The sequence below is a fragment of the Pipistrellus kuhlii genome, unplaced genomic scaffold (genome assembly GCF_014108245.1).
Source record: "Pipistrellus kuhlii isolate mPipKuh1 unplaced genomic scaffold, mPipKuh1.p scaffold_m20_p_41, whole genome shotgun sequence".
In the NCBI taxonomy this organism is placed as follows: domain Eukaryota; kingdom Metazoa; phylum Chordata; class Mammalia; order Chiroptera; family Vespertilionidae; genus Pipistrellus; species Pipistrellus kuhlii.
Genome location: NW_023425542.1, coordinates 3,822,483 through 4,104,000, shown reverse-complemented (window position 1 = coordinate 4,104,000; position 281,518 = coordinate 3,822,483). Strand labels below are relative to the sequence as shown.

The window sequence follows — 281,518 nt, the reverse complement described above, 5'->3', positions numbered from 1 at the left end:
CCAGAGGCCACGCAGACAGGGCGGGAGGGGGTCTGAGCGCCGCCGCCGCCTCACCCAGGGGGTCCCGTGGAGGAGCAGGGGCCTGGCCGGCAGCCAGAGGCCAGGGCGACGGCTGCGGGGGCGGCCGTGGGCAGGATGCGGTCGAAGGCAGCCCGCCCTGCACGCCGCGAGCCATGGGGGCGGCCCTGCGATCACACACCCACCCCTGCGAGCCGGGTCCGGACGGGTGGGCCTCCCAGGGACGGCAGGTGTCCCCTCCTGTGGGTGTGAGACTGCGAATCTCAGCGGCACAGGGTTCGGCCCCAGGGGCCGGGTTCGAAGGGGACGGGGAGAGGTGACCTGGCCCAGGCGGGGCCAGAGAGCGACAAAAGCCAGGCCACCTTGTCGGCGTTGCTGGTGCAGGGACACGGCAGAGTGGCGTGCGCGGTCTGGCCGCTATGCCGTCCCCAGCAAGGCCAGTGCCGTGCACCGGGGAGGACAGGTTACACCGGAGTCAGAGACAAGTAGGGAGTCGTCTCTCCCCCCGCCCCCCATCTCCAATCTTAAACACTGATGCCCACCTGCAATCTGTCAAACACTGCCAAGCCCCTCTTCCCCAGGGCCTTCCCTTGCTGCATGACTCTGCACCTCTCTGAGCCTCAGTTTCCTCATCTATAAAATGGGCTCATCATCGGCCTGCGGACTTAAAGGTCCCAGGTTCGATTCCGGTCAAGGGCATGTACCCTTGGTTGCGGGCACATCCCCACTAGGGGGTGTGCAGGAGGCAGCTGATTGATGATTCTATCTCATCTATGTTTCTGGCTCTCTATCCCTCTCTCTTCCTCTCTGTAAAAAATCGATAAAATATGTATTTTTTTTTTAATGGGCTCATAACACCTACAGGACCATCTTAGACTGAGGACTCAGGTGATCGTGTCCAGAACACTTCGGAGATGGGGTGTCTGTGAGCATCGGTCTCCCGGGTGGCCCCCGGGCTCCTCAGGGCACAGATGCCCAGCTCAGGGGGCACATCTTTTTTTTGGTTGCAATTTTTAACGAAGACATGAGAACAACCTACGGGTGGGTCGCCTCTTATGGAAACCCAAATCACACGGGGTTGCTGCACCGGATGCAGCAATGTGGACGAAGTCTCTGCCCGTGACCAGAGTGGAACGCAGGTGGAAACCACAGAGCATTGTAGAGCTCGCAAGGAACCAGCCACGTCGTTCCTTTTGTCAGCAGGGAAGAGAGAAATCACAGACTTTCTATGTGGGCTGCGCAGAGGGCACTGTAAGCCGTGCTCCTGCCACCAGGGGGCGCCACGCCAGCTGTTAAGCCTCTTGGCCCCTGGCCCAGGCTGCCCGCGGAGGTCTTAGCCTGGTGCTCCCCGGACCTGCCGCCCTGTGGGCGAGCCTGCACGGAGGTGGGCGGAGGGTCCCCCAAAGAAGCTCAGGAGGACGCCCCCCACCCCCTCAGCTGGTTGGGTGGACTGGGAGGCCGATGAGCAGGCCATGGCCAGTCCCAGGGGGTCAGCAGGCCTCTCAGGGGCTCAGGGAAGCCCAGGGAAGCTTGGGGGCGTGCCCTGCAGAGCTGTCACACACCCCCAAACCAGGAGCACCCCTCCCCCAGTGCTGAGGGACCGGAAGGCCAGAGTGGCGACCCAGTGGCGTCAGAGCCCAGACCCGCTGGCCGACCACACGGGCTGCGGCCAGGCCAGCCCAGCCCAGCCATGCAGAAGGAGGTGAGAAAACGCCCCGAGCGCAGCCCAGCTGGGTTCGCACCTCCTCCGCCCCCTGTGGCTCCTCCGTCCACTTCCTCCCGGGCTGTGCCCAGCCACCCGGCCCTGTGGCCACTCTGTGAGTGCTCCGAGGGCAGAACCTAGGACAGAGGGCACACTGACCCTAACGACACATCAGCTGGCACCCAGCCGGCCCCTTCCATACTGAGCCAGTCAGGGTCCAACAGGGGGTGCTCCCATTCTCCGCCAGCCCCGCTGCCCTCCTGAGGGGGGCGCTTCCTGCATCCCTGCCCCTGCCCCCGGGATGCTGGGCCCCCTCCTCCTCGGGGCTCCGGTCCTGCTCTCCCGCTGCTCCGCAGGAGGCAGACAGAGGCCCGGCACCCAGGTGCCTGCCGCCCGCGGGCTGTCCTTGCCCACTCCGGCGTGCTCAGCGGGTAGCAGGGCACAAGCTGCCACCAAGCCCTGGGCACACGGCGGACTGCCTGGGGGCATTGGCATGCTCAGTGCCTGTGCCCAGAAACCCCTGGTGCCACCTTGGCTGGTCCTGCCATGCACCCGCGCATTCACCACTGGTTAATGAAGTGCTGGGTGCACACACACACACACACACACTCAGGCACACACACACATGCACACTCAGACATGCACACTGACATGCACTCATTGTCATGCACACATGCATGCACACTCATGCACACAGACATGCACTCACATTCTCACACACATGCATGCACATGCATGCAGCACACTTAAACATGCATGGCTGCATGCTTATGGACACACACATATGCATTACACACTGACAGTGAGGGGCATACCAAGAGCCTTGGCAAGAAGACTGGAGGTTTTCCAGGACCCTGCCTCATGGTGTGTCTGGAAGCCCAGTTCTCTCTCCCTCTCTCCCCCACCACCACTCCCGCTCACCCAGCCCTTCCTCGCTCAGTCCCAGGCCCCCTCCTCAGTGCCCACCCAGCACAAGCCAGGCACAATTACCTCTTTCCCTGCTCCCTCCCTTCACCTGCGTGGCTCCTGGGAAGTCTCCTCAGGAATCAGGGTGCCCGGACACAGACCCCGCGGGGGCTGGTTGCCTGGTCCAAGCCCTGCCTCACCCACCTGCTGCTTCCTGTGTGACCCTGGGCACACCTCACCTCACACCTCTGAGCCTCCACTTCTCTGTGCTTCCACGTCTCAAACACACACAGAGACAGGAACACCCTGTCACACCTCTCCTGCTCTGGCCTCTCTAACACCTCCCCTGCCCTGGCCTGGCTCCAACTCACTGCAACCGCCACCTCCTCCCGGAAGCCCTCCTTGGTCTCTGCAGCAGAGTCAGTCTTTCCCCTGCCACACCTTCCCATCACCTCCCCTTCCTATCTCCCCCTGCGCCCTCAGGCTCCCTGAGGACTGGGCTGGTGTGAGCCTGGTGCCCCCGCGGGAGGCCGCACGGAGCCGGACGGGCTGCAGAGACCCCCGTCACGGCCCCCGCCGGCGCCCGGGAACAGAGAGGGAACGGGACGGGCGGCAGGCTGTGCGGGGCGGCTGCCTCTCCCGCAGTGTGGGAGACGCTGGCTCTCCATATGCCGCTCTCCCCTCCGGAGGTTCCCGCCTGGGGAGCGAACCTCGGGTTTGGCAGCGACCCCAGGACTCGGAGCCTCCCTGTTCCTTCCGAGGCCCCAGGAGGCATCCTCGTGCGAGGAAGTGTGGATCCGGGGACGCTGCGCGAGGGCCCCCCACCCCGAGCTGCTCTCCCGCCCAGGCACCCCGCGTGCTGCCTCTGTCCCCCAGGGGAGGGGAAGGCACCGGAGAGATGGTCCGAAAGAGGCTGTGCCTGTGGAGACGGGCCCCTGCGAGGAATGGCCGGCCCTGCGTGTGTCCGCTGGCATCCCTTACCCTAACCCTAACCGTAACCCTAACCCTAACCCTAACCCTTAAACCTAACCCTAACCCTAACTAACCCTAACCCTTAAACCTAACCCTAACCCTAACTAACCCTAACCCTAACCCTAACCCTAACCCTAACCCTAACCCTAACCCTAAACCTAACCCTAACCCTAACCCTAGCCTTAACCCTAACCCTAGCACTAAACCTAACCCTAACCCTAATCCTAACCCTAACCCTAACCCTAACCCTTGCCCTAACCTCAAACCTAACCCTAACCCTAACCCTAACCCTAACCCTAAACCTAAACCTAACCCTAACCCTAACCCTAACCCTAACCCTAACCCTAACCCTAACCCTAACCCTAACCCTAACTAACCCTAACCCTAACTAACCCTAACCCTAACTAACCCTAATCCTTAAACTTAACCCTAACCCTAACCCTAACCCTAACCCTAACCCTAAACTTAACCCTAACCCTAACCCTAACCCTAACCCTAACCTTAACCCTAACCCTAACCCTAACCCTAGCCCTAACCCAGGTGTCCGCTGGTCTCCTGGCTCTGGCGCCTGGCCCTCTGTCCCGGCCTCTTCCGGAGGCTCATCCCGCCTGTGCCCGCTGGACTCTCCCGCCGGCGTTTCTCTGACCCTGGCCTCCCGCCGTGGACAGTGCCCGCCGTGGCCCCGGTGAGCCCCGTGTCAGCCGCACCAGCCCCTGCACACCTCCAGCCCCCTGCCTGGTGCCCCTGCCCAGCCGCCTTGGCCTCGAAGGCCGTCCTGTTGCCGTGAAGACAGCAGACCACGAACTGGGACGTCGCGGTTCGCGCTTGACCTCTTGTGTCACCGTAGAAACTGGGCCTCAGTGCTTTCAGCTGCAGAATGGGGATGTAGCCCAGACCCACGTGAGCACATGCACCCCTCCCACCGCGCAGCTTCTGTTCCCGTCACACCTGCCAGCCTGCCCAGCCCGCACCCTGACTCCGGCCAGGCCCAGCCTGGGACACTCCTTCTCCTCCCTCCCCACTCCAGTGCCGCCGCCTCCAGGGAGCCTTCCAGCATTGCCCAGTCTCTGGGATCACTCTCCCCTCGGACCCTTGACCTAGCATCAAGCTTGAGGGACATCAGACTTTCTGGTTCTCTTCATACTCCTCCTTTCTATGAATTTCTTATCTTCCCAACTCTGGAAGGGCAAGGACAGGCTTCACCACGTGCTGAGAAACGCATGCGTTGCTTGGGCATCCCAGCTCAGGAGCGAGGAAAGGCCCAGCTCCTCCCCTCTCAGCGGCCAATCCCTGGCTCTGCTCAGCCTGTGTCCCCATCTGTAGGGCGGGAGGTAGTGAAGCAGGTGGGAGGGATGCCCCTGAGTACCCAGCCCAGCACCCAGCACCCAGCACCCAGCCCGTGGCAGGTGCCCAATAACCGGTGCCTCTCCCTCCGTCTTCCCTGGAGACACATATCCTCGTGGGCACCTCCTGGAGCCCCGTCCTGGGCCGTTGGTGGTGATGGGGAGATTTCGGCTGCCCGCAGGCCTATCTCCCTGGTGGGCCTCCCCTCCCCATCCCCATCCCCATGCCCATCCCAGCCCCCCAGGGAGTCCAGGTGCTGGCTCAGCCTGTGTGAGCGGAGCCAGCGCATGGCCCCGTCTGGCTGCAGTGAGTCCGGAGTCTGAGTCAGACGCCGGGCGACACAGGAGCCCGATGGCCGATTCTGGGAGGACTCAGGGCTGACCCAGGCTCAGCCAGGCCCGGCCCAGAGCTGGCACACACACACCGGGGCCTGGCACACACCGGGGCCTGGCACACACAGGGGCCTGGCACACTCCGGGGCTGGCCTCTGGAGGGGGGGCACCCCGCAGTTCCTGGGAAATTCGTGAACAGAGACGCCTTCTTAGGACGTTTTTAAAAAGTAAAACCGAACAGAAGATCCGGGAGCGGTCCATGGGGCGGGACCGAGCAGACTCCTGGGGAGACGTTACCCGCCGTGGGCAGGCGTCCGCGGGCTCTCAGATGCTCACACGTGGCACATGTATGCGCGGCCGCAACCTGGTCCGTGTCCCCGGGCCTCGCAGATCGACAAGGAGTGGGACGGCGCCTGCAGGGAGCTGGCTCCTCCGTGCCGCCCCCTCCTGCCTTCCTGGAATGTGACATTTCTCTTGCTTTTAGAAAGCAGATTGGTGCCGTCCCAGCAGCGCGGAGAGGAAACAAAGAGCACGTCTCCCTCCCGAAAACCTGCTTCCTCCTGGCAGCGGCGCCAACAGCGGGCAGGTGGCAGGCGTCTCCGGGCAGCCTGCACGGTCCCCCCGGCGCCCGGGCTGTCCTCACAGGGCCCGGCACCGGGGTGGCCCGGAGCAGCGCCAGGGGCTGGCGGAGACCGGAGCCCCAGGCTCAGCCCGCTGGGCAGGGCCCCCCGGACGGCAGACCAGGAGGGCACCGGTGGGGTTTCGCCTAGGAACTGGTTCACACAGTTACAGGGGCCGACAAGCCCCAGACCTGCCGCTGACAAGGAACACGGGTGGTGTGGGTCCCACGCGAGGGTGGGCAGGCTCAGGCCCAGGAAGGACAGGGGTCAAAGTCCGGGGAAAGCCCGTGTCCCAGACGGAAAGCTGTCAGGCAGAAGGCATTCCGCTCCCCCAGGGCAGGCCAACTCGTTATTCAGGCCGTCACCTGCTGGGGTGAGGCCCCCCCACGTGGGGAGGGCAGTCTGCTCCGTCTACAGATTTAAAAGTTCAGCTGAAACCGGTTAGGCTCAGTGGATAGAGCGTCGGCCTGCCGACGGAAAGGTCCCAGGTTCAATTCCGGTCAAGGACATGTACCTTGGTTACGGGCACATCCCCAGTAGGGGGTGTGCAAGAGGCAGCTGATCGATGATTCTCTCTCGTTGTTGTTTCTAACTCTCTATTCCTCTCCCTTCCTCTCTGTGAAAAATCAATAAAATATATTTAAAAAAAAAAAAAGTTCACCTTCCCCCAAACCTCCCCCCAAAACCACCCCACCCCACACCCCCACACACACACACACACACAACACCCAGAACCACACTGGGCCCAACGGCCGGGCGCCCACTCAGGCTGGCGCTTAACGTGAACCAGCAGGCCTGCCGAGAGCCCGCGTGGGGGCTGAGCCTCAGAGCACCCGCCGCCTGGGCCTGCAGACCCGGCCGGGCTGCAGGGCGCTTAGCCCCGATGCCTGCCCCTCCCCCACCCACAGCAGAGGCCGGATGAGAAGCTGCGGGGAAGGTCCCTGCAGGGGGCGCCGGCAGCCCCGTCCCCGTGTCCCCATACTTAGCCGATAAAAAGGCAGGGACCCCGCCCCAGCGCACCTGGGAGGGCGATGCTCGCTCGCTTCCCATGAGGCCGGCCTCGGCCGTGTCTGCCGGTTCTGTCATCGCACTCAGGGCGTTATTAGGTTTTCCCACCATCGCTCCTCCTTTGTTCTAGGTTCTTCACTTCTTTTGGGGTTGGGGGATGGACAGAGAGACAAGGAGTGGGGAAGCCCCACCTCACGCACTGCACCAGTCCCCGCTGGGTGGCCCCCACCACGGCTCCCCACCCCACCCCCACTCTCGCCCCTCCTTGGACCCGGTGCTTCTCTCCCTCGGCTCTCGGCTCCTGAGTCAGACAGCTCGGGGCTCATGGGTCCTAGTTCCTGACAAACAGCCCGAGTTTTCCCTGTGCGGCCCCCGAGGCCCCCGAAGGCCAGGAGCCCTGAGCCCAGAGCAGGAGGAGCCTGTGGTGGAGATGTCCGTGTCCTGGGCACCCAGTGGGCGAGATGCTTCGATCAGGGACCTAAACCCTCGGCCCCATCGGAGGTGCTGGTCCTGGCCCGGGTGGGACCCTCCGTCCTAGGTGAGTATCTTAGACTGAAGCAGGAGAACTGGCCCCAGCCCCGTCTGCCACGCACGGCCACTGTGCCACCTGTGCCACCCGGAGCGAACCACATCACCCTCCAGGCGGTGCCCTCCTGGCCAGAGTCCGGCCTGTCAATCTCAGCTTGCCCCCCTGCCCCCCAAGGCCTGTAAGTCTGTGGCCGATCATTCGGCCATCCGATCACCCGGCCAGGGAGAGGACCCGCAGGAGACAGGCTCCTCCCACAGCCAAAGCCCCAGAAGAAACGCCCGCCCGTTTGCTCAACAAGCAGCAGAGGTTGGTTCGCTGGCGGCGTTTGAAGGGGGTCCTCCAGGCGCTCCGGATGCTCACAAAGGCTGGTTCCAGGGCTGCCAGCTCAGGGGGGAGGACACCGGGAAGCCAGGCTGGTCTCCCAAGCGAGGCAGTGGCCAGCCTCCCTGCCCAGCGCCCAGAGGAGCTGGTGGATCTCGCATTGGCGGGAGCCCACAGTTCGCCATTTCATCTGTGCTGTGTTCGGGGCAACAGCCAGGAGCGTGAGGGATGGAGGCAGGCGGGGATGGCGACGGGGAATGGCCGGTCCCCTGCCCCTCCCACGAGGCACAGGAGGCGGATCCTGGGTCAGCAATCACCTCCCAGCCGTCCCCCCCACCCCCCCGTGAGAACAGCTGTGAGGTCGGCAGACCCTCCACCGTCACCATCACGTCACTCCGGCCCCATGGAACCACTCCCCTTCAGGCTGCGCCCAGCATCTTAGCCCATGCTGCACAGAGGGGAAACCGAGGCTCGGAGAGAGAAAGCGACTTGCTAGGATTGCATGGCGGGCAAGGTGGCTGACAGAGGAACCCCGGCTCTGGTCACCAAATCAACCGAAGAGGCCTTAAAAGAAAGCACCCCGTGCCCCCGTCACGGAAGCCCTGCCCCAGGAGCCCACGCCGGCTCCCACAGAGGCGGGGCCCAGGGCCTCGGCAGCCAGCAGAGCCGGGCCTGTCCGTCCACCCGCTTTGGGCCACGCGGGGGCTTTGACGTTTGCGGGGTGACTGCTGAATCACAGGGCCCCAAGAGCCAGGCTTGGATCCCACAAGGACTGTCCCTGCGGCTTTCCACGGGCACCGTCGGACGATGGGAAGATTCTGTGCGGAGACCTCACAGGCATCCCGCTGCCTGCCCATGAGCCCTCCGTCAAGCCCTGACTCGCCGCCAGCCCCTCCCAGGTCCCTGCGCCGATGCAGGGGCAGCCCCGTAGGCCAGGAGATGAATGCCAGGAATTCAATCTTTCAGCATGCGGGGAGCTGGAGCCTGGGGCGAGAATTCCTTCCTGCCTCTCCGAGGGGCGTCCGTGCTTCTGGGCCCCCCACCCCTGCGCCTGCTCCTAAGCTCATTCCCTCATCCGTCCACACGGAGGCCGCCAGCTTCAGCCGTGGGCCAGACGGCCCAGAACCAGGCCCGGCCCCGTCGGGGCCCGCGTCTCCCCACCGGGCACCTGCTTCCCGCTCGCCTCACGCCCCTCCCCGCACCGGGAGCTCGCGTTACAGGCCAACACGGAACAGGGTCGGGTTAAGATGAGGTCGTGAGGGAGGCCCTGGTCCAGGAGGACAGTGTTCTCCCAACAGGACATCTGGACACAGACACACAGGATGGCACCGCGAGGGCGACGAGGACGGCAGAGCTCAGAGCGACGAGGCAGCCCCAAACCGAGGGACTGCAGAGGTGGACAGCCACCCCCAGAAGCTCAGGAAGAGGCCGGGCTGCCCCATCCCCGCCCACAAAGGAGCCAGCCCAGCGAACACCCTGACCTTGACCTCCGGCCTCAGGACTGGGAGGAGATAACTCCTGCTGTCTGAGCCCCCTCCGTGCAGGCTCCCCGGCCTGGGCCGCCGGCTTCCATCGCCACTTCCGTCCACACTCTGCTCCGCACCACGCGGAGGTCAGACGAGGTTCCCCCATGGGGGCCTCTCCTGCTCAAAGCCCATCCGCGGCTCCCACTGCCCCTGGGAGCGCCCGCCTCCTTCCCCGCCCCCACCTTCCTGAGTCACCGCCACTCCTGCTGCACACACACACTCAGGGAGGGGCCGGACACACAGGGGGTCCAGTCTCTGCTCCCAGGCGGCCTTGGGCTTGGCACCCTCCCTCCCTGACCCGCGTCCCCAGCTGCTGGTGAGAAGGTGCAGCGGCATGCGCTCTGAGGTCCCTGCCGCTTGGGGCTTCTGCTGCCAGAGGAGAGCACGCGGGCAGGAGGGGCCACACCCGGGGGCAGGGACTCACGCCGGATGGCCCTGCTCGGCCACACGCTCAGGAAGGGAGGCTTATTAGCATATTTTGTTCGGGAGGCATTTGTGCTCACGGCCCCACGGTCTGGTCTGCAGAAACCACTGACCTCTGCCTCTCGGAGAGGATTAAAATAGGAACGGTTTTCAGTTCACACGGACAGCTCAGAGAGCCCGCGGCCGAGCCAGCGCGTGCAGGCTGACGGCCGGTACTGAGAGACGGACAGAAAGGGGAGTGGGGGACCGGCCGGTGTCGGCTTCCCCGGGCCTCCGTCTGCCCAAGGACATCGCCTCTTGCTGCTGGATAGGTCCAAGGAGGGTTCTGCATGTGTGCGTGCACATACACACACACACACACACACACACACACACGTAAATACACACAAACATCCACAAACAGCCAATGCACACGTGGACCTTCACCTATTTACACACGCCACACCCTCCCCCAGGGGACGCCCACCTGACCCCATGTCCATTCCCCCTGCTCCCCTCTGGATTCAGATCCGCCACCGACCAAATCTAAGGGATGACACTCACAGACACAAACCCACACACCCCTCGAGCCTTCTCTAAGACGCACACACGTGCGCACACATACACCCTCGCATGCACATGCAAACATAGGCACACACGCACGTGCACGTACATGCACACATGCAGGCACACATGTGTGCGTAAGCAGCCGCAGATGCCAGCACTCAGACACACACACCTAAGCATCGCCTCCGGGCAGACTGTCTGTGACTTGGGCTGTGCTCCAGCCCCAGGCCTCCTGGCTCTCCGGCGGCTAAGGTCTGGCAGGAGCAGCAGGTGGGCCGGGGTGGGCGGCCCCCAGAGTCCAGGCTGGCTGTTTGGGGTCCCCTGTGGAGGAGGAGGAACTCGGGCTGCTGTGAGTCAGGCAGAGCTGGTCCTGGGGGCCCGGAGAGTGGCCCACCCACCATTCTGCAGTTGAGGTCCGGGGCTGGGGGTAGGGGGGGCCTGCCCAGGGCGGCCTCTGTCCACAGCCAGGGGCCTTGCCCCTGGTGCCCAGACAAGGGCGGCCCGTCCTCCTCAGGTCCACTCTGCATGCTGAGCGCCGGGCGGGGAGTGCCATTCACTCCCCGATGACGTGGATGGCGCCCGCTCTGGGCCAGGCCTCACGGGGCCCCAGGAGGTGCAGTGCGAGAGGCAGTCTCTGCCCTTGAGGTGCTGGAGGCTGGGGGGGGGGGGCGGTGAGGAGGGTGGGGACAGAATATGACCGGAGCAGAGCGAGGACAGGGCAGGAGCCACTCGGGAAGGGAGCCGAAGGCGCCGCCTGCCGGAGCCACAAGCCGCCTGGCAGACAGCTCCGGGGCAGCAGGGTGCGGGCGCTGGCCCACGGCTCTCCTGGGGCAGGGGGGCTCCGGAAGCCGAACCGCTTCCTCGGGAGCCGCCGCCCCAAGCACCCCGAGGAGGAGCTTCCCGGCTCCCGCTCAGTTTGCGTTCGGGCAGCCTTTTCTGTCGCGAGCACCACGCGGAGGGCGGAGACGTCGGGGCCGCTGACATTTCCCTCCCTGCGCGGCCTGGCACCGCCCTGTTCCTCTCTCAGCAGCAGCGCGGAGGGCAGGGCCTGGCGGCCGGAGCAGGTCTGGCCTCTCCTTGGGGAGGCTCCGGGCGGGACCCGGGACGCCTAGGGGAGGGGCTGCTGGGCCCACGGGGGAAGCTCCAGCGGGAGGAGAGTTCCAGAAGCCAGGGGGGCTTGCTAAGCTCCCAACCTCAGGAAAGCACCTTCCGGCAGGGCTCCTTCCCCCCAACCCCCACCCGCCATGAAGGCAGGCAGGGCTGTAACCCTATAGGAAGTGACCTCCTGCAGAAACCGGTGTGGCTCAGTGGATAGAGCATCGGCCTGCGGACTGAAAGGTCCCGGGTTCGATTCTGGGCAAGGGCATGTACCTTGGTTGCGGGCACATCCCCAGTAGGGGGTGTGCAGGAGGCAGCTGGTCGATGTTTCTCTCTCATCGATGTTTCTAACTCTCTATCCCTCTCTCTTCCTCTCTGTAAAAAAATCAATAAAATATATTTTTAGAAGGAAGGAAGGAAGGAAGGAAGGGAGGGAGGAAGAGAGGGAGGGAGGGAGGGAGGGAGGGAGGGAGGGAGAGAGAGAGGGAGGGAGGGAGGAGGAAGAGAGAGAGAGAGAGAGAGAGAGAAAGAAAGGAAGGAAGGAAGGAGGAAGGAAGGAAGGAAGGAAGGAAGGAAGGAAGGAAGGAAGGAAGGAAGGAAGGAAGAAAGGAAGGGAGAGAGGGAGGGAGGGAGGGAGGAAGGAAGGAAGAGGAAGGAAGGAGGAAGGAAGGAAGGAAGGAGGGAGGGAGGGAGGGGAGGGAGGGATGAGGAGGAGAGGAGAGAGAGAGAGAATAGAGAAAGAGAAAGAAGAGAGAGAAAGAAAGAAAGAAAAAGAATAAGAAAGAAAGAGAAAAGAAGAAGAAAGAAAAGAAAAGAAAGAAAGAAAGAAAACGAAAGAAAGAAAAGAAAGAAAAAGAAAGAAAGAAAGAAAGAAAGAAAGAAAGAAAGAAAGAAAGAAAGAAAGAAAGAAGGAAGGAAGGAAGGAATACTCCGGGCCGAAGCCCTGTGGCTCCGGGGAGAGCGGGGATCTGCCTCACGGCCCTGCCTCCGCCTGTCGCTGTGGGAGGCAGGTCTGCTTGCTGAGCGCCTCTGCGCGCCGGCTCCTTCTCTACAAACGGGGGTGACGCCATGGCGAGCGGCGGTCCGCGGCCTTGTAAGTGCCCGCTCCATCGGACGGGAAGGCCATGCAGGGAGAGGACCCCGGGCAGGACGGGCAGGAGGAGGAGCCTGAGTCCCCGAGTCACTCCGGGAGCAGAGGAGCCGCTCACCAGGGCGCGCAGGACAGCGGGGCCCCTCTGGCCAGGCAGCCGTGGGCTGGGGGCGCCTTGTTCGCCCGGGAGCATCCCCCGACCGCACACACCTCCCCCCGCTGTTCACTGTGGAGGACGGTCCTTCGCCCCAGAGCCGAGGTAGGCAAACTGCGGCTCGCAAGCCACGTGCGGCTTTTGGGCCCCTTGCGTGTGGCTCTTCCACAAAACACCCCAGCCTGGGCGAGTCAATGTTGAAGAAGAGGCATTAGAAGAAGATTAAGTCTAAAAAACGTGGCTCTCCAAAGAAATCTCAGTCGTTGTGCTGTTGGTGTTTGGCTCTGTGGACGGATAAGTTTGCCGACCACTGGCCTCGAGCATCATGTGCCCTGTAACGTGGTTGAAACGTTACCCGTGGGCCGGGAAGCTTGCAACTCCTCTGGGAAGGCTGTGTGAGGGGGAATCCAAGGAGCAGAAACCAGCCTGGAGGGCTTCCCCCTCCCCCCTCCCCCCGAGCCACACCCCCTCAACAACCCCCACCCACCCAGCCTGGCAAAGTGTGAGAAAACAGGGTGAACACAGACAATTCGGCCCAGAAGTCTGCAGGGGTCAAGAGGGGTCAAGAGAGATTTTTTTAAAAAAACAAACAAACAAAGATCTTGAGCTTGTTTCAGTGTTGATAGGAAGGAGCCAGATGTGGGGGCAGGGAGAAGGTGGACGTCTAGGACAGGGGTAGCTGATTGATTGAGGAAGGTCCCTGGAAGGGGAGGAGGGGATGAGTGCACAGTGGAGGGACTGCTGTGGGTGAGAGAGGGGACCGCTCTCCAGGTGTTGCTCTGGATGCTTACCATAAGCCATGCCACATCGAGGTGGCCAGCACAACGTACAAACTATTCTGTCAAATATTCAAGGATGAAATAAATGTTTAGTTTTTTTAGGCATGTCCTATAGAATAAAAGGCTAATATGCAAATCAACTAAAGTGTGGAATGACCAGTCACTAGGACGCATACTGACCACCAGGGGGCGCACGCTCAATGCAGGAGCTGCCCTCTGGCTGGGCTCAAGCCTGGCAAGCTCAATGGAGGGGGCAGGAGTCTCGAAGGATGTCCAACTGCCGGCTCAGGCCCTCTCCCCAAGGGAATCAGGCCTAAGCTGTCAGTTGGACATCCCCTGAGGACTCCCGGACTGCAAGAGGGCACAGGCTGGGCTGTGGGGACCCTCCACCCCGAGTGCATGAATTTTGTGCACCGGGTCTCTAGTATTGAGATAATCATATAAGGCATTTCTTGTATAACCTATTGATACAACTTCTTCTACTTAAACCATTAACATTAAACCATTCTTACATTCCTGGGACAAAGTCTACTGGCCTCGGATGAATCATTAACACGCTGCTGAATTAGGCTGGTGAGTATTTTATGTATTTAGAATTTCCATGTCTGTGTTCAGAAGTGAGACAAGTCGATCGTTTCATGGTGAGGTTCGCTTGGATGGGTTTTTGGTGACGAGATTCCGTTTAGCTTGGTGAGGTTATATGGGTCTCTCGGTCCTTTTTCTCTGTTTTGGAAGCGTTATACATCTGTTCCTTAAATATTCTAAATAACTTACACATAAAACTGCTGGGCCTGCAGCCTTCTTTTAAAGGGATTTTTTAAATATATTTTATAGATTTTTTTTTTTACAGAGAAAGGGAGAGGGAGAGAGAGTTAGAAACATCATGAGAGAGAAACATCAATCAGCTGCCTCCTGCACGCCCATTACTGGGGATGTGCCCACAACCAAGATACATGCCCTTGGCCAGAATCGAACCCCAAGACCCTTCAGTTCGCAGGCTAACACTCCACGTATTGAACCACACCGCTTAGGGCTTGAAAGTATTTTTATAGAAATGCCAATGTATTCTGTAAATACTGAAGTTTTTTTATATAACCTTTTTTTAAATACATTTTATTGATTTTTTACAGAGAGGGAGAGAGAGAGATAGAGAGCTAGAAACGTTGATGAGAGAGAAACATCGACCAGCTGCCTCCTGCACACCCCCTACTGGGGATGTGCCCGCAACCCAGGTACATGCCCTTGACCGGAATTGAACCTGGGACCTTTCAGTCTGCAGACCGACACTCTACCACTGAGCAGAACCGATTTTGGCTAAATACTGAAGTTTTTGATCATTTATAGTTTTCCAGAAAATTCCAGATCATTGAGATTTTAAGAGCATTGTCATATTTAATTAGATACATATTATTCTTTTTGTAATGATATCCTTTGTCGTGTTGCTTGTATTTTGTATGTTTTTATTTAGTTAGAGTCACCGGATTACTGAAGTGTATTTTTCAAATCAAGTCACATTATTTGTCAGCTCTATTTTTCATAGAGCTGAATTAGGTTTGGCTTTATCTATTTTATTTTATCAGGGTTGCTTTTTCCTCCTTTCCTAATTTATTGAATTGAATACTTAAATTACATGTGAGTTAGCTCTCTTTCTCTATAAGCAATGCATTTAATACTATGAATCTGTCTTGGAGAATGGCTTTATTCTTATCAAATATCGTGTTTTTATTTTCATTACTTTCCAAATATTTTGCAACTGTATTTTATTCCTCCATGTTCCAATCGCTAAGGAGGATGTTTTTTTAAATTGCAGTTGCTCTTGGTTTAATTTTTTAAATCAGAAAACGTGACCTGTGAAATTCATGGTTTTAGGGACATACTAGGGTGCTTGTAATTACTAACCTGATGTCCATGAATGCTTGAAAATAAGGTGAATTCTTCACTTGTGTGTACAATGCTACACATCTTATTGATATTATTACTCTGAGAGTCTTTGTCTTTTATTAGATTACTATGGCCCAGTGCACGGATTTGTGCACCAGTGGGGTCCCTCGGCCTGGCCTGCGCCCTCTCACAATCGGGACCCCTCAGGGGATGTCGGACTGCCAGTTTCGGCCCGATCCCTGCAGGCCCGGCTTGATTATTATCCTTTGCTCCCATTTCCTGCTGTCTATTTGGAGCACTGCTCCCTTTGGCCAGTTCTGGTGGAGAGAGGATGACACCTTTGGGGGTGATGGCTGCACAGGTGTGCACCTGTCTAATGGATGAAATTGTATGCTGAAATATGTGCAGTTTATTGTATGTCTATTATACCTCAGAAATCTGTTTGTTTGTTTGTTTGTTTTGTGTGGGAATGGTAAGATATGTACACATATAATACCTTAATTAAAAAAAAGAAAAATAATGCCTTTTTTTTTTTTTAACGTTTTTTAAAATGCCTTCCACACTGTTTGAAAGAATTCAGGTAGGCCCTCAGCCACCCTCCCTAGCAGTAGCCCAGCTTTGTGGGAACATTGCAGGTGTGCTGGTATGCATCTCCCTCTTTCTTACTTGGCTTCTTCATCGAATTTATCTTGGCAAGTATTTTTATTTCTATCAGTGATCTCTGTGCCAACCCAGCAAGGCCATGGGTGAACCTAAGAGGTGAAGGATTTAGAAAAGATAGACAAGAGAATAAAGCTGGGGCTAGGTGGGATGCTGCTTCTCTGATAAAGAGACAGCACCACAGCCTGCAAGCCGAGTCTTTATTTTTATAGCCAGATTCCATGAAGCAAAGTAAGGGCCTGGTCAAGATGTTTACAACATTCTCATGGGATTCAAATCTACTCAATTACAGGCACCTGATCAAGGTTTGTGTCCTTGCATCTCCCTCAGCCCATACCCCTCAGCCACGTGGGACCACAGGTTCCGACCATAAAGTCAAGCTTACAGCTATCATATTAGCCTTTGGCTATAATTGTGCTGGGACTTGCACATGACTTTGCCACAAGAGGATCGAGCCCTCTCCTTAGTCCCAGGCTTGAACCTGTCCAAATGCTGTAGCCGCTCTTCACAATCTCCTTTAACATCAGCTGCACACTGGGGCCTACATTTCCATACTTGACAAAATCAATAGCCATATCATAAGGCCTGACCAATTGCCACATGTTTTCAGCAACATATCATGCTTTCCTGTCCTCAACCCAGGTCTTTGTTGTTTCAATTCAGGATTATAAATCCACTCTTTCCATTTTTTTTATTTATTTTATAAATCTTTTTCTTGTGAAGTTTGACTCCACTACGGGCGCCTGGGAACCCGAAATAATGGTGACTCGGACACAAGAGAGATCGATGTCTCCTCCGCATTGAAGGAATCCAGGCCTGGGACATGCGGGGCTGGGGTAGGGGACACAGGGACATCGGAAACCAGGGCCCATTCTAGCTCATTGCTGCACCCTGGGACCCTCCCAACCGATGCGGGCTGCTGGAGTTCCTGCCGTCACACCTGTGTTCCAGACCACAGGGCAGAGGGAGGAGGAAAGGAGGTGTACAGCCCCCTAGATTGGTGTCTCTCTCACATCAATGTCTCTCTTCTCTTCTCTTCTCTTCTCTTCTCTTCTCTTCTCTTCTCTTCTCTTCTCTTCTCTCTCCCTCTCTCTCTCTCCCTTCTCTCTCTCTCTCTCTCTCTCTCTCTCTCTCTCTCTCTCTCTCTCTCTCTCTCTCCCCCCCCCATCCTTCTCTCTTTCTCTCCCCCCATCCTTTTCTCTCTCTTTTCCCCCTCCCTTCTTCCCTTCTAGTCTCCTCAAATATTAATGGAAAACCAATCATCAGGTGAGGATTAATAAAAGAAGGGTGTGCTGAAACCTGTTTGGCTCAGAGGATAGAGTGTCAGCCTGTGGACTGAAAGGTCCCAGGTTCGATTCCGGACAAGGGCATGTACCTTGGTTACGGGCACATCCCCAGTGGGGGGTGTGCAGGAGGCAGCTGATCGGCTGGAGCCAATGGATGTCTCTCTCTCACATCGATGTTTCCCTCCATCTCTCCCCCTCGCTTCCACTCTCTCTAAAAATCAGTGGAAATATATCTTTGAGGGAGGATTAACAACAACAAAAAAAATTTATTTTTTTCCAATTGCCTCAAATTGCTCATTGAAAGGACCTCATTGAAGTCATCAACCCAGACCTAACCAGTTTGGCTCAGTGGACAGAGCGCCAGCCTGCGGGCTGAAAGGTCCCAGGTTCGATTCCGGTCAAGGGCATGTACCTTGGTTGCGGGCACATGCCCATTGAGGGGTGTGCAGGAGGCAGCTGATGGATGTTTCTCTCTCATCGATGTTTCTAGCTCTCCATCCCTCTCCCTTCCTCGCTGTAAAAAAAATCAATAAAATATATTTTTAATAAAAATAAAATAAAGTCCTCAGCCCATCACAGACTGCACGCGCCTCTCCCCGGCCCAGCGGGAGCTGCCCGGGAAGGGCGCGAGACGTCGGCCGCAGTGTGGTCTGGGTTCGGGTGCCCAGAAGCAACAATAACGAGAGCCGGCAGCTGGGGGCGGGGGGGGCCGATGAGGGACCGTCCACGGGCAGAAATGGCCCCGGACGAAAGGCCGTGCTCCTCTGTGCCCGCCGCTGGGCCTGGCCGGTGGGGGTGGAGGAACATGGAGGGGAAGGGCCCCCAAGAGTAAGGCCTTCGGCAGGAGGAGCTGGATTCCGGCAGGGAGACCCAGACCTCCGGGCAGCAGGGTCCCGGGGTAGCGGCCTCCGTGGTTCGCAGACCCCCCCCGCCCCACGATCCAGGCGGGACCTCAGGCGAGGTCAGGCGCCTCTCCTGGGTCCCCACAGCCCCTGGGCACCCCTCCCCCACACCCCATCGCCAGGGTGCCACGTCTGGCCCGTCTCCTGGGGCCCCTCCCTCCCGGGGCTCTGTGGGCACCGGGGCCCGGGGTCCCCGTGGGCGTGCTGGGGATCATGGCTGAGTGAAGGAGAGAGGAAGGGAAGGGTTTTTTTTCAGATCTCTGGAGGCTGTGGACAAGGACCAGGCCTGGAAGGAGGACGAGGAGGAGGAGGAGAAGGAGGAGGTGGAGGAGGAGGAGGAGGAGGAGGAGGGGGGGGGGGAGGAGGAGGGGGGGGGAGGGGGAGGGGGGAGGGGAGGAGGGGAGGAGGAGGGGGAGGGGGAGGAGGAGGAGGAGGGGGAGGGGGAGGGGGAGGAGGAGGAGGAGGGGGAGGAGGAGGAGGGGGAGGAGGGGGAGGAGGAGGAGGGGGAGGAGGAGGAGGAAGAGGAGGAGGAGGAGGAGGAGGAGGAAGAGGAGAAGAAGGAGGAGGAGGAGGAGGAGGAGGAGACAGAAGGAGGAGGCCTCCTCCTCTGCCCCCCGCAGGCTCCGCAGCCCCGAGCAGGCCCAGCGAGGAGCCGGCAGACAGCCGTCCGGACGCCGGAGCCGTGACTCAGCGGCCATCTGCTATCTGATGAGAGAGTGACAAGCCAATTGGCGTGCTCCCCTTCTCCCGAATGTGGCCGATCGAGAGATGTGGCCAGTTGAGAAGTGTGACTTTCCTGATCCCCGTTTTAACCGCTCTGACTCGCTCACTCCTCATTCTCTTAATCCAGAGGCAGCGACCGCTGTGGTTTGTCCAGGAATCCCTCTTCTTTGGATTTTGCTTTGGGGGGCGGGGTCTTTTTTGGGGGGTAGGAGGGCTTTGGTAGGGGCCAGACCAATCCCAGGATCCTCTGCCTGAATCACAAAGAAATGGAGCCCTACACAGCCCCCACCCTGCCCACTGCAGAGAGGACAGGCACCGGGGAGGGTGACGGGGGGCCTCGTGGACCCAGTGGCGAGTCCCTCGCCCGCACAGGCCTGAGTTTCAGGCCTCAGCAGGAAGGAGCCTGCCCTGCGGGTCCCTGAGGGCCCCCCTGTGGGTCTGACCTGAGACTGCACCAGGCAGTCTTGGCTTCTTCTGGGTTTTCCAGTGATTCGGACAAGCACCACATCCCAAGCTTTGAGATCTGAGCCCGCCTCCGGCACTCTCACACACACATACACACACACACACACACACCCCGCCTGACCTCAGGCAGGTCCCCCGGAGTGGAACACCCGCCTTCCTCACTCAGCCCAGGGCATGGGCTGGCCCCAGGGAGCAGGGTGGGGGTGGGGGGAGCCGGGGAAGGCCGCGCCCAGGAGAGGGCACCCGTGCCCTGTCCTGCAGGAGGGCGCAGGGCTGTGCCCAGAGAGCGTCCCCGCCCTGGGTCCTGAGGAAGGTTTTTTTGTCTGTTTGTTTTGTTTTTAGTTTAAATGCTTTGTTGTTTAGAGTATCACATATGCCGAAACCGGTGTGGCTCAGTGGATAGAGCGTCGGCCTGCAGACTGAAGGGTCTCAGGTTCGATTCCAGTCGAGGGCATGTACCTTGGTTGCAGGCACATCCCCAGTAGGAGGTGTGCAGCAGGAGGCGGCTGATCGATGTTTCTCTCTCTCGTCGATGTTTCTAACTCTCTATCCCTCTCCCTTCCTCTCTGTAACAAATCAATAAAATATATTAAAAATTAAAATAAAAAATAAAATATCACATATTTCTTCCTCTTTTCCCCCCGCCCCGCCCCTCCCGCTGAGAAGACGGGGTTCCAGGCAAAACAAACCAGGGTTTGAGTCTGTGTGCCGGCCTCGTGGCTCCGGGCGAGAGACCCCTCCGAGCCTCAGTTTCCCCGCCTGCTCAGGGCTGAGAGGCCCGCTCACAGGGCACGTGGGGTGGATGGGACCACGGGGCTAAGCAAAGACGAGGAGCTGGGGCGACTGTGTCTCGGCTGCGTGTTCCTACTGGCACCACGTCCAGCCCCAGCGCCCAGGTGCCCGCCCCACGGCTCCCCGAGGAGCCACCGGCCCCCGCCTGGACGGAGGGCCCGTGGGGGGGGCAGGGGCCGGGGTCTGGCCACGTGCTCGGCCTCCCGTCCAAAGCCCCGCTCACGTGACCACCAGCATCGGTGGCGGATGGAAGAAACGAGGCACAGATGGCTACTTTGTTGTTGTTCTTTGAACTGACAGCTGCTGGTATAAAAATAAATTAAATTAAATTTCACATAAGTCAGACTTCTCTGTGTTTTTTTTTTTTTTTAATGAACTAAGTTTTTTTTTTTTTTTCTGTGTTGTTGTCGTTAAATTGTTTTCTTTCTTTTTAACATACGGAGACAGAGAAAACTCCAGGGCAGCAGAAACAAGAATTCAAAAAAAATAAAAAATAAAAAAAAGAACTCGGAGGCGACCCTGTGTGTGGAGATGGCCCCAGCCCCCTTCCCCGCCCCGCGCCCGCGAAGCTTTGAGAGGCGCAGAGCGGTGGGCACAGAGGATCCTGGCTCCCTTGTCTGAGGGGCCAGGGAGTCCAATGGTGCTGGGCTGGGGCAGCTTCGGCCACCAGCGGCCCCGGGTCCTCGGGCAAGTCACTGTCCCAGGAGCGGCCGGAGAAGCGGCGCGGCCGGGAGGAGCGGCGCGGCCGGGAGGAGCAGTGCGGCTGGGAGGAGCAGCGCGGCCGGGAGGAGCAGTGTAGACGGAGGAGCAGCGCGGCCGGAGGAGCAGTGTAGACGAGGGAGCAGCGCGGCCGGAGGAGCAGTGAAGACGGAGGAGCGGCGCGGCCGGGAGGAGCAGTGCGGCCGGGAGGAGCAGCGCGGCCGGAGGAGCAGTGAAGACGGAGGAGCGGCGCGGCCGGGAGGAGCGGCGTGGCCAGAGGAGCAGTGCAGCCAGCCTCAGGGCGCCCCGGTGGGCAGGGGCCCTCGGCGTGGGAGCTGCCTGAGGCTAAGCCCGCGTGGGGCATCTTCACCCGGTGGACGGATTACCGTAAAGGGCATGTACCTTGGTTGCGGGCACATCCCCGGTGGGGGGTGTGCAGGAGGCAGCTGGTCAATGTTTCTTCTCTCTCATCGATGTTTCTGGCTCTCTGTCCCTCTCCCTTCCTCTCTGTGGAAAAAAAAAAAAAAAAAAAAAAGGTTAAATGAAGAGGAGATGGAAGCATGCCTCCAGCCCCACCTGGCTCCCAGCAGGCGCTCAGAGCCCAGCCTGTGGCCTCACCCACCCCCTCCGTCCCTTCTGCCGGCTTCCCACGCCGCTCCGGTGCGTTCCGGGCTCAGCGCGTGCACACGTAGAAGGCGGGGGCGCTGCGGGGTCTGGAGCAGGCTGCCCACCCCCTGCTCCCCGGGCGCCTCGGCTGGCAGCCGCCCCCTGGAGGAGCCGTCCCGCACCCCGCTTCGGTCCCACCGGCAGAGGAGGGGGGGGACTGGCGCCCCTTTCAGGGTTCCCGGGCTCCAGGCTCCGATGACTCCGGGGAAAGAGGAGGGGAGTCCAAGGGGCAGGCCTTAGACGCCCTGTGGACGGAGGCCTGCAAGCCGTCTCATCAGGAACACGGGACTGCACTGCGGTTCTCGGAGAAGTTCCTACTAGTCTCACGTGAAGCAGGAAACAGGAAGTGCTCCTGTTGGAGGGATGCTCACGCTGCCTGCCCGCCACCAGCAAGGTGGCCCTCCAGCTCCCAAGGGCATGATGGGAAACCCCGTGCCCGGAGAAGTCCTGAGTGCACCCCCTGCACCCCTTCACCGCTCCAAATCCCACTCTCTCTGCCCCAGGAGCCTGCACTGGTCAGAGAAACATCCCACAGAACTCCCTGCCACATGTCAAAAAAATACTCTATACTTCACTGTCCAGTCCGGCCGTCTCTAGCCACACGTCTTAATTACTCACCTGGAAATGCGGCCGATCCCGCTGAGGAGCGAGCACTTCACATGGCACTGGATTTTAATGTGTGCAGCCACGGTGGCCACCATGCTGGCAGACCCAGCTTCTGATTCACAGCCTTTGCTTTCCAACCTGTGAAATGGGCCTGTGGGGCTTTCCCTCCCAGGGAGGCGGGAGGGCGAATGAGTGAGACCAGTGGGTACAAGGACATGTCATGAGCTCAAAACTGGTGGAGAAACACAAAGGATTCCATTCCGCAGCCTTTGGTTCGTTTCTTTCTCCCCAACGAGCAGGTCCCTGTGAGGCCCTGGGCACTCTCGGGGCGCAGGGGGGAGACTCTGGGTGCAATCACCCCAACGAGGGAAGGGCAGTCCAGTCCACGAGCGCAAAGAAAGAGCAGCTGCTTGTGGGCGGCCCAGGTGGAACTCGGTAGCATCTGGAGCGGGGCCTTGTCTCACCCCCTGACGTGGCCTTACCCCAGAGGCGGGCACCGGGGCCAACCCCGGAGGCCACGGCTGCTGCCCAGCCTTTTTGTAACGTGATGGGGGCACAGGGTTCCCGGACGCTCACGACAACATGTGATCAGCAAGAACTGCCTCTGACAGGTCCCTTCCCGCGGGAGCCCGTCCTGTCCCAGCTGTCCTCACCCGCAGGTGCTTTCTCTGCTGGTCCCAGTCAGAGCACACGTTTCTCCTCTCCTGAAACAGAACCGGAGTCAGGTGAGCTGCCTGCCTGGTCGGCAGCAGCTGTGACTTCCTCCAGTTCTAAAAACAACAGCAGATTCACAGCGAGAGCGATGATGATGACGATGAGTGCTGGGGGGAGGTGTTTGCATGTTGCTAATCGCTTTACCGTTATGTTTTAATTCCCATCCATGAGGCAGGGCGACCCCTCTCTTTTAGAGGTGAGGTAGCCAGGCTGGGAGAGGGGAGCCAGCAGACTCTAAACCACATGTGTCAAACACAAGGCCCGCGGGCCAAATCCGTCCCGCCAGGCCTTGCAATGTGGCCCGCACCGCGCTGTCATCACTGCACTCCACTGCGTTTCCATCACAATGACAGTTTATGACTGTTCAGTAAACCATTCGGCCCGCAATTTAGGCTGGATTTTAGATTTTGGCCCCTTCTCTGACTGAGTTCGACACCCCTACTCTAAACCTACCCACAGCCCTAACTGGTTTGGCTCAGTGGATAAGTGTCGGCCTGCGGACTGAAGGGTCCCAGGTTCGATTCCGGTCAAGGGCATGTGTATTGGTTGTGGGCACAAGCCCAGTGGGGAGTGTGCAGGAGGCAGCTGATGGATGTTTCTCTCTCATCGATGTTTCTAACTCTCTCTCCCTCTCCCTTCCTCTCTGTAAAAAAAAAAAAAAATCAATAAAATGTGTTGTTTTTTTTTAAATAAACCTACCCACCGTGTCATGTCACCAGCCCCGTCCTCCTGCCTCACGGGGACTGGAGGGCCTGAGAGAGAGTCCTGCATGGAATCCCATGTCAGACCTGCAAGCAGCATCTGATCCTAGACCCCCAATCGAAGGTGGGGAGTAGTGAGTGTTACCTCAGATGACTCAGGGGAGAGCAGAGAGAGGTTTCTGTCACTTTAACTGCTGATCTGAGCAGGCCTGTGGTGTGGAGGGACCCCCTGGAGCTGACAGAGGGACAGACAGACAGACCGACAGACCCACCGACCTATGGGAAACTCCTGCTGTGCTGTTGCTACCTAAGCAGCCTTAGCTGTGGCTCCCCAGTTCTCTCTGTGTTTTTATCAGAAAAGGGGTGCCCACAGCTCCCTCCCGCTGAGGGGACCGTGGCTGGCTCGGGGACCCAGCAGTCCCGGCCCGGCTCTGGGTGCACACCGGGTGCCCCGTCCAAGGACCGGTGAGCACCATCCCCTGGGCTCACGTGCACACGTGAGGCTCAGCGTCCCGGCCGGAGAGGGCGCCTGCTCTCAGGCAGGCCCTGGGGCAGGCATGGGGCCCGGGGCCCACTCAGCCCCTCCCCCGAGCCGTCCCCAGGGCTCGGTCCCCGGCACAGGCCCGGGGAGCCGGCCGCGCCCGCCCAGTAGCACCCGGAGAAGAGGATTGCGAGCGAATTCCAAACAAGCATGTGTGTTTCCCCTCTGCCATCTGCGGCGGGTCCCGCGGCGCCAGCTCTTGGAGGCGGAAGGAACAAGGCGGAAGTGGATGGCTCTCGGAGAAGCTGGGAAAATTAGCAGTGAGGAGGGGAGATCGCAACGAGAAAATGAGCCTTAATAAGGCAAACACAATCCTGCCTCGGCTTCTTTCCTCGCGCGCTCGCCCAAAACAAGCGGTGACTTCATGTCTGGGCCTCTCCGCGCTCCTGCGGCAGAGCCAGCGGAGAAAGAGCCGGAGAGGAACGGCCCCGCTGTCCCTGGACAGGGCCCCTGGCAGCCGGAGAGGAGAGGCCGGCTCCGAGCCGGACCCGCTGCCGACGCCCACTCTGCCCCGCACGGCACACACACCTGCCCGTCAGCACGGCCAGGCCACGCTGCAGTGACAGCCCGGCTCTCAGCCTGCACACAGCACAGCTCGGCAAACTCCATAAACCTGGGCTTCCTGCTGTCCCAGCGATCATTTCACACTCAGCCTGCACTGCTGGAGCTCTGGCTCTGTGCTGGGCCCTGGGGACACGGGCCTAGTCCCCGCCCTATGGGGGTCACGTTCTAGACAACAAGCCAGGGCACCGACAAGAGAAGGACTGACAGGCACCCCGGAAGGGAAGCAGCAGACCCGGGGGGGTGGGGTGAGCTGGCTGAGTGAGCGGATGAATGGATGAGGGGACACACACACACACACACACACACACACGCATGAGTGAACAAATGTTTTCCATCCTTACCCCTCAAGGCCCGCCTCAAGGGCACTCAACTCCAGTGTGGGCCCTGTGAATTCATATCTTTTATTATTATTATTATTGAGTTTTTACAGAGAGGAAGGGAGAGGGATAGAGAGCTAGAAACATCGATGAGAGAGAAACATCGACCAGCTGCCTCCTGCACACCCCCCTCCCCCTGGGGACGTTCCCGCAACCAAGTGCATGCCCTTGAACTGAATCAAATCTGGGACTTTTCAGTCCGAAGACCGATGCTCTACCCACTGAGCCAAACCGGTCTCAGCTGAAGTCCTATCTTTAAGGGCCAGCAGACAGGCACCCTCAGTACGGAAGCAATGCCTCTTTGATAAATATCAATGCTCATCGATATTGCTGGGCTTTGCCATATATAACTTCGTCTGCAGATGCCGTAATTCACTAGCGGTGACGCCGCTGAAATCCTGTGCGTGGAAAACTGCCACAGCATGGGCTTCTGGTTACCTCCCCCCCCCACCCCACCCCCATCCCTATCCCCCGCCCCAGGCCTGGTCCAGGAACCTCCCGGGCTTCAGCACCGCCTGAGGGGCAGCCCGGGCTCTGGCAGACCCCCGGAGCTTCCAGGGAAGGAGGAGAGCAGCGTCCCCCACGGCCTCCCTGCAGGAGACAACTGGGGGCAGCTGGGGCAGCCCTGGGCATTTATAGCCCTCCTGCCCTCCCCGCTCCCCTGAGAGGCTCTGATTGGCTCTTGTGGCCGCACTCCAGGAGAGGGTGTTCCTATTGGACCAGACCTCAGCCTGTGGTTGTCATTGGCTCCGCCCCCAAGCCCTGGTCCAATCAGCTACACAGACAGGTAACTGTGTCGCTGTCCTCCTGAGGGGCAGGGGGACCCACTCTGAGGCCATTTGGCGAGACCAACTCCTGCACCTCAAGCTGTGCTGCCCCGAACCCCCCAGATGATCTTGGATGAGTCACTTCCCCTTGGTGGAGTGGACCCCACAATCCCTACCCGCCCTGTTCAGACGGCTTTACACGCCTTACACACACCTCCGACTGCACCTGCCCACTCCTGCGCCATCCGGGAGAGGCCAGCCCATGGCGCATGCACAGGGAGGGGTGGGGAGGGTGACGCCTGGAAGGGGGCCCGGAGCCCAGCTCCTTCTGTGCACAGCGGGCTCGGGCAGCACCCGCACCCGTGGTCCGGCCTCGCCATAGCCATGACCGTTTGTCTCCTCTAGCTTCTCGGGCATCAGACCAGCCAGCCGGGCACCAGCACCGGCACCGGCCCCGCTGGGCATGGAAGTCTCCTCTCTGCCAGGGAGTCAGGAGCGCAGCCCCAGCGCGATGCATGGAGGCCTGGAGTGGCCGAGCGTCCCCGGCCCCCACCACCAGCGCTCCCTTCAGCCAGGAGGGCCCGGCGGAGGCACAGCTGGCTGCCTGCGCGTGTGGCTTAATGGGAGCTGTAATTCCTCCCCCGCTCCAGCTAGAACTGGGGCGATGTGCATAATTCATGGGGGTCTGGGTGGCGCAGCCAGGCTGGGTGCCCGCGCTGGAAGTGGGGCGGGTGTGAGCGGATGGAAAAGCACCCCGAGGGGAGAAGGCTGCCGCCCTGGCCTGGCTCCTCAGCCCTTTTCTCCCGGAACCCGAGCATCCCCGGCAGGAGGAGAGGCCTCGGCCTAACATCTCTCGGCTCCAGTTTCCTGGGGGAAGGGGTCAGCTGATCTGCTATGGTGCTGGCTCCTGGGGCTCCGAGTCACAGTCCAGCTGAGGAGGGAGCAGCACAGGGTCCTCTCACATGGATGCCAAGCTGGGTACCTGTTTGTCACCCCCTCACACACACACCCCCACTGGGTGTCAGCTCTGTGAGGGCAAGGGTCCTTGTCTCTTTTGCTAACTGCTGTCTGGAACAGGGACTAGGACTCACGTAGTCAATGAACAGTTGTTAAATGGCTGAGTGAGCTCAGGTGCAGAGTGGAGAGAGAGAGATCAGTCTGATCCTAAATCTGTGGCATTGGCGTGTGACCTTGAACAATTTAAACCTCTTTTCAGACTCTCTGTACCTCTGTTTCTCTCCCTGTGAAATGGACACAGCAGGGTTGGGAATTGAGGCTAGTGGAGCGGCAGCAGGGTTGGTGGCTCAGCCCTGAGGGCCGGGCTCAGGAGGGGCTGGTGAGCTCTGCACAGCGTGACCAGCTCAGATTTGCAGACCGGAGAGTGCCAGGCTCCAGAAGCACCCCAGGTTCTGGAACTACCCCCAGGCTCCGGAACTGCCCCAGGGCTTCAGAACCATTCCCAGGTTCCAGAACCGCCCCAGGCTCCAGAGCTGCCCGCCAGGACGCTGGAGCCAATGGCTGGGATCCAGGCCTGCACACCGCAGGGTTCTGGGGCCTAGAACCAGGCCTGAGGGCTCGGAGGGCACAGCTTTGGGCAGAGTGAGGCCCCTGGTTCTGGAAGCGTGGCTCTCTCCAGTGTTTCGCTTCCTGCTTAGCGACCCTGTCCCCACGGACCTCCGGGAGCCGAACCAGGGTCCTCACTGACATTCCGCAGAGGTGCAGCAGCGGCGTGGCTGAGAACGGTGTCCCGAGTCCCAGGTCTCTGCGGAAGGCTGGCTCCCTGCCCGAACCGAGGCAAGCACGGTCTCCACCCCCAAAGGGCCACACGGGCCTGGCACCCCGAGCCAGCTCTGCCTGGGGCTCCACCAGCGGGGTCCCAGGAGTCTGGTTGGAAGGGCCCGTGTGCTCAGTAATACATCCCCCAAAGGAGGACACCCAGCAGGGGCAGAGGCAGCCCGCCCCTCCTGGGTCAGGCCAGGACGACACCTGTGTCCCTGCAGCGGGCGCAGGCAGCTCCCGGCCCACAGGGGCCTTTGTGAGAGCAGCTCAGCCCGCTGGCAGGCTGCTCCTCTGCCCGCAGCCTGAATATTCCATGGGCCTGAATAATGCAGGCCGCCCACGGCCCAGCACCGCGGCGCTGCGGAAGGCTGCGGAGACAGACGGCGGTGGCGTCTCCATCTTCCCATTCTCTCCCCCGACACCCCATGACTGTTTTGAACTAGCGGAGGCTCCCGCCAGGCTGGGGACAAGGCCTGATTCACAGGGCGGGTTGGGGCAGGTGGGGTGAGGGCACCTTACCCCTCCCACCCTCTGTGGTGGAAGCACCGTGAGTTGCAGGGGACGTGGGGTTGGAGCTCAGCTAATGCAGGCTCAGGTCTCACTCCACCCGAGTCCCTGCCCTCACTGAGCTCCGTGTCCGAGTCTGTAAATGGAAGGCCCTGCCGGGCAGCCTTCCCTGAGGCTGGATGGGGCGGGAGATGGTGCAAACGGGAGAAGCCAGCATCACCAGCCTCCTCCACCGCCAGCCCACGGTCCATCCTCAACCGCCCGTCGGTGGCCTTCACGCTCCAGACCACGGAGCCAGGGCCCCACGCCTGCTGTCACCACCCCCAAGGACGTGGTGATGTCTCGTGGAAGCTTCCTGGCTGCTTCAGAGAACACATTAGGCCAACAAATTGGGGGGCTGGAAAGGAGACCTTAACCAAAGACAGTAAAAACCTCTAACCATGGAAGGTTAAAAAAAAAAAGAAAAGAAAAGAAAAGAAAAGAAAAGAAAAGAAAAGAAAAGAAAAGAAAAGGGCCCCAAACCCTGCAGCCAGTTTTCTTTTTAAAAAAACCTTTTGTTTTTTTATGTGCAAAGAAGGCCCATGCTCATGGAAACAATGCAAATGAGAAAAGCATATTTAAAAACCTAGTTGAAACGTTTGGCTCAGGGGATAGAACGTCAGCCTGCAGACTGAAGGGTCCCGGGTTGATTCCGGCCAAGGGCATGTACCTTGGTTGCGGGCACATCCCCAGTGGGGAGTGTGCAGGAGGCAGCTGGTCGATGTTTCTTTCTCATCAATATTTCTAATTCTCTATCCCTCTCCCTTCCTCTCTGTAAAAAATCAATAAAATATAAAATAAATAAAAGCCTGACAGCCTCTCTCACTCCAGCCCAGATCCAGAAGATGACCAATGTAAAACAGAGTGAGTGAATACACGTTGAGTTTTGTGGCTTTGCTTTAGTGTCGTTGAGTTTCTTGATCCAGTTTGAGTGAATTTTTGTAAATGGTATGAGATCAGCATCCACCTTTTTTCCTCTGCCTGTGACTGTGCAGTTGTCCCAGGACCATTTGTAGAAAAGACTATTCTTTGCCCCAATGAATAGTTTGGACACCTGTGTTAAAGATAAGCTTCTTACAGACTCATAGACACTTAATTGTATTCCATTGATCAAAACAGCTAGCCAGAACCATACAGTCTCCATTACTTTTGATTTTTAGTAAGTTTTAAAATCAGGAATGTGAGTCCTCCAACTGTACTTCCTGTCTTCAAATTGTTTGGGTCATTCTGGGTCCTGTGAAATTTCATATTGTAAGGTTTAAGGCGCAGGAAACGAGTCAAAGACCACCAAGACATATTAAAGGAAGGTTTATTCCCCAGTAATGAGCGGGACTCGGTACGGAGGTAGAGAAATTGGGATTAAAGGAGGGAGGAGAGGGGAAAGGACCCAGCAGGGCTGACTCCACAGACGGAGAGAACAGCAGCACATGGAGGGATGGGAGAGCCTTTTGAGGGGAGAAACAGGAAAGGGTTGGACCCAGGGCAGAACAGGAAGGGGTGGGCTCCAGGGCACCTTAGCACGTGCTGATTGGTGGTACAATGTCTTGGGGATGTCTTGGTGGCAGGTGCCAGTAATGTCATAACTCTGCCCACCAGTTGCTGGGAGGGAGGATCTCACACATATGAATTTTAGAATCACCTTGGCAATTTCTACAAAGAAGTTAGCTGGAATTCTGGTAGGGATTGCATTGAGTCTATAGATAATTTGGGGGAATATGCCATTTTAACAATACCAAATTTTAATCTATGAATATAGGATTTTTTCTATTTATTTAGATTTTTTATTTATTTCAACAATGTTGTATAGTCTTCAGAGTACAAGTTTTGTGCTTTGTTACTAAATTTACTCCTAAATATTTTATTCTTTTTGATGATACTATAAATTGAACACTTCGAATATTTTTAAAAAATAGTTTTGTTCCCAATACGAATGTGATAGTTTTTATATTTCCATTTCTGCTTATTGCTGATATCAAAACAGCTATTTTGTTGTTGCTTATTTATCTAGCACCCAACCACCTTAGCTTTTGTTGTTGTTGTTGAATTGCTTGAATTTTCTAGATATATAATTATGTGACCTGCAAAAGCCATTTTATCATTTCTCATCATGTATTTAAATGGTCTTGGTTAGTTTTCAGCTAGACCAGTGTTGAGTAGATAGTGAGAACAGACACCTCCCTCGGTCCTGGCTCCAGTGACACCAGCCTTAGAAGTTCTGTCTGCTGTTCAGTTTGGGTAAAAGCCTTGTACATGCTTAAGTCGTTTTCTTATATTCCATCTTTATTAGGGAGGCATGGTAGTCACAAAGTGTGTGTTCTGGCTTGGCTTATGTGGCTCAGTTGGCCTTTTCCTATGCACCAGGAGGTCACCAGTTTGATTCCCACCTGGGTTTCAGGCTTGGTGCCCAGTAGGGAGTATGCAGGAGGCAGCAGATCAATGTTTCTCTCTCTCCCTCTCCCTTCCTCTCTCTGAAATCAGGACAGCAAGAGAAAAATAAACACACAAATTCAGGAGCACAAATACTCTTTTGTCAGCTCTCTAGTAAAATAAGCAAACATTTGATAAATAATGCAGTTCACGAGGCAGCAGCTTTTCTGTAGAGGTGGCTAGCGAGGGGGCAGTAGCAGAGGGGCAGGTGGGCACAGGGGGGCTGGCACTCCAGGGTGGCTGCCTGCCTTCCACAGAGAACCCTTCATGGCCACACACTTTCTCGGGGCCATATCATAATGCTAAGAATTAATATTTCTGCTCCATTTTAATCCCCTCTCAATAAATCTATGAATTCAACACAATCCCAATCAAAACCTGATGGAGATCTTAATGGGATTTGACATGCTGATTCCAATATTCAGAAGGACGAGCGAATGTTCCGGAGTAGCCAAGACAGCTTGAAAAAGGAAGAAACACGAGCGAAATTTTGCCCGACAAGATGTCAAAACATATTATAAAGTAATTTTAACAAATATAATGTGATATTAGCACATGAATAGATAAATAGATCCTTGGAACAAAAATAGAAGATTAAAAAAAAACCAAACAGGCCCATGTATATATTGGTATTTCCAATCAGTGGAGGGGTGGGTGGATTATTAAAAAAATATTAGAACAATTTACTACCTAGAAACTTTTTAAATTAAATTCCCTCTTCATACAATTAACAAAAATTAATGGGGGGGGCCCACATTATTTTTTTAAAAAAGGGCCTCTTAGAATAATAGGAGAAAACATTAGAAAATATATTTATGACCTTGAAAAATCTTAAGATTTACTGAAAAATTTTACTACAAAATTTAAAAGTTTGTATGCAGAAAGATAATATAAAGTTAGAAATGGCAGATGAAAAAATATCTACAAAATATATAACAAATAAATGTACCCAATATATGTAAAGGGTTCCTTTGATATGGAAATAAAAAAAAGACACTCATAGATAAGATGCAGAAGACAAATGATAACGGGTTAATACACATATTAAAAGATGTTCAACTTTTCTGAAAAGACAGGAAATACATATTAATTTGACATATTTGTTCCCATCAGACTGGCAAAATCTTAAATGTGCCAACATCAAGTGTCGGAGAGTGGGCAGGGATGTAGGCACACTTAATCTACACTGCCAGTGAGATTATAAATGGGGAAAGTCACTCTGGAGGCCAATTTGGCAATCTCTGCTAAAATTTAATATGCAGCCTGCCTTCTTTCCTTCTTGACTATTCAGTCTAAAACCGTTATATAAGACTGAGCAGAGTAGGTGCACACACCAGAGGGAGGGAGGGTGGCAGCCTAGCATGGGTGTGCGAAGCCAAACGAGTTCAAGCCAGGCGAGGTGTGTGTGTGTGTGTGTGTGTGTTATAGGTTTTCATTGATTTTTAGAAAGAGAGGAAGGGAGAGGGATAGAGAGAGAGATAGAAACATTGATGACAGAGAGACATCAATTGGCTGCCTCCTGCACACCCCCTACTGAGGATGGAGCTTGCAACCCAGGCATGTGTCCTGACCAGAAATCTTACCGGGGATCTCTGTTTCACAGCTGGGCCTCGCCTGGGCACTTCCAAGCCCAATACAAACAACAGCCATCTGCAGACCTCTCTGTAGCTCCTGCTGGGTGGCCCCAGGCAGTGGCTGACTTTGCACCTCCCTGGAGGCCCTAGAGCCAGTGTACCCAGTGGACAGCTTCAGACCATACCAGATTACAACTCTACATATACACACAAGCAACACACTCAAGGGGCAGACTCAGTGAGCACCAAAGCCCCACTGGAGCAAGTCCTGCTCCATAGGGTGTTTCCTGCACAGCAGCTCTCCCAATGTAGTCACAGCTGGTCCTCACAGCCAATTGGCCTGGAGGTCAATTCCTCCCAAGGCTCAACTATAAGACTGTATAGACAGCCCACAATGGGGCACACCTAGAGGGGCCAGGTCAGGCGACTGGAGAGGCTGAACCACTGGGCCCTACAGGACACCTACTACACAAGGCCATTCTACCAATTCCAGGAGACATTAACAGCTTTACATAATACACAGAAAGAAGCACAGGGAAGCAGCTAAAACAGGGAGGCAAAGAAACATGTCACAAATGAAAAATAAATGAAAACAAGCAAACTACTGGATACAGAGATCAAAGCAATGGTTATAAGGTTACTCAAGAATCTTCATGAGAGCTTCAAAGGATTTAGACTTTCAAGGATCTTAGTGACAATTTCAAAGACATGTAAAAGGAGCAGTCAGAAATAAAGCATACAGTAACTGAAACAAAGAATAATTTATAGAAATTCAATAGTGGAGTAGAGGATTTTGAAAATCAAATCAACGATTTGAAACATGAGGAAGCAAAAAACACCCAATCAGAAGACCAAAAAGAATCCAAAAATATGAAGATAGTGTAAGGAGCCTCTGAAACAACTTTAAGCATTCGCATTATGGGGGTGCCAGAAGAAGAGAGAGAGCAAGATATTGAAAACCTATTTGAAGAAATAATGACAAAAACGTCTGGTACCTGCTACTTACAAGTCCAGGAAGCACAAAGAGTCCCAAACAAAGGAACCCAAAAAGGCCCATCATAATTAAAATGCCAAAGACTAAAGACAAAGAACAAATCTTAAAAGCAACAAGAGAAAAGCAGTTAGTTACCTACAAAAGAGTGCCCATTCAACTGTCAGCTGATTTCTCAACAGAAACTTTGCAGGCCAGAAGGGAGTGGCAAGAAATATTCAGTGAACAGCTAGAACCTACAACCAAGATTACTCTATCCAGCAAAGCTATCATTTAGAATTGAAGGTCAGATAAAGAACTTCGCAGACAAGAAAAAGTGAAAGGAGTTCATCACCACCAAACCAGTATTACATGAAATCCTGAAGGGTACGCTTTAAGAGAAAAAAAGAAAAAAGAAAAAAAAGATTAAAAATATGAACAATAATACATGCATATAAGTACAACCAATGGACATAAAACTCTGGGGAGGGAGGGGGGCAAAAAAATCAATAAAATATGTAAAAAAAAATATGAACAATAAAATCGCAATAAGTACATATCTATCAAACAACCAAGCCTAAAAATCAAAATAAACGAATAAGATCGCCAATGAACAAAATACACTGGTGAATAAAATAGAATTTGAGGCATGGAAACATGGAATAGACTGACGATTCTCAGAGGGAAGGGGGAGAGCGAGATTAAAAAAAAAGATCTTACATGCGTATATGCACTTCTTATGGACGCAGGGTGTGAAGACCTGGGGCGGGGTGGGAACTGGGGTAATGGGAGGGGAATGGGAAGGGGGTACATCTGTCCTACTCTCAACAATAAAGATTTTAAAAAGTAAAGTAAAATAAAATCATGTCCTAAACAAGAAAAAATTAAAACAAATAATGTCCTTTTTGTAAGAAATACACACTGATTTTTGTCGCTGGAATCTGGTAGCAGCACCTGTGACTGAAGAGGTCAGGAGTAGGGGGTCCTCTGAGCGTTTGTGGGTGCGGCTGAGGGAAGGGCAGCCGCCGTGCTGTGGTCTCTCCATCTCAATGAGGCGCGGGCACAGAGCGGGCGCTTTATGGGTGGCTGTTAAAAGGAGGATTTTGGAATCAGAAGATCAGCCTGCTTGTCCCAGGAGGGTTGCTCCTGGGACCGCGTTCACTGTCCAGGCCTCCAGGAAGGGGTGGCTCTGTGACGCGGGGCCAACGGGCCTGGAGCTGGGCTTCAGAGTCCTTCTCGGGAAGACGGAAGCAGCACCACAGGGGCTGGGTGGGCCGATCTGCCGCAGCTCCATGGAGAGAAGCCAAGTCCCAGTCTCCGCCGTGGGGTCTGGCACCCCCTCCTGGCACCCTGGACCACACACCTCCCTGCTGCTCAGAGGCTCCTGGATTGCAGGCGTGGCTCTGGAGTCAGAAGCCTGTGGACAAGGAGAAGCCAGACAAGTCCCGCCTCCAGTCTGGTGGGGGCAGTAGACACGCAGCAACATGGCCCAGCGGGGCCAGGCATGCATGACCAGCACTCTCGTGCACAGGAACGTAACCCACAGAACCGCCCTGAGGAGCCGGTGCTGTCCCGGCCCGGTTCTCCAGAGGAAACCGGGAGGCAGGGAACGGGGAGCGCACTGGCCGGGGCGGCCGGGATCGGACACAAGCCGGCCAGTTCCTCGGTGGCCGTCCCAGCACGCGTGGGCCTGCATGTCCAGGCTGTCTGCTCCTTCCCGTCCTCAGAGCGAGGCTGGCCCCGCTGGGCCGCGGGCGGGGGTGGGCATCTGTCCGCCCCGAAGGCTCCCTGCCCCGGGGGAGCCGCTGATGGGCGCCTCGGCCAGCCCACGAGGATTTGCATTTTTTATCACGCTTGTCACAGGAAGTCCACGAGAGCCCGTGAGGCCGCTGCCAAGTGTGTACAAGGTGGATGTTAATTAAAGCGGAAGATGACAGCCTGCGAGGGGAGGGATCACTTTCCGCGCGGAGAAGCGACCTTTCGGCAGAGCTGGCTCCGGCTCTGGCTGTCGGCGGTGCTGAGTGTCTTCAGTGAGGCTGGGGTTCCCCGCTCGCTCGGCTGCGGTGCCCGGCCTCCCAGTGCGAGGAGGTCCTGGCTCCGGGGACCCCAGGTCATCGACTTCCGCTGCCAAGCCACAGAGGACGTCCTTGCTGAGCAGAGAACTGCCTGGAACCCAGCTCTGCCCCTGCAGGGGCCCCTGCAGCCGCCTCGGGGACCAGTTCTCACCCTCGCCCTTTGCTGGCCGTGACCTCCTCGCTTCCTGTGGTTTCTCTGTCCACCTCCTCTCAGGCCCACGCCCAGGCGGCCCCTGACCTCCGTCACCCCTGCAAACAGCAGCTCCAGCCTGGCCCTGTCTGAGCCTCCAGCACCCGTGCAGCAGTTCCGGGGCTCAGAGGACCCGCTCCTGGGACCCCCACCTCTATGTCAGCCCCTCCCCCACACCCCGAAAGTGCTGCCCTGCATCCGGCCCAGGGACAGCCCCAGGCCCCACAGGACATCCCTGGTGACCCTCAGGACCCTCTTCCTCCAAACCGGTCCCAGACCACAGCTGGGGGTCTGCCAGGTGGATTAGGCTGCACTCTGCATGCCTGCGCCCGGGGCCGGCAGACACTGTGCATCCCGCTGGCCGTTTCACTTCCAATCCGAGCTCTCATGCTGGTCCACCTGGGGTGCCCCGACCAGGAATCGAACCCGGGCCTCTGGTTCGTAGGCCGACCCTCAACACTGAGTCACGCCCGCCAGGCCGGTTGCATTTCTGTGTCCCAGCGACCAATCCCAGCGACGGTGATCACCCTGCAAGCACTGCCCCACCCAGGCCCTTGGCCACACTGCTCGCAGGCAGGATCGCCGGCTGGGTGAGTAGATCCTCAATGTGAGTGTAGTTCTGTATATTACTTCCTTAATGATGAGCACATGTGCACAAGAAGCCGTTATTTATACAACACAACAGCAACAACAAACCCAAACACAGCCATGCAAGCAAACACCCACCTCTCGCCCTCCCCAGCTGGGCTCAGTGGATAGAGCGCCTGCCTGCGGACAGAAGGGCCCTGGGATCAATTCTGGCCAAGGGCACATACCTTGGTCGCAGGCTCCTTCCTGGGCCCTGGTCAGGGCAGGTGCAGGAGGAAACCAAGGGATGTATTTCTCTCACATCCATGTTTCTCTCTGTCTTTCCCTCTCTATCAATGGGGAAATATCCTCAGGTGAAGATTAGTAAAAAAATAAAAGCAGACTACACAACGAAAGAAACCACCCCTTGCCAAAACCAGTTTGGCTCAGTGGATAGAGCGTCGGCCTGTGGAATGAAGGGTCTCAGGTTCGATTCTGGTCAAGGGCATGTACCTTGGTTGCAGGCACATCCCCAGTAGGGGGTGTGCAGGAGGCAGCTGGTCGGTGTTTCTCTCTCATCATTTTTCTAACTATCTCTCTCTCTTCTTCTCTGTAAAAAAAAATCAATAAAATTTAAAAAAGAAAAAATACAAAAGAAAGAAACCACCCCTCGTCAGGTCTTGGCTGGTCGGGGAGGTACCTGTGCTCCGGGTGAGTGGGTGCTTGGCACTGCCCTCGGGGGGGGGGGGGGGGCAAACGGGGGCGGGGCCCGGGGATCCCAAATGCAAACTGCCACCAAGGCTTGTGGGGAGTTGGGACCCAGGACTAGAGGGGGCTCGTGGGGGCGGGTGGGCAGGAGGTTTGGCTGTGGTGTTTGGGTGGCAGAGGCTTTGTGGGTTTTTCTGCCAGCCACTAACAGCTGGCCAAACCCTGGTCCCGCCTGGGGATGAACCGGTGGTGGTGTGCGTGGCCCCACCTTGTTGCTCAGTATGTGGTCTCTCTGATTCATCCAGGGAGGCAGCCTGGTGGGGACAGTGGGGCGCTGGGCTCACGCTGCACTTAGTTGCAAGTTTGCAGAAAGAATCTCTTTGGAAACGTGCCGACGGGCTAGTGGGAGCCCGAAGGCTGAGTCACGGAATTAACAGAATCCTGAGGTGGCTTCCTGGCGCGGATCCTCACATTGTCCCGCTCCCTGCGCACGTGAGCTGGGCTTGGCTTTTCTGCTTCCTCGGCCGGTAACCCACTTTCCTGCCCGCGGATACACGGCGGGCGGAGGTCCTCCGCGGAGGCAGCGGGCGGCGTGCTAATCACCGCCGCCAGCCAGGCTCGCTCCTGCACGCTTAATAACTATTTATCTCCCTCCATCACCCTCTTTCAGCCAGGAGTAAGTTAAGTGCTCCGGCAATTGGGAAAAATTGAAATCTGACCTTTATTAACTGGGTTAATTGTCAAAATCGATGCTTGTAAAAAAAAATATTAATGACCAAAAAGCGCCACTTTTAGAATTTCAGAGATTAGGTTAATGCTCAAGGAAGTATACACTTTGGCCTTTTGGACACATGTCATAAGGAACATCCGTCCCAATAAATGGCTGCCCGGGAGCAATTATACGGTTGTCCCGGTACCAGGCCTGCGGTTTAATTGCCGCTGGAAACGCTGGCTTCCGTAGCGACGGCCGGGAGCACCGCCTGATGCCCACAGTGGGCACTTCCGCTCGGGGAGGGGCACCTGTGCCCTTGGATTTCCTGGCACCGTCACGTTCACGGAGGAGAGCCCAGCCGCCCGGGGCAGCAGACGGATGGCACAGCGTGGCACCTCGCTCGGCACAGGAAGGAGGGCAACGGAGACACCTCGATGCCCAGACGCAGCTGCCGCGGAGCCCAGACCCTCTCCTTGCATCTTACTTGCCCTTTAAGATTGGCTGTGGTGGCCGAAACCGGTCTGGCTCAGTGGATAGAGCGTCAGCCTGCAGACTGAAAGGTCCCAGGTTCGATTCCAGTCAAGGGCATGTACCTTGGTTGCGGGCACATCCCCAATAGGGGCTGTGCAAGAGGCAGCTGATCAATGATTCTCTCTCGTCGATGTTTCTAACTCTCTATCCCTCTCTCTTCCTCTCTGTAAAAAAATCAATAAATTAAAAAAAAAAAAAATGATTGGCTGTGGTGGGTACGGCTGTGCTGTTCCCGTCACTGGTGGCCAGGGCGCCCTAAATGGGACTGACAGGTGGCTTTTCAGCCATCGCCGGGGTGGGAGTCTGTGGCCAGCTCTTTTCTGAGAACAGAAGAAAAAGAATGTACGTGAAGACCTGGTTTGGGGGTAACACCCCAGGCAGGGGCAGTCCTCGCCCTCCGTAGGTTCTGGCTGACCAGCACCCGTGTCACACACTGTGGGCGTGGGTACCCCCGAGCCCAGGACAGCGCCCAGCACATGTCAGAAATGCAAGCAGCTGTGGATGTGCCAGCGGCGGGCACTGAGCAGAGGCATGTTCGGGGATGTGGGCGGGGTCCCTGGGGCCATGTCTGTGTGTTGTCATCGGGGAGTCAGGGCTCTTGCCGTCCACCTTGGCCACCCGGGTGAGGGAGGAGATGGGGCAGCGAGCTGGTTAGGCCCCTGTGGGGAGCCGTGGACGGAGCACCTCAGTGTCCGTGGTGCTTAGAAGACAGGACTGGGGTGACTGCTGTGTCCCGCCTTCACTGGCAGCAGGTGGCCTGTCCCCACCCCAGCCCTGTCATGCCCGGCCCACTGAAGTCAAGGTGGGCTTGTTCCTGGAGGAGGAGACAGCCTTTCCTCATGGAGAAGTAAGAGCGGAAGGCCAGTGCACCCATCCTAACCTCGTCAACTTACATCAAACAGCCAGGCCCCCAGGCAGACACTGTGTCCAGCTGGCAGTTTGCTAACATCCTCGGCACCTGAGTCACCGGCTCCCCCAGCGTCTAACACACGTGTGTCAAACACAAGGCCCGCGGGCCAAATCCGTCCCGCCAGGCCTTGCAATGTGGCCCGCACTGCGCTGTCATCACTGCACTCCGCTGCGTTTCCATCCAAACAATGACAGTTTATGACTGTTTAGTAAACCATTCGGCCGTGATTTAGGCTGGATTTTAGATTTTGGCCCCTTCTCTGATTGAGTTCGACACCCCTAGTCTAACACGTGGCACAGATGTGAAACAACCCGGCTGCTGCCCCTTCAGAACCCGCTCAGCGCCGAGTCTCACAAAAAGAATACTGCAGCCTGGCCGGTGTGGCCCAGTGGTTGAGCACTGACTTACGAACCAGCAGGTCATGGCTGGATTCCCAGTCAGGGCACATGCCCAGGTTGTGGGCTCAGTCCCCTGTGTGGGACATGCAGGAGGCAGCCGATCCATGGTTCTCTCATCGTTGATGTTTCTATGTCTCTCCCCCTTCCTCTCTGAAATCAGTGAAAATGTATTTAAAACAAGACACTGTAGAGGCCTTTGTGTAAACACCCCCTTCGCTAGGGCAGCCGGTAGAGTCCGGGTGCGTCCCTGTTCCTATGACAGCACCTGCTTCCTCGGGGGTCAGGCCGGAGAAGGCAGGCCAGTAACACGCCCTGGACTTCATCTCGCCAGGAACCCGGCTCAGAAGAGCCCATTTTGGGATAAAATTCCCCTTTCCTTTTTTCCGGATAATTTTCAAGAACACCAGTTCTGGTCCTTTCCAAGTCCAAGGAGCTCCGGTGGGATTTCCTGCTTGTAAGATTGCCGATGACCAAAAGAAGACACGGCGTTTCTCGCCCTTTCTGTACGGAAAAGCACCGTTTCTCCGGCCGCGTTCCTGGGTCCGCCTGACACCTCGGCGCCAGGGGGGTGGCGTCTCCCAAACCCGCTGTGAAGCGGCAACGATGAGGGCAGATCTCGCTGCTCTAGGGGCTGCCAGGTGGACAGTCAGGTAGAGGAGGGTGTGTTTGGAGGTGCTGTAAGATTTACTTGAAATTTTAAGCCAAGAAGTTCAAAAGTGCCTGGTGGATGGTTCTTCATACTTTAAAACCAGGTGGGTATGCGCTTCAGCTTCATCTAAATAACAAATACATATTTTCAGGGTGGAGCTGTCTGCCCAGTCCCAATGAGGCAGATGCGCCGGGTGCCTTGGCAGGCACTTTGTCTGAGCGCACGCCTGCAAGGAGCCGGGGAGGCCACAGCACCTCCACTGCGGGGGTGTCCACAGCACCTGCCCTGTGGAGTTTGGCCTAAACCCCGCCCAGTAACCTCCCTGGTAACTCACACGGAAGAACCTGAGTTTTGAGAGCATTACACATATACATACACACACATCCATGTATACATCTGTACCTCTATGTATACATGTATAAAACAGATGTATGATACACCACAAGGATGCCAGGACCCAGGCCAAGGAAAGCGACTCCGTGGGGAAGAGGACATTGGAGGCTGTTAGTCTGAGCTGATGCGTGACATGGAGTCAGCACCCTCCAGCCTACAGGTCCTGCCCCGAGCGCTGAGCACAGCCTGCTCTGCCTTCTCTGTTCCTAAGGGAAGCAGCAATGGGGACAGCTGTGCTTGAAGGGGCTGCGGCCCAGGCTTTTCCAGCTAAAGCAGCTCCTTCGTGCTTTCCTCCTGCATCTGGACCTGCGTTCAGAGCCAGTCCTGCAGCACCTCTCCCAACGGCCTGCCCTTCCTACCCTCCTGTACACGCAGGGCCGTCCCGTCCCCACCCCACTGCTCACAAATGGCGCCCGAAGGCCCAGCTGCCGCCTCCTCCGGTGCCCCCTCTCCCAAGTGCCACAGGGCCCAGTGCCCATCACGAAGCACGGCGCACTCCACTCCAGTTATGGTTACGTGTCCGAACGGCTGCCTCATCAGCAAGGGCTTCTCAGGAATCTGAAAAGCCCACAGGCCCTGGCAGCGCACCAAGAACACAATGTTGGAGTCCGGGCCTCAAGTGCCTTCGTGGATGGGCAGGTGCGAGCCGCCTGCCTGCAGTTTTGGGGGCGGGGGATTTTCCTCCCCACCCCCAGCCTCACTAAGATTTTCCGCCTCCCGGGAGCCGCTCAGCCGGAGAGACCATTGTAGCCAGCGTTTACTGGATGCTCAGCAGGCAGGCACGGAGCCGGAAGCTCTAGCATGCATTACCTCATCTGGTCCTCCTGGCCCCACAGGACCAGAGGGAGGAAGTGTGGACCCTCAAGGCCTGTCCCAGGTCCCGCGGCCAGGAGAGCACAGGGCAGTCTGAACGTGCACTCAGCCAGGGGACTGCCTCCCCCTCTGTAAAATGATGAATAAAACAAAGCATGCGCCGATTTAGAATACCCAGCTGGCCCCAGGCCGGCGGCCTGTCCAGGTCCAGGCGGCCAGTTCGGCCCTCCACCATCCGCTCACACTCCCTGGGTGAGACCTGCCCTCTCACATCCTGAGGCGGCTCCATTCCTCCTTCAAATACAGGGTGACAGGCCTGGGGTCCTGGGCTTCCTCACTCTGGCCCAGGTACACCGGGACCTGCGCTGCAGCTTCATCTAAATAACAAATCCACGAGTGCATTTAAATACAACTTGAGCACCTCAAATTCAATTTACACACAGTTTTAGGAATATATTAGATGAGGTGCCGCTGATTAAAATAGGGTGACCTTTAATGAGGTTATCGGATTCTATTCCAGACTCACCTGAAACTGACTTTTAACTAAAAGGGAGCCAGATCCTTGGGTTAGGTTATCGGCTATACCCTATTAAACACACTCATTCTCCAGATCAATAATATGAACATGGTATAATATATGCCATAAAAAGCATCTCACCGGAGCGTCTCAGCACTTTTTCTGAAACTCACCCCCAAACCACCACCACCATGTAAATCCCTGACGTTCTTTACAGTCAACACAGTGCTGTTCTGGTGCTTTCTTTGGCTTGGTTTTTCTTTTTTTAAATCTGTCACTTTAATATGTACATATGAACCTCCAAAAAAGCATGGTTTAGAGAAAAGGAATCCCTCATTTTTTAAGTGACGGTTTAACTTAGCAGAACTACCGGTACAGGAACCTGAGGATATACTGTGTCTCAGACCACCTCTCAAAAATAATGACAGACCAATCTTCCAGTGAGCTCTTCCTCGAAGCTAAGGGCCTGGCAACCCTCATCTGCCAGCTGGTGTTCCCAGGAGCGCCCTTCTTATGTCACCAACTCGGGGACTGTTGTCCGCTGGGACTGTAACGCAGAATCCCTCTTTGGCCCATAACCTCAGTAAGCAGACCCCGTGGACAGGGAGTGCAAGGGCAGAACTGTCTCCACGTCTGACCCGCACAGATACGGAAGCAGGTGCGCAGCACAGCGAAGCAGTGTATCTGCAGCGTCTTCTCACAGGAGAAGGGCGGAGACCACCCTGAGAAGACCTACATGCTGCCATGTTCACCAGGACGGCATCCTCAAATTAGAATGTGCTTAAAGGGACAGCAGAGTCCATGTGAAGTTCACAGTGAAGACTGGCTTCTAATCGGAAAACTGGTGGCTTTCTAGGGATGTATGTCCCCACCCGGACGCCATCCCAAGCCTTTACTTCCCTTAGAACTTAGTGTCCTCCCCGTGTTCCTGCCTCTCAGGCTCTGTCTGGAGCACTTGGCAGCTGGTGAGGCTGGGCACAGGCCTCCATCGCCTCTGAAACCCCGGCAGGGCAGGCAGCACAGTATGGCACTGCTCAGCCTAAATCCCTGCCTGGTGGTTTGCATAAAAGCTCGATTCAAAGAGCCTGTCCCACTCCAAAGAAAAGGAACAGACAAATGTATTAATCACATTTTCCTTTTAATAAAGGCTTTTTACTCAAAAGTGTAGCTTTGAAAATCTCTAGCTTGTTGTGAAAACCAGAAGCGCCAGGAAGCCACTTCACTCTGAACCTGGGCGCGGAAAACATGGCCGCTGGGTCTGCAAACTCCGCTCCCAGCACTGGAAATCAAATGCATCACTTTAAGCGCAGGGCCAACATTTGAAACTAGGAATGATGCATGTCCTACGTTGATTCAAGGAGAAAGGACACATTCTTAATACAGTAAACAAAACACAAAAAGTAAACAAATCTTTAGAAATCACTAGGTGTGTGTGTGTAATTATATAATTAGGGTTATCCTCAACATTTAAAACTAATAAAAAATAAGGTTGCCACCTTACTTCCTCTTTTGGTAATGGAGTGTTACATTTTTAGGGGAAAAAAGATTCTGCACAGACAAGTTTCCAAACCTCAAGCCCGTTCTTGGCTGTACAACTGCACCCCCTTCCCGCACGGAGCCCCCAGCCCCCAACCTGTCCCGTTTGGCAGGAGGCAGAGCGCCTTCATTCTGGCTGTCACGATGACAGGCCCACAAAAGCACAGCTGAGAGAGGAGCTAATTCTTCCCCAGGAAGAAAACACTTTGCCCACAATGGCTCTGCACCATCTTCCACGCTCCTCTCTGCCCCCTTTGCTGTCATGGTTTGATAACTTGTTTTTGCCTAAAAGCAAGATGGCAATCTTAATCAAAAGGGGAAGCTAGATTTTTTAAATAACTTAAAAAATTATTTTTATATAAAGCAGCAAAAACACTTTCCTCTCTGCAGAAAAGAAAAGAAAAGAAAAAAAACCACAACAAAAACGTGAAACCAGGGAGCACAGCGATGCCAGGGACTGTCCGTAACCCGAACGAGCTCAGGCAGAGCGCCCTCAGAGCTGCTCACCGACTCCCTCGGGGCTCTCCAAGGGCTCTTTGGCGTCTTCGGTCGCTCTTTTCCTTTCCTCTGGATCTAAACTTTCCTTTTCTAACCTGGTCCCGTTGGGAATAGAGTTCTGGCCACTCATGGGCCCGTTTTCCGCAGCCTTTGCTCGGCTGACCACCTCGGAGAGGGTGAGGGCCTCCTGCACGCCAGCCTCCTCCTCCAGGCTGCGCAGGACCAGCGGCAGCCTCGAGTCCGCCCCACCGCCCTCCAGCAGCCCTGGGTTACTCTCCTCATACTTGGGCAGCGGCGCCCCCTCCTCCATTTGCTTGCGGTAATACTCCCGGTTGGCAGCTGCACTCTTCACTGCCTTTTCCAAAATCTCTTTTTCACCCAAGCGCAACTTGATGGCCATTCTTGCACGAACAGAAAGGTCATGGTTTTTCAAGAAGGACTTGTCTTCCTAGGAAATGGAAAAGAGCACAATTAATCGCAAGAAGTTTAAATCCAGCAAAACTACAGAGATAGAATGCAGATCAGCTGTTGCTGGGGGTGTGGGGCATGAGGGACATTTTGGGGGTGACATGGGTTTTAGAACTTGACTGGAGGTGGCTGCACAATGGTATACTCACATTATAATGTACACTTCAGCAGTGTGACTGTGCTGTGTGTAAACTATCTGTATATATATATAAAAGGCTAATATGCTCAGTGTACGATCCTGACTGATTGCTATGACGCGTACTGACCACCAGGGGGCAGACGCTCAATGCAGGAGCTGCTGAGCTGCAGTGACTTCACAGTGGTGGTTCTCGGTGATGCACCCCAAAATCAGAGAGGAGGGAGCCCAATTCTTTGTGGGGTCTGATGATTCCATCTTTGGCCATGGGCTATGTTGTTGCTGGAGCACTGTCGGCAGGAATCTGGTTTACTGCACACTTGCCTTTGTGTTCCACACTGTACAGCAACTTTGCAGAGTACCCTCGCGCACTCTGGGACCCCTCGGGGGATGTTGGAGAGACAATTTCAGCCCAATCCCCACAGGCCAGGCTGAGGGACCCCACCTTCCGGATGGACCCCATTCATTCTGCAGATGCCCTTCGAGCCACATCGACACCCCAGGTGCAGGTGGCCAGGGAGGGACCATGGGAGGTTGGCTCCAGGGCATGTCTGGCCCATCTCACCCAGTCCCGCCCCACCAGCCACCTTCTAATTAATTTCCTTTCAATGTGCACAAATCCATGCACCGGGTCACTAGTGCCTCAATGAAGCAGTCATAAAACAAAAATGAGGCCTAACTCAAATGGTGCTTTAACACATGGGACAGAGAACCTTTTAAAAGGAAGTGAGGTTTAAAAGGTTCTCTGGCCCTGACTGGTTTGGCTCAGTGGATAGTGTGTCAGCCTGCAGACTCACAGGTCCCAGATTCCATTCTGGTTGGGGGCATGTGCCTTGGTTGCGGCACATCCCCAGTGGGAGGTGTGCAGGAGGCGGCTGATTGATGTTTCTCTCTCATCAATGTTTCTGGCTCTCTCTCCCTCTCCCTTCCTCTCTGTAAAAAATTAATAAAATATATTAAAAATAAATAGATAAGATAGATAGTTAAAAATAAAAGGTTCTCTGGTCTTGTGCAGGAATGGGCCCAGGGCTCAGCCCTTGGCTGAATGAATAGGTGGATGAATGAATGAGAAACACTTTGAGTTAGTGCCTCAATAGCCAACTCGGAAAGCACAGGTGAGAGCTTCTAGCTGTTGTATCGTGTGAAGTAGAAATTACAGAGAAGAATCAAATCATGCAAACATATTTTCTAATCAACAATGCCTCAATATGATTTTAGTGAGTGCAAACATGTTAAATAGGAGAAAAGAATTATAGCAATTTACATGTAGGAAGGAATCTCTTATTAAGCATATTTTAAAACATGACAAAGCTCAAATCCTCATTCAATCAAGTTACCTCACTGGTTGTCTTATATGTTTTTAAAAGAAGTGAGGCTCGATCTTCAAGAAATGTCCAGAGTTTGACCTCGTTGTCCCAGCTCACAGGGTACTCCGAATTACCCAAGGTGAAAATTTTGTCGATAGCATTATCTCCTAGCAAATGTTCCTTCAGTTCTTCTACGAGAAGCACAAACAGCCATCTGTTAGCAGGAACAGCACTCCTCAAACAAGCAATCCACCTTACAAAAAAGCTTCTCCAAAGACAAAGCTTTCCTGCAACTCGTCAGCCAGGCCATGTCTAGGCTCACCGGAGTGAGTGGGAGCTGAGTGTTGGGCAGGAAATCAAGGGGAGGGCTTCCAGCTGGGTCCGCAGGAAGCCTCCGTCTTCCTGGTGTTTCTGAGGGGCACTAAGAGCTCTAGGCAGGCTTCGGAGATAGTTTTAAAGACAATCTATAGCGGCATATGGACAACACCCTCCCTATAGCCGTTAGCTCCATCATACCAACCGGACAAAAAGACATTTAGGTGAACAACGTAAAGAGTGGAAACAAACAGCATCAGAACACTTGGCGAGCCTTTGAAATTATATCTGATCAGGGCTATGCCAATAGTTGATCTGGCCAAGCTATTTAGCCCTACTTACAACAAGCCACAAACCTAAGAAAAACAAGAAAACAGACTAGAAACTTTAGTTAATGAAAAACGTGCAGATGTCCACTTGTCAGGAATTTAAGTAGCAATTACAAATAAACGCAAGTGAACATCTCAATTTCCTTCAACTATATTTAAGAGGAAAGGACTCAACAACTGCTCAGAGCAGCTTCTCTCTTGGCACATTATCTTCAAAAGACCAAAACATGCTGTCCTATTCATGCTCAAGAAACCCACCGGCTCCTTATGCAATTATAAGACAGGATCTCTTTCAGAGCAAAATGCCCCGCAGCTGTCACTGTTTACAATTCAAATGCAAGGACTTCTGTTGCCAGCAAACCAAACTTTTATCAGTATTAAGAGTAATTCCAAGGATACATCAATTGTCTTGACATGACAAACTGTCTGACTAAAGAGAAATGGAAAAAAAATCACATCCAATCTAAAATGATTCAAGTAGTTCCTCTTTTTAAACAAGACAGAAGCTAATATAATATTCAAAAAAGAAATTCATTAAGTCACCTTTATTAGAAGATTGAGAACATTTGGGTTTTTAGATTTTCGATCCTTCAGTTTATATTCTTTTATAAAGTAACCAGAGGCCCAGGGCATGAAATTCATGCACAGGGGGAAGGAGGTCCCCTCAGCCCAGTCTGCACCCTCTCCAATCTGGGACCACCTCAAGGGATGTCCGACTGCCCATTTGGGATCAGGTCTATATGGGCAGTTGGACATCTCTCTCACAATTCAGGACTGTTGGCTCCCAACCGCTCGCTTGCCTGCCTGCCTGCCAGCCTGATCAGCCCTTAACCACTCCCCAGCCGGCCTGATCAATGCCTAACTGCCCTCCCCTGCAGGCCTGGTCACCCCCAACTGCCTTCCCCTGCAGGTCTGATCACCCACAACTGTCCTCCCCTGCTGGCCATCTTGTGGCAGCCATCTTTTGTCCACATGGGGGCTGCCATTTTGTGTGTTGGAGTGATGGTCAATTTACACATTACCTCTTTATTATATAGGATGGAAAGTATTAAAAATGTTCCTTTAGTGGTTCTTTTTGGAAGCCCCCAATACTGAGGTTACTGTTTTCATGTTTTTCCTTGACCGACCCATGCTACACCTCCGTGCGGGTGAGCTGAGGAGCTCGGCCTTCTCTCTCCGCCCCTTCCGAACAGGGAGATTGCACTCATTCCCCATTACTGGCGGGGCCAATGCCGCACAAGGGGAAAAGAGGCAGTCACCAGGAGAGGGACCAGGAACACTCAAGAAAGGAACCCAAGGCTCGTGCAGTGGGCTGCCTTCCCGGGCTTTCCCGTTAACAGATGCTGGAGCCAGCCCTGTCCTCAGGGCGTTCCTCAGCTTCAGCTGTCACTACAGGAGAGAGCATCTGATCACCCGAGGTGGCTGGCACCTCGCTCCTCAGCCTGGCTCCACCAGCCCTGGGGGACCAGGATCTCTTCTGTGGATCATGTCATTTGCACACCAATAGCACCATGTGGGATGCCTAGTGCGGGCTCTGGAATTAGCCGAGTCAGGCTCATCACCTGCTGGCAGAGTGGCCAAGGCCCCCGTCCTCTGGGAACTGGTGTCTACATCAGGCCTGTGGGAACCCCTCTCTCACCAGGTGACAGCGATTAGCATAAAGTATGAGGCACACTTAAGTGTCGCGTGGGGCACGCAGTGGGTCATCATGACCATCACCTCTTCATTATAAATGCCTTCAGCATATAAACTGTGAACTGAACTCTGTGCCCTTATATTACATGCAAGAAAAGCCCACAGTTAACCCCTCACTTGGCTCATTAAACAGAACTGATGAACCCCTGCCTAAGCACCGTTACCTCAAGCTCTCTCCTGAGTGACGGTGAGGCTGTGCGAGAGAGACAAGTGCCACCCAGCGGCTTGGCAGGTCCTTAGTTGGTGTCTAAATGGCCCCTCTGTGTAGGACTAAGTGTCCCCTACCTCCATCCTGGGGAGGGCCTGGTCCAGGCAGCACTTCTCCGGGACCCAGACATGAAGTCAAGGAGCTGGGGATGGGTCCCCAATGCCCTTCCCAGGCAGCTGTGGGCAGGACACTCACTTGTCTGTTCAATTAGACGGCCATTTGCTCGCTCGCTCCCTCACTCCCTCGCTCACCCCCTCCTACAGCTGTTTTGCACACATGGGGTTTAAGGGAGTTGACAAGAACAGCAAACACACACAATTAAAAATGAAGCCTCAGTACCCGAGGATGTGCAGCAGTTTTAAAGAAAAAAAAAAAAAAAAAAAAACAGAAAAAAAAAAAACGAAAAAAAAAAACAATCACACCACGTCTCAGTAAGAACCCCCAAAGACGGTCTTCAGCAAACATTAACTAGATTCTCAATACATATATATATTTAACTCTTGCCGTGACGGAGGATGGAGGTGGAGGTGAGCACATTCTGTGGCTGAAGCAGACGGTTTGCAGCGGTATTTATTCTAACCCGACGCCCAGAATTGAAAGGCCGCTGGTGACGCCAGGTCAGAGCCCAGAGCTGGCTAACAAAGGCAGCCCTGTGGCCCGCGGAGGCCGCTGCTGCCCAGTGACTTCACTGTGGACTCAGCGCTAACTGCTCTGGCAGCCGAGAGCAGCACACGGCAGGGAAACAGCACTGCCATCCTGGGCAAAAGGCACCCCAACGACTCCCATTCCACATGTAACTTCCGACACAGCCAGACAAGCCAAGACGTTTTAAGTTTTCTTCCAACAAGGTAGGAAGAAATGAATATTGACAACACATCAAGGATTTAATAAAATATTGCCTGTGTAAAGAAGAACTTCTTTTTCCATTGCTGCTATCCTACCTCCTGCCAAAAGGTCCTTTAGTTTTCAGCAATTTTATCTTTAACCTGATCCCAATGCTTTACATTTTCACGAGTTTGGACAAGTGACCATTTTCTTCCTGAAATGACTTACCTTCGCTCATGCAGAACACCCGGAGAAAAGCCAGCAGCTGGGCAGAGATGGGCGGCTCCGTGAAGTGCAGGGCGAACACGCTGGACCTGCGGGGCAGGAAGGTCAGTCACCTGCTGGCTCCAGAGAAGCCCTCCGCTGCATCCCTGGCCGCCCTCAGGAGCGGGCAGCTCCTCGCGACCACTACGAAAGCCCCTGGCATGGGGGAGGCCGCTGACCCACAAGACAGCGTGACTGTCTCTGCTGGCCGTTCTTACATTCTAACAGGCTAACCGCAGGTTGCATACAACACCCTAAGAGAATTAAGCATACCTGTGGTTCCTAAAAAATGTTAACAATAATTTATGTTGAGTTCACATTTTAATCATGAATCAAATATTGACAAGTTCAATGAAAAAAGGCCTGGATAATCCATTTTCATTAAGAATGGTTCCTCCGTTCCCCAGAGAACTAATGAATCATAATGCTTGTCCTCTTTATCATTTTGCACCTCCAACGCACTAAAATCTTAAAGAATTTAAGTAGGAATTCTTGAAATCGCTGAGGATCACGACTTCATTACAGAAACTAATGGTGGCAAAGAATTAAATGAAACAAAATGATCCAGGTCATTAACCTTTTCAAGGTGAAAGACATTAATGATAGCAAAGTAGTTATTTAACTCGATGAGGATTTCAGGCCACATGCCCTGGAACTGCCTGGGAGGCTCCCAGTGACACCATTGTGTTTACGGAGGCGCTGGGATCCCACCAGGCAGCTCTATGGGTAGACTGCTGTGCAGCGGGGATAAAGGGATTAAGGCCAACTGCAGAGAAGCTCCGTTAGCACACATTAAGCAGCGGTAAGCGTTTCAAGCAGCACAGCAAAGAGCGGGCCAGTTTTTTACGTACGTGGGGATGCCGGCGCGGGCCAACACCTCGGCCTTCATCGCGTAGAGCCTGTCACTTTTACTCACTCCAAGCTTTATTTTCACTCTGTCGTGTGAATTATTGTCAAAGAAAAAACCACTGTGGATCACAAACTCTGCATTTGACCGAGTGCCATAAAAAATGTAAATCTGAGATGCAGCAAAGAAAAAATAAGGGACATAAAAGAAACTTAACATCAATTCTTAACACAGAGCATGGCAAAAAGGATCAGTTCTCGTACACCTAACAGACTGTACTCTAAGGCAACGGGGCAGACCTGCACTGACTTGGGTCCTATTCTGTAACCACCTGTGCTAGCGGGAGTTTCGGCAAGGGGTGCAGTTTCCTCAACTCCCCAACCTTCCGGGAGGCCAGAGCCTCACTTCCGCCACCCCAGGCCTCCCTGCACAGGAGCCAGGCCTTCCTCACAGTCCTGCCCCCTGGGGAAATAGGACCATTACTTCACCAACGCCCTCCACATTCACCACGCTCCTCCCCTGCTTTCAGTACAAGACCACTCTAATGGAGTGAGTTTAAACAATGTCTGCCAGAAAGTCCTATGGCAATTCTAACCTAGCAGGTTTCTGCAAAGAGCAGATCAGTACTTTGTTGGACAAATAGTCTTCATTTTGTCTCAATTGAATGTCAATGATCTACATCAGTCCTGTTTTTTTTTTGTTTTGTTTTGTTTTTTGTATTATCTACTTGGTCATAAGACCAGTAGATAGTATGAAGTTATTTGCAGGTGCCTATTTTCAAATCTTACTGGAAGGTTTAATCCTGCCCATATTATTAAATAAAAATTCACAGATTAAAGTACAAGAAGATAGATTTTGTAGTTCCTTTATGTTTTTATCAAATAGTCTTAACGGTTCTAGTCAACAGAAAAAAAAAACAATGAAGTTTATAAACTGAAGAATCTGTTCACTGTCATAACACAAAGTTTGTTTTCAGTTGACAACTTTGCAAATATTAGGTCAATTGTGCAAATAACTTCATTTAAGTCTTTTTGTTGTTGTAGATGCAAAGGTCTGATGTAAATCAGCTTTATGCGTTCCCAAACAATCCTCAGTAGAAGTCACCCGTTTTTCTGCCCGACCCAGCATGAGCTCAGTGCCCACTGGTCCGCCCCCACTCTGGCAGCCGGGCCTACCTGTTCTCCAGCCCGGAAGTCCTGCAGAGCCACACACTCACAGCGGTCGTCCTCCAGGTTGTACCCAGTGGTGATCTGGGGGGACAAGAGGGTTTTTCAATCAGAAGGGTCTTTTTTGGGCCAGTAGAGAATAAAAGCTACCCACAGCTACTTAAAAGGGTGCACTGTGCATGCTTTATAAAACTGAGCAAAGAACTAACTCCATGGTTATTTTAAATTAATACTATTTACACCAGAAATTCTTATGAAAGATTCTATACTTGAAAGACGTACTCTTAGGAAAATATATTCACCTAGAGGCCCAGCACACAAAATTTGTATGCGGTACAGTCCCTAGGCGTGGCCTGCAATCAGGGCCATCTTCCTCAGCTGCCTGCAGCCGGCCCCGCCCCCTACCACCACCCATCCCCTGGTTTTCCAGTGATCAGTGCCTGATGGCCAGGGATCGGGGAAGCAAGGGGAGGGGGCTGAGAGGTTGGCTGTTCCCGCCCTGGCCCTGGTGTGGGTAGCCATCAGGCAATCGGAGCCTGCTGGCTGGGGAAAGAGACCAAGAGGTGGTCAGTGCATCTCATAGTGACTGGTCTAGTGGTTGTTCTGCCATTAGGGTCAATTTGCATATTACCCTTTTATTATATAGGATAGATTATCACTTGGTCTAAAAAAACAAACAGACCCATTTATTACAAAGTTCCTGTCTTGGGCCTGGCCCCCAGGGCCAATGCTATGGCTTTAGAAGCTTGGATAACTCCATTGACTTGCAAATACTGTCTCTACCTAATGTCTGGCTTTTATGAAACTTAAGTGGGTTTTCCATAGAGAAAGAATAAGGGAAAAAGTAAAGCTCCATTTCTAACTTATGGGCATAATTTACTCTGAAATTAGAGAAATTAAAATGTTCAAGTAAGCACAGGAGAAACAACTTAGTTGTACCCTATTCACTTTCTGCTAAGAGCTGCCTTATGAGAGTTCCTAAGCCCATTACAGATAAATACCAAACCCGCATCTCCCCTTAATCCCTGGGAGGGGGGTCAGGCAACGCCAAGGCCTAGGCCTCATGCCAACAAGGCCGTGTGTTTGACATGCTTGGTCTCGGCACTCAAGTCATAAAGAACTCTGCCCACCTCAGGGGGCGGCATTGTGTTTTCTAATTTTTCTAGAGTGTTTCCTCCTGGGTCAGGCCCCTCCCTGCATGACTGAGGGCCCAGTTTTGTTTGCAAAACCTTCCAAGAGGCCCCCAATTCCAGGCCTGTCCTCCTGCAGCCCGAGCAACGGCACAGTGATGCCTTCCGTCCAAAACTTTCAGTATTCCAGTCGCCTATGGAGCCTCCTATATGCCACTGACCTGCCACACCAGCCACCCTCATGCTGGGAACTACCCTCTGCTCCTGTTCCTCCAGAGACCCACCCCAGCCTCCTCTGCACCCCGACCCCCACCACCCACAGCAGGCACTTACCTGCATGTCGGCCCAGCCAGTGTCTGGGGGCTCAGCACGCTGCACCTAATACCTGACCCTGCCTTTGAGAATCCTTCCTTGATGCACAAACCCCAGGCAGAAGAACAGGGCCTTTTTGAGAGGCTGTCCCTCCCCCACCCTAGACTGTCTGTAAAGACTCATTAATTACTTTTGAACTCTTCATTTTGCCCTAGAGAATCAAAATTCAAGGCAAACAAGTGTTACTTGCTAAAAAAGGTACCAACAGTTTGGGTCCAAAATATAAACACCTTGAGTCTAGGGATCAAAGACCATGTGACACTAACTGTTAAACTCAACACCCCCGAAGCAATGGGTATCTACCCAGTATCTAGAAGTCCTCCACACTGCTGCAAGACCAACAGGAACAGGAAAGCCATGAGAAATAAACGAAGCCAGGTATTCTGGCAGAAGAGCTCCATGAAGTTCCTACTCAACATTGAAATAACATTTTGACCCCAAACACGACTTTGACAATAAGGTATGGGTAAGAACTGCTGACCAATTCCATCCCTGAAGGTCTGGAACTCCAGTGTGGCCACACAAGGATGCCACAGGGCGAAGAGACAGGAAGGCAGTCAGGGAAAGCAGGAGGGACAGAGGAAGGGAACAAGGAAGTGGGAAAGGCCAACAACGCATAAAAACGAGCAGGTCGAAATGCAGAGAAATAGGACAGGAAGGGAGGCTTATGGAAGGGGCGCAAGATGATCTTGGGCAGGGTGCTGGGGACAGCCTCGCTTGAGGAGGGCTGGGAGGAGGCCTGGAGTCAGCCCAGGACAGTGGTACAGGCAGAGGAAACAGCAGGTGCTGAGGAACCACAGGGGACTGGGCCTGTGGGAGGGCATGTAATGGGGACAGGTCTCTGCTACTGGGAAAACGTGGGCTTTTACTGGAAGACTCATGTGAATCTAAATGTTGTAGATTTTTCAAGTCAAACAGAAAGACCCTGAGAAAGAGCTTCTCTCAATTCTGCGTGAGTTTCAAGGCTCCTACACCTTCACTGCAGTCACACATTCAAACGGTCAGGCCGATTACCCCAACACAGTACCCCCCGGAGCTCACACAGTGGCCTGCGCCCCACACAGCAGTGTGCTTCTCTGTAAATTCAACAATCTCCAGACAGGAAACCTGCTGCTTCATGAATTCCGAACAAGACACGCTGCAGTTAAAGACATATTATCTCTCACAGCTTAAAACCACGTCTCATACACTCGGTGAATGTTTCTGCGAGTGGCCAGAATCAGTTCATGCTCACAGAGCCTGTGGCTGGGAGATCTGACCAGCCTTCATCTCCTCCTGCTCCCTGTGCTCCTCACTGCACCACTGCTTCCTGAGCAGGTTTGGAGACGTTGTTGGAAGCACACAGCGTTGCTGGGTTACAAATTTCTGTCTACTCCCTCAATGACAGTCAGAACAGACAGACACCAACTGTCAGGATCGACACACACAGAAGAAAATCTACTGTCTGAAAAGCCAGCCTTAACTTCAAGTACCTTTTAAAAAGAGATTAGCTGCTAATACATAGCATACACAGTTTTGCAGTGTTAAAATAGATTCTTAAATTCTACCAGATGAAATTTCCCACCAGGGTGCACAATTACAATGAAAACAGCTCCACAAAGGGATAGGTTAACCGTAAGAAAGGTTAACGTGGTGGTGGGTAAACCTGAAGGTGAGCAATGTTTTTGCCAGGACTGTGGAGAGTTGAAGATGGTATTTAGAAAAAAAAACAAAACAGCATGAATAGTTGTCATCAATGAGTTATTTTTGTTTCGAGACAATCTAATTTTTTCTTTACTTTTCGAGAGAAAAGTGAATAGTTTAACCCGTTTACACGAAAGCAACATAAAAACCAGTGTGTGCGGGAGTGTGTGAGTGTGCACATGCGCAGTGAAGGTTGGGAGAGATGCACAGGAAGCCCTCACCGGTAACCTGGGAGGCCCTGGGCAGGGGCCCTGGTGCTTCTGGACTGTTTTAACTGGTTTTGTATGTTTACAATAAAGAGTACTTTTAAAATTTTAGATATAAAAAAAACCCGTAATGATCAATCAAGTTTGGGAAATAATTATCTAATCCAAAATAAAGAAAAAGGAAAAAGAAAAATACTATAGTCAAATATTAAAAGTTATTAGAAAATATTAAAACTTCAGTATTATGATCAGTTTAAAACAGCTCTGAAGGGAAAGTAAATTCAGAACCAAGAATGTAAAGTATTATTCATTAATGAAAATAAATGGTAAAGCATGCTACTATTCCTCAAAATGGCTAATAGATATTAAGTATATATAAATTAAGGCAAAAATGTAAGTGTAAAGGTGGGACTACTTTGCTATAATTTCAGAGCGTATTTGTAGCTAGACCTTCTCAGGTCAGCAGGAGGGTATACGATTTTACACATGCACTGGCTGTTTTGTGAAATTAAATATGAAATACTCATTTACAGCATTTTCCCATTCTATTTATAATACTCCTAATGATAACAAAAAAGATGACATGAAAAAAAATTAACCAAACCAGTATACCAGTATAAGGCTTAAAAATGCAGACTATTCTGAAGTTGATCCTATTTCGATGCTATAACATCAGGAACTCTTTCTCAGACACCCATCTCTCAGCAGAGCAGTCAACCTCACTGTTACTTGAAATCCAGAGAATGCTGAGAAGCACAGAGCAGCTTCCTCCTTCTGTGCATCGTAATTAACAATCGTCATAAAATTTCCGTTTTCTTCGGTCTGATAACACCAAATGAGTCCTTCAGCCAAGGCACCCCCGCCCCAGCACCAGGAATCCAGCCCCAGCTCCCAAACAAAAGCAGCTTAATAATTGGGGCCAAGGATGTGTCAGGGTGTCAGGTGAAGGGAGGGCAGGAAGGAGCCACAGAACCATACATAAACTGGAGTCCCGTCAGCAAAGGAAGCAAACAAGGAGCATAAAAGGGAAACAAGAAAGGTTTTTCAAAAAATCGGCATTTTAAAAAGAATAAGAAGACAAAAACTCGGTTTAGCCTGTGGTTCAATAACGTAGGAAAATTAAGGGTTAGGCTGGAATGATGGCTTCACAAATAAATGCAGTTCACTGCGGCTTTCAAAAGTGATGTCAGATTCAAGTTCCCGGTCGGTGCTCGGATTAAGAAGCACAAGGAGAGAAAAACACCAGCTTCTGTTTGTGGGCAGCGGGAGGGGTGTCTGCTCCCTTTGGAGGAGGCAATGGGGGAGGGGGGGAATGGTTTGTAGGTGGAATGCCCACTTTCAAATTTAACCACAATGGCTTCCCTGATTAAGCACAACACCGTGGAGGTCATTACCAGGCCATTGGTGTGATTGCACATGTCCCACAGAGGAATGAGAGCCAGGGTCACCCGGGAACCGTCCTCCGTGGGAATCTGGTTTTGTCGTGTCATCACAGAAGAGACTGCCCACCTGTACGAAGCAGAGAAAAGGTGATTAGGGTCAGGACACCTGAAAGCCCATCAAGTAAAAACCTGAGCAGAAGCTGAGGCTTGCCTGACTGCTCCCCTCTCTGTAAAAGCCTTCCTAAGTGACAGGGGGGCTTCCTCCTCGGCATTTAACATTAACCCTGGGGCTGAGAGCAGGAAGGGGCGGTGGAAGGAAAGGGAGCAGCGGGGAGTCTAGGAGTGAGCTACTAAGGCAGAATGTCCCCACCAAGTCCGAGGCCTGGAAGGAGACCCTGGAGGAGGGCCCAGAAAAGTTCTCCCGCCCTGGGCCTTCTCTGCCCCATCAAGACGAGCCCCGCCCTCTTTTACCCAATGCTGAGTCTCTACCTATGTGAAGCCTCAGTGAAAAGCAAATAATATAACTTTTTTTTTATCATCAGAAATTCTTTAAGAATGCTACAAAATGTGGAGTGCTGGTTTTTATTATATTGTGCAGTGAATTAAATCATTTGTTCTAAACAAAGCCCAAACTATACACCAAAACAGTCTTTTTAAAAAGAAAAAAATTCTCACGACCACCCAAGTATATCACTTGGCTGCCTCAACTAATCCCCCACCATTACAGGTGAATGGCAATTTCTCCTTGGCTATTAAAACGCTGACACCGGTCCCAGCTGTCATCATAACTTCTGAAAAGACGGTCTCTGCGTTGAGGTTTTAAATGGCCACACAGGTCACTTCTTGCTGAAGCATTTCTCACTTCTCAGAGCCCAAACACACACTTAGAAACCACCCCCAACACACACACACCATACCAACCTGTAGTCCTCGTAAGTGAAAGAATCCTTCAAGGGCAGTTTGTTGGCATGAGGATGGGTCTGGGAATTAGAAGTTTTAGAAAGAAGAGGTGAGAAGAGAAAGGGAAAACAGAAATCAGTCAGCAGAATTTCATTATTTAGCTGCCTAACAGATCCTAACAAGAGCCAAATGAAGCAGGAGGCGTCCAGCCGCTGCTGAGGGATCATCATGCTATTATGCTCTCATACATCACTGTCAACTTAATTTGTTGTGCCCAGCAGCCGCCATAAATCTGCTTTTTCCTCCTTCCATACCAGAACCCATGGACATGGCAGAAAAATAAAATTTAAGGTGGACTGACTTCACAAAAGGTAGGCACGCCCACTCGACAGAAACCTGGAGCCCACCAAGTCCAGCGTCCAGCGTGCGGACTCCCTTTGTGCCTTGTGCCATAATGTGCTGCACGGCCCTTATGTCTAGATTTCAAATCTTCCCTTACATCAATAAAAGGGACAATTAAAGGCACTCTAATAAATGGAAAGTTCTTTCATTTATCTCTGACTTAAATCATTTGGATGGGAATCAACGTGCTATGTGCAAATGAATCTTCTACATGGTAAATGTGGCTCCAGGACAGAAAACCAGGAAAACACAGTTTTGTGAAATTACAAAATAAATTTTACAAACACATTTCTTTCTTTCTTTTTTAAAAAAAATAGAGATCGCATATTTAAATTTTACTACTTATTTTTCTGGGCAAAAGAACATTTGGTAAAAATATCCAAAACTTCACACTTACGAGAAAATTTTATATATTTCATATTTTCTCTTCACAACACTCCCCTCCTCTGCACCTTAGACCTAGCAAGCACTTAAAAACTTTGTTTCAATTAAGAAATTAAAAGCTGTATCAGTATCATTTTAATCTTCAGTTTCAATTACAGTCTGATAGACAGATTGCAGTAAGTGATCAAATGAACAAATGGTGATTTCTGAGATACAAATGAAATTCTGCTGTTCTGTGTCTGCACCACTGTTAATGCATGAAGCTCCATGTAGCACACAGTTTTTACTCTTGACGCATTAGCATCACAAGTGCACAGTAATTTATCATCGCTCACTGTAATGTACTCGCTGGCACCGTTTGCAGGACAGTAGGGGATGAGGTAAAAGTGGCTCAAACCGTAAATCAATTAGAAAACAAAAGCTTGTGCTCAGTGCGCAATTTTAGGCAAATTATATATTACAAAAGGCTGCCAATTGGGTGTTAGCTCCCAGGTGCCCGCAGCTCCCCTCTAATCCCTAACCCAGTTTTAACCCTTTGGAAGGAAAGTCACATATAAAAATAGTCATGCAGTTTTTAAGTGTTGTAATAAAAATGAAATTAAGAAGTTTTAAGCCAATACATAAAATAACGTGCTGCCCTGGGCATTTTCTAATTCCCCCAGGAATATCAGGAAAGCCTATCTTTGGGATTAAAAAGATAAATGTGTGCTCTGGTTTCTCTTCAGATCGCATAATCTTTTGCCTTTTACTGAAAAGATTGATGCCATGGTCAACCAACTAAGGTGGGAGAACCCAAGAGACGGATCGGAGCGTCTTACTTCCTCTTCTTGCAACAACGACATGCATGGCTCTGCCCTGAGTCTGGAAGACGTTTTCCACTGAATTACAAAGCCTAATCACAGCAGGGCTCGGGCTTTTTCTCACACAAGTACAAGCTCGGCAAGAAGAACTATCCCTCTTTCCAAAACTAATTTGATGATTAAAAGCACCAAAGAAAACCTCAGAAATTCTGTGGCTGAAATTTCCTTTTGCTTACAATGAAATAAAGCCTCCTATCCCCGGCACATCCCACCTCTTTTCAAACTCCAGGAGGTGAAAAGCATTGTTGCCTTTCTTACTTTAAAATATTTTAATTCATTTAAACTGTGGAATGCACTATGGTATTTTGAAAGTTGGTAAATTCCAATGCTAAACCCCATAAGTATTCAAAAATTTGATTCCACCCCCCTTCCCCAAAAGTTCGGCTTATTAAATAGGAGGGAAAAAACGAAAATTCTCAAAACTGGAATGCTTTGCTGTCAAAACGACTTGAAAAAGAATCTCCCGATACTCGACACTAGAACATCTTAAATAGCTTCGGACGATACAGAAACCATTCAAATGACAGCAACCTCCTTAAAGATGAAAAAGACAAAGCATTCACTCTACAAAATGTTCCCCTTCCTTTGTATCCATTTCTTACCAAAAATATAAGTTCATGCTCACAGTCCTGATGAAGTTGTAAAGAAAACTCAAGAAAAATGCACAAATGCTTTCTTCAGATTAAGAATATTTTGGCTGGGGGGTTATGTAATATCTCCAGAATCTGTCAGAAATAGCTGTTCTTATCTGCTTAAAAAAATACAGTGTGCCTACTGCACATAATTCTGGTCGAAAAAGCTACCACCACAGACGCATGAACCTAACAGTTACACTGAAGCAAAATGTGACAGGACCGAGAAGGCGAATCACTCCCACTTCACCAGGGCTCTCACTACTGTGGCGCGATCGCCACCTACTGGTGTCAGGGTGCACAGGTGGCAGTCACACCAGGGCAAGGCTTTATCTAGCATGGCGAGGCTTTAGCTTTACTCCAGCAAATGTTTCCAAAACACCTCCTCTACCTCTTAAAATTATTACATAATAGTTTGTTACAAGGATCTTTAAACAAGGAAATATTAACAATTATTTGCATATGGAAAACATTTAGCTCCGAAAAGAAATATTTTCACATATCCTGAAAAAAATGAACAATAAGAAAAATGTCTATTCCAAACCACTCTTTGTTGAAGCTCTGGAGAGTGATATATTTTAAAACACTGGACAGAATGATACTGTTGTTGTTGTTGCTTAGAAACCAAGCCTGTGGTAGACCAAGTTAAGGTTTAAAAATATGTCTTGTGAAAACTGTAATCTTAACCTGAAGTTACTTGATAGTTCCTAAAATGTTCCTAGATGCCAGTATTTAAGCTCACACTTTAAGGAAGAACAACTGATTATTCCTTATTTTCTAGAGCAAAATCCTGTAAGGATTTTGTTTATCATGATATACCTTCTCCAGTAGAAGGTATTATTAACCTGTACTTCAAAAATAAACATATAAATTAAAACAGAAAGCTTACTCTCCATGGCCAGTTAGCTGGACAGCTGTGATACAGAGGGGTGCAGAGGGGGTGTCTGGCCAGCTGGGGCGCCAGTGAAGGAGAGATCTTGGGGTCTGCCCCAGCAAATCCCCTCCACTCCTCACACACAGGATGAGAAACCAGCCATGGATTGTCTACGGCTTTTTAAGCGATTGGTAGTTTCACTTTCTTGAGCATTATAAGTATTTGCACTTGGAGAAATTGACAATTGCCATAGCTCATAATCAGCTTAAAGAGTTTGCTTTTAAGAGGGCCTCATTTTCTGTGCCCAGGCAGGCGCCCCAGTGAAGCCCTCCCCACGCCCTTCTCTAGGAGGGATGCAGATGAGGCACAGTAATATTGTACCTGGTACAAAATAATCACTATGTTTGGGAAAGATTAATATCTAAAATCATTTGTTTGGCTTCAATAAAAAGAAGTAATATTGCTAAATATGTAAGTATGACATTTTGAAGAATTTACCATATTGCATGGGTCTGGTAGCTATGCTTAAGGAAATTAAAAAGCACTACAGTCAGCATATTTGATCCTTATTAAAGTTCTGTCTTGAACTATCACTCACATAAAACAAAAATAAACCGAGAAGAAATTTACATAAAACCTATGGATTACAAGAGTTTGAAGATGAAAAAACGAACAATATTCTGGCTTTAAAAAATTGATTTAGCATGCAGCTTCTCTTCATAGTCCCTTGATAAAAATGAAATCTCCCTAACAAACACTTAATAAAACCTGTCAATATCTCTGGAAAGAAAAATGACACAAATGCATTAAGTATTAAATACCCTTGGAAAAAGTCACATATTCCATGAATTTTTGATGTACTATCTTGACATTAATGTAAAACCTTGATATTTATAATTGACAGATATTTAATAAAGTATAAAAGAAGATGGCTGCTCTGCAGCATGCAAATTTTCCAGATTGATCAGAAATGAGAGATACAGACATGTACTTAAACTAAATAAACAGTTAATATGTGTTACGCGGATCAGCTGCAGTCTTATTTTAAGCTCAGACAACAAACCTTTGTGGGAACCCAAAATAAGCAGAATTCATTATTATGTGAATTCTGATTTAGAAACATCTAGATGTGGAAGAGCTTTGAAACATTAACTGTTCCAGGAACAAAACACATTCGATTTATAAAGTTGTGGTTTTTTTTTAGCATCTTTTGAATAATAAAAATACACACAAATATATAAAGGTATTTCCCAAAATAATTCTCAAAAGAAACACATATTAACCTAAACAAAGCTTCAAAATTCTTCAAGGGGGAAGGGGTAAAGAGGATTAGAACACACAAACGGCCTCTAAGCACACACACTTCCCATCGAATACTCACTCATTTCCACCTAGACTGTCTGTCTTACAGAGAAACCAAGCTGAATACATTTAATAATCACCCTCAATGAGGCATTTAAATATACTAAAAAGAAAGTGGCTCAGTTCATAAAAATGACTCCTAAATACTGTATTTAAAAGAATTTATAGCCTGCTGGAATATATAATCAATTGCTAATTTCAACACTACATACAGTAGTTCAGTGACTCAGTAATGGCTCTACAGCACATGTGTCAAACACAAGGCCCGCGGGCCTGCACTCTGCTGCGTTTCCATCACAATGACAGTTTGACTGTTCAGTAAACCATTCGGCCCGCGATTTAGGCTGGATTTTAGATTTTGGCCCCTTCTCTGATTGAGTTCGACACCCCTACTCTACAGTATCAGGAATGACAAAACTGTACCTAGTTTGTTCTAACAAAAAAACATTACAGTAAGTATGCAATTAAAATGTTCTAATTAAAACATGTCTTAGACTGTATTTGGCCTCTCTCCTTAAGCATACGTTAAAAGGAACAGTTGGGTTAACTAACTACCGTGTTTTCCCAAAAATAAGACATCCTCAGAAAATAACACCTACTTACAGGTTTCCTTCTGAGTGAAATATAAGGCATCACCCGAAAATAAGCCCCCCCCCACAGGCTCTGTCTCAGAATGAAAATTAATTTACCGTAAACTGGTTGCTAGGGTCGCCCCGTCTGGCGTGGCACTAAAATCCCACCTTTAATCATTTCTAAGGGCAAGAAAGAAAAGATTGAACGTGTTTTGGGCGTTTTGATTCTTGAAACTGAAAAAGCCTGGGCCACACAAGCAGTTATAAGGAAGTGGGTCGATTTAATGCTGCTGCTTGTTATGCGAGAGAGCCAAAGAGGTCTGCTAGTCTGGGATGCAGCCAGCACTCACAGTGCTAAAGACATGAAGACATTTCTTCACAAAAGAAAAATAGATCAGATAATGATTCCCGCAGGAATGACAGCCTATCTCCAGACTCTTGATATTGCAATAAACAAGCCATTCAAAGACAATTTGCACATGGAAATTAATGACTACACTGAAAATAGAATGGAGAGAAACCAGTGTGGAAACTTTGTGAAACCTAAACTGCAAGAAGTTATGACTTGTGTGAAGAATTCATGGGAGAAAATCACTGACAGCTGCATTGCAAATGCATGGCAAGCAGGCTACCTTGACGAGAAGTACACATTTAAAGACAGTGCTATTGCTAAACACGAGAGATTTGGTCCACTGATTCTGAAAGAAATGGAGTCACAAGAAATTCACAAGGAAATTCAGGAATTGGATTGTTATGATGATGTTCCAGAAGATGATGACATGATTGTCATTGAATAAATGAGTAAATTCTTGATACTGTAGGATTCACAGTTTGTCTGGTTTGTGTTGAAAACTACCGTACTACCGTACCGTATACAGGTAATAAACTTCCTTTATTTTCATTTAACAACAAATGTGTACCATATTCTTCTTCATGGAAAAATAAGACATTCCCTGAAAATAAGACCTAGCGCATCTTTGGGAGCAAAAATTAGTATTAAGACACTGTCTTATTTTCGGGGAAACAGGGTAGCTGTGACAGATACACCTAACTCTAGAGATGGCTCCATTTCTTTTTTCTAAGGACACAATCAGTTACAGACCTCAGACTTGACCTTTTTGTGAGGGCGCAGTTATAAGTTTGGAAATGTGACTCCATCTCACATAACCAGGACATCGCTGGTGCTTTCAATGCTATGAAAAAGCCCTCTGTAGGTCAGCCCAGTGGCACCCTCCCCAGTGCACAGTGTGGATCTGGTCTCAGCAAACATTAGGTTCTTTGCAAAGTGGGGAGAGGATGAGAGGCCCCAGGCAGCTCCTTGGAGTCACCATGAAGGCCTGGATCACAGCACCCACAGAGGAAGGGCTCAGGGAAGAGCAGAAGGTATTTCCCTACAAAAACCTGACTGAGGCACATGGGAGATGGGAAATGAAAGGAAGAAAGCTGACAGCTGACAGGAGACCCAAAGATGGCAGGCAGGAAAAACAGAGTAGGCAGAAATAACGGGGGGCAGAGGAAAATGTGCCCTGAAACACAGGCCCCCCAGGAAGCTGCCAGAAGCAGTGTGTAAGGCAGGCGGCATGTTTCTAGGTAAGCCAGCCCTTCTGCTCATATTTCACTCTTCGAGTGGATGCAACACAGTTTAACATCATGACAAATTGAAAATATCTATTGAATCTAGAATTTAGTTTTGATGACCATAAATCAGAATCAAAGCATGGTTCATGAATTTGGCTCTTGAGGGGAAAAATCAATTTTTAAGACTTTTATATTTAAACACAGATTACATCTAACTCTTCAGGGAATTTTCTATCATAAAGTTCTTTGAATTCACTCAATATAATCAAATAAATACAGGATACACATCACATTTAAATTGTTTGCTTTTCACTTATATTTTTCTATAACAAGTATTACTTAATAAGTTTTTAACTAAGAAAATGAGATTAATGGAGAAATATCAACATGGTTCAATAAATGTATAAAATTACTTTAAGATGGAATTATTGTTTTCATGGGAAGACACTGAAATCTATAGCCTGCATCCAGTCTAAATTAAATAGAAATTTATATAGTTTTAAAACTCGATTGGTTACAGTTTGTACACCCTGAAGATGGACCATCAGCCAAACTGAGGCATAATCAATCAACATTTTGACTGTCAATTCTTTACTTATTCTACAATATTTACTGTCTCAGAAAAAAGGTGAAGATAGGTTAGGACAAGAAATTCGCTCACCCAACAACTATTTTATTTCCTGACTGTCTCTGAAGTGGAAAGCACTCTGCTAGGTGCTGTGTGACAGGTGGACAGATGGGTGAACATCCTTGGGGCTTTGACATAGGGGCAGCTAGGTAAGTGACTTAAAGAACAGATGATGCAAGAGGCTCCTCAGATCCCCTCCTCAGGGCACCTTCTCCAGCCACCCAGGTTATTCTGCTCCATATCCTCCCAGCCCTGGGCCCTTCTTTCCCAGGCTGACTTCAGCTTGCTAGTGTGTGTGTGTCCGCACATTCCATTCAGTGAGGCAAGGACCGCATCTTTTTTGACCACCAGGAAATTCTTAATGCATCCAAGTAAGAAGTACGCTTCCCCTGACCTGCTCCCTGCATGGTGAAGAGCTGCCACCTGGTGGACAGATTTCCTCTCTCTGGATATGGCCAGAATGACAAGAAAGAATAAAGAAGTGGCAACTTTCCACACCACCATGACTCCAAAAGCGATGAGAGAGAGAGAGAGAGAGAGAGAGAGAGAGAGAGAGAGAGAGAGAGAAGAAGAAGAAGAAGAAGAAGAAGAAGAAGAAGAAGAAGAAGAAGAAGAAGAAGAAGAAAAGAGAGCAAGTAATCCAATCAAAACCCAGGTAATCTGGTTCCCACATCCCAGTCAAGAGTTCTGTCCACGTGGGCACTCCTGGCAGAAACTCCCCACAGGCTTCCCGAGAATTAGCTTTTGATCCCTTTTCCTTCTTGCTTCCATCTCTCATGAACAGAATATTTTCCCACCATGTAGGGGTCAAAGAATCTTTTCTTTTTCTCTCTCTTCCTCTTTACCCCAATCTATCTTTCAGAACATTTATTTAAGTAAGCTCAACTCACCCTAGCCAGTTTGGCTCAGTGAATAGATCATCAGCCCGAGGACTGAACGGTTCCAGGTTCGATTCTGGTAAAGGACCTGTACCTCGGTTGCAGGCTCGATCCCCATGCAGGAGGCAATCAATTGATGTCTCTCTCTCATTGCTGTTTCTCTGTGTCTCTCTCCTCCTCTACTCTCTCTCTCTCTCTCTCTCTCTCTCTCTCTCTCTCTCTAAAAAAAAAAAGGAAAAATATCCTCAAGTGAGGAGTAACAAAAAAACAAAATAAAAAAAAGAAATCACTACTCTTATTTTTAGAATCCAATGAGGAGCAAAATGACCAAGTCCATCAGTCTTTGGTACCAGACAGTCACCATTTCCTCAACACACTCCAGCTCACCCAGCACAATGCGCACCTGTGAAAAGACTAGCCCGTCAGATCACCCAACCCTGTGCCTCAGTTTCCACACCGAGGAAAAGGGGGCCAGACAAGCACCTTCTATCTTCTAAGTCTTAAATCCTTTGTGTGTGTTTTTGCCTTTTGACATGCTTCCCCTCAAAATATCTCATCTGCTGAGAAACTTAAGGATTCTAAATCACGATCACACCTCTCCTTTGCTCCACGAAGACGGTGGACAGTTCGCACCACATGACCAATGCTTATTCACAAGGTACACATTCTTGCAACCCCTCCAATTTAACTAGAAATAAACAGAATGGTTAAGGTAGTTACTGTTTTAGAAAAACAAATCTTTATCAGAAAAGCAAGCAAGAACTTACTATTGGCTTCACAGTATTTCTTTTTCACTCAATTTTAGCTGTCAGTGACTCAGGATGAAGACTTTGGACTCTAGTTAAATTATCCACTAGTGTGGTCAAGTCACTGTTCACTGAGAGGAGAGCATGCACACAAACTCCTGTCCCAGGAGAGGAACTGTCAGGGTCGGTGCATGGGGAAGCTCTCTGGATCGTCAGGAGAGAGTAAGAGAGAGAGAAAGAGACTCAGAGAGAAAGGAGGGGCAGTGCCATCTGTTAAGCACTCTGAAAGGAACTCATAATTAATATATATATATTTCATTGACTCTTTACAGAGAGGAAGAGAGAGCTAGAAACATCTATGAGAGATAAACATCAGCCGAAACCGGTTTGGCTCAGAAGTAGAGCTTCGGTCTGTGGACTGAAAGGTCCCAGGTTCGAATCCAGTCAAGGGCATGTATGTTGGTTGCGGGCACATCCCCGGTAGGGGGTGTGCAAGAGGCAGCTGGTCAATGTTTCTCTCTCATCGACATTTCTAGCTCTCTCTCTCTCTCTCCCTTCCTCTCTGTAAAAAGTCAATAAAATATATTTTAAAAAACAAACAAAACAAAAACATCAATCAGCTGCCTCCTGCACATCCCCCACATGCCCTTGACCAGAATCGAACCTGGGACCTTTCAGTCCACAGACCAACGCTCTATCCACTGAGCCAAACCGGTCTCGGCAGGAACTCAATTTTAAGAACTGTGTGTGGACTGTATAATTAAATCACCCTGATTCCTATAAAATGGGTAATGTTACTAGGCCCCTTGTATTGATGAGAAAACTGAAGGACAAAGAAGTTAATGGCATGTCCAAGGTTACCCAACTAATAAATGATGGGGCTGGGCTAAGGACCTAGGCAACGCATTTTTGAAGTTCAAAGCAAAGGATTATTAGTTGCCTTACTTTATAAATAAAGCATAATGGTAAATACATTTTCTGATATGGTAAATACATTTTTTGGGGGGTGAAATTCTAAAAAAAAGGTTGGTAAATATTGCTCTCACTTAAAATTCTGTGTAAATGTGTTTGAAAGGACATTATAAAGCTTAGAGGCAGACAATATTAGCAAAACTAAGACTAAATCTATTACTTCCCAAACCACAGAAGAGACACCATATTCAGTTGAAGTTCCTGCCTACCGTCACGAGATCGCAGCCCTGGATGTAACCGGAGCCCAGCTAGCCCAGCTCCCTGCGTTCTGCATGTCCCAGAAAACCGTCCACTCCAAATGCATGCAGAGTGGTGTTCCTTTCCTTCACCCAGTTTAAAGATGGGACTCACACCTGGAATTTACTTTCTGGTCTTCTCTTCATTAGAATTGCGTCACGTTGGTATCCAATATTCTATCATGTGGAATTCCTATCACTTTCCTGATATTTCTGAACAGCCACTGAGATACTCTACAGCTTTATCAATCATAAAAGTAGCATTATCTCCAAGTTCTGACAGCTTTCTGCTACTTTCAACTCTCCCTGTTGTCATGTTATTCGGGAAATGAGCTTTGGACCCTTAAATGCTTTGCCTTTAAGTCTGAAGGAAGCTGAGTAAGTGTGTGAGTGGCTAGGATGCGACACAGAACCTGAGAACTGATATGTGTCAGAAATGAGTTCGGATAAGGAAGGCCAAGTGCTGATTGAGTGAGTCAACTAATTCAGGACTCCCACAGCTGCATAAAGCCCCCAGTGCCCAGTCTTAGGCACTTCGCAGGAAGATCCATACATCACAATGTGCTGCTCTGAGTAAATCCCAATGATCACACAACTGGGTAATTCCGGCTGTGGGTCACAGGGAGGCGGGTAGCACCCATGTCTGAGAACACAGCTTTGAGTTCAGTGTGTTTCCAGGCCTATGCAGGCATATCTGTTGGCAGAATCTGGGGACACAGCTCTGGGGTCAGTGCGTCTGTGGGCAGAGTCTGGGGACAGCCAGTCCTGAGTGCTGGTCCCTTCTTCATCTCAGGACTAGTCTCGGTCTTTCCTCTTCTCTACTGCCTGTGCTTACACTGTGCTCAAAAGGTACCAAAGAGAAAATCCCCAAAACTACTTCTCTGGTCACCAAGGGTGGAGCGGAATGATGTTCCATCTGAAGGGGAAGTGAGGTACAGAGGCCACAGAGCATGAGGTAACTCCACTTCTCGGGTTAAAGTATCAAATTGCCAATAAAGAGCTACTGCTCAGAAAAGTCTAGATCAGCGTTTTTCAACCGCTGTTCCGCGGCACACTAGTGTGCCGAGAGATGTTGCCTGGTGTGCCGTAGGTGCAGACAAGACAAGAATTTTATAATTTTTCACTATTTTGTTTACTTAATATTTCATAATAAAGTAATTATAAAATACTTTCTTTGTGTTTATTTGATTCCTATTCAAGAGAATTACTTTATATATAGTCAATATAGGCACAGAGTTAAATTTTTTAACATTTTCTAATGGTGGTGTGCCTCGTGATTTTTTTCATGAAACAAGTGTGCCTTTGCCCAAAAAAGGTTGAAAAACGCTGGTCTAGATAACCTCTTTGTATCTCCTGAAGGGAACTTTCAAACATATTATCCTGAGATTTAATAAATAAAACAAATATTTTAGCCTTACTGGTAAAACTAATCCCATTAAAACCACAATGAACTGAATTATAACATTACATTAGAGTCAAACAGAATGTTGTTATAAGCAAGTCAAAACAACCACTTGACTAAGCAAATGTAATTTAAAATGTCCGTGCCTTTGGGTAGAGTAACTGAGAGCTTTCTTTTTCATTATATATATATATAAAGATTTTATATTCATCTTCAGTTGATAAAAAATTCTCTTTCATTCCACTAAAAATCTAAAATGGGTATCGAACTCTTTCAAGCACTACTATACCCCTAGAACATAAAAGTAAGTAAATAAATAAATTAAAAAGCAGGCACAAAGATGTCATCAATAATTATTGTCTAGTTTCCCAATAGTATTAAAATTACTTAGGAAAACATACAAAATAAAGTCTTCTATAAAGCATTCTTAGTCAGTCTACCTAGGAAGTCAATAGGGTGTGACACTGAGGAGGACAGGGAAGGCCAGAGTGTGAGCGCCACCAGCTTCCAGCTCGTGAGAACAGCGAGTGATGTACGTCCAGAAAGTACAGCCAAGAAGCACGTCAGAAAATATGAATCTCACTACTCCTTTTCCATAACAATTACATTTTGCCTTATAGCTTCTTAATGAAATGCCTTACTGATCAATACTTAGGAAGTGGATTTCACTCTCATTTTCATCAGAGGAAACACTATCTCATATTCTAAGGATACCATTTTGTTGGAGTAGTCGATATGTGGAAACAAACTGTCAATGAAAGAACATTTTAATCAGTACTTACCTTTTCAGCACCACCTATAAAAGAGATCCTTATTGAACTGTTCACTAGGAACAGAAAGCAAGAAATCCAACTTAAGTCATTTTTGATATAAGATGTCTTTTGCCTATAGTCACAGGTGAGAAAAGACTTCAGAACTGGATTTTGAAAACCAGGTCTCACCCCTAGCCTGAAGTCCTGGAACTTGGGGAACACTTAGAATGAGCTGGAAGGGTAAGGCTGAAAGTTAGGAAGGGCCCTGAAATCGGTGAATGCTGCCCCCAGACCTATCAGAAGGCTTGCCACTGGCAGGGTAGAGGGGAGGGGCCAGGCTGAGTGTGAAATATTCTTGATAAAAGCCATGGTTAAAGACAGAGGTGGACAGGACATTGTTTTAAAGGCACAGAGATATTCTGTAAACAAGAGGATAAAACGGAACAGAAGGAAAGTCTGAGAATGAAGGGAAATTAAGAGACAGCACACAGCAGTGTCACAGGCACCTGCCAGGGCTCACCTGAGCTCCTAGGGAGGACTCTTTCCCAGGGAGACAAGAAACGGGAGTTCCACAGAGGAGCCCGGGAGGGCCGGAGCTAGAGACTGAAACAATACCCGGGAATGAGACAGGCCGGGGAGACACAGCGACGCTCCTCTCTGGCCAGGCTGACCTTTGGCACACCTTGGAGTTCATGGTCACCCGGACACTCTGAGGAAGGGGACTGTGAGAAGGACATGAGCCTGTTAATTAATGACAACTGTTGACTCTTTCATAGGAGACATGAGTTTAGATTTAGTCTCCAACTCCTCAGGCTGAGGAAGGTGGCAGAGAAGAGAACTCTTCCTAAGTTACGCAAAAAGAAAGAAATGTTTCCCCATCTGCACTTCCAGGCACATAAAATAAAGTGACATTTCTAACACAGGTTTGTTGAGATCATTAGCTCTGTCAATTAAGACTTTATGCTCAGCAAAATGACCATTGTGTTTTTTTCTATTCATCTATTAATTCCTTAAAAAAGTAGCAAAATCTATAAGTAATCTTATTTATCCCTAAAAAATCCTGATGTGGAAAATAGTTCCCCCCCATATCCACAACAAACATTTGGTATTCCTTTCCAAATCAGATAATTTATGCCTCGAACTGAGTCACTTCACTAAACCCTAAGCCAGTTTAAGACCCCTCTTCCTCCAAACTTTCACATGCCCTCCAGTAACCTGTGAATTTCTAACACAGTCTGCAAAATACCTCCATGCACTTCATTTTAAACCATGCTCAACTCGGTTTGGCTCAGTGATAGAGCGTCGGTCTGTGGACTGAAAGGTCCCGGGTTCGATTCCGGTCAAGGGCATGTACCTTGGTTGTGGGCACATCCTCAGTAGGGGGCGTGCAGGAGGCAACTGGTCTGGTGGATGTTTCTCTCTTATCGATGTTTCTGGCTCTCTACCTCTCTCCCTTCCTCTCTGTAAAAAATCAATAAAATATATTAAAAAAAATAAAAATAAAAAATAAATAACCATGCTCAACTGCTCCTGAGGTGCTCTGTGGCATTCAGTCACTCACTCACTCACTCACTCATTCAATAATCACTGATGGAGTGCCCGTTCCTGAATGAAATGCTGGGCCAGGAAACGGAAAACAGGTCAGCAGTGGGTCTGCCCTCTCAGGGCTTCCTGTCTGATGGAGACCGATGGGCTGAGAGGCAGAAAGTGCCCCGCATGGAGAGCTCCAGTAATGGCAGTACAGGAGAAGGCAGGCCGGTTCCGGGAAGCTGAGTGTGAAGGGGGGAGACATTAGGGGGAGAGGCTCGAAGTGGGAGGGCCCGGCCCGGGGTGCAGCAGATGGTGCCTTGCACAGGACAGGGCTCCATCTCTTCAGCTGTAAAATGAAGACAGGCTTGCTGTCATTAGGGCCACTGATAAGTTAGCGTCCTACCAGGGAAAAGGCTTTCGATGTAGTAGACTGGTCAATGAACAGAGATGATGAAGAGGGTCTTCTTTAGGGAAAGTACTCAAGCACAGGATGAATCCAAATTAGACAAGGGAGTGGAGGATGGGCAGGGCGGCAGAGGTTTGCCAGTGGGCTGGCTGTGACTCGGCTCCATGGTATCGTCACTACAGGACCCAGGTACCCAGCATACTTTCTGCCTTTCTGCCTCTCAGAAAAGAGGAAAGGACATATTGGCAGGAAAAAATATGCACAAGAGAGGGAGCAGGTGAAAGAACCAAGGTATGTGGTCCCAGGGAAAAGGGCTGGTCTGGACAAGGACAGAAAAGTGAAGGAAAAGGGACAGGTGAAGGCAAGGGGAAACGCCAGGAAGGATGGAGGGAAGCCAAAGAAACGTCAGTAGACAAAAAACCTCGATTCTCTCAAATTAGGGGCAGAAGACTTTGCTTAGAATGAGGGGCACTGTTTTATGATTGTCATTATTTGAGGCGAGATCATTTCTTGGCCCTTTGGCCCCTGATTATATTCAGAGTTCACTCAGTCACTGGATAACTAATATCTACTTCAGTCCCAAACTGACAGCTTTCTGAGATCCGAGCTCTCACAATAAAGACACAACATCAAATCCAACACAGGCACCCATCTGAGTCACTTCAATTTTCAGTTACTTATAAAACGCAGGCAATCTGAAGGCCTCCACACGGCCTCCCTTACTGCTTCTGAATTTATTTTGCTCTCTTCAGGGCAATACACCTGTTTCTGTTCTTTGAAATAGATGAAAACTGTGAGGCATAAGGAAACCGTAAGCTCTTCCGGACAGACTGTGATAGCATGCACGTTGCTCTCCCAATACCCTACAGTCCAAGAGGCTACCTGTTTCCTGGTGCTGCATCCAGGCCTTCAGTCTAGACATCCTGGCCCGAGAGTGAAACACAGAAAACACCATTTTAAAAAAATCTTTATTTTATTGATTTTTTTTTGCAGAGGAAGGGAGAAGGATAGAGTTAGAAACATCGATCAGCTGCCTCCTGCAGACCCTCCCTCCCCCCACTGGGGATGTGTCCACAACCAAGGTACATGCCCTTGACCGGAATCGAACCTGGGACTGTTTAGTCCAGAGGCCAATACTCTATCCACTGAGCCAAACCGGTTTCGGGAGAAACACCATTTTTAACATGTTTCCCAGGTGACTTATGCTCTAGTTGGGTCCAGGAACTGGGTTTACTGCTAGCTTCCACCAAGCAGAACAGTGAAGATCTTTGCTGATTAAACCCCTCCCTGCACATACACATAAGGATAGCAAAATGCAATCTGGGAGAAACTAAATTTACACTAGGGTTTCTGGCCTCACCTTTGTCCAGAGCTTCTCACTGAGGTTCTAAGATACCAAACCTCAGCCAAATCAATTAAATAAAACATTTTTCTTCTTAAATTACTGTGTATTTTCTAATATTTTGCATTGTATGAATTATAACTTAAAAAATAATTTCACTCAACAAAAATGTCAAAAGAGTCTCTCTTAGTAAGGCCAAGACTCCAGCCACAGTCCTGTTTCTCAGGATCTCTCTCATCCAGTTTTGGCCCTGCCCTGCCCTGCCAATAAGGACAATTTACTCAGCAAACATTATTCCATGCCAAAGACATCAAGTAAGAAGCTATGGAAACAAAAGTGAAGAAAGTCTGCTCTCAGCCCTGCAGCTCAAATGGCCATTAAAGAAATGAGTGAAATGAAGCAGGTGACTCATTAATGAACAGTTACTTCCAGATCTGCTGAGCAGGGAAAAGGCAGGTAAATGATGTGCATCTTTCTTTCCCACAGCAGATCCTCTGTGACCCATCAGCCCCATTCAAGTCATAATGCTGATGACCCAAACACCTACTTCAGGAACTAATCACACCTGTTTTCAGAGCACTGGTCAGTTTGTGCAGAAGAGGATCTGACTCAGTGAGCAGTATCTGAATTTCACTATTATTCAGATCAACACTAACAGTAGCAATCCTATCTAATAAAGATAGAATATGCAAACTGACCACAACTCCATGACAAAGATGGCAGCGTCCACAGCCAAAAAGGAGGGAATATGCAAACTGGCGCGACAAGGTGAGAGGTGGAAGGCTGCTGCAGGCTGGAAGGGAGGCAGAAAGGTGGCTCTGGCTAGAGTGCAGACGGTGCCAGCAGCCAAGGGAAGAAAGGCCTATTTGTGCACAAATCTTCGTGCATCAAGCCTCTAGTAAAAATAATTACTAGTGCCTAGTACGAGGCACATAAAATGCCCTAGGTAGATATTAGTGAATTCCAACCACACAGTAACCCTACTGGATGGGTGCTACCATCACTCCTATTTTCCAGATAAAGCCCAAGGGCACAGAACAAACTGCTCCAGGCCCAGCTAGCAGTGGAGGCATTTCAGAAACCATTCACCTAACCACCCCAAGTGCTGTCTCTGTATAAAACCTATCACAGTAAAATGTTTTTTAGCTGCATCTGCCCACAAAGCCAGCAACTTACATATATGTGAAGATTCGTGCTTCATAAAGTGCTCTTACCCTTCTCATTTAATTTTTCCAGTACCAACATACAGCAGTGACTGACACCTCCATCACTGGATGGGAAAAGTGAGGCTAAGTGACCCGCCATATTTTAGTTATTTAAAGGCAGAGCTGTGGCCAGGCCCAGAGCAGTCGGGCCGGGTGCGGCCAGGTCCGGAGCAGCCGGGCCTAGAGCAGCCAGGTCTGGTGCGGCCAGGCCTGGAGCAGCGGCTGCCAGGCTGGGAGCGGCCAGGCCCGGAGCAGCCAGGTCGGGTGAGGCCAGGCCTGGAGCAGCAGCAGCCAAGTCCAGAGCAACTAGGTCAGGAGCAGCAGTGACCAGACCCGGAGCAGCTGGTTGTGGAACGAACCAGAACAACAGAGGCCAGGCCCAGAACAGCTCGCTCCTCGCCTGCCCCTGCCCCATGGCTGCCTCTCAGACATGACTGGAAACTTTTTCGGGAACTTGAGTGTCTGCTGAATCAAGTGATGAAGGCTTAGATCTGGATGTGTTGAGTTAGTATAGCGCTGGGGTGTTGATCTGTGAGTGCCTTGGGTGGGGCCTGGATGAGGCTGGTTGACCTATTTGGAAATGTCTTTTGTGTGAAGTGTATCATTGGGCATGTGGAGGTATTATTGATATGAGAAAATGCTAAGTAACTGATTTACTATCTGAAAAGGGATTTACTATCGGGGAAAGGGAGGGAGGAAGAGACTGAACATAAACTGTGCACCTATGGATGAGGACAATGGGGGATGGGGAGGGGGTGGAGGGTGGAGTGGGAACCTGGTGGAGGGGGGAAGAAATGAGGAACCTGTGTAATAATATGAACAATAAAGATAGATTTAAAAATAAATAAATAAACAAACAAACAAACAAATAAAATAAATAAAGGCAGAGCTGTAACTCAAAACCAGGTGTCCTGATTCAAAAATTGCATCCTTTCCAGTGCATAACACGAATGCAGAAAAAGGGGGACTTGTGGTGCCTCAAAACAGCGACATGTATTTTTTAATTAATTAATCAATCAATCTACCGTATTTTTCGGACCATAAGACGCACCAGTTTTTAGAGGAGGGAAATGAAGAAAAAAAGATTCTGAAACAAAGTGTCCTAAAATATTTTATGTGCATTAAAACCCAACATCACAGTCATAAACACATGTAATCAACCCTGTAAAGTAAACAGCAGCATTTAGAACCATTTTAGAGCCGGGCAAGCACACAGAGACCACACAGAGCCGGGCAAGTAAAAAAACTTTTTTTAAAAGTATATGTGTAGGCTATATTTGGACCATAAGACGCAGGGACTTTTTCCCCCCACTTCTGGGGGGAAAAAAGTGTGTCTTATGGTCCGAAAAATACGGTATTTATTTATTTATTTATTTATTTCAGAGAGAAAGGGAGATAGATAGAAACATCAATGATAAAAAAGAATCATTGACTGACTGCCTCCTGCACACCCCCTACTGGAGATCAAGCCCACAACCCAGGCATGTACCCTTCATTGGAATTGAACCTGGGACCCTTCAGTACATAGGCTGATGCTCTATCCACTAAGCCAACCATCCAGGGCGCAACATTATTAAGAATTTTAAAACAAGAGCTAAGCATCTAGTCCTCTATCAATTGATCCTCTTGCCAGAGTCAGTTTCAACAGGAGAGTGATTACTGTTCCAAGACATATACCAGACGAGGTGATATTTCTCCCCATCCGACCACACTTAAGCCACAAATTCTTCTACAAAATTAATTTTAATGTAAAAATACTAGTAATGTACTTGACATGACCCATAAACAGGGGGGAAAGGTCTTAGAACTTTCCATCCTTGTCATTTCCTGAAGAATAGCTCCCACGAGGTTCAATGACTTCTAAAAGTACTTCCTCCTCCTCCAAACTATCCTAAAACATCTCAGGGTTTGATTATTTAAGTGGTCAGTTTTATGGAAGACCTGACAGGTGGAAATACAACTGAATTACAATGGAAAAAATTCCCTTCTGGCTGGCAAATGTCTAGTCACCACATTTACATGCAAAGAAGCAGGTAACAGTCTGATTAAAAAAAAACAAAAAAAAAAAAAAAAAAAAAAAAAAAACATACTTCAGAGTCAATTTACTTTATGAATTGAATCTTTTGTGAATTTTCATTATGGTTGTAACCTGAAAGTTAAAAGGCAACAACAAGAACTCTAAATTAAGGTCTTAATCATCATATTAAAGGGAGAAACAAGTCTCCAGTTTCTACAAATACCTGGCCACTTCATACATCAAATACTGCTTTTAAACCACCAAATACCAAAACTTTAGTTCTATATATTAATACTAGAGGGCCGACAAAAATCGTACACCTATGGATAAGGACAGTGGGGGGAAGGGCAGAGGGTGGGGTGAGAACTGGGTGGAGGGGAACAATAGGGGGGAAAGAGGAACAACTGTAATAATCTGAATAAAGGTTTATTAAAAATTAAAAACAAACCAACAACAACAAAAACAGAACAGCACAAGTTTAGAAGCACAGATGTGGAAGAATCAAGATTTCTCTTCGTTTTCTCAACATGTATACGAGAGTTAGAGAGGGACTACAGACTTAAATGTCAAAGGTAAAGCAAGGCTTCCAGAAGCAAACATACAAGAACACCTTAATAATCCGGTACCAAAAGGTTTCCCAGCCTCAGCAGTTCTGAGTTGGCTGGACCCTGCTTAGTTGTGAGGCCGTCCTGAGTCTGCAGGGTCAGCAGCATCCCTGGCCCAGTTCTGACGGCCAAAGGGCAAACTGGTCTTGGTTGAGAACTTTGGGCTAGACCAGTGGTCGGCAAACTGCGGCTCTGTTGACTAATGAGTTTGCGGACCACTGGGCCAGACAGAGAGTTCTGGGAGGAGACAGGCATTAAACTGTCTTATAAAGGACACACATCCGGAAGAAAATGCCAAATTATAAATGGGCAATGGAAGGAGGAGGGAGGTGGGGAGTCACTAATATTTACCGTTTCTGTCTGAGGTGATGAAAATGATCTGGAGATAGACAGTGGTGATGGTTGCACAACATTATGATGTAACTACTGCCACTGAATTGTACACTTAAATAGGGTCAAATGTTTTTAATTTTGCATTAAAAACTTAATATAATATACTCTCCCCCAAAAGACACACTGAATTCTGAAGATTTATTATTTAAAAAGTAAAATATATCATTAATGAATTTATACTGATTATATGGTTAAAAGATAATCTTTGGTTATATTGAGTTAAATTTGATATCTTAAAATGTTGTTTTAAATGAGTAAAAGATTTGCACGTTTCCCTAAGTAGGATATCCAATTAGCTAATAAGCAAATGAAGACACGCCCAACACTATCAACCATCAGAGAATGGAAGTCAGAACTACAGCCAGACCCTACTGTGCACTACAGGAATGCCTAACAAGCCCAGTGCTGGCAGGGGGTAGGACAGCTGGAAAGTCCAGGTATGGTGGGGTGTCAATTGTTCAGCCACTTTGGAAAGCACTTTACCAATGTCAGCTGAAGCTTCCTGTAAGATTGCCCAATACCCCAGCAACTGTTCTCCCCAGAGCTCCCAAAAGAAAGGAACACCTAAGTCCACAAGACATATACAAGAGGACTAAGAGCTGCTTCATTTATAATAGACAAATGCTGGAGAGAAACAAAATGCCCATGAGCAGGATGATGGATAAGCAGAGTGTGGAATATGCACAATGGGAAACTACACAGCAGTACCGTATTTTTCGGACCATAAGACACACTTTTTTCCCCCCAGAAGTGGGGGGAAAAAGTCCCTGCGTCTTATGGTCCAAATATAGCCTACACATATACTTAAAAAAAAAAAGTTTTTTTTACTTGCCCGGCTCTGTGTGGTCTCTGTGTGCTTGCCCGGCTCTAAAATGGTTCTAAATGCTGCTGTTTACTTTACAGGGTTGATTACATGTGTTTATGACTGTGATGTTGGGTTTTAATGCACATAAAATATTTTAGGACACTGTTTCAGAATCTTTTTTTCTTCATTTCCCTTCTCTAAAAACTAGTGCGTCTTATGGTCCGGAGCGTCTTATGGTCCGAAAAATACGGTAAGTTACCTACTCCTACACCCAACAGCACGGATGGATCCCACAGTCACTGCATTAAGCAGAAGGCAGAGTCGGGCAAGACTCCACACAGGGGGGATTCTACTTACAGAAAGCTTGTCAACGAAAAAAAGTAACCCACAGTGACAGAGATGGAATAGTGGGCACCTCTTGAATAGAGGGCTGGTACTGCCTGGGGAAGGAGATGGGAGTTTCCTACTGTGCTACAAAAGTTCCACAGCTTAATCTCCGTGTGGTTCTTTAGGATAGAAGCTAACCTGTATTTAACACATGTACATTTTACACGGCTAAGCTAAATCTTAATTCAATAAAACTGAAAGTGGCTCAGTTGGTTGGGGCACATGTGGGAGGCAACCAATAGATGTTTCTCTCCCACCTCTCCCACTTCTCTCTCTCTCTCTCTCTCTCTCTCTCTCTCTCTCTCTCTCTCTCTCTCTCTCTCTCTCTCTCTCAGCATGTCCTTGGGTGAGAACTTAAAAAGAAAAAAATAACCATATCTAAAAGTCCACAAGAGTCAACAACCCAAGCTGTTCACCTTTTTACTACACGGGTTACTAAATGTCTCCTACCACTGTTCCTACTATATATTTGTCCTATTTATATTGGCCATTTTAAAGAATAACTGACAGTCAAAATGTCATTATTACTATTATGTAATTCATCAGTAGATACATAGTATTTTTACTTTTTTTTCTGTTACTTGCCATAAACGATGTCTGGAAACACTATAAATAAATCTCATTAAAAAGTTTATAATGATTAATGTTTGGAAATTATTATTGTTTCTCCTAGCAGTTTTTGTCTAGAATTTTGATCCTATAACAACTACTGAAATCTTTCTATTGCCATAAACTATTATTCAAATGTTTTGTCCTTTAGCTTTTCCCCATTTCTAAGTCCTAAATATGCCCACAACTCACTAACACAAGGGGACTCCATTTCACATCTGCATTAGGTTCACGGACACATGCCCTTCTCACAGAAGCTGTATCTAGGTCGTCACTCAGGTTAGCCTTCTTGCCTGTTAACAGGAAGCCAATGCCCTTCTGGTTCTAGAACCACAGCCACTAATCCACATTAGACAAATAAAAAGACCACCCAAGAGCGACGGCTTCAAAACCGATGGTAGCGTTTCTGATATAAACGCTGCCAAGTAAAAACTGGCTTATTAATTTTAAATGACTTCACAGCATTTAAGGGAAAACATGAGACTGACACCAAGATTTTAAAACTCATTAGAGTCAGTTCTGAAATCACTGACACATTTAAATTGAAAGCTGCTCGTCTGACAGCTTTTCGTTCAGACACGCTATTGTGTGCCACCACGGTTAAGGTTGGGTGAGCACTTCCATTAAAACCTTCACTTTCACAAGCTTATAATTCCATAATAAAAATTTGCTCCAGGCTTGACTTTTGCATACAAAAGATTTCTGCTTGAAAAATATATTCCAAAGCACAAAATAAACCTGTCTGGACTGAACACTCAGATATAAGATTACTTTTGCTGTGCCCTGGGTTAAAATCAGCTAAAATTTAGGATTGGAAACTTCTTTTCTCAACTATAAAGATCAGAAATAGAGAAAGCTTGATAAAGCCAGTTTAGGAGCAACGGGGAAAAAGAAAACCAATTTAGTCCAGAAACCTCAAGATCCTGCTTAACTGTCTCAGAAACTCTTCACATCCAGTTTGTCACAGATAATGTGGATTCTACCTTAAATATTTCTCAAATTCCTCAGGCCATCATGTCTTCCGGCTTCCCTAGAGACAGGCCATCTTTAAATAAGCAGGCTTCCCCAGGGCTCCCGGACATACAGGCCAGAAATGCCAGGGCTTGCTGAAGGCCCTCAGGCCTGACTCCTGCCACATTTTTGGTCCGCTCCCTCCCTTCCTTCCCACACCCTCAGTCTGTTCCTAAGTAAAGGACTTTTGGTTTCGCCCTCACCTTATACATCCAGTACAGGAGCTCTCCTATCGACATTGCTGAATTGCTCGAAGTACAGAGACCCAGCTCTGGTTAATTATGTTAAGAGCATGCTTTACATTTTAAAAACACATTTATATCCATTGATATCTCTGCTGCATTCCAAGTCTGAGAGTGAGACAGGGTATATTGTAATTTTGGAAACTGAGTTTGAGCCATTTAGGCAGGTAAACAGCTGCTAATACCCAGCTTCATATCACACTGGCCTGAGCCACACAAGCCACAGGCACCCCAGGGAGATAGATGCCTGTGCCAGACTTGGGGAGCTGGTCCCTGCAAATCTGCAAGGACACCCCTCAGTTCTAGGGTGCTGCCTCTGTTGAGCTCAGGCTGTCTTCCGTCTCCTCACTGCCCCACTTGCCCCAGCTTCACACCTTCACTGACACTTCCCTCAGCCAGACAAGCCTGCCTTTCAAGCCCCTGCTCAGGTACCACCTGATGCCCCAGGCCTCACACAGCAGACACTGCAGCCTCCTAAAGTTTACCAGTTTTCTTTTCCAACATTTCCTGCCAATTATTTCCCTCCCATCTCTACTATAAACTTCCAAAAGGCAAGGACCTCATATTGTCTAGCTCCTTACAGGATCCACCACTGGAAGAGAAGCAAGCACTCAAACTTCATTATTAGAAGAAAATAAAAACAGGCATACTGATTCTATATTTTTTCTGATGAGACTAAATGAAAATAAAAATAAACACAGTACCCATATTGTGTTTTCGACTACTAATTTTTAGAACCCTCTTTTTCTTTAGAGTTGAAAGAATTGATTGTGAAAGGACATTACCTGAATCACGACATGTGACAAAGCTCAAGAACTCAAGAACACTGGTGGGCCCAAAAGGAATGACGTCCAGAAATAGAATTCAGGTCTAAAGTGTCGTCATCATAGGGCATGTGCCACAGTCGAGTGTGAGATGGAGACCCAGTCATTTCCAGGACAGGCAGGGAGAGGGTCAGGAGGAACATACACTCAGATGTCTAAACGTGCGCAGGCAGTGGGGGGCAGACGCTGGGTGACACAAAGAGCTCGGTCAGGAAGCCCGGCTGGCAGGGACTCAGCAGCAGAAGGACGCGCTTTGTCTATAGACGGATCAGGGAAGAAGGTAAAGAACTCAAGGAAGTGAGCATCGGGTGAGGAAGAGGTGAAGACAGAAGCTGACAGTGTTCTGGAAGTACACTGCACAGCACCCAATCTTCTGCAGAGTATATAGAAGATTTTGACAGAGAAAATACAACAGCCCATAAAACTATAAGCCAGTTATCTGGAGAGCTGCTAGCTAAAATCCTTAAGGCAGAGGATCTGAAATTCTTCCTCACTGCAAATCTCATCTCATGGGAGAGAGAGGAAGAAAGGACAGGACAGGACAGAACATTGAGGGCCACAGAATCCTACGCAGAGTGATGGCTTGTTCTGTTACACTCAGGACGGCCATCATTCATATCATACACGCTGGCTCCTGAGGCCCCATCAGGTTTAGTATTGGTCCCAGTAGGGACAAAGTGTCTTTGTACAAACTTGAAAACGCTGCCTGGGAGGATGCAACTTTGCAGGGTCACAGCTTGGGGAGTGGAGAACAGGCTGGACTCTGGCCACTCACCTCCCACAGAGGCCTTTGCCATATGCGCCTTACAGGCGGAGACCTGGAAGACGACGGGTTTCCCCCAATGGCCGAGCTCTGTTGAGCCTCCTGTGTGACAGGCACTGGGCTGGCAGTGGTGTCACACTGGCACCCAGAAGAGAAAGGTCCCTGCCAGTGAATATTACACTCCAGAGGAGGAGACAGGTAACAAATAAAATAATTAGACAGTGACAGATGCTGTCAAAGATTAGCTGTGACGGTTAATTTTATGTGTCAATCTAGCCGGGCCACACAGTGCCCAGATTCATTCATACATTATTCTGGATGAGAGTAACATTTACATTGGTGGACTCCTGAGTAAAGCAGTTTGCCCTCCCCGATGTGAGTGGGCCTCATCCCTCTGTTGAAGCCTGAGTAGAACGAAGGCTGACCTTCCCTAAGCAAGAGGGAACTCTGTAGCAGATGGCCTTCAAACTTGAACTGCAGCATCAGCTCCTCCCTGGGTCTACTCTGCTGGTTTGTCCTGAAAATTTTGGACTTGCCAGCCTCTATAATCACCTGAGACAACTTCCTAAAACAAGTCTCCTTCTATTTATATGTACATACATCCTGTTAGTACTGTTTCTCTGACTAATACACTAACACAGAGTTGATAAGGAAGAGCTACTTTATGGCGAGGGAAAGCCTCACTCAGGACGTGACATTTGAGCTGAAACCAGAGTAGATGGCAAAGCCCTGAAGCCAGATGAAGCTGGGCAAGCCCTGGCTGGGGACTGATCAAAGCCAGAACAGGCCATGGTCTGGTGAAGACCAAAGGATGGTCCAGGAGGCTGGGCTAACACTGCTAGCCTGGGGCAGAGTTGGGTACCTGTGCCAACAGGCCTTACCACTTCTTTATTTCCCAACCTGGCTGGCAAGCACCCACCTCTTTTCTACAGAGAAGGGAACTCAGACACCAACTTACCCTGACAAGATCTACCTAGCAGATGAGAGGCTCAGACTAAGGAATGACCTTCCTTCTCCAGGACACTGCATCCTTTAATGCGGTATTGACAAGGATATGGATGGAAAAGCCAAAGCTGAGTGCAGAATGGACAGCAGGGCAGGTTGGAAGAACTGCTCTTAACAAGAAACTGTAACATTACATGGGCACTTTTTTGGATAATCTGCCCAGCAGATACTTAGTGCTAAAAAGAATTTCAACAACGGTATAAAACATGGTCCATGTATTGAAAATGGTGAAAATTAGGCACATGTTTAGGATGAGTAATTTACAAAATCAGAAACCCTAAGTAAGTACACAATAAGACCAATATCTTATACTATATTTAACACAAATGCATAATGGCCAAGGTCAGCTATCAGGAACAAACAAGGACACAGGGCAGGGCATTTCAGCTAGACAGCCAGAGGCTCCAACGAAGATAAAGGAACTGGAAACTCTCCAGAGAATATGCAAGCCTAGACTGATTTTCCTAAGGTTCTTTGTTTCCACATTCTTTATATCATTAAAAGTCAAATTGAGCCCTAGGCAGTTTGGCTCCATGGTTAGATTAGCCCAAAGACTAAAGGATCCTGGGTTCAATACCAGTCAGGGGCATGTACCTTGGTTGCAGGTTTGACCTATGCCGCCAGGCAGGGCTCCTGTTGGGAGACAACTAATCAATTCTCTCTCTCTCTCTTCCACCCCCCCCATAGATGTTTCTCTCTCTCTCCTATAGGTTTCTCTCTCTCTCCTATAGGTTTCTCTCTCTCTCCTATAGATGTCTCTCTCTCTCTCTCTCTCTCTCTCTCTCTCTCTCTCTCTCTCTCTCTCTCTTCTCTGCCTTTCCACTCTCTAAAAATCAATGGAGCAAATATCCTTGGGTAAGGATTAACACACACACACACACACACACACAAAAATGTCAAATTGATAAGGATAATAAAAGAGAGAGGACCACTGGCCTTATCACACCTTGAGGGGAGCCATGGGCCTGGGCTTCCTCTAGGAGTGAACTGCCTCCTACCTCTGCACAGCTGAGGCCAAGGGTGGACAGGAGGGGCTCTCCTTCAGGAGCTGGAAGAACCTGCCAGCAGGCAAACCCGGTGCAGGCTCACAGGTGGCCCTACAGGTACAGGCCTTGCAGTCAGCCTGCTTTCTGTAGAGTATCAGCCAGAACCATTTAAGCAAGACTGCTCTGCACTTAAAACAGTTCCACTTCTGTGCCCCCAAATCACGACCAAAACAGCCTGAGACAGACTGAGGCTCAGCCAGCCGGTGACTAGGATGGGCTGGGAGCTAGCTGATATGCTGTGAAGCCAGCCCAGGCCAAGGCGCCCTGAGCCTGGGGCAGCCTGCTCCACAGCTGGGATTCCTACCTGCAAAGAAAGGACTAACACCTCTCTCACCAGGTGACTGTTAAGGATTAAAGCAGCACTAGGGAAGGTCACTCTGACCAGGTGGGTGAGTGGCACGGACATCGGCTGTGGCTCTGGGTTCCCTAGCGTGTGTTCTGGAACCGCTCCAACCCATCTTGACCCACCTGGGTCGGCCCCACAAAGACTCAGTGCAGAACACTTATGTCCCACAGAAAAAGGCCCTCAGTCAACTCAGATAAATAACCAGAAAACAGAAATCATTCTTTCCCTCCTCTGCCCTGGAATCTCTACCCAGTTCCTGTTATCACAACCCAAGAAATAAATCTCGATTCATTGCTCGTGACTCTAACACCTCCAGGCAATTCCATGGGTGTTCTCTCCCCCTCCACCTGCCCCCTGCCTCTGCTCCTTCCCCTCACCCTGCGGTCAGGAGAAGATGTGACCCTGCCATGGAGCTCCAGAGAACAGAATGTCACAGATGGAACACATTCACCTCGAGGGGAAAACTGAAGTGGGAAGGAGACCAGGAGAATGATGTCTAGGAATCAGTATCCAAAGCCAGGCTTTCAACTTGGTACTAAGTTTGCAACGTTTTTGGAAGTCTAAAAAGGTATTTCAAAGTAAAAAGTTTTTCAAAAAATCTTGCTTCTCCAGCAATACTAGTTCCTGTGCCCAGAACTTGCACTTGAGACAATAAACATGAGTTGAATAAACAATCAAGATACAATAGGTTAAAAACAGAAAGATAGTAAATCCAAGGTCAGAAGGAGGTGGTGGGCGGGTTCATCTGGGAAGGAGACTGGTTTCTAGGTGGAATCTCAGCAGACTACAGAGATACACCCCCCCTCCCCCCCCCCCACTCTGCTACCTGGGAAGACAATGTGGAAAACAACCTTACAAAAACTGCCACCAGAGGAAAAGCAGTCACAGAAATGCACTGCATATTGTTCCTCCCAGTGCTGCTCAAGTCCACAATCTACACACACATCTACAACAGCTTCGGATGCTGACTCAGTGCCCGGGTCTCAGGGAGCTGGGATCTGTAAAGTATGCTAATGCCCAAAGGTCTTTCTTCCACCTGGATGCTCATTCCTAAGGCCTTGTCTATGTGAGCATCAGGAAAAAGCTATCCCTGGCAATTTACCACCTGTGCTGCTCTGTCATGAGGAGAATACAAAAAATGGGAGGAGTGACTGCCTGTATTCAGCCACAACCGCTACACATCTTCCTCTGCCTCTTGGTGGCCCCGTTTTCAGCAAGTTGTGAGTACGCCTACTCCAATCTTCTGCCATCACAGCCTGGTAGGAGAAGCTGCCTGTTCAAGGAGAACAGCCAACTTGACTGCCTACTTGACTGCCTAATCAACTGCCTGAAGCATGAGGCAGGACACGGAGACACTGCTGCAATGGATGTAGCCTTGAAGTGACATTCACATAGTCAATGGATAAATGAGTCTCTCTATCTACAAGCCTTCCCCTGCACCTCTCAAACTGTTTGATCAATACCAAAGAGGAAACACAAGTGGGACAAATCACTTCAATTATGAGGTCAATGAAAAACATTGACTTTATAACTTTATAGATATGCCTCTATTCCGTTAAACCCTGGTCACTCGCATTCACTTAGAGAGCACCATGCTCAAGCTCAGTAGCACAGGGAAATGTGCATGTCCCTGAGAGCCTTTCACATCCGGACAGGCTGGCATCCCACAGGGCAGGGCCTGGTCCATTAGATGGGATTATCAATGAAATGAGCAGTTCATTCCCAGGATCTCATTTCTTTTTCACTGATGTGAATGAAAAATATCTGGACTAGCATTCATCTATGGTTAAGGCAAGTCAAATCTGATAAAACAGGTTTCATTTTCACACAAATACATTACTTCAGAGCTGGGTTTCAGCCAAATCCTACTTTTCCACTAATTTCTACCACAAAACTGACCATTACATTTCCAGGCAAAACACCCAACTTGGAGCTGCATTCTGGAATGACCTAATGTAGTAGGAGTATTTTTATGGGTTTAAAACTCTGAAGCAGTTGTAAATGCCATTAAACTGTCTTCTGCCGTTAACCCTGTCTTCTCCCCTGGTTTCCTTTTCACAAATTGACAGAAATGTTACCACTTAGGGCTGTCAATGCACACTCGCCTTTCCCAGAATCTGGCTAAACCACGTTTCTAAATTTAGCTTTGGGTGTCAACATTCCTCAACCGTTAAGCTACAGTATGAAGTTTCATCAGCAGGTGCTTCATGTTAACACAAGGTACAGTAATCAGTCCTCAAAGCTGTGGGTGGGTTCTGTGACTTCAAGCAAAATGACATGTAAGGAAACCCATCTTACCATAGGCCAAGTGATATGAACAAGAGTTAAATTCCTGTGGCATCTCAACAAGACTATCCGCACTGAACAAAACAGTTATTCAGGACCTGCTTGAGGGTTCTGGATATACACATGCTATCATTTGTTTAACGCCTCACTGTATACTGAACATCTCAAGAAGGATACAATGTAAATACAATATAAAAACCATAAAAAAATAAAAATAAAAAAACACACATAAAACCCAGGCCCGTTACCACCAGGAGGACCAGCAGAGGCCCAGAAAGACTGCTATTTGTTTTGGGGTATTTTCCCCCTGCGGGGAAATAATTATACAAATTCATTAAAAGAAAGCAAAGAATACCCCAAAATGGGATAATTCAGTGTAGTTAACAAAAATTTCAGTTAGGTTTCTGTGATACATGACAAAGTAATCCTAACATTCAGATGGAACAACAAATGGCAAATAATTGTTACAATGATTTTGAAGAACAAGACTGGGAGATTTGCCAGGAAGGTTGTTTACCAGAATGTGGTAAAGCAAGTTAAAGACAGAAAGTAATCTGAACTAACAAGTGGCCACTAAAAGGCCTTTGACCAAATAAATATACTGGGAGGAAAGAACACAGGAAATTCTTTTTCTAGTTTATAAGAGAGAGAGAGAAAAAAAGAGAGGGAGGGAGAGAGGAAGGAAGAAAGGGGGAGAGGGAGAGGGAGAGGGAGAGGGAGAGGGAGAGGGAAGGAGGGAGGGGGAGAGAGAGAGAGAGAGAGAGAGAGAGACAGAGACACTAAGTAAAAAATGCCATGCAGAGAAATCTCCCTGAAGGAACTGCTAATCGGTGGACATTAGGGCCAGTGCTTCTTCTCATTTGGAATAAAAATCCTAAAGCCTGAAGCAAGATATAAGGCTGGACTATGAGCTTTCACCACACAGACACATGGAACTGAGCCATGCTAGCTGTCACACGGCTGGTGCATCATGAGACAGTGGCCAACAGCTGTGCTGGCAGACCCTCCAGCCAGTATCAGTTCAGAAGAAAATCAATGGGTTTCGGGTCAGATGTACTGCTTAGTGCAGGCCCCAGGAAGATGACTTTAAATGGGAAGTCAAATTTAAAAAAGGAAAATCTAGTTCTACAATAGAATTTGAACCCCAAAATAGTATGCAAGTGTTTGTGAGATGACACATGCATTTCTCTGAGAACCCTGAAAAAGGTGAGTCACAATTCCGCCCCCCGACAAAAAAAAAAGAAAAAAAAAAAGAAAGAAAAAAAAATCCCACTGAAGGTAGGTGACTGTAATGAAACAGTAACTGTGTACTGATCTGAAACTACTCACTTTCTCCCTGAGTGATAATGTGCATGAAGTAAGTGATCCACTGCCCCCACTATGATCCTGGAAATGTATACGAGATATGGCTTGGTGCTGGTGTGAGAAATCTGGTTCTAATAAAACAACAGCAGTACAATGCCAACATTTGTGTTTACTTGGGATTGCTACTAATGACTTGCAGAAACAATGAGAACATTCTGAAAAAACAGCTAGACCCAAAATATGATGTTTTAAAAACTTTTGTTTAAGTCTGTTTTTCTTTGTAACAAATCATTATGCAAAATTCTATTTCATAGCCTATACCAGTGGTCGGCAAACTGTGGCTCAAGAGCCGCATGTAGCCCTTTAGCCCCTTTAATGTGGCTCTTCCACAAAATACAACGTGCAGGTGCGCACATACAGTACGATCGAAACTTCGTGGCCCATCGCAAAAGTCAGTCTTTGGCTCTCAAAAGAAATTTCAATCGTACTGTTGAAATTTGGCTCTGTTGACTAATGAGTTTGCCAACCACTGGCCTATTCCTTCATGATGTCACACAGCACATCTCATTCTGAAATTAAATCACTGGGTAAGAAATTTTCTACAAAGCTGTTTCCATTTTGTAGTAAGGCTGCCTATTTGTACGAATGTTAAGTGACAATGATATTTGCTCCTTTTGAGGAAGAACCACACCTGGACTGACACACGGTCGGAGTGATGGTGTTTGCCACATGGGAAACAGTGCTTCTCCCACTGGAATGTGGGTTCCGGGGGGTCATGTGGGGTCACAGGAGAGATGGGGCAGTTTTCCCACAATGCCAATCTGGCATTACAGTAAGTCACTAAACATGATTTTAGCATACCAACATTTGCATTAATTTTTAAGATTTAAAAACATGAAACCAAAACCCAGCAACAAAACATGAGAGATTTTAGCCATTCTGAACTTGTGATGGGGCATTATGTATGGGAGTTTCTTAGTAGTAAAGATTAAGAAATACCACTAACATAAGGTACTGTGGGGACACAGTGAGAAGCTATTTAAAACAATTTTAAAAATAAGCAAATAAAAAAGACAATGTGGCCTGAAGGAGCAAAACACAAAATGGTAACTCTGAGCACTTCTATAACAAGTCCGATTATACTGAGGGCCTCACATAGATCAATGCATTCTGTCTGCTCAGCAACTCTGGAGTCAGGTGCTGCATTATCCCATTTTACGGATTAGAGGATGGAAGCACAGAGACTTGCCCAGATGACAGCTCCAGGCAGTGCTGCAGGGACCTGCACCTGGCTAGCTGGCCCCAGGGCCCTCTCTTCTCAATCACCACCACACTGGCTGGCGGAGGGTGGCTTCAACCACAATATCTTTCGAGTGTCTTACAAGAATCTGTCCTATCAGCAGCTATGGGCCCCGAGGCCATGTTCCCAACCTTACAGAGATTTTTATATGACTCTTTTACTTAAAGCTAATTAAAACTAATATAACATACAGTATACTTAAAAAGAAAAAGAAATCAGCATAATTTAGTAAATTCATTATCAACATTTTACTACAAAAATTCACAAATGTACTTTCATTTTCTAGAAAAATTTATACGCAGAGCACTGTGTTATGTTACATTTTAGAGGTTTAAATTTTTACTGTAATCTGTTGTTTTCAGAACTCAGTGACTCTTAGTCAAACACATAATAACTGCTATTTATATTAACACTGGATACTGATGAAGTCATACAGTCCAACTATCTTTCATTGACAGTTCTGTGAAAACGAAAACAATGGACGAGAATACCTTACAATGTGAAAAAGCAAACTGTAGGTGCACTCTTACCGAGGAACACAGCGGAACATCTGTGGGACTAGTTTCCCTTTCTCCCCGACCCTGTCGCAGACAGGTGAAGAGTGGCCAGCAGCTCACCTGGATGACCTTGTAGAAGTAGGCGTACTGCCGAGCGGTGTTCTTGAACTGGCTGAAGACATCGTGGACAGCCTGTGTGGACTGCAGAGACCGGACTTCGTCTTCCTCGAAGTAGAGAGGGGTGTCGTACTCACTGGGCAGGGTCTGAATGTAGGGCTGCCAGAAGGAGTTGGGGTCGGCGCGCTCACACAGCAGGTGAAAGGCCAGTGCGATATTTCCCATGGCTTGAAGAATTCGGTCTTGAGAATATAAGGGTCCTGGAGTAACCCAGAAGTTAATAGTGTAAGTTCCACAATTCCTTTTAAAAGTTTTCATTTATATGATGAAAGTTATGGAAACAACTAAACAATCCTATAATGCAATCCTATATTGTTTAAAGTAACTTGCATCTCTCTTTTGACATTCGTCTATTATGTCAGATTATAAGCATGGGAAACACCTAATGTGAATTTTGGGGCACAGTTCACTAATTGAGAAAACAACCAAATATCCTTAGCTCCACAAAATGAAATTTTATATATTTCTATCATTTTCACTTTGCTTTGAACATTCAGAAATTATTCTCACCCAAAATAGAGTTTTTAGCAGATTCAACGGTCATTAGTAATTTCCGTGGAACCCATAAAAATAATTCTTCTGCCTAGAAGGAAAAAAATAAGAAAACAGAATCATGAAAACACAACACACTCTAGTCTTTGTTCCAATTGTGTCTATGGGCAAAAACCCATCACACATGGACAACTTCAGGGTGCATATCAGCACCACATTTTAGTTCCCAAAACTATATCAACTGTAAGCATTTATGGTGTTATTAAATAAATGGAAGCTGCTTTAAAATCCTGTCTCCGGTAGAAAAACTATGTATACTGAGAAGGCAAATAACCACAAGAGACTTTCGACTCTAATTTGAAGCAAATGTAACAACTTGGGGTAAAGCACAAAGGTGATTGTTTATTCTATTCTTTGCTGTATTTATATTTTTAAGTGCTAAAAACAAAATTTCTACACCCAGCAAAAACCCGACTCTACCCATGTGAAGCAGGATACCTTATAATGTTTCAAGCTGGAGTAACAGTCCCTCTTCTATGTGCCTGTCTTTAAAAACTGACAGTTACTAGCAAAAACACAAGCCCACAAGACACATGTTTTGGCAATGAAATGCCTTTTTCAGCATGTTCTATATGTATATTTATACAGTACCTTGACCATGGTGATATCATGCAGATGTTTCAACTCAGCAAAACGTACATATTAAACATGTGCAATCTTTTTACATTATCAGTTTCAATAAAGCTTTTAAAAAAAAAACATGCACTAGTGACAACCAACCACAGCTAAAGTATTCAGGGCAGTATCCACACTAACGATGCTCTTCGTCTGATGCATGAGAAGCATGTGTGACATCTCGTTTACTCTTGCTGTTTACCAACGTCTCTTTATCTACTATTTGAATTATGTGTGCCTTGTCCCTTACTACAGACTATAAGCAGCGTGAAGAAAGGAACCCGTGTGTTTTGGAAGCCTGGAATAATAAGGAAGGTACGTTGGCATACTAGATTATTTAATAAACATTCAATAAACCAGTTTATCAATGTATCATTGAAAAGTTAACTACAAGCTGGCCAAAAATGTTGCTGGAAATTTGAGGTGACCTAATAACAACCATTTCCTCTCCCCAAGTTCTGAACCAAATGAGAGAGACACAAGACTCCAATAGATGGTCACCCAAAATACCACGTACTGAATCCCAGAATTAGACAGCTATTACAGGCAGAACTGGAACCCCAGAGGCCTCCCCATGTGTGGCCGGCCCCTGGAAAACTTAGGGTGGAGAGAGCACAGCAGTGAATGCACGTGGACAGCAGCTCTCACTGAGATAAAGGCCAACCCTAGTTCCTTCTCCCAAAATCATCAAAGTTTTCCTGTTGAGAGGCAAGGAGAGTCTACTCCCTCCAACTAGAAGGACCAAGAGTAAAGAAAAGCATTTGTCCTTCAGCAGGTGTATATTTCTCTTTTCCTATCAGCTGTGGCTTGCCAGTCCAGTGAGTGGTGCCTCCAACCACTGTTACCCATTCCAGAAAACTGGTAAGCATCCCCTACACTGCCCAGACCCCAACCCCGCCTCCACCTACATCCAATCAACCACAGAGCCCAGTGTGCTCGGTTAGCAGACCACCTGAATCCACATCCTTCTCTATATTTATATCTCAGAATCCCCTGAGGCATGTTCTATGGTCTCCTAACAGACGCCCAGATGTGAGCTGACTTGCCCCCGGTCACTGGATATTAGCACAGCTCCCAAGGAGGATGGGTGGCAAGGGGCTTCCTGGAACAGGGGGTCAGTTAGAGGACTGCTGTGGCAGGAGGGGCAGTGCTGGCTGCACCCTTTCACCCTCCCCCACCCACACGACTCAGAACAAGCCTAAGGTATGTCTCCACGTCCAGTGTCCTCTACACGACACAATCCAGACACACTTCGACTCCCCCCCAGACCAACAGTTTATAAACTCACCTTGATATCTCTTGTTGCTCTCAAACCAAAGCCCTCTTCTTTGAAATTAACCATTTCAAAACCCTCAACCGAAGCTCCATTTTCAGAGGCCCATTTCATTAGATTAGGAAAGTAATCTTCTCTTTTTCCATCAAAAGTAACAGACAGACCTGTATCAATCCATGTTTTACAAAACAAGAGCTACTTTTAGGACATATATCATTCATGCTACTCTCATAAAAAACAGACCGTAACTAACACAGGAAATAGTAAAGCACTTCAATCTTAAAAAAAATAAAAATAAAAAAAATAAAAAATCAAGAGCTAATCACCAGGTAGTCACAGTACATAGTGACAGGGAAGGTGAATTAAAATCCTCACCTCCCCGGGGATAACAGAGGAGTATGTACAGATCCCAGGCCATATGAATACTGACGGCTAGGTGACGGGAAAGCCCTCACCACTACTGCAGATGCATACAGCAGCTTCCCCTGTAAGTCAGTGTGCCATCCCTACTATGCATATTTGCTTTAACAAAATACCCATGAAAACAAAGCTCAGTAGTTCTCACATGCACACAAGACAATGTGTGTGCCCTGGTCCAGTGGCTCAGTTGATTGGAGCGTTGTCCTGCACATCAAAAGGTTGAAGGCTGGATTTACAATCATACCCAGTTTGTGGGGTCAGGGCATGTACAGGAAGCAATGGATCGATGTTTCCTCTCTCTCATTCTCATCTCTCTCTAAAAATCTGTAAACATATCCTCAGTTGAAAATTAAAAAGAAATAATAATAAAAAACAAATTTAAAAAAAAAAAAGAAGACATGTGTTAAGGATGAGCCCCAAACCTAAGAGCACAAAACTGGAGATCTCTGCAACAGAATTCTGTGGAGTGATTTAAAGAGGAAAAGCCATGCAAAGGAAAAACCATTATTAATTTTTTTAATGAATAAAGGGAGAGGAACAGGAACTTTATTAAACACAAGGAGCAAGGCGTGGAAATCAGCCCTGTGGTGCCATGGCCGTGTCACCGCCATGTAACTGAAGGTCAACTAGATGTGTGGTGCAGTATCACCTAGTGGTGTATTGCCAGGCTATATACACATATCCTTACTAACGGAAGAAAACTGCTTTTGTTAGGGAAAATCTAACACTTAGAGAACAAATGAGTGCCTGACTTCGGTGTCAGTTTTAGTACACAGTCTCTACACAGAAGGCACACAGGATATACAAAACTTTCCAGCCCGTGTCTGATGAGCCAGGATTAGCACAGTACACTTGGTGAAGATAAACACCTTATAAAGGGGCCTGTCACCATGTGAGGTTTGAGACCATCTAACCCAAAGGCTGCATGTTGTGGGTGTGAGGGGAACAATAAAGCTCCTGCTTCAGAGAGCAAATAAACTCTCTTCTGACTCACTTTCATGACATAAAGAAACAGGGAGTCCAGGAAGATTTTTCTCATCCTTTTAAAGGCAGGCTACTTATTATGCCTTCTCCTTCCACCTCCCCTGTGGCCCTGAATACCAATCTTAACTTTTTGTGCTTTACAGAACAAAAACAGAAGGAATATTGAATAGGCTTTTTCATCTGATACTTGGCCCCACTGGCAGCCTGGCTGAGAGTCATTCTGATGTCTCCTAAATATACCCTGTAAAACACAGCTTGGGAAACAGAGCTGCATCTCTTTTTTAATCAAAACATGATTGAGTTCATCATAAACCTTGATAAACATTAACCCATCAATATATATGTGTGTTGGCCACGCACAGCATTATAGACTGACCCCAACCCCTGCAGGAAGCAATATGGGAAAGCAGATTTAAATACGTATCTCAGAGTAAAGGTAAATGAAAGTTGTGTCATTTTAGCCCCTAGAAACAAACATTCCCACCCCTGCTCCCCTAAAACTGAATTGTTTTCCCATCCCAAAGCAGGTGATGGCATGAGAGGCTCCAGAGAGTCCCATGTTTCCGTCTAGCAGCCCCTCCCTCCACAAAGACCTAGCAGGGAGGATGAGTAAGCCAGACCGTAACTACTCTCAACACCTTTCTGACCTATGCCACGTCTCTACACAATTTTCTTAAAGTGATATCATTCCAGAAACCATACCTTTTTGCTTTTTCCGTATTTTCTCCACTAGAGACCGGATCTGCACATATTCTTCCCACTCCTTCCCTGGGCCTGGAGCAGGGCTGCTGCATTCTGCAACACAAAAGCCAGTCTCAGACATCCCCTTCCACGCAACCTGTAGTCTTCAGAAGGAGGAGGATTTGGGTTGTTGCTGTCCTTTATTTATTTTTAAAGGACAAAGATACTACAGCGTGATGATAAACCTGAGAAGCATAAATCAGGTATACTTTTCAAAGCCTGTAAACCCTCTGACACAATTTAAATGCCGCCTATTCAGCCGTGACTCTAGTACCTAAATGTCTGCACCTGGCTGGCATCTACCTCATTCTTGCTGCTGATACTTTTCCTCAGAGCACACTTGTGAACAGGAAAATCTAAAAAGCTATGCTAAGATGCAAAACATTGCTCTAAAAACTCTTCCAGATGTTAAAAGAAGGTAATACTGAAAGTTAACATTTCTTCCTAGTTAAAACTCCATAACAATGGCTCCCTAAGGGAAATTGGACATAAGGACAATTAGTCAACAAACATTTCATATCCATGTGTAAGGCGCTATATTAAGCACTCTGGGGGAGTCACAAAAAGAGACGGCATAGTCATTGCTAAAAAAGAAGCTGAGATTCTACCGCAGGACCAGAACTGAAGGACCGACACCCGAGACCCGAGCAGGCATAGCGGAGGGTGGGTGCCCTGTGCACAGACTGGGCACAGGGCACCCACCCAACCTACCAGCAGCCCCTTCGCTTTTAAACTGTATCAGTTTAAAGGGAAAGCCCTTCCCACCTCCTGCTAACCCTCTTGGCCCCCTTTGTTCTCCAAGGAAAGGAGTACACGTGGTAAATACTTAACAATAGCTATATGCTCACTCATAACTATTAGGTTTGGCCAGCCTTATACATTCTTCTATCCCCAAATACTGGCTGAAGCCCTGGATTACAAGATGAGCCTGTCCTCAAGCTGCCTCCAGGCTAGTGGGGGAGACAGGTGGTAAGCATTTAGTATAACACTGCTCTGTGGAAGGCCCACCTTGACCTTGAGTGGGAGGGGGATTTAGGTGTTCATAGGAGCGAGCAACCGACTTGGTTGCTGCCTGTTTGTCAATGAGAGAAAATTAAATTTTTATTTGGAGTTTAGCCTGTCACATAATCTATAATAAAAAGCGTAATATGCTAATTAGACCGGACAGCCGAACGACCTTCTGGACATCTGTGAGGACTAAGCCCCATCGGGTCTCTACTCTAAACACAAGGGGCAAAGAAAATAATACAAATGTAATTAGTTAATAAAGTGACCACAGCTAAATTTAAAATATACATACCACCAATTTAAATTTACAATTAAAAAACAAGTTACTAGTTTACACTTAGTAAAGCAAGATATTTAACTTCCCTGAACCAAGAATGCTTGTCGTCAGCAAGTGAAAACAATCATTGAAAAAGGGGAGCCATCCTAAGGAAGCCAGGCCAAAGGCTTGCTCTCTGAGAGACATGCTGCTCGCCCTGGGCTTGACAGCCCAAAACCCACCCTCACGTGCCCTAGCTCACATGGTCCTCATTACACTCCCAGGTGGTCTGTATTTACTGAGAGCACACTGGGAGTCAGAGGGTTAAACTGGTCTGAGGCCACACTACTGAAAACCAGTTGAGACGTTCCGGGAGCCTGTGCCATAGAGGCTTCACATTCAGTATGTCATCTAGGCTTCGTTATAGTTACACGGTCCCCACAAGTAGCAGCAGCTCCATTTTACAGGTGGGGAGGCTGCGAGGTAAGAGGTACTGTAACCTGCCCAGGTCCCATGGCTAACTTCATGCTTCAGGGACAGCTGATATTCCCACGCAGCACTGGGATGCATCAGTACAAACCACACGCCCCACAGAAAGGCGGGAAGGCCAAGAGCACAACTTACTCTGCAGCAGTTCACTCGTCAGGTTCAAGGTTTCCTTTGGTGACACACTTGCTGTAGCACCAGTGCCTGATTTTTGTGTTTTTACTCGACTCTTCTTACCCATTTTCTGACTGCAAAGAAAAGAGAAAGTATTACATATCCAAAGAACAAAATCAAGAAATAAAACACTTTAACGACGCTAAAACAAATGCATACTCAATTATTACGTAAATCCCAATTAAATATGAAAGTGGCATCTGTAATCATCAACCACTTCTGACCAATGTGATTCTTTTACATACTATCTGTGTAGCGGAAGCGGGTCAGGAAAAATAAGGTGAAGTGCATGTAGAATAAGACCTTGCCTGACGACTGCGGTGGTGAGGAGGAAGAGTACTGGATGCTTAATCCATTTTTACAAAGTATAGTTCACACATATTGCACAGAGATGGAATTCAGCTGCATGAGGTTTCTTTTTTTCAAAAATTCTAAATGGAAAGGATGTATATTTGTATTTTTCTTCAGTTGCTTTCAACTAAATGAAACTAAACATTTTTGATTACACTTATTTGGCAATTTATCTGGGAAATCTTAGCACAAACCCAGCATCTGCCTTTTTTCAATGCATCCAACTTTACAGCTGGATTGACTGAAGGAGAGAATGGCCCCCTACCTCAGGCACCCAGCTGTAAAACGTGCTCGAAGGAAGTGTGAGAGCCTGCCTAATCTTTGTGTAGGAAGAAAAGAATCTCACTAAAATACTTTGCAGGCCATTAGGATCAGATTCCTACATTGAGAATTAAAAGCACAAATTATAGGATGATGGCTTAGGAAAATGAAAGCACTCCCAGACTGAAAAGTATTTAACCGTGTGATGTTTTCTTCTCTCCTACAGGAACTGATAAAGTATATGCAGCCTTTATGTTGCATGGTACATGTTAACTAAAACTAGTGTGTGCCAGAAATGTGTCCTCACTTTGCACAGTGGCAGGGACTAGCAGTACAGTCAAGCCACACTAATTTTTACCAGTTTAAGTAGCTAACTAACACACATCATTCCAATCTCTGTCAAAGAGCGTCCGGAAGGGCCACAACTCAAAAGTACCAAGAAGTCAAGGCAAGCAGGCAGGCAAGAAGGTGGAATTAATTTCAACTCAGGAGATACTTAAATACCAAGATGAAGATAAATTACATGTGAGTGCCCTGAAGTCTTCATTCAGAACAATTCAGCTGTCATACTGATAGAAATAGATAAACATATATCCAAACGAGGTTTAAAAAAAAAAAAAAAAAGATGTTTCTTGCTTTTTTCCACTAATTTACATAATTTTAGAGATACTTAAATTTCTGATTGACTTTTTGATACATTAATAGTTTTAGTTTTAAATGGCTGTTGTATTAAGTTGTAAATACACTAAAATTAAAACGAGGTTCCTATTTAAAGGAAGTTGCAATAAAAAAAACCTTTCATAAAGCAAAGAATCATTTGATATCATGACTACTAGTAATCATCCTATCTAATAAATACTATCTAATATAAGAGTAATATGCAAATTAACCATTGCTCCACTACACAAGCCACATGCACCAGCCAATCAGGAGCAAGTATGCAAATTAACCCCAACCAAGATGGCTGCAGCCACAGAATGAGTAGGAGGGAGGCTTGGGTTTCCCTGGCGATGGAGGAAGCCAAGCTTTCCACACACCCTCGTGGGCCCAAGCCTCCACTCAAGGCTATGAAGTTTCAATTATAGAAGATAAATAAATCCCAACAAAAATGGCAGCCCCCACAGATCAAGCAGGAGACTGGGCTCCGCTCCAGGCTATAAAGTTTCAATTGTAGAAAATAAATAAATCCCAGATACCAGGACCTCCACTTGGGTCGCTGGGGGGTGTGGCAGCCTGCAAACCACCACAGGCCCCTCTCCCAGGCCACCACGCCCCAAGGGAACCCCCATCCTGATCCAGAACACCCTTCAGGGCAAACCAGCTGGCCCCCTCCCATGCACCAAGCCTCTATCCTATCTAATCCTATCTAATAAAAGAGTAATATGCAGATTGACCATCACTCCAACACACAAGATGGCAGCTGGCCCCCACCCATGCACCAAGCCTCTATCCTAGGGGTGTCGAACTCAATCAGAGAGGGGCCAAAATCTAAAATCCAGCCTAAATCGCAGGCCGAATGGTTTACTGAACAGTCATAAACTGTCATTGTGATGGAAACGCAGCGGAGTGCAGTGATGACAGCGCGGTGCGGGCCACATTGCAAGGCCTGGCGGGACGGATTTGGCCCGAGGGCCTTGTGTTTGACACATGTGCTCTATCCTATCTAATCCTATCTAATAAAAGAGTAATATGCAGATTGACCATCACTCCAACACACAAGATGGCTGCCCCCAAGTGGACACAAGATAGCCACCACAAGATGGCCAGCAGGGGAGGACAGTTGGGAGAGACCAAGACTTCAAGGGAGGGCAGATGGGAGGGACCAGGCCTGCAGGTCCCCTGCACAAATTTCGTGGACAGGACCTATAGTTTCCTGTAATATCTTTCTGACAAGAAAAAAGAAAACTTGGAAGTATAAAGGAATAGCTGTAATCTGTCAAGAAATTACCTTGAAACCACCCACATTTCTCCCATACGGATTCTACAATTAGGGAATTTCACGTTTGGAAGAGACTTTTGGACTTACCCATGCTAACCCTCAATCCTGAAAACGTTTAAAGCAACATCTAATGTGATGTAGCAGCTAGCGCTGTCAAAGTGCTTTGCTAACTCCTGTCCAATTCCAGTCTGAAAGCCCTGAGAGGCACAGCCTGTCACCCCTAACAAGTACACCATCTCAGGTTCAAGTGGCAGAGGCAGGCAGGGATCCAGTGTTCTGAGGGATACCTACTGCTCCTCACTTCCAGGTAGTCTCCAACTGGGAGTCCTGTCCTACACTGTTGGAAAATTCACTGTCCCCTTTGCCTGTCTCAATTCTGCCTTAAAAGAGAAGCCACCCTTTAAATTTGTGAAGACAGCTTTCTGTGACCTCCAGAGCTTTCTTGTCTCCAGACTTAGCATGCCCTCAAGACATACTTCTCAAAGTGGACAAACCACTTAAAAAACACTGTTCACTGAAGTATATATCTAAGTCAACAAAACCGTTCAGATGTGCTCTGAGAGGGACACAGTGCAGTGGGACTACTGCCTTCCTGAAGCCAATTCAAGGAAATGTTACTACAGATCTGCAGCTGTAGGTATATTACTGTAGGTATATTACTGCACTAAGCTTTCCCACAAGCCAAGATAACAAGTGAAGTCATTCCTTCATTCAGCGCACATTTCTTGAGTACTACCTAATTTGAAATGCAAAGGTGAGTGAGAGGTGGTCTTTGGGATAAAAATGTCAGTCAACTAAAATCTTGTGTTACATATACTGATCTTCGGCAAGATAGATGTGCTATATTAACTGAGTTTTTGAACCTAAAGCAAAACTTTCATGCTACCTGTTTTTAGGCTATTGGAGCTATGTCATCCCTGCCACAGAGTCCTACTGCAGGTCCCCAGCATGACTGCCTTGATCAAAACTGTGTCATTTGGGCGTTTACTATATTAGGAGCTGAGGTAAGCATTTTATACAATAGATAAGTATAAGTTCTCCCATAAGAATAGATACTATGCTCACTTTACAGATGAGTAAGGTGAAATTTAGAGAAGTTAATTAACAGCCTCATAGCACACCTTGAAGGCAAGCTTTACTGAGATTTCATGGATTCAGCTCAAAACCAATCCACTTATAAGGGTCTAAAAGTTTGTTGTCATTTCTGAAATTAAAAATAACAGTATCCCCTTAGAGTGAAAGTTTTTCTCTCTTCAACCTTCAAAAGCATGGAGCCACAGTGGTAGAGTGTCAGTCTGCGGACTGAAAGGACCCGGGTTCCGATTCCGGTCAAGGACATGTATATGTATGTTGGCTGCGTCGATGTTTCTCTCTCATCAACATTTCTGGCTCTCTATCTCTCTCTCTTCCTCTCTAAAAAAAATCAAAAAATAAAAGCATGGAGCCATTTTGCTGGCTTGCTCAAATACACAGGCGTGGCCTCAACTCAAATGTGGAGTGGGAGCAAAATTTCTAGTGAGCTTCCACCAAGTTCCACAGAGCGCATGCCTCACTCTTGTCGCGGTCAGAAACAATGCAGAAACCCCCTCAGGAACCATGACGTGTAATGATTCTAAAGCATTATACTCAACAAGTGAGAGCTTTATTAGTCATTAGTAAACATGTTATGGTAAAAGTGACATTAATGAGTCTTTTTCAACACTAATCCTTACCTTTCTCTTAACAGAAAACTATTGGTGCTGAAGTCATGCCTTTTTACTGAGATTGAGACCTTAAAATCACGTGGACATAGAATTGTTTAGACTTTGTCATGCTCTAACAAATTGTATCCTGAAAGTGGAGAGTGAAACGCAGGATGGGGGATAGATAGGTAATAAGCCTAAAATACTGCCCAAGAGCTCCATGCAGATACCGGATTATCTACATTATCTAATTCTTCAAAAACAAAGCTTTTTTTCCAGCTCAGCCCCTCTGCACCCCCATCACTGAGCCTGGGCATGTGAAATGGTTTTTTTGCTTGGCAAACAGTATCCCTCAGCTCTCTTCCAAATTTTTTATTTCAGTGTCGTACTTGTCTCCCACTGTCAGCCAGTTCTTTCTAGAAAAAGAATTCCAGTCTTAACTTTGATACTGAATTTTTTATTATTTTGAATCATTTTTCTCCCATTCAAACTTATTTCAGTTGAAATTATTAATACCTTACCTTGCCTCTTGTTTTACGATACGTTTATTTCCAAAACCTGGAGGAAACTCCCACCTGGAAATCTGTCTACCCAGCTAATCTCGGTTTGAGTTATGGGTGAATTTAACAACAAAGAGCAGGACTTCTAATCTTGCCAAATGTGCTCATTAAGCTTTTTTCTTTAAGCCTACGGAGTAATTTTTTATTTTTAAAAAAAATTTTTTTTAAAGCTTCAACTCTGGGGAGGAGGCGGGAGGATGCTACACGCTAAGCTGATAAGCTGACAAGCTCAGGGAAGGCCTGCATGGCAGTTTTGCAAACTTAAAAAAAACATAAAGAACCCACAAAAGCAGTTATGGTGGGTAGTCATGTCCTAGGCTGGTATTTTCCTGACAAGGTCTATTTTAACCTGAACTGAGCCTATTGTCTTTTTGCATCTAAGATAACATACCAATGAAATGTAACTTCCCTTTTTCCTGGTTCCCTGGGGTAAGACCTAAGGCCCTGGGCGCCAGGACCAGAGTCCATAAATTCCTTCATTGTTAATGTTATCACGTTAATTGGAGACTGTTAACCATCCCGCACCCACCTAAGTAAGTGTCTATCATTTCACTTTGTATCTTATCCCAGAGGTTTCCCGGATTTTCCTTCTCCGGCCTCACTAATCTATCGCCGGTGGATTTCGTGTAACCCATCTACATCTCCTCCTTTAATTGCAATGTATAATAATAGATTAAAACAGGCGTCTTCAAACTACGGCCCGAGGGCCACATGCGGCCCACAGAGGAGTCTGATCCGGCCCGCCAGGTTTTTTGGGCAGTGAGCGCAGCCGAGGTGTTACAGTAGGAATTAGTAGTTCATATAGTCCGGCCCTCCAGCTCTCTGAGGGACCATGATCTGGCCCCCACTTTAAAAAGTTTGAGGACGCCTGGATTAAAAAAAACACCATTCTCTGAAGCATCATCCCAATCCAGTGAGATATTCCCAGCAACTGTTGACATTTTGGCTCAAATAAACTCACAAAAATTCTTTGCAGGTTTGAATGTTTTTACATTAACAACTCCTTTGTAATAGAAAAATGTGTTAATATTTTGTTAGTATTTTTACTTTGAGAATAAACATGTGAGTTAACTATATTGGCAGATCAAAATATTTAACATCTCCAATTTTATAATTAGGAAAATGAGATAAAGGGAAATTTAACGTACAGAGGTCAGTTTTGCCAAATAAGATACACCTGTAAATGCAACAAAAAGTGAAAACTAGGAAAATTCAAAAGCAAGGAATCCTTAGTCTTTCTGGTGCTCTTAACTGCTAAATACGACTCTGGATGAATGGATACCCAAGATAGACACTTCTAGGAGAGTAGCAAGAGAGAAAAAGATGCACAGCTAATCGAAATATTGGCCCTAACAGAATGGTAGCTAATTGGGAAAGCAAATAACTGGCTACAGCAACTTCTCCAATAACCTAAGAATACAGACATATTCACTAGGGTGTTAATAATGTTTACTGCCACTGTAATAAATGGTGGCTATTCCTCTGTGGGGGAACTAAGCCTAGGCCCTGTTCCCAGGATGTAGGAACAAGGAGAGAAACTCGCTGAAACTCTTCCTCCCCACTCCCAACAGAAGCACCAGGCACAGCAGCCAAGGACAGACAAACCAGTTTCTAAAGATAAAAGTCCTCCCAGTGAAAGATAGTTATCAAACTACACGCAAAAAAGGGACACTATTATTAGCTACATTTCTAAATGCTACTTCAGATTAGTGATAAGAAAAAGACTGTAATTCAAACATTTTAAAGGAGTTGAAATAATTCAAACTAAATTGATATCTAGTAAAAAAGAAAAAGTAACCCTAAACTAGGAGATAAAATTTTTTACTCATACTTTCAGGAAATTCCACACACAGCACCAGCACAGGGCTGGGCTTTCACTGACTTCCATAATTGCGAGCAACCCTCTGTTGTGCAAATGTTGATACCTTCCCAGCTGTCATCTCCTTTGTCATTCTCTTCTAGACATTAAGGAGGCCATTCTCAAAACAAAAACCTTAAAGCTGATCTTTAGAATGAAAAAGTATCTGCATACAACCTTGGGTTTTCTCATTTCCCAGTGGCCTCTACAGTGAAGTTTTAATTATTATTTAAAATGTGGCCTGATTGTTCACCACAGGAAGAACAGCTCCACAAGTGTTCCTTTCTTGGTGACAATCTAATAGTACTGCTGAGCGGAATGGGCAGAGCAGAACAGAAACTTTCACTTCTACAGCACATGCAGTCATCAATGTTCCCATCCTTTATCCAACATCATTCCTATGCCAGGAGAAAAGCTGAGAGGAGTTAGTACAGAAGGGATGAGAAGCAGTAACCGTTTCACTCCTTCAGGCTCAAGTTCCATTTCAGAGAGTAGCTTGGCGGTCATGAATACAGAGAAAGCGAGGCCCCCAGGGAGGGGGAGCAGGAGGCTAAAACCGGAGGATGTTTGGGGTCTCAATAAAGAGACTGTTCCGTCGCTGTTGGAGAACTCAGCTTTGCAAACAACTTTCTTGGGAAAGAGAGAAAACTCCTCCTTCACTTGCTGGAACTTGACCACGATCTCAATCACGGCAGCCCCTGAGACTAACCTGGTGAGGCGAGGCTGCACGCGTGGTAGCCCACAAGGACAGACAAGATACATCACGGCTCGGGCAACTCTCACAAAAGACTAACCGCGGAGAGGACAGCTGCTTTTATTCCCAAGTTCAATGTATTCACATAAAATTGCAAGAAAAACCTCTCCAAGATGATTACTGGTTAGCTGGGTTCTGAAATAACAGTGGGCTCACTTTTGAGAAGAAAAATAATGGGGGGGAGGGGGGGAGATGTTGACATAGGATAACGCTCACACGTTTCAGTGCCCGCTTCTGAGTTACCGCCAATGCGTAGAACCCCCACCACCACCACCACCGGGCAGGCCCGCCGCTAAAAGGCGTTCTTAAAAGCAAAATCACCCTGTCAGCATACTTTTAAGAGTGGCTTTGCCTTAGAAACATCACCGCCTTCACTTGGAAAAGCAAAACCATACCCTTCCAAGGGATCCTAAACCTGTCAACGCATGGCGGGGTGCGGCCCCCGCAGCAAGGGGCGCCCGACACGGCGCGACTGGGTCTCCTTTTGCCCCGAGTGGAGACGGGAGAGGCGGGGAGCTGCATCGCCAGGCTGGAGCCACGAGGAGGTAGAGTTCATGCCGGAATGACAAACTCCAAAGCCCCGAATTCTTCTCCCTAGTAGGGCACGAAGCGTGTGGAAGACGGCCAGGGCGCGTGGGAAGGAGGATGACCTATTTTCCACAACTGTGTTTATAACTGGAAAGTGAGGGAGGGAAGCGGGGCTGGGTCCCCGGGCAGCGGCGGGCCGCCGAGGTCCGGAGAGAGAGGAACCTCCGCGCCGCACCGCCTTCCCCCGAGCCCCCGGGTGACGACGGGGAGGAAGGAAGCGAGAGCGAGCGCCGGCCGCACGCACAGCCCGGCCGCCCCGGGCGCGCGAGGGCGAGGGGCCCGGGCCCCGCCCGGGGGGCGAGGGGCGGCCGGGCGCTCCTCCTGCACCTGCCGCCACCTCGGGGGCCGGCAGAGCGGGGCCGGAGCGTTAGGCGCCGGGAAAGGGCGCAGAGCGGCCGCGAGCGCGCCCAGGCCCCGTCAGGGCCGGAGGGCAAAGGCCAAAGGGCGCCCTCCGACCCCGCCGGCACCCCGCGTCCGTCCACCCCTCCGGGACCGAGGGCGCACACCGACCCTCCCTTCACCCCGGGGCCCAGAGCCGCGAGCGGGGCGCGGGCCGGACCTCGGCCGAGGGACGCCGGCCCGGGTGGGAGGCAGCCTCGCAGCACTCGGGAGCGACCGCGGGGAGTCTGCCCCGCGGCGGGCCGTGCACGCGGAGGGGGACGCCGCCGCCGGCACTCACCTGCCCGCTTGCCCCTTCACGCAGCGGCGCCGGGGCCACACTCCGGCCCAAACCCACGGTCCACCTCAACCGGGTCCCAGGCAGCGGCGGCGACACAGGCGGCGGCAGCGGCAGCCGGACGGGAGGGCGGGACGGCAGCTTGAGACAGCCCCGCCGCCGCGGCCCACCCCGGTTCCGCCCGCCCTCAGGCCCCGCCCCCCGGCCGCCGCCGCCGCCGCCTATTGGCCCAAAGCTGAACGCATGGGCGCAGTTCCGCCCCTTCGCTCCCCTACCGTTTAGCTCGGGCTCCTCCCCAGCCATTGGGCCTGCCGGCTCTCGGAGCCTGAACCGTCGGCACCGCCCCCTCAGCTCCGAGGCCACAATTGGCGGAACTGTGCCACGCCCGGGCGCTGATTGGAACACTGGCTCTTCAGGCCCCGCCTCTCGCGTCCAAATTCCGTTAGCATGTTCGGTTGCTTCGGAACTTCCTTAGTCCCCGGAGCAGTACCAACGGGAGTGGCCCTCTGACAGGCTCCTCCTCCTGCGGGGCGGGGCCCGAACATGACTGGCTGGCCTTTCCTCCGTTGAGAGCTCTGCTTTCTTCTGATTGGTTGACAGGTGCCTCCGTGCTTTCCGGCGCCGACGCAGCGCAATGACGTATCCCCCGAGATCCCACGTCCAAGATGGCCGCGGTCGGCAAGGAGAGACGTCGCTGAGGGGCTTACCTGAGGCGAGGGGTGAGTGACCGACAGACCGCGGGCAGCCCCACCCACCTCCTGCGTACCTAAAGGTCTGAGTAGGGTAGGACCAGCTGCTTCCATCCCCTAGTGGAGTCTATCTCCCCGGATACCGCCTCCCTCCGCTGCCCCTGTCAGCTCGAAGTTAGCGGGCGATGGCGGGGCTGCGGGACGGGATTCGGGGGAGGGTTTGGAGGCGCAGGAGCGGAGGAGAAAGGCCCTCTCGCACCCTAGCACTGGTGGCGGGCCTCGCCCCGAGGGGCGACGAAGGTTTGGGGACTTTGTAGCTGGTGGGGAGGAGGGGCGGGGTCTGAGCGCGCGCCCGCGCGCTCTCAGCCGCGCAGCCTCCTCCGGGGTCTCCGTCCCAACTTCGGTTCGGCGGCGTCACACCTGGGTGCTCCGACTCCGGGGTCTGAAGAGGAAGGAGCTCGAGGCACTTCCGCGACTGGATTCGTTCTCGCCGAGACGTGCTTCCTGCGGACCCTCTCCCGGGTCGGGGTGGTCGGTTCCTGGAGGAATTGAACTTCTGGAAGTTGGCGGCGTTCCCGCAGAGGTTCTCTAACTATTACCACCGGCGCAGGACGCGGTCGGCTGCGCTTCCTTAAATTAAACGGAACTTTATTCGCTCACACCATCCGAGGTTAGGCACGGCTTCCGAAAGCAGTTGCCTGCGGGTGGCAGTTTTTTTTTTTTAATGATTTTGAACGGTGACCTATATGTGTGTGTGTGTGTGTGTGTGTGTGTGTGTGTGTGTGTGTGTGTATAATTGATTTTTTTACAGAGAGGAAGGGAGAGGGATAGAGAGTCAGAAACATCGATGAGAGAGAAACATCGATCAGCTGCCTCCTGCACACCCGCTACTGGGGATGTGCCCGCAACCAAGGTACATGCCCCCGACCGGAATCCAACCTGGGACCCTTCAGTCCGCAGGCTGACGCTCCATCCACTGAGCCACACCGGTTTCGGCTGCGGGTGGCCTTTTTATTTTGTGAAGGTGAGCCTGCTCATGTCCGCGGAGCTCGCTCCAAAGCGCTCTGGAGAGAGGGGTCTGGCACGGGGCCTGGCAGTGGCCTGTGCTCATTCAAGGTTTGTGCGAATGGGAGGGAATGAAAGATCCACCCCCAGGGGGTTGGGATCCTGTCCTAGAACACTGCGTGACGGATATAGAGTTAGCTCTCTGTTGCAGAATGAGGAATGGATGGGTGATAGACATGTTGGCTAAGATTGGATTATTAGGATGCTTGCCTATTAAATAATTTTGACTGTAAATTAATTATCCAGGACTTGGTGTGTGTGTGTGTGTGTGTGTGTGTGTGTGTGTGTGTTTTCCAGAATGACAACCTCAGGTATCTAATTTTAGGGTTTTATTTTCTTTTGTCTCATTTTGACTATATATATTTTTCAAACATATTATCTGATTTGTGCATGAGCATGTTTAATATTTGTTTCATTTTGGAAATGTAGATTGCATCAACAAGGAGTAACGAAATATTCTAATTGTTGAGATGCTTGCATTTTATATTTTAAATATTTTTTTTATTTATTTCAGAGAGGAAGGGAGAGGGAGAGAGAGAGATAGAAACATCAATGATGAGAGAGAACTATCCAATGTCTGCCTCCTGGACTCATGGTCCTCCCTCCCCCCTTCCAGGATTGAGCTTGCAACCCAGGCATATGTCCCTGACTAGAATCGAACCCAAGATCTTTCAATCCACAGGCCAATGCTCCATCCACCCAGCCAAACCAGCTAGGGCGAGACGCTTACATTTTTTAATGCCACTTTTAAAAATTGAATATCATAAAGAAAAAAATGGTCATAGTTTTGGCCTACGAAATGAGGTACAGTCATGCGCCGTATAGTGACATTTTGTTTAAAGATGGAACACATATACAAAGGTGGTCCCATAAGATGGTAAAATTCCCATTGCTAGTGACCTGTAGCTGTCATAATGTCATAGTGCAAATTACGTGTTTGTGGGGATGCTGGTGTAAACAAATCTGAACTGAAAGTCATATAAAAGTGTTGCACGTACAATTATGTACAGTACATAACACTTGATAATAAACGACTGTTGCTGGTTTATGTATTTACTGTTGTGAAAGCTAAAAGAATGAATGCTTTTCCTTCCACCTTCTAAGTTCTTATAGCTGGGCCAGAAATTAAATGAACAGAGACAAATTAACAGGAGAAAGTAAAAAGTTTAATACATGCATGTAGAGAATTCACTCACATAGGCATGAAAATTTCAAAGATGGGGAGGCACCATTGGAGAAAATGTGGGGACAGGGTATTGTATTTCAGAAGTGAGAATGGCAGTTTACAGGTAATTGAGGATTACAGGTAGTTGAGGAAGAGCAGAAGATGCATGGCAGGCAGGAAAATTCTTGCTGAGTGACTCAGAAACAGTGGGACACAGGGTACCTAGCTAACAGACCCCTACCCGAAGTGCTCTTACTAGAACACAGTGTACATGTTCTGTACCCAAAGCTACACTAGAACACAGTGTACATGTTCTATACCCAAAGCTACACTGTGTTCTAGTAAGAAGCCTGCTCAGATTGGCCAGAGTCAGAGAGGCGGTCTATTAAAAAAAGAACTGATGTTGCCTCGGAAGTGGGGGGTAGTCTTATACAGCGAATATAGGCCTAAACCTATGTTTTGACTATAAAATTAGGGGGTCGTCTTATACACCCGGTCGTCTTATACGCGGGAAATGCGGTAATAATCTTGTCATGGTACAAAAAGAGTTTGTGAATACTTGGAAGCTCAGACCAGTAGAGCTCAGGGCACTGAACATAATCTCCTATCCTAGTCAACACAGATAAATGTGCTAGTACACTGGATGAGGTCTAATTAGATGGATTTTTATCCATTCAAGTTATCAAACCTAGAATATTGGTTAATGAGGATATGTAAGCCTAAATGAAGAAAGGTCCATAGAGATAGACTACAGATTTCTGGGCTTGCTCTTTTTCTGATTAGCACTTTTTTATTACCAAATTTAAATATATGAGGCATGCTTCTCCAATTAATAAATGCACTCAAAACCTGTAGTTAGCATGTTAAATGACGCAACAAGTTTTTAAAGGCTAGATTATAGGGGTGTTGAACTCAATCAGAGAAGGGCCAAAATCTAAAATCCAGCCTAAATCGCGGGCCAAATGGTTTACTGAACAGTCATAAACTGTCATTGTGATGGAAACGCAGCGGAGTGCAGTGATGACAGTGCGGTGTGGGCCACATTGCAAGGCCTGGCGGGACGGATTTGGCCCGAGGGCCTTGTGTTTGACACATGTGGGCTAGAAGAATAGGCCTGAACTAACAAGATATAGATTTACCAGGAATGATTAAATGTACAGAACCCCAGTTGTCCATGTTGGAGATGAAGAAGGCTAGCTACCTTGACAAAAATGGTTCTAGGCCATAATGTTATGTTTATGGAGGAACTTAGTGTCCATTTGAGGAAAGGCAGTATCTTAACCTATTGACAAACTGTGGCTCTGCCATTTACAAGTGGTGTGTGTGGATTGGGCAAGTAGCTTCACGTCTCATTAGCTCAATTTTCTCAGTGATAAATTGTGAGGATATGATGCAACTCAGTGTGCACTCATTGGACATGTTAAATATCAGTAACCTCTCATCCCATCTGTACTACTCCAGTCAGAAAGGAGTTTGTTTTCATTTTGGATGCTAGTATTTAGGGGGAAATCTTGAAACACTAAAAATTACGTGGAGGTAATGAGATGTGTGCCCTGAAGAAGAGAGGGAATGTAAAAGCGATCTTCATATATTTAAAAGGCAGTCGGTAAATAGAGGAAGTTATTTTCAAGGATCTAAGTGGGAGCTGTAGAGAGTTGTTGAAAGGTAGATTTAATTCACTGCTTATTCTGTGGCATCTATGTACCAGATATAGGGGGTGAACAGAACAGATCTCAAAATTAATATAAAATTAATACAAGAATGAATGTTTGCCTGGCTGGTGTGGTTCAGTGGTTGAGCTTTGACATACTATTGTAGTATGAACCAGGAAGTCAGAGCACATGCCCAAATTGTGGGCCCGATCCCCAGTAGGGGGTGTGCAAAAGGCAGCCAGTCAAGTATTTTCTCTCATCATTGATGTTTCTATCTCTCCCTCCCCCTTCCTCTCTGAAATCAATAAAATATATATTTTTTTAAAGAATTAATGTGAATACCAGTTATTGATACTCCGCAAATGCTATAGGCTGCCTGGTAAACTGTTACTGTTCCATTAATGAAAGTGGCCAAATGAAGGTTAGTGAGTGACCAAATACTACTATTTAGAGGGAATTTCTGTACTGTGAAAAAATCAAGTATTGACCTTGACTATTGTTTCCAACTTGTAAGTATCCATAATTCTGAATGTTTAAAAATGAATTTAACCTGTCATCATGTAAGATGAAATATCAAAGGCACATTCTTGAAAGATGCTGCTAAAATGCCGTGGCATGCTGCTTGCTTATGGAGAGATTTTTACTTTGTGGAGCTCATAAATCTCATCTTTCACGGTAATCATGGACTGCTAATGAGAAAATTTATGACTGTAGGGATTTGTGAAAAAATAACGGAAGAGTAAAAGGCTGGGGTTACAGAACTGAAGTAAGAACTTTTTAGGGGGTGGATTATATAGAGGACTGTGTCTATTCTGTTCATGTACATTTATTTTCACTGCATTTCCGTATCCGAGTAGGATTGGTTCCAGGACTTTCTATGGATACCAAAATGCGTGGAAGCTCAAGTCCGTTATTATACGGCACAGAACAATGTGTACAAATGTTTTAAATTGGCTTTGGGGGTAAGCTTGGGCTTTTAACTGCCAATCAGTAATGTTGTTTGAGTGGGAAATTTGAATCCAAAATCAGGTACCATCTGTAATTCAGAATTGCTTCACATGGGTATCCCTTTCCAACTTTGCTTCTTCTCTTCCTCATAGGATTCTAACATTTTCAGAGAATCTTTTGAAAAGAACAAGTCTACTCCAATAAATGAAGGAGAATAAAGAAAATTCAAGCCCTTCAGTAACCTCAGCAAACCTGGACCACACAAAACCATGTTGGTACTGGGATAAGAAAGACTTGGCTCATACACCCTCTCAGCTAGAAGGACTTGACCCGGCTACTGAGGCCCGGTACCGCCGAGAGGGGGCTCGGTTCATCTTTGATGTGGGCACACGTTTGGGACTGTATCCTTATCTCTTTGGATTCTGTTTTAGGCTTCCCACCACCAACACTGGGAATTAAGTTAAATACTGTTGATAAAATATATAATAATATCTCCCAGCCCCTGTGGCTTAGTTCGTTGAGCATTGTCCCATGCACCAAGAGATCACTGATTTGATTCCTGGATTTTGGACACCATCGCCATTAGGGGGCAGGAGGCAGCTGATAATGTTTCTCTCATTGATGTTTCTATCTCTCCCTCTCCCTTCCTCTCTTTCTACAATCAGTTTTTAAAAAGGAAATCTTACCTTTAAATAGACATATAGTAATATCTCTGTACTAAAATGGCCCTTGAGTATCTTTGTTAACTGATGTGATATCTGATTAGCTTGGCTCTTGGGGGGGTTCGCTTTTCTATTTTTCATTTAAATGTATAGACGTAGCCACTGAGCAAGTGGCCACCAGGAGGAAAATAGCCACAGTGATCACAGTTGAAGGGTGGTGAAGCCTGGCCTTGCTAACAGTGTAAGCTCACCCTGCTGGGTGAATTCTGACCCGGAGATTCCCACCTCCCTGCTTTGCTGCTGACTGTTTACCTTACCGCTGACTTCCTTGGAATTGCTTGAGTTTTTCAACATTTAACTAAAAACAATAACAATTTCTTGACTAAAGTCCTTAACCAGAACTACAGACACTATGATACCCTGGCAACTGGAATAATTTATTTTCATCGCTTCTATATGTTTCATTCCTTTAAACAATTTCCAAGATATGTAAGTATTTGATTTTTATTGTAATTCTCTATCACGTATAATTATTTCCACACAGTTTAGTGAAATTATAATCTCTATATATTTCCAGAAAGTAGTTATTTTTACATAGTACATACTATGTATAAACAAAATCAAGTTTGAACTTTGTGTGTGATTGTTTGGTTTTCATTTTTTAATTAACCATATTAAAATCATCTTATTTAGCATGATATGGACCACAGTCATATTGCACTTTGTGTGAAAGTTTACTTCCCTATTGCCTTTGCCAAGATAAATTTGAGCTTATAATTGAGACCCAACAAAGGCCAGGAAGGAATAAAAATGTTTCAGGCCATTGCTCATTCTGCAGTTGCTCCTTATGCACTGTCTTCTGCTCTGTGGGAGACTTGGGGAACCTGCCTCAGTGCTTTTAGTCCTGAGGTGTGATGTACAAAATAGATGGTAGTGGGGAGAGCATAGGAGAGGTGCAGAAGGAAGGCTGCAGCTTCAGGGGAGAGATTAATGCATTGTGGAGGGATCAGAGAATGTGCCAGGGAGCAGGTGCCTGCAGTAATTAAGCCCTGACTGTAAATGTCAGATGGGACAGAGCAGCGATCCCGCAGAAACTAGCGTGACGAAGACAGGGAGGAACATGTGGTAAGTATCAGCCCACAGGAGGTTCATTTGGCAGAAATGGAATGGGGGCCCTGAGTGGAAAGGTAGACTAGGTCAGACCATTGTGGACACTGAGCTCCAGGCTGGGGCATTAGACTTCAGCAGGTAAACTGGAGTGGTTGAAGAGTTTCATAAAGATGACAGAATTGGACTGAACATGGGGTCAATCTGTTGGGGTTTTTCCTTTTGCTAAGATTTTACTTAGTTTTGTACACAAGTTTTAGAGGAAGGACACTGTGTCAGCATTATATTAAGTCTAGTAATAATTAATGTCGTTTTCTAATACTTTTTTAAATCGAATTTATTTAAACAGTACAACAAAATTTAATCAACAATATAGTTGCCGTTGTTTTCTACTACTTGTGCCCAACGCTCAGGAAGCATTTTAATCCCTCTGTTGTAAAATTCTTGTGATTTTGATGCAAAAAATTCGGTCAATGCATTTTTGAGGCATTCTTCATTATTAAATTTTTTTCCAAGAAGAAAGTTTTGCAAAGAACGAAACAAATGGTAATCGGAAGGGGCAATATCAGGAGAATATGCAGGTTGAGGGAGAACTTCCCATTCCAACTGGCGCAGTTTTTCAGCAGTGATTCTTGCAGTATGCGGTCGTGCATTATCGTGAAGAATTACGCCCTTCTGATTAATCAGCGCGGGTTCTTTTTCTCTTAAAGCTTGGGCTAACCTTTCCAATTGGGCACTATACACTGCACTTGTAATGGTTTGGGTAGATGGTAAAAGTTCATCATGAAGAATTCCTTTAAAATTTCACCAAACACACAACATCACTTTTTTCGCATGCAAGTCAGGTTTTGGCGTGGGCTGCGGAGCCTCATTTTTGTCCAACCATTGAGGCCGCCTTTTCAAATTAACATGCAGCACCTATTGTTCATCTCCAGTAACAATTTGCTCTAAAAACGGCAAACGGTTTTGACGAGAGAGGAGCGAACTGCAAATTGTGACTCTTTGATTACGGTTGTTGTTGGTCAACTCATGAGGAACCCATTTTCCAAACTTTTGGACTTTGCCAAGTGCACTCAATTGATTGGAAATTGTTTTTTTGTGAACAATTTAAAGTTGTCGAAAGCTCTTGTTGGGTAATTTGAGGATTTTGCACCAAAAGAGCTTGAAGAGCTTCTTGATCAAAATTGGACACACGGCCTTGACCACTCTTGTCATCTAACGAAAAATTTCCCTCGCGAAATTTCTCAAACCAACGCTGGCATTTTCTGGCGCTAACTGCATCTTGACCAAGAGCACTACAGATGTTTTTTGCAGCCTCACTTGCTTTTCTTCCTAATTGGAACTCGTAAAGCATGCAGTGCCAAATATGCTCTTCATCCGCCATCTTCTTAGCCCTAGTTTTGCAACAAAAACCAAACCAAACACAAACTTTTTCAAGCAAAACTTGTTAATTGCACTTCACACGTTCTGTATATACCACGTGTTTGAAGGTTATGTCAATACAAGTCAAAGCCAAGCAAGATTTTAAACGAATGTTTAAAAACGACATTAATTATTACTAGACCCGTACCCAGGCTCAGAGTCTGACATCTAACATCAGGATTCTGTGGAGGGTCAGACATGAGAGTAGGCAGAAAGAAGCTGGAGAGAGAGCAGTGAGACCACCTCTGTGATGTGGGAACTGGACCAGGGTCCAGGCAGCATAAGGGGAGGGAAGGACAGCTGGGCACTGGCACAGAAATGGACTCCACCAGACATGCCTTTAGCTGTGTTCTTTTTCTGGAACAAAGATCACAGTGTGAAAAGAAAAATTGTGTCTGTGGGTTTTTTCCCTTCTGGCATGTACTCTGTTTACATAGCATGTTCTTCAGAAAATTAAATTTAAAATCATTTATGGGGCCAAATTGGGTGTGTGTGTGAAATTTCCTTTGAGCTCCTTGTAAATAAGAAATGGGAAGCTAGGAGAGTGAAGGTCAAAAATCTTTGTGTTTCTTTTTGAGCTTTGAGAACAGTATCTCAGGAACTATTGTCTTCCTTCTAGGTAACAGGAGCTTGTTGTCTCTTTCTGGCCGGGAAGGTAGAAGAAACACCCAAGAAATGTAAAGATATCATCAAAACAGCTCGGAGTTTATTAAATGATGTACAATTTGGCCAGTTTGGAGATGACCCAAAGGTAAGAATCATAACTGCCTGTCTTTAAATCTTGGTTCCTTGTGTGGTAGCGTTAGGTAGAGATCCTGCCAGGCTGTTGTGGCTCACGGTTCGATTCCAGGTGAGGGCACATGCCCAGGTTGTGGGCATGTAGAAGGCAGCTGATTAGTGATACTCAGCATTGATATTTCTATCTTTTTCTCTGAAATCTGTGTGTGTGTGTGTGTGTGTGTGTGTGTGTGTGTGTGTGTGTGAGATTTATTTATTTTAAGAATAGAGGTCCTTGCCCTAGTCAGTTTCTCAGTGGTTAGAGCATCGGCCCATGAACTGAAGGGTCAAGTGTTCAGTTCTGGTCAAGGGCATATAGATTCGATCCCCAGCTCTTGTGTGGAGGCAAACAACCAATGTATCTTTCCCTCTTTCTCTGTCTCAGATGATGTAGCCACACTTAGGTAGCTCTTGCTAACGTGCCAAGGCATGTTCTGAGCACTTTAGGGGCGATGGCACATGTAGTGGATAGGAACAAAATCTCTTGTGGGTAGATGGATAGAGCCAGTGCTCTGTATACATGTATCTGCATTGCATGTGCTGTGTGTCTTTTGCTTCCCAAGTATGGTGAAAGGTATTGATATTTTCAGACACCCAGAGATTACTGTTGATTATACCACCCATCCTGTCTTTTCCCCACAACCTCTGCCCATGTCAGGAAATGGTGTTAAAATAATTACATACGTGACTTAGTTATGTTCTAAAAACATAACTTTCAGCCTGGCTGGCATGGCTCATTGGTTGAGAATCGGCCAGTGAACCAGGATGTCACGGTTTGATTCCTGGTCAGGGCACATGCCCAGGATGCAGGCTCAATCCTCAGTGTGGGACGTGCAGGAGGCAGCCAATCAATGATTATCTGTCATCATGGATGTTTCTACCTTCCCCCTCTCCCTTCCTCTCTGAAATCAGTAAATATTTTTAAAAATAATAAATAAACAAATAAATAAGTTCACTTTGTAAATGCTGATTTAGACCTGTGACTAAAACTACAAACCCAACACTTACTATTTTATTTTTAGGAAGAAGTAATGGTTCTGGAGAGAATCTTACTACAGACTATAAAGTTTGATTTACAGGTAGAACATCCATACCAATTCCTACTCAAATATGCAAAACAACTCAAAGGTAAGAAAAAGTTATTAAATGAACTTTTTTATTCTGAAACCAAGTCTTCTTCATCATTTGATGACATTGCGATTATGCTTAAAAGAGGAAAACAGAAAATTCGGTGTGTGAAGTAACCTGGGCCATAGCTTGCCCAGACAATTCAATATTGTGGCTGTTAGTACTGTTTCCTTTTGTGTATAAACAGATTCTGTCATCTAGTTGCCAAGTGGTATGAGACAGGAAAATGAGTCAGAGTCTTTTAAATAGCCTAATAAATTGGGCGATGGAGCCAAGCTTCCTATAATGGTGGCTCTCAGCATAGGGAATGTGGAGAGAACTGAGGTGGGGCTTGGACCTACTGGTTTGCCCTGGGCTCCCATGCAGAAGCTCTTTGCTGTGTATTGGAAGGACACTGAGGGCACCTGGGCTTTATATAAATACTTATTGCTTCTTGTGCTGCTGCTTTATTTTTTTTTTCTACTAATTTACCAATTTACCTTCTCTTCCCCCTTCCCCTTCCCCCCATTTCTAGGTGATAAAAACAAAATTCAAAAGTTGGTTCAAATGGCATGGACATTTGTAAATGACAGGTACATATACTCAAATGTTGGTTTAATTACAGTATTTTTAACAAACTATAGAAATTATTCCTGAAAGTATAGTCTTTAATAGTGTCTTTAAATACCCAGGGACTTCATATGTCACCTTACCCAAACCCCTACTTTATATCAAGGAAACTGGCTTGACCCAGTTTGAGGAGCCAGTGATGGGCAGAGTTGGGACCAAAGTCCAGTCTCCTGTTCCCAACAGAGGCATTGCCCTGCCATGTCATGGTGATGCAGGATGCTGAAATCTTATCTCCGTTTTAAAACATAAATCTAAAACAATACCTCAGAGAGCTTGGACAACTGAATACTGAGAACCCATTTGATTCTGCAAAACACCAGATGGTGTCAGGGTTTAGAGCCTTGATGTCCTAGAGCCCAGGGATCTAATGAGGAACAAAGTGCCTGTGAGTGGAGTTGTCGCTGTTGGAAGAAACATTTATTTCTCTGGCCAGGATTTCAACAGTTTGCAGAACATAAATCATTCTCACTCGTATTTCATGGCATGGTAATTTTTTAATGAGCTGGGATTCTTCTGATTCTTTAAAACAAATTTTTTAAGAAACTGTGGTTAGAATAACTTATTTTTATACTTTTATACTACATGTGTAATACTTTATATTTGATGGTGTTTAGAGAAGAATAAGCAAATTGCAGTTTAGATGCATCATCTGACTTTCATGCATTGAGTTAATCACAAATGTTTGTTCATCCAAGTCAAGTCACCTCTTTTTCCTGTTGAACTAGCCTCTGCACGACCTTGTCACTGCAGTGGGAACCAGAGATCATAGCAGTGGCAGTGATGTATCTCGCGGGACGTTTGTGCAAATTTGAAATACAAGAATGGACCTCCAAACCCATGTATCGGAGATGGTGGGAGCAGTTTGTGCAAGATGTCCCTGTGGATGTTCTGGAAGGTACCGAGCATGCCGATTATTCTGTGAGAGTGTTCCATGTTTGGGTGGTGCTGCCCTGAGAACATGATTCCTGAATAGATTTCCAGTAGGCCTGCATAAACCCTTCTTTAGAAGCATCCGTGGTTAACGTTTCAAATGGAATATCCACTCTGTCCAAGCATATCGTTTTGGTGCACAGCAGAGGCAGGGTGAATATGATTTTGACATGTTGGTCCTTGTATGAGAATCGTGGCTCTAAGGGAAATGGGCTGGCTTTTTTTCTAGGTAGAGTTTTACTTAAAATATCCACCTGTGGTAAATGTAATTGTCACCTATCCTTTAGATATCTGCCATCAAATCCTGGATCTATACTCACAAGGAAAACAACAGATGCCTCATCACACGCCTCATCAGCTGCATCAGCCCCCATCGCTCAACCCCACACCACAAGTGCCACCAGTGCCACCGTCACAGTCGGCTCAAGGCCCTGAACCACCGCAGCCCCCACAGAAGGACCCCCAGCCATCAACGCAGCCGCCGCCACCACCACAGCCAGTCCAGCAGCCCAAGAAACCGTCCCCACAGCCTAGTCCTCCCCGCCAGGTGAAGCGAGCCACGGTGAGTGGCCAGATTGGCACTGGGCATGGCCAGCTTTCCCGGTGGCAATGCCTCACTGAGCACATTCCTATTTCTAAGGGATTTCACGGAACACCAAAATCCCTATCAGGCGGCATGTCTATGGGGAGCCTGAAAACTCCCGTGGTCAGAGAGGCTCTGTCCTCCGGTAGCTGCTGCTGTCTGTGTCACCTCCGACAGGGCCCTGCAGCCTGCCAGGGTGGCATTTCCACCCGTGCCCTGCAGGAATGGGTGTCTCCACTTCCCTCTGACTCCGTAGTGTTTGGATCTTTAAGTGACAGTAGTTGTTTCTCGAATGGTTCTCGAATGGTGGCAGCCAGCCACTGAGGAAGGCATTTATTTGCTGTTACTCAGTTCTTAGAAGAAGCCATGCAGGATATACAGGTATCAGCCAACTCTGCTCATCAAACTTAGGGCAGTGCGCGAGAAGGCCTGAGACTCTGTTCGGAACTGAGACGAGTATTTCCGGACAAGGGAAGAGGAAGGAAGCAGAAACGGTGCTCTGCGGGTGGCAGGTTTGCCTGCAGTTAAGCCAGCGTGGTTTTGTGTGAGGCCACATTCTGTCGCTGGGATTTCGTGCCTGGCTCATCTGTTTTTCTCACTCTTCCCAGGGTCTGAGTTAACGGTTGTGTTTTCTTTTGAAACAGGTTGTTTCTCCCAAAGAAGAGAACAAAGCAGCAGGTAATATCCAGTTCTGGTTTTTAGTTATATGTCTGCTTACCAAAACTTTAAATTCTTAGTCAACGTTGATTCTTTTCTGATTAGATTGGCCTTAAAATTTAATCTTAAAGAGCCCATCACAAACTTGACCCATTCTGCCAGAATACACATTGTCTTCTATTTGTCCCGACTCTATTTTTAGATATTTTGATAAAAGTTATCAATAACAATGTACGAATCGAATATATAAAATGTCATCATGAATGTAGGAGACCGGTTGCCACAATATATGTTGTTAGAGATGAGTGAAGTGTGACACAGGAAAAGCCTGGAGAGAGGGAAGAGCCCTGGTGTCCCTGTCCTGAGCACCGAGCAGAGGATGGTGTGAGAGAGGACTGCGTGGTGGGCAGGGTATTGCCCAGAGAACACCACCCGGCCAGCCTGTCATACGCCTTTTATATGTCCATATGGAGTAGGGCCCAGAGTTGGTTCACTTGTTTCTGAGTTGGCAGCAAGCAGAGAGAGAAATCTGGAAGATTACAGAAGAGGAAGTGAGAAGCCTTTTCTGTGTTGTTGGCCCTGTTGTGCTGAGCTCTTTGAAGCAGTGTCCACTGTCTCTGTGTCTCCGCTGCTGAGTTCCATGTTATTGCTGAGGACCTCGGAATTGTTTGTGGTACTGTTGTTGAGATCTTCAGGTTTCAGTAAAGCTACCTGTTTCGCAGGATCTTTGGGAGAATGATGAGTTCAGTACAGGTAAATTTTTTTAGTTCTGAACGAGCAAAAGTGTGAGACACCAAAAAGCAGATACATACAGTCATCCTGAGCCGATTGCAGCCTTTGCTGGAGAGGTGGAGGCAGCCAGTGGTGGCCTTGGAGAAGCACTAGAGCTGAGAGCTGAAAGCCTATGAGTGGAAGGAGGCAGGTGAGCAAATGAAGAGAGGAGTTGACTGGAACAGGAAGAGCTGAAAGGCTTCACTTCTGAGAGGACTGAGTGTGGTTGGTGGATGACAGTGCCTACTACTTGGAGGCACTGATTTTGCATAGGCAGCGAGAGCCATGGGAGGTTGGTTAGCAGAAGCATGGCAAAGTCCGAGTTCATTTTAGAAAGTTTCCTGGCAGCAGTAATAGCACAGATGGTTGGGAATGGGAGGGACTTTGCCAGCATCTGGATGAGACCTGGTGAGAGAAGAGTCAGAGTGATGGCCAGAGGCCCAGGAAGGGGAGGGTCAGACAGCCTGGAGGTGAGATCTGGCTGAGCGGTGCAGCACGCGAAAGTAGCTACAGAGGACTGGCGGTGTGGCCCACTCAAATGGCCTAGTGCTCTGAGATTTCTGAGAGTGAGTAAGAAAAAGGAATGTAACTCTGGCCAGTGGCTCAATTGGTTGGAACATCATTCCGTACTCCAAAAGGCTACAGGTTCAATTCGTAAGGACATATAAGGAGGCAACCAATCAATGTTTCTCTCACATCCATGTTTCTCTTTCTCCCCCTCCCTCCATCCCTCTCCCCTCCCCCCCCCCCCACCGAAAAAAAAAGCAAAAAGTCTTATTGGTCAATTTTATGTTGATTATACATTGAAATGGTCAAAAAACTTCTATATATCAAGTTAAATATTAAAATCAATTTCAACTGTTCTGAACATACTGCTAGAAAACTGAAAATTACATGTGTGGCTCTTTTGATATTTCTGTTGGACTTTAGCTGGCTGGCTGTGGGAGGAGGTTGGAGGGAGTGCCTAAGGTGAGAGGGATCCCAGTTAGGAGATGGAGGGAAAGGCTGCCTTGCAAGGTGCTGGCTGCTGGGTCTAGGGCTGGGACTTGAAAGTCAGGTCCCCGGTTTTGGAGGAGAGATAGAAGCTAGAGACATCGATTCATCCCCCCTAGGGGTGTCGAACTCAATCAGAGAAGGGGCCAAAATCTAAAATCCAGCCTAAATCGCGGGCCGAATGGTTTACTGAACAGTCATAAACTGTCATTGTGATGGAAACGCAGCGGAGTGCAGTGATGACAGCGCGGTGTGGGCCACATTGCAAGGCCTGGCGGGACGGATTTGGCCCGCGGGCCTTGTGTTTGACACATGTGCCCTAGACTCTAGGGCCTAGAGAGAGGGTGCTTGGCCTCCCAAGGAAGATGATAAAGAGAAATGCGACTTCAGACCTTGAATCCAGCCTAAGTCTAAGACCGAGGAGACCAATGAAGTGATCAGCAATGCCGGGGCAGAATCAGATCAGTGATGTGCAAGCCCGGATAAAGTGAGTTTCAGGAAAAGGGCCAAAACATACAAACAAAAAGATTGTGTTCTTTTTCAATCATGTGTGCATACTCGCTACCTTTCCAAACAAGCATTGGACTTGATGTAGCCTTATCTGTGCGATTTAGTGTCGTCACGGTGAATGCTGGTCACATGCAGATGTTCCACCCTGAAGGGTGGGCCATGTCCTCTGCCCCAAGTGGCCCCAGCTTCTTAAGCAAGTGCGTTTAAGGCTGCTCGCCTCCAGTTCTCTAAAGGTGACTTCTAACGGGCTGCCAAGTGGAGCAAATATTTGTGAGAGAAAATAAACTGGAAACTCACCTAAACAAGAGTTGAAAGATGGTGGTTTCCTGTGAGCATTCGGGGCCTTTCTTTGTGTTCTGTGCATTAGTAAGTCACCCAGGTCACTGAAGTGGTTTTGTGCTTCTCTCAAGTTGTTGGAAGGGCTTGCTTTGTGAAAAGGGGACATAGTGGGTTAGTTTTCTTTTTAGAGGGGAGGTAGGAGATCAGAGCTGTATTTGTTTTGTTTTGTTTTTAATAATTTTTAGTTTGTTTTTATTTTTTATATATTTTATTGGTTTTTTTATAGAGAGGAAGGGAGAGGGAGAGTTAGAAACATCCATGAGAGAAAAACATTAATCAGCTGCCTCCTGCACACCCCCCCACTGGGGATGTGCCTGCAATCAAGGTACATGCCCTTGACCGGAATCAAACCCTGGACCCTTCAGTCTGCAGGCCAATGTTCTATCCACTGAGCCAAACCAATTAGGGCTGTTTTGTTCTTTTAAAAGGATTAGTACAGATTCATTTTTTTATTTGTTTTAGATTTTTTTTTTATTGATTTTTAGAGAGGAAGGGAGAGAGAAACATTGATCAGCTCCCTCCTATCCTCACCCTACTAGGAATTAAGGCTGCAGCCTGGGCACGCCCCTGTCTGGGAATTAAGCCAGGACCTCTCAGTTCATGGGATTGCGCTCAACCGATGAGCCAGGGCGTGATGACATAGCAGAGGCCTTCCTTAAGGACGTTATCTGCTCTTTTTCCCCAACGACATTGAAAGTCCATTTTATTTCTACTGTAATATGTTTATTACATGAAGAGGTCTGAGTGCTTTTTTTTAATCTTTTTCTTCATAGAACCACCACCACCTAAAATTCCCAAAATAGAGGCCACTCACCCTCCATTGCCTCCGGCCCACCCACCGCCTCCAGGTCAGTGTCCGCTGAGAGCCACGGGATGGCAGCTTCTCTCTGCCTTTTTGGGGGCAGGCTTGGGAGGTCCTGGGGAGTTTATGGAAGGGAAGTTTTGCAGCCAAAATGTTAAAACAGTAGCGACCCAAGGATCTTTTACACAGAAAACTTTTACACAGATGTTTTGAGGATGTTGTAAGTATATTTGAATGGTCACATCCAGAAATGCAGAACTACCCAGGAAAAGTGAGTTTAGAATCAGTTTTAGGAAAACAGCCCGCCAGTGTATGAACATTTGCCCACATCTGGGCAGGGTTGCTGTAGATCTTAGATCTAGTGCTGTGATGGGGTGGGGGTGGGTCGGTGGAGCTGCTGGGCGCTGACTCATCTCTCCACTGCAGACCGGAAGCCTCCCCTCTCGGCTGCCTTAGGTGAGGCCGAGCCACCGGGCCCTGTGGATGCCACTGAGCTCCCCAAAGTCCAGATTCCTCCTCCGGCCCACCCAGCCCCTGTGCACCAGCCACCACCGCTGCCGCACCGGCCACCGCCACCGCCACCCTCCAGCTACATCACCGGGATGTCCACGACCAGCTCCTACATGTCTGGAGAGGGCTACCAGAGCCTGCAGTCCATGATGAAGACCGAGGGCCCCTCCTACAGCGCCCTGCCCCCTGCCTATGGGCCTCCAGCCCACCTGCCCTACCACCCCCATGTCTACCCCCCCAACCCACCCCCACCACCGGTGCCCCCTCCCCCAGCCTCTTTCCCCCCACCTGCCATCCCACCCCCGACTCCCGGGTACCCTCCACCTCCACCCACCTACAACCCCAACTTCCCGCCCCCACCTCCACGCTTACCCCCCACCCATGCCGTCCCTCCTCACCCTCCTCCAGGCCTGGGGCTGCCTCCAGCTAGCTACCCACCTCCATCTGTCCCTCCTGGAGGACAGCCACCTGTACCCCCACCCATCCCCCCACCTGGCATGCCTCCAGTCGGAGGCCTGGGGCGCGCGGCCTGGATGAGATAACCTGACGCCTTTTTCCCCTTTGTTTTTTAGCCAGTTTTTCTAATTGACTTGAAGGGTAGTGGAAGTGAGGAAGCAGCAGGGTACGTTGTATAATGCTAGACCCTTGCAGTATGGAAACATGGACCAGCCCGGGAGGTGAATCGGACGGTCCTCCACGCCTGGGAAGGGGACAGCTGGGCAGTGCCCGGGCCGCCCAGCTGTGCTGGTGTCAGCTGAGGGCCGAGTCCTGCACTGGGTGACTACACTAGTGAACTTGTTAACCAGCCATATTGGCTCAATAAATAGCTTCCGTAAAGAGTGAATTTCCTTCTATTATAGAAATCAGTGCCTATTTTTCCTGGATACGCAGTTTTCACCAGTCCCGTTCCACCTGAAGTCAGGCTGTGGTCATCACTTCCATTCCATGCTACCATGACACCCAGTCGGTCAGAACCTTTTTTGTTTTAGATATATTTACATCTTTGTATTAAAGTTATTTTGAAGGGGTTGCCTGGTTGGACGGCTTTTTTCTCTCTCCTCTGGGAAGAAGGGGAGGAGTGACTTGGGAAGTAATGTATGTTTACATCGATCTGCAAATTCCTGAACATAGATATTTTTTAAGTGTGAATGTAACAACATACTGTGAATTCCATCTTGGTTACACAGGAGACTCCTTCAGCCAGTTATCCAAATAAAAGCCGTTCTGGAAACTGTTACTGACGGTGGAGCTCGGGCCCGCAGTGCCCCTGGGTGTGATCGCCCTCTAGACCCCGCAGGCCTCGCTGCCCACCAGGCCTCACCCACGTCTCCTGGGCAGCGCCCTCATCGGCCAGCCTCTTAGGTTCCAGGTTAGAGGAGGGTTTGAATTGGAAGTCCTTTCCCTTTCTGGCCTGAGGCCTGGGCAGCAGCCCCCGGAATAGCAGTTAGTGGGCCAAATGGGGACGCTGTGTGCCAGCGGCAGCCCTCTGCCCAACCGCCCGTCACCGAGACAAACACTGCACACCGCCACGGAGGCTTGCAAAGAGCCTTTATTTATCTAGCGCAAAGTATACACTGTCACAATCTTCTCTGTTACCTTTTACTAAAATAGTTCAATGTTTTACCACACTATCAAAAAGTTCTAGTTCTTCTCTCCCCAAATCAAAGTGGTTCAATAGAAGGTAGAAATGGACCAGCCGGCAGGGCTGGCCATTCTCAGGAGGTCACATCCTACAGAAGACAGAGCATGGCTGCGGCCCGGGGGCGGGAACCAGACGTTCCGCCAGGTCGGGAGAGCAGCCCAGCCTCCCACGTCATGAAAATATACACCTCTACCGCTCCGCAGCCATGCACTGTTCCTTAAAAAAAAAAAAAAAATCAGTAGTATTTTGTTTTTTCTCAAGTTTTCAAGAAGAAAAAAAAAGGTCACTTTTTCTCTTCAAACACTGATGTGTAGCTAATCACTTCTGGATAAAAACACACCACCCTGGAGTGTGCCCAGCAGACTGCCACCCCAGGATGGGCCTGGCCACCAGGGGAGGAGAGGGTGGTCTCCGTCACAGTGGGTCCCCATGGCTGCGGGATCTAGAAGCAGAGGATTGGGAAAGCAAAGGGGCCTTTGTGAAAGGACACCGAGGCCAGTGCACCCCACCCACCGTGAGCTCAGCTGAGGCTCCAGGGGCGGAGGGTCACCCAGTGTCACCTACACACCCGTTAGTGGCAGAGCTGGGACCCCCCCACCCCAGCTTGTGAGCCCCCTGCAACTGCACATGGCGCAGTGGGGTCAGGCAGCGCTGCTCTGCCGCTGGCATTTCTCAGCGGATTACGTTGGGAGATGCCGTCAGGCACAGCGCCATCCCTCGCAGGGCTGGGTCAGGGATGGGCAGGAAGGTCTCCGGCAGGACCACTCCGCATGCTCCCTGCACACCGCAGCCTCGGGACAGGTCACCTCCCTCCAGGGGGCGGGCCCCGGTGAGCTGTCCCCGGGCCAGTGTGCAGCGTCGGCAGGTACCAGGCGGCCTTCCTTATTGCTTATTTTCAGTCGAGGCAAAGCCGACCTGACCGAACATGGCAAACGGGCTCCCGGACGTGGCTCCCACCCAGATGGCCCCTTCCCTCTTGGCTGCTCGTGGTTCTTTGGACTCCACAACCAGAGGGGGGGGCCTCTGACCCCAGCTGGCTGACCCCTTGTGCAGGAGTCACCCACCACCATGTGACAGGGAGCTCCCACCCAAACTGATGGAAGGTCCTTCGAAAGCCCACGGCTCCGGTAATGCCCAGGGCAGCACCCACTTCCACCCCTGGGCACGAGGAGGACCGAGAGCCTCTCCCGAGTGCACAACCCAAGGGCGCCAATGGCCAGTGACAGCAGGAACTGCCCGGTCCTGGTTCCCGTCCCTCACGTGGGCCTGGACAAGGCTGCCTGATGCAAAGATGGCCTGGGGCAAGGCCGCGGGCAGCCCTCAGGACCTGGGAGTCCGAGGACGGACGAGCTGGTGGGGCGAGTGGACAGGGCCTTCCACCCGCACTGACAGTGGCCTGCCTACTTCTTAGGCCTCACCGGTCAGGCCACTGATCGCCTACCCCCTCTGAGCCTCATTTTCCTCACACATGAATGTGAAATGTACTCACTGCACTTTACGGCCGACACATGGTCATTTACACTGATGGTCTCACTGGATCCCCGGGCCCCTACGAGGAGGCCCTCCTGCTCCCACGCTCCCTCGGAGGGCACTGGGCTCAGGGAGGAGAGGGACTGTCCCCCGGAGGAGGAGGCAGCAGGACTCAGCCCTGCCCCCGCGGCCTCTCCAGCAGACCGCCATCGGCTCAATGCTGTGAGCACAGCTGACCATAGTGATGGCCTCTACCACCAGCCCGGCTACGAGGACCCCAGACCTCACTTCACACCACGGGCCTAAGAGGCTGAGTGACGTGCTGAAGGTCACACAGGAAATGAAAGCTGGGGCCAGGACAGGCTCCTCCCAGGGGGACAGAACTCCTGTCACTGCAGCTGCGCGGCTCTGTCCAGTGGCGGAGGATGGGGCCGGGTTCCGGGGGGAACTCCACAGTGGCCCGGAGGCCCAGCTGTGACCGGCGCTTCCCATCCGGGGAGAGGGACGCGCGGGCTCCGCCGGGGACTGCACTCGGCCTTCCTGCGTCCTGGCCCCAAGTGAACCGTGGAGGCAGAGCTGCATGGGCAGAAGGGTCCCCAAAATACAGGGCCCACCTGGCACGGGGCAGGGTGACGCTGGGGAGAGAGGGGGGGGTGGATTCTAAAAACAAGCGGCAGCTGGCAGGAGGCGGCAGGCACAGGCCAGAGGGAGGGCCTGAGGTGCGCCCCTGCCCGTGGCTCTCGGGACTCGGTGCTCGGGGAGCCGGCGTTCAAGTCACAGCGGTGGACGGGAGGTGGCGCCCCGGCACCGGGTCCGGCGGCCAGTGGCCTTTGTCCGGTGCGGTGGCAGCCGGCAGATGGAGGGCTTCGTGAGGTGCTGGGCGCAGCCTGGCATGGGCCCTGGGCTGGGCGGCTCGGAGCAGCCTTCCGTCCTCGCACAGCGAGCCTGAGGCCTGGCCCGGAGCGGGGACAGCCGGCGGCTGGCTCGCCTCCCCGGGTGCTGGTGTGAGATGAGGGAGGTGGAGGCCCGGCCGGCAGGGGCCGCACCTGCGGCTGCCGGGCCACACAGGCAGCGTCCTATGTACAATGCGTCACAGAAGAAGAATTCAGGGGCTCGGCCGGAAGGCCTGCCGCTCCCCTGGGGCTCCCGGGCAGGGACAGTCCACGTCCGAGGAGGAGAGGCCTACAAAGGCCCCTTGAACTGGTTCCCAGACAGGTGCTGCCGGATGGAGGGCTTGGAGCTGGCAGCGTCTCCCAGCTTCCTCCAGACCACCTGTGCGGAGAGGAGAGGCGAGACATGAGGGCACGGCCCCGCCAGCCCGCCCGCCGGCCTGTGCGCCCATCCCAGAGCCGTGGGCCAGGAGGGGAAACTGAGGCCGCAGAAAGCTCAGAAGCACACTCAGGCCAGGTCTTTGCATGTCCATCCTCACAGCCACGCCTGCCTTCCTGAGCAGGTCACCATGGGGTGTGGGCTCGGCCTTGCAGCTGTCCAGAGGGGCCCATGGACCCAGAAGGCAGCATAGAAGGGGGGGTTCAGAACACCCCACCCCACGGGAGACCCCAGTTCGGCCCCTGCGAACCACCCTCCCCTCTGGCCCCTTCAAGGGTCCGGAGAGGACCCATGTTGGTGAGGTGGGTCTGGGGCAGCCCCAGCCCTGCAGGCCCACAGACTGGGGTGCTGCCTGCACCCCAGGCCAAGCACCCCCTGCATGACCAGCAGTCCCCAGGGCCACCACCCCGCTGGGAGGCCAGGAGCCAGACACCTGGGCCCAGGGCGGAGGGGCAGGACATGAGGGGTAAACAGGACCAGTCCTAGGGGCCGGGGGCACATTCCCGGGATGGACGGAGCCTGAGATCAGGGACCCCATTCATTCTCGGGGTTGGGGTGGGATGAGGTCAGGCCAGCGCTCCTGTGCCTCCAGCCAGCCCTCCAGGTCACCATCCCTTCCCCCGGGGAGGGTGCAACTCCCAGTGTCCGGCCAGGCCCGCCAGCCAGCCCTCCCCCGGACCCTGGCCCGGGCAGCGCCTCACGTTGCACATCTCGCGGACAATGGCCTTCTCCTTCTCACTCAGGTCCTCCTCGCAGCTGTCCTGGAGCTGCCGGTCCAGGTTCTCATGCACCTCCAGGACCTGCGGGGAACGGGGCCGGGTCAGGGGTGTGGAGACCCGAGGGGCAGGCCGTGCCTCCTCACTGTGTCCTCCCCTCCCCCAGGGGCACTGTGCCCACCACCCAAGGGAGGCTGCACCCTGTCACTGGGGCCAGAGCTAAGGAGGGGGCGGTCACCTGGGGGCAGGGCCGCCCTCGGACAGGTGGACTCGCTCTGACCAGGGCCCGGCTTGTGATTAATGAGCAGGAGGACCGAGGTCACCTCGACTCACGCACATGGGTTGTGCACACGTGTACATGTGCAACCATGGTGCACGGGGCCGGGGGGGGGGGGTAGGTGAGGGGCGCAGGAGGGGGCCCTGAGCAGGGAGGCCCTGCACCTGAGGCCTGGGCTTTGCTCCCACCCAGTCGGTCCTGCCCTGACTCCAGCCTTGAGGGAGTGCCCGCCCTCCCCCCCACCCCAGCCTCAGTTTCCCCAGGTGCAGGGATGGCAGACAGGTGACACTCGCTATCGGCGCCCGGCATCTTGGAGTCCCTCCCCCACAGTGTTCCAGGCCGTCACAGCCACCCGGTCACCACACAGGTCCCCCCCTGCTGCCCAGACACGCCCAAAGAGGTCCCCCATCCACATCACACCAGGGACCGGGCCCCTGAGGGGTTGGGGCCTGGGGGAGGGGGGCGGGGCCTGGCCCTCACCTTCATCGCATGCACGACCGCCTCGGGCTTCTGTCCCGCGGGGCTGTAGCCGGCGGAGGGGGGCGAGGACAGCTCGAGGACCGGGCAGGCCGGGCCCTGTGGGAGGGAAGCATGAGGCTTAGCTCCCCCTGAACAGACAGGCCCAGGTGGCGGCCGCAGGGGTCCCTGATGCTGTGGGGCGAGGGGCTAGGCAGGAGGAAGTGGGGGGAGTCGATGGGGAGAGGCGGCAAGGTGAGGACCAGGCCAGGGCAGAGCAGCCCCCCACCACGCCCCACGGTCTCCCCATACAGCACCCACGGAAGGTCTGTTATCCATTGTGCAAGGAAAGCGAGTGCCTGCCGAAAGTTTGGCTCAGGGGATGGAGCATCGGCCTGCGGACTGAAAGGTCCCGGGTTCAATTCCAGTCAAGGGCATGTACCTTGGTTGTGGTCACATCCCCAGTGGGGGATGTGCAAGAGGCAGCTGATCGATGATTCTCTCTTAATCGATGTTTCTAACTCTCTATCCCTCTCTCTTCCTCTCTGTAAAAATCAACAAAATATATTTAAAAAAGAAAAAAAAGAAAGCAAGTGCCGCTCAGAGAGGGCAGAGCCTCACCGAGGTCACCCCGCCAGCCCCAGGCATCCTGATCCCAAAGTCCCCGCCTGCTCCCCCCCAGCAGCCCGTGGGTGACTCACCATGAGTCTACACCCAGGCCCTGGGTTACAAGTCCCCAGCCCTGAGCCCCGCCTCCAGACCATCTGGCCACCTCGCCACCTGATTCGGCAAACACTGGCAATTCGGCACCCAGTCCCGTATCAGCCTTGGGGTGCCAGCCGGGGATGAGCTGGAGGAGGGTCCAGCCTCCCAGCACCTGCCCACCTGCGGCTGAGCCAGCGTGTCTCCCCGAGGAGCAGTGGGCAGGGCTTCTGCCTCCAACTGCAAGAAGGACCCTGTGTTCAGGGCCCACGGAAGCAGCTCACAGACAAGGAGGCCTCAAAGGGAGTCCAGGGGCCAGCAGCAACCAGGTGTCCAGAAAACGCCGAGAGGGGCCTGAGGGAACAGAGAGCATGGGACTGCCCGCCAGCACGGGAGCATGGGAGCAGGGACCACTAGGTGAGTGGCTGAGGGTCATGCTGTGCAGACACCCTCATGGCCTAGGCCCGTGATGGGCAAACTGCGGCTCGAGAGCCACATGCGGCTCTTTGGCCCCTTGAGTTTTTAGCGAAGGCCAGCTTAGGAGGACCCTAATTAAGTTAATAACACTGTACCTACCTATACAGTTTAAGTTTAAAAAATGTGGCTCTCGAGAAGAAACCAAGATGGCGGCATAGGGTAGACACCCGAATGCAGCCTACCACAACAAATTTGAATTTAGAACTGGAAAACAGGGGAGGCATTGCCCTGAAGCACTGGATGGCTAGCTGAGAGGAGACTCTGCCATCTTGGAAGAAGAGAGAAGGCACACTGAACCTCAGGAACTGTGAAGTTACAGAGAACTGTGCGTGCGGAAAGGCGCTGGCTTACTCCTGGGCACGGAGAGGGAGGGCCGGACAGAGATTGCTGCTGGCTTACTCCCGGCTGCGGAGAGGGCGGACAGCTAATGCGCGGCTGGCTTTCTTGTTCGAGAGGAAAACAGAATCACCCTATTGCTCTGACAGCCCCATTCAGGGAGAGGCCAGACTGTCAGGCAGTGGGCAGAGATCTCTCGGAGGTGTGTGAAGCCAGAGGCCATTACTGCAGGACTTGGGGAGAAGCCGAAGGGAAAACAAAGCTTGTCTGCACCAACCTGAGACTCCGCCCCATCCAAGCTGAGCACAGAAGCTCTCCCAGAGGCTGGCTTTCTCTAAGGAGGGACTGGCCAGAATCCAAAGCTTGTCTGCGCCTTTACCAAAGAGGTGCGCAAGACTGCAACCAATCTTCCGAAACTCACCGTGAACAGGACTTTTCTAAGGCGAGACTGACAGGGAACCAAAGATTGCGCCACCCCAAGACCCTGCCCCATCCAAGCGGAGTACAGAAGCCCTCCTAGCTGAGACACTGCTGATCCTCACAGCCAATTGGCTTGGAGATCAACCAACAATAAACAAGGCTTAACAACAAGACTGCACACATAGCCCACAAAGGGCTACACCAAGACTGTCCACTGCAGGTAACTGGGAAGGCTGTGCTACTGGGCTCTACCAGAACACCTAGCACACAAAACTATTCCATCAAATCAGAGAAACAACTAAAATGCAGATAAGAGGCAGGACACAAAGGAAGGAGATGGAGGAAAAGAAAAGATTGGACATTGAGTTCAAAACTACAGTTATAAGGCTATTCAAGAATATCCTAAAGAAGGCCAATAAAATAAATGAGACCTATGAGGATATAAAAAGGGAGCAACTAGAAATAATAAGGGATCAACTAGAAATGAAGAATACATTGTCTGAAATAAAAAATATTACAGAGTCCTAAAAACAGACTGGAAGATCTCAAGAATCAAGACAAAGATTTAGAATACAAAGAGCCAGAGGACACTCCTCCACAGAAGCAAGAAGATAAGAGAATACAGAAAGTTGAAGATAGTGTAAGAAACCTCTAGGACAATTTCAAGCGAACCAACATCAGAATTACGGGGATCCCAGAAGAAGAGAGAGAGCAAGATACTGAAAACATACTGAAAGAAATAGTGACAGAAAACTTTCCCCACCTGGAAAAAGAAATAGACTTACAAGTCCAGGAAGCCCGCAGAACCCCAAACAAAAGGAATCCAAAGAGGACCACATCAAGACACATCATAATTAAAATCCCAAAAGCAAAAGACAAAGAGAGAATATTAAAAGCAGCAAGAGCAAAGCAGGTAGTTACCTATAAAGGAGCACCCATACGATTGTCAGCTGATTTCTCAACAGAAACCATGCAGGCCAGACGGAAATGGCAAGAAATATTCAAGGTGATGAATAGCAAGAACCTACAGCCAAAAATACTCTACCCAGCAAAGCTATCACTCAGAATGGAAGGCCAGATAAAGAGCTTCACAAATTAAAAAAAAAAAAAAAAAAAAAAGCTAAAAGAGTTCATCACCACCAAACCAGAATTATATGAATTGCTGAAGGGGGTTCTTTAGGAAGAGGAAGAAAATAAAGATAAAAACTATGAACAACAAATACGTAACAATCAACAAGTGAAACTAAAAAACAAGGGAATTAAAAAATCTGATGAACAATATTAACTGGTGACTATAATAGAATCAGAGGTATGGAAGGGGAGTGGACTGACGATTCTCGGGGAAAAGGGGAGTGGAGGTGCGGGAAGAGACTTAACAAAAACTGTGCACCTATGGATGAGGACAATCGGGGGTGGGGAAAGGACAGAGGGTGGGGTGGGAACCTGGTGGAGGGGAGCAATTGGGGGTTGGGGGGGAGAGGAACACATTTGTAATAATCTGAACAATAAAGATTTATTTTTTTTAAATGTGGCTCTCAAAAGAAATTTTAATCGTTGTGCTGTTGATGTGGACTAATGAGTTTGCCGACCACTGGCCTAGGCAGCCAATTCCCTGACACTCTCCCCACCTACTGCTGGCTCCGGGGAGGCAGAGAACCAGGGCCGTGGGGTCTGGGGAGGCTGGGCCTGGGTGAGGCTCTGCTGGCTGAGACTTGAGGCAGGGACCCACTCACTGCCTCAGCGTCCTCGGCTGAACAAGAAGGCGACCTGTGTACCAGAGTTGGAATAGCGCCCTGGGGTGCAGCTGTCTTCCTAATGGCTGTCCAGGCTGCCTGGCCTCTGCCCCCGGGCCAGGCCTGTCATATGGGGGAGCCAAAACGATCTGGAAGCTCTAGGGGAGTGGGGGGTGGGGAGGCAGGTGGAAGGCAGGCCACACAGGCGAGCGACCTGTGGCTGAAGGCTGCACTCCCCGCACCGGCCAGGAGGGGGCGACAGCCACACACGTACAGTTAGGCACCTGGCCTTCTGGTCTCCTGTCCTGACTGTGCCTGGGACTCCCTGAACTACCTGTTGGGTAAGGAGGCTGATTCCCGAGCAGAGGCAGGAGGGACGCCGGGAGTGGCCAGGGAAGGCTGTGCCATGTAGCCCTTTCCTGGCCGGCATCCCAGGCTGCCCGATTGTGGGAATCCTGTCAATGAAGCCACCACTGGACACACCACATGGACAAATAACATGCCATCCGGGCTGTTCCCTCCGGGGCATACCACAGGCACAGCTGCCCGGCAGGAGAGGACCACAGAGGGGAGAGCTCAGGGCACACCCTGCTTCCTCGCCTCTGAGTTCTCATGACACCCTCTGGGCAGACACACTAGCGTTTTACATGCCCATTGCACAGATGAGGAGAGTGAGGCTGGACGACTCGTCAAGGCCAAGCAGCTGGCACAGAAGGGGGTTTGGGCCTCCACCCGGGTCTGTGGGACTCCAGAGCTGGGGCCAGAATGCAGAAGGCTAGTGTCTACCGGAGAGAACTGGAAACCTGTGTGCCCACATGCTGTCCAGAAGGCTCCCAGCAGCCCCATCCACAACAGACAGAAAGTGGAGACAGCCCAAATATGCAGCAACCGGTCAACGAATAAAAAAGTGTACACCCACACAAGGGACTGTCACTCAGCCATGGAAGGGCCCAGGGGCTGACACACCCTGCAGCGTGGCGGGACCTCAGGAACATGGCGCTGAAGTCACCCAGGACCCACAGCAGTTTACGTCTGACTCACAGGAAGTGCGCAGAACAGCCAGTCCATGAGTGGTTTCCAGGGGGTGGAGGAGGGGGCGAGGAGGAGGGTTTGCTAAGGAGTATAGTATTGGGAGGAGGAGAACGTGGAAATGCTCCCTGGTAATGATTAAAATTATTCCACAAATCTGCCAGAACCGGTTTGGCTCAGTGGACAGAGCATCGGCCTGTGGACTGAAAGGTCCCGGGTTCGATTCCGGTCAAGGGCATGTACCTTGGTTGCAGGCACATCCCCAGTAGGAGGTGTGCAGGAGGCAGCTGATCGATGTTTCTTTCTCATCGATGTTTCTAACTCTCTATCCCTCACTCTTCCTCTCTGTAAAAAAAATGAATAAAATATATTAAAATATATATATATATAATTATTACACAAATCTGCAAATATTATTTTTAAAAAAACAACACTGAATTGTAAGCTTAAAAATAGTCCACTAACAAAAAAAACAAACAAAAAAAAAGTGGGGAGACCAGCTCCCTGAGGGGCTGTCAAAAGCCTTGATCCTCCTCTCATAAGGTTGATGAATGCAAACCTCCTCCTTGAGGAACAGCTCCTTCCGTGGGGTCTGAGTCTGGGGTCCATCCAGCTGAGTCCCCCCTCTTCAGTCCGAAGCAGAAGCCCTGGCCATCTGAGCCAGTGATCCTTTCTGAGAAGCAGGAGGCCCTGAGCCACCACGGGGTCTCTGACACCGGTGCGCAGGGGAGGGGGAGGGGGTAGGAATGGGAGTCCCACCAGCCAACAGCCGTGGCGATCCGCCCGGCTCGCTCTGCTCACATCCCGGGGCCCAGCCCAGGTGCACAGCACTTTACAGTTTGCAGGTCGCTTAGAGGCTCAGGGACACAGCATTCCGTCACCCTGAGCCAACGGAATGGACAGAGCTGGGGGGGGGGGGGGTTGGAGTGGAGGAGCCAGCCAGGTGGCATCACTGGCTTTTCGGGGCCCTTGCTGAGGAAGGACTGGGCCCTGGTGCAGCCACAGGCTCCAGGATAAACATCGGGAGCACCTGCTGCCGGCGGCCTTGCTCTCCGCACAGCGTCAGCAGCTACATTCCCGCCAGGTGCGAGGCCTCGGGAGACAGACGCCCGGCAGCAGCTGCACCTGTGCCCGCCTCGAGGCCAGGGCAGCCCTGCAGAGGCGCCAGGACCCAGGGTCCGAGTCCAGGCCCACCTGCCCTCCCTGCAGAGCGGCGTCAGGCCTGGCTGAGGCTGGTGTGCGTGGTGAGTCCCCCGCACGCAGCAGACACTCCGCCAACGCTGGTCCTTCTTGCTACGATCATCCTCGGAGCTCGGGAGGGCCAGTGCCTCCTGGCGTCTGGCACACCCACGATGTGTGCCGTCCCCACACACGGAGGTTCCCATCACCCCACAGCCCCCCACTTCCCCTCCTCCCCGTTCCCGGCCACCACTCACGGGCTCTCTGCGCCTGGAGGGCTGTGCATGTGCACACAGGATGTCACACAGTCTGACAGACGCATCCACCCAGGACAGCCGTCCATGTCCCAGAGAGTCGCCCCCCTTCCCTCCCCCTTCCCCGTAGGGGCTGTCAGAGCCCAGGAGAACCCTGGAGCCCAGAGGATAAATGAGGTCCATAATCCATACCCATCCACCCTGGTACAGAGCCAGGGCAGGGATCCGACTTAGACGCCCAGCCAGCCCGCCCCGAGGGCCAGCCACATCCTCCCCGTGCCCTGTGTGTGTGTGTGTGTGTGTGTCCCAGGTGTGTGTGTGTGTGTGTGTGTGTGTGTCCCAGGTGTGTGTGTGTGTGTGTATGTGTGTGTGTGTCCCAGGTGTGTGTGTGTGTGTGTGTGTGTGTGTCCCAGGTGTGTGTGTGTGTATGTGTGTGTGTGTCCCAGGTGTGTGTGTGTGTGTGTGTCCCAGGTGTGTGTGTGTGTGTGTGTGTGTGTGTGTCCCAGGTGTGTGTGTGTGTGTGTGTGTCCCAGGTGTGTGTGTGTGTATGTGTGTGTGTGTCCCAGGTGTGTGTGTGTGTGTGTCCCAGGTGTGTGTGTGTGTGTGTGTCCCAGGTGTGTGTGTGTGTGTGTGTGTGTGTCCCAGGTGTGTGTGTGTGTGTGTGTGTGTGTGTGTCCCAGGTGTGTGTGTGTGTGTCCCAGGTGTGTGTGTGTGTGTGTGTGTGTCCCAGGTGTGTGTGTGTGTGTGTGTGTGTGTGTCCCAGGTGTGTGTGTGTGTGTGTCCCAGGTGTGTGTGTGTATGTGTGTGTGTCCCAGGTGTGTGTGTGTGTGTGTGTGTGTGTGTGTGTGTGTGTGTGTGTGTGTGTGTGTCCCAGGTGTGTGTGTGTGTGTGTGTGTGTGTGTGTGTCCCAGGCGGGACACAGGCCACTGAGGTGCACAGTGGGACCATGGCTAGGCCCGGGCAGCCGCTCTGGTGGCCTCAGGACACTGCCCGGTGCTGGGCCTCCACCTCCAGCCACCACACTGGCCCGTGCACAGCCCGGAGGGTCAGGAGCCCAGGCCCCTGGCTAGAAAGGAGGAGGGGGCGTGAGGGAGGCCCGGCCTGACCCGCTGCCTCCCCTGACCCCGCTCGGCCCCTGTCCACGGGCCCTGGCAAGCCACCAGCCGGCCCGAGCCTCCCCTCCCCCGGCAGGTGGACCAAGGACCCCGGAGGGGCCAGGTCTGTGGGGGATGGGGGCCACCGGGGGAGGGCACTTACGTTCTGCAGGGCGTCCTGGTAGGAGGGGGGCAGGCTGGCGAGCTGGGACTCCGAGTGGTACGGCGAGAAGCCTTTCCGCAGCGTCCGGAACTCCCCGGAGCCCGCCTGCTGCGGGAGAGGGGAGAGGTCAGGGGGAGCCGGGGGCTGTCAGTGCCCATCAGGTCTGACCCAGGCCCTGGGAGGGGCTCCTCCCTCCGGGCTGGGTCTGCTCTGGGCCCCTCCTCTCACACACACACACACACACACACACACACACCTGGGACACACACACACACATACACACACACACACACACCTGGGACACACACACATACACACCTTGGACACACACACACACACACACACACCTGGGACACACACACACACACACACACACACACACACACCTGGGACACACACACATACACACCTTGGACACACACACACACACACACACACCTGGGACACACACACACACACACACACACACCTGGGACACACACACACACACACCTGGGACACACACACACATACACACACACACACACACACCTGGGACACATACACACACACACACACACACACACACACACACACCTGGGACACACACACGCACACACACACCTGGGACACACACACACACACACACACACACACCTGGGACACACACACACACACACACACACCTGGGAGACACACACACACCCCTGGGAGAGAGACACACACACACACACACACACACACACCTGGGACACACACACATACACACATACACACACACAAACACACACCTGGGACACACACACACACACACACACACACACACACACACCGTGCAGCGGCCCCGTGTGTCCCATCCAGGCAGGCGCCTCATGGTGCTCCGTGAACAGGTAAGGGGGTGAGAGAATGGGGAGCAGCTCTCCCGCCCTGGATCTTTGTTCCTCGGCCCCAGCATCCCACCTTTGGGCTCCCCACACCCCATGCACCCCCTCTCCAGCCCCTGAGGCCCAAATCCACAGCAAGTCCTCCTGCCTCCCACAGGAGCCGGCCGGCGCTCGCCTCAGGGCGCCCCCACAGCGCCCCCCTCAGGACACCCCCACAGACCCCGCTCAGGCACTGGCTCCTGAGCCTCCACCATCACCAGGAGCTCCCACACGCAGGCCTGGGCCTCCGCCCTCTGCACCCACATGAGGCAGTGCCAGCTGGACTCATAAGGGACACCCAGGGCGAGCTCAGGAGGAGGGAGGGGCGAATGCGTGAGTGAATGAATGAGTGACTGAATGAATGAATGAACACATACACACATATCTGGCCTTACATCGTTTCTTTCAGGGCAAAGCAACCCCTCCCCGCCCTTCCTGGCAGGGCTGGGGGCTGGGACCCGGGACCGGAGAGGGAGAGTCCGGGGTCGTGCCCAATCGGCGCAGGCCCCGTGGGCCCGCTGAGCAGAAGCCACGTGGCATTCCTGGCCCAGGCGCCCTCTCCCCCTCCGAAGGCAGACAGTCTGCGGGAACGTCCCATAAATCAGTGGGCTGTGGAGTTACCCAAACCGACGCCGGAGGGAGAGGCCGGCCGGGGCGGGCCGGGGGCCAGGCTGCAGCAGCCAAGCCTGGGGGCCCCTCCCGATCACCACCCTCTCACGGTGGCCCCCAAATGTGGCGGGGTCTCCCCAGGGAGACCTTGGCACGCCCTCGATCTTACAGTGGGACCACCGCGCCCCTGATCCGGGCGGCACCTGGGTTACGCCGCCCTGTCCTTCGGCACACGCGGCCCGGCCTCTGCTCCGGCTGCCTCCCCGCCCCCAGCCTCCCTGGCCCCGGACCAGACAGGCTCTGAAGCAGCCACGTGTTGTTACTCCAAACACCGGCCTGCGCCTCCTCCCTCCCCAGGAGGGGTGCGTGCACCGGGCGAGCAGGCGGGCGGGGAGGTTTTTAATTAGCGGCATGCCATTCCCGCCGCCTCGGTGCCCCGGTAAATATTTGCACGTCCTGCACAACTTTATTAGCAGCCTCTGAGCTGGTGGGAAAACATGCAATCTCTCGCCAGGGGCAGCGTGACTAACGACGCATCAGAATGAAGAACCGTAATTGCACTTGAATCCAAATTAAAATCCTGGTGTTTGCCTGTCTGTGCCCGGGAAGAGAGAACCCCCCCAGGTTTTCATCACTGGGCCTGCGCCTTGGGGGTGGGGGCGGGGGTGGGGGTGGGGGTGGGGCGGGGAGGGGGCAGGGGCAGGGCCACGGTGCTCCCCGGGGGAGGACGCCTGCTGGCCAGCAGCTCCCCTGGCATGGAAAGGGATCTGACACCAAAGCAGGAGCGGAGCGGGATTTCCTGAATCCTTAAAAGGGAAGGAAGTCACCCAGGACTGCAAACACAGCACTGGCTCCACTGCCCGCCCCCTGGGCCGGGAGGGCAGCTCAGGAGGCTGCGGGGCCTCCGTGTCCACCCTCAAGGGCACGGGGCTCTGTGCAGGGCGGTCACCGCCACGCCACCTGGGCTTAGCAGGCCCCCCTCCCCCCGGGGCTCCTGCCGGCAAAGCTACAGGAACGCGCCCGGGGCCCTCGCTCCCCACACCTGCGAGCACTGTCCGGAGGGCCGTGGGGGCTCCCACCACAGGGGGTTCTGGTGGGCGGCTACTCTCACCTCTGCTGCCTGCCCAAGGGTGACCCAGGGCCCGGGCTGGTCTGTGTGCAGTGGCCGCGGCGGTGCCCCTCAGAGCCGCCGTCCCAGGTGACGCTGGCCTGGCCCATCGGGCCGCTGCCCTCCAGGCGCAGGGAGGGGCGGCCCAGGCCTGGGCTCCAGGGACGCGGACCAGCCCTGCTTCCCAAAGCAGGGAGCCCCCCCGGCTGGCAGGGGCGCAGCGGGGAGTCCAGCCCTGGGCCAGCCGGGAGCCACCAGCCCCTCCTCCCACCCTGCAGTTCGGGGTCCCCACAGCAGAGTGGGGTGCTGCAGCCTCACCAGCAGGGGGTCCCGTGAAAGTGGGTGAGAAGGGCCCGCATGGAGCAGCCCCCGGGAAGGGACTGAGGGGACCAAGGGGCCCACACGTTAACTGGCTGCCTCCAGCACACACGCCGGCCGAGGCTGGGGAGCCTGCCACCGAGCTATGTGGCCTTGACGGGAATCGGACCCGGGCCCTTCATCCACTGAGCGAACCGGCTAGGGCGGCCCATGGATTTAAAACCCCCGACGTAACCAAGACCAGCAGTGTCTGCCACACTGGCAGCCTCCCCAAGGCTCCCACCAGACCCCACGCAGCTGCCCTTTGGGAGAAAAGCACCCGTCAGAGGGGCAGACACCCCCAGGCCCCAGCTGGCGCAGAGAGGCCCGGTTGGGATGCATGCCCGGCTGGCCGCGACTCTCCAGGCCCTCACAGGAGCCGAGGGCTCCTACCAACCAGATTAATTTTCTCTGTGTTTGCAGGCCATTAAGGACCTGGTGGGGCGGGGAAGCGGGGGCAGGGGTGCTCAGGTCAGCAGGGAGCTCCACGTGCGGTTCAAGTTCACCCCCATGGCTGGTGCCGCTCTCTGCTCCCCTCCCCTCCTCCGTAACCCCCCCCCCCCCCCCGCAATCTCCGGCCCGAAGCCTGAGTCTCACCCTCAGGTGTGCGCTGCCCAGGACCCAGGCCTGTGACGGACGGTAGCATGTGGACGAGGTCTCCGTCACATGACTGTCCCCTCACAGATCCCCCGGTGGGTGGGATCTGAGCAACCCACCAACTCGCAGAGTGTCTGCCCGCATGTAAACCGGGGTCAAGAGGGACACTCAGGCCTGGCCAGTGTGCTCAGTGGTTAGAGCACCAGAGGGTCACAGATTCCATTCCTGCCCAAGGGCACGCACCCCAGTTGTGGGTCACTCCCTGTCCTCCCGTCCCCCTCCCCAGCCCTTGTCAGGGTGCATGCGGGAGGCAACCAGTCAATGTGTCTCCTTATACTGATACGCCTCTCTCTCTCTGTCACTCTCTCTCCCGCCTTCCTCTCTTCCCTTCTGCCCTGAAAAGCAATGGAAAAAGCAGGTGAGGGCTTTTAAAAAGGAAGAACACTCAGCTGCCAGGTGGCCCACCACCTCGGTGTTTTCCACGGCTTGCCCTTTAACCCGGGGGCAGGCACCTCCGTTGTCTCCATTCTGCCGACGGGAACACCCAGGCACCGGGAGGGTAAGCCCCCGGCCCAAGGCCGGCCGGCCGGGAAGTGGCGCTTTGGGGATTTGAACCGGACTCTGGCTCAGAGTGCTGGGCGTGGCCTCTCGCTGCTCGGACTCTCACCGCACGTGGGTCGCAGGGGACGCCGGCTAAGCCTCGGGCAAGGAGACGGGTGCAGCGACCGCTCCTCCCGCCCCTGCTGCCAGCCTGGCCGTCTGCTCAGAAGCTGGAGAGCGGGCTCCTCCTGGCTGAGGAGGCCGGACCAGTTCTGAGGCTCTGAGGCATTGAATGAGACCACGGCGCCCATGACAAACGGGTGAGGACGCGATGGCCAGCCCCAACCACCAGCCAGGCGGAGCAGGAGCAGGAGGAGTGGCCCGGAGCCTGTTGGCACAGCAAAGTGTCACGGGCGTCCCGGCAGGCAGAGCCACTGCTGCAGACAGGCCACAGGGCCGGCGTCTCGGGGGGCCTGGGCGGGGACCCCACTCAGAAGGGCCGGCCTTGCTCGGGGAATCGGGGGACAGGGCCAAGGCATCAGCGATGGGCTTGGAGGGGGGCGGACCAGCCCCCTCACCCCCAGCCTGGATGGTCCAAAACTCAGGCCAAGGGCAGAGAAGCGTTCCTCGGGGAGGGGAGGTCCAGGGCACCGCCCGGTGGCACAGTCCCCAGACGCTGAAGCAGCCCAGGGCCCGGGACCAGGAGCAGGGGCGAGGGGGAGAAGGTGAGCCGCGGCCCCAGGGACTCCCCAGGTGCGGGGTTCCAGGCCTCACCGTTATCCGTCTTACCGGTGCGGGGACCGAGGCCCGGCATGTGCAGAGCTGAGCCCAGGCCGCAGGGCGGGTGGGGCTGGCTCAGGGGCTCCTCCAGGACCCAGAGCCGCTTTCGTGCCCATCGGGCCACCAGCAGCACAGCGAGGCTGGGCTGGCAGTCCCCCTCCTGCCCTCCCCCCGTCAATTCTCGTGTGGATGCCTAACCAGGACTTGAGAATGCACCTACTTGGAGATGGGTCTGCACAGAGCTGACCAAGGTAAAGTGAGGGCCTGGGTGGGCCCTACTCTAATAGGGCGGAGGAAGCGAGACTCACACACACACACACACACACACACACACACACACGTGCGCGCGCACACACGCATACATACACACACATACGCGCACGCACGCACACACAGGAGACATTGTAGACACGGAGAGAAAACGGCCATCCCCTCCCCGCCCTCGAAGGAATCATCCCGGCCTCGGTCTTGAACTTCCAGCCCCCAGGACCGTGAGACATCACATTTCACTGGTTTAAGCTTCCCGGGGTGTGGCTTTTTTGTTATAGCAGCCCCAGCACACTAATACCATCCGTCCCCCACGCCAGGAAATCTGCTCCACCCCGGCCTCAGTTTCCCGCCCTGCGTGGCCCGGCAGAACGGGGCCCCCGGGGTAAGCAGGCTGCCTGCCCGGGGTGACAGCTCCGTGAGCGAGTTCCTTGCGCTGTGAAAGCGGGCTTCTGGGCGCGCACAGGCTCCATTTATCAGCCCAGCAGGGGAGGGAATGGGGGAAGAGGGAGCACAGGCCCGGCATCCATCACAGCCCCCGCGCCCCAGCCCGGCCGGCCGGCCGCAGAGACTCCGCAGGAGAAATAATAGCGCGTCCGGGGCCGGCGATGAATCACCGAGGAGGAAGCAGCTGTGTTGATGAAATTTTAAAGCTGACGGGAGGAGGAAAACACGGACGGCAATACCCTCATCCCGTCGGCGAGCCCTCGGCCACGTGTTTTAATTAAAGCTGCTTCCGAGTTAAACTGGGGCCGTGGGGGGAGGGGGACTCCACGCAGGCTCTCTGCCCTCCCACCCCAACGCCAACGCCACGTCCCCCTAAGACAGACCCCAGAATGCACTGCTCTCCCCGGCTCCGCCGACCGGCGGGTCCCTCGCTCTGCAGAGCTGCAGGTTCCGTGCCACCCGACCTCAGCGACAGGCCTTGGGTGCCGGAATCGTAAAAATCTCACAGGCCAGCGCTCATGAGGCCGAGGCCAGGATCCACCTGCAGCAGCAATCGCGTCAAGGTTCCCAAACGTAGTCATCCACCCGTCACTTGATTACCTCCAGAGACGAGGTGCTCACTCCCTTAGAAAGCAGCTATCCCTGGTTAAGCAGACCCTCCCTATTCTGGGCAAAAACCAGCCTGGCCTCTTGGCCTAGGACTCTGGGGGGAAGAGGGGAAGGGGAGGGGGGAGTGGCTCCGTCTAGCTGTGCTGAGCATCGGAGACACACCTGTGACAAACCCTGCAGCCCAGACCCTGAACAGCTGACAGTCCAGCAGGGCTGGGGCCAGGCTCCCCCCAGGAGGGTCCCGGAAACTATGGGCAACGGCGGGCAGCCCACAGGGCCAGAAGCTCAGAACGAGGGCCAAGCCACTCGGGGGCGGGTGGGAAGGCCGTTGGCAGGAGGCCACGCCTGAGTGGGCAGCCATGTCTTGCCGGGAAGATGAGGGCTGAATAAATCGCACCTGCCCTGGCCCCCCTTGGGACAAGGCCAGTATTCTCTCCGAGGGCCAGGTCCTGTGCACGGCTCTCCCACCTCCGCTGTCCTCCCAGGGCCCCCTCACACACGGGAGTCCTGCTGAGGGGGGCAAGGAGGTGGGCAGGCCGGCAAACGGGGAGCCTGAGCTCCCTGAGGGCGGGGTGACATTCAGCCAGGGATGGATACAAGGGACAGAGAGGCAAGGGGCTCAGCCAAGCCAGCTGGCCCCTGGCACCCCAGCCAGGGCTGACCACAGCCTCCATCGCTACCCCTGCCCAGCAGGAAAGGCCTATCCTGCTGGCGGGCAGCCCCACCCCGGCCGGCCACAGTGCCCTGCCCTGCCTCTCACTGCTCCGTCCTCACGGCTGGGAAGAAGACGTGACCTCACCTATCCGGGGCAGCGGCCAGGCCCAGCAGGGGGAGGGGTGACCCCCGCTCTGAGAGGACTGGGTTACCTCCAGAGACGGTGCACTCACTACCAGACAAAGCAGCTCTCCCTGGTTAACCAGACCTTCCCTGTTCTGGGCGAAAACCAGCCTGGCCTCTTGGCCTAGGACTCGGGGGTGGGGGGCAGCGGCTCCGTCCAGCTGTGCTGAGCACTGGAGACACACGTGTGACCACGTAGACCCTCAGCCCAGACCCTGAACAGCTGACAGTCCAGCAGGTGGCGGGGCAGGGAGGTTTCCACGTGGGGCTGAGTGAAGCATCCCAGCCCGCCTCTGGGGCCTTCCTTCACCCTCACCCACCCAGGGGGCCAAGCAGCCCACTTCCTCAGCAATCGTGTGTCTCCCCGTCTCCGGGGCAGGCCCTGGGCAGCCCCCGGGAGCTCGGAGTCCACATGGGGACAGACGGAAGGACCCCAGAGGCTTGGAGCACGGTTAGGCGCCAGCACCCGAGGCAGCTTGGGCCAGGAGTGGCAGGCCGGTGGCAGTGGCAGGCCGGTGGCAGGGGCAGGCCGGTGGCAGTGGCAGGCCGGTGGGAGTGCCAGGCCGGTGGGAGGGGCAGGCCGGTGGGAGGGGCAGGCCGGTGGCAGTGCCAGGCCGGTGGGAGTGCCAGGCCGGTGGGAGGGGCAGGCCGTGGGAGGAGCCAGTAAGCTGGGCCAGGGGGGCCTGGGAGCTGGCCTACCTGTGTGAGGAGCTTGTCACCCTCCAGCAGCTTCACCTTGGTCTCCAGCTGTCGGACGTAGGTGGCCGAGGGATCTGCAACAGACAAGGGAGCATGTGAGCATCCGGTTGCATCTCTGGCGGGAGCCCTGCCCTCCCCTCCCTCTCCCTCCGCAGAAAGGAGGGGAGGGGTTCCCTCGCCAGCTCATCCCGGCCTCGTCCTTCAGTCTCGGCGATGATCTGGGCCCCAAAATGTCCTCTCCACGCCCCTGACGGGACCCTCACGCCAGGTGCAGGTGGGGAAACTGAGTCTCCAGAACATGCTAACACCGCATTTGCCACCCTGGGCCTGGTGCTCAGAACTCTGCAAATGCTCACACCTGTCAGAATTGCTATCATCAACAAATCAACAAACGACAAGTGTTGGCAAGGTTGCGGAGAAAAAGGAACCCTTGTGCACTGCTGGTGGGAATGCAGACTGGTGCAACCACTGTGGAGAACAGTATGGAGTTTCCTCAAAAAACTGAAAATGGAACTCCCATTTGACCCAGTAATCCCACTCCTAGGAATATATCCCAAGAAACTAGAAACACCAATCAGAAAGGATATTTGCACCCCTATGTTCATAGCAGCACAATTTACAATAGCTAGGATTTGGAAACAGCCTAGGTGCCCGTCAGCAGATGAGTGGATCAGGAAACTATGGTACATCTACACAAGGGAATACTACGCTGCCATAAAAAAGAAGGAATTCTTATCATTTGTAGCAACCTGGATGGAACTGGAGAGCATCATGCTGAGTGAAATAAGCCAATAAATGAAAGAAAAACACCACATGATCTCACTCATTTATGAATAATGAAGAACATTAAAAACTGGAGAACCAAAAGATAGATATAAAGACAGTAAAGCAACAAACAGCGGGAAGGGTAGGGAGATCTGGGGGAGATAACAGATCAACCAAAGAACTTGTATGCATGCATATAGGCATAACCAATGGACACAAAACTCTGGGGCGGGAGGGCATGTATGGGAGTGTGGGGGGGTGGGATTGGTAAGATATGTACACATATAATACCTTAATTAAAAAATGAAGGGAAAAAAAGAATTCTGCAAACGGTGTGTGGGGCGGGCACACAGGGCCTCCGCCGTCCCGGCAGGACTCTGACCAGCGCCAGGCCAGCCAGACACTCCCCCCCACACCCCCCGTTCCGAATGCAGCGTGGGGCAAACCCACCCTCCTCACCACACGGCCCCTTGGCAATCGAATCAGGAAAGCAGGCAGAATTCCACCTCCCCCCCGTTCTGTCCCGTGTGTCCCCCCCACCCCCCCAACCCCCGCCACCAGGACCTCGGCCCTGCCTCAGCCGCCGGCCAGAGGAGGAGGTGATGACAGAGTCACCAGGCCAGCCCGCGAGCAGGGAGCCCGCCGGGTGGAGGCCAAGGCAGAGGGCTGGGGCAGGGCGGCCAGGGTCCCCAGCCACCTCAGCAGGCGTGGGTGCAGGTGCGGGTGCAGAGGGGAAAGAAGGGGAGTCCGGCTGAGCCATACATCGTGGGGCACCTGCCTGGGAGGGGTCAGTCTGTGTGCCGTGTGCCTCTTGTCCACATGAGCACTCGCCAGAGCTTGCCGGGCCCAAACGCCAGCCTGGACCCAGGCCCCCCCCAGGCCGGTCACTGCTCCCCAAGAGGATGCAGAGCCTCCCAGGTCACGCCAGACCTGAGGCCCACGCCAGCACCATAACTCCCCACCACCACCACCGCCACCACCACCGCCTGGGGGACGCGGGACCCAGGGGACAGACCCCCTGGGCCTCTCACACTCCTGGGGGCGGGCCAGAGGGGCTGGGGTGCTGCCGGGGGATACGCTGCACCTCACACCCCACACCCCACACCCCACACCCGTGGGAACAAGGAGGCACCCGTCCACTCCCAGCTCATGGCTGGCACAGCCCCCCGGCAACCTCACGGATGGCATGACTGTCCCCGACAGGTGCCCTGCAGGACTGGACAGCTGCAGCCCCTGCCAGAACCCCGTGACCTTCTGCAGGCGGCATGGCCCGGCCCCAGAGCTCCCGGCCCTCACAGGCCTCCCCAGAGATGAGGTGGCTTCCTGCAGAGGTGCCGTCTGCCCTCCGCCTGCCTCTGTGCTCCTAAGCCCAGGGAGGGGCCTCGGGAGCCCGCCCGCAGCCCGGGCCAGACCCGGGAGCGTCTGCGTTTGTGGAGCATCGGGCCAGCCCTGGGCGGAGCGGAGGAGCAGCCTGCCCACCCTGGGGAGCGGCAGAGCCGACACCTCCCGCTCCACCGCCCAGTCACCCCTCAGGAATTCGGAGCCTGTGGAGACGGGAGGAGTGGCTCCCAGCCAGGCCGGCCCACACTCAGCTCCAGGGGTGACGCTGGTGACCACAGCCCGGGGGGTTGGGGCTCCCCACTCTAGCCTCACCTCACCCCGGCTCCGGGGCGCTCCCTCTGACCGCCGAGGAGTCCGGGTTCAGAGCGGTCACGTGGCTTGTCCGGAGCACAGGGCAGGGCAGTGTGGAGGGGAGGTCAGACCCAGGCTGTGGCCCCCAAGTCCACCCCACGGGGACCCCGCGAACGCGGCCAGCACGGGGCAGACCACCTGCCCGGCAGCCGGTGCTGGCCCCAGCCTCAGTTTACTCATCCGTTACCCCAAAACTGGCAAGCAGCTCCCACGTCCCTTCCCAACTTCCGGCCCGGAGAACAGGCCTGATGGGAAAGGCCTCCGTGTCCAGGGTGTGCTGGGCACAAGGATGGAACCGGGGTACAGCCTGGGCTTCCCCAGCCCTGTGTGTGCTCACACGCTGCTAACAGGAGGGTTCCCCGGAACACCCACTGGGAAACAACGGACAGGACACACTCCAGAGGCGCCCCCGCTCTCCCACCCATGCAGGCTAAGACAAGGAGGCCCGGGGGTCTCCCTGGGTGGGGTCGGTGGGGGACAGGAGGAGCCACACACACCATGACACACGGAGGCCCCATCCGGCGAGGGTCCAGCAGGCACCGTCCCCGCTTTCCGGGTGAGGAGGCCATGAGGAGCACACTGCCCCCCGGGCGGGAGGGTGAGCAGGGAGGTCCGGGGCATAGCCCCACCCCTCAGCGCTCAGGGCCACCCCGAGGCCAGGGCCCAGGGCTCAGGGCCCAGGGCCTGGGCCCGCCGGGCACAGCGCTGAGCCCAGGAGAGGGAGCACCGGCCTGTCCGGCACTAAGGGGCACACATCCCTGCACAGCCGGAACCTTCCGTACAGGCACGCTGCCACCCCCGGTCCCAGGGCCATGGGGTCCTGCCTCTTCCTGCCATTCCCATGGGTGTGGGGGCGGGGGGGGGGGGAACATGATTGCACTTTCACGTTGCACAGCCAGCCACGGACGTCACTTACGCTGTTAATCCAAGCCTGCCCTCCCCCGGGCCCACAGGCTCCAGGCCCCCTGCGCGTCCGGATAAGCCCTGCCACACCGGGCCCGTCCCCACACTCGGCTGCCCGCGGCCAGGAGCCACAGCGCAGGACGCCTGGTCACCCACAGCAGGCGCCCTGGATGCGGAAGACTGAGAGCGGTGGACCCTGCGGGGTGGGGGCAGGGGCCTCCCAGGAGGGCAGGAGACCGGGCAGGGCTGGACACCGGGGCGGGGTGGGGGTGGGGGTGGGGAGATCCTCCCCAGCAGCCTCAGGCTCGTCATGATCCCGCGGGCGCCGCAGAGCCCCAGCCTCTCGGCGAGAGCGTGTAATTAAATTAATCCCGGTCGCAGGGATGAGAGGAGCCTCGAGGGAGGGAAGCGTCATTTCCCGGCTTCGCTGCTGTGGGGAGGAGGGGGCGACTACAGACGGGACTCCAGGCTGGGCCAGTGTGGCGTGCCCTTGGACCTTCCCAGCCCGCCTTGGGCCCTGGGCCAGTTAATTCCAGAGGCTTCCTGATGGAGCTTCCATCTGAGGGGAGCAGGGGGAGAGGGCCGGGGGTATTGGGGGGGTGTTCCATGCTGGCTTCCAGGGGCCAGACACCAGCCCTCCTCGCAGGCCCTCTGTGCAGCGTGGTGGGCAGGTGTCCCGTCTGCAGGCCGGGGAGCCCCTCCCCACTAGCGCTGCTCGGGTCCAGCCCAGGAGCCGTGTGCTGAGCGTGGTGTGACCATCTGGAGACCCTGCCTCCTGGAGGGCTGCCAGGACAGGCCCCTGCCCCCTCCCCGCTGGCTTCTCCTCCCTGGCTAGGCGGTGTCGCCCCAGCCTCACCTTCAATCCGAACGGTAAGAATCGGGGGTCCAGAGGCTGCATCTGATCACCCCTGTAACCCCCTCCTCACCTGGCTCACTGCTCAGCACATAGTAGGCCCTCAGAAAAAGACCGGGGGCCTCTCCTTCCACTTCACCAGGAGGGTCCATGGCGGGCAACCAGGCGGCCTGCCTCCCGGCCGCGCTCAGGGCTGCTGCCCTCGCCTGTGACACGCAAACGTGTCCCGGTCTCCCCGGGACCCCACTCCCCAGGGTCTGCCAGTGGCCCTGTCTCTTTTCAAGGCCTTGGAGGTGTAGTCCATGGCCCACCAACTCTTAGGACCCTGGGCAGTCCTAGCGGTCACCACTGACCGAATTCCTACAGAGCAGAACCCAGGACCAGAGAGCAGTTAAGGCCGCCCGAGGGGGTGAGCTCCCCGTCGCTAGGGGAAAGCAAGCAGAGGCTGCAGGGTCTGGGCGCAGGTGTGAGGAGGACACGGGCAGGTCAGCAGAGCAATAGGATGCTCAGAGAGAGAACAGGCCCAACCAGCCCAGCAGAGCCGGGCCGGCAGGGCCAGCGCGACACATGCTCGTCCGGGGACACGGGCCCTTCTGGGAGGGCCCCTCGACCTCATGAGAGAGCAGGAGGAGCCACCTCATGGGCTGAGGAGCAAAGAGCGGAGGAGAGAGGTGCAGCCTAAGGGGGAGGGGAGCGGAGAACAAGGATGTGCTGATGGGGAGAAATCAGGGGCTCCTCCCTGGAGGCGGCGGCACCTGAGCCAAGCGCTGAAGAGCAAAGCCGGACTCCGACAGGCAGGCAAGCAAGGCGGGGACGAAAGGCGAGTCCGCGGGCCCAGCGTGGGCACAGGCACGGAGGCGGCCCCGTGGCAGGCAGGCTCAGGAACACCCGACCGCGGGCACCCGCCTCCTGGCACACACCGCGGCTGCAGGAGGTGCGGGCCGAATGTGAGACGGGCGTTACTTATGGATGAGGGCGAGAGGGCCGAGGGCGGCCTATCGGGGGAGCATCAGGTTCCTGTGAGGACACCGCCCCGCGGCGGCTGCTGCCCTGAGCCGGGCAGGCGGGGAGGTCCGGGCACGCCGGCCCCCGCCGCGCCCTCCTGCGGCCCGGCCTGCCCACCGGGGCTGCCCACGGGGGTCTGCAGGGGCCGAGGCAGCCGCCTGCACACTCAGCACTGACTTCCGCTCCCCGGTCGTGGGGAAGAGTTCTCACGCCCGTGCAGGGCACAGAGCGGCGAGCCTTCTCTCCCGTCCACGGAGCAGAACCCCGAGCTCCCATCGCCACGGGCAGCCCCCACGCCGAGCGTTACCGGCCCCCGTGCTCCGAAGAGGAGCTGCGTCTCAGCGAGGCCGAAGTCGCCCCATGGAAACGCAGCCGGGCCTCGCTGACGTCCACAGCCCCGCCTCCTGGCCCAGAGAGTCCAGATCTCGGCAACCTCCACCGCCACGGACGAAGGAAACGGACCAGCCCGCAGCCGGAGCCCCCGGAGGAAAGAAAAGGAATGGCAGCAGAGAAAACCCGATCAGGGCGTGAATGAACGGAATCGGATCTCTCCCCACGCCGGCCGCTCGGCCCCCCGCTGCCACCGGCCCCTCTGGGTGCTCAGCCCCGCCAGGGACCCCCTGTGCGCGCCCTGCTCACCCAGGGCTGTGGGGCGCCTGGCCGGTCAGTCCAGGCAAAGCCAGGAGGCGCCCTGTCCACGCTGACATCTCGCGGGAGCAGCCAGGAGAGAGGAAGCCGGGTACGACCTCCTCGTCCAGGACGAGCCGGGGGTCAGAGCCGAAGCCTCCATCCCTCCCCAGCCTGCCGGGGGAAGCCGGCCGAGCCAAACGGAAACCGTGTCCTCGCTGGGAACCAGGGGGAAGGGGGGGAGGACTCCGCTCCCGGCCTCCGATGCTCCCGCCCGGCAATGAACCTGCGCTGCAGGTGACAATGATATGGGTGTCCCCCCCCCCACCAGCCCCGATGTCACCGGGAATGGGCGCCACTGACAGAGGCCGGGACCCCGGACCCACAGCACGGCAGCACCTGCCTCCTGCGGTCTCTGTGCCTGGGGGCGGGGCCTGGCGTCCACACGCGGCAGCCGCCCTCCCGGGACGCGTGGCCTATGAACGGGAGGTCCCGGTTTGATTCCCGGCCAGGGCACAGGCCCGGGCTGGGGGCTCAATCCCCAGTGGTAAGCATACAGGAGGCCGCCGATCCGTGCTGCTCTCTCTTCCTTAATGTTTCTCTCTCTCCCTCTCCCTTCTGCTCTGAAATCAATACAACTTTTCTGTAATAAACATATTTTAAAACTTAAAAATAAAGTACACTCAGAGCTGTGAACCCCTGCTGAGCAGTCACTGTTCAAATCCCCCGCCTCCTGGGCTCCATCCTGAGGGACCCCAGTCCTGCCCGGCCCTGACTTTCCTTGGTGGTGTGACCTCCAGAGAGGGCAGAGCTGAAGTCGGGGGATGGGGTGAGGGGTGGACAAACATTTATGGACCCCCCCCCCCAGAATGGATGTGCCAAGCCCCTTAGGCCACTGGTCGGCAAACTCATTAGTCAGGAGAGCCAAATATCCACAGTACAATGATTAAAATTTCTCGGCAGAGCCACATTTTTAAAACTTAAACTTCTTCCGACGCCACTTCCTCAACACAGACTCGCCCAGGCCGTGGTACTTTGTGGAAGAGCCACACTCCAGGGGCCAAAGAGCCGCATGTGGCTCTGGAGCCGCGGTTTGCCGACCACGGCCTTAGGGGAAAAAACGGGGGATTTTGCTGGTTTCAGGAGAGAGGGTTCATCATCAGATGCCAACCCAGTCTGTACCAGGCGCCCACAGCCCTCCGTGAGGAGCTGGGTGGCCAGCACGGGCCCTGTCCAGCAGAGGCAGGCCCGGGGGAGGCCCGGGAGGGGCGGACACCAGGGGACACTGTGCCACGTGGGGCGGCAGGGAGGTGGGGCGGGTGCAGCTCAGCGTCCCTGCAATTAGGCAGCAGCCGGGCCGCCTGGTCAGACTGGGCGGCGTGGGGACAGCCGGTGTGCTTCCCGGTTCACGTCAAACCCACAGCGGGTGACTGCCGGCCAAAGGATCCTCCGCGGAGCCGGCGCGCCGATGCCACCACCGCCCCCGAGGGCCTGGGAGGGTGGGAGGGCCAGACGCCCTGCATGCCTCCTGCCCGGGGCACGCTGCGAGGAGAAAACCAGCGTCCGCCACGAGAACCGCAGCGGCTGTGCCCCCGCCAGGGCCCATTGGGGGGCCGGGGGGTGTGGGGAAATCCGGGTCATGGGCCCTGTGCCCCCGCCCGGGCCCGTTGGGGGGCTGTGGGGTGTGGGGAAATCCGGGTTATGGATCCCAGCCCTGGCAGCGCCCTCCACCCAACCTCGGGCCTCGGTTACCCTGCATGACATCACAAGGGACTCGATCTCGGCTCAGCAGACTGCTGTCCCCCCTGAAGATGCCCACACCTTAACCCCCCCCCCCCCGAATCTGTGGCCATGAGACCTCACACAGCTAGAGCCTGCGCTGTGATCGAGGTCACGGAGCCCAAGTGGGGAGACCGGCCTGGCCTCTCCGGGTGGGTCCAAGCCAGGGGCAGGCTGTTTACAACAGGAGCCCTTCCCAGCTGTGGCCCGTGGAGATGTGGCTGGGGAGGTTTGGGGGGGGTAGACCAGAGGAGCAGGCTGCTGCCCGCTCCGACGGAGGGGAAGGGGCCGGAGGCCAGGGAGCGGGTGCCCAGAGGCTGGATGAGCAGGAGGACCAGGGAAAGAGGGCAGCCTGGGATCATGGCTCCTCTGACCTCCAGAACGGCGGGTAACGAAGGCGCTGTTTATGCCACCGAGGTTGTGGCCAAAGGAAACCAACAGAGGAACTAAACGCTGCCCTGCACGGCTGCTCAGTGGTTAGAGCATCGGGTTTGAACCCAGGTCAAGGGCATGTACCTCAGTTGCAGGTTTGATCCCCAACCCTGATCGGGGCACGTGGATGAGGCAACCAGTTGATGTCTCTCTCTCTTTCTCTCTCAAAAAAAAAAAAAAAAAAAAATCAATGGAACTAAACGTTGTGGCTGTGATTTCAAATGGCCTGTCTGCCCCCTCTGAGCCTCCGTTTCATGTAAAAACAGGATAAAACACCAATGTTGGAAGGCTGCTGTGAGGACCGAGAGAGGCAGCAGCTGTGAACACCTGGCACTCAGTAGGTGCTCAATAAAAACTGCCCTGCCGAAACCGGTCTGGCTCAGTGGATAGCGCGTCGGCCTGCGGACTGAAAGGTCCCAGGTTCGATTCCGGTCAAGGGCATGTACCTGGGTTGCGGGCACATCCCCGGTAGGGGGTGTGCAGGAGGCAGCTGATCGATGAGTCTCTCTCATCGATGTTTCTAACTCTATCCCTCTCTCTTCCTCTCTGTAAAATAATCAATAAAATATATATATATATTTCTAAATAAAAATAAAAACCTGCCCTGTTGCCCCACCAGTGTAGTGTGGTCCTGTGGTCGAGCATCATCAGACCTAGGAACCGGGTCCCATACTGGATTGCAGGCTCCAGTCCCAGTGGGGTGCGTGCAGGAGACAGCCGGTCAACGATTCTCTCTCGTCACTGATGTTTCTACGTCTCTCCACCTTTCCCTTCCTCTCTGGAATAAAAACAAAACCAAGCCACCGCCCCGCCCGCTCTGTGCTCACACTGTGACGTGGCCCTGACAGGAAGGGACGAGGCTGAGGCTTCCAGGCTGACAGCCCAGGGCACGCCCTCCTCAGGGCAGAACTGCCCGCACCGGCTGTCGGTGGAGACGGTGTGACCACGGCCTGGGCCTGGCTCCCCCAGGCCCCCGGCACCCGCCTGCTTTTCCCATCCAGCCAAGGCCGGGGCCTCTCGGCAGACTTTAACAGCGGGGTCTGAATCCGATTCAGGAACGTCACACACGAGAAGCAAACACAGAATCATTGGTTTGTAAGGCAAAGGCCCCTCTCGCCTTAAAAATGGAGCTTTTGGCGGCGCCGTGCCCGCGGGCTGGTGAGAAGGGGTGACAGACCGAGGCGGTTCCGTGCACAGAGGAGCCGCTCACCCGTGCGCGTGGAGTCCCTGGGGCGGCGAGGGCCTCGGCACGCGTGGAACACGGGCTGGAGGACCTCGTGATTGACAGCTATCGCAGACCAAGGCCAGGCTCAGCCTCCCTCCTCCCAGCAAAGCCCCCCGAAAACAGGGCCCGAGACACAGCGGAGCCTCTGCAGGCAGAAAGGCGGGTCCAGAGAGAGAGGAAGGAACCGGTGTTGGCGAGAAAGGGCCCAGGCTGCGGGAGCCCGGGCCCCGGCCCTCTCGGAGTCACCGGGGATCTGATCTGAATCCGGCAAAAACCAGGACTGAGGGGCCATGGGAGGGGCTCAGGGGAGGACAGCGCTCATGGGGATGAGACCACCTCCAGCTGCCCCTGCCACTGGGGGAGTGGAGGGTGGGCAGCAGGGCCTGGGCTGCCACCCGGGTGTGTGCAGTCCTGCCCCGAGCCCACCGCTCTGAGAAGGCCGATGCCTGCGCGTCCACCTGCGGTCGCAGTGGGACTGAGATGGAGGCTGGCTGGCGTGAGTCAGGCCCTCACACGGCTGGCAGAGAGGAGGCAGCAGAGGCCTCGCCCTGCAGAGCCCATGCCCTGGGGTGGAGCCAGCAGACTGGCTGCAGGGGTCCCTCAGAGCAGTGAGGACGGGCCAGGCCCTTGCAGACGAGGGGACAGGCCTTGGCACTGACGGAGGCACGGGTGTTTGGGGTGCGGGGGGCTGCCCGCTCCCCCCCCTCCAGTTGCCTGCCTGTCCTGCCACCACTCTTGGGCTCAGCTCTCTGAATGCCCATCCCCACCCCCCACCCCCGGGGCACCTCACCCCGTAAATCCAGCGGAACCTGCCCTTCGGACCCAGGAAGGAGCACATGATTTCCGGGACTCAAAGGTCACCTGCACCCTCGGGCAGGGCCCGGGAAGCCCTTCGCTTCCCACTGTGACCCAGAAAAGGACTGACAGGCCAGAAGCCCACTGTCCTGCTGGCCAGGCCCCTGGCCGCCCAGGCCCCTGAGGATGGGCCAGGGGGTGTGATTCTCAAGGGAGAAGGGCCTAGAGCCAGAGTAGCTGAGGGAGACCTGGGGTCAGCTGGTCTCTCTGCAGTCAGGCTGTGTGACCTCACATTGGTGACTGAACCTCTCTGTGTCCTCATCTGTGGAGGAGGATGACAGATCCCGCTCACGGAGCTGTTCGGGGAAGGGAAGGGGGGCGCGGTTCCCGCTGCAGCTCAGGGGTCTGGGGGGCAGTTAGCAGTCCTCTCACGGGTCCTCCCAGAGCCTTCTCAAGCACAAGCACCTGAGCAAGGGACTTCCCCGGGGCCCTCGTGCCCCACCCACGCCTCCGTCAGTGCCAAGGCCTGCGCCCTCTTCTGCAAGGGCCTGGCCAACCTCGCTGCAGACCCTGTGGGCAGACCCTGCCCACCCCTTCCACCACCTCCCCTCCCGGCACTCTATGGAGCGGTCCAGACTGTTCTCCTGCCTACGCTCCCCCCGTCTTGCTCCTCCCTCCCCCACCTCTCACCTGAAGGTAACCGTGGGCCTCACACACAGAGCTCCTCCACGGTGACTCTGGCCAAACCTCGGCTTCTGGGGCACCCCAGCCCCTGCCCATCCTGCAGCCTCCCCTTCTTCCTCCTCCCCTCTCCTCTCCCCCCCCCTCCCCCAGCATTCCCCCCACTGAGTGAGCTGGGCCCCGAGCCGCGGGCTTCTATACCGGATTCTGCACTCCCCTTTGCAGGTCCCTGCAAGGCTGGCCCTGGAGAAGGTTGGCAACCTCACCCCCATCCTAGAAGCCCTGCCTGGGACACAGCAGAACCATCAGCCCTTGCCTGGGGAGCAGACACCCCTCAGGCGCTGAGAGGCGGCCAGGGGAGCTGGTCACTGCCAAGGGCACACGGGCACCTGTGCTGAGGGTGCAGCGTCTGTGGACCAGGGGCCTGGGCTCAAAGCCCTGCCCTGCACCCCTGCTGTGTGCCCCTGTGCAGCCCCCTGCCCTCCCTGGGACCAGTGCAGTCCTTGGTACAATGAGGAAGCTGAGAGCCTCCCAGATGGGCACAGGTGTGTGTGGTGGGCACAGGTGTGTGTGGTTGTGTGGTGGGCACAGGTGTGTGTGGTTGTGTGGTGGGCACAGGTGTGTGTGTGGTGGGCACAGGTGTGTGTGGTTGTGTGGTGGGCACAGGCGGGCGCAGTGGGCACCGGGGGTGCAGGGGGGCGGGCCGGTCACCGCGGCACACCACCTCACCCGAGACGCAGCGGTGTCTCTTTAAGAGAGAGATGAACGAGAACAGACGCGAAGGCCAGGGGGCAGGAGCGGGATGAGGTCAATGTTTGGTTTCTAACGAGAGTAAACAGGCCTGGGCCGTGCAGGGCAGCGCCCTGTTGGGGCAGTGCCACAGGGAAGCAGGGGGCAGGTGGGCGTCAGGAGCCGCCCTGGGCCCTCCCCGCCTCCGGTGACAGGGGCTGGCTGGCCCCGGAGCTGCCCCGCAGCCAGCCCCCGGTCTCAGCGGTCGAGGGTTGGAGGAAAAGGGCCTGAAGGTCAGGCCATCCTAACCTTTCCTTCTAGCATCGGGGGGAACCGGAGACCCAAGGGGCTCACTGACTGGCCCAAGATGGGAGGCTTGGCCGGGACAAGACAGGAGCCTGGCCCCAGGGCCCACATGGCCCTATAAGGATCCTCGTCACACCCCGCAGGCCCTCTCCCTGGCGCACCGCCAGCTGTGTGTCCCGGGCCAGGTGACAATGTCAACGAGAGCCAGGGTCACAACCCCATGGATAAAGAAGCCTTATGTCCACACTGATAAGATAAAACAAAACAAAAAAAACACCACCATGTCCGGACAGCCAGCGGCGGGGGGGCCTCAGCAGAACGCTGAGCGCGGAGTGCCAGCGGACAGGCGAGTTCACGTGCCCGCTCCCACGCTCCCACGCTCCCAGGGCGGGCGGGCGGCCCAGGGCGGGCCCGGGAGCCCGGTGCGGACAGCACACCTGCAGCGTCTCACCGCCTCCACCGCCCTGGCTCATCACTGCAGCCCCCGGCGGGCGGGACTGCGGGAGACTCGTGAGCCGGCCGAGCCACGCGGGCTCCGAGACCCGCGGACACCAGGCGCCTCGCGGCAGGAGTGTCGCCCACCCGGCCCGCCCTCGGGGCGGTCCCTGTCGCGGGGGGGCCACTGCAGGCAGGGCCGGCATACGGGGTCCGCACTCTTCCAAAGTGTCGGCGGAACCAAGAGGAAGGCGGGCCGGCGGCTCCGAGGGAAGGAGACTACAGAGAGGGAGCAGGGTACAGCTCCCCGCCCCCCACCCCCCCTGCTGGATCCTGGGCCAGAAAGTCCCGTCTCTGAACCTCCGTGGCTGGACAAGCTCAGGGGCGGCGTCCAAGCTCCGAGGCTGACCACCGTCCCATCACCATGTAAGTGCCGGTCAGGGGGCAGAGGAAGGGAGAAAGAATTCAGGGCGAAGGGGCGCGCCAGCCCCAGCTTCTCTCGAGTGGTTCAGGAGAAACCACAGTCCGCACACGGAGAAAGAGTGAGCAAGCAACCGAAACTGGTTTGGCTCAGTGGATAAAGCGGCGGCCTGCGGACGGAAGGGTTCCGGGTTCGATTCCGGTCAAGGGCATGAACCTTGGTTGCAGGCACATCCCCAGTGCGGGGGGTGCAAGAGGCAGCTGATCGATGGCTCTCTCTCATCGAAGTTTCTAACTCTCTATCCCTCTCTCTTCCTCTCTGTAAAAAAAATCAATAAAATATATTTTTTTTAAAAAGAGTGAGCAAGCAATGAAGCAAAAACTACCAGCAAATCTGGCAGAAAACCACAGAGTCCTCATACTATTCTGGCCACGTTTCTTCAGCTTAAATGAGGAGGAGGAAGAGAAGAAAGAGGAAGAGGAGAAGGAAAAGGAGGAAGAGGAGGAGGAGGAGGAAGAAGAGGGGGAGGAGGAAGAAAAGGAGGAGGAGGAAGATAGGGAGGAGGAGGAGAAGGAGGAAGCCGCCAGGCCGGTGTGGTTCAGTAGTTGAGCATTGACCTATGAGGCAGGAGGTCACAGTTCCATCAGGGAACACGCCCCCAGCAGATGGTTCTCTCTCATCCTTGATGTTTCCATCCCTCTCCCTCTCCCTCCCTCTCTCTGAAACCAGTAAAAACCTATTTGGGGGGAGAAACCCTTTCCGGAAACGTGGGAGGCAATGGCCCTGGGACCCAGTCTTCACAGTACCCCTGGGAGAGAGATGCCATCATTCCCACTTACAGGCGGGAACCCGAGGCCCAGGCAGACCAGGTGACCCACCAGCATGGTCCAAGGTCGGGGGCTTGGCCGGGACATGGCCGACGAAGCAGGACGTGGTGCTGCCGGGAGGGGAGCCCAAGGCCCACGCACACTCTTGCCCAGCAGAGCACACAGTCCTGGGGGTGCCTGCCCACTACCACCCAGCCTGTGGGCCCCTCCGGCTGCCTGAGAGAGGCCGGGCCCTCCCCACTGCCTGGCTCGCTCTGTGAGCCCAGACAGATACGCCGGGGCCTCTCCCTGCCTGTGCTGAGCTCCCCCCCTCAGCGGCAGGACATGGGGCCAGCTGCAGGCAAGGGGCGCTTGGCTGAGTGGTGCCAGGGGCCAGATGGAGACCCGGGTCCAGAGAAGGTCGCAGGGCTCTCTCCTGCCCGCCCCAATGACATGCCACAAAGATGCCCCCAACGGCCCCATCAAATGAGCTTAATCTGCTCCCCCGTCGAGATGGCCGAGGCTGAGGCGAGCTAACACCTTCTCTGGGCTGACAAGCGAGCAGGCGCATCTTCATCCTCTCAACATGGCAGCTCTAGAGACGTCCCTGCACCCTCACCCCACCCTGGGCCAGAGTGGGACAGGCACTCAGCACTCCTGGAGCACCCCAGGGCGCCTCCTCCCATGGCACACGGTGCCAGGAGCACGAGGGAGCGGAGGAACGGAGGCTCGGAGGCGTGCCGCGGGGACATTCGAATGTCATTGAATGAGGGGGTCAGAGCAGAGGCATGCTCTCAGAGGGCCCAGCAAGGAGCTCAGCTATTCAAAGCATGCCCCCCCTCGGCCCCCACCTGGCCCCCCGCCCGCCCCCGCCCCATGGCCTGGCGAAGGTCACACACCCCCACCAGGGACACGGCTGGTTAATCAACAGCCACAGCCCAGCTCTGCTCTGGCACCGGAGCCCATGGAGCCTGAGCCTGGTCTGCAGGAGGGAACCCTGGTCCAGAGAGAGGTGAGGCCACGACCGAAGAGCTGAACGGAGCCGAAACCGGTTTGGCTCAATGGATAGAGCATTGGCTTGGGGACTGAAGGGTCCCAGGTTCGATTCCGGTCAAGGGCATGTACCTTGGTTGTGGGCATATCCCCAGTAGGGGGTGTGCAGGAGGCAGCTGATCGATGACTCTCTCATCTATGTTTCTAACTCTCTCTCTCCCTTCCTCTCTGTACAAAATCAATAAAATATATTTTTTTTTAATTTTTTAAAAAAAGAGCTTAACGGAGACAGCCCTGCTCCGGAGCCGCCTCCGCGTGGCCACGTCCTGCCGCGGTCACAGGCCGAGCTCTCCGTGGAGCCGGGACGGATCACCCACGTGCAGGCACCATCACAGTGCGGTCCTGGCCTGTAGGGGGAGCTGGACCAGACGAGGTCTGCCCTGGGCCTGAGCCCACCGAACCCTGAGAGGCACGGGAGCCAAAGGCGGAGGAAGGCTTAGCGCACACCTCGGGCTCTGGGCACTGCCCCAGGGAGTCAGAGGCCCCGTGCCCACCTCTCCCCAGCTCCTGAGAGTCAGGGGTCACAGGTGGGGCGCAGGTGCACCAAGGCCACGGCGAGGCCCTGGCCGGTATTCTCAGGGGTTAAAGCATCAGGATCCGCACACTGAGGAGTCACACGTTCGATTCCCGGTCACACCTGCCAGGGAACCCTGGCCCCAGCGGAGATTCGTACGGAAGACAACCAACTGATGTCTCTCTCACATCAATGTTTCTCTCTCTCTCTCTGTATCCCTCCCTCCCTATCACTCTCTGAAGATCAACGGAAACAAATATCCTCGGGTGAGGATTCACCAAAAAAGTCCACAGGGGGGGGGGCCACAGGGTCGCAGGCTGACCCATCAGCCCCAGCCCGACCTCCTGCCCCAGCAGCAGGAGGAGGACACGGCTGCTGCTCACGGGCCACGTGGGAGGCTGTCCGTGGTCCCTGGAGCCCGGGCCCTCGGGGGCAGCAGCGCCCGGGGAAACCCTCCCCCGCAGCCACGGCTGTGACAGGAAAAACGACGCCTCGGCGTGTCTGGATCTGAGCTCGGGACGGCACGAGCTTGGGCGAGTTACTCCGGCAACGCAGCTGCTCTGGCAGTCCTCCATCGCCGGGCTGGAAAAGGCGGCGGCTGGGGGAGGCACGGGCCCAGCCGGCCTCCTGGGACAGCGGGCCAGAGAGGGGGGCTTCCCACCACACACCCCTGCCCCACAGCCATCCCACGGCGGCCGACCGGCCACAGGAGCTCACGGTGCCCCTCCTTGCTGGGCCCTGGACCGGATTCCGAGACAAAGGCCTGCCCCAGAGCCGGCAGCAGCAAAGGGCAGGGGGGTCGACAGGGGTACCCACAGGGGGCAGCACACACCCTCCAAGGGATCAGGCTATGCCCGTGTGGGCAGGTAAGACATGCCTCTGTCTGGGGGCCCAGCTTGGCCCCATCATGTTCCCCGTGCCACCGACTCCCTCTCTGATCCCCTCCTCCCCCCCACACACACACAGACACACACACACAGCATGGCCACCACCGGGCACTGCAAAGCCGGAGCCGCCTTGGCACTCCCGTGTCTCTGATAAAACCACCCAGGCCCAGGATGAGCCAGAGGCACGGCTGGTCACACGGCCCCCCAGGCTGCACGCTCTATGACGGGATCTCAGCCGGGCAGGGGCAGGGGCAGGGGCAGGGGCAGGGGCAGGGGCAGCCCAGGGAACCAAGGCTCCCGGCACACGCAGAGCCGAGGAAACACCGGCAGGCAGACAGGAGGGGGGTGCACGGAGGGGTGGGAAGGGAGGGCAGGGCAGAGGGAACCTGACCCCCGTCCCCGCCCTGTGACTTTGGCACCTGAACATTCAGAGTTGCCGTTTCCAAACCGGGAAAGAATCGGCTTTGCCGTGAGGCTGGTGAGATTAAACCAAACTCGGTTCCTGGAGCGCGGTGGGTGGAGAGACTGTTTCGGTGCCTGGCCCCCAGGGGTCTGAGCCCACCCGGGGGGAGCTCAGCACAAAGCCACAGATGGGCCTCCGTGACCTCCATCCTCCCCAGACACACCCAGGAGGCACCAGCCCAGGGCCGGCCCCAGGAAGGTGAGGGCGTGTTGTGCCACCACGGTCCCCAGCGTTTGGGGAAAACCACCTTCCAGGGCACGGCGGCTCAGTCCGGGCGGGAGAGAACGGCCCTCCCGGGAGGCGGGCCGGGTCCCCGGGCCTGCAGCCCGAGCAGGCGGGTGCACGGGGCCGGAGGTGCTCCGGGCGGCCAGGGGCCAGTCCCTCCACAGGCCGCAGTCCTGCTCCCCATTTTGTCTCTGCTGCCCATGACCTTGTCCCCGCTCTGGCGTCCCCGAGGGTCACTCAGACCCCGAGGGCAGCAGCAGACGAGCCTCATCGCTGCCTCCACAAGCCCTCGCCCAGCGCCCATGCAGAGTCGGAGAAGGCATGCCCATGAGTGCCCAGCACACAGCCTGTGAGAGGGCAGTCACCTCACTGTACAGGCGCTGAGACCCGCCTCCGAGAGGGGCCCCTGGCCACGGCACGCAACAGAGCCGTCCCCCGGAGACGACACCCAAACCTGCCTGGTCGGCCTGGCCTCCAAGCGGGAAAACAGCTTACCCAGCACAGGCTCCGCCTGCTCCGGGGGATGTGTATGCCGAGAACTGTCCTGGAAACGAGATCAGGAGAGGACACCCCAGCCCCGTCCTCCCCCTGCACACCCCCCACTCATGTACACATGTATATGTGTACACACACAGCCACTCAGACCCATGTGTGCATGCACACGTGTGCACACACACTCAGTTATGCAGTCACACTCACACACACGTACACACACACAGCCACTCAGACCCATGAGTGCATGCACACATGTGCACACACACTCACAGTTATGCAGTCACACTCACACACACACACACACGTACACACAGAGCCACTCACACCCCTATGTGCATGCACACGTGTGTGCACACACTCACAGTTATGCAGTCACACTCACACCCACACATGCCCACGCACACACACTCGCACACTCACGTCCGTCTCTGTCCAGGGTCTTGACACTGAGGGAAAACAGTATCGAGCTGGGAAGCAGTCAGGGGTCATTTGTTTTAATTATTAAAACAGCAGCCACTTACTCTCGGCCATCTATAATGCCACTTAATTACCCAGGACATAAAGCTGCCTTTCCATCTCAGCAGAGCCATAAATCAGCCGAGCGCCGGGCTGTTTAAGGCCGGCCAGCCAAAGATGGGGGGGGGGGGGGGCACCCCGGCTTCTCGGGACGCAATGAGCCATCTCCACCCTGAAGCCCGGGTCACGGCAGGACAGCTGCGCCAGCCCAGTGCGTGCTGGGAGCCAGCGCCCCCGCCTGCCTGCCCGTCCAGCCCTGGGCGGCCCCTGCCCGCCGTGCCCACCCTTTGTGAGGCCCACAATGGCCCCGGCAGATGGCGCGGCGTGGCCGGCAGCCTCTTCAGGCCGATCGCTCATCCTGTCGGCCCCGGCAGGGCTGTGGGCAGGACACCAGGGAGCCGGCCCAGGCTGCCCGCTTGCCGCTGCCCTGACTGCTGACTGCCCCCCGGCCTGCAGCTGGGCCACTGGCGTACCCAGGACAGGGCGCCCCCCAGGGGAGCGGGCGGACCCCACAGGCGACCCAGTGGTCATTCTACGTCTGTGAGGCACGGGGATGAGATGAGGGTGAGGCCGGGCAGGGAGATGCCAGGCGCCATGCCTGCCCGATGCCAGCCGACATAAATCACCCCCTCCCATACCCCCCATCGGTCTCCATGGGCGGTGCTGGCCAGCAGGCAGCCATCAATCTCACCCTTCCCGTGGGCCCCGCTGACACCCATGTGCCAGCATCCCCAGCCTGCTTCCCCGTGGACAGGCGGTCCTGGGGGTGGCACACGCAGGAACAGGTGGGCCGTGGCACTCCTGGGCACAAGCCAAACTGGCTGTGAGAGTCGCACCCTCCCTCTGAGGACCCAGCACACTCAGAGGCGGCGGGCACCAGTCCTTGGCAGCGGACTCCCCAGCGCTGTCTCCAGATGTGACCATCACAAGCCCCTGTGCAGGGAGGGGCCCGCGTGTACGCCGCTGGCACACGTGCCAGTCCCCCTGCAGGGTAAATGCTCAGAGCTGCGACTGCCGGGCCAAAGGGGGCAGGCCTTTGCAATTCTCTGAAAACCGCCAGTCGCCCTCCCTGGGGGCTAGACCCGTTCCCGCTCCCTTAGCATATATGAGTCCATCTTCCTTCAAAAGTATCGTTTTCTTTGACGTGAAGGGGTGTGCCAACTGGAGACCGTTTCGTTCTGCACGCTGCCTCCTCTTATTTTGTGTGCCTCGCCCCTACCCCCAGGACACACCCCACCTGCCTGTGCCCACCCAGTAGCTAGGTGCACCCAGGATCCGATTCAGCAAGAACAAGTCAGCACTCTTCTGAAGCCCCCTCCTCCGAGAAGCCTTCCAGGATTGCCCCCGCAGGAGCCCTATGCTCTCCAGCCGCACCTGCCCCTCTGCACCAGCAGCACCTTGACCTCCTTTCTATTCTTATCACGGAACCTCTTCCCAGCCAGCTGCTCTCCCTGGGTTCTGAGCTCTCCCAGGACAGGGATTCGCCTGCTGTGTGTGTGCACTCGCCGTGTGGTGCCCGGCTCGGCCGATGGTGGAGTGTGCCTGGTTCAGGCCATCGGGAATCTGAGGCGAGGGCTGGTGGCTGGTTCGTCCAGACCCATCTCACGACGCCGGGAGCAACGTCCGGCCTGTGGTTCAGTGACCGTGAAAATTAGATTTTCCTTACGGAAAGACGGGCACGAGGCCAGCCTGAGGCCTTCTGGACAGCCTGAGCCGGCTTCGGGGGAGGCTGGACGGGGTGGGGAAGGGCAGGGGCGGGAGAAAACAGTGAGGAACTTGCCCTTGTCCATGGGATGCTCCTGCCAGGGACCAGGCAGCAGGGGCGGCCCCCAGGGACCCTCATCTCCCCGAGGAGAAGGGGAAACAGATGCTTCCCAGGCTGCCCCGGGCCTCTGAGCGAGCAGCCGAGCCGCTGCGCCCTGGCTTAGTCACGGGCCACGGAGCACGCTGTCCCCAGCGGATCTGGCCAACGAGAGCCCGTCCAACTCCAGTGCAGCCTGTCCCCGGCCCCGGCCCCACACGCTGCATCAACTCCCATCGCCCCACCTCCTCCCAGGCCTGGCCCACCCCGGGCCTGTCACGGCCACACAGGCAGAGAGGTTATTTCTGGCTGGGGATGGGACTGTGGGTTGCCAGGGTAACAACACTGCTCAGAGGTGGCATCGCAGGACCAAACCGGGTCCCCAAGAGCTGGGATGTGCGAGTACTATGTCACCGAGGGAGAGCAGGCCCATGACTCCCGGCGGGCGAGGGGTCTCTCTGCATCCTGCAGCCCTCAGCTCAGACACCAAGCTTCAGGGGAGCCTGGGTGCCCAGGGAGGAGGGTGCTGTAGAGGGGGGCTGGGGGTAGCACCCCAGCTCCTCCCAGCTCACAGCTCTGGCGGGAGGCGGGGCACATGCCCACACACAGCGGATGGCCCTGCGGCCCTTGCCGACGTGCAGACACGAAGCTCGTCAGCCCCAGCACCTCACAGGAGGCGCAGCACCGCGGCGGGCCAGCGGGCATTTTTCTCTAGGTTCAGAGCCTGTGTCTTCTATGCGTTTTTATTTTTAATTTCTCAGCGACAGCTGAACTGCAATATATTAGTTCCAGGTGTACAACATAGTGGTCGGGCATTTGTAGACCTTACAAATGATCCCCCCGAAAAAAGAGTCCAGAGCCACCCCAGCGTTATTGATATATTCCTTCTGCTGCCCCGTAAACCCTGCCACTGTGGTTATCCCTGGCAATTTGTACCTTCTCCTCCCTTCACCTTTCTCACGCAGCCCCAGCCCCGTCCACCTGACAGCCGTCAACCTGCTCTCCGTGTCTGAGTCTGTCTCCATTGTGTTTGTCCTTCAGATTCCACGTGTAAGGGAAAGCCGGTGGCATGTGCTTTTCTGTCTGACCCACTGCGCTGAGCACAATACCCCCCAGGCCAGTGGCCAGCAAACTGCCACTCTGCTGACTAATGAGTTTGCTGTCCGCTGACCTAGAATCTCGATTCCAATCATCACAGGCTGTGCTTGTTCCTTGTGATTAAGTCCCCATCCCAGTGGTCGGCAAACTCAATAGTCAACAGAGCCGCAAACCGCGGCTAGAGAGCCGCGTGTGGCTCTAGGCCCATCCAGGTTGTCACAATGGTAAGGTTTCATTCCTTTTCATGACCAAGTAATATTCCACTGCAGACGCCCGGGCTGTGTGGCTCCGTGGCTGAGCATCAGCCTATGAGCCAGGAGGGCACAGTCAGGGCACATGCCTGGCTTTCGGGCTCAATCCCCAAAAAGGGGCGTGTAGGAGGCAGCCGATCAATGATCCTCTCTCATCACTGATGTTTCTCTCTCCTTATCTCCCTCTCCCTTCCTCTCTGAAATCAATAAAAACATATTAAACAAAACAAACAAACAGTCGAAACCGGTTTGGCTCAGTGGATAGAGCGTCGGTCTGGAAGGTCCCAGGTTCGATTCCGGTCAAGGGCATGTACATTGGTTGCGGGCACATCCCCGGTGGGGGGGGGTGCAGGAGGCAGCTGGTCGACATATCTCTCTCATCGATGTTTCTAGCTCTCTATCCCTCTCCCTTGCTCTCTGTGAAAAGTCAATAAAATATATTTTAAAAAAAATAAATAAAATAACAGGGGCAGTCCCCAGAAAACCCCAGTTCTGAGGCGGACTGCAGGGAGGCACGGGGGAAGGAGGAGCCTGAGGGAGGGGCGGCTGGGTCCCTCTGCGGGGCTGGGCAGGGCTGGGCGGGGCTCCCTCTGCATTCCCCAGCCCATGGCGAGTGGGCGGTGCACGGCGGTGAACTGTGGGCCGGGAAGGGCTGTGCCAGGCACCAGGGGCCTCCAGAAGCCCTGGAAAGAGGCACACGCAACTACCAGTCCCTCCCAAACCAGCCGCCAGCACTGCAGTGGCCCCCAGGCCCATCCAGCGCGCTTTGACCTGCTGTCCCTCCCCTCCCTCGGCCCGGGCCCAGGCTCTGGGAAGACCTCCCGGGTCAGGAAGCAGGGGGTGCGGGGAGATCTGACCCCCTGGGGATGCCGAGCCTAAGCTCCCTTGCATGCACTGCCCTGCACTGAGCTGAGCACGGACCCATCAAAGTCAGAAATCCTCGGACCCTCCCCAGGACATAATCCAAAATCCGAGAAGTGCTGACCGGGGACAAACGCAAGCTCTGGAGTGACTGGAGCCTGGAAATCACATGCTAAGCCCTCCCTGTGCAGGGCTGTCTCATGATGTATGGAGCCACGGAGATAGATGGCAGGTGTGCCCAGCCCCAGCTGAGAGGCAGGCAGGCTGCAGGGGCAGCTGGGAAGAGCTCCCTCCCCGGCTTCATCATCATCATCTCACCCCTCCAAGGACATGGGAGCCCCCAGCTGCTTACTAACCAGCCCGCCAGCCAGGCAGCCCCCAGGGGCTTAATAACCAGGTCTGGCTGTTCTGTGGGGAGAAAAGACACCGGAACAGCCACAAACGTAAACGAACCTCCTGCAGGCCGGTGATGGGGAGCGGGGTGGCAGGCACCGTGAAACACGAGGGGCACCCCGGGGCCACCCACCCCAAGGCAAGAGGAGGCTGACCGAGGGAGTCCCGGGCCACGTCTCAGGAGGTCACAGGAGGTCAGCGAAGGAAGCTGCCAGGGGTCCCGCACGCTCCCTGCTGCACATCCACACCCGAGGCTCCTCCTGGGAAAGGAACCCTCTCCCCGGAGCGCAGGGCGCGGAGGCTCGCTCACCCTCGTCACCACCACTGCCAACGTCCATCGGCACTCACTAGGTGCCGGCACTCTGCCAAGCACATCACATGAGTTATCGCAGACCCACGAGGTAGGCGCTATCATCGTCCCATTTTACAGATGGAAACACTGAGGTCTGGGTGGGAGCACCCGTGAGGGCCTGGGAGAGCCAGGGCCCTGGGAGGAGGGAGGAGTCAGTGGAGGCTTTTCAGTGGGGCCCCAAGCCATGTCTTGCAGATGCAGAAGTGGGCAAGGAGGGACCACCCCACACGGGCGCTGTGTGCAGAGCCTCGGTCTTCCTAAAGAACGGCCGGTGGACGTCAGAAGCCTGCAGGACTCACGCCCTGGCCGGTGTGGCTTAGTGGTTGAGCATCACCCCATACACTAAGAGGTTGCCGGTTTGATCCCCAGCAGGAGGCAGCTAATGGATATTTCTCTCCCATAGGTGTTTCTCTCAATCTCTCTCCCTTCTCTCCCTTCCTCTCTCTCTGAAATCCACAAAAGAGAAGAATTACACTGCCCGCACCGCCCCAGGTGGTACGAGGTGGGTCTCAGACTTGGGATCCTGAGCTGACCCGCTCCGCTCAGAGCCACTCACCACTAACCCATGGCCTCTTGCCTCCCCCCTCCCGCTCCCCCCGCCGCCCCCCCATCCAGGGTGGGACATCCTGGACACGCGCTCCTGGAGAGAGCAAGGTGCCAAGGTCCCGCCTGGCCCTGTGACTCCTCACCCACGCACAGCAGGGGAGCCTCAGAGTCAGCGGCTGGGCAGGAGCCACCCCTGCACGGCATCAAAAAGGCCCTGAGCAAACCCGCCCCACGCCCAGCAGCCTCCCTGACACCCAGGCAGGAGTCCGGCCCAGAACACCCAGCGTGCTGTCACCCCCCGCCAGGGTGCTGGCCTCCTGACCATCCCTCCCCCTCCCCAATGGCTCCGATCCCCCACCCTGGGGTGCCAGAGGCAGAAGATGAGCTGGAACTACAACTGGATCCACCAGCCCCACGGCCTTCAAGGTCAGGTTGCTCTGCTGTCCACACGCCCTGGACACCCAGGCAGGGTGAGGCCTGGAGACCCCAAGCCCGTGCCCTGGCCCGGCCACGCTGACAGCTGCCGTGGCGGCGCCCAGGGGAGCATGGGCCAGCTGATGGGGCGTGGGCGGAGCCGGGGCCCTCAGGGAGCAGAGGCTGGGCCCTCCTGGGACAGGGGCCAGGCCAGGCCAGGCCGCACATCCCACAGACGGCCAGCTGCATTAGTGTTAGCGGTTTGGCCAATAGCCAGGCACAGGCTCCCGGCAAAGGGCGGACAGAAAGCGACTTCCGCAGGCGGTGAGCAGAGGGAGGATTACCTGTCACAGACAGAACCGGGAACTGGAATCCAAGGGGAGGGGAGGAGGGAGGAGCTCCCATCGGAATTCTGGGGGATCCCCGCCCTCCCGCCACCTGAGTGTGGAAGCAGGCAGGGCCCTGTCTCCTGCGGAGGCCGGTGCCTGGCACAGCAGCAAGAACGTGGCTTTGGAAACGTGGGTGGGCTGCCCGGGGGCCCTGGGGACCCCAGGAGGGAGGCTGCAGGGAGGCGGGGCAGAGAGGGAAGGCCAGATCCCAGCCCAGCCCCAAACCCAGGCCCGCCACCGGCCTCTTTAACAAAAGCCCATGGGGACCTGTCTGCCTTATCCAGGAGGAAGGTCCAAGTTCCCAGCTCCCGGGACAGCCCGACTGCAGGGGGCCGAAAACCGGACGAGGAACTGGGGGCCACGCGGTCCTCGGCTCTGGCGTCGGAAGGAATGATGTCCCAGCCAGAGGGGTGTTTGCTCAGCTGCTCCGAGGACAGGTGTTCCTGGGTCCCGAGGCCGCCGGGCCGGCCTCACCCCACCACAGCCAGGACCTAAGCAGTCGCTGGCCGGCCCCGGGAGCCGGGGCGGCCAAGGTCAGGAATCTGTGCTGCCGTCCACAGAGGCTCCAAGGAGACAAGAGCCAGCGACCCAGCTGCCCCGGCCACAAAGCCAGGCGCCCCAGAGCCCACACTGCACCTGGTTCCAGCTCCCCTTCTCTCGTAGCATCAGGACCACGCCAGTCCGGCTCCCAGTCCTCCGAGTCCCCCTCCCCAGGCATTGGGTGGTTAGACGGGGACCTCAGAGCTGGGGGTGTGGTGGAGGCGCCACATGCAAAGGCGCCAAAGGGGACCAGCACGGCGCCCCCCGCTGGCCGACCACCCAGAGTGAGCACGGCAGTGCAGGTCCTCCCCCCACCCTGGTGCTCCCTGCAGGGGATGGAGTGAGCCCCCAGGGAACTGGCTCTGCCTGTTTTGGGGGGTGCTATGGTTTGCATGTTTGTGTTCCCCCAAAATTCACCTCCTGAAATCCTAGCCTCCGAAGCTGATGGAGTTGGGGGTGGAGCCGAGGGAGGTGACTAGGTCAGGAGGGGCACCCCTAATGAAAGGGGCCCCAGGGAGCTCCCTGCCCCTCTCCGCACCCCCCCCCCCCCAGCTCTGAGGACCCAGTGAGGCCGTCTACGAGAGCCAAAGGCGAGCGTGCTGGCACCGACCTTGGACTTCCGGCCTCCAGAACCATGAACAATAAATGTCGGTGGTTCCTAACCTGCCCGTCGGCAGTCTCCTGTGACAGCAGCCCGAGGGGACTGAGACAGGTGCTGCCCCAGGCCCCCAGGTTCCAACCCCTGAGGAGCTGTTTGGGGGACCCCTGAAGGCCACTGGGCCGCCCATGGCAAGGACAGGACCCTCCCTGTCACCCCTGTGCCAGCACCAGCTGTGGCCACGGCCGTCCAGGTCCGTCCCCCTCCCCCCTCTGGGCCTCAGTCTCCCCACAGAGGAGCAGGTGGGCTGTGCTGGGGCCCCGGGGGCTTGGCTGCTCCGGCTCGAAGGGCAGTCCCAGCGGGGAGCCCCTCCTGACCAGGAACCCTTGGCAGCAGCATTCAGCTCCAACGGATGCCAACCTGCACGCTCCGAACAGCCCCAAGCAGCCCGAACCCCGTTAAACCAGGTCCCCTGCCCTCCACCACCGCCTGGCAGGGCTGTGCTGCTGCGGGGGCGAGGCGGGCATGGCGGCCTGCCAGGGGGACTTGATTTTTACAGCCCCTGTCCCCAAACGCAGCCCTCACCCTGATCCCTCCCAAGACCCTCGTACCTCTGTGCCCCCTCCAACCCCCCCTCGCCCCCCGTGGACGGATGGGATGGAGACAGGGAGCCGGGACCTGCTGGGCACTGCGAGCTCTGCATGGCCCACACGCCAGGGAGGGGCTGGCCCGGGGCCGCGGCCCCTCCTCCCTGAAGCTCTGCTCCTCATCTGGGATACGAAGAGCAGAGGGGGTGGCTGCACTCAGAGGCTGCCTCTTGGAACCCAAGACATCCCTGCCAGCTTCGTGCAGGAGCCACACCCTGAGCGCCCAGAACACCTCCAGCCCAGCCCTGCTCAGTGACGCCAGCCGCGAACATGGCCCCGGGGTCTGTGTGCCCCGCGCAGAAGCAGCTGGGCCTCGGCGCGAACCTTTCCCAGGCCTGGGCAGAGGTGCTGGCTGTGCCCCCCGGGCCTGGCACACGCCTGGCGCACTCCCTGCCCCTCCCAGGCGGAGGACCGAGGGGACGTCGGGAGAGAAGGAGTCACACGCACTGGGCGCCCAGCCTGGGCTCCGGCTTATCGGCGGGAACCACGTGCCTGCCCCGAAGGCTGGGCTGTGCCCGCCGCCTCCACGGCTCGTGGCTCCGGCACTGCGCGTGCTCCGAGCGCCCACCCTGGAGCCAAACGGGGTGGCAGGGCAGGCCTCAGGCAAAGACGGGCGTGGAAGCAGCTCGGCGGGACGCAGGCCATCCTGCGGGCCAGGCCCCGTTCACGCCCGGAGCCTCCCGCCGGCAGCAGGGAGGAGAGGCTTCCTGCAGGGCCAGGGCTGTGGCCAGCGGGGACCTTTCGGACTCATCCCGGATGGGGCTCGGCCCCGGCCTCCGAGGGGACGGCCAGGGCCTCTCCTTCCTGCTGAGCTGGCGGCGTCCCGGGGATCCGGCCCGTCCGGCCGCGCTGCCGGCCACGGAGCCTGGGTGGGGCCGCTTCCTGCCCCGCGGCCGGCGCGGGGGGATTAGGGCGCACACGGGGCATGAGTGGCCGCGGTGACTGTGCAAGGGGCGGGGCGGGGCGGAGACATCGGGAGACGCAGGGGCCCTCAGCGGCACAAATCCCTCCGCCGCGCAGGGAGGCCCAGCACCCACGCGAACTCAGGGGAGCCCAAAGCGCCACACACGCACGCGGCCAACCTGGGAGTAAACCGCTCAAGACCGTCCTTACAGCGGGCCTTCTCTCCCTTCAATGGACGACAGGTGGCCGACACCCTCCTCCCCCATACACACACACACACACACACACACACACACACACACACACCAGCTCAGCGCCCTCTGAGCCAGGCTCCGGGCACACAGCCTGCCGGGGACGTGTGGCCAGAGACGAAGCGCCCACCCAGGCTTCCCGGGTCCTGCCTGAGCAGCTGGAGCACTCGCAGGCCATCAGGGGCCAAACCAAGCCCGCGGACGGAGGCTTCCGGAACGCATGGCCCACCCCGGGGCCCCAGGACCAGAGGTCGCCGTGCTGCCTCACAGGCCGACCCTCCAGACGGTCTGGGTTTCACGGCGGCACTGAATAAATGACAGCGGCACGGCCACTGGGGTCCCGCTGTGTGCCAGGGGCACGGCCCTCACCGGCAGGGCACCCCGAGCGTCCCCGAGCCCACCCACCTGGCAGCCCAGGAGGGGGCCTGGCCTGGCCCAGGGCTGCTCCTCCTCCCCGGCTGAGCAGGTTTCAGGGGTGTGCCACAGAGATGCCACAGAGATGCCACAGGGATGCCGGGGGGACACTGAGGCAGGGACACTGCCTGCCACAGTGGGCACCCAGACCCTCCGCCTACCACCTCCTGGGTCCGGCGTCTCCCAGGCACCCTCTGAGGGGGGCTGGGGGAATGGATGCGGCCAGGGCACCTCGGGCTCAGGGCTGCCTGATGTGACAGGCCTCTGCCTCACAGCTCGGCAGCGCCTCCCAGCCACGTCCGTGTGTCACCTGCCGCGAGGGCCTCATAAGAAACGGGGAAGAAGGCTGAGTTCTGGGCCCAGGTTGGCAGTCGCCCTCCTCCATGCAGCGGGCGGGCTGGGGCGGAGGGAGGGCGGTGGGCGTGGGGACCAGTGCGGTATAGACGGCGGCACCCATTGGCACCCACACCGTGAAGTGCTCACCCGGCACAGAGCCTGCAGAAGCCGCTCTACTCTCAGGAGGAGCTGGGGGAGGGGGCAGCACGGCTATTAATAGAAACAAAATTGTCCTCTCTCCCAATCGCACGTGATAAACTCGCCAACGCACCGATGCCCAGCAGTGTGAGCATTAACTAAAGGTCAACAGCAAAAATAGAAGCTGTGGGGAGGGTGCTTTCACGCCGCTGAACGTGACCGAGGGGGCCGAGGGGGCCGAGCGGGTACGGATGGGCTGTGGGGACTCCCATACACTCACACACACACACACATACTCCTGTGGACACATAAACACACACTCTCACATACACACACTCTCACATACACAGACTCTCATATAGACACACACATAAACACACTCTCACATACACACACACGATCTCATGTGGACACATTCTCACGCAGACACATAAACACATACACTCTCACGTAAACACACACAACCTCATGTGGACACGCTCTCACGTGGACACATAAGCACACACACTCTCTCACAGACACACACAGCCTCACCTGGACACACTCATATAGACACAGACATTCATAATCCCACAAAAACACACACAAATACACACATAATCTCACACAGACACTCACTCATGTACACACACAAATACACTCTCAAATAGACACACATAGACACACTCATGTAGACACGCTCACATAAACACACACATACATACACACTCCTTGTACCTACCCTCCTGCCCCAATTGCATCTTCCCTACGCCCACCTCCCGCTCCCACCCCCGAGGGGAACGGAGCCCTGGGTGAACCTGGGACCCTGTTCTCCAGGGGCCTCCGGGTCAAGGCTAGCGGCCACATGTCCTCTCTCCTCGGCTTCCCGAGTCCTCATCCTCAGCTCCGTTAACCTGAGGAGCTGGTGGCTGACTCCACAGTCAAGAACCAGGATGTGGCGGCAGGATGGGGGGCCCCAGCCCTAGGCTCCTGCCAGCTAACCCACCAGACCCACGAGGGCCCAGGGCGTCCTAAACGCCCATTGGGACCCAGGAGGCCACTGACCAGCTCCCCCCACTCTCCTGAGCCTGCCCAGAACCCAGCCCAGCCAGCCCAGAGCAGAACCAGGGCGGAGGGGCAGGGACGCAGGTTGGGGGCGGCTGCAGGAGGCCGGGGGGGGACAGAGGTTGGCCCCCTGTGGACTCTGAGGGCCCCGCCCACCCCCACCCACTGAGGGGCTGTGAGTGCAGGGCAGCTGGGGGAGGGGAACACACCACTCCTGCCCGTGCCACTTCTCCTGACCCTTACCATCTTTTTTCTTTTAAGTTTTTTTTAATTCTTTCTTTTTTTTCTTAATCCTCCACCCCGTTATTTTATTTTTATTTAATTAATTAATTTATTTATTTATTTAAAGAGAAAGGAAGGGAAAGGAAAAGAAGGAGAAACATTCATCAGCTGCCTCCCATACCAACCCCGGATAGGGATCGTCCAGGGATCAAAACCCCAACCTGGGCAAGTGGCCTGCCTGCCCGGGAATCGAACCCAAGACCTTTCAGTGCATAGAATGACACTCCAACCAACTGAGCCTCAAAGGCCCGGGCGACCCTCATCACCTTCCTCTTCCTATAGGTTGTCAGGCTGTCCGCCCCCGGTGGCCTGGGGCAAGACCCCCTGCCTACCGCCACCTGGCTCAGTCCCCCGCTCCCGGTGTCTAAGCTGGAGGGGTGGGGATGGGGGTGGGGGTGGGGGAGGGCAGGGCACAGTGACCCAGTGTCCACTGTGAGCACCACACACACCCGAGTGAGTCACTGGGTGGGGCTGGCCGGCATCTCAGCCTCACATTCCTAGGGCCACTGCTGAGAGCAGACACCTTCCAGGAACTCGGTCACCGTCCGGGCGGCCTGTGCCTCGGGGACAGGAAGCAGCAGGCCGGACCCAGGGCCCCTGCCCCGGAGAGGAGGGGCCAGGCAGCTCGAGGGCTGCCCTGGGGTGAAGCCAGAGTCCAAGGGCCTCGCCTGGCATCCCCTCGTCACACACAGGGCACTCCGGAGCGGGCAGCGGGCACCAGACCAACCACAGTGCAGACACCGCGGAGGGTGGAGCGAGAGGGACTTCGGTCGCTGTGGGAAGGGGTGGCGGGAACTTGGCCACTGTGTGCCAACAGCGGGGTTTTCCCAGTGAGGTGAGGACAGGGGAGGCAAGAAGACAGCCAGGCAAAGGCCTGGATGGTGTCCGGAACCGCTCCTGGCCAGGGGTCACAGAAGCTTCGGGAAGAGACGGAGAGAGGTGCAGAGGGAGTCTAGACGGATCACAGCGTGCCTTCCACGCTGTGCCCGGGGGGGCTGGGCTTGATGCTGTGGTTCAGGGCCCTGCAGGATTGGGCATCGGGAAGTGGTTCTGTGTAATCAGAACATCCCAGAAGGACGGAGTGAAAGCTGGAGGTGGTGACCCTGGAGATAGGGAGGCCTGAGCACCCAAACAGCCCCTGCTCCCAGTCCATGTGGGGGACCCCAGAGCCAGTCCAGTGTCCCCTCCACCTGCCCTCAGCCCGCAGCTCACCCCGGCCACCCCTCCCGTAAAGCCCCCTCTGCAGGCCCAGGCCTCCCAGACCATGGTCTCCGACTGGGACACCCTTCCCACTTCTTCCAGCTGCCAATCGGCAAAGCACCCACAGGACAGGTGAGGGGTGAGTGGGGATAACGGGCGGGGCTTCTCAGCTGGCACAGGGCTCCCCAGCCCCACCCTGGCATCTAGGATGCCAGCCAGCGAGCTGTTGGCCTGGCAGTGCCCAGACGGCCGCCAGCCTCACTGAGGCAGCAAGGCACGCACATGTGGCCGGAGAGCAGGGAGCCCACAGCCCTAGGCGGCGGTCACAGAAGCCCGGTCTGCAGCAGCAGGGAGCAGGGCCCGCTGGCGCTGGCGGCTGGGCTGGCAGCGAGAGCGGGCCTGCAAGGCCCGTGGCGGGCGAGCCAGGAAAGCGAAGCCTCCGGCCGGGGCGGGGTGGGTGCGGTGGCATGCCGCCTCCCGATTCTGGGCCAGATCGGCCCCACCTGGGCACGCACCTGGGCACGCACCTGGCACCGGGAGGTGAGGGCCTGGGGTGGAAACTGGGCCACGGCGGGTCCTGAGGCGGCGGAGAAGCCCTGGTCCGGATGGAGGGGAGGAGCCGTGGGCCTGGTCCAACAGCCTCGTCTCTCAGATGAGTAGACTGAGGCCTGGGGAACACGGAGAGCGACAGAGGCAGGAAGGAAACGAAGGAGAAGCCCAGGAAGCAAAGATCTGCATGAACACATCTACCCCGAACCCTGAACCTTCACATAAACACTTCAGGCAAGAGGCCACCGGGAGGGGGTGGGGGCTGGCGGAGGGCAGGCAGGGTGAGGACAGGCGTGCGCCGAGATTATCAGATGGCCAGGGGGCCAGAGGGCCAGGACACCGGGTCGCACACAGAGGAAGCCCCTAAGTCCACCCTGCACAGCTGTGCTCTGCACGGAGTTCCTCGCCAAGAGCACCCGTTCAATCCATTCTTTTTCAACATATTTTTATTGATGTCACTGAGGAAGGGAGAGGGAGTTAGAAACATCACTGATGAGGGTCATGGATCAGCTGCCTCCTGCACGCCCCCCACGGGGGATGGAGCCCCCAACCTGGGCATGTGCCCTGACCGTGACCTCCTGGTTCCTAGGTCGACCTTCAACCACTGAGCCACGCCAGCCGGGCAAGCTCATTCATTTTTATTTCTTAAGAGCTTCAGGGAGGAGGCATGCTCACCCCGCTCTTGTGCTTTTTGGTCTTTCCTGGCCGCAGGCCCCTCTCAGCCCCGGTGAGCGTGCTGGGTCCGGGCCCAGGAGAACGGGCGCGTGCACAGCCACGCCTGGGCCCCGTGGTCAGCGGACCCTGAGCTGGCCCAGGCTCTCCCTCCAGCCACACCCCCCTCACAAAGAAAGCTCCAGGCCGGGAGGCCCCAGCCCCGCCGTGCCTCGGCTCCCCGGGGCCCGCCTGCTCAGTTTGGGTTGCACAGAAACAAGGGGTCTTTTCATCCCACAGGGCTCCAGCCCCACACGGGGAGCAGCTCACATTGCCCCTGACCAGGCCGCAGCCGCGGGAGCGGGTCTTAACTCGGTGCAGGGGGAGAGCAAGACGGGGTGGGGGCCTGGGCAGAGGGCAGGGAGCACCCCCAGGACCTCGGACACATGCGGGAGCCGCTGTCAGCACAGCTGTCAGCAGGAGGAATCTGAGGGAGGACAGAGGCTGCAGGGGGGGAAGGCAGCGGGAACAGGCTCACGGAAACCAGCCCACAAGAGAAGCAGCGGTCAGATTGTCAAACCTCAGAGGGAAGGCAGGGGACGGTGGGGGTAAGAGGGAGAGATCAACCAAAGGACTTGTGTGCATGCATGTAAATAAGCCTAGCCACTGGCCATGGACAACAGGGGGGTGAGGGCATGTTTGGGGAGGAGTTTGGGATGGGAATGGGGGGATGAGGACAATTATGTGATACCATAATCAAAAAAAGGAAGGAAGGGAGGGAGGGAGGAAGAGAAAGGAAGGGAGGAAGAGAAAGGAAGGAAGGAAGGAAGGAAGGAAGGAAGGAAGGAAGGAAGGAAGGAAGGAAGGAAGGAAGGAAGAAACCAGCCCACAGCAAAGAAAGAAAGAAAGCAGCCCACAGCCCACAGCCCAGGCCAGGAAACGGCGCGAGACGGCAGGAGGTGCAGGGGCCCTGGGGTTGCGGGTGTGTGTGTGTGTGTGTGTGTGTGTGCTGGCACCCCCATCCAGATGGCTCCTACTGCTGCAGCACGGGCTGCTGTTCCAGGGGAGGGGCGGGAAGAGGGGCTTTCCTGACCTCCCGGCCAGCGCCTTCCCCAGGGACCGGCCGCCACCCCACTGTGATCACACAGACGTCACCCTGACCCCTTCATCGCCACCGGCACCGTCGGTGGAGTGATGGCAGGCAGGGCCGGGCGCGGGGCCAGGGCCCCAGGTGTATCTGGTAATGGCCTCGCCCGCCGGGGACGCCTGGAGCAACGGCCCGCAGCTGTACCCGGCGGCCCACTTACCCCGAGATGGGAGGCCACCGCCTCAGAGAGTGAGGAGCGCAGAGGGCAGGAGGGGCCGGGCGGGAGCTGCCCACGGGAGTCTGGGCCTCCCATGTGCTCCCACATGGAGGGAAGGAGGGAGGGAGTGGCGGTTGGCTGGGTCCATTCCCTTACTACCCCCAGCCCCCACCTTTCTAAGCCCATTTGTTTTCTGATCCTCAGGCCTCCTGACCACATGCTGAGAGTGAAGGGCTGGGGACTGGAGGCAGGGGCTGGGCTCTGTGCGAGGAGACCTCAGGAGCCCCCCGGAGCTGGGCGGCCTCTCCCAGTGGGTCCCAGCACCTACGTGTGAACCACACAAGGCCCCCAGCAGAGGTGCAGCCACCAAGACCCTGCTCCACGCTGAGCAGACGAGGTGACTGGTCACACAGCCTGTGTCTGTCCCTCTCCACCGGGAGGCCGAGACTTCAGGGTGGGGAGGAAGAGGAGCGGGCCGTCCTGCCGGCAGGAGCCCTAAGGGCCTGGGCCAAGCAGGACGGGGAGGGGTCCCAACACCTCGAGGGGCTCAGCGCTCCCTCCGAGGGCACGTGCCGTCCCCGGCCTCCCTCATCCGGGTGTCCGCCCAGGGCCGCCCCGCAGAGCCCTCTGGAATGATGGGAATGTTCCTCTTCTTCCCCAGCAACAAGGTGGGCAGCTCTCCCAGGGTCAGGGCCGGTCAGAAACGGAAACCTCTCATGGCGCGTCATCACAGTTCAACCGAATGGAGCGGCCGCTGTGGCTGGGGGACCCCTCCGGCCTAGAGCTGGCAACCCTTGGAGGTGGTCACCGCGAGGCGGCGGGTACGGGGGCACAGGCGAGGGGCCCAACCCAGAGGGCCTGGCCAGCAGGATGGTGGCCGGCAGCACCTGGGAGCCGGGGCCGAGGTCAGGAGCGAGAAGTAGAGGCAACCTGGGCGCTGGGCGCTGGGCGCTGGGCGCTGGGCGCGGGCGGCGCACCCACTGCAGACGGGAGGCGAAGGGAGGCTGGGGGAGGCCGCCGGAGGCTGCGGCCAGGAGGGAAGCCGGAGCGGGCAGCACACAGCGCGGAGCGGTCGGGGTGAAGGAGCCGCTGGGCCAAGCCGGCGCGGCCTTTCCGGGGTCCCGGGCTGCGTGGGGCCAGGAAGCAGCGGGCGGGAGGGCGGCAGCCAGCCCTCCACGCTCCCTGGGGAGTGGGTGGCGAAGGGGAGGACCGAGGGGCAGGATGGCGGAGGGAGAGGGCCGTGTTTATTGCTCTGGACTAGGAAACAGGAGCCCGCTGCAGGGGAAGAAGGAGCAGTTAGGAGACAATGGTGGGGAGGTCCCCCAGGAGGTGGGGGGAAGGGAGCCCTCGCTGGCTGGCCGGGACAGGAGCACCGGACCAGGGAGAGACTCGCTCGCTGCCTGCCGTCCTGGCCCGTCCTGGCCCGTGTGAACGTGGTGTGTGCACATTCCAGAGCACGGGGAGCACACGGAGCCCGAGAGGAGGAGGGCGGGCGGGAGCTCCATTGTCCGCCCGGCCAGGGGAGATGGGAAGCGACCAGAAAGCCGAGCCCTCTGAGGGCCGGCGCCGGCGGCGCGGCCGGAACCCCCGACAAAGGGCCGCTCCCCGCGCGGGCTCATTAGGGACGGGAGCCGTGCCGCCGCCCGGACACCGGCCCCGCCGGGCCCGGCGCACAATCGGGCCCTTGTGGGAGGCAGGGCGGGCGCCCCGGCCTCTGATGCCGAGACAAGAGCACGCCTCCTTGCCTTACAGCCGGAGACAGACCGGGGGAGACAAAGAGATGCTCCCCTGACAGTGGATGCGCTATTTCTGGAAGTGGGTCGGCTCTCCGCCGTGGCTGCCGGCGTCTCGCTGCCACGGGGCCCCTCGAATGCAGCCCAAACGGGCCCCCAAGGGGGGGGGGCAGCATCCCGTCATGGGCTGGGCCGGCAAAGGTGTCTGCACGGCCACGCGGGGTCTGCCGGCTCCCAGGTGTGGCGGGGAGCCAGCTGGCGGTGCTCAGGGCTGGGGTAGGCGCTCAGGAAACCCAGGGCCAGGTTCAACCCCCACTTCCCGGCAGCCCCGCTGAGCACACCGGAGCCACCGCCCCCAGCACCCGCTCACACAGGCCGGCCAGCCGGCGGACACCGTGCACGGCCGGCTTCCCCCTCAGAGCTGATGCCCGCTGACACCAGCCTCCCCGCTGGGCCGGCCAGCCGGTCAGGGCCTGCGCGGGGCTGACGCCAAGGCTGTCCTCCTGGAGCTCCCATTCCCCCGTCGCTCTGGCGGCCCCGGGAAGCCCTCCCACCGGGGCCGCCTCTGCGGGCCCGCCGGGCGCTGGCGTGTTCTGGAGCTCCTGGGTGATAACTAACATGCGGCCGAGGTCAGGCACCGCGGACAAGAGCAGGTGTGGCGGAACCGGGCCAGGATGTCCTGTTTCATAGGGTGACGCTCCACCACTGAGCCACACGGGCCGGGCGCGCGTGTGTTTTCAATAAGGAAGGGGAAACGGGGAAGAGGGGGAAGGCGAAAGTCAGGTTAGCAGCTGAGGGCCACTGGAAGCCAAAGGGAGCAGAGGAAAAAGAAAGGCAGCTGAAACCGGTGTGGCTCAGTGGACAGAGCGTCAGCCTGCGGGCTGAAAGACACCAGGTTCGATTCCGGTCGGGGGCATGTACCTTGGTTGCAGGCACATCCCCAGTAGGAGGTGTGCCGGAGGCAGCTGATCAATGTCTCTCATCAGTGTTTCTAACTCTCTATTCCTCTCTAAAAAAAATCAATTTATATATATATAAAAAGAAGGGCAGTTGGGGCCAAATAAATACCCGGCCCAACGCTTCCCGCCCACCCACCCTGCACCCCAACCTTCCCTGAGCACCTGCCACGTGCCAAAAAGGCTGCCCCCCCCTGATGAAGGCCACGGCTGGGGAGAACGGGACACACGCCAAGGAAGCTCCGGCCCAGCCCAAGCGGCCCTGCCCCGCCGGGCAAACCCCGCCCGGGGAACCGGAGCTCCGTGCTCCCCCCTGGCACCACGCCTGTTCCACGGTCTGCGCCTGGCGATCGGTAATTCCATCGAGGCCCTCGGTGTGGCTCTGCACAAGGACGGGAGAGCCAGGCGGGGGTCTCGGCCTCCTCCGGGGCCGGGCAGAGCGGTGCCCGGGCACCACAGGCGGCCACATCCTCTCCACCACCCAGGCTCCATCCTGGGACCCGCCCCAAGCCAGGGACCGCCACCAGGCAAGAGCCCTAGCCACGCGAGTGCCCGACACGAGGCAGGTGGGCAGAGCCCTCTGGCCGTGGCTCCGTCTGCCATGGGAACGGGCCAGAGCGGCCTCCCGCTGGACAGATGGGAAAACGAGGGCGCAGGGAGGGGGAGGGGCCCGGCACAGGGGCAGGTCGAGAGTGAGAGGAAGAGGCCGGTTCTGTCTGGGCGGACCAACCCACCGAACAGTGCCGGTGACCCTCCTGTGCCCACCACACCCCAGCTGACGGGGCCCCTCTCAGGCCCAGCAGCTAACCCACCTCTATTAAGTGGGGGGCAGAAGGAAGGGAGGGGACCGGCTGCCTCCTGGGCTGTGTGAGAGACCCCACGTCTGGCGGAGCCCTAACAGGTAACTCTGGGCCGCAGCGGACGGCAGAAACGGCGGGGCGATGAAGAAGTACCGACGGCCAGTTACAGTCACAAGGCTGTTAAGTCAGCACAGGGTTCGATTCCAGTCAAGGGCATGGACCTTGATTGTGGGCACATCCCCAGTAGCCGGTGCGCAGGAGGCGGCTGATTGATATTTCTAACTATCCCTCTCCCTTCCTCTCTGTAAAAAAAATCAATAAAACAGTATATTTTTTAAAGTCAGCGCAGGGAATACAGGCAATAATCCGTAATCACCACGTGTGGTGTCAGGTGGGTACTAGAGGTACCCAACTGATGTACCAACTATAATTGAGAAATAAATGTTAAAATGGTAATTTTAAAAATGGCTTAAAACTAAGAGAGAAAAAGAGAGGACAGGAGCTGCCAAGTGCCTGCAGCTGGGAAGGCCCAACCCAGGGACTTTAGGGGGAACACAGACACAGCGGCAGGAGCTATCAGACCCCACTGCCCTGGCCCTGCCCGACCCCCAGCTCCCCATCACCAGCTGCCGCACTGAGCCAGCTGTGCCATCCACTGCCCACCATCCGCCTGGGCTCCCACTGTTCCTGCCACCACACCGGGCCCCTCCCTGCCCTCCTCTGCCTGCACCAGCCTGCTCCACCGCCGAGGCCTCGTCAGCTTCCAATTCCAACCCCCTCACCCACCTCCACCACGACCTCCCAGCCCCCTGAAGAGGTGAGCAGACGGCCAGGCACGGCTGAGCGTGAAAGGGGCGTGACGAACGGTCGCCCTGGGAGGAGAGGGCACCCAGGCAGCGCAGGCTCCAGGGTCACCGATGGGGGCTCCTGGCCCCGCCCCCCGCCCCCTGGTGGGACCCGGCCTCCCCAGCCCAGAGGGGGTCGTGGGGCCCAGCAGGGCTCTTCCCTGTGGTGGGAAGCCGGTGACATAAAACACTGGGCCAGCGCCTTTGATCCCCATCGAAAACAGTTCCGGAACCTGCCCCTGTGCCAAAGCGAGTCAAAGGACGGGCCCGAGATGCACAAGCTCAGAGACGGACAGACAGCAGGGACCGAGGGCGCAGGGGGGCTGCAGCGCCTGGGGCTCCCCAGCATCTCCTGGCTCTGAGAGACCATCGGCACCCGGTGAGGGAGGACCTGGCCCGCCGCCTGCCTCCTGCCTCCTGCCCGCCTGCCTCCACGCTGACTCCAAGACGCGCCCGCCCCGCAGCAGCGGAGGGAAAAGCCCATCTTTGAAACCAGGAAACAACAAACGACAGAGGGGTGAAGGGCTCCGGGCGCAGCAGGAAGGAAGGAAGGCTCCCCAGGGCTCCGGCTCTGCAGCTCCACTCAGACCTCTCTGCAGGGCGAGCTGGAAGCTTCCAGAGTCAGTGCACCCCCCCTCTCTGCCCTGCCCCCCCCCCAAACCAGAGACGGGCAGATTTGTTCCAGAGCAGGCGTCCATCCCTGGGGGACCCGGCGCCAGAACTGCCCACCCTCCCCCACCTGCCCTGCCGGCAGGGGCCAGGGCCACGTGTGACAGGGACCGGCTCTGGTGCTGCTAGAGGGGGGCCATTCCCGGCTTTTCACCATCCAGGGTGTCAGTGCCCTCAGCAGACAAGCCTGTTCCCAGTCAACAAGCCTTTGGGCAAGCAGCAGGCGTCCCCCCCTCACCTCCGGGAGATGGGACTACTCCCGTGTCACCCCAGGGGGGTCCGACCTGCCCTCAGAGGTCAGAGGTCAGAGGTCAGAGGAAGGCTACAGGGGTGGAGGTGGGGGGGGCAGAGCTTCGGAGCAGACCTGGCTGGTGTGAGTCTGCAGAGGTTCTCGCACGATCACTGTCCCTGTGATGGCCCCAAAGAGGCCCCAAGCCCCCCCACTGCTGCTGCCCCTGCCCCGCCTACCCCAGGGCGCACACCAGCCTCCCGCTCCCGCCAGGCTTCCGGAACCGCGGTGAGGGGCTCAGACCGGACAGTCAGTCCCTCTCACTGTGCGTCTGCTTCGCTTCCCTTCCCGCTTCCGGGCTAACTCCCCCAACACCCGCCCGCCCTCCTGCCCACAGATTTCCGAGCTCCGTGGGGTGTCCGATCGGATCCCGCTGGGCTCGGCGACGCCCTCCCCTCCCCACCAGTGCCCAGCCCCTGCCTGCACCCCGCCCACAGGCGGCTCCCCACTCTGGAGGGAGTGTCCGCCTGCACCCCTGCAGCTCCTGCTGTGCCCTCTGGGCAGCAGGGCACTGCCCTCCTGGGGCTGACAGCGCCCCTCCCCCCACGGTCCCAAGGCCCTTCTCCGGGCTCAGCATTCGGGTTCTCTCTGTCCCCGTGATGGGGCTCCCAGCCCGGGGCTGCCCAGCTCGCCTCACAGCGGGGAGAGCTCGCCCAGGCCCCCCTGTGCCCGCTGGGGGCCCCGCCTGCCCTCCCACCAGCAAGGACGCCCTGGCTTGGACAGCAGCGGGCACAGGGCTCCCCGAAGGCACATCCCCTCGCTCCCCCCGGAAGGCACCATGCAGGTGGCAGTGGAGGTCACTACACCTGCCCTCACAGGCCCAGCTCTCATCATCCTGAGGACACAGGAGAGGAAACTGGGGATTAGAAGCTCAGGGAAAAGAGGTGAGCCGAAGAACGTACTTATTTTTAATTTAATCTTTGTAAACCGAAAAGTTTATATGGGCGCATGCACAGCCCATGAGAACGAACAAGAGTGCAGGGGAGGCCCGGGGCAGGGCAGGAGCCAGGTGGAGGGAGGAAAAGGGGGGAATTGGGGGACAGCCATAATACTCTCGACAGTAAAAATAAAATTCATCACGTCCAGGGAGCTGCCCCACTCACGCATTAGGTGGCAAGGCCAGGACTACCCCCCTGCACCTCCCACTCCTGCAGGTCTCTTGACCTGGAACCAGAGCCCTAACCATTTGGCAACCCTGCCCCTGAGCACGCCCAGCACTGAGTGCGCCCGCCAGGTGGAGAGCATCAGCGTGTCCAGACGCAGCTGCCCTTCCAGGCTTACTAAGCACACAGTAAGCTGCTCTCCCCTCACCCCTCCCCGCCCAGGCCCCACCACCACCCAAGGCTGGTCTCAGCTCCCGGCTTGGCAGGGAGAAAGCTGAGGCCCTCGGAGGGCCCAGGCCTCCCCCACTTGCCCTGACGCCCGGACAAGCGTGTGTGGAAAGTCCCGGGGGTGGGGAGGGACAGGAGGACTATCTTTAACCCTGTTCCTCTCTAGGAGCTCAGAGGCCGGGGCACGGTGGTGGGTCTGAGGCCCCCGCAGAAGGAAGCCACGCTGGCCGATGAGGGGATGAAGCTCACGAGGGGAGGAGAGCCCTGGACAGAAGGGTTGAGGGTTCAATTCCAGTCACGGGCATGGGCCTTGGTTGCAGGCTCGATCCCTGACCAGCCGGGCACCTGCGGGAGGTGGCCAATCGACAGGCCTCTCTCACGTGGACGTTTCTCTCTCTTCCTCTCCCCCCCCTTCCTCCTGCTCCCCGTGAAAACCTGTGTAAAAACACCCTCGGGGGAGGATTAACAACAGAAAAAGGAGGAAAGGAGGTGAGGGGGTGAGGCAGCTCCAGTGCCAGGAGCGGGGCAGCGCCTGTCTCCCGTCTTCGCCAGGGTGAGGCTGTGTGCCCACACGTGGGACACGTGTGGCAGGGGAGGCGCCACACCTTTGCCACACGTGTCCCACCCCTGGGGCTCTGCCAGGATCAAATCTGGGGAGACCATCCACCACTGGTGGGCCTCCCTTGGAGGGGGGGAGGGGTCCCTCCAGTTCTCCCCCAAGCCTCTGTCCCAGCCCAGAGGGGCAGCAGGCACAGGACAGGTGGCTAATCTGACGCAGGAGACCCAAGACGGAGCCCAGGCCCCACCACCACCACCACCAGCCCAGTGGGACCAGAGCAAGTCCCTGGACCTCTCCAAGCCTCAGTCTGCCCATCTCTGATATGGGACCATGGGGCGCTCTGAACATAAATTTCCCCGGAGTCCCAGCTCCTTTTGTGCAAGACCAGCACCCACGGCTGCTGACGGCGGCTCAGCTTCGTCTCAGGAGGGAGTGGACAGGCTTATCGAACCCGCCATTGTCTTCGCTGACCTTTGCTCCCGGCCAGGCTGGGCTTCAGAAGAGCCTCCTGAGGAGCCGGCCAGCAGAGGAGGCCGCGCAGGAGGCCTGAGCTGGGTGGCCCCTCTCCGGTGGAGCCATCTATCTTCTCCTGAAGGCCAGGACCACCCCGCCTGACCCTCCCTTTAAACCAACAACAACACCCGCCAGAGAACAAACCCGTCTTATTTTGAGAAGCTCACGTCTTAAACCCAAACTTTAAAAAGTAAACAGAGCCGTGGTTCCCAGGCATGCTGGAGGTCCTGGCTCCCCAGTGAGCTCCAGGGGTGTGGCCGGGGGTGGGGGAGGGACCGGGACTGACATGCACAGGGACAAGCGGGAGGGGAGGGGAGGGGAGGGGAGGAGAGGGGAGGAGGGGGCATGAAGGATGGGGGAAGGGCAAGGGAGAATTGCTGGAAATGCTTTTGTTTGAAACCTCATCAGTTCCAGGGGCAGCCTGACGGGCTGGCGTTTGGGGTTCACCTGCCTCAGGGTGCCCCACTGGGTCAGAGTAAGGAGCCCTCAAGTCCAGATTATAATAATTGGCCCTCAGTCAAAACCACCAGGAGAAGGAGGGGTGGGGGTGCTATTTGCATACCCATTCAGAGGCCCACCAGCCACCCAGGATGGGCCACACCCCGCCAGCGGCCAGGCACCCCGCAGCTCCCGAGAGAAGACGGGAGGGTCCCGTTCCCTGGGCTCATCGGCAGGTGCAGCCAGACACAGGCCCACACAGCCACTCAGAGGGGCCGCCTGTGTGAGCCCCCAAAAGCGTCCCCCCGGGTTTCTCCGGAGGAGCCCTGGGGAGAATATTCCCGAAGAGGATTCGGACAGCTGCTGAGCCCGGCCCTGGGCAGACCTGGCTCCCTCGCCCTCTGCCCGCCGTGGGAAGGGGCCCTCGGGGCTTGCCCTGCGCTGCAGGAGGAGCAGAGGCCCAGTCAGACCCAGTAACGTGCAGAGACCAGAGGCGGCGAACCCCAGATGAACTGGCCCCCTCCAGGTAACGAGGGTTATCAACCATCTGCTCAGGGGTCCCTGATAAGGAAGTGACACTTCCCAGAGTGGGGGAAGAGGGGCAAACCGGGGTCAGGAATCAAGAATAGGGACTCGCCAGTGTCTCCTGATAACGGTATCAGCCAGCATGACAGCAGCCACAGAGGCAAGCCAGCCCACCGCCCAGCAGGAGAGCCCGGGGGGGGGGGGGGGGGAAGGGAGGGCCGGCGCCTGGACCGGAGACCCTTCCACCTCCCCCAGCCTGCTCTGCGCCCAACTTCAAGCTGCAGGTCTGAGGACAGAGCCGCACTGCTCCAAAAAGGGCCTTTCCTGATCTCCAGGCATCCTATTCATGTGGGGAGACCGTCTCAAGGCCACACATGACTTCAGAGACAAAACTAAACAATGGCAATCCTGTCGGGCACTGAGGTCGGTGATAACGATGCCCAACAGGACTGTCACAGCGTTGCCATCTCCGTCTGTGGCAGCCCTGCCCGAGTGTGCAAGAGACTCGGTGAGGGGGGCGGGGCGGGACATGGGGCATAGGCTCTGCAGGAAACCCTACTCCTCAACCCCCACCCACCCCGGTGGGGTGGAAACCCTCAGGTCCACTCCTGCATCCCTGCCAACTGCAACCCACACGCTGCGCCAGACCAGGGCCCGTGTCAGACGCCACCAGACTCCCCGGCAAATACGCCAGGACCTCAGCACCTCAGCGCCCTGCAGGGAGCCACTCTCGCCAAGTGCCACCCATGACACAGCTCAAAACCAGCAACGGCCAAAACCGGTTTGGCTCAATGGATAGAGCGTCGGCTTGGGGACTGAAGGGTCCGGGGTTTGATTCCGGTCAAGGGCATTCCTTGGTTGCGAGCATATCCCCAGTAGGGGGTGTGCAAGAGGCAGCTGATCGATGACTCTCTCTCATCGATGTTTCTAACCCTCTATCTCTCTCCCTTCCTCTCTGCACAAAATCAATAAAATATATATTTTTTTAAAAAAACCAGCAACGCCTCCCGTCCCAGCCAGAGGGCTGCAGCAGTCCCCTCCTCCGCACTGCACCTGGAAGGTCCAGACCCCGGACTCTCCCTCTCCCCCCAGAAGGCTAGGCCAGAGACGCTGGGACAAGGGCCCCGCACTCTCCAAGCCCTGAAACCCCAACAAAGTCAACTCCGAGCTACTGCTTTGGCCTTAAGGAGCTAGTGGTGGGAGGTGGGGTTGGATACAGAGTTACCGAAAGTAACCCGAGTTGTGGTCGTAGATTGCTAATCAGTAACAAAATATCCCTCTCAACCCAGTCCTGCCCTGAACTCGCTGGCTGGGGAGGTAAATAAAGGAAAAACTGTGCGACACTATAGCACCGCATCTCCTGGACCCAGTTCCCACCCCACCCCGAGGCCTGCAGTTGCCACCAAACCACAGACAGAGCGCGTTCTCCCCTGCTGAGGCTGTCGCGGAGGGGAAGAATCCTCACTCAAGGCCTAATAGGTTTTCTCTGAACGAGGAAAGCCTTTGAAAGGACCAGAAAGGGCCCAGCCGGTGTGGCTCAGTGGTTGAGTATCAACCTCTGAACCAGGAGGTCATGGTTCCATCCCTGGTCAGAGCACATGGCCGGGTTTGGGGCTCCATCCCAATGTGGGGCGTGCAGGAGGCAGCTGATCCATGATTTGCTCTCGTTTTTTTATGTTTCTATCTCTCTTTCCCTCTTCCTTCCTCTTTCAAAATCAATAAAAATATATTTTAAAAAAGAACCAGAAAGAGCCGTTTCACCCACCTTCGGGCATATAGTTCAGGTAGTAGCGATTGCCACCAGAACCGCAGAACCGGGAGCCAAGCCACCAAAAAATGTGGAAAAACCGGGAGGCAGGGAAGAGACAGCAGGGGGGAGGGCCCCTCACCAGAGGGCTGGGAGGAGGTGTCCCTGCCCTGCTCCGCAGCCCCAGCCAGGGGTGCCAGGCCCTGGGCCCGCAGTCACAAGGCGAGGAAGACAGCAGCTGAGCTTTCCTGGGGCCAAAGGTCCTCCCACCCACACCCTGCCACCCACCGCCTGGCACTTCCTAGACGGCACCCACAGCTGATGAAACCCTGCGGGAGCTTTCTCTCCACCTCACCTCTCCCAGGCAGGGATCACCATCCCCATTCTACAGGCGGGAAAACTGAGGCACCACCCGGAGCCAAGCCAAGCGTACACATCCCTCTGGCAAGTCTTAGAGCCTCTCCTGGCTGCCTGTGCTCCTTCCAACCCACAGGCGGCCCCTGGAGGCCCAGGCTTAATCCCAGCCCCAGGGCACTCCTGGGTGCAGTGCTGCTTGGGGCAGCCTGTTGCTCCCCATCAAAGGGGAAATTCACAGGAGCTGTAAAGGCCTGTTTTTGTTTGTTTGTTTGTTTTGCGGGGGGGGGGGTGTTTGTTTGTTTTTTGCCTGTGAGCTTTGGGCTGGAGGACAGGGATTTCCAGGCCGAGATCAGCGCTCATCCCCCCCCCCCCCCCCCTCCTTCCCCGACAGCCCTGCAGTGCGGGACCTTCACGCTGATGACCCCGCAGGAGACAAACTTTTCTGGGATCTGGGGTCCCGCCTGCCTGCGGATGAGAGGCTGGCCAGGGCCACGCCTCCATCCCTGGACCAGAAAAACGCCACCCAACGCCCTGCTGCCGTGGACCCGAGGTCCCCCCGCGTGCAGTGCGGGACGCCCGCCGGAGGAGAGAGCGACAGGGAGCGGCCGGGAGAGGGAGCGGAGGGAAGGGGAGGGGCCGCCGCCGCGCTTACCGTGCAGGCCGTTGGGGATGCTCCGGTGGTGCGCCGGCGCCGACAGGTCGTCCAGGGACCGGCGCGTGGCCGCGCTCTTGCCGTCGGGGATCTTGTGCGGCCCCGGGGGCAGCGGCGGGGGCGGCACGTGGTGGAGGTGGTGGTGGTGGTCGGGGCTGCCGCCGCTGCCCGCGCTCGACGTGCTGCTGCCGTCGCCCACGTCGCGGGCCCCCGTGCCCGCCGCGCCGCCCGCCAGCGGCCCGCTCAGGCTGGCCTGGCTGTCGATGGAGCTGCGGGAGCCCGCGCCGCCGCCCCCGCCGCCGGGGCCGCCCGCGCCCCCTGCCAGCGCCGCGCGCTCCTCGTCCAGCAGCAGCACCAGCTCCTTGAGCTCCAGGTTCTCGCGCAGCAGGGCCTCCTGGCGCGCCTCGAGCTCGCGCAGCTTCTGCTGGGAGCGGGCCACCTCGTGCCACACGGCGCCGGCCGCGTGGCGCCCGAAGCGCTGCCACTCGCGCGCCAGCTTGCGCCCCTTCTGCCGGTCGTCGTCCAGGAAGCAGCAGAGCTCGCGCAGCTCCTGGTTGTCGTCCTGCAGCCGCTGGTTCACGTCCTTGAGGCCGCGGATCTCCAGCAGGTGCTGCTGCAGCCGCCGGTTCACGTCGCGCATCAGGCCGCCGTGCTCCAGCATGAGGCCCACCTTCTCGCCCTCGGCGCGCCGCAGCCGCCGCGCCAGCTCCTCCTTGCTCCAGCGCAGCAGCTCCTCGTCCGGCACCTGGCTCAGCTCCTCCGCCGCCGCCGCGGCCGCCGCTGCCGCCGGGGGCTTCGCCATGGCGGGGCCGTCACCGCGGCATCGCCCGCGCCCTCCTCGCCCGGCCAGCGCTCCCCGCGCCGGGGCTGCGCCGGGCCGGTCCGCGCGTGGGAGGGGGACCGGCGGGGGCGAGGGCGGCCCGCTCCGCTCCGCGCCGCGCCGCCCGGCGTGTCCTCACGGTGCGCGCACTCGGGCCGCCGGGGAGCCTTGCGCCTGCGGATCCGGCGAGCAGAGACCGCGGCGGTGAGTGTGCGGCCGCCGCGCCGGGCTCTCTCCGGGCTCGGGCGCAGGCAGGCGGGGAGGCCCGCCCCCGGCCCAGCTCCCGGAGCCCCGGCCGCCCCGCCCACTCCGGGCGGGGAGGAGGCGGGGTGCCGCGCCCCGGCCCCGCCTCCAGGGAAAGCGAGGGGGCGAGCGGAGACGCGCCCGGGCCCCGGCGTCCCCCCCACTGCGGTGCGCTCGCCCGCCCGGCACCCCCGCCATAGGCGTGTCAGAGCCAAGGTCCCGCCCCCCGGCCCGTCCTATTGGGCCTCTCTGAGGGCGTGTGGGCGGGGCGGGGCGCGCGCGGGGGCCGCTGCCGAGATGGTACGACCCACCCCTGGGGTTTCCAGCTCCCCCCCTCCCGCCGGCGGTTCAAGTTTCTGCTCCGGGAGGACGCGGCCCGAGCCAATCCCGGGGCTCCAGGGCGCTTTTAAAATGCAGGTACCGAGCGGGGCGGGCGGCGGTGGGAAAGGTAGGGCTGGGCTTTCCTTAAAGGAGACGCGCAGGGACGAGCGCGGAGCCCCTTCTCCAGCCCGCGCGCCCCGCCCGCCCTCCCCCGCTCCACAAAAACAGACACCCGGGACCCCGAGGACAGGTCCCCTTCCCCCTCCCAGGGCACCAGGGTCCAGCGCAGCCGGAGCCACGCACCAACCAGACAATAGGACTCTGACATGGGGGTCGCCCTTCCGGCTGCGGGGCGGCTTTGTCCCCTCCCCTGCCCCCGGCTCACGCCCCCCGGAGGGCGCAGCGGGGCCGCGTCTCCACTCCCGCCGGGGACGGTGGCTCCGGCGTCGGTGCACCGGGAGGTCAGGGCCTCGCCAGCCGCGTCCCGGAGCGACGTCCGTACCCGCTTCCCTGCCCCAAGGAGGCGAGGGCGCCGCGGGGAACGTGCCCCGCGCCCCTTGGAGAACCCTCCCCGCCCACCCGGCCGGCCGCGCGTCCCGGGGACTCCGGGGAGAATCTCCGGTTCTCCCGGTGGGGACCACCGGAGCCTGAACGCCGCCGGGGTTGCCGGGCGCGGAGCCGGCCGCAGAGCCCCTCCCCGCCGGGGCTGCCGACAGCTGCGCCCCTTCCCGCAGCCGGGGAGTCTGCCTCGTTATCTCCGCGTCCCCGGAGCGCATGGATGGCGCGTCTGCTGGGAGCGGAGCGGAGGGGGGCGTGGACCTCCCGGGACCCGCGGGGAGATCAATAAAACCCGCGTTCCCGACCCGGAACGGCCGCAGCCCGGAGCGCGCGCCAGCTGATGTCCCGGTTTACAGCGGCGCAGCCATGCACCAGCCACCACCCAGCACCTACTCTAGCTAGACCATTCCCCCTCTCTCCTCCACCACCACCACCACCAGGGCTTCCGCAGAGGACGGCAGCTGCAGCCACAGCTCCCGGAGGGAACTTTGCCCTCTGGGAGAAGGGAAGAGAGAAAATAAATGAGTTAACCAGGAGGCTGTCATAAGCTGCGACCACAGAAAGTGATAATCAGTCACTTTAGATCCCAGAGTCAGGGCGGACCTCGGACCAGGTGCTTCTAATCTGAGATCGGAGCGAAAAGAAGGACAAAGATAAGAGGGAAGGGCACTCTGGCTGGAGGGGAAAGCTAGTACCGTGGCCCCAGGGTGAACGGCCTATTCCAGGAGCGCCAGTGGGGCTGGGCCTGGGGCTGGGCCTGGGAGGCGGATGGGAGATGAGGCTGGCGGGGCCAGCTCATGCATGATTCTAAAGCAGCTGGGAAAGCCATGGGGGTTAGCAGGAAGCAACATGACCCAGTTTGCCTTTTAAGAGGCTCACTCCCGGACCATATGTGGAGAGGGATTGGGGGGAGGGGCGTGGGCACAGAGAGGCCCAGATTCAGGACCTCCTTCCCCACCCACCAGCCCCTCTTTGCAGCCGATGGTCAGGAGGGGGCAGGGGGAGGTGAGAGGATGAGCCTCAAGGGCATAGCTTGGAGGGTTAAGCCCCAGGGAAGCTGAGGGTCGCCCACACATGGCCCAGGTGGGCCTGTGGAACCAGGGCCTCCGTGCCCAAGACCCACAGGAGCACCCCTCACATCCCCATGGTGCGGCAAAGACAGTCAGGAGATGAGGCTCCTGGTGCTTTGAGAGACAGGGTCTGTCCAGCACCATGGCTGGACAGGCCTGGGCAGAACAGGCTAGCCCCATAGGAGGTGGCAAGGGCCCAGAGCTCAGATGGGTGCCTGAAGCAAAGCCAGAGCCACCAGAACAAAAAAAAAAAAAAAAAAAAAAATCCCCCAGGGCCCAGCAAATGGCACCAAGCCCCCTAGAATACTCACGGCCCCACAGACCCAGTGCCCTGAGCCAGGAACTCAGGAATGTCAAGTGTGCGTGCTTGTTCAGCCTTCGGTCATGAAAGCCCTGGCTTGTCATGGAAACGGTAACGGCAGATCATGGACACCTAACACTAGTGAACATCGTTGTGGGTCTTTTTTATTTTTTTTAAATATATTTTATTTATTTTTTTACAGAGAAGAAGGGAAAGGGAGAGAGTTAGAAACATTGATGAGAGAGAAACATCAATCAGTTGCCTCCTGCACACCCCCTACTGGGGATGTGTCCACAACCAAGGTACATTGCCCTTGACCAGAATCGAACCCGGGACCCTTGAGTCTGCAGGCCAACACTCCCTCCACTGAGTCAAAGCGGTCAAGGCTGTTGTGGGTCATTTTAAACACCAAGGCGTACCCTCCTCTACTTGCTTCCCAGACTCTCCCAGGCTGGGAGACGATTGGAAGCCACAGTAATGTTTCTGAGCGCGGGCTGGGGTGGGAGCTGGCACAGAGCAGACAACATACTCCAAAACGCAGGCTCTGTGAACCGGGAGACGGGCTGCACGGTGGTCAGTGATTGCCTCCCATCGGGAGGGACGGGGCTCTCTCAGCCTCGGGCCTGGCGGGGGCCCTGAGCACAGACCCCGCACAGGCACCAGCTGGCGTTTGCTGAGAGAATGTGGGTCCCTCCGGTGCAGGACCAATGAACCCTGAGCCCCTCGTTTTGAAGCTGAGGAAACGGCCGCCGGAAGATCACATGCACCGCCCAGGGTCACTTTCATTCATTGGCTGACCGAACACAGAAACATCACATGTGTCTTTCTCCACATATGTGTGTATATATGTGCAATCACATGTGTATTGTAAACTGTACCACAAAAGAGAGGAGCTGAATGCATCATTCTGGGAACATGCTGGGAAACGGAGCTGCTTCCTGGAGGAGGTGACACTGGAGCTGGATCTTGAAGAACAAGTAGGAGTTTGTCAGCCGAAACCGGTTTGGCTCAGTGGATTGAGCGTCAGTCTGCGGAAAGGTCCCAGGTTCGATTCCGGTCAAGAGCATGTACCTTGGTTGGGGGCACATCCCCAGTAGGGGGTGTGCAAGAGGCAGCTGATCGATGTTTCTTTCTCATCAATGTTTCTAACTCTCTGTCTCTCTCCCTTCCTCTCTGTAAAAAAATCAATAAAATATATTTTTTTAAAAAACAAGTAGGAGTTTGTCAGATTGTTGGGAGGGAACAGCACACACCGAGGCCCAGAGGTGAGCAACAGGGAGGCTTGTGTAGACCCAGCCGTGCCCACAGCTGGAGTGTGAGAGCGGCCCTGGGAGCCTCTGCAGGAAGTATGGCGCCTCCCTGGGGCTGTGCTAGTGAACAACAACAATCACTACCACCTACCAGCACCCAGTATGCGCCAGGCGTTCTAACCATCCCTCACGGGGTGGTCAACAGCCCTAGGAGACGCCATTGGCCTTCCTGGATTGAACAGAGATTCCTGCAGGCCTGGTGGTTTGTCTCCACCAAACTCAGATCACCGAGTGTTCAGAGGCCCGTGGATGCCTGGGGATCCGGGGTGGTCAGCAGAGGGCTGTGTGGTGGCTGACTACTTCTGCAGTCCAGGAGGAGAGAGCAGCTGACCAGTTCTGGGGCCTGACTTGGGGTTCCTTCCCTGCTCCCTGGGGGACCCTGAAATGGGAGGTCACCATACAGGACTGAAATGCAGCAATAAAGCAGGGCCCATGGGAAAGAGACTGTAGGTTTTTTGTTTTTGGTTTTTTTAAAATATATTTTATTGATATTTCACAGAGACTAGGAAGGGAGAGAGATAGAGAGCTACAATAGAAACGTCGATGAGAGAGAAACATCGACCAGCTGCCTCTTGCACACCCCGCCCAGGGATGTGCCCACAACCAATGTACATGCCCTTGACCGGAATCGAACCCGGGACCTTTCAGTTCGTAGACCGACGCTCTACCACTGAGCCAAACCGGCTTCGGCTGTTTGTTTGTTTGTTTGTTTGTTTGTTTTTTAACCAGTCTCGGCATGGAGAGCCAAATTGTTTAAACTTAAACTTCTTCTGACGCCACTTCTTCAAAATAGACTCGCCCAGGCCGTGGTATTTTGTGGAAGAGCCACACTCAAGGGGCCAAAGCCGCATGTGGCTCGAGAGCCGCAGTTTGCTGACCACGGCCTTGACTGGAATCGAACCTGGGACCCTTCAGTCCACAGGCCGACACGCTAGCCACTGATCCAAACCAGTCAGGGCCGGACAATGCTTTTTAAATGCATTGAGGTGAGAGCTGGGCCTGACTCAGTTTCCCCTGTGGTTGAGCCTCCCCTCAGGCCTTGCTGCCAAGGGCGATGGTGTGAGGGGACATGAGTGGCTCCACCTGGAGGGAGAAGGGGCAGAGAGAGGTGTAGACTCTGGCGACCCCTCCCATGGGTCCCTGCTGGGCGATCTCCCTGGCCTCTGCCCAGCCTGGCTCTGCCGCCTGCTGCTGCCTCTCAGCCTCAGCAGACCCTCTGAGCCATCCCTCCCCAAACACCCCCATCACCACACCCCCATCGCGTGTTCTCTGGGAAGTTAGCCTGGCCCGATCTCTCTTCTGCTTTATGTTCTTCTGTGGCTCCCACTGAGCTCGGGTTAGCCTTTCGGCTTTTGCCGGTGACACCGTGGTTCCAGGCAGCCGTCCTGTGCTTTGCTGTTCTGTGACGTGTGTGTGAGCCCACCTCCCCCTAAACCGCCCACTGCTGCCCTCCGGGGGGCTGGCCTCCTGCACACGCTCGTGCTGGTGGCCCGGGGCAGTGGGGCAGAGACACTGGTTACTAAATTACGTTTTGGGGCTTCCCCACACTCCCTGCTGCTCCATCCCAAAAGGAAGCTGGCCGAGCTGGCCTGACCCAGTGATAGAGCATTGTCCTATGGACCGGGGCTGGGGGGGAGGGGGGCCGCGGGTCACTGTTTGATTCCTGGTCAGGGCACACGTCCGAGTTGTGGGCTCAATCCAATCAGTGATTCTCATCATTGGTGTTTCTAATTCTCTCTCCCTTCCTCACTAAAATCAATAAAAATAAAAATAAAAAAACAGCCGAAACCGGTTTGGCTCAGTGGAAAGAGTGTCAGCCTGCAGACAGAAGGGTCCCAAGTTCGATTCCGGTCAGGGGCATGTACCTTGGTTGCGGGCATATCCCCAATAGGGGGTGTGCAGGAGGCAGCTCTTCCACAAAATACCACGGCCTGGGCGAGTCTATTTTGAAGAAGTGGCGTCAGAAGAAGGTTAAGTTTAAAAAATTTGGCTCTCCATGCCGAGACTGGTTTGGCTCAGTGGATAGAGTGTTGGCCTGCGGACTGAAGGGTCCCGGGTTCGATTCCGGTCAAGGGCATGTACCTTGGTTGCGGGCACATCCCCAATGGGGCGTGTGCAAGAGGCAGCTGATCGATGTTTCTCTCTCAACGATGTTTCTAACTCTCTATCCCTCTCTCTTCCTCTCTGTAAAAAATCAATAAAATATATATTAAAAAATAAATAAATAAAAAATAAAAAAATTTGGCTTTCCAAAGAAATTTCAATCGTTGTGCTGTTGATATTTGGCTCTGTGGACTAAAGAGTTTGCTGACCACTGGGACAAGAGCATGTATGTACCTCGGTTGTGGGTACATCCTCTGTAGGAGGCATACAGGAGGCAGCTGATCGATGTTTCTCTCATCAATGTTTCTAACTCTCTATCCCTCTCCCTTCCTCTCTGTAAAAAATTAATAAAATATATATTTTTTAAAAACAACATCGTTCCTATTATGAACTATTTCACGTCACAACTAACGGCGATACAGCGGGCGCCTGGGGGCCCACTGCCCAGCCGAAGGAATGCAGACGACTGGTCACGTGATCTGCCCACCTGACCCTAGGGTGACCACAATTCTTAGCGTTTGTTTGCTTATTTTTATTTTGTTGTTTTTTCCCATCGCCATGTATCCCCTCTGTGCCCCATTCCACCTCCCCCACGCCCTCCCCTTCCACCAGGATTCTGAGTGGCACGTTGATTACTCCTGTGCTCCCAGGGCACGCCACCTCCCCCTGTCATCCACTCTTAATCCCGAATGCTTCTGCACCTCTTTAAGTGCTGCCGCGCCCCACGTGTTCCACTTACGCCTCTCACTGTCACGGTGGTCTCTGCATCTGCAGCTCAGTCATTGCATGGCTGCAGAGCCCGGCTTCTCCACCTCAGCACGGTGACATGTAGGATGGAATAAGTACTTGCTGTGAGGGTGCAGGGTAAGGTGACCAGACGTCCCGCTTTTGGCAGGACAGTCCCGATTTTTAACAATTTGTCCCGCGTCCCACGGCATTTTTTTAAAAAGTCCAAAAGATTTAAAAGAATCTTTCCAAAAATCGGGACTTTTTTTTAAATGCCAAGGGACAAGGACAAATTGTTAAAAAATCGAGACTGTCCTGCCAAAAGCGGGACGTCAGGTCACTTCAGCGCAGGGGGGTGTCCTGTGCACTATGGGATGTTAACCAGCACCCCTGCCCTCTGCCCATTGGATGGAGGTAGCGCCCCAGCCCTGGTTGTAAACGTCAAAAATATCCCCTGACCCTGACCTTGCCCCATGGCCCCGGGGTCCCACGGTCTCCGGGGAGAACCCCTGCTCTCCTAGAATCCACGGCCGGAGTGCGTGACCTTGACTGCTCCTGGGGAAGGACATTTGCTTCTATTTCTTTGCTGTAACCTGTGATGCTGCCGTGGACACTCTTGTGCACGTGTGCTGAGGCCCATGAGCATGCACTCGGCCATGTGCGCGGCAGACCCGGCCTGGCTGGGCCACACCGTGCACACGGCTCCTGGGTGGCTGGATGATGTGCTCCTCCCGTCCTCAGGAGGTCACGGTTAGGGTCCCTGTCAGGGTACATGCCTGGTTGGGGGTTCGGTCCCTGGTCAGAGGCATGCAGGAGGGGCAGTGGATCCATATTGATGTGTCTCTCTCAGGATGTTTCCATCCCTCTCTCCTTTTCCCTTCCTCTCTCTCTAAAACCAATAAAAACAGCCCTAGCCGGTTTGGCTCAGTGGATAGAGTGGCGGCTGCAGACGGAAGAGTTCCGGGTTCAGTTCTGACCAAGGGCATGTTCCTTGGTTACAGGCTCCTCCCCGGCCTGGGCCCTGGTCGGGACTCCTGCAGGAGGCAACCAATCGGTGTGTTTCTCTCAAGTCAGTATTTCTCTCCGTCTTTCCCTCTCTCTCCCACTCTCTCTAAAAATCAGTGGGCCCTAACTGGTTTGGTTCAGTGGGTAGAGTGTCAACTTGCAGACTCAGGGGTCCCAGGTTCGATTCCGGTCAAGGGCATGTTCCTTTGTTGTGGGCACATCCCCTGCAGGGGGTGTACAGGAGGCAGCTGATCGATGTTTCTCTCTCATTGATGTTTCTAACTCTCCCTTTCCCTTCCTCTCTGTGATTATTCAATAAAATGCCGAAACCGGTTTGGCTCAGTGGTAGAGCGTCGGTCTGCGGACTGAAAGGTCCCAGGTTCGATTCCCGCCAAGGGCATGTACATTGGCTGCGGGTACATCCCCGGTGAGAGGTGTGCAGGAGGCAGCTGGTCGATGTTTCTCTGTCAGCGATGTTTCTAGCTCTCTATCCCTTTCCCTTCCTCTCTGTAAAAGATCAATAAAATATATTTTTTTAAAATAAAAATCAATAAAATATATTTAAAAATTAAAAAATAAAAATCAATGGAAACATATCTTCAGGTGAAGATTTTTTTTTTTGCAAAATCAATAAAAATGTTCAAACTAACAAAGAGGTGGTGCCACCGTGCACCCCGTCCGCGGGCAGAGAGCGCCTGGCCCACCTGCCGGGGGCTGGCGATGCCATCGGTGGGTGAGCCTGGTGCACTGTCCGCGACCCGCCGCACCTCCCTCGGGACACTCAGAGCACAGGGGAGCCCGGGCCGGATTTCAGGCCGCGGCGCCCAGGGAGACAGAGGAGACGGTGGAGCCGGTGTGCCCGCCGAGGCGCCTTTGAAACGCGTGTATTTACCAAACGGATGCTTCACACACGCACAGCCACACGGCAACATGGTTTGTGCCCCGCGTAGGACAATGACGGGCGGACGGCAGGCGACACGTTCCAGGCCCCAGACATGTGGGCTGGAGCCCCGTTACAGCTGCGTGTGTCCGTGACCGCCGGCCTCGCTGTGCCCGGAGGCGGGAAGCCTGGACAGCGGCTCCCCCTGTGCTGGGCGCTTTGCCTCTGCCCCCTCTCCCCCCGGCTCCACCCCTCAGGCTGAGCTCCTTGAGGACAGAGCCTCCCTCCTCCGATGGCGTTCTCTGGGCGTCTGCAGCTGCACCACCCGCACCGGACACCTCTGGGCCACCCCCATGCAGCCCCCCATGACCCTGACACCCTGCATGGCAGGTCCGGGTGCCGCCCTAGGCCCCAGGTCTCCAACCCGCAAGGCAGCGAGCCGGCCCGTCTCCCCTGCCGCCTGAATATTTCATGCGCCGAGGGTGAAATGAAGAGTCTGCCACGGCCTTAATTGTTAATGTGCTTCTGGCGGCTGCGGCCCGGCCCCCCGGCCCTCCCGCGGGCTCCCTCCTGTTCCACGCAGCAGCCTCTCCATCACTCACTCCTCCTGGGAGCAGCCCTGGGAGGCTGGGCTGGACGGAGGCCGTGTCCCCGGCCCCAAGAGCCCCCGCTGGGCAGAGAGAAGTGACCGAACTCACTGCATCCCCAGTCGCTGGGTTTGTCCACGCTGCTCTCCAGTGCCCTGGGGGGCGGCCAGGACTCGGCGGGTGCTGGGTGAGGGGATGATGCAGTGGCCGCTGGGCTCAGTGGGAGAGCCCCAGGCTTAGTGTCTGTGTGTCTGGGCTGCGGGTGGCCCTGGACACGTCTGAGCACCTCGGCCTCTGAGCCTCCATCCTGCCCTGTGGGCCATGGGCTGCGAGGCCTGGGGCACCCACAGCCCACACGGGTGAGCCTCTCAAGACCCCGGGAGCCGAGCCACAGAGCTGAGCCTTCTCCCGAGAACAGGCTCGGCCCGGCAATGACCCAGCCCCAGGACCCAGCCCCAGGACCCAGTGCCAGGACCCAGCGCCAGGACGCCTGCCTTTGCCACAAGAAACCAGCATCCTCCCCGTGCGGGGCCGCCAAGTCCCTGCGAGCAGGTCAGGGTCCTGAGGAGGCAGCTGATCAGGCTCCCCACACAAGGCCGGCCCCAGGGCTCCCAGCCCTGGACACGGGTCCGAGTGACCTAAAAGCTGGTCAAACGCAGATGCTGGGCCCTCCGCAGACCAATGTCATCAGAATGTCTGCAGCAGGGAGGTCTCACAGACAGGACGGAGAAGCCCTGGGTTAGAGGAGGTGTCTAATCAGCCTGAGCTAGGAGGAGCCACCTCCATTTCTCCGGAGGGCACATCTCTCCCTAAGTGTCTGGATTTAAAATATATATATATATATATATATATATATATATATATATATATATATATATATTTCATTTTTTTACAGAGAGGAAAGAAGAGAGAGGGATAGAGAGTTAGAAACATCCATGAGAGAGAAACATCCGTCAGCTGCCTCTTGCACACCCCCTACTGGGGATGTGCCCACAACCAAAGTACATGCCCTTGACCGGAATTGAACCCGGGACGGCTCAGTCCGCAGGCAGACGCTCTATCCACTGAGCCAAACCGGTTTCAGCAAGTGCCTGGATTTGAAGGTCCTTCTCGAAGGCTGTCCAAATTCCCCTAAGACCCGTCCGCTCTGGGCCTAGGACAGGGAGAGGGCCGGGGTGCTGGAGTTCCCTGAGGCGTTCACGTAATCATCCTAGCTCCTGCCCTGTATCGAGCAGCCTAAAACAAAGGGAAAGAAAGTGTTCAAGACAAAACACCAAAAGATTACCTGGGACTGTGGACACTGCAGACAGAAAAAGGTGCTTCTATAGAAAGGAACGTGGCTGAGTGGCCTGATCATAAATTCCTCTCTCGGCAGGTCCTGGTGGGTAGTCATGCCGCAGGCACCTAACTTTCCACTTTTATTGACTTGAGATAGAGAGAGAGGGAGATCCGTTTGTTGTTCCACTGATTTGTGCATTCATTGGTTGATTTTGGATGTGCCCTGATGGGGATCGAACCTGAAACCTTGGTGTATGGGGACGATGCTCCAGCCAACAGGGCTACCTGCTCAGGGCCTACCTTCTGTGAAAGGCGAAAGGTGTTAAGCCAGCCCTGTCCATTGTTCTCCTGCATCTAGGTTAACACAGCTTCCCGATGCCAGAAGTAATGCCCGTATAATGCTGCTAGCTCTCCTGTAATTCAGCCCCCGCCCTGCTTTCTCCCACCGCCACGCGCATAATTTCACGTGCATAAAAGGAGCTGCATCACTGTTATTAAACTGAGCATTTGAGATCTCCCTCCCCAGCCTATGCTGGCAGTTTGGCTCAAATGAACTCATAATAAAAATTCCCTTCCAAAAAAAAAAAAAAAAAATTCCCTTACCCCAATAACACAAAGATCCGCATAGAAATGGGAGGGTGGGGGCAAATTAGACACATCAGTACACCAATTTGAGGAGATCCCAAAAGCATCCAGAGAGAGATGGGGGGCGGGATGGGACGGAGGAGGGGTGTGGAGAGACCACATACGAAGGATCAGGAATCACGGTATCGCTGACGTGTTCAAAGCTCTTCAGAAGCTGGCAGGACATGGAGCGAAACCTTCAGCCTTCTGACGGAAATTACTTCAGTCCCTAATCAATCAAGTGTAGGGGTAAAGGAAGAGATTTAAAAAAAAAAAAAAATTCTCCCAGACATCCTTTCTCTAAAATTAGGAGGAATCAAGAGCTCAACTGAAGGATGTGTATGCATGCATATAAGCATAACCAATTGGATGCAAGACACTGGGAGGGGGTGAGGGCATGTGTGTGTGTGGGGAGGGGGGAGCGGGTAAGGGAGGCCAGGGAGGGTCAATTGGAAAAAAGGAGACATATGCCCTACTATTTGTAATACTTTAAACAATAAAAAAATAAAATTAAAATAAAATAGAAGAAATTAATCACGAAGAAGAAGAAGAAGAAGAAGAGAGAGAGAGAGAGAGAGAGAGAGGAGAGAGGAGGAGGAGGAGGAAGGAAGGAAGGAAGGAAGGAAGGAAGGAAGGAAGGAAGGAAGGAAGGAAGGAAGGAAGGAAGAAAGAAAGAAAAGAAAAGAAACAAGAAGACATGACATACAGGGACAGGGAGCCTGGGAGCGATGGTGTAATGGAGGCCGCCGAGGGGGAGGGCTTGGGGGCCAGAGGCAGTCAGTGCAGATTGGGAGTCGGGGGAGGGTTCGGGGTTCCGGGAGGGGCTGGCCTGGAAGAGCACACCACTGCAGGCATCCCAGGGGCGTGGCCATCTTCAGCCAGTTTGGTGACGAACTGGTGTTAGACCAAAGAAAACGGATCGAGTCCAACCAGGAGGCATCCCAGGGAAACCACGGGACCGGGGGTGGCTCCATGCTTATCCTATGTAAACAATATCGATTGAACAGAAGAGAGTGAGGCGGCTAGCCTGGGAGGGCGGGGGAGGGGCCTACGTGGGCGAACCCTCCCGCCTCTGAGAGAAAGGCGGGAGAGAAAGGCAGTGCTAAGCCTGAATCCGAGGAGAAAGCTGTGGCCTGGAGGCAGGGAGATAAGGTGGGAGAATGGAAGTGGTTGCCTCTGGGGGGCAGGAATCAGGGTGGAGACCTGAGGCGGGAGACGGTGTGTGTGTGTGTGTGTGTGTGTGTGTGTGTGTGTGTGGTGTGTGTGTGTGTGTGTGTGTTTTAAGAAGCCTTTTAATTTTGTTTGATTTTTGACACCATGTGCATGCATTTTAAAATATTTTATTCATTTTTTTACAGAGAGGAAGGGAGAGTACTAGAGAGAAACATGGATGAGAGAGAAACATCGATCAGCTGCCTCCTGCACACCCCCTACTAGGGATGTGCCCACAACCAAGGCACATGCCCTTGACCGGAATCGAACCTGGGACCTTTCAGTCTGCAGGCTGACACTCTATCTCCACTGAGCCAAACCGGTTTTGGCTGTGCATGCGTTTTAAAATGAATGTATGTATTTGAAGCCTGGCACTGGGCTTCCCACTGGAAACCCTGGGAGCTAGAAGGCCCCGGGGGCCATCAGTCGCCTTACAAGACCGAGGGGAAAGGATTTCCTGAGAGAACCAGGCCAGTCTGCGGGCGGAACACAAAAACTCTCAGCAATGCAAGCTCGCAGAAAGAAAAGACACTCTGGAAACACCGGTTCTCCTAGGACCTGAGAGCAGGAGGACTTCCTCCTCTCCCCCCCCCCACCCCCCCACCCCCACACACACACACACACGGTCCTTCACGTCCTTCCAGACTGGCCAGCGCACAGGTGCAGACCCCCCGGGGGCTGGGCTGGGCCAGAAGCTCTCAGAGGCCCCAGGCCCAGGGTGGAGAGCTCAGCCTGTGAGGGCCCAGGGCCAAAGGGGCAGATGAGATAAGGAATGCCTGCCAGGCTGACCAGACTGTCACTTAGGCCTGAGGCAAGTCAGATGGAGAAACTCAGATGGATACTTGACAAGCCTGCATTCACCCTGGGGCATAAGCAAAGGAAACTCCACAAGGAAAGAAGCGGCCATTGGCTACGGTGACTTTCAGAGTAACAGTCACACTGACGGGTTAGCTGAGGATGCTGAGGGCGGAGGTTGGGCAGTGGGCGGGCCCGAGATAGCTGAAGCCCATCTGCCACACCTGGAAGGCAATAAAATAGCCAGAATTGAAAAACCTAGTTATCTTATTGGGACAAGATGAGGCCCAAACCCGGGGAACAGGTTGTTCTGGGGAGCGGGGGAGGGGAGGGGTGGAGAAACAGGGGTCTATTTCCTCTCCTTCCGAACATTTGATTGAGTGTTCCAGTTTTTACCTCCGTGCATGCATTATTTTGTACCTCCCGGTGAGATAAGCGAGGAAGAGCCAGAGTGCTCCCAGACAGACAGACACCCCCAACCCGCCCTCCTCAGCGTCGCCCCAGCCCCCGGGGTGACTTCTGCCAGGCAGCGCCGGGTCAGCCCCATGTGCTCAGCCGGCCGTTTCCAGTTCTTCTGCGCTGCGTCCTCCTCCTGCCCTCCCGCAGGCCCCTGAGGAGGCGCAGGAGTTATCACTGATCGCCAGAGGCTGAGGTTCGCACGTGTATTTGGGGGTGCCTAAAGGGCCTCTCCCACGGGGGAGGCCCGGCCGCACAGGGGTGACGGCGGCTCAGAGCCCAGCACCACACACTGCCACCCTCCTTCCCCCAGTTAACAAAGCACACAGCAGGTACTCCGTGAAAGTAACTTCATCTTCCTTTCCTTTAGTGACAAAGCACAGCGTTTCCTTTCCCCGGCAAAACATTTACATTTTAACAGAAGCCTTGACGGGTTTGGCTCAGTGGTGGAGTGTCGGCCTGCGGACTGAAGGGTCCCAGGTTCGATTCCCATCAAGGGCATGTACCTTGGTTGCGGGTACATCCCCAGTAGGGGCTGTGCAGGAGGCAACTGGTCGATGACTCTCTCTCAGCGATGTTTCTAGCTCTCTATCCCTCTCCCTTCCTCTCTGTAAAAAATCAATATATATATATATATATATATATATATATATATATATTAACAAGAACGTGGGAGTTTTATTGTTTCATTTATTTATTTACTTATTTTAATATATTTTTATTGATTTTTCACAGAGAGGAAGGGAGAGGGATAGAGAGCTAGAAACATCGATGAGAGAGAAACATCAACCAGCTGCCTCTTGCATACCCCCTACCGGGGATGTGCCCACAACCAATGTATTGTACATGCCCTTGACCGGAATCGAACCTGGGACCCTTCAGTCCGCAGACCGACGCTCTACCACTGAGCCAAACTGGTTTCGGCAAAATATACATTTTAAAAAGAGAAGCTTCTGACTGAGAAGGGGCGGTGGTGGAGTCCAGGGCAGGGGGTCAGGCGGCAGCAGCGAGGAACCCTCGGCCTGCTCCTGGGGTCCCGTGGGGCAGCCCGGGAGGGAGCTGGTGCCGCCTGTGGTATGCCAGTCTCGTCCTCCTCCCCCGCTAGGCTGGCTGTCGTCATCGGGAATGTGAGCCTCCAAAAATCACCGAATTCCCCTGGGCTGAGCTCACCCCGCAGTCTCTCGCTAATAACGGAGAGGGGGTTTCCCTGGATGCATCCCTAAGGCTTAAGGCATCGCGGCTCTTGGAGCTGGCCTTACAGGGAGACCGACAAGCAAGGAAACGCAGAGTGCGGCTGCTCACGCCCCTGTGGAGTCAGGCGCACTCTTGCACACGCGCTGGAAGCATGTCATTACAATGAGGGAAGCCAGTGCTGGCGGGGCTGCGGGAAGCAGCTGGCTGACTCAGGAGGGAAGGATGCTCTGGTAGCTATGCAGTGAGGAGCCCCCTTCTGAGCTCAGCACACGCACCTCCTCCACCAGGAAGCCTTCCTAGACTCTGCCCCACCTACACCATCCATGCTTCCTCCCGGGGGTCCTCCCGCCTGGGGGTTCCAGTTACACCCTGGCCTCCTCTAGGAACGTCTTCTGGCCCCTTCCCCCTCCCCGAGCCAGTCCGTGAACGTGAGGACATTCATACATTCAGCCAGGGACCGCCCGAGCCCCGCCCCATGCCCCGCACTTTGTACCCGTGGTCTGTGGTCCTCATTCCCACCCTTAAGGTGGCCAGGATCCTGATTGGACAAACGGGGAAACTGAGGGTCAGACGGTCCGAGTCTGTCAGGCCCCACGCCTGGGCTCTCCCACCGCACAGAGCTGCCTCTCCAGGGACCCCGCTCTGGATGGGCTCTGGGGACCCCAGGACCCCGGGCTGTAAGCTGGGGGAGGGGGGGGGGCGGGGATAGGTAGGCGGACGGGGCCAGCACAGCCTAAGGGTGCCCTGATCCGGAGCCTGGGGCCGCGGGGAGCCTGCCGGGCTGGGGGGGGGGGGAGGATGGGGAGGAGAAGGCCTGCACACCTGTGCCTGGCAGGGGAGGCAGCCAGTGAGGAGGGGCGGTGTGTCCAGGACAAAGGAGACTCTGTGGCGAAGGCAGGAGGTGTGACAGGTACAGCGTGACTGGGAGCAGCTCTTTGTGCTGTTCTCGGATGGAGTGGAAATGTGGGCTGAGGGACGGGGGTCTCTGAGGGCGGCCAGCGGGCTCTGCCTGCAGCCCTGCCTCTGGGGTCAGTGTTGGGAGGGAGCCTGGGGGGAAGGGAGGGAGGCTTGGGGGGCTTGGTTCTCAGATGTGCTGCTGGCAACGCCCCAGGAGCCCGGCATTGCCAGGAACCGCCCGCAGGTGGAGGAGAAGTGCAGCCAGCCGGATGGAATGCAACGAGGGCGGCCAGGACAGCGTGCACCCAGGCGAAAGGTGAGGGTGGGCTTTTTCCTCCCAAATCGCCTTAAAAGCGCACGGCCTGAGGCTGAGCTGGGGAGACCTGCCCCGAAGGTCTCTGTAAACATCCTGTGGTCAGCAGCGATGGGTGTCCTGGAACCCTCACCCGCCGATGGCCAGGAGGGGGCGCCGCTGCGGGAACATTGTGGGATTTTTACAATGTATTTTTATTGATTTCAGAGAGGAAGAGAGAGAGAGAGAGAGAGAGGAGAGAGAGAGAGAGAGAGAGAGAGAGAGAGAGAGAGAGAGAGAGAGAGAGAGAGAGAGAGAGAGAGAGAGGGAGAGAGAAACATCAATGGGGAGAGAGAACCATTGATTGGCTGCCTCCTGCACACCTCCTGTTGGGGATCGAGCCCACAACCTGGGCATGTGCCCTTGACTGGAATTGAAGCCGGGACCCTTCAGTCTACAGGTCAATGCTCTATCCACTGAGCCAAACCGGCTAGGGTGGTATTGACTTTTTTAGAGAGAGAGAGGAAGGGAGAGGGAAACATCGACCTATCATTCCATTTGTCTATGCACCCATTGGTTGCTTCTTATGTGTGCCCTGACTGGGGATCAAACCCATAGCCTCGATGTATCGGGTTGATGATCTAACCCCATGGTCATCAAACTGCGGCTCTCCAGCCACATGCAGCTCTTTGGCCCCTTTGAGTGTGACTCTTTCACAAAATACCATGGCCTGAACAAGCCTATTTTGAAGAAGTGGCGTCAGAAGAAGTTTAAGTTTAAAAAACTTGGCTCTCAAAAGAAATTTCGATAGTTATATTGTTGATATTTGGCTCTGTGGACTAATGAGTTTGCTCTAACCAACTGAGCCGCCCGGCCAGGGCCCAGCTGTGGGAACGGGGGACTGCAGGATCGTGGGGTGCCGTGGCTCACCCTAAAAGCACACCTCAGTGTCGCAGGTCCCCTGCCTGTGGCTGCAGCTCAGGCTCTGTCCCCACAGAGCTGGCCAGGACTCCGTCACTGCCCGTGGGCCACCCGGAGGAGCTGTCACCTCCCAGCAGCCTCACTGGACTCCGCAGAAGAGGAAACTGAGGCACAGGGAAGTCTGATCCTCGGCCCAAGGTCCTGCCGCCAAGGTGTGCCCGTCTGCCTGGCAGAGTCCGGTCTGACCACGACGCCCAGCGGCCTCCTGTGGTGGCTACCGTCGTCACAGCAGGATGCTAATCGTCGTGATAATTATTATTATTACTGAGGGCGGTGCGCCAGCCCGCGGGTCTGTGGTGACTGTGTCATCGGGGGCCGGGGCCGGGCTGCTGCCCAGAATCTGGCAGGTCCCATCCCGGCCGCCCCAGGACTGGGCTGAAGCCGGGGGGCCCCATCGGGCGGCCTGGCCTGGGAGCCGGGGTCTGTGGGCGGGGTGGGGCCTCCCCCGACCCTCCATCCAGAACCGCCAGCCCATTTCTCCCGGCTGCATGTGGTGATGAGGCCAATGCGAACGGATACGGTGAAAACCCAACCAGAGCTGCTGTGTGTGTGTGTGTGTGTGTGTGTGTGTGTTTAAATATATTCCTCTATTGATTTCAAGAGAAAGGGAGAAGAAGAGAAAGAGGGAAACATCAATGATGAGAATAGTTGATCTGCTGCCTCCAGCACACTCCCCTCTGGGGATGGAGCTTGCAACTCAGGCATGTGCCCTTGGCTGGAATCGAACCCGGGACCCTTCAGTCCGCAGGCCAATGCTCTGTCCACTGAGCCAAGCCAGACAGGGCCCAACCAGAGCTTTTATGGAGCAGAGCTCCCGCCCCAAGCTAAGGCCCTTAACCCAAAAGGCAGTGCGTTTGGTTCAGAGCATGAACCGAGCCCAGTCTGCCAGGACTTCCATCCTCCGTGTGTGATCTGGATGGACTTCCATCCTCGGTGTGTGAGTCTGGATGGACTGCCGTCCTCCGTGTGGGAGTCTGTGTGGCTGGAGGAGTGGCCTGGCCGGCGCTCCGCTCTCTCCGCAGGGCAGTGCAGAGCTCCAGGCCAGGCGGACAGAGGGCCCAGGTCCCGGGGCCTGCATCTGCCCCTCCGGTGGGCGCGGCTAAAGCGGGAGCTGCGTGTCCCCAGTGGAGGGGAAGCGGGCTCAGCAGACGGCTGGCCTCGGTGTGTGCACTGGGCGGCTGATGTGTCTGGACAGCCCTGTGGCCCCAGCGGCACTGGCTCTGGGTGGGAAGCCAGCCGGCCTTCTGGCCGGGGGAGGGGGTCCAGGTCCCTGTGTTTGTGATCCTACGGCCTCCTGGTTCCCACGGAGCTAAGAGGCCCGGGAGGAGCCTGCCAAACAGGTTCCCGGCTTCCCGGGCCTGTCAGGACGCCAGCTCCATCCGTCCTGCGTCCCGCCAGCCGCCAGCCGGGATCAAGGGAGAGGTGGGCACTGCCCCAGACCACTCCCAGCCTCTGGGACGCGCCCGCCAGCTGCCCGGTGTTGGGCTGGGAGGCCATGCCTGCAGCCTCAGGCTTGGGGACCAGGTGGCCGTGGCTTGGCTCGCAGAGCTGGCCCCGGGGGCTCCCCCAGGGCCGGGGCCCGGCCTGCAGGCTGCCTGGAAGGGGTAGCTTTGCAAACCCTGGGTTGAGAGGGTGGGGGCCGCCCAGACAGAGGCCCCTGCACAAACAAATGCAGGAGAGGAGGACCTGCAAGGTGCCTTTGGAGACAGGCAAGGACAGGGCAGAGGCCAGGAGGTCCCCAGGGACCAAGGTCCCCCAGGCGTGCTGCTGGGACAGACTGGGGCCGTGCAGAGGGCGGGGCAGGTGGGCCAGCTAGGCCGTGGCTGTGTGTGTAGGGCAGCCTCTTCCTCTCTGTTCTCTGAGTGAAAACAGCAAAGATTGCTTAAAAACGGCTGTTCTTTTCGGGAGAGGGGCTGTGGCCACAGTGACCGGAGGCTGGCAGGAGGACGGAGAGAGCCAGCCAGGGCTCCTGGACCGCCAAGAGGCCAGGCTCCAGCCCCGAGCTTCCCTCTCTCCTTTCCAGATTCCTCCTGTGGAGTCCTGTCACCTCCAGGCGTGGTATGGCCACCAGCAGCTCCATGGGGCCCCCTGGTGGCTGGAGAAGTCACTGTGGCTACAAGGGCAGGTGTGATCCTGGACATCCACTGTCCCAGGGCCTTTCTCAGGGGCCCAGGAGGCCAGCCAGGAGTCTCTGGACCCCAACATCCCTGTGAGGTGGGTGTCACACCCTCCCCCCGGTATAGATGGGGGCACCTGGAGGGGAACTTCCCGCATCATCAGGCTGCTGCCAAAGTCCATTGTCAGGGAAACAAGCAAGAAGCAGAACGTAAGTAAAAAATAACATGACGGCGGCCCTAGCCAGTTTGGCTCAGTGGATAGAGTGTCGGCCTGCAGACTGAAGGTCCCAGGATCAATTCTGGTCCAGGGCACATGCCCAGGTTGTGGGCTGGATCCCCAGTAGGGGGCGTGCAGGAGGCAGCCAATCAATGGTTCTCTCTCATCATTGCTGTTTTCATCTCTCTCTCCTTCTCCCTTCCTCTATGAAATATATATATATATATATATATATATATATATATATATATATATATATTTAAAATATATGACTGTGTACTTATTTAAAGATAAAGAGAATCTTGACCTAGTTGTGTGTCGAGGCTACAGGTTAGAATCGTGTGAATAGGTGAGATAAGAGGTCTTGTGAGAGTGAGTGAGTGGACCAGGCTTCGACTGCAGGACTTCTCAGAGCCTTTAGCGTGCATCTTGGGCTCTCCAGGAGGGGCTTGGAATGTGGTGTTACTCAAACTTACCTGCCTGTGGAACCCCATGTATCCCCAGCCCCTGACAAAGGCACCCAGAACCCACCCTCTACAGAACAGAGCAGGGGAAATGTCAGACGAGATCCTTTGGAATCGGAATCCCTGCAGGACAGCCGGGCCAACTGGGTGTGATGCAGATGAGGAAACTGAGGCTCAGGGAGGGATGTACTCAAGGTCAGGTTAGAAACCTTGTGCAGATCCGAACTTAGGACTGCTCAGCACCCTTTGGTCTATATACTGGTCCTTGGGCCGCTCAGAATAAGGAACAGGTTATTGATTCCTTGTGAACCCTGAGAAAGAGGACACCTGTGAAGAAGGGTTTCTGGCGGCTAACTGGCCTAGCAGCCATTTCCACACGGAGGCCTCTCACACAACCTGCACTCGGGCAGAAGCCAGCACCCGACTGCCTGCCTGCCCTGTGCGCCTGCCAGTGGAGCCAGCCCTTACAAAGCAGTTCCTGGAATTCTACAATATTTCAACTAATAGGACCGAAGCTTTCCTCACCCAATCAGAGCTGTATAGCTCTGACCAACCAGAGAGCCTCTACTCTGACCAATCAGCAGAGTGCCTTTTGGACCAATCAAACTTGGAGGATTTGGAGTCCTCGTTAGCATGAAGGCAGACCAATCAGGGACCAGGGATGGGGACTTCTGTCCATATAAGCCAGCTTTCCTGCCCCTTCCTTCCCCGCCCCCAGCACTGTGGTCGGCAAACTCCTTAGTCAATAGAGCCAAACATCAACAGTACAATAACGCCACTTCTTCAAAATAGACTCTCCCAGGCCATGGTATTTTGTGGAAGAGCCACATTCAAGGGGCTAAAGAGCCGCAAGTGGCTCGTGGGCCGCAGTTTGCCGACTACGGTCCTAGGAGCACACTTTACCTTTTCACCAAGGGCTGTGTTTCCCGGGTGGGGGTGAAACACAGACGCTGTCTCTCTGAAGCAAATAGCAGGGTGGAGCAGACCAGCGTATACTGGAGCAGACTGGCTCAGAGCAGAGAGGACCAACGCACATTGCAGCAGACCAGTGCACACCCCGGAGCAGCATGCCCCCTGTCCCACACCCCCCTTCTGACAGCAGCCAGCACTGCATCGGCTCTGAGCTCACCCAGGGTTACCATTCCCCTGCTGCCCCCGGCTATCTGCTGGCCTCGCCCGGGCCCAGGAGAGAAGCCGTGGCCCTGGAGAACTGGCTGGCAGCACCCCTTCTAGGAGCGGGCTGGAGGGTGGCTGGGCCATGGGCTGCTCTGTGCTCACAACTAAATGGGCTGATCTGTCAAAGCCACAGGGTGACAAGCAGATCACCAGCGGGATAAGAGCGAGTGGGAGCCCGGGGGCCACACGATGGTGGCAAGTAGGGGAGGAGGCAGAGGTGGCAGAGTCTGCTGCTGACTCCACCCGTGCCCTCACCCTCACGTGTCCTTCCCGGAGCCCTGGGCTCAAATCCTGACCCCAGTACAATTCCCTGTCATCAGCAACCCGTGCCTCAGTTTCCCTATCTGCACGTGGTAACTAAAGCAATAGAAATGCAGGCTGGTGCAGGCAGGAGGGGGAGGGAGGTCTTGGCTGCAGAACATCAGCAAACTGCCTGGCTGGCGTGGTTCGGTGGCTGAGCATCAACCTACAAACCAGGAGGTCACGGTTCGATTCCCAGTCAGGGCAGAGGCCCGGGTGGGTTGTGGGCTCCATCCCTAGTAGGAGGCATGCAAGAGGCAGCCGATCGATGATTCTCATCATTGATGTTTCTATCTCTCTCTCCCTCTCCCTTCCTCTCTGAACTTAATAAAATAAATAACTATATTTTGAAAAAAGAATATCAACTTGCCCTTGTGTTCTGTGAGGCCCGAGGAGACTCTAAGAAGAACTGGGAAGACTCGGAGGCCCGGGTGCAGTGGGGGCAGCGTCTGGGGGAAAAGCTCTCCTCGTTCCTGGTGCCAGGGCTGAGGCCTGACACCTCCCAGGTGCCATCTCACTGGGGTGGGGCCCGCCTGAGGTGACACACACAGGCACAGCAGCGGTGTTCAATAAACACTGTTTTTTCTTCTGCTTTTCCAAGTTTAAACTTAAAAACAGATGTTGTGAAAGAGACCAGCAGGTTGGCAGGCAGGCAGGCAGGTCCCCGGGGCAGTCGGAGCCGCCTTCGGTGGTTTGCGACAGCGGCTGCGAGTGGCGCTGTGGATGGCAGGTAAATGGAGGGACTGCCATGTTAGCGTGGCAGAACCCCGGGTCTGGGCTTGTGGGGAAAGAGAAGTCACGAAAGGAAGAGTGTGCAACCGAAGACGTTTATAGAGCTCAGGAACACAGAGGGCGGCCTTCTCTGTCCCTGTGGCGCCTGCGTGGGCTCACTGTGCAGGAGAGCTTCTGTCAGGAGCAGAGGAAAGGCCGGAGGCAGCAGCCTGCCCTGCCACCGCTCCATTTACTGAGCACCTGCTGCAGGCCAGGCGCTCCTTCACCGATGCCTACACCGAGGCACAGAGAGGGTACGTGTCCTGCCCAAGGTCACACAGCACGTTGCAGAGGCCTAACTCCATGGTCGGCAAACTGTGGCTCGCAAGCCACATGCGGCTCTTTGGCCCCTTGCGTGTGGCTCTTCCACAAAATACCACGGCCTGGGCGAGTCTCTGTTGAAGAAGTGGCGTTATAAGAAGTTTATGTTTAAAAAATGTGGCTCTCCAAAGAAATGTCAATCGTTGTGCTGCTGATATTTGGCTCTGTGGACTGATGAGTTTGCCGACCACTGGCCTAACTCAAACCTGGCGTTCTTGAAGACTAACCCACATCACCTGTGGCTCACAGTGGCTCATGTTTTAAGAATGATTTAAGACATCTGAAGCAAATCTGGTCAGATATTCACACCGGTAAAGCCTGGTGGTGTGTTCTCTGATATTCTTTCCTCTCTTCTTTATAATTTTGTGTCGGTGTGAAATATCCCCAAAAGCCCTGTGCTGGGCCCAGGCCCCTGGCCTCACCAGGAGCCACGTGGTACAGGTAGTCAGGCAGCCAGCGTGGCAGAGCGATGCCCGACTCACTGCTCCGTATTCAAGAGACACCCCCAGCATGTTGTCTTGCTGGGTCTGAGTGGCCAGAGGAGGCCTGAACCCTGGGGAGGGAGGATTAGCCACCACCTGGGCTGCTCCCCTCAAGTCAGGGATGGGGCGGGGGGGAGGAGGGGGGTGGCCCAGTGGACAAACAGGCCGTCCATGGCCCTCCTTCCTTGTGGTTCCGGAGAAGGAACCAATGCCCGTGTGACTGGCGGAGGTCTGGTCTGCAGCGGCCGATGCCTGGCTGCCCGCACTGAGCTGGTCTGGCTGAAAGAGGTTTGGGTGTTCGCTGGCCTGTGTGGCTGGCTCTGGCAGCGCCGGCCCACTGGGCTCCCGGGAATGCGGGCAGTGCCCCTGGGCCCTCAGGCAGCCCTCAGGGCCAACGGGCTGGCACCCAGAGCAGCCAGGCCCGGCCGCCCCTCTCTCCCACCCGCACTCAGGGGGCAGGGGACCTGGGGCTGAGGAAGGAGGAGGGTTCTGCGTGGGGTCGCAGAGGGGAGGCCGCCGCAGGGCTGGGGTCCCCCTGGTGCCAGGCGGAGCCCGAATGGGAGAGAAGGCAGCTCTGTGGGCCCTGACTCATCTGCTGACGTCACAAAGCCAGTGTTTGGGGAAGGAACTCTGAGGTTTTCTCTGTCGCAGGGCCAGCTGCCCAGGCGGTGCCCATCAGACAGGGCTTGAGGGCAACGGGCTCAACAGGCCAGCGAGGCACCTGATGCCAGGCGCGTCCTCCCCCAGCGCCCCGTGAATGTCCCCGGCTCTAAAAGGCATTTGGTGCCAGGACCAGTTTGGCTCAATGGATAGAGCGTCGGCTTGGGGATTGAAGGGCCCCGGGTTCGATTCCAGTCAAGGGCATGTACCTTGGTTGCGGGCATATCCCCAGTAGGGGGTGTGCAAGAGGCAGCTGATCGATGACTCTCTCTCATTGATGTTTCTAACTCTCTCTCTCCCTTCCTCTCTGTACAAAAATCAATAAAATATATTTAAAAAAAACAAAACAAAACACAGAAGGTCATCTAGCCTGTGCCTACCGGCTATGGCAGGAGCGCAGGCCTCATGGGGACAGGAAAGCCAGAGCATGTCACTAACTCACTCATCCTTTTGTGCTTATTGGTTCATACAAACAGCAGAACGTCTGGTGTGTGCCAGACACCCTACCCTGGGGGTTCAACAGCGGGAGCCCCGCCCTCTGGGAGGGACTAGGAGACCCTTTTCTGATTCTTATTACTGAAGTGGGATCTTTTCTGAAGTTAATGTAGCTACTCCTGTTGCTTTTGATTTGTGGTACAGTGGTATGTCTTTCTCCATCCCTCTATTTTTAAAAATATATATTTTATTGATTTTTTTTACAGAGAGGAAGAGAGAGGGATAGAGAATTAGAAACATCCACCAGCTGCCTCTTGCACACCCCCTACTGGGGATGTGCCCGCAACCAAGGTACATGTCCTTCTTGGCCAGAACTGAATCTGGGACCTTTCAGTCCGAAGGCCTACACTCTATCCACTGAGCCAAACTGGTTTCGGCTCCATCCCTCTATTTTTATCTACCTGGATTTTTGTATTTAAAGTGGGTTTCTTATAGACAACCTACAGTAGAGCCTTCTTCTTCTTCATCTTCTCCTCCTCCTCCTCCTCTTCTTCCTCCTCTTCTTCTCTTTCATTTTTTTTTAAATCAATCTTTATTGTTCATATTATTACAAAGGTTCCTCATTTCTTCCCCTCTCCACCAGGTTCCCACCCCACCCTCCGCCCCCTCCCCATCCCCCATTGTCCTCATCCATAGGTGCACAGTTTATGTTCAGTCTCTTCCTCCCTCCCTTTCCCCGATAGTAAATCCCTTTTCAGATAGTAAATCAGTTACTTAGCATTTTCTCATATCAATAATACCTCCACATGCCCAAAGATACACTTCACACAAAAGACATTTCCAAATAGGTCAACCAGCCTCATCCAGGCCCCATCCAAGGCACTCACAGATCAGCACCCCACGTTATACTAACTCAACACATCCAGATCTAAGCCTTCATCACTTGATTCAGCTGACCATCAAGTTCCCGCAAAAGTTTCCAGCCATGTCTGAGAGGCAGCCGTGGGGTAGGGGCAGGAGAGGAGCGAGCTGTTCCGGGCCTGGCTGCTCTGGGCCTGGCCTCTGTTGCTCTGGTTTGTTCCACAACCAGCTGCTCTGGGTCTGGTCACTGCCGCTCCCGACCTAGTTGCTCTGGACTTGGCTGCTGATGCTCCGAGCCTGGCCGCACCCGACCCAGCTGCTCTGGTCCTGGATGCTCCGGGCCCAGCCGCTCTGGGCCTGGTCGCTCCCAGCCTGGCAGCTGCTGCTCCGGGCCTGGCCGCTCCTTGCCTGGCAGCTGCTGCTCCGGGCCTGGCCGCACCAGACCCTGCTGCTCCGGGCCTGGCCGCTCCCAGCCTGGCAGCCGCTGCTCCAGGCCTGGCCACTCCCAGCCTGGCAGCCGCTGCTCCGGGCCTGGCCGCACCAGACCCGGCTGCTCCAGGCCTGGCCACCGCTGCTCCGGGCCTGGCCGCACCCGACCCGGCTGCTCTGGGCCCGGCTGCTCCGGGCCCCTCTTCTTCTCTTTCAGAGAGATAGAAACATCACTGAAAGATAGAAACATCAATGATGAGAGAGAATCATCAATATACACCCCTTACTGGAGATTGAGCCCCAAACCCAGGCATGTGTCCCCAAATGGATATTGAACCAGTGACCTCAACCAACTGAGCCACACCAGCCTGTCTTTGAAGAACTGGGAACATTTTTTTTGTAGGGCATCTCTGTGTCTGCTGCATGCCCGTTTTAGTTTTTCTGAGAAATTCTTTATTTCCCGTCACTGTGGAAGGACAATTGTGCCAGGTAGGGAAATCTATGTTGATGGCTTTTTCCCCCTTTCACCACTTAAACATTCGGCTCGCTCTCTTCCTGACTGGCTTCCCAGGATAAGTCTGCGGCCATTTCTGTCCTGTAGGTCAGCTGTTCTTAAATTCCTTATCTGTTGTTTTTTTTGTGTGTTTGTCATTAATTTTAGAAAATTCTTGGCTATTATTACTTCAAACACTTCTTCTGCTGCATTCTCTTTCTCGCTCTTTCTGGTTTTCCAACATATATTATACCATTTGAAATTGTCCTACAGTTCCTGGATGTTCTGATCTGTTGGATTTTTCAGAACATTTTTTTCCTCTTTGTATCTTAGTTTGGATAATTCTACTGACGTATCCCCAAGCTCACTGATTTCCCCCTGGAAATCCACTGGTGGCCTCATCAAAGGCATTTCACCTTTAAAAAAAAAATTTCTTTATTGATTAAGGTGTCACATATTTGTCCTCATCCCCCCATTCCCATCCCAAACCCCTCCCCACGTATGCCCCCACCCCCCTGTTGTCCGTGACCACTGGTTAGGCTCATATGCGTGCACCCAAGTCCTTTGGTTGATCTCTCCCCCTTACCCCCACCCTCTGCTACCTTCCCTCTGAGGTCCGACAGTCTGATCTATGCTTCCTTGTCTCTCTCCTTTTTTTTTTTTTTTTTTTTAAATATTTTTTTATTGATTTTTATAGAGCGAGGAAGGGAGAGGAAGAGAGAGAAACATCGAAGTGAGAGCAAAACACCAATGGGCTGCCTCCTGCATGCCTTCCTACCATGGATTGGACCAGCAACCGGGCATGTGCCCTGACCAGGAAGCGAACCGACGCCGTTCAGTGGCCGGGACGACGCCTCACCGACTGAGCCACCCGGGCCAGAGCCAGGCGTTCTTCCTTTCCGCGGGTGTTTTTGATTTCCACCATTTCTCTTACATTGTTTTCTTCAAGTTTCCACCCCTCTGCTGACACTGCCCGTCGTGCTAACTTTTTCCGTTAGGAAAAGAGCCCTGAGTGTATTAATCATAGCTATTTTAAACTCCCTGTCTGACAGTCCCAAATTCCGCGTCTTGCCCCGGTCTGGTTCTGATGTTTTCCTCTCCAGTTGGTGTCTCTTCTTATTACGTGGCCTGCCGTGCGACCTTTGCTGAAAGCCAGACACGACGTGCTGGGTCACAGGAACCGAGATGGGCCGGCTGTTTGTGTGAGGATGTCTGTTAGCCTGGCGTTTCATCTCTGCGGGAGCTGTAGGAGCCAGCGGCTGCCGATTCCTCTGGCGTCCTTGTTTCTGTCATCTTTTTTTTTTTTTCAATTCCCGAAGAACTCCTCCTCAGATGGTGTCTGGGAGCTTTGTAAACGTGGCCCTGTCATCCTGAAGGCTGATTGAGGTGGCAGTGAGGGGTGGGGAGGAGAAATGTTCTTAATCGTATATCCCTGGCTGTGACGGTCACTAGTGCCTCTTAGCCCACCCCTCCACCACCCTCTTTGGTAACACAGGAAGGTTGGAGGGGCGGGAGTTGGGGGAATGCCCGCACCCGGGGCAGGTAGCTTCTGGTAAATCAATTTTCCCTGGAGAGTGGGCCTTGGCTGAGAGGAACGATAGGAGTGCATTTCACAAGGACTACTTTCCCACGCCCCCTGTGAGAGCCGTGAGGGAGTTTGGGGGGATTCCTGGAGGTAAAAATCACAAAACTACGCTTCCTTCCTCTAGACCACATGTGTCAAACACAAGGCCCGCGGGTCAAATCCGTCCCGCCAGGCCTTGCAATGTGGCCCGCACCGCGCTGTCATCACTGCACTCCGCTGCGTTTCCATCACAATGACAGTTTATGACTGTTCAGTAAACCATTCGGCCCTCGATTTAGGCTGGATTTTAGATTTTGGCCCCTTCTCTGATTGAGTTCGACACCCCTACTCTAGACTGTGACCCCACCCCCCTTGGGTGTCTCAGTTTCATCCTAGTGCCCACTTGCCCCCAGCCATTCTTCAGCTTGTTGGTGTCAGTCATGCTACCAGTGTATGGCTCCAGCCCCTTCTCCTGGGGAACAGGTCATGGCTGAGACGGGATTTGCTTGTCCTCAGGTTTTTTTGGGGGGTGGGCCTCAGAACTCAGTTCTCCAACGGGCCTGATAAAAGGAGTTGGTTTTCAGCTTGTTAGCGTCTTTCTCACTGGCAGGACGGAGTACCGGCATCCGAGCCCCTTGCGTGTCAGGGCAGAAATGGAGAGCCTGGGCCCTCGAGCTCCAGCTCTGCCACGTGAGCCAGCCAGGCAGGCTGCGGGCCTCCCCTTGTGCTCCCTCAGCCGGATGATGGGACTGGGACCCAGAGGTGCAGCACAGGGCAGGACCCGGCCAGGGCTGCAGGGTGGAGGCGGGATGCCCCTGGGAGGGTTGCAGCCGTGGAAGGAGCAGGCCCAGCAGGCCCTTCTACAGGGGGATCTGCTGGCTCAAGAGGGGAGAAAGGAAGAAGCCTGGGGTGGGACCAAGGGTGGACTCTGGAGGCCACCCCCAGCCTAGGTTTCACTTCTACTTGTGATTCCCCGGGCAACAATACCTGTACTTTGCACCACAGCTTCTCCATATATACATATATTATAGTTTTTTTACAGAGAGGAAGGGAGAGTCAGAAACATTGATGAGAGAGAAACATCAATCAGCTGCCTCCTGCACACCCCCCACTAGGGATATGCCCACAACCAACGTACATGCCCTTGACCAGAATCGAACCTGGGACTCTTGAGTCCGCAGGCTGACGCTCTATCCACTGAGCCAAACCGGTTAGGGCTGCTTCCCCACTTTTAAGCGATTCTGTACGAATATCCAACCACTGGCTCCATTGCATCCCTACCCTGGCCCCATCAGAGGTGGTGATATAGAATTTTAAAAATATATATATATATATATTTTATTGATTTCAGAGAGGAAAAGAGAGGAAGGGAGAGACAGAACCATCACTGATAAGCCAGAATCATCAATTGGCTGCCTTCTGCATGCCCCCTACTGGGGACCGAGCCTGCAACCTGGGCATGTGCCCGGTGGGGAATCTGATCAGAATCCAACCATGACCTCCTGGTTTGCAGGTCAATGCTCAACCACTGAGCCATGTTGGCTTGGCGAGCTTAAAGGGCTTGCTGCTTGGGGTGCTCTGTTCAGTAACCAGACAGGGTGGCCGCCAGGCAGTTTTGTTTTCTTGCAGCAAGCACAGGAGACGGGATTGGTGTCCAAAGCTCTGTCTCCCGGAAGGTCAATTACTTGTTGATGCCTTCTTTGCGGTTGGCTACGCTTATCCCTTTGAGGTCCTGTCAAGGTCATTTTGTTTACAGCGGCAGCTGCAAAACACTAAGCTGTGATGTGAGTGTGTTAGTATAAGCATGTGCAAAACACTAAGGAGCACAGCCAAGGGTGAACCGAGAGGGGCGGTGAAGGATTGAGAAAAGACAGACAAGAGAATGGAAGCTGGGTCTCGGCCGGATGCTGCCCTCTCTCATGGAGCGCTCCTCTGATGGAGAGCTAGGGACTGCGCCACGGACTGCAAGTGTGTATTTATTATAAAGCAGATGCCAAGAGGCAACGGAAGGGTGTGGTCAAGATGTTCACAACGTTCTGTGGGTTTTGATCCTAATCAATTACATGCACCTGATCAAGCCTTGCTTACCTACTTGCAGCCTATATCACTCAGGCACGTGGGGCCACGCGTTCGGACCATATGTTCAAGCTTTCCACTACAGCTGCTGGCTACCATCGTGCTGGGAGGCTCTGCCCTCCAGGCTGGGACGTGCACGTGGCCCCGAGAGGACTGTGCCCTCTCATCAGTCCGAGGCTTGAACCTGTGCACACGCTGTAGCCGCTCTCCACACTAAGCTGCATCCCAACACTTACAAGAGTGCCATTCAATGACAGCACGCAGAGCTGCCCAGACCTTCAGACCCTCGTCCTAACAGCGGGATGGAAACCCAGGAGCCAGGGCCTCTGGCCAGGGCTCCCGAAACTCCAGGAGGAAATAGCGCCCAAGGGCGGGAGCCGAGTCCCTGGCAGAACGGGAAACGAAGAAGCCAGGCCCCACCGGCCCCAGGAGGCCAGGCTCCTGCCATTGTGTTGGAGAGGCTCCGTCCAGGAGGCCCTGCCGCCGGAACAGCGGGAACAGAGGCTGAGCGAGGTTCCAAGTACTGCGGGCACCTCCCTTCCTTCGGGGCGGCCTGGACCAGGGGGCCCTCCTCGCCGGGGAGGTGGCCAGAAGCGCGGGCTGCGGGGTGGGCCCAGGGAGGATGCGGGGAGCAGGGAGGATGCGGGGAGCAGGGAGGCGGGAGCGCAGGGGCCGGCTCCCAGGGGGCCGGGCCGGGCCGGGGCGGAGCGGTCGGCGGCGGCATGGCGGGACCTGGACGGCGGGCCGGGCGCGGGGCGCTGCTGGCGCTGCTGCTGGCGCTGCGGGCGCTCGGGGCGGCGGGGCACCCGCAGTGCCTGGACTTCAGGCCGCCCTTCCGGCCGCCGCGGCCGCTGGCCTTCTGCACCCAGTACTCCGCCTTCGGCTGCTGCGCGCCCGGCCGGGACGCCGCGCTGGCCCGCCGCTTCCGGGCGCTGGCGGCGCGCGTGGCCCCGGGCGTTTGGGCCAAGTGCGCGGGCTCCGCGCTCGACCTGCTGTGCCAGGTGAGCGGGCGCGGCGGCGGGGGCGGAGGAAGGGGGGACCACCCCGCCGGACGGGGACCCCCGTGGGCAGCGGGCAGAGGGTCCCCAGGGGGAGGCATTGGGGCCCCGGGCGGGGGAGGCGGACGCGCATCCTGGGATGGCCCACCAGGGCTTTGCCATTCCCTGGCTCCGTGACTTGGGCTTCCCCTGGGCCTCAGTTTCCCCAGCGGGAGGGATGGAGGAAGGATGTCCTCACTCCCCCAGCGCTTGGGGCTCCTCTGCCAGCCCTCCAGGACCCCGCCGCCGGGAGCGCGCCCTGGTCTGGTACCCGGGCCGGGATCCATTGTCCCAGGGATGCCCAGGGCATGGTGGGCGCTCTGGCCTTGTGGCCTTGTGTTTGCGAAAGGGTGTGGGGATCCTGGGACCCCCGGTGAGCCCCAGGCTGCGATGCCTCCTGCACCTGCCGCCCCGCCCGCCCGGCCCCTCTCTCTGGGCTGGCGCCCCACAGGCAGAGGCTCCCATCTCTAAAGACCACCCTAGTGACACCGTTTTGGTGAAACCTCTCCGCCCCCCCTCCCCTCTGAGGGCGGCCCCCCGGGCCTCCGCTCACACCGGGTGGTCTTGACTGTCCCTTCTCCTGGAGGGTCTGACTCCCGGCGCCTGACACGAACCAGCAGGGGTCAAGGCTGTGACGCTTGGAGGCTGGCCTTGGCCCAGCACCGGGGCAGTGAGAGGACTGGGGCTGGCAGGTTCCGCGGGGCAGCACCAGGTCTCAGCCCCCAGCCAGGAGGGGCAGGCCTGCGGGAGGGGCTGAGGGCAGCTGGGAGTCGGGCATTCTGGGGCTTGATCCTGGCCTCGCCAGTCACAGCGCCTTCCCTGTCAGATGGAGGCAATCTCACCTGCCCCCGGGATTGCCATGCAGACTCCGTGATGCATATTAGGGGCTCAGTGGACATCTCCAGTGGGGTTTCTTTAGTGTAGGGGTGTCGAACTCAATCAGAGAAGGGGCCAAAATCTAAAATCCAGCCTAAATCGCGGGCCGAATGGTTTACTGAACAGTCATAAACTGTCATTGTGATGGAAACGCAGCGGAGTGCAGTGATGACAGCGCGGTGCGGGCCACATTGCAAGGCCTGGCGGGACGGATTTGGCCCGTGGGCCTTGTGTTTGACACATGTGCTTTAGTGCATGCCTTCTTGGCCCCCACTGGCTGCCCAGCCCCTGGTGGGAACCGAGCGAGGCCTAGAGGCCGGTTGAGCGAGGGCCTGGAGAGCCAGGGACTTGCTGGGTGGTCACACAGCTCCGTGGTGGCCATGATGGGCCCTGGGCCCTCACTCATTGCCAAGGTGAGTGGCCACTTGGGTAGGAAATAAGAGGGGATGGGGGCCAATGGGGGCCTGAGGAGCTCCAGCATGCAAAGGGGGTGCTTGGCCCTAGCCAGTGTGGCTCAGTGGATAGAGCGTCGGCCTGCAGACTGAAAGGTCCCAGGTTCGATTCCGGCCAAGGGCACAAGCTCAGGTTGTGGGCTCGATTCCTAGGACGTGTAGAAGGCAGCCAATCAATGATTCTCTCTCATCATTGATGTTTTTGTCTCTCTATCCCTCTCTCTTCCTCTCTGAAATCAATAAAGAAATGTAAACAAAACAAAACAAAGGGGGTGCTTGCCTACGGTGGGCTCTTCGAGCCCCTGCTGTGCATCTTGGGAGCGAGCCGGTCTGGTCAAGGTTCCGGCTCCTGCGGGGGCCCCACAGGCCCAGGTCCATGGCTTCCCCACCGCTATCACTTAGCAGGGTGGCGCACTCGCTCCCCATGTGTTGGCCGAGCGCTTCCTGGGTGGCAGGCTCAGCGGGGCAGAGAAGTGGCCTGTCCTAGGAGGAAGAGGGAGGCAGGGGCCAGTCCTGCTCCCTCCCCTGAAAGGAGGGCCCCCTTTCCTTGGGAATCTTCCGGGCAGGAGCTGGTCGGTGGAGTGGCTGCTAGCACCTCACCCCAGGCGTTTCTGGGAGTGACCTCACGACTGGAAAGGGCAGTGGGGCTGGTTCCAGTTTCCCTGCCAGACCCGGTAAAGGGGGGATGGGAAGAGGACCTGTTAGAGGACTGTGCTCTGCTTCAGCACCTCCAGATTTCCACCACTGGGGGCGGTGGCCAGTGCCTTATTTGCAAGTGATAGCGAGGGTAGGCATTTACCTCTGCCTTGGGGAGATGGGCTGCAGAGGAGGAAGACCCCGAAACACGCCCACCCCCACAGTCCCCTCCAGAACCTGCCCGTCTGGCAACCATACCTCCTCCTGAGGCCCCGATGGCTCCTAAGCTGGAGGGCGATGGTCCCTCCCGGCCCTTCCAGACCTTTCTTGGAAAGGCCACACGTTCCCTGGGAGAGTTGGGAAAGGCTTTCTGAAGGCGGGAACGTCAAGTTGTGCAGCCTGTGTTGTTTGAGCATTTACTGAGCAAACACATGCATCATCTCAATCTGCTCCTTCCAACAACTCTGTGAGCTGATCCCTTTTCTCTTTGGGACGGGGACAGCGCAGAGAGGCTAGGGAACCGGCCCACGGGTACACAGGGAAAGGCAGGCTCAATCTCCAGGTTGCTCTGGCTCCAAAACCCTTCTCCCGATCACTGTGTCTGTTGCCTGTCTTCTCGAAGCCCCACTGTGTGCTGAGCCCCGGGCTCCCTGCCCTGGAGGAGCCCCTAGTCTGTGGGGCGGGCAGACATGCTCAGAGATGATTAAGTCGTAGCTAAGCAGACCGGCTGAGCCGATTCTGGCAAATTGCAATGTGAGAGCAGAAGCAATGAGCTCACCCCACGAGCAACAGAAGTACAATTTGGTGAATGCTGCATCTGCAGCGTGAACCAAGGGCTGTGGGAGCGTCCCTGAAGATCAGTGCACACACACACACACACACACACACACACACACACACGCACCACTTTTCCATGGGTTTTCTGCAGCCCTCCCCCGCTGGTCAGGGAGAGCCAGAGCCCTGGGAGGAGGGAGGAGTCAGTGGAGGCTTTTCAGTGGGGCCCCAAGCCATGTCTTGCAGATGCAGAAGTGGGCAAGGAGGGACCACCCCACACGGGCGCTGTGTGCAGAGCCTCGGTCTTCCTAGAGAACGGCTGGTGGACGTCAGAAGCCTGCAGGACTCGCCCTGGCCGGTGTGGCTGAGTGGTTGAGTGTGGTTCCACGCACATGCCAGGTTGCAGGCTCAATCCCCAGTAGGGGGTGTGCAGGAGGCAGCTGATAGATGTTTCTCTATCATCAGTGTTTCTCTCCCATTCCCTCGCCCTTCTCTCTCTAAAAATCAACACACACACACACTCACTCTACATATATTTAAAGAAGCCTCAGGACTCAGGATCATGAGTCTCCAGGGGCACCTTGGGGCAGTGAGGTGGGTGAGTGGTTTGCCCCAGGGCAGTATGATGCTGGTTCGTTTTCCCTGGGTTTTCTGCAGCCTTCCCCCACTGGCCACTCTGAGCGTAGCTGCTGACTGTCCTCCTCATCAGCAGCGATCACTGCCCCCTCTTCTCATTTCCTGCTTCTGGACTGCCCTGGTCTGGGCACCAGGTGTGCATGGCGTGTAAGGAAGAGATACAGGCCGTGAGCAAGGTCTCCAAGACACGTGTCTCTCTCAGTGCATGGGTACTGAACTTAAAAAAAAAATTCAAACTATAAGAGAACATCTACATATATAAGAGCCTAAGTGACCATCTGACCAATAGTTTGCTTGGTAGCTGTGATGTGCAATAACCACCAGGGGGCAGACGCTTTGAACAGTAGAGAAGGGATCCTGATTCCTTCTGGAATCGGCTGTGGGTCAGGTTACTGCTGGGGCACTGTTGGCCTCGAGTGTGGTTCAGCCGCACCCCAGACCCAGAAAGGAGGAAGGAGGAAGCCAGTAAGTATCCGGGTCCTGGGGGCTGGGCCTGCAGGAGGGGTCTCGCAATCTGGGATCCCTTGGGGGCTGCCGGAGAGCCAGTTTCGGCCCCCTCCCTGCAGGCCAGGAGGAGGGACTCACTCCACTGGTGCTCGAATCCATGCACTGGGCCTCTAGTTCATTTATAAAATCTCAGGGGTGGAAGAAGTCATTCATAGAAGAAATTGGTGATGGAAACAAGTTATAGAGGCAGAGGAAGGGCCCTTGGAGCTTAGAGGTGAGGAAGGTAAAGGTGACATGCCTGCGGGGGAGGGAGGGGAACTGGAAAGGCGCTGGAGAGCGTGCTGGGTCCCCATCCTAAGGGTGTTAAGGGTGGAGGCTTTAGGGGAGGTCCCAGGGAAGATCTATTGAGAATATTCGTCAGCTTTCCAGGGGTGTCCTCTCAGGCCTCCACTGATTGACGGTCGGAGCCAGGGCAGGGTCATTGTTCAGTGCATCTGGCCCTGAGATTAGCAGTGGTCAGCTTGTCCGGTTTTGCTGCTTTTCTGGGCCTGGAGCTGAAGTACAGCTGGGCCTGGCTATCTCTAAGGAGGAAAATCAGGGAGACCAAGACACAGGAGCAGGGGGATGCTAGGGGAGGAAAGGTCCCCCTGGGGGTGAGGCCCCCTACACTTGTCCTTTGCTGGGCCCCGGGGTGTTCCGCTCTGGTGACCTTCTGTACCTGCTCTGCCCATCGTCCTTGCTCTGCTCCTGTCCGGCTAACTGCCCACACATCCCCACCTCAAGAATCCTGGCTCTGAAAAGGGACAGAGTCTCTCTGTAACTGCTTCCTGCTGAAGAGCGGCAATGTTTTCCTTCAGAGCTGAGATCCTTGCTGTCTGTCAGAGGGATGGTGAGGCCTGGGCAGGGAAGGAGGTGGCGATGGTGTCTACAGGTGGTCTTCCCTGAGTATCCCGAGTACGAGTGGGGCTTGTGACCTGGTGGAGTCTGGATGTCACGAGGCCCCAGTTCGGCGGCTCCTCCTCCTCCTCCTCCTCCTCCTCTTCCTTCTTCTTCTTTTATAATATATTTTATTGATTTTTTTTTTTTTTTACAGAAAGGAAGGGAAAGGGATAGAGAGTTAGAAACATCAATGAGTGAGAAATATTGATAGCTGCCTCCTGCACACACACCCCCCTCCCCCACAGGGGATGTGCCTGCAACCAAGGTACATGCCCTTGACTGGAATCGAACCTGGGACCCTACAGTCCGCAGGCTAATGCTCTATCAACTGAGCCAAACCGGTTAGGGCTTGGCCACTTCTTGACAGGTGCCTTTCTGTAAGCGTAAGTTCCTGGTTTATACAACAAGCCTTGTGAAGATTAAGTGACATGTGTGTACAGACCCTCCTGGTCCTCCCACAGCCACTGGCTGGGCTCAGGAGGCTCCGGGGAACCCTGGGGGCGGGGAGGTGACACGGCCCAGAGCCAGGCCTGGCCGTCTGCCCCACTTGTCGGCAGAGTGGAGCGTGTGAAATGCGCCGTCCCTGTCTGAGCCTGAGACAGGCACTGACCCGACTCTAAGAAGCACACGTCATCAGGTGGCCCTCAGCTCCATGGTAGCTGCGGAGGGTCCAGGGAGAGGCTGTGGTGGGACCAAAAGCACAATCATGTAACGGGAGGGAGCAGCCCCTGGCCCGCAGCCGAGAGGGCAGCCGGCCACCGCTTCCCCTGGAGGCCTCTTGCTGGAGCCCAGCCTGGCCCGGCCCGGCCCACGAGGGGGGCGGGGGCTGCTGTCAGTGCCTCCCTTACCACGGGCGTAGCTACCCCCAAGGCCTCCTGGGCCCACAGTTGAGTCAGAGCAGACCTTGGCCTGAGGAGCCCATGGTCGGGGCAGGGATGTGTCAGACTCAGACATGAGTAACTACATCTGCTCTCGTCAGGGACTCCAAGGGAGGGAGGTCCTTCTAGAGTAGGGGTGTCGAACTCAATCAGAGAAGGGGCCAAAATCTAAAATCCAGCCTAAATCGCGGGCCAAATGGTTTACTGAACTGTCATAAACTGTCATTGTGATGGAAACGCAGCGGAGTGCAGTGATGACAGCGCGGTGCGGGCCACATTGCAAGGCCTGGCGGGATGGATTTGGCCCGCGGGCCTTGTGTTTGACACATGTGTTCTAGAGCGAGGGAGTGAGGCCTCTGCTCTGGGCAGGTGGGGTACAGGGGAGGTGCCAAGGAGTTGGGGGGGGGGGCACGTCACTAGGCCGTGGGGGTGGGCAGTTGGCCAGCCAGTGGAGCTGGGATATATATTCTCTGCTTCTCCGCCCGCCCAGTCTGGCCACACACTGGCATGTGGCCTTGGTCAGTGGCTCCCTTCTCCGAGGCTCCCCTTCCTCATCTGAGCCACGGGGATGGAGCCAGCCTCCCGCCTGCAGCTGCCTCAGGAGGAAATTCAGGTTCCCCGGAGGACCCAGCCTGGTCCCTCGGTGGCTACAGTCTGTCCCAGCACCCAGGGGCTGTCCCTGTTCGCTGCCGTTTCTCCCATGGCCATGGCTATTATTTCAGACTGGATAGCATTCTGCCTGCAGGGAAGGGCAGGCCTGGGAAGGGAACAGCGCCTGCTGAGGCTCAGAGGCGGAAGTGTGGGCAGGAAGCAGGAGCGGTGGGGACAGGCGCTGATGGCAGAGCAGTGGTGAAGCTTCGGCCAGAGGAGTGGGGATCGGTGAGGGCCTGGTCCCCGTGCCTGGCTCTCAGGCTGGAGGCAGGGCTGCAGGCTGGACGCTGGGAGAGGCCAGAGCAGGGTTGTTGCCTCCGTCTGGGTCCCAAAAAGCAGAACCTGGGGCAACACCTGTGGGCTGTTTCCTTACTCTGGTGAGTGACACAGGGCAGAGGGAGAGCCCAGTCCAGGATGCTGCTAAACGTGGCTGATGCTTCCGCCAGTGGGAGCGCCTTTCCAAGGAACTGTGCAAACTGGGAAGCAGGACCTGTGGGCCGGGAGGAAGGCAGGGCGATCCAGCTCCAGCAGCTTTCTCCCAGGGAGCGAAGGTTTGCCCCCCGAGGCGTGAACTCCCCTCCCTCCCAGTGGGGGCACTGAATGGGGTCCACAGAGCCTCACCGATGGAGGCCCTGGGGAAGTGGAGGGGGGGGGACCTGGGCTGTTGGCTTTTGTCCCACAGAGTTAGAGGCCAGCAGAGCTGAGAGGGGCCAGTGGGGCCCAGAGGATCCCATCCCTTGTCTCATAGAGAAATGGCTCTGGCAGCCGCTGGGGAGGACAACACCAGGTGGCCCTTGAGTCGGGAGCTGAGCAAAGGAGCATATGATGCAGCTACAGGGCCGCGGCACCAATGGGATTAGAAGAGAAAGCATGTGCAAGACCCTCAGGCCCTCCCGGCACACAGTAGGTCCTCAAGAGTCGCTGCCGATGCCAAAACCGGTTTGGCTCAGTGGATAGAGCGTTGGCCTGCGGACTCAAGGGCCCCAGGTTCGATTCTGGTCAAGGGAGCATGTACCTTGGTTGTGGGCATATCCCTAGTAGGGGGTGTGCAGGAGGCAGCTGGTCCATGTCTCTCTCTCTCATCGATGTTTCTAACTCTATCTCTCTCCCTTCCTCTCTGTAAAAAAAAAAAAAAATCAATAAAACATATATCGCGGTCAGTGGTTCTAACAGAAGCATGACCTTGAGGAGGTCGGAGGCCTGCCGTCCAATCCTGGTGACGGATGGGATTGTCCCCTTTGTACAGATTAGCAGCCTGGGGTTCCAGGAGGCGGGGCGACCTCCCGAGGCCACAGGGCCAGCAAGTGCCCCCTCCAGCTGCCCCTGTCCCCGCAGGAGTGCTCGCCCTACGCGGCCCACCTCTACGACGCCGAGGACCCGTCCACGCCGCTGCGGACCCTGCCCGGGCTGTGCGAGGACCACTGCCGGGGCCTGTGGCAGACCTGCCGCGGCCTCTTCCGCCACCTGTCGCCCGACCCCCGGCTCCGGGCCCTGGAGGGCGACCGCGCCGCGTTCTGCCGCTACCTGGCCCTGGACGACGCCGACTACTGCTTCCCCCGCCTGCTGGCCAGCCCGCGCCTCAACGCCAACCTGGGCCGCGCGGTGGCCGACGCCCGGGGCTGCCTGCAGCTGTGCCTGGAGGAGGCGGCCCGCGGGCTGCGCAACCCCGTGGCCCTGGTCCACGCCGGGGACGGCACCCACCGCTTCTTCGTGGCCGAGCAGGTGGGGCTGGTGTGGGCCTACCTGCCCGACCGCGCGCGGCTGCAGCGGCCCTTCCTCAACGTCAGCCGGGCCGTGCTCACCTCGCCCTGGCAGGGCGACGAGAGGGGCTTCCTGGGCCTGGCCTTCCACCCCCGCTTCCGCCTCAACGGCCGGCTCTACGTCTACTACTCCGTGGGGCTCGGCGCCCGCGAGTGGGTCCGCGTCAGCGAGTTCAGGGTCTCGGAGGACGACGTGAACGCCGTGGACCACGGCTCTGAGAGGTGGCCTCCCGGGGGCTGGGCCGGGGGGCGGGGGTGACACGGGGCCGGGGGGGGGGGGGGCACCGGTGGTTCTGTGGTGTCCGTGCCGCCCTGGAGAGGGTCCGACCCCTGTGCTCTGGGGTCGGGGGAGGGACAGCTGCCACAGAGACCTCACAGGACCCAGAGCCCTGGATCCGGCACTTCAGGCGGTTGGTTCCACTGGGTTCTCGTAAAGCCGCCGAGCCAGGCAGGCGTGACCGTCCCATTTCACAGACGAGGGAGTGGAGGCGTCAGGGGTGAAGGGGCCTGTTGGGTCGCACAGCCAGGAAGCTCAGAGCTCGCACTCTGGCCTGTCTGTCTTGCAAGCCCATCCATCCCAGGGCCCCGAGGGACTGAACCCGGCCTTCCACTTCTCCTTGCCTGGACCTTCCCCGCTTCCCCACCCACAGTGGGTGTAGCCATCCCTGGCCTCCAGGCCTCTGTCCCTGTCGGCACTGGTCCTGCTCTCTGCGTCTTATTTCCGCCCGGCTGTTTCTGAGACGGGCTGGGCCCGACCTGGCGTGGGAGGCACATGCATCAGTGCGAGCCCCGTAGGAAAAAGCCCTGTGCCAGGTTGTTCCATGGCAGAGCTGGGCATGGCCGTTACTGGGGTGGCGGGATGATGGCAGAGCGATGCGGGGAGAAAGTGCGGCCACTGGGAGGGGAACAGGTGAAGGATGCTGTCTCGCCTCTCGGGCTGGAGGACAGAGTGAGGAGGTGGGGGCACCGGAGCCCTGAAGCGGGGCCACTCAGTGGAAGCTGGAACCATGGTGGGCCTGGGCAGCAGGAGCTGAATCCAGGGAGGAGGTAGACTATTGCCAAGATGCAGCCGGGAGAGGGAGAGGGAGAGGGAGAGGGAGAGAGAGAGGGAGAGGGAGAGGGAGAGGGAGATGGAGAGAGAGAGGGAGAGGGAGGGAAGAGGAAGGAGAGAGGAGAAGGGAGAGGGAGAGGGAGAGGGAGGGGGAGAGGGAGAGAGAGAGGGAGATGGAGGGAAGGAGGGAAGGAGAGAGGGAGAGGGGGAGGGGGGGGAGGAGGAAAGGACGAGAGGGAGAGAGGAGAGAAGGGAGCAGAGGGGAGGGAGAGGGGGGAGGGGAGGATGAGTAGAGAGATGAGAGAGACTGACTGACTGACCCTGGTTGCTCCCTTTCTCCTCCCCTCCAACCTCCCCCCCAGGAGGGAGTGTATGAGTGTTCAGCTCACGTGTGGGTGCCTGTGCCTGATAGGACAGCCCGCTGGGCCTGGGCCCACAGTCCTGCGTGATCACAGCAGAGCAGGGGCCAGCAGCGGGAGCAGTGGAAGAAGCGAGAGACCAGAACTAGCGGACCGAGTTCTGGTTCCAGCTCTGCTGTGTGCCCTTGGGCAAGTTCGTCAGCCCCTCTGAGCCTCCAGGTTCTCATTAGTGCCACAGAGGGGACTGTCCATGCCCGGCCCTCCTGATCTTTGTAAAAGCCTCATGCTGGAAAGGACATGCCACCGTGACACGGTGCTGGTGAGAGAGGAGGCGCCAGGCGGTGGCCTTGCTCTGTATTTTGGCTGAGGATGTCTCGGGGCTGGGGGCGGGGACATGCATCTTCTCTCAGGATAATCCTGGAGATCGAGGAGCCCGCGGCGAACCACAACGGGGGCCAGCTGCTCTTTGGGGACGACGGGTACCTCTACATCTTCACCGGAGACGGCGGGATGGCCGGAGACCCCTTTGGCGAGTTTGGAAACGCCCAAAACAAGTACGTCCCGCTCTTGGCTGGCGGGCGGGCTGGCTCCCCTGCCCTGGATTCCATGCTGTTCCAGGGGGGGCATCCCCTCCCCAGCCACGAAGCACCAGGCACAGCTGGGGGCCTGGGGCCTGGCTCAGCCACAGCTGGCCCGCCGGAGGCCCCACCCGCCCCCTGCCCTTATCCGCTCGAGGGGGCAGCACCTCGGCCTGGGGAGGCGCTGTGTGAAGGAAGGGTCACAGCGGTGGTGTCTGTGGAGGGTCAGCACGGCGTCAGAGGGCACCTGGGAAGACGGGGTTTTTCCTGCAGGAAGCAGAGGAAGGAAAGGGTGCTCCTCAGACCACGTGGGGAGCCTGAGCTGGGCGGAGCAGGGCTACGTGGCACGTGGCTGCTCTGCCCAAGGCTCCCCGTGATGGCCCAGGCACTGAAGCACAGTTTTGTTCTGTTAGTCACTTCTTTTATCTTTTTAAAGTATTTTATTTTTTATAGTATTTTATTTTTGTTATTCCTCGCCTGAGGATATTTACCCCATTGACTTTTAGAGAGAGGGAAACGGGGGGGGGGGGGGGGGGGAGACGGAGAGAGATACAGTGATTGGTTGCCTCCGCACCTGCCCTGTTCAGGGATTGGGCCTGCAACCGAGGCATGTGCCCTGGACCGGAATGGAATGCCCTCCGTCCGCAGGCCATGCTCTACCCACTGCGCCAAACCGGCTAGGGCAGTGGTTGGCACACTCATCAGTCCACAGAGCTAAATGCCAACAGGACAATGATTGAAATTTCTTTTGAGAGCCAAACTTTTAAAACGTAAACTTCTAACGCCACTTCTTCAAAATAGTCTCGCCCAGGCTGTGGTATTTTGTGGAAGAGCCACACTCCAGGGGCCAAAGAGCCGCAGTTTGTTAACCACGGAGCTAGGGCAGTTAGTCGCTTTTTGGCTTGAGCAGATGGCCTGCCGTCATTCCACTCCAGACACACACACACACACCACACCCCCCCCACACACACACCACACACCCACACACACACACACACACCACACACACACCCACACACCACACACACCACACACACACACACACACACACACCACACACACACCACATACACACTCACACACATACCACACACACACACACCACACACACACATATACACATGGGTCTTGAGAGACTGGACGAGGCTCTCCTGAGTCCCAGGGCAGCCGCTCCACTCTCTCAGCCAATACGGCCAATCCTCTCGCTTTCCCAGCCCAGCAAGTAAAAATAGCGAGCCCTGTGCTGAGACAGCGATTGCAGTGTTCCCAGCCGATGCCTCGTGCTCCCGCCTGGGGCTGTGAGAGGCCTCGTGCGTTCTCACGTTTGGGCTGACGTTTCAGAATATAGAAACGAAGGAGTTGTGGGTAACCGGACAGGACCTAAAACATCCTTTTGCTGCTGTGCGTGTGGCCCCTCACACAGGGAAGCCGGGGTGTGGTCTGCAGCGTGGTGGGAGCCCTTGGCGGGCGGGGTTCACTGTGGGCCTCTACAGGGCGGGAGGGTTTCTCACCTGAGAGGACGCTGGGAGGTGAGGAGGGAGCGCTCAGGTGCTGATGCAGTGAGAAGGAGGGGCACACGGCTGCAGTCCTGCCTTCTCCAGCAGCCTGGAGGGGGGCCAGGAAGTGCTAAGAGCGAGAAAAAAACCCAAAGGTCAGGGCGGAGGTGCATGGAAAACCACGCGCCCCATCTTCAAGCACCAGGCATCTCCCCCGTCAGGGCTCACTTTGTCCTGTGTGTGGTGTGTGTGTGTGTGTGTGTGTGTGGTGTCCTGTGACCGATGAAACCCACCAGCTGTGTGCACCCCATTCTAGATGGCTCTGGAGGGCCCCAGAGGCGACGCCGCAAGCCTCCGTGGCGTGGCCCGCCTTCCAGTCCACAGCTGTCTGGGGGACCTGGCAAGGGGTCCCCTGGGTTGCCTCCTCTTTGAGGCAGGGGTGGGGGTGGAGGGGTGGAGAGTGTGGGGTGCATTGGGCCACACGGAGGCCCATCTGCGCTCTGACGGTGCCGTGATTCTACCCCAGATGGCCCTGGGAGTGTGAGAGAGAGAGTGAGAATTCAGCCCAATTTCCAGCTAAGATCGCAGTGTCTCCTCACACCCTTCCAGCCCTCCCTGTACTCTGTATGGTGCACTGGCTTTGCCTTCAGCCACACCCTCACTCACTCACTCAGCAAACACGTGATGAGCCTACTGTGTGCCAGCACTGTGCGGGGCGCGAAGAAAACCACGACTCCGTTTCCCGCAGCGTTTATGTCCCCCCCTCGGCACACCCCTTCAGCAGGCAGGCAGCAGAACCGCACGTGGCCGTGGAGGACGCAGGGCGGGGAGGTCCAGGTTGGGGTAGACAGCATGGGGGATTTCTGCCCCGGCTGGTTTGGCTCAGTGGATAGAGCGTCCACCTGCGGACTGAAGGGTCTTGGGTTTGATTCCAGTCCAGAGTTCACATGGGGTTGTGGGCCCAATCCCCAGTGGGGGGCGTGCAGGAGGCAGCTGACCAATGATTCTCTCTCATCTTTGAAGTTTCTCTCCCTCTCCCTTCCCTCTGAAATCAATAAAAATGCATGTTTTAAAGAGTGTGGGTTTTGCGGCCAGCGGCCAGGACTAGACCGGGCCCCACCGTTCCCCATGGGTGTGGCGAGTGGGCATTCAGGTGACCTCTCCGAGCTCGGGCCCCATCTGTAAAGTGGGGGTCACAGCAACACCCCCTGCGGACAGGTGCGTTGTGAGGCTGAAGGAGGCGGGAGGTGGGGTGTAAGGCCAGGGCTTGGGACAGGGCTTGGCCCAGAGTCAGGTGCAGGCAATGCTGAGTGAGTGACAGGTGACCCGGCTGGTAAGCCACTGAGGAGCACCTGACCCGGCGGGTCCGGGCCGCAGCCAGGCTCGCCTTCCTCTGGCTCAGCCACTGGCGGGCGGTGCCCTGGCGCAGTCACCTCAAGCCGCGCCCTTCCCGCCTGCCCCCTCCCCACATGCCCCTCCCCTCCCCTCCTGCCCCCTCCCCCCTCCCCCCTCCTTCACCTGCCCCCTCCCCTCCCCCGTCCGCAGGTCCTCGCTGCTGGGCAAGGTGCTGCGCATCGACGTGGACGCGGAGCCCTCGGAGCCCCCGGGGCGCGGCGCCCCCTACCGCGTGCCGCCCGACAACCCGTTCGTGGGCGACGCGGCCGCGCGGCCCGAGGTGTTCGCGCTGGGCGTGCGCAACCCGTGGCGCTGCTCCTTCGACCGCGGGGAGCGCGCGTCGGGCGCGGGCCGCGGGCGCCTGCTCTGCGGGGACGTGGGCCAGGGCCGCTTCGAGGAGGTGGACCTGGTGCGGCGCGGCCGCAACTACGGCTGGCGCGCGCGGGAGGGCTTCGAGTGCTACGACCGCCAGCTGTGCGCCAACGCCTCCCTGGGTGACCGCTCCCCTTTCTCCCCATCCCCCCATTTCCCATCCCCACCCCATCCCCCCACACCCCCATTCCCCACGCCTCACTCCCCCCCAAAGCTGTGCGCCAACGCTTCCCTGGGTGACCGCTCCCCTTTCTCCCCATCCCCCCATTTCCCATCCCCACCCCATCCCCCCACACCCCCATTCCCCACGCCTCACTCCCCCCCAAAGCTGTGCGCCAACGCCTCCCTGCGTGACCGCCTCCCAGATCCCCCCATGCTCCCACTCCTGCTCCCCACCCCAAGGCTGCGCACTAGCACCTCTCTGCCTGCCCCAGGCTCAAGGAGACCGCCCCTGGGGAACCCCTGATCCCGGATCTACCCCAAGGGATCACCAATGCCTCTTCCTCGGTCCCCCACACCCCACCCAGGACCTGACCTCCCCCTCCCCCCTCCCCCCTCCCCCATTCTCCTGGCCACTCCTTGCTCTTCTCTGCACCTGGAAGCTAAGCATCTCCCTCTCCTGCATCCCCATCTCCCGCCCTCCCAGTGACCTCACAGCCCTCTGCCCCCCAAGACTCAGGATCATCCACACAGATTTGTTGGGGGGAGCGTGCTGATCCCTCCACTCACCCCGGCTCCCCCGCCCTGCAGATGACGTGCTGCCCATCTTCGCCTACCCACACAAGCTGGGCAAGTCCGTAACCGGGGGCTACGTGTACCGGGGCTGCGAGTACCCCAACCTGAACGGCCTCTACATTTTCGGCGATTTCATGAGCGGGTAAGGGGCCCGAGTGCCCTTCTATCATAGGAGGCCTGGAGGGCAGAGGAGTGAGGTGGGAGGGACCCTAACAACTCCCCTGGGGGCCAGGAGCTGTCACTGCACCAGCTGGCCAGGGCCCCGGGGTGCATTGGTCCAGTAGAGGGGGGCTGGGACTCCGGCCCAGGCCTGACCGTGGGGCCCCTGGAGCCTTGGTTCCCGATTCCCACACTCTGGGGGGCAGAGCATACCCCGCTGCCTGCTGTAGGTCAGACTCCTTCCCCAAAGGAGCTATGGGGCCTCCTGACCACCTTGCTCTCCCATTGTACAGAGGACAAAACTGAGGCCCCGCGAGGCCCAGGGCAGAGATGCACCTGGCACGATGCTTGAAAGTGCAGCTGGGGGGACCTGGGTCCGATCCTGCCCGCCTTCTCAGTCCTGGGACTGGACTTCTTTCGGCTTCAGCTTCCCCACCTGCAGAAGGGAGGCGGTGATTGCAGCTGCCTCCCAGATTGCTGGAGGACCGGGTCCGGGAATGCACGCACAGCCCTGAGAATGAGTGCACGCCAGCGTCGGGCAGCGGCTGGTTGTTCCCACCTGAGCCTGTGCACGGAGGCGTTAGGAGCCTGAGGCTGGAGGAGAGCGCTCCCCTCTGCAGGCTGCTGACCGGGGCTGAGAGAGGGGTCCTTTTTTTTTTTTTTTTTTAGCTCTGCCCTCCTTCCTTGGGGTCTGCCTCTGGGACTCAACTATCCCATCTGGAAAATGAGTCTAGATGAAGCCTCAGCTTTGACCCCAATTCTCCTGTCTCCTAAGCCACCTGACTGTAGAAATGTAATTCATTTTGCCTCCCTTTCCCAAGCCCGTCTGCTGGGCCAGGCTGTGTGCCAGGGCCAGGGCAGCAGACTTGAAGAGTACCTGGCGCCCAAGTCAGGGAGACAAACACTCAGTCCACTCTAGTCCACCTCCGAGAGCCTGTGCACGGTGCCGGAGAAGCCCCAGGTGGGGGCAGTCAGGAGGGCTTCCCGGAGGAGGGGCCGGCGAACAGGGCCTGGGAGTGTCAGTAGGTAATGGACAGGCGGGGAAGGGAGTCAGGGGCCAGGTAAGCATAGTCTGAAGGTGCCCAGGTTCCATCCAGAGCTCTGCCATCCAAGTCAGCTCCTCACTGCCTCCTGGTGGTCACTGGGCGGGGGTGGCCAGAGGGGGCAGGAACCGAGCTGGTCTTTTGGTCTCTGTGTGCCTTCCCTTCCTTCATGCTTCTCTGGCGCATAGTAGGTGCTCAGCAAAGACTTCACGCAGGGCAGGCTTCATGGATGAGAAGGGCCCACCTTGGCTTAATGCTTTGCTGTCCCTGTCTGAAATCCGTAACCCTCTTAGATCAGGGCCCTGCACGCTCAGGGTGGGCTGGACCCTGCGCTGTGTGCGGTCCCGGTGGTGTTGGGGGCGGCAAGAGCAACTCCAGGCGTTCGGCCAGTGGGCTCAGACCCGGCCTGGGTCCCGCAGCCTGGAGCGAGGAAAGAATTCAGAGCCAAGACGTCAACTGTAAGAGAACGTTGGTTTGGAAAATCCCAGAGGGGACAGATGAGACAGAGGGCCGGAGACCGGGACACAGGCTTTACTAGAGGAGAAGGACCTGCCGGCCGCCTCCCAAAGGAGGAGAGCATGCGTGCCGGGGTGAAGGCGCCTTTTGAGGGGAGGAAAGGGAAGGGGCGGGGCTTAGGGTACTCGGCACGCGCTGATTGGTGGTTTCCCATAAGGCACATGATTAGGCACTTAGGTACTTAGGAATCGTGGGGGGGGGGGGTGGTTAGGGTATTTGGCAGGTGCTGATTGGTGACTCAATGTACAGTCCATGTAAGGGGCCTGGTTAGGTGCTCAGGAATGTTCAGGCCGCAGGTGCAGGTTACGGACTCACTCCGATCATGGGTGGGAGAAGGGAGGATCTATCAAGAAGTAGAAGAGCCGAAACTGGTTTGGCTCAGTGGTAGAGCGTTGGTCTGCGGACTGAAAGGTCCCAGGTTCGATTCCGGTTAAGGGCATGTACATTGGTTGTGGGCACATCCCCGGTGGGGGGTGTGCAAGAGGCTTGATGTTTCTCTCTCATGGACGTTTCTAGCTCTCTATCCCTCTTTCCTCTCTGTAAAAAATCAATAAAATATATTTAAAATAAAAAGAGGTAGAAGAAATTCATAGAAGAAATGGACTTAGGCACAAGTTACAGAGGCAAAGAAAGGAAGCCCTTGGAGTTTAGAGGTGAGGAAGCCAAAGCTGAGGCACATTTTTTTTTGGGGGGGGGCGGGTAGGGAGGCAGGGGCGTGCTCCCAGGAGGGAGAGCACGCTGGGTCCCCCATCCTTAGGATGTTAAAGGTTTTAGGAGAGGTCCCATTAGAATATTCTAATGGGAATATTCTGGGGAAGATCTCATTAGAATATTCATCAGCTTTCCAGGGGTGTCCTCTCAGGCCTCCACTGATTGGCTAGAGCCAGGGCAGGGTCATTGTTCCGGGCAGCTGGCCCTGAGGTCAGCAGTGGTCAGCTTGTCTGGTTTTGCTGCTTTTCTGGGCCTGGAGCGGAAACACAGCTGGGCCTGGCTATCTCTAAGGAGGAAAATCAGGGAGACCCAGCAGCAGGAGCAGCGGGATGCTAGGGGAGGAAAGGTCACCCTGGGGACGAGGTCCCCCTACACTTGTCCTTGGCTGGGCCCCTGGGGTGTTCCGCCCTGGTGACCTTCTGTACCTGCTCTGCCCATCGTCCTTGCTCTGCTCCTGTCCGGCTAACTGCCCGCCACAGCTGCATGCATCATCGATGAGTGGGTGGGTGGGTGACGGGTGGACAGGTGGGTGGGTGGACGGGTGGGTGGGTGGGTGGATGAGTGGATGGGTGGATGGGTGGGTGGATGGATGGGTGGGTGGATGAGTGGACGGGTGGGTGGGTGGACGGGTGGGTGGGGTTTTCCGGTGCACCATGCCAGGCGTGACCACAGCCCGTTCTCCTCTGTAGGCGCCTGATGTCCCTCCGAGAGAGCCCAGAGACAGGCCAGTGGCAGTACAGCGAGCTGTGCATGGGCCGCGGCCAGACCTGCGCGTTCCCGGGGCTCATCAACAAATACCGCCCACACATCATCTCCTTCGGGGAGGACGAGGCCGGTGAGCGCGGCGGCGGAGGATCCCATGCCTGGCTGGTCCCCCATCCCCTGGCTCCTTGCGGCTCGGGTTCGAGGGATGTGGTCTCAGGTCTGAGGTGTAAGGAATGGGGTGGGTCTCAGGCCTGGAAACCACTTCAGGATGAGGAGTGATGTGCTCAGGGGGCTGGAGGCCTTGCTTGCACGTCATCCCCACCAGTCAGAGCTTCAGCTCCCTCCTCCTTCTCCCCCTCTCTCTCCCCTTCCTCCTCCCTCTCTCCCTTCCCTTCTCCCCCCTCCCCATTCCCCTCCCCCTCCCTCTCCCCTCCCCCCCTCCTCCTTTCCCTCCCCCACCTCTGCCCTGGGTGTGGCAAAGTGACTTAAGAGTTCAGGGCAGTTAGAGGACCAGGCAAGTTAGGGACCAGGAAGTACTGGTGAAAATGCAGGGGTGGGGGGGGCAGGAGCAGGGAGGGGAGTGGGAGGATTGGGGGGGAACGCCCCCCAAGACCTCCACTGCCCTGGGTTCCTGAAAAATGAAGCCACACGGTCCTCAGGGTGGGTAACACGGCCTTCTCGCCTGTTGGTGGGTCTCCTATTCGGGCACCCGCGTTTTCCATGTGAGGAACAGTGGGGGAGGGGGAGGGGGAGGGGGAGGGGCCACGGGGGCTGCCTCCTGCCTTTGTCCTTGGCCCCAGATTGTCCCCCGGACAAAAGACCAGGGGCCCCGCGGTGGGGCCTCGTGAATGCTTGGCCCGGTTGCTGGGCAACACCCGCCAGGGGCCTTTGGAAGGGTACCCCTGGCCAAGCCCAGTGCCCAGAGACCCCGGGCCTGAGTGTGGGAAACCTTTGTTGAACCGACACCCATCAGCGTCTAAATCCTCCGCGGGCAGCCTCGGCCCCCACCGCCCTCCCCGAGCCCAGGGGGCTTGCAAACCCTTTCTTTTGGTCAGTAGGGGGTTAACATGCTTTGGAGGGAGAGATTCCCTCTCTCTCTCTCTCTCTCTCTCTCTCTCTCTCTCTCTCTCTCTCTCCCCCTCTCTCCTCGGTCCCCTAACTCTCCCCGCCCCCTCTCCAAAGAGAAGCAGGGCCTGGGAGATGCATTCCCCAGGGCCCTGCCTCAGCCCTCTGAGTGGCACTGAGTGACATGACAGCAGACGGAGGCCCCGGCCGGGGCAGCCTGCTGGCCAGCGAGGGCCGGGGCCCCCGGAGAGCTCTGAGCTCTGGGTCTCCCGGCTCCAGCCTCCGTGTCTCGTGTCTCTAGTTGTCCCTCTGATACCTGTAAATTGTGTAAATTAGTTAAAAATCGGGACTGTCCCGCCAAAAGCGGGACGTGTGGTCACCTTTAAATTGTGGAACAAGGGCCTCTGCTGGCCTGGTGTCCACATGGCCCCAGGCAGGCCCCTCATTGCTGGGGACAGCGGGGAGGGGCGGGGGAGTCCCCCTGCCTGTGCAGATCGAGGTTGGAGGGAGCGTGGGCCATGCCCGGTCCAACCCCCCCACTTTACAGGTGGGAAAACGGAGGCTGGCCATTCTGCTCAGCCCTGGGGAGGGAAATGTGGGACCCACTGGTGCCCGGGGCCTCCCCGAGGGCCGTGCGCTTGAACTCGGTCAGCAGAGGAAGACGGGGAGAAAGGCATCCCAGGCTGAGGCGGCTGAGTGTGCAGCGGCCTTCGGGGGGCTGGGTGTAGAGGGCAGGGCCACTCCGCCAGGAAGGAGGCAGTGGCTTCGGAGGGCCTCTCTCCAGGCAGAGACCCGAGAGGAAGTGTGGGTGTCGGCCTCCCGGCCCCCGTGTGCACTACCTCAGTGTGAGCTCTGGGCCTCGCTCACACTCCCCAGCTGTGTGACGCCGGGCAGGTGGCTCGGCCTCTCTGAGCTGTTTTCTCGCCTGTAAGATGGGCATAGGGAGCCTATTTCCTGGACACAGGCGCCTCTGGTGGCGAGGACTCACATTCCCCGAGCGCACAGGGTGCCAGGTGCTTGTAACTCTGCTCCCTGCATTTTCACTCCGGTCCCAGGAGGTGGGGAAACCGAGGCTCAGAGCGGGGCGGACCCTCAGCTGCTGGTGCTCACACGGGGCTGAGTGCAGGGACTGGCATCCACGCGAGAAACTCCCGAGCTGCTGTCCTGCCGGCTCGTCGGGGGAGACAGCCTCCAGCCTCCAGTACCTGGCCGGACCCAGGTCCCGGGTGACTGACATCAGCCGTCAGAGCTGGCGCTGACTGCACACTGGCTGTGTGCTCCGATAAGCTTAACTCTGTTAAGTCCTGCCCGGCCCGTGTGGCTCAGTGGTGGAGCATCAATCTGTGAGCCAGGAGGTCACCCTGGTAACGGTTCAATTCCCAGTCGGGGCACATGCCTGGGTTGCTGGCTCGATGTCCAGCAGAGGGCGTGCAGGAGGCAGCCAATCAATGATTCTCATCATTGATGTATCCCTCTCCCTCTCCCTCTCCCTCTCCCTCTTCCTCTCTCCCTCTCCCCCTTCCCTTCTCCCTCTCTCTCCCTCTTCCCTTCTACCTCTCCCTCTCCCTCTCCCTCTCCCTCTCCCTCTCCCTCTCCCTCTCCCTCTCCCTCTCCCTCTCCCTCTCCTTCTCTCTCCCCAATAAAAATAGATCCAAATGACAGTCACATGAGGCATTTCATTTTGGGGTGAGGAAGCTGAGGGGGGAGCCAGGTGTGCCCGCAGTGCCCAGCAGGCAGCTAGAAAGGAGCTGGGGCACGGACCCTCGTTGTGCCCAGAGGTGGGTGGTGCTGGGCGTGAAACCCAAGCAGGTGACCGGGGACTCCAGAGGGTCGAGCCTGGTGGCCCGGCAGAGTGGCCCCTGCCCTGGAGAGCCACAGAGGCCCCCGGACAGGCCAGCCTTTCTCAGGCTGCTCCATCCCGGGAGCGGGAGGGAGAGCTGCGTGGGCCTGCACCCCTCAGGGCTGGCCTCCTGAGGCCGGGGGTGGTCCCAGAGCTGGAGGTGGGGGCAGGGGCCGAGGGACGGCCTCCGGGCGGCATGCTCACTCCCTGCCTGGCGTCTCGTCCCAGGGGAGCTGTACTTCATGTCTACGAGCGTGCCGAGCGCCACAGCAGCGCGTGGGGCCGTGTACAAGATCATCGACCCCTCCCGGTGAGTCGCACCCGGCGCGGCCGAAGCTGACGTGCTCTTCCGGGAGCCTGCCCCTCAGTTTCTCTCTCTGGCACTCCCTAAGGCGGAGGTTACTCACACTCCCCTTTTCCAGATGAGAAAACTGAGGCCCCAAGAGGGAAGTGACTAGGCAAGCCCATACTACTGGTGAGAGGCAGACTCAGGATTCAAGTCCAGACTGCCAGCTTCCAAGACCACCTCTGTCCGTGATAGGAGGGCGTCAGAGCGCAAGCCCCAGCATCACATTTTTTAAAAAAACTTAAAGCATTTAGAATTAAGAATGGCTTTAGGTTTACAAACAAGTTGCAAAGATAATACAGCATTTTCCCCATATGCTCGTCACCCTTCTTATTTATTTACTAGAAGCCCAGTGCACAAAATTTGTGCGCTTGGGGGGGGGAGGTGCCTCAGCCCAGCCTGCACCCTCTCCAATACGGAGCCCCTCAGGGGATGTCTGACTGCCCACAGGGATCAGGCCTAAACCCATGCAGTTAGACATCCTTCTCACAATCCAGGACTGCTGGCTCCCAACTGCTTGCCTGCCTGCCAGCCTGATTACCCCTGCCAGCTTGATTGACACCTAATTGCTTCCCTGCTGGCCTGATTGCCCCCAACTGCCCTCCCCTGCCAGTCTGGTTGATCCCAACTGCCCTCTCCTGCAGGCCTGATCCCCCCAACTGATCTCCCCTGCTGGCCATCTTGTGGTGGCTATATTTGACCACATGGGGTGGCCATATTGTGTAATGGTGTGAAGGTCAATTTGCATATTACCTCTTTATTATATAGGATTTTCCTCTATTCTTTAAATGTCTTACATTATTATAGCACCTTTGTCACAATTAACAAGCAATATTGGTGCCTCACCATTCCTTAAACTCTATACTCCTTTTTCAAGTTGAGGTAACTGCACTTTTTAAAGGGTCTTTTTTTTTTTTTTTTTAATCAATCTTTATTGTTCAGATTATTACAAAGGTTCCTCATTTCTTCCCTCCTCCACCAGGTTCCCACCCCACCCTCTGCCCCCTCCCCACCCCCCATTGTCCTCATCCATAGGGGTGCACATTTTATGTTCAGTCTCTTCCCCCCTCCACCAATCCCCCTTTCCTCGAGAACAGTAAGTCCACTCCCCTCCCATATCGCTGACTCTACTAAAATGAACAGCTATTATTGTTTATCAGGTTTTTCAATCTCCTTTTTTGTTGTTGTTGTTGTTGTTTTAATTAATAAACTTTTAAAGGGAATTTCTTTAGTTTTTCTCCCACATTCTTTTTTCTGTTCCAGAATTACGTTAGTCCTCACATCTCCTTAGCTTCCTCTGGTCTGTGACAGCTTTGCTGTCTACCGCATTTTTTTTCTTAAAGCACAGATCTGTGCATTATTACTGTTCTATTTTGTTGTTGTTAATCCTCCCATGAGGAAAATTTTCCCATTCATTTTTAGAGAGAATATAAGGGAGGGGGAGAGAGTGAGAGGAAAACATCGAGGAGAGAGAGACATCCATTGGTTGCCGCCCGCACACAGCCAGGGCCGGGGATCAAGCTTGCAACAGAGGCCCGTGTCCTTGACTGGAATGGAACCCGGAACCCTTGGGTCTGCAGGCCGGTGCTCTATCCACTGAGCCAAACCGGCCTGTTAATTATTTAAAAAAATATATGTTTCTTTATTGATTTCAGAGAGGAAGGAAGGACAGATAGAAACATCAATAATAAGAGAGAATCATTGATCGGCTGCCTCCTACACACCCCCTACTGGGGATTGAGCCCGCAACCCGGGCCTGTGCCCTTGATATCCTTCACTCTGTATGTAGGCCAATGCTCTATCCACTGAGCCAAACTGGCTGGGGCCAGCCTGTTCATTATTGACATATTTCTCAAGAAAAACATAAGCATTTAGCCGAAACCACTTTGGCTCAGTGGATAGAGCGTCGGTCTGCAGCCTGAAGGGTCCCAGGTTCGATCCGGTCAAGGGCATGTACATTGGTTGTGGGCACATCCGCAGTGGGTGATGTGCAGGAGGCAGCTGGTCGATGATTCTCTCTCATCAATGTTTCTAACTCTCTGTCCCTCTCTCTTCTTCTTTGTAAAAAATCAATAAAATATGTATTTAAAAATATATATATACTTCTTTATTGATTTCAGAGAGGAAGGAAGAAAGACAGATAGAAACATCAATAATAAGAGAGAATCATGGATCGGCTGCCTCCTGCACGCCCCCGACTGGGGATTGAGCCCACAATCCGGGCATGTGCCTTGGCCCATATAGAACCTGGGACCCTTCAGTCCACAGGCCAACGCTCTATCCACTGGGCCAAACCGGCTGGGGCCAGCCTGTTCATTATTGACATATTTCTCAAGAAAAACATAAGCACTTCCTCTCGCCACACCCCTTCTGTTTCCCTTGGTCTCCCCATCTTTACGTGGGTGGTGCCAGGGTTTACCTCACTGGGGACGGCACCTGCAACCTTTGCATTTTCCCCCGTTCCTTTTCCCCGTTCAGCATAAACATGTCTACGGTGCAACACCACCTGCAGAAGGGTCGGTTTTAATGGCGAGTAATTTTCTGTTGGGTCAGGGCGCCCTCGCTGTCTCTCCCGCTCCTGGGCGTTTCCGACGCTCAAAGCAGATGCTTCTCTAAGGAGCTGCCACACGCACGGAGCACCTGACTTCTGTGCCTTGGACCGGCACTGCCTTAGTTGGTGCCGCATGATATCGGCTTACCCCGCGGCCGAGGCCGGTTCTGCTCAAGGTCTCGTGTGTGGGAGGAGGCAGGAGCCGGCCAGACGCCCTCCCTTCCTTCCTGACCCTTCTCATCCCCTTCGCTTTTCTCTCTTGGAATAAGCATGCTGCTTTGCCCTGCAATGTATTGCACGGAGCCCCATGGCAGAATCTTTGGAGAACAGAGACATGAGGTCGTAGCAGGTGGAGGGGTGGGGGCGGGCTATTCATTACTGCCCAAACAATGGCATTTATGTGGCAGCTTTTGGTGTATCGCCTACCTTCTGCATAACAAACATGTTTTTCATAATTTCCTGGAGGAACCAACCCCTGCTGGGTCTGGGTAGGGGGGTATGGATATTATTTGGGTTCAGGGACCCCAGAAAACCCACCCTCTCCAGCTCAGATAAGTGCTGCCTGCACGTGTTTCTTCAGCCTTGGCGGGGAGGGGGTGGGAGGGGAGGCCCACGGTTTCCCTCTTTGGCCAAGCCCGTCTGGAGGCCCCTCGTGTCACGTGGCTGCTTCACCCCTTGGCATTCCCCTTGAGCTGGCAGAACCTATTGAAGTCTGTTCCCACATGGTCAGCCCAGAATCGGCGGGTCCCATTCAAAGACTCACAGATCGAGAGCCAAAAACTAATTAAAACGAAATTCCATTCCTCCCCGGTGCCCCTCGAAGATGCCAGAAGAGCCCAATTCATAGTCCTGGCAACCTTTTCTGACTCTTTTCTCTCCCAACTCTCTACGCTCTCCTCTCCCCGCCTCCTCCCCGCAGAAGGCCCCGGGTCCCCCAGCTCTGCTGCCAACCCTGAGACACAGTCTCGCCACCTCCTTCCTTTCGATGGACCGAATCTCCCCCTGGTTCCTGCAGGCAGAGGAGCCTCTGTTTCTGCATCACGGAAATCGGGGAGGCCAGGGGGCAGGGACCGTCCCCAAAGGCTGTGGCCGGGGCCGGGTCGTTCCAGTGACAGGAGTTGGACAGGCAGCCTGTGGGGGGAGGAGGATGCCATTTGGGACCAGGCTCAGAGGACAGGCCAGGCTGGATTGAGGAGGGGCTCAGGTGAGCCACCCGTCTTGTGCAGAAGTGGGATGAGGGGTTCCTGTCCTGGGACTGGACTCCCGTAGACCCGGGGCACGGAGCACCTGGGGGCCCACCAATGGCCGCTGGTGCTCCTTGCCCAGGCCTGGACGCACACGGGCATGCTCAGGGCGGGCTCCCGGGGCCGGGCTCAGGACCTTCCCCGTGTTGGCAGACGGGCGCCCCCTGGCACGTGCCAGATCCAGCCGGTCCAGGTGACGGTGAGGAGCCGCCTCATCCCATTTGTGCCCAAAGAAAGTAAGTGCTCGCCGACGGGGACCCCGTGTGGGAGGGACGCTCCCACAGCCCGCACCCGCGTGGGTCCTCCCTGTGCTGGGCACACAGTATACATGCAGTTAAAGTGGGCAGTGGGCAGTGCCATCGCGGGTGGCACAAAGGGGCTGCCAGTCTCAAAGGGGCCACGCAAAGGGAGAAAGCTGTTTCCAGGGAAGTGCACTGAGACGCCCTGAGAGGCACAGGGGGAGCGGGTGTGCCTGTGGGAGCAAGGAGTGCTGGGAAGTTATTCCGGGTGCCAGGGTCCCGCGGGCAGGGGGTGTCGGGGCTGGGTTGGTGGGGAGGCAGGGAGGAGTGCCAATCTTCAGCACCTGAGGACCACAGTTTCCCGGGAGGCACGCAGCCTGGGTATCTGAGTGGAGGGTGGAACAGGACCTCTTTCCCCAAGTCTGCATTCGGGGATGGAGAGCTGGGTGGTCAGGCCGCTCTGACTGCAGCCTCTTCCTCTGCAGAGTTCATCCGGACGGCCCAGAGCACCCCTCGGCCCACAGAGCGCGCGCCCACGGAGGTGCCCAGGCGCGGCCGCCCCACAGCCCCTCCGCCCGCGCCCACCCCGCGCCCTGCAAGGCCTACCCCGAGCCCGGCCACGCCCACGTCGAACCCGGCAAGGCCCACCCCGCGCCCAGCAAGGCCCACCCCGCGCCCTGCAAGGCCTACCCCGAGCTCGGCCACGCCCACGTCGAACCCGGCAAGGCCCACCCCACGCCCAGCAAGGCCCACCCGGCGGCCCGGTGGTCGGAGGGTGGGCGGCCGGCGGCGGGGCCGGCCTGGCGCTGAGCATGCTGCGCCCTCAGACGGGGCGGTGCGCCTGGTGCGGCCCGCAGGCCTGAGCCCGGGCCGCGGGCGCGTGGAGGTGTTCGCGGGCGGGCGCTGGGGCACCGTGTGCGACGACGGCTGGGACGTCCGGGCGGCCGCCGTGGTGTGCCGCCAGCTGGGCTTCGCCCACGCCGCGCGGGCCGCCAAGGGCGCGGAGTTCGGGGAGGGCGGCGCGCTGCCCATCCTGCTGGACAACGTGCGCTGCGCGGGCGGCGAGAGGACGCTGCTGCAGTGCGGGCACGCGGGCCTGGGCACGCACAACTGCAGCCACGAGGAGGACGCGGGCGTCGTGTGCAGCCAGGAGGACCCGGACCGCGGGCGAGGGTAGTGGGCCGGAGCCTGGCAGGCCCTCCGCCTGCGTGTGCCCAGTGGAGGGTGGAGGCGGCCATGTAGAGGGTGGAGCATCTGAACTGCAGCCCTCACTGAGCTGTCGGCCGTGCCCGTGTTCTCTGTGTGTCCCTGCTCCTGTGTCCCGTGTGTGCTGAAGCCCGGGGCCCTGTGTGTGTGTGTGTGTGTGTGTTGGGGGAAGTCCTAGCCTTTCTTACCTCTGAGCAGCAGCATGAACCCCGTCTGGCCCTGGGACCCTGAGCACTGAGGGCACCACCCTTTAAGGGCAGACATGGCCCCTGGCTGTGTCAACAGACTCACTGCTCCTCAATAGCGCTAACCAGGGTGGACGGCCGACATTGGTTGAGCACTTCCTACATGTAAGGCACTGCTCCTATTTTCACTCATTTAATCCTCTTTTTTTTTATACAAATTTTTAAATTTTTGTTGTTGAATTTATTAGATTGACATATATATATATATATAAAAGGCTAATATGCAAATTGTCTCCTTGGGAGTTTGATTGCTCACTATGCTGTGCACTGACCACCAGGGGGCAGCATGGAACAAAGGAAAGCAAACATGCCCAGCTCATTCCAGGTTGCTCCCTGGACAGAAAGCTGGTCGCCAGGCTGGGGGTTCCCACACTGGCCGCTGCCCCCTGGTGGGGAGGGCTGAGCCACGTGGAGGGACCACAACAGAATGACCGGGACAGATACTTAAAACGGGCGGAAGATAAGGCTCTTAACGCTAACCTGTAGAACCTGCGACTTCTGAGGGGACAGCCATCTCCTCACCCCTTGCTGAGAACCAGCATTCAGTGAGCACTGACTAAGTGCCAGGCTCCCCGGTGTGCCGGCTCATTAATCCTCACAAAGGCCCCCAATGGCATTGATATCACCGGCTCTTTTCCAGACGAGGGGGTGGACCCCAATACGGCTATGCGACTAACTGGTCTTGGGTCCCACCTTCAGAGGCTGAGGCAGCTCTGAGTCCAGCCCCCCGCCCCTTCCCCATCCTCCCCTGCCAGCCACTCAGCGGAGGACGGCCACTTCAGGGCTCCCTCTTTCTTCTGCCTGCAGCGCCCTCTGCAAAGCCTGCTGGGAAACCACTTCTGTATGGCATCATCTATACTGGGGATTCCTTTTTTTCTCTTGTATATATATATTTTTTGTAGAGAGAGAATAAGTTTCTGTTTTTTGTTTCTGTTTTTATAAATCTTTACTGTTGAAAGTATTCCATATGTTCCCGTTTTCCCCCATGAGCCTCCTCCAGCTTGACACCCCCCCCCCACTGCCTTCACCACCCTATTATTATGCATATACGCATACAAGGTGTTTGGTTAATTACCTCCCACCCATCCACTCTCCACCCCTCCCCCCCCCCGCCCTTCCCTCTGAGGTTCTTCACTCTGTTCCTTGCTTCCATGTCTCTGGATCCACTCGGTTCATCAGTTTACTTTGTTACTTAGGTTCCACATGTGAGTGCAATCATGGGATACTTGTCTTTCTCCAACTGACGTATTCCACTTAGCATGATACTCCCCAGGTTCCTCCACGCTGTCTCAAAGGGGAAGAGTTCCTTCTTGTTTACAGCTGCATAGTATTCCACGGCATAGATGTACCACCGCTTTCTTATCCACTCATCTCCTGATGGGCGCTTGGGCCATTTCCAGATCTTAGCTGTTGTAAGTTGTGCTGCTATGAACGTAGGGGTGCATACATTCTTTCTGCTTGGTGTTCGGGGTTCTTAGGACATACTCCTAGAAGTGGGGTCATTGGGTCAAATTGGTGATTCTCAAATTTAAACAGAATCACCTGCAGGGCTGGCTAAAACACAAGTTGCCAAGTCCTAGCAGAGGTTTTGACCCTGTCAGTGTCGGTGGGGCAGAGCATTTGCATTGTGACGCTGGGTGATGCTGATGTGCGCACCGAGGCCACACTTTGAGAACCATCGCCGGTGCCACCGCTGTCCAGCGGAAATGTGATGAGAGCCACGTGGGCAATTCCAGGTTTTCTGGTAGCCCTATGATAAGAGTGAAAAGCAGGTGACATGAATTTTAATAGTCATTTCATTTCACCCAACATACTCAGAAATTGTCATTTTAGTAGGTAATCAATATAAACATATCAATGAGATTTAGAGCCCTTTTGTATTAAATTGATGGGATCCGTTGTGTATTTCACACACACAGCCCATCTCAGTTTGGGTTACTTATGCTTCAGTGCTTGATAGTCACGTGTGACCGAATGATTTCCTGGAGGGCCAGGGCGGTTCCCCACCGCTCTAGAGAAGAGGAATGGGGGAGAGGTGACCGACAGGAGAGCCAGGTGATTGGCCATGTGCTTCCCAGTGGCGCCCTCTTCTGGTAGCTCCCTGTGCTGCCAGCCGGCTCATTATTCCCCACCGAATCACAGGAGAGCTGAGAGGTTGAGGAAGAGGAAGAGGATGAGGATGTGGATGAGGATGAAGATGAGGATGAGGATGAGGTGGTTAGGGGGAGGGGACACTTGACTCGCCCCAGCAGGGACAGGAGTGCTCTGTTGACAAAGATGCCAGTTTGAGCCACGGTCACAATATTAAGGAACCTGGTGCTGACCTATGCAGCAGAGAATATTAAGGAACACCCACTCATCTCATTAGATCTGGCTGTACAGACTCCCACTCCCACTTGTACCCTGAGGCTGCTCATGCCTGCCTCAATGTGGGACCCAGACTGTGGCCTCAACAGTTCAGGACCTGGCCCTGCCCTCCTTGCCCTCACAGAACAATTGTTCGGGGTCATCCTTTCAAATGCCTCCAACCCCTGCAGCCTTTCTGGGCTGTGACCTCTCCACAGCAGAGGTCTCCCGTCTGCGCCTGCGGCTGCTGCTCACCGCCACACGGGGGCGCGCCATCTGTTGGCCCTACGGAGAGGTGGCTCCTGTTCCCCGCTCCAGGAAGGATGCCCTGGCTGTGGTCCTGGGCAGAAATCCTGTCTCTTAGGAGCTTGGGCCCAGATCTAAAGCTTGGCGCTGTCTGTCACCGCGCAGCCCCTACAGCCCTGACAGTCGTATTCCTAATGGGGGCTGTTCTTGGCTGTACCTTTTCTGTTTTCCAGTCCCCAAAACTGCCCTGGACTGGTCCACGCGTGGGCAGGGGACATGTTCTCTCCTCAGAAACCCAGCAGCATTTGTCTTGGGGCGGCCCCCTCACCACCCCGGGGATCTTTATCTGGACTAGGGGTGGGCACACCTGCCCTTCCCATCCAATACTTTCTTTCTGGGGGGCACTGAGTGTAGAATTGGGAACGAACAAGCTCAGAGCTGGCCTCTTCTGTCCTCTCTGGACATATGGATACGGAGAAGCAGGTTATAAAAGGGAGAGAAGTCTTGGTCATTATGGCTCAAGAGTACCCTTTGGCCACACCGACCTTCCGTACCCAGATTTTCAGCCGCTCCGACTCCAGCTCCTTGGGACCGGCGTCAACGCCTCCGACGCGGCTTCCTTGGATCCGGGAGGTTCCAGAAGCACCCGGGATTCCTGGAGAGCAGCCTCGTGAGCTCTTCCTTAGCAGACACAGGCCTCCCTGTGTCCCCGGGGTGCTGGTCCCTTGTCCCATGAGCCCGGCTGGGAGACCCAGGGACAGGCCGGGCAGGGAAAACCAGCTTTGGGGCCTGGGGTTTCCAGGGAGAGGGCTGGGAACAATTGGTGTAATGCAGAGATTTGGACACTGGGCTGGGTTTCCAGGAAGGTTTTAGGGGGGAAATGAAGGGACCTGGGACCGCTCACGCGGAGAAATGCTGTTTGGAGGCGCCCAAGAAAGCTGAGCCAGCCAGCAGGAGTTAGAGCCCCTCGGATGGCAAGCTCCGAGGAACCAGGTTGCCAGGGACAACGCGTTGTGGGCGGAGCTTCTCTCGGAGTAGCGCTTGCTGTCTGAGGGCGGGGCCTGGAGAAGCGAGGAGGGGCGGGGCCTGCGGTCTGAGCCAGAAGCGGAGTTGTGATTGGCGAAGACCACATGTTGTGGGCGGGGCCTCTCCTGGACTTTTATTAAGACTGGGGGCGGAGCTTGAGGAGGGGCGGGGCAGAACGGGGGCGGGCCCCGCGAGCGGAGCTGAAATCGGAGACGTGGTTGGTGGGGACCCAGCGCCCCGGGAGTGGGCGGGGCCGGCTGGGGCGGAGCCGAGCGGCGGGGGCGGCGCTAGGTCGCGCCGGGCCTGGGGCCGAGGCGGCGCTGGCGCTGACAGCTGAGTCTGCTCGCGCGGCCTCCCGCCCCCTCCGTGCCCGGCCTTGACCCTGGCCTGGCCTGCCCGGGAGCCATGAGCCCCGGGCTGCTGCTGCTGCTCGGCAGCGCCGTCCTGGTCGCCTTCGGCCTCTGCTGCACCTTCGTGCACCGCGCTCGCAGCCGCTACGAGCACATCCCCGGGCCGCCGCGGCCCAGGTGAGCGGGAGGGAGGTGGGGGCGGGGGCCTGGAAGGGGCGCTCGGACAGGGGGTCGGGGGACCGCATCCGAGCCGGGATCGGAGCCGAGGCTAAGGGTCAGCCTCGCCTTGGCGCGCGGCGGCGGCGGCGGCGGCTTGGATGCGGCGGCGGCGGGGAGAGGGGCGCTCACTATTCTTAGTAACGAATTACTCACCGTCGCCGCCGCCGCAGCTGCTCGGCGACCACCGGGCTCGGCTGGGCCACGCGAGCGAGCGCGATGGCAGCGGCAGCCCCGTTAGGCAGGCGCTGCGGTCACCCCATCGTGCAGACCAGGAGACTGAGGCGCGCGGAGGCAGAGTCACCTGCCAAGGTCACACCGCCGAGGAGCTTAAGCCTCGATGGCAGCCCAGATCCGCCGGGCGCTCACGGGAGCGCTCTTCACTTTGGCGACTTGGCCAAAAGGGATCTGAACACACTGCTACTTTGGTCACATTCGCTTTCGTGTTTCTGTCCTGGTATGTCCTGTTCGTCTTCTCCTTGGTACTTCCATCCCATCCTTGGCCGCCCCCCGCCCCGCTTGCCCCCATCACCCCAGCTAGCCTCCCCCCACAAGAAGCTTACCTTTCTGAAGCTTAAATCACATGTGGAGTCTAATTCTCAATGAAGCCCGGCCCCTGGCCAGCAAGGCCCCCGCTGAGCTGTCAGAACCTGCCTGTGGGGTTCTCTCTCTTCCCCCAGGCAGCCCGCACTCCCAGTCCCCAGCGGATGGATCCCTTCTTGCTAGTTCCCCGTCCGCTCTGTTTAAAGCGCGCTAGCCCCGGGCTCCTAACGGGCCGGCCATTGGGAGAAGTTACCGTCTGCTCACCTGTTGACTGCTCACCTGTTGACTGTCTTCCCCTTTAGAATGTGAGCCCGGGAGGGCAGGATGCCGTGTTGCTGGTGTATCCCCAGCGCCCGGCGCACAGGGACCCTCAATATTTGTTGAATGAATGAATAAACAACAGTATTAGACACGCTTTTTAAAACTTCAGGATCTGAACATTCTGGAAGGCACCCACTTCCGGCACAAGCCAGATCCTGGTGTTAGCCGCCGGAATTCCTGTTGGGCGGTGGGTGTGGCTGGTGTGTCTCTCCCAGCTGGCTCTGTCCCTCAGCCTCCCTCTCTCACCTGGGGTCTTCCCGACCCTTTCCCTCTTCTGTAGCAGCTCTGTCTTCCATTCCATGTTGCTTCCCAGCTCTCCAGACTTGACTTCAATACTAACTCCTCAGCGAGGCCTCGCCTGCTTCCGTGCTTAAGTATATCCTATCCATTTTATACACGCCCAGTGACCCTCATGGCGATTGCGTGATTAAGTATTGGCGCAACCTCTTGTTAAGTGTCCGTCTCTCCCAGGGGCCTGTGTCTGTCTCGTTCGCTGCTGTGTGCCCCACACCTAGCACAGCAGTGTCTGGTGTGCGCATAGTAGGCACTTGATAAACGACTGATTCAGAGTGGCTGGTGGAGATCCCCAAATCATTTGTTCTGATCGATCTCATGACGGCTGGCTTTCTCTGGAACCCAAGTGCTTCCAGCATTGAAGACCTGGTTAGTCTCTTAAGTCAAGTCTCTCTCTGCTCCTCTTCCCACATCCCACCCCCCATCATTGCATTTTAAAAATAAAATTCTGCATGCCATATAATTTGCCCTTCTAAACTGTACCCTCAGCACCAATGTGTCATCAGCCCTAAAAGAAACCCCACAACAATGAGCTGTCCCTCATTTCATCCTGATCCCCAGCGCTAGGCAACCACGCATCTGCGTTCTGTCTCCACAGGTTTGCTTGTTCTGGGCATTGCATGTAAACGGGATCACACGCAACGTGGCCTTTGGTGTCTGGCTTCTTGCTCTTAGCATGTTTTCAAGGGCCACCATGGAGTTGCTTGTGTCCCCATTTCTTTTCTTTTTAGATCTGAATTCTCCCCCCAAATCTTACAGTTGTGTGTGATGGGGGGAGGGGGAGGATTGGGCAGAGGAGTGGGCGGAAGCGGGCTGTAATTATGGTTGGGCTCTGTGTTCTAAAGAGGTGAGCCACATAGGGCTATGGCAAGAGATTCTGGATTAAAAGTGGGTTGGTGATCAAATATAAGACTGCACTACGTGAAAGTTCTGAAACCTCTTCTAGCACAAATCAAGTGCTTTGGCACCCAAAGCCGGGATCCCTGGCCCGTGACTGGCAGTCCCGTGGTTGGCAAGAAACCAACGTATTGAGTCTCCAAGGGTGTAATTGCCCCTCGATGCCTCTGAGTCTGGCCAGCTGGCAGGCAAGGACGGCTCTACCCTGCAAAGAGGCAGCTGCTGGGCTCCTGGACACCAACCCTTTATCCTCCTTGTTCTGCAGGAGCCGCCATGATGCCCTCTCCTCCAGGCTGCCCTCCCTGAGTGCCCCTCCTACTGCACACCAATCCACACGGTGGCTGGAAACTCAGGCTCCGTGTTCAGATTCCACACAAACACGTTTAGCTTCTTGATTTCTGTCACTGCTCTAGAGTCCTCAGCCCCCACTCTCCTGGTAGCATGGGGGAGGGGTGTGTGAACTTGACAATGAAAAGTCTCACCATCCCCGTGTTTTATTTCTTTTGCCATAAGTTCCTCAAGTTGGACTCCCGGGTGATGCTGGCTCTCTCCTCCCACTCCCACTTGCAAAGTTGCTGGGGGTAGGGGCTGTTCAGCGAGGGGCCGGGTGCTTCCTGGTGATGGTGGAGACCCACTTCTGGACTCCGGGTGCCCAGCTGACCCCCCATCCTTCTGGCACAGGCACCCCCACGGCCCCTCCTCACCCTCCCTTCTAGGAGGCGGCCTGTCCTGCCTCCCTCTGGGTGCTCTCCCAGGGGGCTCTCCGGGTGACCTCTGCTCCAGTGACTGTCCCCCGATTCTCTGCCCACAGGAAACCTTGGATCCCCACTGTGCGCGCTGCCGTGTTTTCGGGAGCTGCGTGCCCCGGGGACCAGCCAGGAGGGGATTTTGCCCTCCCCTCTCTCCCGGGCTGCCCTGCCACTCTCAGTCCACCACAGGGCATGCCAGGGGGCTGCTGCTGCCCCTCCCCGTCCCCGGGTTCTACCATCCCCTCACCCTCTGGTCCCTTACTTACTCATTTCTAACCCATCTCCCTGCCCTGCCTTTGCCTCCTCAGCGCCCCCTGCAGGAGCTGGAGGGGACTGGCTTTAGTTCCCTTTCTTGCCTGGCAGTGGAGGTGGCCATTCTGTGCCCCTGACTTTCTCAAGGTGTCCCTCGCCTTCCTCCCCAGGGGCCATGGACCCCAGTGGTTAGGGCGCAGGATCTCAGAGTAGCCTGGGAGTGAGCGTGAGGAGGTACAGGCTGTTCTCACTCCAGACAGAACGCTTTCCTGAAAAGGAGCTGCTCTGGGGCGTGACCGTGGACACGAGATAATTCTGGAAAGAGCCAGTGGTGCGTGGTGTCCGGTGCCCCTTTATGCAGGTGGAGCGGGATAAGGTCAAGCCCTCACTTTGGGGGCCGGGAGGAGGGAGTGGGAGCCCTCAGCTCCCCCTCCCTTCCCCCGGGCGGGGGCCTGCTGCCTGCCTGCCTGCAGCCTCCTGCCGCTCTGCAGTCCCCGCACGCCCCCTCCGCCCCTCCACCCGCACCCTCAGCCTTTCTTCTTGCCTCCCACTTCCCAGAGCAAATGGAGCCGCTGCCGAGAGAACTTCTTTTCAGGGCTCTGCCGCCACAGCCACCCCTCTGCCCACAGCGGGCCGCTTGCCCTCCCCTTCCTGCTGGGACCCGGGGCCCCTGGCCAAGGCCAGCGGCCCTCGCTGCTCAGCAGCTCTGCCCCCACCACCCCTCCCCTGTACCATCAGCCTTCTTCTCCTCTGCATCCTCCCCATTTTTATATAATGTGCTGCTAAAACCCAGCCCCGTGCTTCCCACTCTCACTGCCTCCTGCAGCCGCCCCGCGCCTGCACCCCCGCTGCAGCCTGCTGAGCAGCCTGCCTGTCTCTGGGGCCCCGTGGTTCCCCCCTGCTCTCTCTTGAACCCACCACCCCGTAGGCTCTGGGCCCACCTCTCTGCCCCACCTGCTTCGGTCAAGGTCCCAGTGGCCTCCATGGCGCTCCTCCATGGTCCTAGCCAGCCTGGCCGCCCCGCAGCCTGGGGCGGACGGATGCCTCCCTCCGGCCTGAGGCCTCCCTTCCCTTCGAAGGACCCTGCCCTTCGCTCTGGCTCTCCTGTGCCTCCTGTGCAGCCCCCCCTTTCCCCAAGGCAGGCTGTCCCTTCGCTGTCTGTCCTCAGGACTCTGGGTGAAAGCCAGTGCAGGCCCCCGGGAGCCTGGGACCCAGCGCTGCCCCCAGGTGGAGGCTGCTCTGGGGGGTGTGAGCAGGCGCTTCCGCCTGCACCTCCTGCAGGCAGCCCCAGAGCCAGGGACTTGGCCTTCGGAAGCCTGCGCGCCTGCACCCCACTGCAGGGGGCTCCCCTCCATGGGTGCAGCTCCCCCGCCTCCCAGTGGCCCAGGATCCCCCCTGACACCTGTCACTCAGCACACCCACGTGGTTGGGCTCCTGGCTCCACCTTTGTTCTCACCTCCACCGGACTGAGCCTTCATCCCCTCTCACAGCCCCTTTACCGGGGCCCCTGCCACCCCCCCCCCCCCAAGCCCTCCTCACCCCTTCACTCTCACACAAAGCATTTAACACCCAGGTGCCGCCTGTGCTTTGCTCAAAAGCCCTCGCTGAGGGCAAAGCCCAAGTGCAGACAGCAGCCCACAGGCCGTCCAGAGCCGCCCCACCTGGTGGCCCCGCCCTGGATCTCGGCTCCCCGTGCTCTCTGCTCTAGCCACCCTGCCTTCCGTGGACATACCAAGTGCACTTCCACCTCAGGGCCTTTGCACCTGCCACTCCTCTGCCTCCGATGCTCTTCCCCCAGACACCTGCTCGGCTCAGTCCCTTAATTCTTCTTCTTCTTTTTAATATATTTTATTGATTTTTCACAGAGAGGAAGAGAGAGGGATAGAGAGGTAGAAACATCAATGGGAGAAAAACATCAATCAGCTGCCTCCTGCACACCCCCTACTGGGGATGTGCCCACAACCAAGGTACATGCCCTTGACCGGAATCGAACCCGGGACCCTTCAGTCCACAGGTCGGTGCTCTGTCCACTGAGCCACACCGGTTTCGGCAGTCCCTTACTTCTTATAGCTCGCATGACACCTTCCTAAACGAATGGTCTCCCACTTGCCTATATAAAATGGCCACCCCACCCCCTTGCCGAAACCGGTTTGGCTCAGTGGACAGAGCATCGGCCTGCTGACTGAAAGGGCCCGGGTTCAATTCCGGTCAAGGGCATGTACCTTGGTTGCAGGCACATCCCCAGTAAGGGTTGTGCATGAGGCAGCTGATCGATGTCCCTCTCTCATCGATGTTTCTAACGCTCTATCCCTCTCTCTTCCTCTCTGTAAATAAATCAATTAAATATATTTAAAAAATAAATAAATAAATAAAATGGCCACCCCATATCTCTCCCCCCCCCCCCCCCCCCCGCTCAGATTTCCCCCCATCGCTCTTTGAATTCCTGTTTATGGCCATATTTGCGTGTTTCCTGTCTCGCACCCACCCCCCCGGAGGAGTTCCCGGACCCAGAAACCCCAATCGCAGCTTTGTTGTCTGGATGCGGTAGTCAGTGGGCCTGCCTGGAGCAGGGTCCTAGCGGCGGCAGGAGGCCATGAGTCCCTCGGAACGGGCCTCCCGGTGAACCAAAGGGCTTGCCTGTGATAGGGTGATCACTGTGCAGGCTTAGGGTGACCCGCCCGTCCCCTGTGGTAAGGACGCTGTGAGCAGGGGACGTCCAGGGGGTGCCGGCCGGTCAGACGGGGTGAGGCTGAGCTTAGCACCCAGCGTACGTACGTACGGGAAGTGCTCGATGCACGTCTCACAGTGATTCCACACGGTGTCACTGCGTGCCCGCCCTGACCCGCCCTGGGGAGACGGCTTTATCTCTCTCCATCACCCCCCGGGGAGGCCTCCGGAGCCGGTCAGACTCAGGCAGGCCTCCTGCTGGGGACTCCAGGCCGGGCCTCAGTCCTCCCATCCACAAAGTGGGTCTAACGGCGCGGACCTCGCCGGGCCCTGTGGGTGAGGGAGCACTCTCCAGTGGTGACTTCCAGGGGTCATAATGTTTCTCATTTCTCCCAGTTTCCTCCTAGGACACCTGCCCTACTTTTGGAGGAAGGACGAGGCTTGCGGCCGTGTGCTCCAGGACGTGTTTCTGGACTGGTGGGTCCCACCTCGTCACCCATCGCCCTCATTCCAGCCCTGATCCCGTGGGGCCTGCCCAGCCCAGCACACACACTCCCTGCTCCCCCGCCCAGGCCACTCCCTGAGCGGAGAGGCACACCAGGCTGGCTGGAAAGGCAATCCTATGACCTTTGACCGGCCATCGGAACCTCTCTGAGCCTCAGTTTCCTCATCCATAACCTGGGTGCGGGGCATGACTGGATAAGAGTCATTGTTTGGGGGGGGGGGTGTGCTTTATACTTTTCAAAGCATTTTCGGAGACCTGATATGCTTGATTCCCCATACAACCTCTGGGGCAAAGGAGTGTAGCAAGCCCATTTCATGGATGTGGAAACTGAGACCCACTGGGAGATGGGACTCAGCAGTGAGTCAGCCCCAGGACAGAGCCTGGGCCCCAAGCGCACGGGAGCCCCCTCCTGGGAGGGGACCCTGTTCCTCCCGCCAGGCCTGGGCGGTGAGAGTCACTCTCCGGTAGGTGACAGCCTCCTCCGGGTCGCTTTGGTTTCAGGGCTAAGAAGTATGGGCCTGTGGTGCGGGTCAACGTCTTCCACAAAACCTCGGTCATCGTCACGAGCCCCGAGTCGGTCAAGGTAGGCATCAGAGTGGTGTCTGTGGGGAGGGGCCTCCCCCGCCTGTGGCTGCGTGCGTGAACCTTGGCCCTGGGGACCATGGGAGGAATGTTCCGGAATCGCACACATTGGGGCTGGGTTCCCCAGGACCCAAAGGCAACGGCTTCTTGCTGATCCCCTGCTGCGTGGTGGGCTCCTGAGGGCGGGGCCGTGGGCAGTGAGGGGACTTGGCCGTGGGGCCCGTTTGGTGCGCACACGTTTGGTTAGTTCACCTCTCAGCCCCAGTGCCTTCGTGGGTGAGCTGAGAATATAACTGACCCCCCTCCTCTCTCTCTCAGGGCTGTGATGCAAATTAAATATTGATCGATTTATTTAGCAATTAAGGGTCAAAGGATACTTAACTGTGTTTGCTGTGGGCCATGTGCTTTCCTATGTACTTCCCAATTATTACCCCATAGAGGCCCAGTGCACACATTCTTGCACAGGTGAGGTCCAGCCAGCCCAGCTCCAATCAGCAGATTGGGGCCCCAGCCTGTGGGGAGGAGGAGACAGTGGGAGGTTGGCGGGCCAGTCTACCCCATTCGGTGTCCAATCAGGGCAATTGGCCAACAGGCCCCACCCAGATCGGGGGCTGATTGAGTGTGTGGCCAGGCTGGGGGATGGGCCATGGGTCATTGGCCAGCCGACCCTGCCCCTGATTGGAATGGGGGAGCCAATGAGGGCGGAGCTGGCTGAGGGAGTGGCCACTGGCTGATGGGGTGGTGGGGGCCCATGGGGGCAGGGTCAGCCGGGGGGAGGGGCTGCAGGAGGTTGGCCAGCCAGCCCTGCCTCCTGATCGGGCTGGTTCTCTGGCCGCAGTGGGCATCGTAGTGACTGGACAGGTCCTTCCGGCGTTCTGGTTGCTGGCTTTTTATATATAGAGATTAGATCTCATAGGGCTGGGAACTCTTATTAGTCCCCATTTTAGAGATGGGGACATGGACACAGGGGCATTGGGAGGTCTGTAATGTGTGCAGGACGGTGTCTGCTCTGCAGGTATTTGTAAAGGTTGGCCATCAGGTCATCTGCTTGGGAGTTGGCAGAACTGGGCTCAAACCTGGGCTCTGCCACCAAACGGACAAGTTGCTGTCTCGCTCTGGGCCTCCGTTTCCTTGTCTGTAGCTCAGGGACGCTGCCTCTCTCACAGGGGCTGTGGGAATGGGACTGACATGATGTATATGAGTTATCTGGTCCGTGCCCAGCCCCAGCAATTGCTCAATAAGTGATGGTGCTGTTGTTCACGCTGGTGACGTGCGGGTGATTCTCTGCATGGAGCGGGGCTGGTGACACAAAGAGGGATAAAAACAGCTGAGGGTTCAGAGCAGGAGACAGGCTGAACTATTATAGTGCCTCCAACAAGACGATAAAAATAACTTTAAAAGATATATCTTTATTGATTTCAGAGAGGAAGGGAGAGAAAGAGAGAGAGTCTTTGATCGGCTGCCTCCCGCACACCCCACACTGGGGATCAAGCCCACAATTTAGACATGTGCCCTGACCGGGAATTGAACCAGGACCTCCTGGTTCATAGGTTGATGCTCAACCACTGAGCTGCACTGGCTGGACAAAAATAACTTTATTTTAAAAAGTTTAACTTCAAACACAGACATAGTTTAAGACGTTTAAAAGCATACTACCAGCAGCCATACACAAAAGCCTCCGTGATGCCCAATGAGGAAAGAAGTTGAAAGATACATATTAATATGATGACATACGTCGGTCAACCGTCAAGTGTTAAGCCAACCCTGAATTCCTGGTCATGGTACAATTTGTTCATCTTTTATCAAGAATGCTTGTTTCTATCTTAATTCTTTTCTTCTAAGATCTCTGTCTGGTTTTGATATCAGTTTAATCGGCCTCGTAAGATGAGTTAGGAAATGTTCCCTTTGCATTTTTTTTTTTTTTTTCTTTTGAAGGAGCTGGTGTCAGAGTGGTGTTAGTTCTTCCTTTAATGTTTGCTAGGATTCGCTGGTGAAGCCACTGGGTCTGGCATTTTTTTTTTTTTAGAAGTGTTATTTTGTCTTAATTATACATTCAATTTCTTTCATTGCTATATGACTATCCAGATTTTCTATTGTTTTTTCTTAGTCTGGTGTCTTTCAAGGAATTTGTCTATTTCTTTTAAGTTGTTGAAACTATTGGTAAAAGTTGTCTGCAATATTTATGTACCTTTTTTGTTGTTGTTCATTCTCACCTGAGGATATTTTTTCCATTGATTTTTAGAGGGAGTGGGAGGGAGAGAGAGAGGGACGGAGAGAAACAGCAATGTGAGAAAGACACATTGATTGGTTGCCTCCTGGCCGGGAACCCGGAACCAAGGTATGTGCCCTTGACTGGACTCGAACCCCTGACCCTTCAGTCCAACGGCTGATGCTCTATCCACTGAGCCAAACCAGCCAGATAACATTATTATATTTTTAATGTTTACCAGATAGTGTAACATTCACTTTTTAAAACTTCCTTATTGATCAAGGTATTACATATGTGTCCTCATCCTTCCATTAACCCTCTAACCGCCCCCCTCATGTCCTCACCCCCCTCGCGTTCATGTCCATTGGTTAGGCTTATTTTCATGCATGCAAGTCCTTCAGTTGACATAAACGGATATACAGGGACAGACCCAGAGGCAGAGAAGCATCGATCAGACTGCCAGACCTCAGCGGGAAGCCAGGGGAGGGTGGGCGAAAGGAGATCAACCAAAGGACTTGATATTCACTTTTCCCCGGGGAGCAAATCTCACAGAAACCAGCACCCCCTGGGCTCCTCCCATTTCCCAGCCCCCCAAAATAAAGCTCAGCGTCCCCAGGGAGGGCCCCTCAGCCCCCCCTCCCCGCTCTCCCCCTCTGCAGATGCATCAGTGACTGCTTCCCCGGCCTGGACCAAGGTCAGCTCCCCCTCCCCCGCAGCCAGTCGTCTGGATCCAGAGCCCATGGCCATTACCACGCGTGTGATCTCGGGCCAGTTTTAAACCCAGGTTTCTCCATCCCGACGTACACGAGCGCAGCAGCACCACCCACGTTGCAGGGTTGGCTGGGCATTGGATGGCCTCCAGGTGCCGATGCGCACCTGGCATGGACAGAACGCCTGCTCAGCCCTGTCATGTGGAACCAATTTATTCCTCCAGCAGCCCCGCCAGGCAGCCACTCTCTTTCCCCGTCCCATCAGACGAGGACACCGAGGGCCAAAGGAGGGGGAGGACTTGCTCAGGGTCACAGGGGTGTCAGCAAAAGCTGGGGTGAGGATGCTGAGCCCAGATTCAGACTCAGGCCCGGCGACTCCGAGCTGCTAACCCCTGGGCTGCATGGCCCTTGTGAACGAGAAGGAACTCTTCCCATCTGCAGCAGCAGGGATGGACCCAGAGAGCACCACGCTAAGCGAAATGAGCCAGTCAGAGAAGGATAAATGTCACATGACCTCACTCATATGTGAGATATAACCGTCAGCATAAACCAATGAACTAAAATAGATTCAGAGACATAGAAGCATCAAACAGCCCATCCAACTTTAGGGAGAAGGTGGGGCGGGTGGGGGGGCAGTGGGGGGGGGCATGGAGGGTGAGAGATCAACTAAAGGATTTGTATGTGTGCATATAAGCATGACCCATGGACACAGTCAGTAGTGGGGGGGGTGAAGGCATGTGTTGGGGTGGGGGTGGGAATGAGCGGGGAGAGGTCAATGGGGGAAAAGGGATTCGGGTAATACTTTAAACAAGAAGGAATTGTTTAAAAAAAGCGGATCGCTAATGTTTCTGTCACACCACTCCGCTCTTGGTGGGGAAGCTGAGCCTCCTCCAGGCAGCCTGCTGTGATTGCCACGGCTGGGCTGGCAGCAACAATCCTGTGTCTGTGCCCAGTGTCTCTCCTCTCTCTCTCTCTCTCTTAAAATATATTTTATTGATCTTTTACAGAGAGGAAGGGAGAGAGATAGAGAGTTAGAAACATTGATGAGAGAGAAACATCGATCAGCTGCCTCCTGCACACCTCCTACTGGGGATGTGCCCGCAACCAAGGTACATGCCCCTGACTGGAATCGAACCCGGGACACCTCAGTCCACGGGCCGATGCTCTCTCCACTGAGCTAAACCGGTTAGGGCTTAAAATTTCTTTATTGATTAAGGTACCACATATTTATCCTCATCCCCCCCCATCCCCACGCATGCCCTCAGCCCCCCGTTGTCCGTGACCACTGGTTAGGCTTACATCCACGCACGCGTCCTTTGGTTGATCCCTCCCCTGCCTTCCCTCTGAGGTTTGACGGTCTGATGGATGCCGCTTGGTCTCCGGGTCTGTTCTTGTCCCTCGGTCTGTGTTGTTCATCGTTTCCCTGCCGCCGAGCGGAGCGCCTTTGGCGGTGGAGGCCCTAGGTCCGCAGGTCTGCCGCGGGGGCAGCAGGATTTTGGCCGAAGTGGCTGCTGGGTCTCGGGGCAGTCCCAAGGCCTGTCTGGTTGGTGGTGTTGATGAGTTCCTAAAAAAGAGTCCCAGCCGAAACCGGTTTGGCTCAGTGGATAGAGAGTGTCGGTCTGCGGACTGAAAGGTCCCAGGTTCGATTCCGGTCAAGGGCATGTACCTTGGTTGCGGGCACATCCCCGGTAGGGGGTGTGCAAGAGGCAGCTGGTCGATGTTTCTCTCTCATCGACGTTTTCTAGCTCTCTATCTCTCTCCCTTCCTCTCTGTGAAAAATCAATAAAATATATATATATTTTTAAAAAAGAGTCCCAGACGCTCCCCCTCCAGGCTCTCTGGGTCCAGAGCAGCCATGCCCTGCTTTGTTCTTGCCACTTTGGAAGGTGGGTATTGGAGTGAGGAACACAGCCAGCCCGACATTGCTCCCCAGCTGTGTGGCCACAGGACAATCGCTTCACCCTCTGTGCCCCGATTTCCTCCCCCCTGAACGGGGTGCTCTTGCTCCAGAGGGTCGGGGGAGGCCCGTGTGTGCAGCGCTCACACCGTGGCAGGCTCGGCTCCAGGTGGTCATCTGGGGGAGGCAAGAGGGGGGGGGGCGAAGGGGGGCGGGATGTCACAGAATCGAAACAGCCAGGCCCTCTCTCGGGTGCCCCCGCTGATGCCGGTTTTCTGGGATGTTTAGAAATTCCTGATGTCCAGCAAGTACAACAAGGACTCCAAGATGTACCACGCCATCCAGACGGTGTTTGGTGAGAGGTACGATGTGGGGGTGGGGGTGGATGGGGGAGGCTGTGGCTGGGAGGAGAGGGCTCGTGGGCCCCAGGCCTTGGGTGGCCTTAGGGGCCAAGCTCCTGGCGGCCAGGCTCACAGCACGTGCCCCAGGCCTGGTGGCCACCGCTCTCCCACAGGCACCTCCCTTTTCCTCTCTCCCCTCCGTGGCAGGTGGGAGCGTGGGGGCCGCTGAGGTTGGGGCACACGATCGCCTCGTTTCTTTCGTGTGTACGTGTCGTTTAGAGGGTTATATTCACCCACATAAAACCCGCCCTGTTCGCCCCATTGGGGCACCATCCGGTGCATCCGGTGTACCCGCAGCCTGGTGCAGCGCCAGCTGTCCACTCCCACAGCATTGCCGTCCCCCAAAGGCGCCCCCTGGGCCCGTGCCCCCAGCCTGCTTCTCACCGGTGTCTGTGCCCTGCAGGCTCTTTGGCCAAGGCCTGGTGTCCGAGTGTGACTACGAGCGCTGGCACAAGCAGCGGAGGGTCATGGACCTGGCCTTCAGCCGCAGGTGAGCGCCCGCCGGGCAGCGTGGGTGCTGGTGGGGCGGGGCGGTGCCGGGTGCTGGGCAGGGCGGTGCCGGGTGCTGGGCGGGGTGGTGCTGGGTGCTGGGGGGGCGGTGCTGGGCTAATGGGCAGGGCGGTGCTGGGTGATGGGTGGGGCAGTGCCGGGTGCTGGGCGGGGCGGTGCCAGGTGCTGGGCGGGGTGGTGCTGGGTGCTGGGTGGGGCGGTGCCAGGTGCTGGGCAAGGTGGTGCTGGGTGCTGGGCAGGGCGGTGCTGGGTGCTGGGGGGGCGGTGCTGGGTGCTGGGCGGGGGAAAGGGGAGGGACCTGTCCAGGCAGAAGGGACAGAGGAAGGAAGAGGAGGGAGGAGGCCGGCCAGTGGGGTGCGAGGCGGAGAGAGGTCCCTGTTGGTTTGCGGATATTGGGGTTGTGACAAGGACGTCTCTCCCCCAGAAGCTCCCCCGGCGCAGGCCTCATCACCCTCAGCTGGGCTCTTTCTGTTGTTATAGTTTTCATTTGGGGTAACGTTTTATTTTTTTAAGTTCACACACCCCACAATCCACCGCTTACAGGTGCAGTCAGTGGTTTTTAGTGTATTCCAAACTCGTACGGCCATCACCACAGTCAAGTTCAGAACATTTTCGTCACCCAGTGCCCCCAAGCAGCCACCCCCATTTCCCCTCTGTGCCCGCAGCTCCCGGCAACCCCTCTCCTGCCCTCTGTCTCTGGATTTTCATAGTCTGCACTCCTCCTATGAACAGGCTCACACACGTGCGGTCTCTGTGCCCGGCGTCTCTCACGCAGCATCACGAGGCCCATTCACGCCCCAGAATACCCCAGAGCGTTCCTTTCCATTGCCAGGGCCGGTCTTTTGCCTCGATGGACCGAGCTGGCTCCTCCCCCTCATCAGCTGACAGACATTGGGCCGTTTCTGCTTTTCGGCTTCTGTGACTCGTGCTGCTGGAGCATGCGTGTGTCAGTGCATGCTTCTGTGTGGACATCCGTGTCCGTTTTTCTGGGGCAAATCCCTCGGAGGGAGGCCGCTGGCCCACGTGGCCAGCCTGTACTTGGCGTTTTGAGGAAGGTGAACCATTTGCTTCGATATAACTTCAGATCTGCAGAAAAGCTGCCAAGACCGTCTAAGGCAGTGGTTCTCAACCTTCCTAATGCCACGGCCCTTTACTGCAGTTCCTCACATTGTGGTGACCCCCAAACCATAACATTACTTTCGCTGCTACTTCATAACTGTCATTTTGCTGCTGTTATGAATCGTGATGTAAATATCTGTGTTTTCTGATGGTCTTAAGCGATCCCTGTGAAAGGGGTCATGTCCCACAGGTTGAGAATCGCTAGCAGGGTCACCTAAGACCATCGGGAAAACACTGATATTTACATTAGGATTCATAACAGCAGCAAAATTACAGTTATGAAGTAGCAACGAAAATAATTTTGTGGTTGGGGGTCCCCACAACACGAGGAGCTGCATTAAAGGGTCATGGCGTTAGGAAGGTTGAGAACCACTGGTCTAAGGAACTCCTGTGTGATTTTTACCCAGATTCACTGTTTGCTTTTATTTAAATCACACCTGTTTGTCGTTTCTTCTCTGTGTGTAGACATAAGCATGCGTACGGTTCTCTCTGTGTGTATGGGTTATTCACATTATTTAATAGAGTGCATATTTTCAAACCATTTGAGAGTAAGTTGGGGACAGTGTGGGCCCTCCCCTTAAACATTTCTGTGTGTGTTCCCTAAGAACAAGAACTTCCTCTCCCACGACTATCCTCTAGTTATCCAAATCCAGACTATGAAAATGAGGACACGGAACATGTTGTCCTGTGTCCATCTGGAGCGTGGACAGGCACAGGTGGGGATGGGCTTGGAGATGGAAGGCACCAGGGAGAAGAGCTCCAGGCAGAAAGGACAGCATGTGCAAAGGCCCTGAGGCGGACAGGAGCACTGCGCTTTGGAGGAGCCAAAAGGCCGTTGCCACAGGAAGGCAGTGCCTCAGGGCGCAGTGGGCAGGGGACAGAGGCTGCCTCCTGGCCCAGGTGAGGATCTGTGCCTCCCTCCTAAGAGCGACAGGGTGCTTCCACATGTCTTAGGTGAGGGACCCCATCAGAATGGTGCTTTCCGTCCGGCCTGGGCCTCAGCGGATAAGACGTGCAGCTGGCGTGGGGGGGGGGGGGGGGGGGGGGGGCCGGGCAGCAGCAGCAGGAGGATCCCCAGGAGGATGTGGGGCCCGTGGCAGAGCAGGGAAGCCGGAGCAGGGCTGGTGGATGGGCGGCAAAGAGCGGATTTTCTTTCCTAATTAAAAAAAAAAAAAAAAAAAAAGGACCCTTTTTCTCTTCTGCCATGTTTTTCTTTTTCATGTTTTAAACATCTTCATATCTGGAAACTTCACATTTCTAGATACGGAATAAGAATAAGAATAGGAGAAAGAACACCCTTATATCTACCCAGATCGCTAACATTAAAAAGCGCTTTTCAGTTCAGAAGCGGCCCTTTCTGTTAGTGAAAAACCAGGAATGTGATGTGCCATGTGGCCGTCTCCCCTCTCCCCCTCGGGGATGCCGTTTTTGAGAGTCTGGAGCTGTCCCCGGGCAGGGGCACTGTGTGTTGGGATCCCTGGCTCTGCGGACACACGTCCATGTGGGGTCTGGCACTGTGGTTGCTCACGGGCAGGGGATGGGATGGGAAAGCCAGGCCGCAGGTGGCAGCCGGGCAGGGCCGTGCCAGGGGAGAGGCTGTGGGGAAACTCATGGATTCTGGAGACCCCAGAAGTCTTTCCCCCTTTCTTCCCCGTGGAGGTTCTACACTGTCACAGCACCCTGAGGTCAGAGTTGAGGGGCCCAGTGCAGAACGAGGACCATGGGACCAGGTGGACTGGCAGAGGGACTGGCATCTGTGTGGAGGGGAATGTGAATCCCCAGGGCCTGTGCGGTTACTGGAACCCAAGCCCAGGGGCTGAGCCGCACAGGGAGGCCTGGAGGCCGGGAGGGGCCATCGCTTCCGCTCTGCAGACTGGCCTCCCCCCCCCCTCCCCGCGATGCCCCGGGCTGTCCCCGTGGCCACTGACACGCGTGCTGTCTCCCCAGCTCCCTGGTCAGCCTGATGGAAACGTTCAACGAGAAGGCGGAGCAGCTGGTGGAGGTCCTGGAGGCCAAGGCGGACGGGCAGACGCCAGTGTCCATGCAGGAGATGCTGACCTGCACCACCATGGACATCCTGGCCAAGGTGAGGGGTGCAGGGCGCCCTACCCCACCCCCACCCCCACCCCACCCCGGGGCAGGCGGCTCCTCTTCCCTCCCTCTTGCCCTTCCCTGCTCTCCGCCTTTCCTAGCTGCTCCTCCACGCCAGCGGCCCCTTCTCTGCACCGCGTGCTTTGTATCTCCTCCTTCACCATTCAAACCGGCCCCGCGAGAGACCGGAGCCGCTAGCTCATTCTCCAGAATGGGCACCGAGAGGGGTGGGCACTGGCCGAGGCTGGTCGGGGGCAGAAGCAGGACTGGCTCTGAGGTCTGCCGTCCTCCCAGCCCAAAGCCTGTCCCTCAGCTTCCCTGGCAGACCACATGGCCCCAAACCCAGGCGAAGGCAGGCCAGGCAGCTGAGATCGTGGTCGGCAAACCGCGGCTCGTGAGCCACATGCGGCTCTTTGGCCCCTTCAGTATGTCTCTTCCACAAAATACTACGACCTGGGCGAGTCTGTTCTGAAGAAGTGGCATTAGAAGTTTAAGTTTAAAACATTTGGCTCTCAGAAGAAATTTCAGTGGTCGTACTGTTGATCTTTGGCTCTGTGGACCAATGAGTTTGCCGGCCACTGGGCTGGAGTGCAGGGACAGGGAGTGAGCCAACCTTGTCGTCCAGCCGCCCCCTGGGGAGCTGGGTGCAGAGTGGACACCGCGGGAGGCTGTCTCAGGGGCAGTGCAGACTGTCAGGAACGGAGTTGGAAGCTTGTTTAGTGGTTACTCTGGGCGCCATGCTTCTCACCACCTTCACTGGGGCTGGAATTATGGCTCCTTGTGTAAGGTGACCAGGCGTCCTGCTTTTAAAACGCCACGGGATGCCGGACAAATTGTTAAAAATCAGACTGTCCCGCCAAAAGCGGGACGTCTGGCCACCTCATCCTTGTGAGGAGTCTAGGACACGGTGCAGGTCTGTCCTGGGCCCAGAGTCCGGGTCTCCCGCTGACCGGTGCCCGGCTCCACCCTGGGTCTGTGGTCCTCCCGTCCCCGAGTCTGAGCCCGCCTTCCATCCACAGGCGGCCTTCGGGATGGAGACGGGCATGCTGCTGGGCGCCCAGAGGCCGCTGTCCGGGAAGGTGAAGCTGATCCTGGAGGGCATCACGGCATCCCGCAACACCCTGGCCAAGGTACGGCCTCCGCACCCTCGCGGCCAGCACCCTCCGCGGCCAGCACCCGCGTCGGTGTCCTCCTCGCCCGCGGCGCCTCCTCCAGCGGTTTCTGCCAGAATGAGCTCTGAGTTCCGTTTGTGCAGGCAAGGTGACTCCTGACTTGGTCAGGATTTGCACATGTTGCCTAAAGTGGAGGCTCAAAATGGAAGTGGATTATGTAAATCATCAGTGACCTTTCTCTCCTGTAAAACGACCCCTGAAACAGGCACTGTAGGACGGCTAGGATGGCCCCACAATGTCAGATGTTCTGGATTTTCTTTCTTTCTTTTTTAAATATGTATTTCTTTATTGATTTCAGTGAGGAAGGGAGAAGGAGATAGAGAGATAGAAACATCAATGATGAGAGAGAATCATTGATCGGCTGCCTCCTGCATACCTCCTACTGGGGACTGAGCCCTCAACCCAGGATGAGCCCTCACCCCTTGGCCAGAATTGAACCTGGGACCCCCTCAGTCCACAGGCTGATGCGCTATCTGCTGAGCTAAGCTGGCCAGGGCATCTTTTTATTTATTTATTTTATTTTTTAAAATATATTTTATTGATTTTTTACAGAGAGGAAGAGAGAGAGATAGAGAGCCAGAAATGTCGATGAGAGAGAAACATCGACCAGCCGCCTCCTGCACACCCCCCACTGGGGATGTGCCTGCAACCAACGTACGTGCCCTTGACTCAAATCGAACCCGGGACCTTTCAGTCCACAGACTGATGCTCTACCACTGAGCCAAACCGGTTTTGGCTTTTTTTTTTTTTTTTTTTTTTTTTTTTTTTTAATATATGTGTATTGATTTCAGAGAGGCAGGGAGAGGGAGAGAGAGAGAGAAACATCAATGATGAAAATCACTGATCGGCTGCCTCTTGCAGGCCCCTAACCAGGGAAGGAGCCTGCAATCCAGACATGTGCCCTTGACTGGAATTGGACCCAGCACCCTACCGTCCGCAGCTCTATCCACTGAGCTAAACTGGCTCAGGCTGGATTTTCTTATTGTTCTACTGTCCCCAGCATATCCCCTCATTGTCCTAAGGTGGCTGCTGCAGTTCCCGCTCTCACCCCCTGGTTCCAGGCTGGGAGGAGGGCGAAGGGAGAAGATGGTGCTTGAGTTGATTCTCAGACGGGTACCCAGGGCCCCCTCCCCTTCCCCAAGACACAGCCTCTGAGTCTGCGGCCCTCTGACGCCACCCCATGGCGTGTTCCGGTTCCCGCTCGCTGCCTCCGGTTCCTCCGGCCATGGCTCCCTCCCTGATGGCAGTGCTGACCGCCTCCATCCTTCGCCCCCCCGCCCCCCCCATCTTTTCAAGGCTCCCTGAGTGCTCTCAGGCAACGCCCCCCCCCCCCAATCGCTTCTAGGGGTTTGGTGTGGGAAGGGGAAGCCGGTGGATGCTGGGGCCTGGCCGGCCTTCTGGATCCCCTCTCCCTGGCTCCTCTGTCTTCTCTGAAATGCCCTCCATTCTCCCCACCTCCCAGCTGGCCGGTGCTGCCGTGGGTGAAGGTGGGAGCTGGGGGAGGCGGGCAAGCGGGGCGGCGGGCGCTCCCGGCGTCCTGAGCAGGCCTCTCCTTCAGTTCATGCCCGGGAAGTGGAAGCAGCTGCGGGAGATCCGGGAGAGCGTCCGCTTCCTGCGCCAGGTGGGCAGGGACTGGGTGCAGCGGCGCCGGGAGGCCCTGAAGCGGGGCGAGGAGGTCCCTGCCGACATCCTTACGCAGATCCTCAAAGGTGGGCGCCCTGGGCGGGCGGCGGAGGCGGCGGCGGGGCCCTCCTGACAGGGTGCCCGTCCGCGGGGTGTGGGGAAGGGGCATGTGAGCGTGGCAGACCCTGAGAGTCCCCCCCAACCCCGTGTCTTCCAGCCGAAGAGGGCGCCCAGGACGACGAGGTTCTGCTGGACAACTTCGTCACCTTCTTCATCGCCGGTGCGTAGCCGCGTGGCGGCCCAGGGTCCGAGCTGCAGGGTCGGTGGGAACGTGGGTCCCTGGACTCTGGACTCGGGGAGGTTTTCCCGGCTGGCTGAGCAGCGTCAGGCCATGGAACTGGGGGGCTGGGCTGAGGGGAGCAAAGCCTCTCTATGCCTAGGCCAGTGGTCAGCAAACCTATTAGTCAACAGAGCCAGATGTCAACAGTACAACGATTGAAATTTCTTTGGAGAGCCAAATATTTTTAAAAAAATATATTTTATTGATTTTTTACAGAGAGGAAGGGAGAGGGATAGAGAGTGAGAAACATTGATGAGAGAGAAACATCAATCAGCTGCCTTACGCATACCCCCTACTGGGGATGTGCCTGCAACCAAGGTACATGCCTTGGCTGGAATCGAACCTGGGACCTTTCAGTCCCCAGACCGACGCTCTATCCACTGAGCCAAACCAGTTTCGGCCAGAGAGCCAAATATTTTAAACTTAAACTTCTTCAACACAGACTCGCCCAGGCCGTGGTGTTTTGTGGAAGAGCCACACTCAGGGGCCAAAGAGCCGCAGTTTGCCGACCACTGGCCTAGGGGGCTCCAGGAGGCCCTTTGGTGGCGTCTGACCAGTTAGTGGTGCTGGCAGTCCCGGGAAGCTGCCTCCTTGGACTCAGGAGAGCGTGGCCATGTGAATTCACGTTCCCGCCTCACTCGGAATTGAGGATGGGGTGGGGGGGGGGGCAGCCTCACTCATTGCTCATCAGATATCTCTTGAGCATCGATCTTCGCCCAGAAAACGCCTCCTCACTCTCAGGACCCCACACCTGGGGAAGCCCTCGGTGGCTGCCCAGAGGCTCCCGGCCCGGGAGCTCTCCATGGTGCCCAAGCTCTGCCCGCACGTCTCCCAGCTGACCTGGCATATTTGTGGGTGTGATTCGATCGACGGGGCGTGCTCTGTGACCTCAGAGAGACATTTGTCTCAGCCTCAGCTTTCCCTTCTGCAAAAAGGGGATGGACCCCCCACACCCAGGCCTGGCTAGACCCAGGGATGGTTGGAGGAAGGGGCATTTAGAGTGTGCAAACCGGACGCCTGGGGCAGATGCCACTTATGTGACCATACTGGCTGGCACCGGGTGGCGTTGTACTGTTTATATCCGTCTGCCCAGCTCAGCCCCAAGGAGCAGGAGGGAGGGCCTGCACTGCCACCAGGGGCTAGGGGGCCCCGGAGCCGGACAGCAGCCACCCTGTGGTCCCACTGGAGCTGCCCTCCCCTCCTCCCCTGCAGGTCACGAGACGTCCGCCAATCACCTGGCGTTCACGGTGATGGAGCTGTCCCGCCAGCCCGAGATCTTGGCCAGGTACGCAGAGGGGCCAGGCCGGGGGGCGCCTGTGAGCAGAGCCTCGTGCTGGGTGCGGCCGGCTCCCAGCGGCCACACGGAGGGTGACGGTTGTAAAGAGCCGGGACACGCTCCCCTTGCTTGGCTCCTTGGTTCGGACCTGGCAGCTCCGGGATGTCTTAAACAATGGGGGGGGGGGCAGTGTTCACAGTGGGGCACCCCAGCCCCTCTCTGCAGGCCTCCTTCCACCCTCTCCCCCTTAAAACTCCGTCCTTGGAGAGAACTTGTCTGACCCACAGGCTACGGGCCGAGGTGGACGAGGTCATCGGCTCCAAGCGGCACCTGGACTACGAGGACCTGGGGAGGCTGCAGTACCTGTCCCAGGTGTGTGTGCACGTGTGTGTGTGCGTGTGTGTGTGTGTGTGTGTGTGTGTGTGAGTACCTGTCCCAGGTGTGTGTGTGTGTGTGTGAGTACCTGTCCCAGGTGTGTGTGCACGTGTGTGTGTGTGTGTGTGCGTGTGTGTACCTGTCCCAGTGTGTGTGTGTGCGTGTGTGTGTACCTGTCCCAGGTGTGTGTGTGTGTGTGCATGTGTGTGTGTGTGAGTACCTGTCCCAGGTGTGTGTGCACGTGTGTGTGTGTGTGTACCTGTCCCAGGTGTGTGTGTGTGCGTGTGTGTGTGTGAGTACCCGTCCCATTTGTGTGTGTGTGTGTGCGTGCGTGTGCGTGTGGGCTGCAGTACCTGTCCCAGGTGTGTGTGTGTGTGTGTGTGTGTGTGTGAGAGAGAGACAGTACCTGTCCCAGGTGTGTGTGTGTGTGTGTGTGTGTGTGTGTGTGTGTGTGTGTGTGTGTGTGTGTGTGTGTGTGTGTGTGGTGGGGGGATGGGGGTGGGGGAAGAGGGGCAGGCGCTCCGGGGCAGATGCGGGGACTGTGGGTTTAGGCCTGCAGCTGCTCTAACCCATCAGAATGGGGCAGCGGGGGGTGGGGGTGAGGCTCCGCAGGTAACCCAGGAGGCAGCCAAGGTGGAAACAGCGCCCCCGCATGGAGCTGTGTTTGCACCTCCCAACTCGGCCAGAGCAGTGGGGACTCAGGATGGAGGGCCCCAGTGCAGAGGGAGGTCTGGCTCCGGGTCCGAGCTCCGCTGCTATGGCTCTGCCAAAGCTCCTTCTCCTCTGGGCCTCAGTTTCTCCTTCAGTCGGTGAGGGTTGAACACAAAGGGGAAGTTCACTCTGCAGGGGTGGGGGACCCGGTCCTAGGGGGGGGGGCACCGTCAGTGCCGGGGGTGGGAGCGGAGATGGGGCTGGCCGTGCGCCCGGGGTCTCCCCGTTCCTCTCACGTCCCCGGTGTGGCTTGCAGGTCCTCAAAGAGTCCCTGAGGCTGTACCCGCCGGCGTGGGGCACCTTCCGGCTGCTGGAGGAGGAGACCCTGATTGACGGGGTCCGAGTCCCCGGCAACACCCCGCTCCTGGTGCGTGGGGCCCCGCCCGCGCCCGCCCCGCCCCGCGGTGGCCGTGTGGGCGCCCCTGAGGTGGGGGGCCGTGGCCCCGTTCTCCTCACTGGCTGCCCCGGGTGCTCTCATCCGGTCTCACCGTAACCCCGTGAGGCTGTTCTCCCCTCCACACTGTCCCGTCCGGATCCCGGGGGAGGGTCTGGACGGGGTGCCCATGCCCGGCCTGGGGCGCTGAGGCGCAGAGAGGCGATTCGTCTGTGTCAGAAAGAAACCTGCCCTGCCCTGAGCTCCACACTCCCGGACACCCCCTCCTAATTCATTTGGTTATTTATTGGCTTCACCCGAGGCTGTTCTTCCGTGCGTTTTAGAGAGAGTGCGAGAGAGAGGGGAAGACAGCCAGAAGGATCGATGTGAGGGAAATACATCGGTTGGCTGCCTCCTGGGCTGGGGAGGAGCCTGCAACCGAGGCATGTGCCCTTGACTGGAATCGAACCCGGGACCCTGCAGTCTGCAGGCCAACGCTCTAGCCACTGGGCCACACCGGCTGGGGCTGTCTTCTGAGTTTACATTTTCCTTTTGAAAGTGAGGTTCTTACCTACACGGACTTGACTCTATGTGTAGCGTGAGGTAGGGAGGCCTGTCCGTCAGCTGGGGCTGCCTATACCGCACCTCAGCCGGGCCCACACAGACACGCATTGTCTCACCTGTCCGGGACTGGAAGTCAGAGAGCAAGGTGCCGGGAGGGCTGGTCTCCGAGCCTGACTCCTTGGCTTGTGGGTGGCCTCACACGGCCTCTTCTGTGTGTACGTGTGTGTCTGTGTGTGTGTCCGTCTCCTCTTCCTATAAGGACAGTCACATTGGACGAGGGGCACCTAAGGACCTCAGAGTAACTTTGTCACCTCCAAACACAGTCACATGCTGAGGGAGGACTTCAGGACATGAATTTTAGGGGGACACATGCCAGCCCACAAGGGGACCCAGTTTTATTTTTAGTTATTTTTATGGAGAATCCCCTGAATCCAGCCTTATCCACTGAGCACCCCTTCCCCAGGGCTGGGCCACGCCTTCTCAGCACATATCAAAGCTTCATCCGTGTGTGTGTGTGTGTGTGTGTCCGTGTCCTTTTTCTGTTTATCTGCCTTAGTGACCATCTCTTCAGCAGGCCCTCACACCGGGCAGGGTGGGGCCTGTGCCTGGCCCTCAGTCCAGGGGTGCACCCTGTGGGCCTTAGTGAGCAGATGTGGGCTTCACCCCCAGCCTGCACCCAGCTGGGTCCCCGGGCCTCAGTGCCCTGTAAGACAGGGCTGGAAAGGATAGCGTACGTCACTTGTTGGGCCACAAGCCCTGGCCCAGAGTCAGCGCCCTCTGCTGACCTGAGACCCTCCCTGCCTGATGCTCCCTGCACTTTCCAGAGCTCAGTCCCAGGCCCTCCTCCATCCGGGAGACAGAGCAGGGCGGAGCGGCTGAGACAGAGCAGGGCGGAGCGGCTGAGGGAGGCTCTGGGCAGGGTCCAGAGGCCGAGGCTGGCAGCCGGGCTGGTTGTGGGGGCATGCATGGGCCCTGGGGGCAGGGCACGGGGCATCGGGGTGATGTGGGGCCCCGTGAGGGCAGGCGGGAGGCTGGGGGGCCTGAGCTCCCACGCCCAGGCAAGCGTGGTGCTGAAGAGACACCTGGAATCACACCGGCCCTCAGGATGGGGGGAGGGGCCTCGAGGCCGACCTGAGTGTGAACCTCAGTGCGGCCACTTACTGGTCAGGTGGCTCCAGGCAACTCGCGAACCTCTCTGAGCCTCAGTGTCCTCCTCTGTAAAACGGGTCAGAGTCAGTACTCCCCAGGGGCCAGTGGGGTCCCACAGTGGCCCAGATTGGGGGGGGGGGGAGATGGGTGTGTGTGTGGAGGGATGGATGGGTGGAGGAGAGCAGGAGTGGGGGTTTGGGGGGTACTCTGCTCCCAACCACCCCATCAGGCGGCCCTGGCAGGTGGGGGAGGTGCGCTGATTCTCGGAACCAGAGACCAGCGCTCCCTCCGCCCGCAGTTCAGCACCTACGTCATGGGCCGGATGGACACGTACTTTGAGGACCCGCTGACCTTCAACCCAGACCGCTTCGGGCCCAAAGCACCCAAGTAAGCGTCCCTTGAGCTGTCCGCGAGGGGCCTCTGGCCTGAGCTGCCCTGCCCCCGAGCTCAGCAGCCCCCCAGGCCCACGGGAGGCAGCCGTGACCCCATCGCGCCCCCTGTCACAGGGAGGAAAGCCCAGCTGGGAGAGGGGAGCCCGAGGGGAGCCCCGCTCAGACTGGTTCTAAAGCCCATGCTTATAACCAGCCCCTTATACTGGGAGGCCCTTGGCCAGTGGCTGCACCACCCTTGGCCTTGATATTCCTATCTGAGAGATGGGCACGCCACTGGCTCCCTCTGGAGGTGGCGTGGCGGTGGATTGGCAAATGTGCTGGACCCCTGAGTCCAGACCCAGGCTGCCAGAGCTGGGCGTGTGTCCGGCCCAAGGATGAGTGACACAGGGCCTCGGGCGGGCTGCTCTGCCTCTCTGAGCCTCCGCGCCTCCCTCCATGAAGCGGGGTAACACCAGCTCCTTCGAAGGCTCAGAGGGGGACGCGGGAGAAAAGGCCGAGCCGGGCGCAGCAGAGGCAGCGACCGGGTCCAGTGGGTGCCAACCCCCGCCCGCCCATCACCGCACCGTCCCCTGACGCCTCCCTCCCCGCAGGCCGCGGTTCACCTACTTCCCCTTCTCGCTGGGCCCGCGCTCCTGCATCGGGCAGCAGTTTGCTCAGGTAGGAGGCAGCGCCGAGGAGGGGCTGCGGGGCTAGGTCAGTGGTCAGCAAACTCCTTAGTCACCAGAGCCAAATATCAACAGAACAACGATTGAAATTTCTTTTGAGAGCCACATTTTTAAAACTTAAACTGTACAGGTAGGTACATTGTTATTAACTTAATTAGGGGACTCCTAAGCTGGCCTTTGCTAAAAAGTCAAGAGGCCAAAGAGCCGCATGTGGCTCGAGAGCCGCAGTTTGCCGACCACTGGGCTAGGGTCTTGATCTGGGCCAGGACACAGTGGGAGCCCTGCCCCGGGCAGCCCGGCGGGCGGCTGGGGACCAGGGGCCACGGCCTGTGTGCTCGCTGACTCCGCTCTCCACCCCCACGTGCAGATGGAGGTGAAGGTGGTGATGGCCAAGCTGCTGCAGAGGCTCGAGTTTCGGCTGGTGCCCGGGCAGCGGTTCGGGGTGCAGGAACAGGCCACGCTCAAGCCGCTGGACCCCGTGCTCTGCACCCTGCAGCCCCGGGGCTGGCAGCCCGCGCCCCCGCCCCCGCCCTGCTGAGGGCGCCTGGGGCAGACTGGGACTCCTGGGGCAGGGGCCGCCCCCACCCTCCTCCGCAACCCACCGCCGCCCGCTCTGCCCCCTGCCCTCCTCCTCTGGGGCCTCCACGCCGGCTCCCAGAGGGCCTTCTGCCCACTGCCTCCTGCTTCACGCCCCTCAGAGCTCCCTGTCCACTGCTAACCACTGCCCCTCCTGGGCCAGCCCCTGCCTCACTCCCAGCTGTCCCCAGCTGTGCCATCGCCCCCCCCCCCCCATCCTATCCCTGCCCCTCTGCGCAGGCCACGCCCTCTGCCAGACGCCCTAACTCCTCTCACTCCCTGAAGCCCTCCTCAGGTGTCACCTCCTCCAGGAAGCCCTCCCCGCCACCCCGGCCGGGCCAGGGGCCCCTCCTCCGTGCTTCCTTGGTCACTGTGCTACCTCTAACACCACACTGACCACTGTTTCCTGAGTGCCCTTCGAAGTGACCGGCCACCCTGCCAGGCCGTGCGCACCTCCGGCGCGGGGTCCGCGTGCGATCCGTCTCCGTCTCTGAAGCCCCCGTGCCCGCCGGGGCCTGGCGCAGAGCCGATGCTCAATAAATATGTGTTGACTGCATGAACGACCGGCCGGACCAGGCCAGGGGGCTCGGCCCTCAGCTGGCTCATCTGTGAAATGGGGTGACGCGGAGGCCCGTCTCTCTAAGGGCTGGCCCCGCTCCGGAAGCTGCCCCTGGGGAGGCCCAGACGCCGTGCCCTCCGGACAAAACCACCCGGGTTACTGAGGGCCCCGCGTTGGCAGGCACCTGCCCTTGTTACATGCAAGCCCATGTTCCCAGGTGCAGTGGTGTGAGGTTGGGATTGTAGGCAGGGTTTTTTTTTGTTGTTGTTGCTGTTTGTTTGTTTGTTTGTTTGTTTGTTTGTTTAAAATATATTTTATTGATTTTTTTACAGAGAGGAAGGGAGAAGGATAGAGAGTTAGAATCATCGATGAGAGAGAAACATCCATCAGCTGCCTCTTGCACAACTTCTACTGGGGACGTGCCTGCAACCAAGGTACATGCCCTTGACCGGAATTGAACCCGAGACCCTTCAGTCTGCAGGCCGATGCTCTATCCACTGAGCCAAACCGGTCAGGGCTGGGTTTTGATGTGAGAGAGCCGGGGGTCAGGGGTTGGGGGCCGGGGGCCTGTGCTGTCTGGTCAACTTCCAACCAGGCCGCTGGCTCAGAGGCTGGATTTTTGGGGGGGAGGGAACGGAGGCTGGTAGAGCCCAGCACCTGGGCGTCTGCCCTCACCCCCTGTCACCACGCTGCCCTCCCAGCCCGGGCAGAGGAGCCGGCGAGGCCCAGGCCCAGGGGGTGGGCCTGTCGCCCTCACAGTGGTGAGGGGTGAAGAAGCTGCCCTCCTCCCAGGGCCCCGGGGGGCCAGGAGCAGTGATATTGACCCAGACAAGGAAGAGGACTCTCTTCCAGCCCCGCCTCTCCTCCATCCAGTGGGAGCCTATCACGGTGCAAACACAACCAAGTGCCCTCGCCCACGGCCTGGGCACATGCCCAGAGAAGTGCCCCCAGGAGGCAGGGAGGGGATGTGGGCGGCCTTGCGTCCTCTGGCCCCTCCATCCTTGCTGAGTCCTGAGCAGCAGCTCCGAGGGTCTTCGTGTAGCAGGCGGACACAGGCTCAGGGCGGCAGCGGCACGCCAGTGCAGGAGGTGCCTGAACTGGGTGGAGCTGGGACCCCGCCCAGGCTGGCGTGGTTTCACTGAGCCTCTAGGCACGGGGTCTGGCCTCTGGAGGGCCAGCAGGCACTCGGCTGGCCCTTACCAAGCTTCTCCCCACCCTCTCTGTTCCCAGTGCCCTGCCTAGGAGTCCAGAACCGTCTGTGGCTCTGAGACTGGTTTCCTGGGCTCCGCCTCCAGCTGCATGGCCAAACCAAACCTGGCCCTTGCTTGCCTCAGCCCTGCCCGGAAGCAGCCCCTTCTCAGGGCCACCAGAACGCCGATGTCTCACTCCTCTTGTCTCACTCCTGGGCCCTCGGTCTGGCACTGCGCCCAGAGCCGGTCCTGCTGTGCCCCCCACCCCTGCCCACTGCAGGCACCCTCTAACGCTCACCAGCCCCTGCAGTTCCCCCAGAAGCCCCACAGCAGCCCCACCCACAAACTCCAGGCCCCCCCATACTCCCTCCACCTACAGGCCCCCAGCCACCACACCAGGCCCCAGCACAGCCTCCCCCCTCTGTGCCCTCCGCCTCCTGCCATGGCTGAGCCTGGCACATCTAATGGGCCCACAGGCCACAGCCAGCATCCCAGGCGCACGGCCTGGCGGCGTCTGGAGAGGTCTGCAGGGGTCCCTCCCCTGGAAACTCCAAACTGCCTTTCCCATCCCCTGACCTAGAATATCTGTCCACTGCTAAGCCTGAAGCTTTGCATCTGTTTCTTCAAATCCTCTGGAGCCATGGTCTGCAAACTCATTAGAGCCAAATATCACTAGTACAACGATTGAAATTTTGTGGAAGAGCCACACTCAAGGGGCCAAAGAGCCGCATTTTGTAAGAGTCACTCCCTCTTAGAAAAAAGTGGGCTTCCTGTGAGCAGAAGGTGGTTCTCAGACCTGGCTGCACAGACAGTCAGCTGGGCCAGCTGGGTCAGCAATGCAGTGGGCACTGGAAACTTCTCTTTTAAGCTCCTCTCCCCTCCCCTTTTCCAGGAGACCCCAATGTGCAGAGGGCAGGTGCCAAACTCCGGGCCAGGCAAGATGGGTGGGATAAAGACCAAGGCCCTGCAGCTGGGCCTCCTGGGGTCCAATTCTACCCCCTCTGTCTCTGGTTATGGAGCCGGGGCCTCAGTTTCCCCATCTGTAAGGGAGAACAAACAATAGGACTCACCTCCTAGGGTTGGTGGGAGGATTAAGAGCGTTCTGTGTGGAGCTTGTCATGATCAATGCTGCAGACGCTGCAGTGGCAGCTTTATCATGGTCAGTGGCCCTTCAAGGAAGGATTCCCCGGGTGGCCAGGCCATGCAGTTCTCAATACAGCCACACGGTGGCGCCGCGCCGCAGAGCTCCGGGTTGTGCGTCCACTGCAGGCCAAATGGGCGGTACTCCCACCCGCAGGAGGGTCCAGGGAGGGCCCGAGGGATGCAAGCTCAGTCTCGCCGAGGCTGGTCCTGGAGAGAGGGTGCAAAGCCCACCTGGTGCTGGCGCAGGTGGTACGAGGTATCCACTGGCTGCTAGGGTGAGGATGGGGAGGTGGTCATCACTGTCCCCACTTCACAGGTGGGGCCACCGAGGCCCGAGGGGGAGGCAGCTGGTGGAGGTGGAAGGAGCAGGGTCATGCAGATGGGGGTGCAAGGATTCCCTCGTCTCTTTGCTCTCACCCCTCCTGGCAATGGGCCTCTGCAGGCTGCCTCCTGCTGCCTAAGAGACTGGAGTGCCCCGCGGTCCACAGAGCTGAGCAGCTTTAATGCTTAAAATGCATATATATATACATATATATATATATATAATGTGTGTGTGTGTATATATATATATATATATATATATATATATATATATATATATGTATATATATTATTTTTTCCCAGAGAGAGGAAGAGAGAGGAAGCTAGGTATGGAAACATCAATGGCGAGAGAGAATCATTGATTGGCTGCCTCCCGCACACCCCACACTGGGGATCAAATCTGCAACCCGGGCATGTGCCGTGACTGGGAATTGAACCGTGACCTCCTGGTTCATAGAGACTCTGGGCCACGCTGGCTGGGCTTAAAAAGGTCTTTGCAGAGTGGAAGCCACCTCCCAGGCCCTCGGACCCAGCCGGGCTGGGGGCAAGGCCGAGGGAGATGGGCCCAGCCTGTCAGTGAGAGGTTCCCGCTCTTTGCTTTGGGGGCCGGACAGGAAGCGGCTCCAGAGTCCCTGGGGGCCCTGCTGGCCCTCGGAGGCAGCCGGTGTGGGAGCAGAGGATCACAGTTAGTTAGCTGCCCACCTGACAGGGTTCCGGATGGGGCGTGGCCCCTCCTGCTGTCTCAACCAAAGGGGTGTGGTGTCCTTGACACTAGTCAGAGGCAGGTGGGCCACGGCAGACAGTGTGTGGGGTCCTGGATGATTGTGAGAGAGGACGGTCACCTGGGGGGGGGGGGGCTCAGGGCAGGGCGAGAGGGGCTCAGGCAGCGGCTCCTGTGGAGTCTCACCCCTCTATGTGGGTGCTGCCTTCGTCTGGGCGAGGATACCCCAGCAGGCTCCAAAGTGGGTGTGACCCAAAGGAGGGTCCCAACAGCCTGGTGCCTCCCGAACCGACATATGTGCCCAAAGCTCACCCTTGGGCTCCAGACAGCTCCGCCATCTCCACCCAGACGTCCCAGAATAACCCAGCCCGGGGCGGGGCAGAGGCTGGGGTATTTCTGGCGGGCGGCCGGGACTCTGAGCCAGGGAGGGTGGGAGCCGGAGCCCGGGCCCTTGCTTGGCCTGCAGCTTAAATCCCTCGGGGACCGTGGCGTCTCTGCATGTCCTTCTCGGTCCAGGAAACCGGTCAGCGCCAGCGCCTGCGTGTGGCCGGCCTGGGGCCCGCGTCCCTGGAACTCAGGCCCTTTCTACCGACAAGACGGGCGAGGGGGGCCTCCCTACTGCGAGCCAGCAGCCTGAGGAGGAGCCTGCCACCAGCGCCATGTCCCCTGGGTCACCCGCCCTCTCACTCGCCAGAGGACAGCAGCTCTTTGGTCCCCACCCAGGGGTGGGGTGGACCCAGGAGCCCGGAACCCTGGCCCCAAGGGTAAGGTGACCAGACGTCCCGATGTTTAACTATTTGTCCTGCGTCCTTTGGCGTTTTAAAACAGTCCCGATTTTAGGAAAGAATTCGGGACTTTTTTAAAACTCCGCAGAACGCGGGACAAATTGTTAAAAATCGGGACCGTCCCGCCAAAAGCGGATGTCTGGTCACCTTACCCAAGGGACCCTGGGGCTGCCCACATCCTCCCACCCAGAGCACCCAGTGCAGCCGGACGGCCTCTGCGCCTCTCTGCTGGCTGGCAGCCTGGGGACTGGGGCTCCCCAAGGCCACCCCTGTGGCCGCTAGCTTAGGGGCCTGGGCTGGACGGGCCCTGGGTTTGGGAAACCAGCTCCCGGAGCGTGAGTGTGCGTGCGCAAGCCCATGTGTGCGTGCATGTGTGTGTGCGTGCGCGTGTGCGTGCGAGCCCTCTGTGCACACATGTATGTGAGCTCGCACATGTGAGCCCATGTGTATGTGCGTGTGTGAGCCCTCTGTGCATGTGTGTGTGCCCTCTGTGCATGTGTGTAGGTGAGCTTGCACGTGTGAGCCCATGTGTGAGTGCCCCACGTGTATGTGTCCACTCATGTCCTCTGTCCGCCCCTGAGCGTCGGTCTCAGGTATGAGGCTGTGTAGGGGTCTCGGGCCGTGTCTGGCGTCTCCACTGCGTGTACATGGTGTCTGCTCTGACCCGCGCCGTGAGGAGGTGTCGGTTCTAACGTGAGGGAGTGGACGGGCCCAGGAAGTAGGACAAGGCCCATCGGGGCCCATTGGTGCCCATCCCGTGCTATTCGGCGGGAACTCCACCCGCACTCAGTCCCGAGAGGTTAGCTGTCCTGGGAGCGGGGTCCCTGGCTGGGTCTCCAGGAGAGTCCCGAGAGCCCGTCCAGCTGCACTGGGTGTTCCTGGGGGTGAGTGTGTGGGGCCCCTGAGACCCAGCTGGGGTGCACATACATGTGGCTGAGCAGGAAGTGGGGTATCCTCGCTGACCACGCCACACTCGGATGCCCTGCCCACTTTCTAGGCCTCCTCTGCCCTCCCATCCGTCCTCGACCCTCTCCTGGACGGTGCTGCTGGCTGAGCGGTGTGGGAGCTCAGGCTGGGGTGCTGGTGGGTGCTGAGCGGTGTGGGAGCTCAGGCTGGGGTGCCCGTGGGTGCTGAGCGGTGTGGGAGCTCAGGCTGGGGTGCCCGTGGGTGCTGAGCGGTGTGGGAGCTCAGGCTGGGGTGCCGGTGGGTGCTGAGCGGTGTGGGAGCTCAGGCTGGGGTGCCGGTGGGTGCTGAGCGGTGTGGGAGCTCAGGCTGGGGTGCCGGTGAGTGCTGAGCGGTGTGGGAGCTCAGGCTGGGGTGCCGGTGGGTGCTGAGCGGTGTGGGAGCTCAGGCTGGGGTGCTGGTGGGTGCTGAGCGGTGTGGGAGCTCAGGCTGGGGTGCCGGTGGGTGCTGAGCGGTGTGGGAGCTCAGGGTGGGGTGCCGGTGGGTGCTGAGCGGTGTGGGAGCTCAGGGTGGGGTGCCGGTGGGTGCTGAGCGGTGTGGGAGCTCAGGGTGGGGTGCCGGTGGGTGCTGAGCGGTGTGGGAGCTCAGGCTGGGGTGCCGGTGGGTGCTGAGCAGTGTGGGAGCTCAGGCTGGGGTGCCAGTGGGTGCTGAGTGGTGTGGGAGATCAGGGTGGGGTGCCAGTGGGTGCTGAGCACAGGGTGCCCCGGCCAGCAGTCACCTTCCCATGGGTGATTTGGGGGGCTGGTCCGTGGTGTTGGATAAATGTGCTCTCTGCTCTTCCGGCTCCCTAACTCCCGCCAACTGCCGAGGTCTTTGGGAAGCCTGCATCCCCCACTGCTGTCCATTCGGGAGCCCCTGCCCCTTGCTGGCCCTTCTCTCCATCTGTGCCTGACCCGGCCCTGCCTGGGCTCCGGGCTCCCCTCCAGGTGTCTGCCTGCACCATACCCCTCACCCGTCATTGCCCTACCTTCCCCACGACTCCGCCAGCCTGTGAGCCTCCGGGGGCTGCCATGGCCATGCCCACTGATGCGTGGAGATGCCAGGTCTCAGTGCCCACAGCAGGAACACCCACTGTTGGAGAGTCAAAGCTGCAGCATGAGTCGGCAGGGGCCTGAGGGCACGTGTACATGTGTGCCCACCACATGTATACACATGCTCCCACGTGCACACATCTGCTCCTGCACACATGCTTACACAGGAGCACATCTCACATGCATACATGCTCTCTTGCACACACATATACACATGCACATGGGATGGGCACGCACACATACTCCCCTACACCCATGCACATGGGTACACTCGTACACATTGTCATCCACACGTGTGCACCTGCACAAACTCAGACCCACACTCACACATGTACACACACATATGCATTCTCGCATGCACATACTCTCCCACACATGTACCCAGCCCATGCACACACATGTGGACACGCATACACACTGTCGCTGGCTCACACATGCAGTGAGCCCATAGCTGCTGTGGTGGCCTGAGGATCACAGGAATCAAGCTGTCCCCCCCCCCACACACACACATGTTCCTACAATAAAGAAAACAGGAAGGGATTTGGGGCCAGAGACAGGAAGAGGGCGTGGCCTGCGCGCAGGAAGCTGGCCCCCGCCAGTGGACACGGGCCTGTGTGGGTGGGACTCCGGACAGACAGACACACAGACAGACATGGGAGATGGGAGACAGAATGCCCTCCAAGGCCTCTGGGCCTGGTGCTCATCCTCACCACAGCCCCCCGAAAGGGTCGCCTCTCCCCCCGTCTCCAGGTGAGAAACTGAGGCAGGGCCCAGGCTTGTCCCCGTCCCCGTGGTGGCTGGTGGAGATGGCGTTCGAGCCAGGCCCACCGGACACCACGTGCTTCTGGCTCTGGTCCCCAGCCCCCCACCAGGGAGCCCAGGGCAGGGGCTGCAGGAGGCATCCCAAGACTGATCACAGGCCCCTGGGGAGCACCAGGAGCTCCTCGGGCGCCCAGGCGCTGCTCACACACGCTCCACGGGCGGAACACACACAGGGAGGCCGCCACCTGCCGGGGCCACCAGCCAGGCAGGTCTGACCCGTCCTCGCCTGAACCCGCGGCAGCTTCTGGGAAAGAGCGAGGGCCGGGCTGCTGCGCCCCTGCTCCCACCTGCAGAGCCCAGCAGCGTTCTCGCTAATCCCCTACGCCAGTGTTTCCCAAACTTCTCTCATGGCGAGAATCACCTGGTGGAGTTGTTAACCTACAGATTCCTGAATCCCAACTAAGAAGTGCTAACCTAGAATTTTTGGGAACATATACTTAAGTATACAATTTTACCTATATGTTCCCAAAAATTCTAGGTTAGCATTTCTTAGTTGGGGTTCAGGAATCTGTAGGTTAACAACCCCAGCAGGTGATTCTCGCCGTGAGAGAAGTTTGGGAAACACTGTGGCTAATCCTCAGCCTGCACACAGGTGAGAGTCCTCCCCGAGCTGCAGGCGAGGTGGCCCAGGTGCTCCCCTTCTCCGCTTCCTCCCCTCACAGCCACCCCAAGGCAGACCAGCAGGGGGACCCCGCATCCACCCCCAAGAGGAGTCCCAGACACAGGCCTGGCCCTGAGGGGGGGAGGGCGATCTTGGGGGTAATGGGGGGGGCAGGTGGGGCTCTAGGGCTCCAGAGACAGCTTCAACCTGGCTTTGTCTTTTATTTTCTCATTAAAATCAAACGTCCGCGAGGAGGGACCCGGGCTGACCAGAGCCTGGCGCCGAGGCCCCAGGATGCCTGCGGGACTTTCAGAGCCAAACTAGCAGGAGGCCCCGGGCGACCAGGACAGTGGGTGGCCCGAGAGGAACCCCAAAGCCATGTAATCCCACCCCACCCGATGCTTGAACTCTCTCTCCGCTGTGTCCTCCCTTCGCGGCTGCCCAGCGCTGCTCACATACCGCCAGGGACAGGGAGCTCACTACCACACAGAACAGCAGGAGCCAGCCAAGAGGGGGCACAGCCAGGACCAGGCTCCGACCCCCCGAGGTAAGAGTGAGGGGGCACAGGGGGCCCTGGCCCGAGCGCGAGGCAGTCACACAAGGCTCCCCGAGAGGGAGGGAGAGACGGGGCGGGGACAGCACAACCAC

At 55.5% G+C, this 281,518-nt stretch overlaps 5 protein-coding genes across 16 annotated transcripts; 3 read left to right on the top strand and 2 right to left on the bottom strand.

Moving 5' to 3' along the window:
- Nucleotides 1-42,592: 42,592 nt before the first annotated feature.
- Nucleotides 42,593-104,459, bottom strand: SETD3 (SET domain containing 3, actin histidine methyltransferase). Of its 2 annotated transcripts, XM_036411762.2 has the most exons (14): nt 104,299-104,459; nt 95,591-95,700; nt 93,664-93,756; nt 91,573-91,721; nt 89,628-89,700; nt 89,061-89,317; nt 56,760-56,818; nt 55,851-55,965; nt 51,075-51,149; nt 49,904-50,070; nt 49,017-49,102; nt 45,447-45,607; nt 43,783-43,953; nt 42,593-42,814 (listed from the first exon to the last, which is right to left on the bottom strand). In XM_036411762.2, the coding sequence occupies exons 2-14, from the start codon at nt 95,691-95,693 to the stop codon at nt 42,797-42,799; spliced, it is 1,527 nt and encodes a 508-aa protein (XP_036267655.1). In that variant the 5' UTR covers nt 95,694-95,700; nt 104,299-104,459; the 3' UTR covers nt 42,593-42,796. The 2 variants fall into 2 exon arrangements, with proteins under 2 accessions (XP_036267655.1, XP_036267654.1); XM_036411761.2 differs by having other exon boundaries at nt 42,593-43,953; nt 104,299-104,458.
- Nucleotides 104,460-104,860: 401 nt separating this feature from the next.
- CCNK (cyclin K) lies at nt 104,861-122,643 on the top strand. Of its 6 annotated transcripts, none has more exons than XM_036411763.2 (11): nt 104,861-105,014; nt 109,967-110,215; nt 110,884-110,965; nt 113,625-113,756; nt 114,805-114,910; nt 115,425-115,482; nt 116,245-116,414; nt 116,737-117,011; nt 117,677-117,710; nt 121,076-121,144; nt 121,528-122,643. In XM_036411763.2, exons 2-11 carry the CDS (start codon nt 110,019-110,021, stop codon nt 122,154-122,156), a joined length of 1,752 nt encoding a protein of 583 aa, XP_036267656.1. In that variant the 5' UTR covers nt 104,861-105,014; nt 109,967-110,018; the 3' UTR covers nt 122,157-122,643. The 6 variants fall into 6 exon arrangements, with proteins under 6 accessions (XP_036267656.1, XP_045427909.1, XP_036267657.1 ...); XM_045571953.1 differs by having other exon boundaries at nt 121,076-121,150; nt 121,531-122,643; XM_045571954.1 differs by lacking the exon at nt 104,861-105,014 and adding an exon at nt 109,179-109,287 and having other exon boundaries at nt 121,076-121,150; nt 121,531-122,643.
- A 502-nt stretch (nt 122,644-123,145) lies between these two features.
- CCDC85C (coiled-coil domain containing 85C) lies at nt 123,146-187,753 on the bottom strand. Of its 4 annotated transcripts, none has more exons than XM_045571957.1 (6): nt 186,627-187,750; nt 142,644-142,717; nt 134,892-134,996; nt 127,529-127,624; nt 126,757-126,855; nt 123,146-125,998 (listed from the first exon to the last, which is right to left on the bottom strand). In XM_045571957.1, the coding sequence occupies exons 1-6, from the start codon at nt 187,426-187,428 to the stop codon at nt 125,909-125,911; spliced, it is 1,266 nt and encodes a 421-aa protein (XP_045427913.1). In that variant the 5' UTR covers nt 187,429-187,750; the 3' UTR covers nt 123,146-125,908. The 4 variants fall into 4 exon arrangements, with proteins under 4 accessions (XP_045427913.1, XP_036267660.1, XP_045427914.1 ...); XM_036411767.2 differs by having other exon boundaries at nt 134,892-134,999; nt 186,627-187,748; XM_045571958.1 differs by lacking the exon at nt 127,529-127,624 and having other exon boundaries at nt 186,627-187,753.
- A 29,590-nt stretch (nt 187,754-217,343) lies between these two features.
- HHIPL1 (HHIP like 1) lies at nt 217,344-243,777 on the top strand. 3 transcript variants are annotated; one of them, XM_045571961.1, is made up of 10 exons: nt 217,344-217,646; nt 225,307-225,693; nt 225,787-225,953; nt 227,552-227,695; nt 230,761-231,104; nt 231,733-231,859; nt 234,836-234,981; nt 237,985-238,066; nt 242,051-242,133; nt 242,622-243,777. In XM_045571961.1, the coding sequence occupies exons 1-10, from the start codon at nt 217,368-217,370 to the stop codon at nt 243,311-243,313; spliced, it is 2,451 nt and encodes an 816-aa protein (XP_045427917.1). In that variant the 5' UTR covers nt 217,344-217,367; the 3' UTR covers nt 243,314-243,777. The 3 variants fall into 3 exon arrangements, with proteins under 3 accessions (XP_045427917.1, XP_045427916.1, XP_045427918.1); XM_045571960.1 differs by having other exon boundaries at nt 225,307-225,953; XM_045571962.1 differs by lacking the exons at nt 242,051-242,133; nt 242,622-243,777 and adding an exon at nt 238,179-238,456 and having other exon boundaries at nt 225,307-225,953.
- Nucleotides 243,778-247,494: 3,717 nt separating this feature from the next.
- LOC118704261 (cholesterol 24-hydroxylase) lies at nt 247,495-273,290 on the top strand. Its single transcript, XM_036411753.2, has 15 exons — nt 247,495-247,732; nt 253,891-253,971; nt 254,501-254,582; nt 259,686-259,759; nt 260,202-260,288; nt 263,375-263,513; nt 264,538-264,648; nt 266,249-266,399; nt 266,531-266,593; nt 267,866-267,938; nt 268,217-268,301; nt 269,272-269,382; nt 271,400-271,488; nt 272,084-272,150; nt 272,526-273,290. The coding sequence occupies exons 1-15, from the start codon at nt 247,611-247,613 to the stop codon at nt 272,694-272,696; spliced, it is 1,506 nt and encodes a 501-aa protein (XP_036267646.1). The 5' UTR covers nt 247,495-247,610; the 3' UTR covers nt 272,697-273,290.
- The last annotated feature ends 8,228 nt before the right edge of the window (nt 273,291-281,518 follow it).

Coding starts and splice junctions, on each gene's coding strand:
- SETD3 (XM_036411761.2), bottom strand. CDS start 95,693: ATGGGTAAGAAGAGTCGAGTAAAAACACAAAAATCAGGCACTGGTGCT. Junction 89,701..91,572: donor GAGCAACAAGAGATATCAAG/GTGAGTTTATAA, acceptor TTTTCCTTCTAG/GCAGAAGAATTATTTTTATG. Junction 49,103..49,903: donor GCCCGCGCCGGCATCCCCAC/GTACGTAAAAAA, acceptor CCTGCCCCGCAG/GTCCAGCGTGTTCGCCCTGC.
- CCNK (XM_045571953.1), top strand. CDS start 110,019: ATGAAGGAGAATAAAGAAAATTCAAGCCCTTCAGTAACCTCAGCAAAC. Junction 115,483..116,244: donor TGGACATTTGTAAATGACAG/GTACATATACTC, acceptor CTGTTGAACTAG/CCTCTGCACGACCTTGTCAC. Junction 121,151..121,530: donor GGCCCACCCACCGCCTCCAG/GTCAGTGTCCGC, acceptor TCTCCACTGCAG/ACCGGAAGCCTCCCCTCTCG.
- CCDC85C (XM_036411767.2), bottom strand. CDS start 187,428: ATGGCGAAGCCCCCGGCGGCAGCGGCGGCCGCGGCGGCGGCGGAGGAG. Junction 142,718..186,626: donor CATCCCCAACGGCCTGCACG/GTAAGCGCGGCG, acceptor TGTCTGTTGCAG/ATCCCTCGGCCACCTACGTC. Junction 125,999..126,756: donor TTGTCCGCGAGATGTGCAAC/GTGAGGCGCTGC, acceptor CTCTCCGCACAG/GTGGTCTGGAGGAAGCTGGG.
- HHIPL1 (XM_045571960.1), top strand. CDS start 217,368: ATGGCGGGACCTGGACGGCGGGCCGGGCGCGGGGCGCTGCTGGCGCTG. Junction 217,647..225,306: donor CGCTCGACCTGCTGTGCCAG/GTGAGCGGGCGC, acceptor CTGTCCCCGCAG/GAGTGCTCGCCCTACGCGGC. Junction 231,105..231,732: donor GTGCGCCAACGCCTCCCTGG/GTGACCGCTCCC, acceptor CCCGCCCTGCAG/ATGACGTGCTGCCCATCTTC.
- LOC118704261 (XM_036411753.2), top strand. CDS start 247,611: ATGAGCCCCGGGCTGCTGCTGCTGCTCGGCAGCGCCGTCCTGGTCGCC. Junction 247,733..253,890: donor CCCGGGCCGCCGCGGCCCAG/GTGAGCGGGAGG, acceptor CATTTCTCCCAG/TTTCCTCCTAGGACACCTGC. Junction 260,289..263,374: donor GACCTGGCCTTCAGCCGCAG/GTGAGCGCCCGC, acceptor CTGTCTCCCCAG/CTCCCTGGTCAGCCTGATGG.